Raw genomic sequence first — 273,648 nt, 5'->3', positions numbered from 1 at the left:
AAACTACAACCATCCGCCATATGCCAACGTTATTGCGCTCTTTTTTTTGCACTTGAAACGATTCAGAATTGTTCCTATGATGAACACACCGCAGGCGGTGAAATGTGCTTCCGAGCCGCGCTGAAAGGAAGGATGATGAATTTGGTGCTGCACCGGTTGGGGTTCCATGGCGCTGGGTTGGCTCCACACCGGATGTCTTGCACTAACACTAGACTGTACGCTTTTTGCCATGTGAAGAGTGCCGCGCCGCACACACTGACAATTTGTCGAGGGCTACGTGGACTGTGGGACACTTGTGCACCTTCAATGATACGCAAAGGTGCCTTGTCACGGTGGATTCATGTGGTCCGGCTGGTGCATAATGGCACGTTGGTCGCATTGGTCCAATTGGGGATTGCCCTGCCGCAAAGGGTTATCCAGATGGGCATAGCGAGTGTGGCTTATTATCACGACAGGCATACGTAGCCCGGGGGGGGGCTAGAGGGCTGAAGCACCCCCGAAATAAGGAAGTTTTTTAAATGAAATTCGCAGAATAAAAAAGATTTATCACTGACTGAATCTTTAGAAACTCTTATACACACCTGCAGTTCAAACCTATAAACAGTCGTACGCAACTACACTAGAACGGTGACTGAAAACTTATCAAAAGTCATACTGTAAGCGTTGTACACATTCTCCTTCTTGATATGGTCATAGTTGGTTTGGACAGGGGATATGACTGAGCAGCAAACGTTATCAGGGCATTTACGTGTAGTGCAAACGCAGAATAAGAACAACTGTATCCAAAAGCACGAAATTGTTCCATGCGCTAGTCACCGATTGAACCTTACGCTTTCTAATACTGTGCCCTTACCTTCAATAACGGAACTCTGCCTTGGTATTTGTCAATGAAATAGGCAAAGTTTATTTAGAAACCATTCAAATGCAAACACAACTTTCCGAGGATGTTTATACAGAATGCACGCACCAGAAAGCAAAAAACGGACCCCTTTTTCGCCTTTGTGAAACAAGGTTTATAGAAAGGCATGAAAGTATTATAAGCTTTGTGGAGCTTGTTTCAAATTCATTGTACTAAGTTTGGAAAAAATTTCGGAGTAAGACATGGTCCCATTTTCGTCTAAAGCAATCATCAGCTCTTCTTCAGCGGTGGTAAAGAAAAGCGGATTTTTTGTCTTAGTCTATTCGTCTGTGAGCAATTGTTCGCTTAAAGACGCTGCCACTGTCTGTGCACCTCCAAGAAAAATCTATGGATTTTGTATCAAGCAATGAACCGAGCCCAATAATTTAATAAGAACTCTGCACGCGAGATAAGAGAAATCAGCGAATGGTTTTTTTTCAACGATATTTTCCAAACAGCATCGCAAATGTCTAAAGAATCTTTTTGACACAGATCTTGTAGTGCCTAAAGTGATTTCCGCGTCAAACTACTCGTGCTAAATCCACCTTGCACAACCCCTGAAAGCCACTTCAGAGTTACAATATTTATTCCGATGCAGTTGATGCTCTGATTCAAAACATGACAGAACGTTTATTAGTGAATGAGAATATACTCTCGTCATTTCAAATTTCTTACTACCTCTAACTCTCCCCAGGTTTTGCTGCAATTGATAATGCCCGAAGAATTAAAAAATTTAACTATTTACTTTCGAGGAGCAAAATAAAATTCAATTTTTGAAACAGCATTAAAATCAGAGGGGTAAAAAAAAAAAATAATCGATTGTGGTGTGCCAGCTTATCATCAATAGATCCAACGCATAGAAGTGTTGAAAATTACTGCAACATTGCGATGCAACGTTATTTTAAAAATATTCACTACCTGCTTACAATTTTTAGCTACTCCTTTCCATTGAACGACCGCTTTCTGTTGAAAGAACTTTTTCAACCTTAAAAAAGAATAAAAACTTTACAACGCAGTGGTCATGGGGCCAATGAGCCGACTGAGTGCACTTGCTGTTATTGTCAAGTTCACTGGGATATCTAAAATAGATAAGAATGAAGGTGAATTTAATGATATGGCAAACAAGAAGAAAAGAAAAATTATTTACTTGATTTAAGTTGACAACATTACCAAATAATTTAAGTAATATGTATATGAATTTATATTGTTTTTTTTTTAATAAACTGAAAATTTAAAGTTTAATTGGGGATTTTACTTCAGCCCTGCGCGAAGGGTTATCCAGATGTGCATGCGAGTGTGGCTTACTATCACGACTTCATACGCACTCAATTGACCGCAACCACTGAGGAAGAGGCTTTGAAGAATTGAGCAATAAAGGAGAAGAATAATAAGGAAGCATAGTTAAAATAAAAAATTCAGAAAAAAATAAATACATAAATAGAAATACAATTTTCATCTACGAAACAAATTGATAGTATGGCGTAATTTGGAAAAATTCTTTCGAAGCCATTAAAGCCTAATTAAAAGAAATAATTGAGCTATATATAGCACATACTAATCCATGCTTTCTGAAAGATACGGTTCACAATTGCACTATATTAAGAAAAATTTAGCCCCAAAAAGTATGCAAAATAAATTTGCCTAAAGATGGCTTTCAACAAATACCCTGCAGGAATTTCAATCAATCTTTTGGTAAACTATATAGGATTGATTAAAATTTTATTTAATTGAAAGTCTATTTCTAATTATTATTTATCCGTTATACAAATAATAGCATTAATACTGTTGTCAGATGTCTTGCCTCTCGTCCGGGCGTATAAATGCGAACTAATACCTCAGTTTTTGAGTTATCGATCGGAAATTTTTCACACGCCCTTTTTCTGCCTAAGAAAATGCTCATTTGTCGATTCCGCCGATATAGAAGCACTAGAGCGTATAGTTGTTATACAAATTGAACGCACGAATTGCAGTTCCTGTATAGGAAACTTTTTCATCTGACAAGATATTTGTACAAAATTTGTTATGGATACTTGCCTAAGACCAAGAATGCAATATTTGTAGAAACTGTACAGATCGGGTCACAATACCATACACCTGCTATACAAACCGACCGGTAGAATTCAATTTCTTGTATGAAAATATGACCAGAATGACGAGGCGCTTTGAAGTCTGGGTGATTGTTAGTCTGTCCGTCCATCCGAACGTGCAAGCTGTTACTTAAGTAAAAGTTAAGGTATCTTAATAAAACTTGGTACCATAAGAAATTCGGTATTGTTGATCGGAATCGGATCACTGCCACTCCCATAAAATATCATTAATCGATATAAAGTGCAATAACAAACTACATTAAGTTACAAAGCTATTATATATATAACGACAACCGATTTAAATCAAATTCGACCTCTTTCCCATATAGCAGAGTATTAAATTTCATATGATTTTAACACTTCTCAGTATCAATGAAAATATTCATATAAAATATTCCATATAAAATTTTAAATTTCGAAGATAGGGCGTAAAAGATTAAGTGTAGCGTTTGTGTATGGCACGTAGCGCCGTCCTGCTGGAACCAAATGTTGTCCAAGTCTTCCTCTTCAATTTGCTTGAAGAAAAATTCGGTTAACATTGCGCGATATCGCACACCATTGATGGTTACGGCAGTTCCTTCTTCATTTTTGAAGAAAATGGGCCGATGATTTCACCAGACCAAAATCCGCACCATACAGTGATTCGTGCTGGGTGCATTGGCTTCTCGACGATTACGTGCGGGTTTTCTGTGCCCTAAGTGCGAAAATTCTGCTTGTTAACGTAACCATTGAGGTGGAAATGAGCCTTGTCCGAAAAGATGAGTTTTCGGTAAAATTGACCATCCTCGGTCATACGATCTTCTGCTCAATCTGCGAACTGTAGAATAGTGAATAGCGACCCATTTTGTAAATTTTAGACTTTTTACTGAATATCTGTCACTTTCCGAATGGTACTTGACGTTTCCAATGTCAAAATATAGATAATTCAAATTTAAAACGTTAGATGGCCCACCCTTTATTAGCTTTGGTATGTCATCTGAAGTGTAAAAATTATCAAAATCAGACCATAACTATTCAAGTCCTCATTTAAACAAGATGATGGCCTGTTGCTGACTTTTTACCGGAAATGTCGGTTAAGCTGTGAGAAATGTTATTGCAAATCGGAGAAAGTCTCTTTCTGATAATGTATGCCTGCGCCAATGAAAATGAGTGTCTTTTTCTAATGACAGTGAATCCCTGTTCATAAAATTGGGAGAAAACTTGACCTAGCCTACATATAACCAAAACTAAGTGAGCCTATGACCATCAATATAAGTTAATAAGTTACCAAATTTGTTTGTAATCTATTTACGATTTCGTCCAACAATAAATATTGAATTCTTCGCAGCATTTTTAATATAAAGTTTCGCCAACACCTGAATGCATTTTCCAGCCTTTAATCTTTGTAACTTACAAGAGCATAAAATGTTCGGTTACACCCGTACTCTCTATTTCCCCTACTTGTTTTGTTTTGTATTCTCATTAGCTTTCTACCGAAATAAATATGTCGTAATTTCTACAGAAAATAGTTTAAAGTTATTTTCAGATTCTGCATTTGTTTATATAAAATGCTAGTCAACCAATTTTGGTTTATCTTATCACACATAACCACTCTTTTTCTGCGATTCTACTATTATATCTATTTCAAAGCTACGTCGATGCGCCGGTACTTTTGGTACCTGACTTTGAACATTTCCGCATTTAAATGAGTCATACAAACAAATTTTAAACTTCCGTTATAATATGATTTTACATTTTTTACTCCAAACTTATCACTTTTTTCCTTGCAAATAGTTTGTACTTTGCCCAAAGGTTCCCAACAACTCGCCACTTGTGGCAAAACTATGTTAATACCTTATCTCTACTTTCTTGCTTTCAAGTGCTGAAATATTTGATACAAACATATTTACTAGATCCTGAAATTACTTGATATTTTATGGACTTAAAATAAAACTTTATTAGGTCTTTCTTAAATTGTAATTAATATGGCTTATCGCTTCTGTTCTGTTTATATCGCATTTTATTTTCCTGGAGGGCTTGAAGCATTTCTGATAAGAAGCGCCACTAAATTGATAATGTTCAAACAAAAATAGAATTATAGAAAAATAATATAAAAAGGCTTGAATCTATATAATTGATTTACCCAAAATATTTTGTTTATAATACAGCTACTAAAAATATAGACAGACGATAGAAATGAATGTTATTGTTATTTTGTCTAGGCAAAAATCACAATCTGACCAAGAAAGATAACTTTTAAGTGTTTCCTGTTCATATTATCTTTAGTAGTTTTTTGAGTTCCGATCGTTTGCAATAAATACCCCCGATCATAGACATAAACGAAAAGACATATGAGTTGTACTCTGCCGACTCTTTAAAAACTTGTTTACATAATATCCAACCGTCGTATTCCAAAGTAGAGAGCAATAGCATCTGTTAACAGCACAGTTGTGGCTAAGATCCTTTGTGTGTGGATGTTTTCAACTGAACTATATGCTTTTAAGTGTTCTAAGGCTAGGTTATTTTGCAAAATTTTATTAAAAACAGGGAATTTTTGGTTAACTTGAAGAAATGCTTAGAATCACTTCCGATCCAAGGAACTGGTAGAGAGACCAATTGTGGAAGTTTACTTCGTACTTTCAGGACAACATAATCGAATTCTAAGCGTAACTTCATTGTCACTCACCGAAGAACGCAATTTTGTCATAGAAATATGACTATTTTCTTGATATATCTCTATCTTGTCCATAATTAAATGTATTTAATCAAAATGAGAAAAGTTCTCGCGCACTTAGCGGTAAAGTATCATTATCACAAAAGATCAATACGGTCAAGCTGTGAGATCTATACTTGTAGTATTACTGCAACTCGGAGAGAGTCTTTCTGATAATAGTACGTCTGTGTGTCAAAAATGTTTTGAATCGGGTCACTACTTTTCTTAATCTCAATATACCTAATAGAAATATTTTCGGATTTCTTGGTGACTTTATACCGCTTATATCAGCCAATATGTGAGTTATCTCATTGAAAATGAGAGAAATGACTATTTTTTTTTGTAGACAAGAAAACTTGAAATATCATAGTTACATATTACGAGGTATCTGATGGTTGTCAAATATGAAAAATTATGATTGTGTTCAGAAATTTTATTTGTGACAAAACTTAAGATTTATCTATCCACATAAAAATAAACTGATTTATAGTTAAAAACTGAAGTGAGATAAAATCAAGTTTAATTTTGACTTTCTGAGCATAAATGCGTAGTTAGAAAGATGTAAACATTCTAAGTACATATGTATTCTTTCAATATGATTTCTGAACGCGAGAGACACATCAGAGGAAAAACGAAAGCGGCCAAGTATTTCCATATTTATTCACCTTTCTAAAACTTTTTTGAATTTCTTTATTCAGTACCAAAATTAGCTAAATCGGTCCAGCCGTTCTCAAGCTGTACTGAGACTAACTAAGAGCAATTAATTTATATAATACATATGTATGTATATATATGTATATATTTGGAAATTTTTCCCATTTCCCATTCTCGAGTTTTAGCTAGAAAAACGAATAACAAATTTTTTAATTTGGGAGTGTTTCGTCCATTCGGACAACATGCCTAGCCAGCGTAGCTGCTGTCTTTTTTATTCGAATTATTTAATGTCTCATACTCGTATATCTCATACACTCATCGTTCATCGAACGCGATAATCGCCGTGGCCACGCGCAAAGGACCATAAATCTTTCGCAGAAACTTTTCTCTCGAAAACTCGCAACGTCGACTCATCAGGTTGTTGTCATCGTCCCAGCCTCTGCACCATAAAAGCAGGACGGGAATTATGAATGACTTATAGAGTTAGTTTTTGTTCGTCGAGAGAAGACACTACTTCTCAATTGTCTACTCAGTCCGAAATAGCACCTGTTAGCAAGAGTTATCCTGCGTTGGATTTCCATGAACAGCAATTGGTGGTTTTATACTGGTTCCAAGATAAACGAAATTATCTACGACTTCAAAGTTCTAGACTGTCAACAGTGCCGTAAGAGCTCAAGTCGCGAGTGCGACGACTGTTTGTTTGTCCTTGCCCTCGTTCACTGACAGACCCATTTGTTTTGCTTCCTTGTCCAGTCTGGAGAAAGCAGAACTAACGGCCCGGTTGTTGAGGCCAATGATATCAATATCAGAGATCCATGAAGTTTTATTACCTGTATTATTCAGCTTTAAATACTTCGGATACTCCATAGCCCCAATGGAGCTCGTGTATTTTGAGTTTAGATATTTTCAATGGGATTAGGATTTAATAGTTCATCACATTCTCTCAAGAGGCATATTTTTAACCAAGAACTTTACTTTTCAATGAGTACTATATAACGAACTCAGGCATTTCGAAAGGACTAATTGCCAGTTTATATACTATGGTATTAGTAACTAGATGCTGCCACTTTAACAGTTTTCGTTTTCCGAAAACGTTACGGGAAATGATCGTGAGAGATAATCAAGGTAGAAATAGAAGTACATATAACTCGATTATCTAGTCGACACAATTTGTTTTACAAATATTTCCACTCTAAAAACCCCAGGAAAATATAAACATTTCAATTGTTCAATCAAATAAATTCAGTTTAATGTTTTAAAATATAGTTTTTGTGACAAAAGTTTTGTATAAAAAATTACAGACTAAGAGATAACTTAAATATTTGTTCGCGAATGGCCTTTTCTACATATTTCTGCAACTCCAACAACATCCCATGTCACCCGAAGACTTAGCAAGCGTCATTACCCGCGATGGTACTGACAATCCAATCATGATAGTAGGCAACACTGGCAAACGTGTCCGGATAACCGATAGCGCATGGTTCACCACCGTTGACAACACCAACTTGTACGTTATTGGCATCGACCAATGGACCGCCAGAATCGTAGCTGCAAGAACCTTTACTCTCCTTGGTCGATGTGCAAATGTGACCATCGCCAACGAATTTTTGATTTTTGACCGAACTCAAGCAAGTGGCGTGATCCAGATACTTCAAACTCACTTTATTCAGTTTGCTAACAGCATTACCCCAAGCTTTAAGGCTGCCCCAACCGCTGAGCACCACGCTATCACCGTCTTTCAGTGTATTACTCGTAGCCAATTCCACGGCTGCAGTGTTGCTATCGAACTCAATCGGTTTGCTCAGACGCACCAAGGCAATATCATTGTGATACGTTGGTTTATTGTAGAGACAATGTACTTTCACGTCTTCCACAGTGTATTCGCCGCCGGGCTTATTCCATTCCACAGTGCCAGTGACGATCTTCAGGTATTGTTTAGGCCAATCCATGCAATGCCCAGCTGTTAAGATCCATTCCGGTGCGACAATGGAACCACCGCACACAAACTCGCCGAAGGTGTTTTTTATGGCCACTTGGTAGGGTATTGCGCCCAGCGCCACTTCATCACCACCTACAATGCGACCTTGAATGAGTACGTTGTTTGGTGTCGCACTGATGCCACGCGCTTCACAAGTTGTCCAGAGCGTTAAAACGCTGAAAAGTATGATTGCTACTTTAAACATATTCTGTCACTTCACGCTCACGTATGTTTACTTTAAGGTAACTCAATTTAGTTTGATTTGAAACAGTGGGATACTTTCACTTTTATAGCTAACATGTGGACTAAATTCACTACGGCTGATAAGGGATGTACTACTGTGTGCGCCACACTGATAATTTCCAGCGGAAGCATTCGCAAACGAATGCTCACTTTCTTATCGCGTTCTACGAGCTTCCAACGAAACGGAACGTTGCTTAGCGGCAGTGGGCCACACAGTTTGGTCTTCGTCTCGGCAGGTGCCAGGCGTGTTAGTATAGACCACACTGTTTGTTGTTGTTTAGGCGCAACCTTTCTTTTTAATCGCTTCGACTACTGATATGATCTCTAATAATTATGATTTGGAAAACAGTAATAAATAATAGACAGCTATTGATTAGTCATAACATCCATAAATTAGGCAATGACTAGGAGCTTATACACACGTAATGCTCTGAAAAATACACCAAGTTCTTAGAAAATAAATATGTACATATGTATGAAACTGCCCTAGGTTGTATACGTATTCGCTTTGGACTTTGTACCTTGTGACTGAGTGGTAGGTAGTCGCAAGCATTTCATGATTTTAATCTTACCAAACTTTATTTCAAGTACCGTTTGGTTTAATTTCAAATTAGCGCTGGCGCAATATGTTTAAATATATGATTATGATAAGTAAATTTTGAGACGTCTGGAATACAGAGCGATTAGGTAAAGTAGACTTTTTTGTCGAATGTTTAATCGCATAGACGAACGCTACGGAAATAACACACCCGAAATCGATTTCGTCAAATTTCAGAATCTCAGAAATTTCACCTTTGGCATTGCCCAATTACTTAATAACAATACGTAATAGGTCTCCCCATGTGAATGAGAGAAAGAGAGAGAGAGGAGAAGGAGAGAATATTTTACTACTTCTGAGTCACCACCAGGAAATACTGTACCGAAGTACTTACACGAATGTGCAGATAGGCTGTCGTAGAGCTTTCTTCTTCTTCATTGGAGTAGACACCGCTTACGCGATTATAGCCGAGTTAACAACAGCGCGCCAGTCGTTTTTCCTTTTCGCTATTCGGCGTCAATTTGAGATTCCATGTGTAGCTAGGTCCTTCTCCTCCTTGTCTTTCCAACGAAGTGGAGGTCTTCCTCTTTCTCTGCTTCCCCCTTCGGGCACTGCGTCGAATACTCTCTGAGCCGGAGTGTTTTCATACTTTCGTACGACATGACTTAGCCGCTGTCTCTTAATTCACTGAACTATGTCAATGCTGCGTTGATTTTCGAGGCTCACGTTGTTTTTTGTGCCAACGCTCGTTCCCAGATAGACGAAATTATCTACGACTTCAAACTTAACTGTCAATAGAGACGTGGGAACAAGTGCGACGACTGTTTGTTTGATCTAGAGAATCTCCTCTATCTGACCATACCCGTTTTACTCCTGAAATCCTGGGACGGTATACTAAAGTTTTCCCTAAAATCCCCACGTTAACTTTCCGGAAGATATTTCGCTAATTAAAACAGTTATCCATACAAGAACCCGACAAATGAGCGGTGGCTTGGGTAGGAAAAGATGTGTACAAAATTCCTTATCGATATTTCAAAAACTAAGGGACTACTACGGTTGTTAACTCGGCTAAAATCGCGTAAACGGTATCTACGCCAATTAAGAAGAAGAAGAAGAAGGGACTACGTCGAATATATTCAAACCGATTGACATGGATAAATCGTCTTCCGCTGAGTCTTAGTGGGGTCTCTAACAATACCTTCGAGGCTATCTTAAGGGGTTACATGGGTTAACGGGTTTCATAATCGATGTTTTTTAGTGTCTTAAATTTTCAAGTTTAACCGAGTAGTAGTTTCGGAGATACGACCTTTAGAACTTGTGCGCTCCGTTGGCAAAATTTCTCGAGGGCTACTAACCGATCTTCTTGAAATTTTGCACAGGTTTTTGAGATACAATTCTTAAAGACTTATTTGAAAGGAAATATCGCAAAATTTAAATTTTTTTGTAAAAATGTCTCCCAAAAGTCCAATTCTCAGTTTTCTTTTCCTTTCCAAATTCTAAGTTAACACGTATTTTTTCAACTTTGGAGGATCCTGTAAGGAGTCATCATGCCAACACTTGGTCCATGATTTTGTTGACCAGTTTAGCATAATTTTCCTTTTGGTAAGAACTATTCGTAACGAGCATGTCCAAAACGAAGATAGATTAGAGACGACTAGTTGGTAGCACAAAGTTCGAAATCAACAGAGAGCTCTGAGAAATCCGTTTACTATCATTTATGAATGATTTATATACAAGACCAGCTTTCGCATGCCGAAATTGTTTACACTTCTTTAAATTTACTAAATAAATACTATACATTTTATCTAGGCATCGAAATCTTGCAAAGTTCTGGCTTACCTTATCAGTTAGTCTGTAACTGTTTTTAGCACCAGACGAGCAACGGTCACGTACTCGTATTACCGCCATGTTAAATTTCTTTGTTTTTAGGTAAATTTCCATGATACGCCTGCGGTAGCCGTCATGTGTTGCCAGTCAGTTTAAAGTACATATATAACAGTATTGTCAACATAAATTAACAATGAAATTGCATAATTCTTAATCGATGAAGCAATTAATATATTTATTGAAACGGTTCTATTACTAGAATCCTTTTATCTTCTCGTTGAAATCCTTCTGCTCCTGTTTTTCAACAACTTTAAAAAAATAGTGATGACTTTGTGATGAAATAAACTTGTATATGAAATATTCTTTCGACCGAATCCAATAAAGTGGACTGTATATTTATGAAGCCAGAAAAGGTACAAAGTTCATCGAATAGACCTATAAAAACATACGCGTATAATTAGTGAACGTATATATATTTACACATGCACCCTTTTGCAATAAAACTACAAACCAGTTAGTTCATGTTTTATTCACAGTTAATCCACAAACACTTGTAGACTTTAGAGTATCACTTTTACAAATTATGAATCACAATTTTGTTAAGTTTGCTGACAGCCATTTATGGTTGAACGAATCCAGTCAGCATGATATGACATTTTAGCGAATACATCGGGAAAACCGCGACCACATGGTATACCCCAATTGCCGACACCGACCAGTTTTCCCTCCGCATTGACCAATGGACCGCCGGTATCGCCATGGCATGCGCCCTGGCCGACGGGCGAAGTGGTACACAAATGTCCCATATCCACATCTTCCGAACCGCCATATGCACTACGACACTTCTCGTAGGGCAAATAATTCACGCTCAACTGCTGCAATGCATTAGGATAAGCTCCTCCTTCCACAGAGCTACCCCAACCGGTCATCGTAAGTGTCTCGCCCTCCACCAACTCGTCCTCATCAGCGATCGTGATGTTCTGCGTCTTGTCATCATAAGCGATGAGTGTGGCTAGCTCTAAGAGCGCGATATCATTATGATATAACGGTTTGTCGAAATTGCAGTGCACATGAATTGCCGATACTGCGTACCACCATGCTTCGCCCATCCAATCATTGGTGCTGGTCACCACCATGATCCAACTCTTTTGTAGTCCACTGACACAACTTGCCGCTGTCACCACAAATCGATCGTGTATGATCGCGCCACCGCAAAAGTGATTGCCGTAAATGTTTTGTAAGCTAACCTGCCAGGGCGCTGATGCGGCGATAGCTTCCTGTCCGCCGACAATGCGTCCAGTCGCGCCAGCAGCACTACTGGCTTCGGTAGGTCGTGTGTTACGGTAACGTAATCCTTCGTAAGGTTCACCGTGCATACGTAGCGCGCAGCTGCAAGTAATGGCTACGGCCAAGAGGGTAAAAAATATGTTGAGTTTAGTAAAAGACCACATTCTGTTGCGAGTTATTTTCTGGATATCCAAATAACATCTGTTCTAAGGTTTGGATAGTACTTAAAATGTTATATTGTCGATACTACCAAAGTTATATATCTCGTATTTCTTATCTAACCGTTATGTTAATGATTTTATTACTCAGCGATAATATCGTTTTTATCAGGTCCACAGGTTGGTATTTGGATAAGAATTATTGAAGGGAGCTTCAAGTAGTTTTGATCATAAACTCAATGAATTTAAACTTGATCGACGGAAGTTAAAAGTTTTGATAATAATTTTGGGCGATAAGATCAATATCTATAATGAATAAATGCATGCGTTTTTATGCGAGAGAGAGATGAACTGGTTCGGACCATCGTGTTCTATATCAAAATTAGTTTAGTCAGAAACTTATTCCAATGGCAATATACAAGTATTACTGAAATTAAACCCCTCGAACTTAGACAATACGATAGGACACATTTTACCGCCAGTATGACCTACAACAAGTAAAAAGTTAACTTCGATTGCACTTTCACAATTAGAAAAGATTTCAAAGAAGAACTGGATATTTATTTCAGATCGACATCACAAAAACTGAAGAACTAGTTCGCGTGTATACAGACAGACAGACGGGTGGCTAAATCAACTCACTTCGACATTCGGATCATCTTTTATGCAGAGAATTAAGCCACTTCTGCTTTGAACAAGTTGTCGGCCAAATGACCATCACGGTAATCCGGTGCAGCATTTGGGCTGGAATTTCGGTTATATTATAGTTTGAGGATCTGACTTACCCCAATAGCAACAATTTTGATTGCTGACGAAGCCATTAAACCAGAAAGATAATTTTTTAGGCGAAGTTCTTTTACAGTAGCCACCGGAGAACGTGAATTTGGCTAATAATTGTGAAACTTGACGTGACACTGAAAATCTTTGATTCAAACCCGTAAACAAAGATGTCACCACAAGCTGTGAAAATCACGTAATCTCTATTAAAACCCGCTGTATATGTGTATATTTTAATGTGTTCTTTGCCATTTTGGTAATACATCCTGTTCAGAGTATAAAAATGATCACGAAACTAATTGAGAGAAATTTATACTAAAAAATTAGAACTATAATGCTTGTTTGAAGGAGTGTTTGTAAGTTTAACGACAGCCAATTCTACATCACGTGAATTGACGTATTCTCTCCAAAGGTAGAAAAATCCTTTTGACGTTCTAACCCTATCCGAATCATACTCACAACATCCGACAATTCACGCGGTATATAGCGGACAATCGACGTCTTGCATAAAGCATCAGCCACGGGTACTACCAGCCCGTTCAACACAGCTATAAACCAATATTCACACATCTGTAAACATAGTATATATATTGTATATACAGGGTTTGTCCGAAAAGTAATAGAACTGATTTTCTTCCGCCGTGACTGTACTTCGGAGCGTGCGCTCAACGACTGGATTCGGTAGAGGGCATTCCTAGCAAAGACGAGCGGGTGGTCAGTTGTCTCCGAGCACCTGGAGAGTCAGGACAAACATTTTCGAGGGACGCGTTTCTGTGAGTGGAGCAAGCGGAAAATGCAGCGTTCGTTAGAGTAGAGGTACACGATAAAATTCTATGTTAAGCTCGGAAAATCTGCGACAGAGACGTTAGATATGATCAAGCAGGCTTACCCAGATGTTGCTTTAGCAAGAAGTGGTGTGTTTCGATGGCACCAGGCCTTTTTGAAGGTCCGGGAAGAAGTCGCTGATGAGGACCATGCTGGGAGACCTACGAATTCGACAAACACCGACAATATGACATGTGTGCGCAAAGTTTTGAGCTCAGACTGTCGACTATGTATTCGTTTAATGGTCCAGATGTTAAATTTATCAAAATCTGTGGTTCATGACATTGTGACGGAGCACTTGAACATGCGCAAGGTGTGCGCGAAGATGGTCCCAAAAGTGCTCACTGACGACCAGAAATTGCGGCGAGTGGAAGTGTGCCAAGGAAATTTGAAAATGTGTGAAAGTGGCTCCAAATTTTTGAATAACGTCAAGGATCTTTGAGTACAGTACCTGAAAAGGCCGATCAAAGATGAGATGATAGAGGGGATCCAAGCAACAAGCACCTCGGCTCTTAAGGCTATTCCGAAGAACGCCTTCCGTGACGTCTTCGATGCTTGAAAATCGCGCTGCCAACCCAGCATCGATGCAGAAGAAGCCTGTTTTGAATAGTTTTAAAGAATTGTATCGATTGGTTCAATACATTTTTTTTTTAATCGACTCAGTCCTATTACTTTGCGGACAAACCCTGTATGTACTATATATATAATATTATTCACCCAGTTAACTCTGATAGCATAGATAGGATTAGGAAAAATACTGGTTTCATGCCGCAGTTAAAAATATTGGCAACTATTAAGCGCCTATTTCACAAATTTATTTGTTTGAAATTTATCTACGCCTTAGCAAAATGTCATAAAATATTCACAAGTTTTCAAAGAAGTTCCATGACGAACAGTTTAATCTTTTTCAGAACTACTTGACCAATTAAATGACGCGGCAGACTTACTTAAAATTGTTTTTTTAATCTTATTGTATTTTACCTTCAATATATATTGATAAAAGGTTGGCTTATTATCTTCGGCTTATCAGCGAAGCCAAAAATTACTATGTATACCTATCTCACTTCTGCAGTGGCTGACCATTTCTTGGACACTTTTGGATATTTTATTGGACGCAGAATTGCAGAAACACAAAAAGTATACATAAATACCTATATTGTCGATAGACTTATTATCCTTACCTTATATGATACCAATTATGGGGTCAATAAAACCCAAATGCTTTTAAGTAAGACCGTCTATGCCAGTTTATTGTTGGTAATTCTGATATTACAGCTTGTGTACACAATAAACAAGTATTTGACCATAAATATAGGTGCATGCATATGGGGCTCGTAAACGATAAATTTATTATCTTCGAAACAATAAGCGCCGGCGAACCCGAACACACTCCACTTACCGTTACACTGCATGAATTCCCGCATATAAAACTAAATTTCTAAATTTACTTAAGTCATATTTGCTTATATTGTGTGTAGACCAGTAGCAGCTGGTGGTCGTTAGTAAAAGTGTTGCACGCAAGCGAGGCATGTTAACAGAATGTGGGAACCCTGTGGTTCGAACTGTGCTTACGCGCTACTCTACATAGTTTGTCTCAGTATGTGTGGCGAGTACACACAGGCCCTACGTATACCACCTGAATATCGAAATCATGATGCCAATGAAAACAATGGCACTTCAATTGAAGGTCGCATCGTGGGCGGTGTGGCGGTGGCAGAGGGTGTCGCTCCCTATCAAGTGCTAATCAAAACCATCTGGAATTCACATGTTTGTGGTGGTGCCATCTTATCAGAGCGTTGGATACTCACCGCTGGCCATTGCGTGGAAGATTTTCCACTAGAATCATTACGTATTGTTGTTGGCACGAATAAATGGAGTCAACCGGGTGCCACATTCCGACCGGAGCTAGCCTTTCATCACTGCCGTCAAGATATGCCGATGTATCAAAATGATATTGCAGTGGTGCGTCTCAACGGCAGCATTACATTTAATAATGTCACACAACCGATTGAGTTGCATACGCAACCACTTAATGCTGGCGATCTGGTTACAATGACTGGCTGGGGTAGTCCGCTGTTGAACCAGCCGAATACGGAGTTGCTGCAAACACAAAACTTTACGGTTGTCTCCCGAGCCGAGTGCTTAGAGCGTTGGGAGAATCACGAGGGTGTTGGTTATGGACATATTTGCACGTTTAGTACAGAGGGTGAGGGCGCCTGCAATGGCGACTCGGGCGGTCCGATAGTTTATAAGGGGAAGTTGGTTGGTTTGGTTAATTGGGGTGCACCCTGTGCGAGAGGCAAGCCGGATATGCATGCGAGTGTCATATACTATCGGGACTTCATTGAACGTTCGTTGGAGCAATGTACGCGACAGCGGGCATAACGGTGTTGTTGCGACGAAATTGGGCTGTGATTTTTTTATTTTTTCGAAATTATTTTCAAATTACTATAAATACCTTTTTTTTATTTATACAGAAATATATTTTGATGTGTAAAATTAGTGTTTGAATTCTAGTTTTTAATTTTTATTTTTTTACCTCTCCCATTTGTGAGGAACTAATTTTTTATTTGTCGAAGAGTAAGTTCTTTCTCTGATTGGTTTGAGAATGGTTGCTATCTCATTGGAAAATTTTATTCTCATTTTCTTATTCAACTGATGATATAAACCTTAGTATCATAATCATCGGACACTACACGCTTTACGGACCCGTCAACTGCTATACGAAATGCTTTCTGTGACTAGGGTTGGATCAAACGGACGTTTGACCTTTGTGTAGACAGTGGAGATCAGTAAAACCTCTCTTTTACTAAGTTAAAATTTTATTTAAGAGCGGTTTAGATATTCAGCCCGGACAAAAACTAGAAAGTTGGGTGAGGAATATTGTTTATGTCCAACGAATACTGTGGGTAGTCTACTATTACTGCTGACGATACGTGGGTTTACGATTATAACGTCAAAACGATCCAAAAATATAACGAATGACGTTCCGAAAATGAGCCGAAACCGAAAAACCCACATCAAGTTGGTAAAAAACAAGGGATTTATCCTTTTCTTTGATTACCTATGGATAGCTCACCATGAATTCGTTCCACCAGGTCAAATAGTCAATACGGAATACTACTTGGCTGTTTTGAGGTGTCTACGTAAAGCAATTCGTCGTAAACGACCTAATTTTTGTGCAGAAAATGCGTGACCTCAAAAACACCGTCACAATCGTGCGTGACTGTGACAGACTTTTTGGCCAAGCACGGAACGAGGGTCACCGCTCAGCCAACATATTCATCAAATTTGGTTCCCAGTGATTTTTTTATGTTTTCGAAATTGAAAAATCCGCTTCAGGGAACCCGCCATGAGTCCATTACAGTTCAGCAGAGTCTACTAACAGCCAGCCATTATTGTAGAAATCCTTTTTGAAATTATTTAGAAAATTAGATCGTTCGCAGGAACTGAGATGTGTATGGATTTTTCAGGAAATTTCGGAATATCTTAATTAAAACAGAACAGGAGAAAGAGGAGAGCACCAATATAATGAAAAGCCCAAATCTATTATATATTATACCCTCAACACAATGAAGACCCTAAAAAATTTATACTTCAATGATCAGCAATGAATGTCCGTCTGTCTGTATATACAAATTAGTCCCTAAGTTTGAGATTGAAGTCTGAAAGGTCGTGTTCTCCTCAAGAAGCTACTCATTGGTCAGAAATTCCGATATCGGATTACTCTCGGAGCTGCCATACAAACTGAGAGATCAAAACCAAATTCTTGTAAGTTTTCTTTTATGTTTGTTAAGGTACTTCGATGCAACCGAAATGAACGTTTTTCTTGTTTTGAGTCGAGTTCCCTTTTTTTGTAAATAAAAATATCGACTGCAAGACCACTTAAGTCCCTAAAATGGAATAGAACATTTAATGAACTTAACCGTATTTTATTTCCAATAAAGTTGAATTTCTCTTACTCGAATCACAACAGGCCACTAAAAAACTTCGAGTTAGAGAGACTTTGAATTAATGAAAGGGAACTGTGTGAAATTTGATTTCTATTGCCACTTCAAGAGTTCCAGTAATGGAAAACTTAGAGTTATGGAAGTTCCACTGTAATTAGAACTCTGAAGAATTAACTATAGAAAAAGCGGCGGAGGAAATACATGCTCCTTTTGTTTGATCCTGGCAAGTTACAAGAGTATGAAATGTTCGGTTACACCCGAACTAAGCACTTCCTTACTTTTTTTTATTGCTTGTTGGGTAGATAAATTCACTACCGATATATGTATATATGTATGAAATTGTGTGCTTGTGCATAGAGTTACATTTTATCGAAATTTGGATATAATTCCACTGCCATAAATGAGCAGTCCATTACTTATGAGATAAATCGGTGTAAGCACCAGCGGTTTTTCCACTCAGTCACTTCGCTCAACTCAAGCTATTCAAACGCTTCTGAGGTTCGGTGGGTGAAATTCAAAGTCCAAATTCAGTAAAAATAAAGCCAAAATGCATTTGCGGCAAATAATTTCGTTATTTCTCCTTTACGTTGTCAGCACAACGTCGGCTAAGCGCTTGATCAAGCCTAGTGAGCGGCTGTTAGCACGTCAGAATGCAAATGCTAGCGCTCAGCAGGAAGGACGTGTCGTTGGCGGCACAAATGCCGATCCAGGGTTCGCTTCATATCAAATATCCATACAAGGCCAATATAACGGTCATTGGTGTGGTGGCAGCATTATCGACAAACAATGGATAATAACGGCGGCACATTGCATCGATGGCTACAATCCACCTTATCTGCGCATCATAACCGGTACTGTGGAGTGGGATCAACCGCGCGCTATCTATTACGCCGACGAGTTTTATACGCACTGCAACTACGATAATCCGGAGTTTGCCAATGATATTGGACTCATACATTTGAATGATTCCATCGTGTTCGATCAGTATACGCAAGCGATACCATTGGCGTCGAAGCCATTAGAGGACAACGCTGAAGCTATACTCACCGGTTGGGGTGACATGGCCTTCGGTGGTCCGGAAACGAAAATATTGCAGAAACTTACATTACGTCACATGAGTCACAAGCGTTGTGCGGAAGTATATGCGGATGAGGGGATACTCGATGTGGGTCACATCTGCACATTCACCAAAGAAGGTGAGGGTACCTGTAACGGTGACTCTGGTGGCCCTTTGATTAGTGGCGGTGAACTGGTCGGCCTCGTTAATTGGGGCCAGCCGTGTGCTGTGGGCTATCCAGATGCATATGCAAGTGTTTACTTTTATCGTGATTGGATACGTCGCGTCATGTCGGGCACATGCAAGACATGCCATTGTGAAGCTAGTAATTATCCTACATTTGGAAGTAAAAAGTAAAAAAATAAATACTAAAAAATTTTCAATAAAATATGCTCACTCAGTAGAGTCTTTTTTTAAAAGTTTTCATTATGGTGTTTTGATATTTTTTTTTATTTCAATAATTAATTAGTTTAAAAACAAGGTAAATGTTAACCTTAGTTACATTGAAGTCATAATAACAATCTGTCCCAAATTTCTTGAAGATATCTTGTGAAATACATAAGTCGTTCATATAAAAATTTGATTTTTATAAGTTAATTTTTCCGTGAGTACCTTCTTAGAAAGAAAAGACCTTGTACAAAATTTCAGACGGTTATCTCAAAAACTGAGAAGCTAGTTGGGGTATATACAGACTACAAAATTGAAAGCCAAATTTGCTTAAATCACTCCTTCCATAGAAATTTTATATGCCATCTTTTTTCAAGTCTCATACAGCTTTCTCATTATCGATAGACCGTAACTTTTACATATGATTTTTAGTCAAAACATCTGACAGTCTTAGGGAATCTGGTAAGGTTCGGTAAATTTTCCACAAAAAGACAGGAAACCTTTGTATTTGAAACCCAAGTACTGGAGAAATTTGAGAATTATTTGAAAATTTTGAGGAGGAACGCCATAATTAACAAATTGGATTTGAAAAACAACGTATATTAACAAATAAAATACTCAGTGTCAAGTCATTGGTATGTATATTTTAGGTACGTGAGCTATATTCAATTTATACAAAGAATGCTTAACAAACACATGATGTTATTGTTCGAAACAGAACTGAACATCAAGGCCCGTTCACACACTGTCTACAAAATAAAACGAAACAATGAGGTCTGGATCTCAAAATCCTTATAAATTCCTTAGATGCACATAAATACATAGAGCTACGAAAACAATGGCTCGATTACAGCCAGTTATCACTATATAGTGGAAACCCTGCTGGCATACGCCGACCATATTGATATCATTGGCCTCAACAATCGTGTCGTTATCTCTACTCTTTTCAGACTGGTTATGGAAGCGAAGCGTATTGGTCTAGTTCTGAACGAGGTCAAGACAAATAGTAGTCGCACTCGCGACTAGGCTCCCACGTCACTATTGACAGTCATAACTTCGAAATCGTTGATCATTTCGTTTATTTTGGAACCAGTATTAAAACGAACAACAACGTCAACCTCGAAATCCAACGCAGAATAACTCTAGCCAACAGGTGCTACTTCGGACTGAGTAGACAATTGAGATATACAGTCCGCTCTCGACGAACAAAGGACAAACTCTACAAGTCACTTATCATTCCCGTTCCGCTTTATGGTGCAGAAGCATGGACGATGATTCGACGTTACGAGTTTTCGAGAGAAAGGTTCTGTGGAAGATTTATGGTCCTTTGTGTATTGGCAACGGCTTGTTTTACTTTGAAAGAAAACAATATGGACAAGAACTACATCTCTTATTCTATTCTAAAACAGAGACAAAAGTTAGTTGTGCGCTTATAACAAAGCTCAAAGCAACTTCAAACAAAAACTATTATCATTTTATTATATTACTTTATTTTTTTTTATTTTTTATTTTCTTGTTGAGTCCTCTCATTGATTTCCAATCACATCTTCAATAGTATTTTAGCAATAACTCATTCAACTAAAACATTTTGTAGTACCGCTCGTTACACGACGAATCCAATCCGTATAGAAATAGGTACTCGCATGAGCATCTGGATAGCCTACAGCGCAAGGCATACCCCAGTTAACTAAACCGACCAATTTTCCATCGTTCACCAAAGGTCCACCCGAATCGCCATGACACGCACCTTCGCCATACTTCGTATATGTACACATGTGTCCCACATCCAAATCTGGATCGTCATCGTGCATTTCTTTGCAACTTTTATGTGGTAAATATTTTAAGTATATAATCTGCAGATTGTCGGGTGTATCACCGTACAACTCAGTTGAGCCCCAACCCGTCAATATGACCTCATCGCCTTCCTTCATCTGCTCCGTCGGCAATGCTATGGGTTGAGTTCTATCGTTGAACACAATAGAAGAGTTCAGTCGTATCAAAGCGATATCATTGTGACTGCTCGGATTGTTGTAGTGACAATGTACATGTATGGAGCTGGCATAATAAGTGGCATTCGGCTTCTGCCATTCCACGGTGCCTGTAGCGACCATTATGTTCTCGGGATCTGTATTGACAACACAATGTCCAGCAGTTGCGATCCAATTCTCGCTGATTATGGCGCCACCACAGAAATGAGAGCCATACCAGGTTTGTAAAGACACCTGATAGGGTGCCTGACCTAAGGTGGCATTAGTTCCGCCTACTACACGACCTTCAATTGCACCTTTTACGTAATTCTTTGGATACTTGAGTAATTTGGCCTCGGCATGGGCACACAAAAGTAGTGCGAGTAAAAGAAACACCTTCATGATGTAAAGCTATAATGTATTTAATAAAAGTTCAGCGGCGTTGGAACCATTTAACTAGTCGTTAGGAAACTTTGGATAAATGTGATAATACGTAAATTAAAATCTTATCTTTAGATATCACTAACAAAATTTTATCGTTGAACTCATAATTTGGATAATAAAATTTATGGACTTTAATGTTCGGAAGGCGAAACAAAAACATACAAAAACTGCATATGAGACTGAGTCAGCTGACGTTTTGATATTCATATTTCCTTAATTGGACAGCAATTGAGGTTTCAATTTGTTAATACAAATTGACTGGGAACAATCAGCCAAGTATAAAAGGTTGAACAATACAAAAGTTAACTTATCTAATTTTACACAGTAAATTGCAGTAGAAAAGACCAGAGATCATAAAAGTTTATCTACGATATGGTATGAGAGAGCTTTATGGGAACGAGTGTGCAAATTGGATAAAAAGCGTATTACCGCCACCTTTTTGGTGAAATCACATATCTCGGGACCCAATCTATCGATTTCGACTAAATTTAGTACGTGACGTTCTTCTCAACTCCTCATGGTACAGTGTCAAAATGGACCATATTTGTCCTTTAGTCCTGGAGAAGGTCCTAACTGCGGCGTTTTTTGCAAACTCACCATCCATTTCGCAATTCATGTCTATACTTATAACTCAAGAACGGCTAAACCAATTTATCTTAAAATTGGTGATGATATAGCTTGGAACCTCAGGACAGCAACTTTCTATCGTTTTATGTTAAAAGTCACAACAATTCATAAATAAATAAAAAAAATATGTATGTATTTCAAAACAAAAAAACGTCAAGTTGAGTAGACGTGTGTTTGTAGTACTCGTGACGAAAATGGAAAAACGCAATCAAGAGCAACGCGTCGCGATAAAATTTTACGCCAGATTGGGCGAAACAGCTTCGGAAATGTACGCTAAAATTGTAAGAGTGTATGATGATAGTGCTCTTAGTCGTGCACAGGTGTTTCGATGGCACAAAGAGTTTAAGGAGGGGCGTGAAAGCGTGGAAGACGAGGCGCAGAGTGGGAGACCAGTCGAGCTGCGGACTGATGCGAATGCGCAGCCGTGGAATCGTCCACAAAGAAATCGTTCCACTGGGGAAAACTGTGAATCAAGTCTATTATTGCCAAGTACTCGAAAGATTGCGAAAACGAGTCAACAGGGTGCGCCCATACATCGCTCGTAACTGGATCCTTCATCACGACAACGCGCCGTGCCACACCGCCCTCAGCGTGCCCCAGTATTTGGCCTCTAAAGGGATCGCCGTGTTGCAACAGCCGCCTTATTCGCCCGACATGTCACCCTGTGACTTTTTTTGTTTTCTAAAACAAAATCGGTGGTCAAAGGAACCCATTTTGAGTCGATTACGGACATCCAGGCGGCCGTGACGAGGGTACTCGCGGACATCCCAGTCGAAGCGTTCTAGAAATGTTACGAAGCATGGAAAACGCGCTAGAATCGCTGTATAGCTGCCCAGGGGGACTACTTTGAAGGCGATGGCAGAGTTGTGGAATAATTTTCAAATATACAGTTTCATTACTTAATTGTCATACCTCGTATATATGAATTATAGTGATAGTTGTAACTGAATACGAAAAGGTTGAATCATAATTTGAGAAGAAAGCATAATGCTGACAAATACTTGTATTCCTGAAGCATTGTACAGAACAATGCAATATTTAAAAGGAATGATGAAGTCTGTGTTTTCTTACGTGTAGTATCTGGGTCTTATCTGTCGAGTTTGCAATTACATCGATGGATGTTGGACAAAACATTACCATGTGGTAGGGCGCGATTCAGCTCTACTCCTGCACTGTTATTCACTATAACAAGAAGCATAAGTATGTATGTTTAACGATATTCGATGAAGATGCAGATCGTCAAGATAATAATGCTAAATTGTAAAAATAGAAAAGACTTAACACCGAACTGATAGTGCAAAGATAGTGTTTTCTGAACGCAATGTATTTTAAGTTTTTAGCATCTCAAAACCGTATAGTAATGGAGATCACATATATGTAGGATCTTATAGTAGACAAGGATTAATGTTGTAATTCAATAGGGGATGCAGAAGTATCCAAATATGCTACAAACTGATTCTGAAAATGTTGAATTTTATATATTAATAGTTGAGAAATATTTGTTCATTTGTATTTGTCCGTTAACACACATAACAGTTATCAAAAGGAACTCGATTAATATACATACATATTTAAAGAATAAATTAACATTATCCATCAACATTAGAAAAACGTTGATGGAGCCTATATTCCTTCATATAAATATCCTAAGCACCTTTCAGCATAAGTTAAGCGTGCGCTTATGACTAAACTTAAAGATTTATAAAAAAAAGCTTTTAATATTTAAATTTGCTAAATTTTCCTGTCAAGTCTTCTCATTGATCTCCAATCACATTTTAAATATTATTTTTCAAATAATTTATTCAACCAAAACATTTCGTGGTACCGCTCGTTACACGACGAATCCAATCCACATAGAAATAAGTACTCGCGTGCGCATCTGGATAGCCGATGGCGCAGGGCATACCCCAGTTAACTAAACCGACCAATTTTCCATCGTTCACCAAAGGGCCCCCTGAATCGCCATGGCACGCACCTTCGCCAACCTTCGTATATGTACACATGTGTCCCACATCCAAATATGGACTATCATCGTGCATTTCTTTACAACTTTTATGTGGTAAATATTTTAAGTACACAATCTGCAGATTATCCGGTGTATCACCGTACAATTCAATTGAACCCCAACCCGTCAATATGACCTCATCGCCCTCCTTCATCTGCTCTGTCGGCAATGCTATGGGTTGAGTTCTATCATTGAACACAATAGACGAGTTCAGTCGTATCAAAGCGATATCATTGTGGCTGCTTGGATTGTTATAGCGACAGTGTATATGTAAAGAGCTCGGATAATAAGTGGCGTTCGGCTTCTGCCATTCGACGGTGCCTGTAGCCACGATTATATCACTGGCATATCTATTGGCAAGACAATGTCCGGCAGTTGCTATCCAATTCTCGTTGATGATGGCGCCACCACAGAAGTGATAACCATACGATGTTTGTAAGGACACTTGATAGGGCGCCTGGCCCAAAGTGGCATTAGTTCCTCCAATTACACGACCTTCAATCGCGCCTTTTACGTAATTCTTTGGATACTTGACTAATTTGGCCTCAGCGTGGGCGCACAAAAGTAGTGCGAGTAAAAGAAACACCTTCATGGTGTGTAGCTACAATGTATTTAATGCAAGTTTAGCGACGTTGGAACCATTTAACTAGTGATTAGAAAACTTTGGATAAGCGTATAATACGTAAATGAAAAACTTATCTTTAGATATAACAAACGAAATTTGATAAAAATCATAATAAAATTTATGGTTTTTAATGTGCAATTATCTCTGCAGAGGGCAAAACAAAACATACAAAAATTGCATATGGCACTGAGTCAGCAAATATTTTGAAATATGGCATATTACCTTTAAAGAAAAGTATATAGAAGCAGGGAGTAAAGCGTGAATTGGTAGTGAAATTAGATTTTTCAGAAATGATCAGCCTTTCTGTTCGGTTCCCAGCGTTGTCCGCTTAATAGATTGTCCTTAATAAACATCAAAATATGTTAAAGCCGCTCAACGTGCACGTTTAATCGAGATATCCGCTTAAAAGGACGTTCGTTAGCCCGTTCAGATCTTTCTCTGTACATAAAACAGAGTACGTCTGTTGCCTTTTATATTTCAGAATAAGAGAACAAAAACAATTTTTAGTTCTTAATTTTTTTTCAAAATATTCTTTAATAAAATCTGTACACTTTTGGATGCGTTTGAACCAATTTTCGGAGCACTTTTGGCACTTTGATTGAGGTATCTCCAAAACATGCGTTCTAGACGTACAAGTCCCTCTTCAACGTTGACCTCTTAGTTTCTTTTATTCGTTCGGAAATAAAAAGAAGAAAAATTAAAAGAAGTCGGTCAATGCCAAGTCAGGTCTTTACGGTGCTTTACTCAACAAATCGATGTTTTAAGTGCCCAAAAATGCAGTTGATTCAGGGGACATATGAGAGCCCGTATTATCGTGGTGGAGAGAGATCCGTTTTCGGTGGTTGGCTCTCCTCATTTCCCGAAAGACAGCTAAGAAGCTAATCGCTGTATATCACTCCGAAATTACTATTATACGTTGGTCCAGTGGTATGATTGTAAGATGTCCAGTTTTCCCTATAAAACCACCAACCATTTGCTTGGAAGAGCTGCGTATTAGAACAACTTTTGTTGGATTTGGCTCATCTTGAAACACACATGCAATCGACTGATCTTTATTTGAGCGATTGACAAATTTTGTGAGATTCAACGTGAAAAAAGTTTTTACAGTCAAATATTCATGTAAAAATAATGAATGAAATGAATAGTATATAGAAAACAACCTTTCTGTCAATCATCTGAAGGAAAAAGTACGACCTGAAGTCAATATCAAGGAGTTATAAATTCTGATAATATCTTGCCATAAAAAGATAACACTGGTTGTGATAAAAAAAACCCTCATACTCGTAGTAGTATAAATTCCACAATTCCAGCTATGGCACACATTTTAATTGAGTATCTACAATTAGCACGCAGAAGTCGCTACTTATTATTTTACCGTTACTTTTACCGTTCACTAATGAACACATACATAGTAAAAACTCTTAACAAAACTTTGTTGAAACCTCTTGAGTCGTCATAGCTCACAACGACACTAATAGACCAACAAATCGTATACGCATCGCCACGACTCATAATCAAGGCGCGTCCAACCACGTAGACGTAATTTAAATGCTTTACAGCTACTAAACGCCTCGTCAACGTACCGATCTGATGATCTTAGACTTCATCGTAATTTGTGTGTCGCTTTTGACTGTTTGGCGCTCGACTAGTCCCTTAGCTGAGGAGGTTGAGAGTGATAGCTATGTGACACGCGCTCTATACGTTCAATGGCTGGCGCCATCTTCCGATCCTTCTGCTGATGCCTTTAAAGAAAAAACAGGTCGTGCATTTGCTGTTAATCATTGATTGATTAGACAGTGAAAGCTGCTTAAAGCTAGTCAAATAATCGTGTTTTCCGATGGACGTCATAGAATTGACTAATTTTTGGAGATTTCATTTGCAGTTTTCCTGAATAGTTACTCGACTTTGAGGCTTGAAATCATTTGCCTCCTTTATATACTGAAAACAATCTCCTAACGACTAGAGGGATTAACTGAATGACCTCTTTAACAGACTAGACCCAAAAAATTCGGAAAAAATGTTCGAGATTTTGTATTATCTTGAACTTTCGAAACTAAACACTTGAATGAACCACCCATTACATACGAATGTATGCGCATAAATTCAAGCGAATGGCTTCTCAGAGCACCGGGCGCTTGCCTAGATGACTCAGTTGAATCTTTAATGCGAATCGATAACCAAGAATTGTTAGCTATTTTGAGTTGAACCGTTTCGCGAGATAGCTCCGACAACGATGGCTCAATGATTACACGTAATTAATCCTAATTTTAATTAATTACACTTTTTTAGTTGGATTAGCTTAATATTTTTTTCTTTTTAATTTGAATTTTATACTGCACACTCTCACCCGCTCACATTTTATCGCTCAATTTTGACGCCACTTACCGTAGATGTATTTTTGTTTTTAGTGCCTATTTTCGTTGCCAACTAATTTCGTTTCTTCCGAAAGCTGGCTGTCAGCCAAACACTTCCTTTTGGACTTTTTTGCTTCTTCTTCTTCTGACGACCGAACGTTTGACGATCGCATGTTGACTCATCCGATATATGTCACACGTGTATTGGGCTGCTGACAAGCTTGTGTGCCAGTTTGCGGCTATAGACGCCACAGAGCAAACTCTCAGGTGTGGACCATAATAAAAACTTTTTTCACTTAATAAAAGTGGCTATCTGGACTGTGTGACGGCAGTGAAAACAATAAAAGAAAAATCTCTACTGATCTCTCGAGAATACTTTTGAATATTTTTTATGATATTTTGCTGAAATTCACTTGGTATAATTTTGAGTTCATAAATTATATTGAAAGTGTTTAAAAAATGGATTGTTGATTCAGAATTTAAAAATGTATACATATGTCGCTTGGAACTCTATAATAACCTGATAATTAGCATAGGCTATATTTTTTATAATATTTTAGTTTGATATTTTGTGTTTAGACAAAACGTTCCAAATCTTAGACATTAAAGATATAATAGTTCAATAATAAATCACGAAATGATTGAAAGCTATTTGTCGAATGCTTGAGCCGAAGAAAGCTTCCAATCACTTCGTGATTTATTATTGAACTACTCGTAATATATCTTTATCTCTAAGTTTTGGAATCGTATAGCCAAGAATCCACTTAAATAAAACTGTTACATCTTTTATCTATAAAGTTACCACATACAAGTTTAGTTAAGATTTCACAAAAAGTGCTCCGCCATTTCATACTTTACAATTAACATTTGGGCTCTTCTCAGAAAATGTTATCAACCGACTTACAAAATGTTCAATGGAATGAGAACCGGAGTCTATTGCTCAGTGTTGGATCTCAGGCGGCCCTTCAAGCTGCCGGAAAGCTGCATTATCTTTCATGCGATCAAAAAAGTGGCTGACACCAACATCGGAGGAATACGTCGACAGGCAGACGAAAAGAAATATCCTTAGAAAGAAGGCAGTAAATGTAGCGGCTGCCGGAAAGCGGTTGCATAATGCTAGGTTCCAGGTCATAAAGGCATTCCGGGAAACGAAATAGCTGATAAGATGGCCAAAAATGTCATATGTTTTGCTATCGAACCAGTACAGGAAATGCGGAAGTCACTAAAACACAGAAACCTCAATATCTTGTATAAGAGCCTCGAAAAAATGCGCGTGCGTTTTACTCACACTGTACTGTGGTTTGACAAATGGCAGGTCACAACCCACTGATAACGGGCTTTAAACGCTATAAAATTAACCAATACGGGCAGCAAACGACGCCAATTTTTTTCCGCTCTTTTAACATTTCTCTTCATTAGGGTTTGTCATTTCATCATGGAAAGAAATACGATCCAATAACGAGTCGAAATTATTAAAATTTACTACCGCAATTCTGAGTCACTGGCCTCAAGATGTGTCGAAAATATTAATGCCGCTAGCGCATCGATTGAGGAAGACGCAAATCAGTCTCTCACACGTCGTTCTCAAGCATTGAGCATCTCTGTGACGTCGTTGTGCGAATTTTGCGAAAATATTTTAGCCTACATTCTTACAAGATTCAATTGAAGCAAGAACTGAAGCCTTTGACCTCCAGAATCGTCGTAAATGGGCTGAGCAACGACTTGAAAATGATCAGGATCTTCATGGAAAAATTATCTTTAGCGATAAAGCTTATTTCTGGATAAATGGCTTCGCCAAAAATCAAAATGTGCATTATTGGTCAGGCAGCAATCCACATGCACTCCATGAGTCACCATTCCGTCCCCAAAGAAGTATGCCTTGGTCATGCGATTTTACGACGTTAGGCTATTTCCTGTAGGGCTACGCCTAGTCTATGGTCTATGCGAACAAGCCAGCGACGATTAATGATTTTCTTTCGAATACCGAACGTGAAATCGCAGCCATGCTTGAACCGTCGAAAATAGGATTAAAGGTCTGGACTTCTGCAAACGTGCCCATGGTGGCCATGCAAAAGAAATCAAGTTCCATACATCATGGCATCAAATGTACTTTCACAGTAATAAAGAAAATCACTTTTTGTTTTATATAGCTTTCTTGTAGCACTCTTATTGAAAACCCCGTATAACCCTTCCGTACAGCCATATCCATAACCCGTGCTAGATATCTAGGAACTTCGCAATTGAAGATCCAATGCTTCTGTATAGCCACAATCGTGTTTTTGTTCTAGGAACTTGAAGATCAAAATTATATATCAGGCCCTTCTTAAAGCTCGCAAAAAGCAGGGATATCCTGCATGACGAATACTTCAATTCAAACTAAGCTGAAACTCTATTTTGAACTGTTGATTATGACCTATAGAAAACAATAACTTCACTCGAAGAGATTGTCGAAAGATCGGCTATAATTGATCACAAGGATTCAGATATTGCTAAATCATTCCAAATATCTATTAAAATGTGGTTATGGTACAATGGGTATTATCGTACAAAGCACTTGCTTGGAATATGGACTTTTCTCCATAATTTTCAAGCATAGGTACTGAGTATATCTTACAATTCGCTCCACACGAAGTCCACTCACATTTACAGTATTACATGCTGCTGTTTACTTTCACAACACTGTATTGCTAAAATCTCACTGCCACATAATAATTTACCAAAATTTTGACAAGTGCAAATGGAAAACCAGCGGCCAAACTCTGTGCTCACAGCGCAACAGCGACTACAACAACAATACTGCACGCAATTCGAAATTTTTTGAGTTGAATTTTCAAAAATGTATTTTTGAATACTCAGTCGCTTCAGCAGCCACTACGAGAGCGGTACGCAAGACCAAACAGAGCGCGTGTAATTTTTGCCAGAGTTTCCAAAATTCCATTTTCCAAATATATACCCATATCTATACATATATTTACAATAAGGTGTTGTATAGAAAATTATGAGTTCGTAAAGGGTTGTGAAATTGTGAAAATGTCCTATTTATGCACAATTTTAGTGTTGAAGTGCGAGTTTTAAAAGGAAGCAAGAGCAGTTCAGCAACAAAATCACGCGGTTGTTTCATAATAGTTTTCGAAAACGGCAAATCAACTTGAAAAGTGTGTGTGTTCTTTGAAAAAATTGTTAAATATCGAAATGGAAAGGTAAAAATTATAAATTTTAGTTAATTTTTAAACAGAAAAGTAATAGAAATTATATTCGTCGAATTTTCTGAAAAGTCTAGAAGTTCATGTTCAAAAATAAAATATCGAACCGGCGATGAATAATCCAGCGCAGACAATGCGTTTGCACAGTTCCATATATTTATAACGGTTGACGCTGACGTTTGTGAACCATATGGAAAATATTCGCCGAAAAACATGAAATATACACGCGAAATATTAAAAATATAAATTAAAATTTCAATATATATATACAAATGTGTGCAATTTAAATTTGTTGCCGCTCGCTACGCGGCACACCGCGCATATATTTGCCAATGGACGCGGTGTGGTGGGTGTCGTCGCGCCGTTGCTGAGTGGAGCCGTCGCCTGTGTGTGTCGCAATTTATTGAGCAAAAACAAAAAAAAAACAACAACAATAAATAAAAATCAAAAAGAAGTAAAGCTAACGCTGCCAATAACAACAACAATGCATTGAGGAAACGCTAATTGCACGGCGTTGTTGGCAGCGGCCTGTTGTTCGGGGAAAAATATTTCAAAATTTTAATTCGCGTATGTGTGTGTTTATATACACATGTGTGTATGTATTTGTGTGTTCCAAAAAGTGAGGTACTTGTAAAGTGGAGTGTGGTGGCGTGGTGTGAAGATGTGATTCAAGGTAAAGTGCGAGCATTATGGCGAGAAAACAAGAAGTTTCCAAAAATTCATCATTTAATAAATACAAATTTGTATTAAAAAATGCTATGAAATGTGATATAAAAATAAAATATGGTGAAGGATTTGCCATAAATAAAATGAAAAAAATGCATATTTCTTTTGAAAATTAAGCCTTGTGGAATGTGTTGTAACATAAACTAAATATTATAATATATTTCACATATTAAGTAAACTAACTACTTGATCGTCATCTGTTCATAAAGCGGTTAAAAATTCTGTACTGAGGTCCATTACTTCACAAATGTATCCAAAAAATTATGACGTACTTTTTAATGCCTTCATAGATCTAACAATGAGGTTGCCCCGTGGTGATATTTTTCTACGAAAGGGAAAATGTAAATTATCAAACATTTATTCAGAAGCATATAAGAGACTGAGAACCAATTGCTTCGAATTGAAAAATTCAAACTTTGTACTTACAATTTATGCTATGTTTAGAATAAATTTTTAATAAGTATTAATATAAAGAGTGATGCATTTCGAGGTTCTCTTCTTTTTTAAAGAAAACACTCTGACACATAAAATTTAATGGAGAATGTTTATTATCATTCGAAAGAACATTCTTTGGTATTTATTTCTTGAAGGTTATCACGAGCTTCAATTTCAGTCATCAAATAATCGGTTAAGATGGCGCAATAACGTTCTGACCGCCATCATTTATGAAGAAATATGGCCCACAAACCATACGAAACTGTTGGTTTTTTTGAATGCTATGGCAGCTTTTTAATCTCTTCCGCTTGTTCTTTGTCCCAAATGTAGCAATTGGTCCCCTTCGCTGACCAAAGTTAGTCTCGAAAACTTTGGATCTTCTTGGAACCGATCAAGAGATCACAGAACGAAGCAGCGATGTCGCTTGGGAAGGTAGAACGGATTCAGTACTTGCATAACCTGTATTTTGAACGCTTTCAACTCAAGATCCCGACGTAATATGAGCCTAGTCGTTCCATAAGTCAGTATGAGTTGCTGCGAACGATGCCAAATTGACTCTCTCGACGGTCTTCGTGTACACTCTTAGCTACGGCTGCTATATTTTCTTCACAGCGTGCTGGACATGGTCTATTCCGTCGAATATTATCCAATAATGAATGGTAGGTCTCAAGATGGGTGATGATGTTGCGAATAGTACGCTCGGTAGCCCGATTATATTGATCATAAATTGAGAAAAGCGCGCAAAACACATTCTTAACAGAGCGTGAACTTTCGTAATAAAGTTGAATGATTTGTAAACACTTTTCAGTAGTAAGTCTTTCCTTTCTTTAGTTAGGAAAGAATTAAACGAGGTTTCTGCAGTTTGTTGATGTCTTCAGTGATGTTCTTGGAGACCATAAACTCTTATGCAAGTACTTCACGCTTATTTTTCAATGAAAAAACTGGAGAGAATATTATATTTGAACAGTATTTATTAGCGAGAGAGAGCGGAGAGACGCTTAACCTCTATTAAGCATGGGCTCATTATTTTTCATACGTAAAACTTTCCTATCTAAAAATGTCTAAATATTTTTCAAACAAAAAAATGTGTTGAGGTGTCAAAATTAATGAAGACATATGTGTCTGTTTTAGTTAATGTTTCCATTGCAGTTGCTCTAGTTAAATATGAATATAACTACAAGTTATAAAAAATCGACTTTGAACCTAATCCTAGTCTTATATCGCTTATTTTGCTTTCTCTAACTTTGACTTTTGCCGCCAGAAGTTAATTTAGAAGAAAAATAAAAAGCCATTCCGATCGAGTTAACATAGATTACTTATTGCCATATACTGACTTAAAAAGAGCGTATTTTCTTTGTGAAAAGTCCGAAACACGCTTGGAAAATCTGCCTGAAATATGAAATGGATATTAAACTTTTTCAATTTTTTAGAATTATATTGTATATAACAAATCGGGTCGTTTCGAAACAATAATATTTTAGAGAATATTATTTATTATTATTTACTCCTGTTTTTCAAAACTTAATGTTTCTCTACAATACAAAAATATACATTTCACTTTTGGTTAAGTATGATCCAGCGTCATAAACGCTATCTTATGAATGCCGATTTTCTCATTTCAATACCTAATAACAAGATTTCGAAAAATTTAGAAACGTTATTTTTTTCAGCCGGCTGCTTCTTTTGTTTCACTTTTTCTCACTTCCTTGTAAAGCATCTTAAATACATACATAAGTGCATTCACATGTACATGCGCAGGTACGACGTAGTGTAAAATATTAATGGGTGAATAATGAATTGTTGATTTCATTTATTTCTTTATTTTCTCAAACTGCTTACAATTCTCATTGTGTTTATCTAATAAAGTGCATGTAATTGTGCGCGATAAATTTTACGCCGGTTCATTGTAGCGTAAGATAGTCGTCATATATATTTTTTTTTGTTTCGAATTTACATATTTTGGAAAATATATATGATAGACTTAGGAAAAATAAATGATTTTATGCATAAACGTGAGAGTTTTATTTTGTATAGTTAGCGTGATCCGATTAAGACTAAATAAGCACCGCTTTGATCCATAATTTGTTGTCATTTGGAGAGTAATTTTATAATGACGCTTTCATAGAAACCCAGGTCACTATTGGATAAGCACCCTATCTTTTTTTGAAGCGAAATTTTCAACAGCAAAAAAAATTGTCATAGACTTGAATTTTCCTAGCAGTTATTTGGTGGCTTCTTTTTATACTCATCCTTATTCAAATGATACTAAACGATTTTTTGAGCCGTTTACATGAGGTCGGACCCGACTCGAGCTCTGCTGCCATCTCTCTAACACTTGCCAGACGACTTCCAAGCACCATATTTTCACTTTTTTAATATTTTCAGCAGTTGAAGAGGTCGAAGGATGTTCAGAATAAGAGAGTTTTTGAAGGATTTGTTCCACGAAAACGTCTCGTCAAATATTACGTGAAGCAATTTGTTTGAAATATAAAGCAAAACTATAATTATTGTAGTTTTGCTCCTAATAAAAAATTATGTAAGATTGCAAGAAAAAATTTTAAATTCTGCTAACGAAATTTAGAATATAATTATACTAAATAAAGTAACCATTTATTCTTTTCTTCACTTTCCTTTTTGTATTCAATTCGACAAAAATAGATGCCATGAAAACAAATTTATATTTAATTAAAATTCTTATCATTAGTGCAACTAAAATTACTTTGCTAAAAGTCATCACATAAAACGTCACTTGTGATTGCAATATATGCCAAATTCATCGAGAGTCACATTTTATTGGTTCGTTAATTTTAGCGAATTTTATTTGGCATTACGAATGCGAATTAATAGCAAGTGATTAGCGCATCTGCTCTGCATGCCTTAGCGCAAACGTAAATTTAATATATACTATATACAAATATACAACTATAGCAATTATATACAAAAACAGCAGATATTTAGAGCGCTATTGGCAATTTGCATTTCATTCAAGTGCATCGCGCATCACATTTATTTGTTTACGAAAATGAAATCGTTATTGCGTGCTAAATATAATTGGGTGAATCAAAACGAAGTGAATCAAGCATAAAAAGTGATAAGCTTTATTTTTACTCAAATTTAGATTAATACAAAAATAATACGAGCAAAAATTTTTTATTGAGGGGAGTGTGTTGGATTATGCGCACGGTAGCCTTGGCGTATACGTAACATGAAAATTAAAGAAATTTGTCTTGCATGACAAGTTCACATATTGAGTTACGTGTACAGTTAGTGATAATAGCATTTTTAAAATAATTTTATATGCCCTGTATGGGCTCAACTCTCTTTTTTGGCATATTACTTCAAAGCTAAGTAGAAATATTTTTGGCTATGCCAAATTTGGAGGAATCTACAAATAATGAAATATACGAAACAAAAGCATTTATTGTGAATTGAGCTACTCTACAGCTAATGTCTGATCTTGAGCTTTTCTGATAAATATTCGCAGGAGTTTTGAGATTATATCATATTGGTATGAATACGATGTGAATATCGAAATACCTTGTTAGAAATCCTTGTTTCAGCAACGTTAGCTAGAAATTTTAACGTTTTTGATTATATGATCGGTAATGAGTAGGAGCCAGGATCAGATTTGCGCACTTGTAGGCAATAAAAATTTATTGTAATTTTAATAATTTTTTTTTACATTGCTAATAACTTCGGTGAACTACCTATTTACCCCCCAATTTTAAAGGAAAATATCAAACAATTTCAAAAAATTTTTCTTAGCTTATAGTGCTTATTTTAAGTATCATTCTCTAAAAACTAAAAATAAAATAAATTTTAGTCTCAATTATTGGTTAGTTAAAATTTTATTCCCATCCTATTGAGACACAAACTTTTTTAGCAATCTGCTAAGCATATTTATAGGCGCAACTCAGTTTGATCTTAATATTTTATTAGTATTGATCAACAATCAATGGCTTTAGTATGAAATAACGGATTGCATTTGGAGCGTTATATAATACTACTAGGGGATACGGCCACGCGTTGTTGTGGTATACATTTTATACTATTATTTGTATAATAAACTATTTAATACAGTGAAAATCTTATTTATGAATAAAGGCGAAAACGTTTTTGTTTATATAAGAATTCAAGGAATTGTACTTGTGGTTTAATTTTGAATATTTTCATACAAATAAATTCCATTGGAAAAAATAACGAATTTAAGGCTGCTTTCTCAATATTTGGTTACCAGCCTTTCTGTCCATCTCAAATCCTATAGATCGTGCAATTACTTTTAAGATTTAACATAAGTTAAGATTACTCACTCATTAGTGGTTTAGAAGTAAAATGCATAGTGACACAATAAGAGCAAAACCATATTCACTCTTAACCTTTTCCACTAAAAAAATGCTCGCTGTTTTTCATTGGCAAATGAATGGTAATAACTATTAAAAAAAAATAATATTAATTCCAAAAAGACTTTTCTCAATATTCCTTTCTTGGCTGTGTGAAATTATTAATTAAAAGAACTGTTAGCGAAATAACACATATGCCTGCATATATGTATGTATAGTTGATGAGTAAGAAGGTATAAATTTGTATAATTATGATTGAGGTGACCGCATACCTGCAAATTTGTATTTATAAACATTAAAAGAAGTCATAAATTGTGAAAATTTTATTTGGGATTTCTTGGTGTTTTGAGATGAGGAAAACGTCTTTCAAATTTGTTATTGCAATGTTATTCAATGCATTTGTAAATGTATAAACATAGATGCTAAAAATATATGCTATAAATATATTTAATTAATATTAACAAATTAATTCAATAATGTAATAATTCAACATATAGTAAATATTTTAACTTTGGAAAATTAAACTTTGTCAAAAAGGAATAAAAATCGGCTTGACGGTGGGAAAAAGAAAAAAGAGAGAGTGAGGGAGAATGAAAGAAACAGATATATAGTATGAGAGAGAGAGAGAGACAGATAGAGTCAACAAGAAGAGGAGAAGATACAGTGAGAGAAATAATAGTATTTATATAAATAAAAGAAAGTGATTATAGTGCGAAAAAGTTTATAAAAAATTTCTGTCCAAACAGTCCAAATCTTAAACTTAATATATATGATTTTTAGTGTCACAAGTTTTGGTATGTTATTGGCTTCGAATCGCTGTATCATCCTTCTTATTCTACGAAACTGGATCCAGTTAATTATTTTCTGCTCACAGACAGAAAAAAAGGTCACATTACAAATATGGCATCGAAGCCTTGGAAGCATATTGCCTACGAAAACTATTATGTTTACTAAAAAAAATAATTTTGACAAAAACTACTTTCTTCTTCAAAAAATTTAAATTTTTCAACCTATTTTATTATACATATATATATGTACATATATAAAAGTTTTTATGCCAGCTGTTTAACATTTTTATACCAAATATTCGGTTTCACAAACAAACATAACGTGATCTTCTGTTTCCAAATCTTGTTTGTTGATAACTAGTTTAATATATATGCAATATACTATACATTGTCATATGTATGTATATACAATAAGCTGCAGAAAGAGCTAAAGGCGCATGGCATCGCACAAAGGCTGACTCAGCCGCCTTAAATGAGTTCATAAAGTGCCAAACATAATGCGCCTGCACTCATAATTTGACAGCTAACAAGGAATAAACATTTTATAATAAAAGCAAAGCATTACAATATAGTTTAATGGGGCATGTAGACATAGTGATAATGGTGCAAATTGTCAATAATGGCGAAGAATGTACAACAACGCGGATGGAAGATGCTTATATGGTGAAAATTAACATACAATGGTTATACCATATGGCATATACTGAAGAAGATACGAGCAGAAATCTATGAACTTTCGACACAAAAATATAGGTATTTGACTATAGTATATTTCATAATGACTTTTTTTTATTGATTTCATATATGTATGTATTCAAATTTAATGTTTGAAATTGAATTTTAGAAAGATATTTCTTAAAGAATAATTACTGCTTAATCTGTGTGATCTGTGTTACTTTAATAAAACCTTTCATAACGGAATCGTTGTCAATATTGAAAAAGACTTACGGTGTTTCAGTTTTATCAAAACCACTAGCCTACGAGTGGTACAAAGCCTACAACGACGGTTGAGAGTTCCTTGAAGGCATGCTTCGTTTTGAACGACTTTCGACCTCTTTAATTGATGAAAAAATTGAAGGATATGAAGCTTGAAAAACGTCAGGCAAATGTTAAAGAGATGGCAAGAGAGATCGATATCTCTCGCGAGTCCGTTCGAATGATTTTGGTGGTTAATTCGTGTAAGAAACGCATACTTGCTCAACTCATCCGTTCAGAGCTAAATTTGTTTCAAAAGGAGTACCTAAACAGGTATCTTTGGTAATGCTTGATGGTGCGAATCCCGATCCCACATTCATGGAGAGCATTATAGCTGCCGATGAGACATGGGTTTATGAATTTAACATGCAAACAAGTCAACAATCATCGGAATAAAGACAAAAAAAGAGCCGAAACAAAAAAACCATACCAAAGTCGCACAAAAATCAAAGTGATGCTCCTTGTTCTTTTGATATTCGTGGTTTAATGCATCATGAATTTGTTCTGGAGGGATAGAGGCGTTTGCGTGAGAACATTCGTCGAAAACGACCGGAATTGTGGAATAACAATTAATGGATTTTCCACGATGATAATGCACCAACGCATTGAGCCACGATTATGATCGAATTTAAAGCCAAAAACGCAACGAATACCATCGATCAACCACCGTATTCAAAAGAGTTGGCTTCGTGTGATTTTTTCTTGTTCCCCAAACTGAAATTTCCGTTCCGTGGAACCCGTTTGCCGTTGATCGAACAGACAAAACAAAATTCGCTGAAGAAGCTGAAGGCCAATACCAAAAAGTGCTTATGGAAAGTGTTTCGAGGACTGAAAAAATTATTGGCATAAGTATATTGCTTCTGGTGGGGATTACTCTGAGTGCGACAAAATAAATATTCATTAATAATTTAATGTTATACGTTTTACTTACAAAATCAGGGTACTTTTTTGTCACAATATAAAAATCCTTATAAATTTGCATACAATATTATTGATATGTTCTAATGCATAAATGTTAAGACAAATCAAAACTCAACATGTCAAAAAATATAACCTCTACTGCCTACTGCACAATAATCAAGTTGAAAATTTTGGAAAATTATTAGACAGTAACTTAAAATCTCTCAATATTCAGAGGAATATTATTTTTATGTTTTTGAGTAATACCCTGCATATAAAGAATACTTAAGTTGTATTTATTTAATTACACTAATTCACAATAAATCCTATTATAGTTATAAATAAGAGAGCTTTCTACTCTTCTTCGGCCTCAAAAATTCGACAGTTGGTATACTCTACTATTATATATACAGCATTCAATGCATAATCTACAAAAGCATGCTATAAGACGATGCAAAATCAGCTGTGCACCAAATGACAGCAGAAAGTACTCGAAAATGCAGCGTAAAGAACATGAAAGAGACAGACAGCACATCGATAGCCAAAATTGCGCTAATTTATTAAGACACGGCGATCAATGATAAAAATAAAAACACCGTCAATTGCATTGAAACAGCAAACCGTAAACAGCAAATCAAAGTCAACAAAAAGCAAAAGCAGCGAAAAGCATAAGCAATAAAAAAACAAAAATATATATGTATGGATATAAAAGGAAATACACGAAAATAAAAGTAAAAGAGCGATGTAAATAAAAAGAGGAAATCAAATTTTAAAAATAAAAATATTTGTAAATAAAAACGAAACATGCACATACACACATACAAACAAGCAGTCAAACATAAGCTTGCGTTCGGGAGCGCACTTGGAAGCGGCGAGTAGCCGAACTCGGCGAGAATGTATAGTTCGCTGTAGAATGCCGAAATCAACAAGAAAGCGCAATGTAAAACGGAATGTGAAAAAGAACTTCGCATAAAAGTTTCACAGCAATTTTGTATGCAATTCAGTTGAGTGGCGATATTGTCGCGAATATAACGTTTGGTCCACAAACAATTAGCCCAGCTAATCGTAAACACAAAGACCTTACAGAATAAGAAATTACAACCAATAGTTGCAAATACCAAGCATCGAGTGAAATTAAAGTGCTGTGAAGTAATTACCGTTAGGAGATCGGTATTTTTTAGAAACCAAAAAGTGAAAAAAGGTAGTGAAATTCGAAATAACGGCAAGCAATCGAAAAAAATAACCAGAACGTGTCGCAAGCATGTGTTTGTGTGTTTCAAATATTAAAAAAAATTTCAAAATTAAAATTTTTCAAAATTAAAAATTTTCAAAACTAAAATTTTTCAAAATCAAAAAATTTTCAAAATTAAAAATTTTCAATATTAAAAGTCAAAAAATTTTTCAAAATTAAACATTTTTTTACAAATATTTTTAAACCTGCACGTCCTTGTTTTGTCTAACTAAAAACATCGATTTTCTAAATACACTTACGTGTTTTACCTGACAGGCGGCAATTTGCCTGTGTTGCAAACAACCCGAAAAACAAGCGAAACAACGAGCAGCGGTAGCAACAACAGCGCAACAACAACAACATATTTAAATAGAAATAGCGTATTTTTAGAAAAGAAATCAAAAACACATTTGAATACGTCAAAATGTCGGCGAAAAATGTGAGTGACTTTCATTTCTACAGCTGCAAACATATAATCATGCACACATTCACATAAAAATTTTTTTTTGCTCATACTTGCATATAACGTAGATATGTAGCATGCTGTCTAACGGTCAACCATTGTTTCATCACCACTACATACACACTTAGAAATGTGAAATCCTGCTTGTCAACTCTGATGAATTAGCGCAAATTCGCCGCAATCGACGTCCAACAGCTGTCGATCAGAAGAAAACATATGTTTCTGATTTTCAAATGCTGAAAATTGCATTAAAATATTTGAGCATACTTAACGATATCAAAATAAGCATTGAAATGTTGGTAAAAAAATGTAGACACTTTGAGGTTAGACCAAAAAAAAAATATTTTTAATGAAAATATTTCAAAAAAAAAATTTTTTTTTTAGTCTAACCTCATAACCTTTAATGAAAATATTTCAAAAAAAATATTTTTTTTTGATCTGACCTCAAAGTGTCTACATTTTTTACAAAATATATATTAAATTAATAAATACTTTTTTAAAAAAATATTTTTATTACTTTTTTAGTAAATTTTTTTTATTAAAATATTTAACAGTGTTTTTCTAAAAACAAAAATTAAAAATTTTTTCAAGTTTTTCTTATTCATTTTTTACACCTTTTTAGTCTTAAATTTTTTTTTATTTTTTTTATTATTACAATATTTTAAAAATAAAAATAATTTTTTTATGCACTTTTTACACTAACAACGGTATTTTTCAAAAAAAACAAATGTTTAATATTTTTTTCATATTTTTCTTATTCACTTTTTACACGAATAACGGTATTTCTCTAAAAATAAATATTTAAAAATTTATGTTTTTATTATTATTTTAAAAATAAAATTTTTTAGATTTTTTTTATGTTTTATGTTAAACAACGGTTATTTTTCTAAAGAATAAAAATTTCAAAAATTTTAATTTTTACATTTTCCACTTAAAGTTAGTAAATTTAAGACAAAATTTACTTTTTAAATTAAATTCTTTGATAATTAATATAAAATGTTTTATCATCTAACACTAAAAACAAGATATTTTCACGATAATCTGTGTTTTTTTAAAAAACAAAGTCTTTTTTTTTCATAAAAATTAATAAATTTTTTAATACTATTTTTATTGCCCATTTTGGGTTCTACCCAACCTAATCAACATATGTATTAGATATAACTAATTTAGAAAGAATAAAAAATCCATATATCAAGTGTATATTAAATAAATCGAATCTTCTCAATTATATTTCCCATAATTCTTGTTCGCTTCCCTCCTCCTTATGTGCATACGAAATCTGCGCTGCTCAACAGTTTCCTGCTCAATTAGCTGGCTAATAGCCCAGCAGACTGATTGTTTAACAAATTCATGCCGCACATAATTAATTAATCACTTGAAATCAGCGACGACGAAGTGGCGCGAATGATATTCACACAAACACATATTATGTTAAAATCACACACACACCCGTATACATATGTATATGCACCCATGAGTGGCTTCGTGATAAATGAAAATATCTTCTATTTATGCATTACTGCCTCGCATATAAATTATTAGGCGCATTATTGCAGAAATTTATTTGCATACATTGTAAGAAATCAAGCAAAAATATTAATAAATAATCTGCAGGTCTTAAATGCAGCGAAATATGCACAAAAATGCATTTTGAGGAAAATACCTGGTTGCTTGATTTATATGCACGCTGCCATATTTCTCAAACGTTTCGCGGCTATTTATGACGTTTCGACATAGCCGCCTCAACCGAAGGACATTTGCTCAATTCAATAACAACCAATGCCCAAAAAATACATCCACATGCGTATGTATATGCATTTGTATGAAACCGCTTATATGGCTACATGTTTTCCTAGGGCGAGCGTATTTTTAGAGCGCCAATAATTCATGATAAATAGAATAAAAGTGTATGTATGTGTATGTGTGTATGCATGTATATGCAATTGCATAATAATGCATAAAAAATCCATAAATTTCAGTAAACTATTGTAACGATTTGCACGTTTATATTTTGAGATCCCGGATAGGGTTGGATTTATGGGCTAAGATAGCTTATAATGCGAAAATGGTCATAGCTGACGTCATACAATTTTTTTTTAGTTTTTTTGTATTTTTTTTTTAATTTTTTATTTTTATTCTTTTTGACAATGACATCATGAGTTTAACGCAAAGCTATTACTTATAAAAGCATGGCTGCGAACATATTCAAGGAAGCTTTTATTGTATTTATCGGCCGGATTAAATAAATATCAAACTGATCCGCATGAGGAGCTATGCTCTTGAAACCTTCTCTTAGTCGCCGCTTCTTTTCGTAGAATTTTCGAGCATTACATCTGTAGCCTTGCTTCCCTCTGCAACTGTCGGTATCTATCGAATCCCACTCGTGTTGTGGTCTATCGTAACATCGCGAGGTAAGCTGTCCGTTTTCTCTCTACTGCAACACGACAGCCCTCATCCTACCAGCTGTTCTTTCGACTCTTACGAGAACCAATGGTTTCGCTTGCAGATGTTTGAAATGCCGTCCCACAGTTCGCCTTTACCGAGTTGCTGATGAGTGTTTTCAAAGATCATGAGTACAAGTCGGATAGAAAATCGTTCGGTTGTCTGTTGTGATTGGAACTTTTCGATGTCGCAAATTCCTTGTTGTTGATGTGCGCTTTTTACTGCAAAGAGGCGAGTGTGTATCTTGGCTGCAACAATATATTGGTCCGAGTCAATCTTAGAACCTCGGAGCGTTCGCAAGTCTAAAACACTGGAGGCGTGTCTTCCGTCTATCATAATGTAATCGATTTGGTTGGTGGCTTTTCGATCCGGAGACAGCGCCAGGTAACTTGATGAATTTTCTTATCTAGAACTACAATAACCATATTTCGGGCCACGGCGAAGTCGATCAGCCTCAACTTATCTGGGGATGTTTCCTCATGGAAGCTGAATTTACCGCCGGTTGTGCTAAAGATACCTTCTTTACTCCCCCAGGCGTTAAAGTCGCCAAGCATGATTTTGACATCATAGCTGCGCTCCAAGCCCTCAATGAATTGATCTTTGGTCACATCGCCCTTCTCTTCCGTCGTGACGTGGTCAATTCGATACGTCGAAGAGCTTCGCTTTGATGCGGATTGTGGCTAGACATTCATCCATCGGGGTGAATGCTAGTACTAGGTGACGGAGTCTATCTAACACCACGACTCCCACACCGAATTTGCGCAGCTTTATATGGCTACTGTAATAAATGCTACAAGAACCTACTCGCTTCATTCCTTGTCCCGTCCATCGCATCAACCAACTGGGCAGCGATACCAGCCCAATTAAGGGGCCGGACATTCCAGATGCATGCCCTCATATCATCATCCTTAACACGTTTGCAAGGGTCGTTATCAAAAGGGGGGTCACTTATCAAAGACTGTCGTTTCCATTTCATTGGTAGTGTTTTTTACGTGGCGGACCACAAATCCAGCGCACTAACCTGGGGAGGGGATGGTTCGTCTTATCACTTGAGCTCGCTTTCAAACGGATGTTCTTTGGATGCCCAGAGGATACTTGGTCTAGGACCGAAAGTCGTGCTTGAGCCATAGGTAAAATAATCGTTTCTGAACACTCCCAAGTGAATGGCGCTCAGAGAACTTTCCTCACTTGTGTGAACTTCTACACCACTCTTCGTCTCATTCTTATGTTGAACAAAAAAAAATTCCTGAAAAAGTGAGTCCTTAATTTTGACTTTAAGTACTTCCATTTCGATTTTTTCACGTTTCTCACTTACTTTTGAAAAAATTTAGTAAACGAATGACTTAATCGCAAAACTTAAAAAATAAATTTGGATCAAGAATTTCGAAATTTTGCATGAAACACCCTAATATACATATATAAGTAGATACATACAATATATGTAAATTATATACATATACATATTATGATGTATATACTAAACAGAATTTGAAAGAACAAATAGCCAACAATTAAAAACACAAATTTACCATTTCTTTTGTTCGGCATCAAATCTGTGATTAATTATTCACTTAAACATGTTTTCCAAACACTATTTAACTTTACTCAGCACAGCTGATCAGTAAAAACAAAAAAAAATACGAAAATATACACACATACAAACAAACAATAGAGCGGTGAACGCAAAGGTGATGATTAATTTTGCAATATGATCACATTTATTTATGCGCAAAGGCGGCATGAAAAAATGAACAAGAAAAATAAATTTAAAAAACGTTTTTTACTATTTTTGTGCTTCATATATTATGCGCACACATACACATGTACGTATTTAAGTATATGAGCATACAAGTAGATATCGGTGCAATGAGTCAAACAGCAAGTGCAAGGTTACAGGTGATTCAAATGAAAGCGCCATATTTGGGCGAAAAACTGGCTACTGAAAAAGTGGTCGCTAACAGTAAAAGCAAAAAGCGAATGAAAGTAAAACAACAAGAAATGCCTATAAAGTGCATTTGCGGCAAATACGGAGCGATATTGATTGACAAGGCACGCCGGCGCGACAACTGGCACGCGCAGCGGTTGCGCCACAAGCAAAACCAAACAAGCAAAAGCATAGAAATATATTATAAATTCACATATGTACATACATACATTTTTGCAACATAAATCGCAGCGCATTGCAATGTCGCATCCTTTTCGGTATAAAGTGCATTTTGCACAAATTTCAGACAAGTTGGCAATCGTGCCACCAAATTTAAATCGCACTTGTTTCAGTCGCGGAATGTAATTAATTTATTGTATTAGGTGCTAACATACTCACATATTTTTTAAGCGTTTATGATTTCATTTGGCTTTGATATAAATGTGAATGTTCATGTGTTCATATGTATGTATGTTTGCGTGTGTTATATTTTTACTTTGAATTTCATTGGAATGCGCCATATCACAAGTCGTCTATTCATTCTACATTGCTGTGGTTTTTTTTTTGACGCTTAAGTCACCATGCTATAAAAAAGTTCATTTTAATACGAAAAAATCATTCGCGCTTGAGTCAGATTTTAAAATTAAGTCCATTAAAGGAATGAAGTTTTCGCTCAGTCTCCCCACATTTCTGGAACAAAACAGATAAAATATAAGCTTTATGCATTTTTGCTGTGACCGCATCGTCAAAAATACGAGAGCGGTTTGATAAGTCAGTGAATTTGCTAATTAAAATTTTCGGGTATTTTTATTTTTTTTTTTCAATAACTAGATTCTTTAATTCTAAAACTTCCTACTTTAAATTTTTTCTCAAGGTTCTCAAAACTATCTAAGCCTTTAACCAACGAGCTACTCTTCAGCAAATAATTTCAAAGAACTAAAATTGGTGAAAAAAATGTGTAACCTAACCTAGTCTGGGCAATTTTACATCTCAGTAAAGATGGCTTCGCGCATTGACTCTGTTACACCTTAATCAATTCTAGAAATTCACACTTAAATTCAAAGTGCAACTTCAGCAAATAATTTTTTGAAGTGATCATGAGTTTCTAATGAGTATGAGAATCTTTCTGACTTATTATTTCATTAAAAATAGTATGATAATAGACATTGAGCAGCATATAGATTAAGCTAAAAGAGGTTAGATGGCTGATCCCTCAGCGAGTGGGTCACACTTAGATTGTTATGTAACTTCTGAAGCCATACGAAAAACTGCAGTAGTTATACTATACATCAGCTATCTATCGTAAAAATGTCCTGAATCCAACACAAATCCGCGTAAGTGTTTTATTTCAATTTTTGCAATTTGACCTGGATGTCTAAAAATATAAGATCCAAAGCATTTTGCTTTGTTCTTGCAAAGAAGGAACTTTCGAGAAAAAAGTGTTGAAATTCTAACTAATCTTCTTCCAAACAGCTAAAGAATTAGGCATCCGGTAAGCTGTTCAATTTTACTGCATGAAACCCGTTCGGACAGTGTCCAGTTAGAGCTTCTACAGAGCGTTAGTACAGAGAGTTAGAGCTTTAGCAGATATTCCTAGACCTCTGACGTTTTACCTTTGGTCAGAACGACCTTGAAACTGCATTGCTACTAGTCAAATATCAATACTTGCCAAATATCAATGACACGCTGAGCTGATCTGAGACCCAACAGTCCAAAAGTGAACCACAAAAAGCCAATGGAGCTTTTACCTTGAAACTTTATTGAAACTGAAGCCCACCAGTCTTACAATTTCCTGCAATAACGATGTTGCCAGGCACCCAAACCATTGTAAACATAAAATCACTCGATGAAAGATAAGGAGTCTAGACATCCTTTCACTAGCCTTGAACGCGCTTGGCGATAATGAGGGCTAGGCTCGGCAACATAGTTATCCAACTATTTTGAGATTAAAATTAAAGCTTGCGAGCATTTCAGCATTCTGAAACTCGCATTCATCTAAGTACCAAGATGCTCTGAGTTTACAGCGATGCGATATGCAGTAAGACGTTCAATGAGTAGATCGCAGTGAACCACAAATACTATTCAGAGAACACTCGTCAGTTTTTTTCGTGTCTAGTCTTTCTCAGGCCTTCCACCAAACAAAAATTCCATAAAACTTTGTATGTTTAGCTACGGTTTCATAAAGCCAAAGAGTTGTCTTTGGTGATAGTATCAATCTTTTGCTAATTGAGGAGCATATAAAATAGTTAAATTTTTGCCCAAAGTTCTCAAAAACTCTCCAGGCTTTAGTTAAAAGCTTAAGAATCTACCTTTATTTTCTAAGCAACTTAACCTAACATATACCCAACAGTATGGTGCGTCAAATTGACACGCGTGAAATTTAAAAAGTTATCGTCTTTTCGAGGGTTCTCATTTATAAAAATACATATCTACTAAACCACAAATATGTACAACCACAGCTTTGAGTAATCATTTAAGCGATGATGTCAAATTTACACAACCATACTTCTTTTATTTCGGTTTAATTATTTGCCTGCGTTTCTGTTTTCTTCATTTTTATTACGAATTTCTTTATCACATATTGTTTAGCAAGAAACTTTTTTCTGAGGGCAATCCATGACTCATTTGCATAAGCAAAGAAATATGTTTTTGCTTCAATTGTTTGTTTATCGAGTGTTTTCATTTCATTTTCAATAAACATTTCGTATTATGAGGCAAAAAATTTCGAAAGTATGTATCGATACATACCTACGTGTGTATATATTAACGCTTGGATGGGTAGGTCAAGACACATTTGGTCAACATTTGGTTTTCAAAGAGATTCCAAGTTGATTAGCTTATTGTTAAGCGCATCTTTTATTATCTTTCACCAATTTTCAATTGCTTTTAAAATAAAAAGTTCTTATGAAATGGTTTTATTGATAATCAATAATAATCAAGCACACCTAATTCTTCGAAAATTCGAACTCACCATATTATATTATATTTCGATCGCAAATGAAAAGGAAAACATTCATAAATGTTTCATATTTTCCATAAGGGTGACTAATTTCAAGGTTCTCTGCTTTTTTTTTAAATAAAAACTACAGAAACTTCAAAATTAATTAGGAATATTTATTATCCTTCGAAAGAACATTCTTTGGCGTTAATTTTTTTAAGATTATATCTTTCATACGTTGACCGCAGCTACATTTCCGATGGTCCAACCATTCAGTCCAATTTTCTATGGCTCGTTCGAGCATTTCGACTGGTAATTGCCGAATGATTCGCACGATGTTTTGTTCCAAGGCCTGAGTCGAAATGGGAATGTTCGCATAGACTTTAGACTTTACTTTACGTATCTCTACAGGAAACATCTAACGTTGTGATATCACACGATCTTGGCTACCAATCGACCCACCCAGAACGTGAAATTATCTACTTACCGTTGTCATAAGTGTTCTCTCAATAAATCCATTGATTGATGCGATGTTGAAACTAAATGTCGCCGAGATCACGAGTTTCAATTTCAGGCATCAAATCGTCGGTCATCATGGCGCCATAAAGGTCGCCATTGACGGTCACGTTCTCAACGGCATCATCTTTGAAGAAATATGTACCAAAATTCCACCGGCGCACAAACCACACCAATCCGTCGAGTCTGTTGAAAGTATTTTAGCTGGGCTACGAACCCGTCGGTATATATGTTAGGTAGGAAAAGAATTTCATTTTAGACTATGTATAGTATATTCTCTGGGGAAAATCATTTTACCTACGTTAGCAAGGTCATAGGAATTGAATATAAGTATTAGTAAACGTTCGATGCTTACATTGTATCGTCTAAATGAGGTCCTCTTGCCTCAAGTGGGATGGCAAATGGAGTGATCTGCTAGTAGTCATTATTTTGTGTTCATTTTTTGAAAACTAATTTTATTGAAATTTTCAATATAGTATGCCATATTTTCATGTAAATGAAATAAGTTTACATTGTACTTCAAAATAAAAATACATATAAACGTGATTATGAATTCATTCTGCCTTAGCTTTAAGTCACGAGTAATATTTTTTGAAGCCTACCTTTAGGCTGAGCTGAATTTCTTGCATTAGAACAATTTTTAGGTGACTAATGTTCGTGTGAGTAACTCATGTGTGCTATGATGAGGGAAGTGCATATAAATATTTGTGTGCACATTAGTTATACTTATGGCATGAGTGAATACGGAAATATACATATGTAGGAACATAAATAAGTATGTACTTACTTACCTATTTCTTAGTAAGTAAAATTAACCGGTAAACGGAAATAACGATGATGATGAGTAAAACTTCGAATAAATATTTGAAGAATTGATTTAAGATAGCGATTGAATCAGATAAATGAAGAGAAAAATTTTATGAACTCAGTGAATAATAATAAATTTAAGCAAAGTGATAAAGTGATAATAAAACAATGAGAAACAAACAAAATAATGGTCAAATGTATGTATGTATATATGCATCTAAAGAAATGTTTATTGTGATAAGCAAATATAAAACTTTCGAAAGTGGTGAAGTAAAAAACAAAATAAATAGAAATAAAAACAAAAAATTCAAAAAATAAGCAAAAAAAATTAAAAAACAAAAATCAAAAAAAAAAAATACAAACATTCCAATATGCCACACAAATCAAAGCGAAAACACGCGCTGTTTGGCACACAAAATAGAAACTCAAATTGTTAGAGAGCGCCCATCACGCACCACGCCACTCACGCGCACCTCAACAGCAAGCACACACACACACCCACACGTGTGATGAAAGTCAACGCCAGCAACAAATTCAACCTCGTCACACTCAACGTCATTGACGACGCGACTTTCGGTGACGACAACAAAAATCTGTGCGAATGCGATTGCCGACGCGTACGCCAGGCGTTCTCATTCCAAACAGATAGGCGAGAGCAGTGACAACAACACAAATACAAAATAAAAATTTGACCATTGTGGTGCAGTCAACCATTTCACTTGCATGGAAGATACAATCCAGCATTGTATTAAATAACAATAAGAATTACTATACATTGCACACACACAGACGCACACATCCATCACCACAAAGCCAGACAGTGTAATAAACAAACAATTGGGCAGGGAAAATATGCGATTAGCATGAGGTAGACACATTCCTATCTGTTGAATGGCATTTTCAATTAGTACGGACGCCTCTCTCGCATGACCTCGTCATTCTCCACTCACGTTGCTCGCAGAAAGAGCGAGCGAGAGTGTGAGTGCGAGGCAGCAAGAATTTCAACAGAGTTGTTTACTTGATCATAACAGCAATTTCACACAACAGAGAGAGAGCAATGTTGATAAGAATGCTACACAGCGAGAAATAAATTATGCAATTGTGAGGATTTTTAATTCCATTTTAAACAAACTTAGAATAATTTGAATATTAGTGTAACTATTTTCGGCCCTTCAAAACTTTATAAAGCTGATTTCCTCTCCGCTATTATTATAAAAAAGAGGTATTAATGAATAAACTTATATGCCGCCTTATGGGTAGATATACTTCTAACCTAAAAACAAAAAAAAAAACGGTTAGTTGCCTATCTAAAAAATTATTATTATTAATTATTTCTCAATAAATATTAGAATAAATCTTCGACTAAGTACGTAGGTGACACTTTCTACCTCCTAAAAAGGAATTCCCATTCAGTATTATTAAAAATTAAATTCTGCCTCTTCACGTATTATACATAATATTTTTTCTGGAATTTCGTCGATTTGTTTGGGCCTTGGCAAGCATTATACCATATATACCATCTTTCACTTGATTAGCCCGTGATCTCAATAGGAATCTTAGCATTAACATTTTGAATGTTAGCATCAGCGGGTTCTTACCCGAAAGCCTCTGAATCTTGAAGCAGTATATGGAGCAATGTCATTCGTACGAGTACTACTCAACACATTCCAGTTTTAACCGTGTAAAGCTAACGCCATTTTTTTTTTGCTTTTGATAAAAATGACGCTATGGATAAAAAACGCTTCAGGGAATATATCCATCTGGTCAAGCATTAGCGGAACATAACTGCATTAGAAAAAACACATTATCAGTTGCCACCAAATTCTATTGTAAAGGGTGATCAATTTCGAGTTTCCTTTCTTTTTTAAAGAAAAAACGCAAAAACTTCAATTTTAAAGAGCAATCTTTAGCATTTATTTTTTGAAGACCGTCTATTTCAAATGTTGGCCGCGGCAACGTCTCAGATAGCCCATCCGTTGAGTCCAACTTTCGTTGACTCGGTTGAGCAAGGCCTAAGTCGAAGCAGGATTGTCCACATAGACTTTAAAAATTCCCACACGAAAAAATAACAGTGTGAGATGACACGATCTTCGTAGCCAATTGACCAAACCATGAAATTATCTGCTCACCGAAATGTTCTTTAAAGAAATCCATTGATTCATGCGGTGTGTGGCGCCGTCTTGTTGAAACCAAATATCGCCGAGATCAGGATCTTCAATTTCGGGCTCCGAATGGTCGATCATCACAGCCAACGCGATAACGTTCGCCATTTGACGGTTATGTTCTCATCGGCATCATTTTCGAAGAAATATGGATCGATGGTCCATCGTCCCACAAACATCACCAAACCGTTGTTCTTTTTTGGATGAGATGGCAGCCTTGGATTCTCTCCAGGTTGCTCTCCATTCCAAATGTGGCAATATTGCCTGTTTATATACCCATTAAGTTAAAAATCTTCTTGTACGCTTTCTATTTAAGATCTCGACATAAATTGCGCCAAGTCGTTTCATATCTTAGTCCGAGCTGCCGCAAACGGCGTTGAATGTACACTCCACAGTCTTCGTATGAACTCTCAGCCACGGCTGCTATATTTTTTTCACAAATATTCGGTCCAATATTATCCAATAATGAATGAAAAAGGCTACTGAGAGAAGTACCTTTACTACTCCACTTGGACCACCCGTTATATCCGACGTTTTCTTCTTCGCGGCAAACTTAATTTATCCTTTTCAGAGTAAGACTTTGATACAAACCACTATACTCTTCGAAAATTCAATGCATTAAATACTACGCATTTGTCGTATTTCATTGTGGGCAACTTTAGATCAAAATATCCGCATAGTCTTGCGGAAACAGCGGTTAGGAGGGATTACAATCATGTCTCATAAAAATTCTTACAAAACAGATGGTCTCAGCTATCGATTTCACATAGTAACTTAGTAACACTTACCAAATCAAATGCAGAAAGTATTTTCACCAATATACCATTACGAAATGTCTAGACCTTTTACTCCAACCCAGTGAAGAAAAATTACGGACTCTGAATTACTTGTCTCAGGAACAATATTTAATATAATTGATGAAATGCAAGGTTAGATTAACTTTTCCCTGGTCATCTTTAAGTATTCATTATGAGGTTTTACGGTTAACATTTAATTTTCATTAATTTCTATATTTAATAAAGGTTTCATAAATATCTAAGTGAGGAATCGTCAATAAAATAACCAAATCTTAATGACTCACGGGAAGTTTGCAAAAAAAAAACACTTCGGGTGCATATTTATAAGCATTGCATAAAATTCTCCAAAAGTTAGAAACCTTATCAGCAGATAACAAGCGCATAAACAACTTGTCACGCGGCTTAAATATTGACGTTCTTTTGTATTTACAGTGTAAGCATATGATCTTGCAGAGCGCAGCTCAGCGAGAGCCACACAAATAAAAGCAACAATAAAGAATACGGTGAGCTCAAATAAAAAATTATAGAAATAAACTAAAATAAAAGAGACAAAAGTTAAAAAGAAAGAAATCAACTGGTGAGTAAGTGCAAAGTGTGGTGAATATCGGCAAAGTGGTCACAGCAAAGTCAGTTATTTGCAGATACTCACCGCGCGGCGGTTAACGTAGAGCGTAAAGAGGCGTAAACATAAGCCTACAGCAAAGCCGTTCACTATACAAACCCCACAAATCGTAGAGAGCTGAGTTGGTTGCTCAGCAAAAATGTATGGCAAACGCAGCGGCGGCGGCACGGGCAACGCCAACGTCAGCAGCGCGGTGAATGCCGGCAATGCCGGTCCAACGCTGCGGCGTGGTGGAGTTGAGCCCACAAATGCCGGTTATAATGGAGCGCAGACGATCAATGCAGTTACAACAACAATGATCACAACGCCAAAGCCAATGAGAGTAGCAGCGCCAACGCCAACGGCAAACACAACAACCACGCTCAACCGGAGAGATGAAGTCGCGACGTCGCTGGAGCGAACAAGCAAAGTGACAGCGCGAAATGAGCTTGTTGGCGCCGGGGGCCAGCAGACGACGATGGGTAAAACAAAGTTGTCGACTACGACGACAACGACGATGAGCGAAGCGACTGGGAACTCTGCTGCAAAGGCAGTAAATTCATATGTTGGCAGAAATAAAGACTCAGTTGAAGGTGGACCGCGTGCGCATACGGATGTAACGGATTGTGAATTATATAAAAGGCAGCAAATAAAGCAGCAGCAACAAGAACAAAAGCAAGCAGTACGTCAATTGCAAGTGACAGCCAATAAGCAGGAACAACAAAAACAACAGCCGCACCAACAACAAAACGTTAACGCATCGAGTGCTAATCAAAGTAGTGCGACAAAAACAGTGCAAACAATCGGCAATACTAGTAGTCAAAATTACGGGCAAACGTCGACGGCAACGATTCATTTAAATCAGCAAAACAACAACAATACGAACACGAACGCGAACGCGAGTGCAAGCGCGAATTTCACGCGACCAGCGCCAAATACTTACTTGTCGAACGTGAGTTTTAACGCAAACGCGAGTGCCAAAGCCAACACCTACGCCGAACGCGATCAATACAACAGCAACAAGTCCATAAATTATCCGCCGCCGGACAGCAGTGCAGGATACTACAGTCCAGCAGTGTCTGGCTATCCGCGACAGCAGCAAACAACTGCGTACAGCAACAACAATAACAACGACTACGATTACTATCAACAGGTGTGTGTTGGTGTTGTAAACAAAAACAACAACAAATAGCAAATTGTGTATGAAATGGCAAAGAAAATGCCGAAACTGCGCTCAAAACGCTTTAACCGCTTACCGAACGCTTCAAGGCGCTCATCAGCGCAAGCTAATAAACCGCTTGTTGTTGTCATGTATGTAAACGCTTCTGAATTGTACGCGCTGCTTGTAGAGGCAAATTAACATTTCGCAACTAATGAAAATGTTAATGAACTTCACACGCCAGGCAGCCAGCCAAACCGCCGATTACTTTACACATAATTATACAACTCTATGTATGTGTGTGCAATAACAAATCAGCCACTTCAGCAGTCAACTTCAACAGAATCGAAAGACAAACACACACGGTGGCAAAGACACTTGTGAACGTAGACAGCAAAAAGTGGCAGCAAGGCCTGTGACGCTCTTTTCCAGTCATCACCACGCCAACCGCCTCTAGGCCCGGCCCCCAACTGCACACGTTTAATTTAATACCTTAAGAATGGAGCATTTTGCCTGCCGCACTTCTTGCGGTTCTTCTTGTTTGTTGGCACTTTTATGACTGCCAGCCGGGCATGGCCGGCCCGACCGTTCGTGGCGTTGCGTTGCGTCACATTGCATGACAGCGCTGCCGCGCACAGTTTGTGGCAGTTCGCCTGTATTACTGCCACAGAGCCTTTCATGGCAGCTGATGTGGCACGCGCAATGTCCCAACGTAGGAACGTACGAAGTGCGCTACATTGGTGGAACAGGCTTGCATATATTAGGGTGGGCTAAAAAAAAAATAAACGTTTTTTTACGAGAAAATAGCGTCCGAAATGGTGAAAAAATAAAAAACTTTAACTTCGTTTGAACCGGTCACAAATTAGAAATATTCCTCAGAAGTTTTTTATTTTCATCAGTTGGTTGTATGGCAGCTATATGCTATAGTAACCCGTCTCAACAATTTCTTTAGAGATTACTCTAATTATTTAGAAAATAATCCATGCTAAATTTCGTGAAGATATCTCATTAACTGAAAAAGTTTTGCATACAAGCCCCTTATACCGGTCATTCAGTTTGTATGGCAGCTGTATGCTATAGTAAACCGATCCAAATAATTTCTTGCGAGATTGCATTACTACATTAAATAATAACTCTCGCAAAATTTCGTTAAGATATCTCATTAACTAAAAAAGTTTTGCATATAAGCGCCTTGTACCGACCATCCAGTTTGTATGACAGCTATATGCTATAGTGGTCCGATAACAGCAGTTTCAACAAAAAAGCAGTTTCTTAAGTTGAAATGAATGTGTGCAAAATTTCAGAGGGATATCTCAAAAACTGCGGTGCTAGAATATAGACAGACGGACAATTTGACGTGGCTAAATCGACTCAGCTCGCCACGCTGATCACTAATATAAGTATATTTTTTTAGGGTCTTCAACGTTTCCTTCCAGGACGATATATTCACGGTCTTTAAGGAAAAAATAAAAATAAGAAATTGTTGACCCACCCTAATACATATGCAAACATTTATAAATATGTCCACGTAGAAGGGGCGCGTCGAGGGCCAGCAAGCGGCAGAGCCGGTGTGCATGTCAACATTTTTCTGTTGCCGGTTTTCCCGTTGCATGGCGAGTGTGTGTGAAGTGGCAAGGCTGCTATGACACAGGCTGCCATAACTATAAATATGACTATAACTCTATATAGGTACTTATATGTAATAAAATAAATGATCTTGTAGTAGCTCATTACAAGGATTGCCTTGATAATAGCTGCGGGCCAAAAGCAATTCATAAAGACATATCTACATACTTATGGGCAAACATACACACTTGCATATACATTCATATATGTACATATATATATACACATACATAAGTATATTTAAGCCTCTGTGTCCCTCTGTGTGAAAATGTGGAGCGTGGCTGTCGATTGACAGCCAACATGACATGCTTCCAGATGCAACATTGTGATTATGAATAAAGTATTTCTTTATTTTTTTTCACTGTCGCTCTTGTCTGACTCTGCTGCTGCCGCTTGGGCGGTTCCGGCATGCATTTCCACACACATACAAGTATAAACATAAATTTGCTTTATCGCGCTTAAAAGCTTACTTAACACATATTTACACACATACACATATACAGATACTTGCCCGCTTTCCATATTTTTGTAGGTTGCAAATCGGTTTGTGTCTGGCTGTGCTGTGTGCGTCGGCTCAACGCTGATGACGTGGTTAATGGCACCAGCCGGTTTTACCGTTTGTTGTTACACGCATTACACGCATTTCATTTACATATTTACCAGCCTAAGAAACGAAAATAAAAATTTGTAGACTTAAGTACACACACATACATGTACGAAGATTTGACTGGCTTTGCTTGCAGTGTGAAATTCTCTTTTTAATGCGCTTAGTTTTTGAAGAATTTCTCTAAAGGCATTTCCGCTAAGCTTGAGTTTGATGCAAGTTTGTAAACCCCTTAGTGCTACACCGGTGAGAGACACGGCGATTAATCAGTCGTAGGAAGAAGCATGAGTCACACGGCTCTTAGCAGATTTGTCTATTAAATTTAACAACCACAAATTTACTACATGCAACAAGTACTTTAAGTGGACAAATATTTTGTTTATGAATTTTTGTACCAAAACATTTTTCATAACAGTTTTGCTGAAATATTAAATATTGTATTCAACGAAACAGTTAATTATTTCGAAAATAAATATTCGAAATTTTCTAGGTGTCTTTAGTAGTATTGCAAAAACCTTAGACTGAGACTTCCCTTTCATGTATAAAGCTCGCTTTTATACAGCGGAGCCACACCGTAGCGACGTAGGGAAAAGGTGTAAAACTATCCAGACACAACGATTTGTATCTTCCCAAGCATACCAGGGTAATATACTAAGCTTAATTAGAGATTTTGGTGTCTAAGCATCAAACTTTCCATAAACTTTTTCGTAGTCCATGAATATCATAAAAATGAAAAACTCAAATTTTAAGTACACGTGCTACAGCTCACGTGAAATTAAGGTAATATTTCAGTCTAGATGCCTTAAGGCTACAGCTCGTCTAAAACTAAGGGAGTACTCGGATATAGAGGTTCAAATTTCCGGCATTTTTTTCAATTTATTTTTTTATATTGAATGAAACAGACTATACAACCCTTTTAGGTCTTTTTAACTCCGGAGATCAGTTGTTTCCATTTCCGGTCTCTTACGAACTTTCGGAGAATTTATTTTCATTTTCTAATATACATATATTTAAAATGAATATAGGTTTAAAACAGAACTTACATTAAAATTTATCAAAAATTATAAACAATTTTTTCGCCACTTTCAAGAGCAGGCACCTAAGAAACATTTAACTAGGGTTTCATTGGTACCACAAGAATCCCGAAACCATCGATGTACTTCTATAATATAGGAGAAAATTTCTAACTGCAAAACGTTAGAAAAATACAGGTAAAATAAAAAAAGGTGGAAAAATAAAAAGAAAGCTCCCCGCCTCACGCAATCAGCTTTATGCAGCAGTTTTAGAATAATCAAATATCTCATATCCGACTCCTATCCGACTCATATCCGATGACTCATAATGGCTTATTATTTTGTGCATGAAAGGAAAGGTTATTTGTTCTGACTAAGCAAGAAATTCTTTGAAAAACTTAAATGTTTTTGACATTATTTTCCAGAGTTCATTAATTGGTCTAGGAATACCACTTAGTCAGCAGATAGAAGCTAAAAAAAAAAAAATTATAAATTTGTTAGACATTAGTCATTTTGAAAAATTTAAAGAAATTTTAGAAGCTTTTAAAACTTGATAGTCTGCATAAATTATTTAATGGCTGTATAATTTTTGGATCCTAAAGCTACTTTTCGACCATATAAGAATAAAATAACTTGCTTTTGATAACTGAATTTCGCGGATTTTTTTCATAGAGATACTAATTAAACCAAAATATTTTGTTGTCCTTTTAATCATCAAAATATGTTGTAGGGTTGAGTGGCAAGACTGAAGACTCAACTTTTGTCAAAAAGAAGCGCAAAAACTTTAGAAATAATAATATACCAAATGGTAAATCTGCCAATGATTTGGTACCCTTTTTCTAATAAGAAAAAGAAGTAAAGTTCCACTATATTTTAAACGGTAAAATGTTCAATAGAATCTAAAATAATGTTTTAATTAGAAATTGTCACTTGCACTACTTTGCACATTTTGCTTCGCTGAACATTTCAAAATTGCTGGATGTTCCAGAAGCTCAATAAAGGCTAATATTATTTACTAATGTATGGAATATTGTATAGTGATATATTTTAAGATCTATTAGAGCACCGTTACAATTTTATTACGAAAGAACTTTCAGAACAAATCGGTCAAATTTATGTTTTTTTGCTAGGCGTGCATTAAATACGACTCACCCTTTACAAAGTGATCAATTTCTATATTTTAGATTGGCCTTTGTTATTTTATTATATTTTTTTTAATGAAAGACGATTTCAACACTTATATTCTACATAGTTTTGTTATAGAAGATTTAAATTTTCTTTACTCTCTGATTAGTACTTTTAAAAAGTCTTCAATGGCAATATTAGCGGCCATAAAATCATTTTGAAATTAATATCTTTGTGTTTGTAAGCCTCAAACCGTTACTTTATGGGAAATTTTTAGCTTTAACTTAATTGACATAGAATTTCTTTTCAAAATTCATGTATCATCCACAAGTGATTTCGCAGATACTTGCTAAGAGTGCAAAATCACACATATTTTTAATATCATTTATTTATATGCTATTTTTCTACAGCGATATATAGTATTTACATAAGCTGTTGTCTTCTTAACATAAATAACTCTACACCAATATTTCTTTAGAGAGACATTTCGAAGTTGCTAGATGTTTCAGCAGCTGCAAAAAAGCTGATATTGTTTACATGTGGAATGAATATTATAACATAACATGGTTTGAAATCTACTAATGTACCGTTATGAATTTCAATAAAAATTTTATCCTAACAATCGCTGCTCGTCGTTCATTACTTACTTAAAATCAATTCATAATGGCATACTAATTCTTCAAACAATATACAATATATGTAACATTAAATCAATTCATAATAACAACTAATTTCTCAAGCAAAATGTACAAATAGTAAATTTCTCAAACGAAAATTTAATAATTCTTCGAAATTCTCCACATATATACACATATAGCCATCCGATTACTACCAACACCAAGAACCGTACGACGAGAACTTCGACGAAGACATGGAGGCCGAACGTGATCTCGCCGAGGACGCGCAATGGAAGAAGATCCAACAGAACACCTTCACACGTTGGGCCAACGAACATCTGAAGACGATCGATCGCAACATTAACAACCTGGAAACCGATCTGTCCGATGGTTTGCGCCTGATTGCACTGATCGAGGTGCTATCGCAGAAACGTATGCCCAAATACAATAAACGTCCAACATTCCGTAGTCAAAAATTGGAAAACGTTTCGGTGGCGTTGCAATTCCTCGAACAGGAGCACATCAAGATCGTCAATATCGGTGAGTACAAAGCGTTGAATTGACCTTTCCGTTAACATATTCGTAATTATAAGCACGAAATTACTAGGAAACTTAGTTGAAACTGCAAGCGTAGGGATTTGAATACATTATGCGCAGGAAGGCATGTTGTGGCAGCTACGCATGCGCATAGCAACATGTGTGCTTGTTGTTGTGCGCAAAAACTGAAGTGTTGAATTTTGTTTGTCTCCCGATGAGTTGGGTTTTATTTTACCTGTCATGCGGGTTAGACAAATTCATTGAAAAGCTGAACAAAAATGTGGAGCAGCGCGCAGCTACAGTGTGAAGGTTTAAGGGGCGGTGAAGAAAGCGGCGGCGCCGCGTTGAACGACGCGTTACGCTTAACAAATGCGCACAAACATTACGACTGTGCGGCGGCAAAGCCCGTTAGACAAGACAAGACTGGGAATCGGGTTTTCAAACGAGTTTCGAGTGTTCAAAAACAAACAACAAATTGTAGCTATCATTTCGTGGATACCTAAAACAAATTCTGCTGTGCGAACGGTTGTGTGTTAGTATGTGTGTCTGTATGTATGCGTATATGGGGCGGTTTCATGACTCTCACCACATCTTCTGGCCTTACTCGAGTCGCACTTGAAATATTTTGAATCTAACGAAGCACTAGAATTAAACGATATCGCTCTTGCGTCACACACAGTTGAGTTCTGGTGGCAAATGACTTCACGGTCAAGCTGATGATATCACAAATCACATATACATATGCACAATGTTTATATATATGTATGTATGTATGTAGAAGAGCGTGTTGATTTACTCTTAGCGGCAATGCATTTCACAATCTGCCTACACAAACACACACACGCACTGAAAAAACAGACAGCATAAATTTTTTAAAATTGAATTTAATGGCACTTTTCATTTATTGTTGCCCAATTAGTTGTGCATTATTTTCCATATAAAATTTTGAACATAAAAATGCACATACAAATTCTTAAGCGGCCTGAGAACCTTGTGGCTTCGCCTTTCATTGAGTACGATTTTCTCTTTTCATGTTATTGTATTATTGCATAATAGCGATAACTTTTATTTTGCATTTTTTCTTATGCAACTCAATGTGTGACCACGACTCAGCCGGAGTCGGACGAGCGCCTATAATTGTGGCAATACGCAAAGTAAATAAAAAGACTTACTCACAGCGGCGGCTTTACTCACAGTTCAGTGTTTATTTTTATTGCAATACAAACAGATATAATTCCATACATACACATGTATATATTTGTAGTAGTACATATATGTCAATGACACCCCGCTGTGCCCGTCGCGCTCCTTGAATGTCGCCGTTTTTGTCAGTAACAAACAAATGATGTCATTCCGAAATGGCGCAAGCCCTCTGCGCGAGCTTTGGGGGTACTCGAAGTCGGCGCATATTTATGGCCTTACATACATATACCCATACTAATGTGTTGTACTGTTTATTGTCACTCTCGCTAAAGCAGTAGGCGTTGTGCATTGCAATTAGTTATTTTAGGCTTCAAATCGAGTGGCTTCCAATGGATATGGACATATCGCAGTATTGTTCAGCGTTGTGCATCTTTTCATTTGCCAAAATTAGTACTTTATTCTTTTCCAATAAATAAGTTTTTGCTCAGATCAGCATCATCATAAAATGCTGTATATCCCAGTGGCGCACATGACCTCAATAAGAAAACTGGCTCTTAGCAAGCTCAATCTCGCCACAATTATAGGCATTCTGACCACTTTCAATAGGTTCACACGCGATGCGGCTAAATATTATGTCGATATTCTTTGCTAAAGCTGTATGGAGGAAGGCGAGGTGGAATCATATAGTTATTGCTCTCTCCATTGCCTGGATTTTGTCAGACTGAGTTTGAAATAGCTCAGTAGACCCACCTCTGGCGCACTTAGCGAAGTTGCTGGTATTGGTATTAACCGCCTTAATAAATCTGTGGTAAGCTCAAACCGCTTAGTCAATCTGGTGATCCATCTTTATGAGCTTATGGGTAACATAAAGGAATAATATCTGTCTCAGTGGGTTTCATTGTTTGAGATCAACCGTACTTCTTCCTTATTGACGTAGACACCGCTTACACGGTTTACAACAGATCTTCTTTTTCGCTGTTTGGCGCAAATTGAAGATTCCAAGTGGGCGAGAGACTGTTTCCTTCATTTTATTGGGGGAGGTTTTTACGTGGCGGGTCCCGAACCCAGCGCACAACTCTGGGAGGGGATGTTTCGCCATCTCACTATATCTCGCTTTCAAACGGGTGTTTTTTTTGCCACCCAGAGGATACTTGGTCTAAAACCGGTAGTCGTGAGCTGCTTGATCCATATGTAAAGGAATCGTTTCTGACCACTCCCAAGTGAATGGCTCTTAGACAACTTTCTTCACCTGCGTGAACTTCTACACATGACTCCATCTTAGATCTATATTTTTTTTATATTTTTGCACTAGAGTGTACTACGTAGCAATCCTTTCGGTTAAAGAAACTTGCACATCCCTTATCCCTTTGAGTGAAAAACTGTACAGAAGGATTAAAATTACGCTTTTTTCGGTAATTCGAGTTCGAAAGTGTAACTAAAATTAGAAATAACTTGTCCTTATACAAATATTAATTTCAGAAAACAATCTACTTTCAATAAGGAGTGAAAGGGCCTACTTTTTGAAACCCAAACAGATATTTTCCTCATAGTCTCGTGCAGACATAATGGACCAGCAACCATCGATATCTGGTCTCTTTTTAGGTATAGCTTCGCGCAAACGAAGCATAACACTCAACTGGTATTCCGTGTTGACAGTTTGGCCACGAGAAAAGAATTCGAAATGCACCACACCTCGATAATCGAAGAACTCTGTGAACATAACCTTGATTATTGACCTGCTTTGCCCTGGTTTCTTCGGCTTCGGCTCATCCTTCCCACGATATTCCGCCGATTGATCATCTGTTTCCGGGTCGTAAGCATAGTTCCAAGACTCATCGCCAATAATAATACTTTTCGGAACATCCAGTAGTCGAAAAGCATTGTTTTACAGACGTTAACGCGTTGCTGTTTTTCGAAAAAATTTGGTGTTTTGGGAACCAAAGATTCTTTCCTTTTCTTAGACTCAAATGATCTAACTGTTCTTAAATATTCCAATAACAACAAAGTCGCTAAAATATTTAAATATTTTCTTCATAAACCACACACACATTCAACTCACTGATCGGCTGGTGCACAGACGCCTAATGCGCGCAGACAGACACTAGGCATTTTTACAAGAATGAAATACAAAATATCTACATTTTTCGCCTAAGAAATAAAGCAAAATAATAATAGGTACTTTATATTGTTTCATATATTATTTTCTCAACTATAATACTATTTTAGCACACCTGTTGGCTTTTGTATATGTAAACAAATCGTTGATTGTGTAAGTCTGCCTGCAACAAAAAACTTGGCAAAAATGTAAATCGCTATTTATCACGTTTGAATACTCATTTTTTACTACAAATCATGTGGAATATATAAAATAGCGCTAATAGTTAGCGCTCGCTCTGTGTGCTTTATTCGCTATGCCTTCCCCCTGCCTTTACGGTGTGCATAAAATTAGTCACATATAATTATTGCAGCGAAGCGTGCAAATGAGCCACCAATTCACTTTTCATTTTATTTGAAACGCCAAGTTTTTTCCTCTTTTTTCTTTTGTTTTTGTAAAGTGTATATAAATATTTTTGCGTATGAAGGCTAAAAATAATACTCATAATAAATGCACGTATGTCTGTATGTATGGAGGTAGGTATGAGTCAAACGTTTGGCACTCGTAACCCAGTGAGTGACGTATGATGTCATTTCCACGTTGGCCATCATTGCAGGTACTTCGATTTGTCGATTTGTCGCTTCGGAGAATGTTGAATAATTTACATTTCTGTGAGGTTGCCATTTGTAAAGCCGCTTTGTCAGTATGGTTTATTATAAGTTTATGAATATTTTAACTTTTATGTGCTATGAGTGCATCGAGTTTTTCGCTACTTTTTTACAATTTTGTTTCTAAAAAAATGTTTAAATTTTGTTTTTATAGTTTTAAACATTTTTAAAATGTTTTTAAATAAAAAAAAAATATTTGTGTATAAATGTACGGAATTTAACAAAATTATGCTTCAGAACCAACTTGTTTTCTGTGAACGGACTCACACCAATTTGTTTCGAAATATTTGCCTTTAAAGTTCGAAATTAGGCTTATTGAAAAACATGATTATATATTGACATTCGAAGATACTAAAAAGTAAAATTATGAACAAAATCTATTCTTTCATCTTATTACAATGATGTTGTGTACACAACGACAACATGATAGCTGTTATTAGAGATCAAAGTCACATCTTCTAAAAAAATGAATATTTTCTTTTTTCCGATTTTAAACACTAATAACAAAAATTTTATAACCTCATAACCTTCTTGCAACATTTTAAGAACTTCCACAATAATATTTTTTTCAACAAGCTTAATTTCGAAAAGCGAAGCAAATATTTTAAATTTTGAGTCTAAACTTCGAAAATGGAAGATATAACTTTATTAGTTATGAATCATTCTCTCAAAAGTTTCTGTTTGATTCAATACCTAGCCGGGTGTTAGACAGTGTAAGAAGCCAGCAAAAGGTGCCTAGATCATTAGAGAGATGAGCAACAAAAAAATAAATAGAAGATACGACGTCGAAATCATCTGTAAATAAAGCTAAAGTAAAATAATATTCAGCAATAATCTGTCATTCAATAAACATTACAACTAAACACAATCTACCGTAACTTAATAGTAATATTTATGCTTGTAAGTACTTATAACTCAGTTACATACATACTTATATTCATACTATATCTAATAAATAGATTCGCTTATCCACTTGGCCTAATATCAGTGAAGCGTAATTGATACAAGGTAGACTTGACAGTTCACTTGCTGCAGGTCTCATATAACTCAGTTATAGGTTCAAAAATATACTATTATATAGATATATAGATAAATATATACATATGTCAGTTATAGTTTGTAGTGTAATTTACAACAAAGACAATTTTTTGAACTTAGTATTATTATCACTTAATTACATACCTACCAACCGACTCATGCCTAATTGATAGCCATAAGACATACAAATCCATTTTTTGTCAATTTAAATGATAGGCGCCTCATGCTACAAGTCAATTATACACGACTACATTTAAAGTAGATGATATTGACAAAACATAAACAAGTAACAACATTTCGAAGCGGAATTACATTTAACGAGTTCATTAAACTTTTTGGGCGAGAGTGTTTGGGTTGATAAGATAAATATTTGAATGATGATTACCTAAAAAGCTGGTTACATTTGGTATTTGTAATATGTATGTACATGTACATATGTAATATATCGTCGCTTAAAATGCTAAATAACATAACATCACTTTTCATAAGTTTACAGGCGATGGAAAAACGATATAATTGAAACCACTCATACTGAAACAAAATTCGAGTTTTGGTTAAAAAAGGGTTATATACTGGTTAAATCTGACAACGGAAACTGAAAATTTTATCCTACATACATATACATACGTATATAATATGATATAGTGATTTGCAATTAATAAAAAACTCGATTTCGTTATTTTTAAGATACGTTGTTTTGCATTATAGGTGACGATATGAACAAGCCATGTAATTAGTTGAGACAATTAAGTTCTAAATTGAGTAATGAAAAGCACTCAATTAGGTTTAGAAAAAACATATTATTCTACAAAGTATTTTGAAGCAAATGCCTTTTTTTGTCTACAAAATTTTATACGTATAGCGTGCTTGCAGCGAACTCACAGGGTTGCATTAAGATGTACACATGTTGCCAACTAAATACTAATTTTCAAGTAATTAACTAATTAATTAATTAAATTAACCATTTCATGTTTTATGATGCAATTAACACCCAACATTAAATCAATATTACCGTAATTACTGAATATACTTCAGTTGCCTACAGATTAATAGAAAACAATTAGTATTTAAACTGCTGACATTATCGTACCGTTGACACATTATAAGAAGGCATAAGTATTAGAGATACTTATAAATAAATATTATTAGACTTTAAAATTTTTTCAATTTATTTTTTATTACTATCCATTATACCTTTTCAAAATAGTTGATTTCGAACAGGGACAATAATCGAATGACACACATGATGTTTTTCTCCAAAGCCTGATTCGAAGCTGAATTGACTGCTTACTGGCGTGATCTCTCAATAAATCCATTGATTGATGCGATATGTGGAAATTGGCGTCGACTTGTTGAAAACAAATTTCGCCGAGATCACGAGCTTTAATTTCGGACATCAAATAGTTGTCACCATTGACGGTTATATTCTCACCCGCATCATTTTTCAAGAAATATGGATCAATGATTCCACCGGCAGCTCTTGAATCTCTTCAGATTGCTCTTCGTCCCGAATGCGGCAATTTTGTTTGTTTAAATGCCCATTGTTTCACAAATGGTCCTCATCGCTGAAGAAAATTTTGCTCGAAAACGTCGGAACGAAGCAAGGATCTCGATATAAAATGCGCCAAGTCGTTCCATACGTCAGTCCTATGTGTTAGTTTTTTAAGCTTCACTCACGGATTCTCTTTAAATAAAACGGGGCATTTAACCATGTCCAAAAAATAGCAGCCACCTAATTTTCTGCTCACCAGTTTTGCATGAATAACCTTCATTTGCACATAACCTTTAATTTAGTTTGTCATTTATCCATGTCCAAAAATGCTTTCATCTACATACATACGAGTACATATATATACATACATATCTACTGCTCGTTTGTACAACGACGATCTAATGGCAACAACAATCATGTTCACTTTTGCTTTTAGCGATTTTTTCAAGATTGTAGTTTTGCAATAAAAATTTGCAATATTTAGTTGCATATATAACCACACACACAAATATAAATACATGCATACAAGCACTTTTTTACTAGTATAATATAATATAACTTTATATGATTTTATATACCCTTTCTCAGATAAGCGCCAATCAGTTGTAGCGTTTGCCAAAGTTCCAAATGTAGCTATGAGCCCATTGAATAAACAATTTTATGGACATTCGATAAGGTACGAGCTTTTATAACTAAAAAAAGCTACCAATTTATATGTTCGTAAAACTATTTGTTTGCAATTGCAATTAAAAAACAGTTAAAATAAGACAAAATAACTGTAAAGTTATAATCAATTTGTTTTGTACTTTCGATAAGATATAAAAAATACTTTTTTAGGGAGATAGAGGCCCCTTTGCGGTTTCTCAATTATTATTAATATATCGATCTATACGCTACATATAATCATATAATTGAGAGATATTTTTAGAATTTTGATTTGATTATCTGAAATTGCACGAATTCAGCTTTTAACGTTCAAAACAGGATGGTAGGTTTCAGAGAGAAAATAATGTGAAAATAAATTTCCTTAAATAATAACTCGGTATAAATGTTTTGTGAATTTAGATACTGTAGAGTGAGATCGAACGATATGAGAAAGTAACTAACTAGAGTTTACTATATTGTGCTTTATTTTTCCCTTTTTATATGTATAACCTTTTAGTATTCACAGAAGAAAACCTTATTAATATTATTGGCCCTTGTAAGTGGTCACCTTCGATTCGCTACTTCTCTGCTCACTATTCGTGACCATTGCTCTCTTTATCTAAACAGTTTGAGAATAAGCAGTTCAAGTCACTGACTTTTTTAATGACAAATCTCTTATACAATGAGTCACACTCTCTTTTCTTTTTTGTGTCGCTCTTGACGGACTAAAAGTTGCTTTTGAAATATTTTTGATAAAAAATGATAACCGGCTGCTCCACAGAATATCTTCCCGCCAGAAAAAAAATTAATATTAGTTTGAATATCTCGGAGGTAGTTTAGGCTTTGTTTAATTGTCATAGAGAAATGAGAAAAATATTGTTTTTGGCAAATATGGAGTGTGACTCTGAGAAAAAAGAAACAGGGTTTCTGAGAGTAAGAGACTATACTAGATACCTGCTCTTTAGTAGCGCTCTACAGTTGCAGGTTTTTTACAGAATACTGATTTTAATTTAGTTAGAAAAATTAAGAATAAATTTAAAGAAAATTATGGATGATTTAAATTCTAACCAAATTTTTAAACTTACCAAGGTTATAATTTTTTAAATTCTTAAAAATTTTAATGTTTAGGTTAGTTTAGCTTAGGTTAATCTGGCAGGACAATAAGGCACGCATAGAACAATTTTGGTCCTTTTCGATACCAGATGGAGTTTAGTTGCTAGGTCCAAGAGGAGTAGTCATCCTTTAGCATGCCTACTCTTGACGTGAATTTCAACAGACTCTGCGGCCTCACAATCGAAACCTCCTCCAGTGTATCATACTGTGGGAACCGCACAAGCTTACAGCGTAATCTTGCCAATACAGGAATGTGCACAAGAGATGCACCATTGTTTCCCTAGTGCCCTGTATTAGACATTTCCTGCAGTCTTCTCACCAGACAGTGAAGAAATAATATTCTCATCATGTTCTTGTAGTGTCTTCTATTGATTTTATTGACATTTATTAATTCCTAACTTTAAGTTTGTCAACAAGTTCTTAGATATATTTTTCGAAATGGCTTATCATGATAAAGGAAAGCTTTAGACTGCACGTAGTTCCAACCTCCAGCTCTAATAGGCTTATTAAAAATATTTATTTCCACATTCCAATTTACACGCTGCTCCCACAACGCATTGGACCGCCAAACATTCTATGAATATTTATGCACACACATATACATACAAACACATACATTTACAAAAATGTGTTTATCTTTCACCAGTCACCTTTCTACAGCATGTGACCTCTTAAAAATGCCTCTTTGTGAGAAATTCTGTTTGTAGTCTTGTATGACAACAACAACAACTCAAATAACAACAACACGCGCGTTAAATGGAGATTCACGCCAACACCTCATTTACTCACCTCCACACACTCACACACTAACACTTCTGTGTATACTTACACACATACATGCAACAGCAGCGACATTTCTTTGAGTGTTTATTGTAGACTTTTATGCTTTTTGTAAATTGCTAATTTGCATAGTTAACAGAAAATTGAAAAGCCACGCAATTACAGAAAATGCGGAATGTCAGAAAATGTAAGAAGGAAAAGGTGTCACGGCAAGTCGATAAAATATGAATTGCCGCGGCAGACACTTACTGCATGAATGTGCCAGTTTGCGGCGAAATTTGATTGTACTTATACAAAAACAAACAACTACGCTAAAAGTATTTAGTGTTATCTCTTCAACTTATCTGCCTATGTACAGTATTGTGCGAAAGATGCGCAAGTGAGTCGATCGTAGAGATATTCACAGCTACCGATCATCATATTTCTGACTATGATAGGACTACGAGTAGCTTATATAAAGGAAATAAACGTCATAATTAAAGAAAAACCACAGAAACTTCAAATTTAATGGATAATGTTTATTATCATTCGAAAGATTATTCTTTGGCATTTATTTTTTGATAATTGTCTCTTTCAAATGTTGGCCGCGGCCACGTCTCGGATCAGCTGAGACCGTTGAGTTCAATTTTCAATGACTTGTTCGACCATTTCGACTGGAACAGTTGAAAAACAATATCACCGAGATCACACCAAACCGTTGATTTTTCTGAAAGAAATGGCAGCTCTTGGATTTCTTCAGGTTGCTCTTCGTCCCTAATGTGACAATTTTGCTCGTTTACATACCCCTTGAGCCAGAATTAGGCCTCATCGCTGAACAAAATCTGTCTCGAAAACGTCGGATCTTCTTGGAACTTTTCAAGAGCGTTTAGAACGAAGCGATGTCACTTGGTATTGGTATTTTGTACGCTTTCAATTTAAGATCTTGACATAAAATGCGCCAAGTCGTTCCATAAGTCAGTCCGAGTTGCTGCGAACGGCGCTGAATCGACTCTCTACGATCTTCGTGTACAATCTCAGTTACGGCCGGTTTGTTTTTCTTCACGGTGTGCTGTACGTGGTCTATTCGGTCGAATATTATCCAATAATGAATGCTGGGTCTCAAGATTGGTGATAGAGTTGCGAATAGTACGCTCAGCAGGCCGTTAACCGTAAATTGAATCCTTAAGGAAATAAACCTGTATATATCAAAGAAAGAATCGCAAGCTTCAGAGTGAGATGTTAGCTCAAAGTTGCTCTACAAGTGCTGCCAATCTCTTTTAACAGCTTATAGAGTGTGCCCGTTTGGCCGCTCTCTAATGTTTTGTGAGTCGAGGGCTGCTATCGTTAGCATAAAATAGCCTGCAGAGCGAATTATGTATACAATCGAAAATAAGATTTTTAAACCACTTCACATGGGAAGTATTGTATATTCTCTAACTGTTCTCAGGAGTGGAATTTTCTTATAATTAACATTACTATAGCTACACTCACTTCCTTTTTAGCGGTTTAACAACCGAGGTTTAACTTCTGAATGAATTCTCTTTACTTAACACACTATTCTTATCAACTACAGTTATCCGTTAAGTCTTATAATCGTCTTATAATACCTTTAGTATGCTTTACCTTCTCTACTTCATCCATATTCAGCCTTAATTGGAGAATGAAAAAAAGAACAACAAATACCGCAATTAAGTTGTTTAATTATCAATAAAACATATTAATGCAGCACCGTTTTTCTGTGCAACTCTGCTGCTTGACAATTAATATTAATTAAATTCAGAATAAAAACTTTAATCGGTCAACGCCTTTTACGGTTTTAATCCGTCTTTTGCTGCTTTAATTACCCACGCATGCAACGACAGCCGGTGGCTTCTTCCATACTCACGCAGACGCGCACACTTCTATCATGACGAAGCCGCGCATGCGTTGCAGCAACTTTCAGCATTGATTTTCCTTCTTTCCAGCAATCGCCAGTGAGTTGTGGAAATTGTCAGCAATGTGGTAAAAGCTTGCGCATCATATCAGCTCAGCAATTAACTTGCTCTTCGCATGCGCGCCAACATATGCGAGCCGCACGTTCTTACAACATGTTTAGACAACTGTATGAGGCCGAGCTTGTAATACCTAACATTACTGACTTATATACATACATACATACATATAGATATATGCTTAAGTATGAGGCTATCGCAGATCACCGCTTCCGTCAGCTCTCCACCTCAGCTGCCTTCACGAACTGTGTCGCCTTTGCCTCTCACTTAACTCTGTGTGTCAGCAAGTGCTCACACTTTGCCCCAATGGCTTTCATTTGGTCCAACCTGGGCAACGCGCATTTCCCGCTTTCATTCGACGAGCTTCCCTCCGCTACTGTTGTTGCATTGCTGTATTTGCTTAACCGCAAATTTCACATTTCACATATAATATGTAAGCGCTGGCACGCGTGCGCAAACGCAGTGGCAAAACCATCTACTTGTCCAGCAAAAAAGAAAGCTTCCTCACTCATCTCAAGCGTAGCTAAGAGCAACAGTGGCACTTGCGCGCCATTTCGAGATTTTTATTTACTCCGTCTCATCAGTATTCGCAGCGGCTTACTTGTATGCCCTGTCACCAGCGCTAAGTCGGCGGCTCGGCCGTCCACTAACAGGTTGGTGTTGGCAATCTATCAAAATGCACGCGCATCAACCTGTTTCTCCTAAGCCTGATGGCTTTTTTTCTTCGATCGTTGGCTGAATGCGATGAGCCGCCAGTCGCGCATCTGCCACAACGTTTCAGCGCATCAAAGTCAATTGCTTTGCTCCCATTTGCCAAGCGTCGCCAACTAGCCGCTTATTTAGCCGACTAGCACTAGTAAGCCACCGGCTAGCTGAACAATGCTGCAAGTTGTCAGTTTCACAGTCAACACTAAGTCGCTCGTCATGGTGTGGCATGTGGCATGTGGCACATTCTTGGGTATTTAAGTGAGTCGCAAAAATTGTTGTTGCTTTCTAAGTAACTGTGTTAGTCTTCGCATTTACTTAAACGTTTCTAACTGCGTTTTTTTTTGCCATTTCTATGCCATAACTTTTCCCCCATTTCAGCTAGCGGTTTTGTTTGTGTTTTACGCCGTTTAGCCGGCGCTTTGGTCATTTAACTTGTTCATTGCTTGGGATGTTTTAATAAATGTTTCTGGTTTCTCATTTACCGGAATTAAGTTGTACGTGATTAATTTATAAAAAAAAACTTGGATCAGAGCGGATCGGTTTAAATAAGCCAGTTTTAAAGCCATTTGTCCGTAATGGACTTCGCGCCTGAGCGCGTTTCAGGTCCAGTGAAATATATTACCGTTGAAATATTATATAAATAGTTAGAGCCCATCTTAAATTAAGGTTCACTGCTTAAAGAATAGTAGAATTTAACTTGTAAAGCTGCATAAAGTATACAAAAAAGTATATGTTTCCACTGAGTTATCGATCAACAACATTTTATGAAGTTATCGAGTGTATCATCACTGCTGTTTCTCCTTCTTCATTATTGGCGTAGACATCGCTTACGTGGTTATAGCCGAGTCGTCATTCCTTTTCACTGTTTAGCGCCATTTGGAGATTTCAAGTGTAGCCAGATCCTTCTCTGTCCGGTTTTTTCAACGGAGTGGAGGTCTTTCTATTCCTATGCTTCCCTCGGCGGATACTGTGGCAAATACTCTTAGAGTTGTTGTTTGTTGGATTTCGAGGCTGACCTTCTTGTTGGTGATGATGCTGGTTCCAAGATAGACGACATTATCTACGACTTCGAATTTATGACTGCCAACAGTGACATGGAAGCCATGTCGCGAATGCGACGACTGCTTGTTTGATGACAGGAGATATTTCGTCTTGTCCTCGTTAACACTCAGATCCATTTGCTTCGTTTCCTTATCCTTTGTGGAGAAAGCAGAACTAACTGCGCGGATGTTGAGGCCAATGATATCAATATCATCAGCGTACGCCAGCAGCAGTACACTCTTATAGACGATTATACCTTGTCTATTCAGCTCTGCTGCTTAAATTATTTTCTCGAGTAGTTGATTGAAGAAGTCGCACGATAGGGAGTCGCCTTGTCTGAAACCTCGTTTGGTATTGAAGAACACGGAGAAGTCCTTCCCCGTGGATAGCCTTAATTGTCTCTTGGCCATACACTGGAAGGTTTATGGACTTGTTGGTTTAGGAAGAAGCCCACTAGGCGCCCTCTGTTATGTCGCGATTTCGGCCTGCTGCATTAATACTGAAAATTAGTTTGAAGTTATCTTGTATGTATAGATTACAACAATGAAGCGCACCTGTGATGTGTCGGTAATATGTAGATTTTACCGTTGAAACTTCGATCGCCAAACTATTGGTCTTGTATACTTTTCTCTACTTGGGAATGAAAAAGATGTATTTAGTTCCCCATGGATCTCCTTTTTCAGTTGCATTGCCAATTTAACCCAAGTTCTTTAAGAAGGTCGATTATGATACCATACCCGTAGCATAAAGTATCATATAACAATTTTCTTAAAAAATAAAATAATACAATTAAAAATATAGGACTATAAAAAAATTTCACAAAAACAAAGAGAAAGAGCGAGAGCTTAGTAAGGAAGAGAGAGAAAATTAAACTTCCAATTCTGTAGTAAAAAAAACATCAATAAGAATCTGTGAGTTTTAAAGTAAAGAGCAATAAAGTAAAAGTAAAAAAATTATCACTTTTGGATAATATACTGTGTTTTTGAAATAACAGTTCTTAACATATCGGATATTTTAGAAAATAATCCCCACGTGTTTACCAAAACAGTTATCTTGGTCAATAATATCCAAAAATTCGATATATAAATAGCTAGTAGTTATAAATCTTTTCGGCTTCTAAAATGCCTTCAATTCCCCTACATAGGGTAGTGCGCTAGGTTTGGGACCCGCCACGTAAAAAAAAACACCCAATGAAAACTTCGGCTATAATCGCGTAAGCGGTGTCTACACCAATGAAGAAGAAACTTTTTCAATATCAATGGTTAATGGTTAAGAAAACTTTCCACCTGGAAATAAAACAAGAGCTACAATAATAAAAATGCAATAAATTTGCGAAACTAAGCTTTATGGCGCTCATACTCATGAACTACTTAAGTGTACCACACAGTAATCAAATATCTGCAAACGTATACATAAGTGTCTATATAAAGTCCAAATTAGCAATAATGCGATTAGCGAACCAACCAGAAATAGTAAACGATTAATGCTCAAGCGATTTATTAATAATATTTGCTAATAGATTAAGAAAATGGGTAATCAATAGAGTGGACAACACATCGAAGCTTCCAATGAATTTATGACGCAAGCGATGCCGTCACCATGCGCAAGCAAAAACTTAAGTTATGTACTCATACACTTATTTCAATTGTTTTATTTTTGTTTTGGGCAATTGACAGCAGCTCGCCCACAAAGCTTTGCTTAGATACAAAGAAACAACAAAAACACACACGTAAGAATCGCAGTTATAATTCAAAATTGGTTGATAGGCGCCGCGAAAATCATGACTCAAACGGTTAATCAGCCAAAGAATCGCGACACTCATTGGAAGTTGATGATTGCATTGTTATTGAAGCTGTTGATCAGCAGCACACTATAGCAGTATTTGTGTTTGTAACAGCTGTTGTGGTAGTGGTGGTGGCGTTAGCGGTGATGACTGTTGTGGCTGAAGATAAAGTTGTTGATGTGATATGAGAGCTTAAGCGTTTGCCTAGTAACCTTGATTATTTTGCTTATATTTACGCTCATACAGTGTTGTTATTTTTGTGTTTTGAAAAGGTAGATATTTTTGTTTTTTGCAATACATGGTCTAAGTTTTGTTTTGTATTTTTTCCAATAATTTTATCAAATGCGACTATTAAAAGTTTACCATGAATGACCGCAGAAAGATATGACTTTCCATTTCCAAGCAGAGTTTTGATAAGAAATGCTCTTGAAATTTTGCTAATACAAAGTACATTTGCATTTGTACACTCGCGAGCACATTCCTTTGTTCTCTAGAAGTTTAATTTGAAGTACAAATATTTCTTTTATTTTTTATATTTTTCGTAATCGAATACATACGAGCATGCTTTTTCAATGTTACAACGCCTGATTATTAGGAAAAAACAACGGATGTGCATAAAAAATATTTCTCTAGACCACAAGCTATATAAATACATACTTTCATAAATACTTAAGTATAATTATTCATATATATATTTGCAAATACCCGTACGTATGATTAATTTACGTCTACGTGACAAAAAAATTATGTGCCATTATATAATTTTCACATACATAGTTCATGATTTTCAAAGGTTTTTAACGGAAATGAGACATCTCTTTGACCACAAAGCTTCCTCAGTTGCTCATGCAGAGTTGAGAATGTACCTAAATGGTTTATCGTCACAACTCCGTACAAAAAGTGAGAACCTGGCACTGAAATTCAGCGCTTATATGAGGCTATATAGCAGGGTTGCACTACCTAACCAAAAGTGTCTACCGAGTGCCAAAAGAAATTTTGTGTGTGTACCGATCTACCGTTTTGCACATGATTTTTGTAGTTATGCACCCAGGTAGCTCGTTCCATCGCGTTTTGATTCTCTTTACCATGCTTCCATCGAAATCGTCGTATAGGCAATTCTTGGGTTTCCCAAATTTGATCACGTTTACTTCTGTTAGCTGTACATCATTCTTGGCAATCTCGTCCACTATTTCATTGCCATCGATGCCTTTGTTGCCTTACACCCAGTAGAAGTTTTTTAATTCTGGCAACATTTTTCATTGCTGCCCTGCTTCTCCAGACACTTCTGGCCGATATGCGATAAAAGGTTACTGCCTTGATTGCTGCTTGGCTGTTTATGTAGTTGTACACTCTGGAATTGTTTGCAGGTGCATTAGAGGCCATCTCTACCATCTACCTTAGGTTCCGGTAGGTGAATTTCCGTACGCCTGTCCATCATATCACTGCAATGTAGAGCAAAATTGGTCTTACAATAACTGTGTAGCACCAGTGCATGAGAAACGGAGAGAGCCCCAGTGCCGAGCGTCTGCCTACACGCATAAAAAGCATTACTAGCATTTTTCACTTCGCAAATCCGTTATCTTCGGGTTCGACCCCAGAGCCGATTGCGATGCCCAGTTCTGGACTGTATTGAGAGTGCTAATGGTCTGTAGACACCTATCCGTTACAAATGGTAATGTCGTCCGCATATATGCTACTATCCTAGGGGCTTTGATGCCAAGTTCCTTAGCAGTTTATTCACCACTAATGTCAATAGCGGCGGAGATAGCACTCCACCTTGCGGAGTACCTCTACAGACTTCCTTGCTTATTTTAGCGTCGTTCCATTTTGCTCTTATCCGTCTAGAGGTCAAAAAGCTTCTAATATTGGATCATATGTGTAATCACTTGTGAAATTTGGGCTTCGTAATTCAGTCTTAACATCTTCTTTCTTTACAAAATATGAAGACACGCTTCTCATACCTCCATTGAAGTGCTGCTGCCATAAGCACACCGTGTTCTTAGAATATAAAGTAAAATATTTATGATATACATTTAAAATAAATAAATATATTATCATCGGAAATATTTGTGGTAGATAATATCGTGGTTGCATAAGCATATACATATATGTATATAACACTTGTACTATATACATACTACACGAAAATTCGTAGCCATGCCTTGTCATTACTCCACTTCGCCGTGTTTGCTTAACAAACAACAACAGCAAAATAATTTACTGGAACGTAAGCGATGATGTCACTGGATATTTAGAGCGATTAAACAATGTATCACAATTGATGCAAATATATGAATTTCTTCAAGCTCTCTTATCCCAACTCCAACCATAATCAAAAAACTAGAACAAAAAAATATTCAGCAAACTACTGGTCTACGTTCCAGACATTGACAGCTAAAAAATAGTAAAACACAAATAAATTTTTTATAAGTTCCCAAGTAAATAACCACAAAGTGTATGTAAAAAAATGTCATGCGAAATGACGGCAAAAGCAAACAACCCAAAATTTTCGCCATAAAAAATTGAAAAAAAAATTTAAAAGCGAAAACACAACGCGTTTTTAAGTACGAATTAGCAAAAAAAAAGCTGAAATTCTCTAGGAAAGATAATAAAATAAATAGCGAAAACTCACAAAGCAATAAAGAGCAAAGTCAAAAATTCGTTAAACTTAAATAAACACAAGCCGAATGGGAAGAAGCAGAACTGCTAATTGCGAATAAAATGGGCATTTCTTGAAATCGCTAGCAAAATACGCACACACATATAAATACACGCTCGTACATACATATGTATATACACGACAATTTGGATACGCGCACAATTTCTAAATTCGCAAGTTATTGTTGTTGTTGTAGTCAAATGTTGGCAATTGAATTATTGCTGAGAGCAAAGTGAAACCCGTTTCCGTGCCACTTAAGAAGTTAAGTCGAGTTCAATTTAGTCCAATTGCGGCTCGCTCGATCGACAGCTGTTCAAGCAGCTCCCCCGAATTTAGATTTGACTCATAAAGTCTCGGCAAATATATCTGCATGGTATGTACTTGAGTTCATAATGTTGAATGTTTTAACGTTGAATTAAAATCATAAATAAAGGGTGATATATTTCGAGGTTTATTATCATGCGTAAGAACATTTTTGGCATTTAGTTTTTGAAGATTATGTCTTACAAATGTTGACTGCCGCTATGTCTCAGATGGTCCATCCGTTGAGTCCAATCTTGACAATGACGTCTAACGGTATCACACGATCTTAGTGGTTTATGGTACGATATCATACGTTTGGTGATTTGAGGTATCTCCAAACCATGCATTGTGAATACCATTTCTTTAGGTGTCGATAACACGTTGACCTCTTAGTTAATTTTTTCGAACATAATTCAAAAGAAGTCATTCTGTGCCAAGTCAGTACTATACGGAGTATGACACATCAAATCGAAGTTTTGAGTGCTCAAAAACGGTGTGGTTTCAGTCGATGTGTGAAATTTGAAATATTGTCGTGGTGAAGAGTGCTCCTTCTTCGGCGCTTGGTTTTCCTGATTTCTTGCAAGGCAACTGACAAGCAAATGATTGTGTTTCCACTCAAAATTTACTGTTCTGCATTGTTCCAGTGGTATGGTTGTGCCACGTACAGTTTTTCCAAATAGACAGTCGGATCCCTAATCCCTCCTTTAAGTTGGTAATGAACCTATTTGCTTCTAAAAACTTATTTTTCAGACAGGTTAAAGAAGTTGAAACATCGTCGGGTCAAGAATACCGAGCTAAAAGCATACTTCCGTATTTTTTTTGCAGTTTGAGTACTTAACGGACGGCTCTCGTAAAATAAAATTTGTATTCATAATATATAGGATTGCAAAATCATATTTGAAACCGACTCCGACAATACCATTAATCAATATTGGAAAAAAATAGTTTTCAAAAAATAATAAGCAAAAACTGAATCATAATTCATTAATTATGTCCATCTCTAGTAAACAAGAGCTCATTCTTAAGTCTGCAATGCCGACACAATTGCCTTTTACGTAATATACATACATATGTACATATGTGTGTATGTGCATCATCATTTTTATATATTGTCGTTGCATGTGATATTCTCAGTTATACTTTTTTTTTTTGTATTTACACAAGTACATTGACACAGATAGATATGTAGATAAAGTTGCTGCTGATTTTAAAATAAATACACTTGTGCCGGCACAAAAGCACGCTCAGCGAAAGCACAGTTATTCGCTGATAAGCACTAAATTAATTCATCAATACCAGCTGGAGCGCAAATAATGAATGATTCTGCACTTCTTGACACAAACACACATACATACACTCTTACAAATGGGAGTTACTTCGCGCAAATGCAGCTCTGAGCCTGTTTGCTTGTCAAACATTTGCACACAATCGTCATCAAGTAGTGCAAACTAGTCATAAGTAAATATTTATTTGTAGGTATATGTATGTGTAGCAATTTTTTACACTCTAGCCACATGTTGCATAGAGTATAATAGTTGTTTTTTTTTACTATACCCTGAACACGCAGACCCTATTGAAAGTTTTTTTAAGTCTATATATATGTGAATTAATCCCACAGTTTTTGAGATATCGATCTGAAATTTCACACATGCTCTTCGCTCCCCAAGTAGCTGATAATTTTTCAGAACTTTTGATATCGGACCACTATAGCATATAGCTGCCTTACAAACTGTTCGATCAATATCCAGTCCTTGTTTGGAAATTTTTTGTATTTCTTGACATATCTTCACGAAATTTGGCATGAATTATTATGCAGAGCAATTATATAATTTACCAAGAAATTGCCTAGATCAGACCACTATAGCATATAGCCGTCATATAAATTGAATGATCAATACCCAGCACTTGTATGGAAAACATTTTTATTTTACATGATATTTTCACAGAACTTAGCGTGGACTATTGTACAAAGCAATGAATCAAGAAATTTTTATGATCGGATCGCTATAGCATATAGTTGCCATTTAAACTACTCGATCCAAATTCGGTCTTTGTATGGAAAATCCTTTATTTGTCGGTATATCTTCACGAATTTTGGCATGAACTATTGCCTAAAGCATCTGCATAATCTCCCAAGAAATTGTTTGGATCAGACCACTATAGCATATAGCTGTCATACAAACCGATCTATCAGAATCCAGTTGTTGTATGAAAAACTTTTTTAAATGACCTGATAGCTTTACAATATTTTATATTTATTATTGTTCAGACTAACGGTAAATTCTCCGAAAAAAATTGTTTACATCGGAACACTTAAGCATATAGTTGCCATATAAACTGACCGATTAAAATCAAAATCAAGTTCTTGTATGGAAGCTTTACTATTTGTGAAAGGTATTCTAGCTTCTATGCACCGAAGTTACAATTTTTTGTTTTTTTTTTGTTGCTTTTAATTTATATATTATATTTCCTTTTTAATTGTACTAACTGTGTATCTTTTCGCCCAGCATATTTGCATTTACAAGGTTTATTTCTGCAATTATAATTACTTTAAAATATGTTTTTTTAATAACACCTCATAAAAGTCTCATCCACGGCAACTTCTTAGGCATTTCTTATTAATTTTGTTTAAATTTTTTTCGCTTTACCATTTGCATTTATTAATTCACTCATTATTCCGCTGCCTTTCGTGCTTAACGAACCAATTAACTGTTGGCGAGTACTTCCTCCACTTATGTGCATGGTATTATACTATTATTATTCTTCAATCCTCAATCATTTGGAGCAACAAAATTTCCCAGCAAACTCTTACACACGTGTAAATATGTATGTGCTAAATACCAAGCATTATATGCCGTCTACACGCACATAGAAGTATGGTATGCTTCTCTTCACAGAGTGACCGTAAAGAATCTCTGGAATTCACAGTATCAAAATGAGGGAGACCTGCTGCTTCATATAAGAAGTTAAACTGCAATAAATTGTTTGCCTTGTTCGTGCCAATTGTGGCCATGTGAGTAGTCGTGCTTCTGTGTTGTTATTGTTATTTTTTTGTGCCGCGCCGCACTTGCTGTAATGTCACACCTTTGACCCTGGTAATCAGCTGTTGCTTACAATGACTAGTTTCTATTTTTAAGTACGCACAGCATTACTGTACTGCGATGGGGTTAGACGTGATGACAGTGTGATTTACGGGTTTATTAGTGTACTTGCGTGCATATATTTTTACAAATTACATAATTTATTTATGTTTAAAGCGTTTAAAAATTACTTTGATGAATAAATAAGGTGATATTTCAGAGTTATATATTTATATTTCAAATTATAAATTTCCTAGAGGAATAGCTGTCAAACCAACTGTCAAAGTGAATGCATATGTTTGACATTTATGTTGAGTAAACTTTGCAGAATTAAAATATACAGATTTATACCGAAAAAAAAAACTTTTGAAATTGTAATAATATTATAAAAAACCGAGAACTGTGCAAAAAGTTTACAGAGACCTTCGCAAACGTCAGCCATAAGATGCATTTTCGGCTTAAGGAAGACGTGAATTTCCATTTTCGGAAAGCAAAAACTTTCTGAAGAAACTTTCCATGCTAGTTTTATCAAAAAACACAATTCTAAGAGTAGTACAAAGCCCTCAAAGACGATTGAGAGCTCGTTGAAGACATGCCCCGTTCTGGACGACCTTCGACTGATTAAAATATCCCAAAAAGTGAAGGATATGGTGCTTGAAAATCGTCAGAAATCATGTTAGAAAGATGGGAAGAGAGATCGGAATCTCTCGCGAGTCCGTTCGAATGATTTTGGTGAGTATTTTTGGCATGAAACGCGTTCTTGCTCCGACACATCCCGATAAAGCTATATTTTTTCAAAAAGAGAACGATTGTGGCCGAATGTAAACCCAAAAACGCATTGAATACCATCGATCAACCCTCAGATTTACCTGATTTGGCTCCGTGTGATTTTTTTCTTGTTCCCCAAACTGAAAAAGCTGCTCCGTGGAACCCGAGATAAAAAAAAAATTCGCCGAAGGAGCTGAAGGCCATGCCAAAAAGTTCTTTGTGAAAAGTCTTTGGAGGAATGGAGAAATCGTGGCGTAAATATATTGCAAGTGATGGGGATTACTTTAAAGTCGACAAAAAATATTGATGAATAATTAAATATTTTTTACTCACAATGTATTCTCTGCAGCTCTATACTTGAGATTCTGTTCAAACATCAAATCAAGATTTTAAAGCAATATCTTTATATAATTGATTTTAAAAATATCTATAGCTCTAAAAAGAATACCCTTTATACACATATACTTCTCTTATTAACAATTACTCGTTTATAATTACTTACAAACATATGTGTAAACACATGTTTTCTCTGAACACTTTCTTAAAGCTGCCTCTCGAGCGCACACATTTGGCTCCAACTCATTAAATACAGATTTCCAATAATACAATAACAATAATGAAACTGCTTTTCCGTTCATCATTTAAGCTAGCTGCTGCGATACTTACACACACCATCACCTGTTAAGACATATACCGTTAATCTGTTGCACTTACAATGCACTTCAATTCACTTTAATGGCATCAGTGTATTAATGCAATCGTCAATAGTCGCATTCCATTTGATAACCGTTAATTAATTAATTGTCATTTAGCGCAGATTTTTACAAGAAAATATTTTCACCCCAAACAAATGTTTGTCGCTCTGCCATTTTGCCTTATTTTATTTTGTTGTTTGTTAAATGAAAAGCTCTCGGGTAATTAACGCCACTTTAAGGTGACAGCAATGTACGGGTTTGTCATATTTCAATAGCTAAATTGGCAACATTTCCATTCAGCAATGAAAATTCTCTTAATATGTTCGATTTTAATTATTAAATCCATAAAAATAGTTGCCTTGTGTTGGGGAGCGTTTTCAATAGCATGCGATGAAATAATTTGCTTTCTCTTGACTTTTGATAATGATATGGTAATAATTAAAGCTATCAATGAAATAAGAGGTTCAATGGCTTGCTGCTTCTTTTTCTTTACTGGAGCCGAGCCGAGTTAACAAAAACGCGCCAGTCGTTTCTTGTTTTCACTGTTTCCTGTTCACCAATTGCAGATTCCATGCGAAGCTGGGTCCTTCTCCAGCTGGTCTCTCCAACGGAGTGGAGTCTTATACTTCACCGGCGGGTACTGAATCGAAAACCTTCAAAGCTGGAGTGTTCCCTTCCCTCTGGACAACCTGACCTAACCAGCGCAGCCGCTGTCTCTTGATTCGCTGAATTATGTCAATGTCGTCGTCTATCTCGTTCAGCTTGTCTTTCCATCGACTGCGGTACTCGCTGCTGTCAATGCGCTTAGGACTATAAATATTCGTCTTACACAGCCGCATTAGCTTTACGACGATACCAAGTATAGACGGCTTATGGTAGAGGCAGTTCATTCCCGTGCTGTCGAAGGAGGATTTAAAATCGACGAAGAGGTGGTGTGGATCGATCTTCATTTCACGGGTCTTTTGCAAGATTTAGCGCTTTGTGAATATTGGTCAGTTGTTGATTTTCCAGATCTAAAGCCACATTGATAAGGTCCAGTCAGTTTGTTGACAGTAGGCTTTAGTCTTTCACACAGTATGTTCGATAGAACCTTAAATGCGATGTTGAAAAGGCTTATTGCACTGTAGTTGGCGCAGATTGTGGGGTCTCTTATTTTGTTGATTGGACAGAGCACACTTAAATTCCAATCGTCGGGTATGCTTTCGTCCGACCATACTTCCTATAAGTCCCGCAATTCAAAGTTGTTGCTGTGGTTCTTCAGACGGGTGCCCGACAGTGAAGAAATTCGAATAGCAAGAATTTTTTCACTGTCGGGCAATGGGAATGTCTGTTCCATCATCATCGATTGCGAAATTAGGTACACCAACTCCTGGTGTTATGCTTTCACTACCATTCATTAGGGTAGTGAAGAGTTCCCTCCATAACTTCAGTATGCTTTGAGCACTAGTCACTAGATCACTTCTGGGGGTTCTACAAGAGTATACTTCGGTCTTGAAACCTTCTGTTAGTCGTTGCATCTAAAATATTATACTCTAAGAAAATTTTATCTTTCTGACTAGCACCAAACTCTTAAGACTCCTTAGAAAGATATATACTCGTGATAAGCTATTTCAGTTTTAAAAGCTATTTATACATTTTTCTTTTAATATCGAAGAGCGGGAATAACAAGTTTATTTGGTTATAATACTCCCTTCCAAATAAATAGGCTTCCCCGCTACATTCTCTATTATAATTTACGTCGAAAAGACAAAACAAATTGCCCCAAAAATGAAAGCAGACCACAATTTAGAGTTCATAGAACCCGAATGCAAATTCGATACAAGTATTTTGATCGCGTTTTATCGAGTTCAGTTTGCTATTCAAATTTAAATTTTAGCCTTTTGCTTTGCAAAAGTAATTTAGTGTGACGATAAAGATAACGTTTGCATACAAATCTCAACTCCATTAACTGTTTCACGAAATCGTTGAAATCGGTACGGGGAAAAAACAAAAAATCTTGTAGAAGGCGAATAAAAACGAGTTATGTTTGTAATACAAGCGATTGTGTTGAGTTGGTCTTTCTCCCACAGATATGCATATGACAGGATAGAAAAACTGATAGTCATTATTAATGCGAAATTCTGTAAATTATTCTTGCATTTTTGTACCCTTAACAGGGTATATTAAGTTTGCCACGAAGCTGTTAGTAGTATATATGTAGTATATAGAAATTATCAGCTTGTTGGGCTGAGTACAGAGTATTATCCAAGGTAACGGTATAATCTTCGAAGAAACTTTTCAGCTCGGAGCACCAAAGCATTCATCTGTCATACAAACTGACAGATCAAAATCAAGTTCCTTTAAGATAAACTCAACGAAATCATTGTTGTTTCCTCTATTTATCAACAGCAGACACCATATGGTAAATCCTCTGGCTAGTATGCTTATGTCGAAATCATATATGAGGTATTTTTTATTCACTAAATGATGCCCAGTCATTGACTCAAAAGCACGAAAGTCACACATTAACTATTCGAGAAACTTTCTCTCGTATATATCGCCATAAATAAATTTATTAAATAACTCACAAAAATTTATTTCAGAATAGTTTTACATAAATCATTTGATATCATTTTAATCACCTTTTTTAAATAATAACGCGAACAAATCTTGGAAAATCACCGCCATCAAGACAAATGAATGAAGATCAACAAACTTTTGAATGGCGCTATTGAATTACCATAACAATAAAATAGCTGGCAAAGACCATAGATGTCTTTTAACAATAACAATGCCTATTTGACGTACTATAATTACGAATATTTAACCAAAAATAAACAAAAGTATTTGCATAAAAATACAAATCACAAAGCTGATCGAAACGCCATAAAAACAACCGTTTGACAAAGTGGTAAGGCGAAAAAATTCGGTGTACATCGTATGCACGCGACCAACTGTCACTCAGTCAAGTTTAAGGTCAAGTCAACCATAATTGGCTAATTGCTTGGACGTTGCTTGCGCGCCTGCTTGCTGGCCGTCTCGCCGCTTATGTTCAAATATGTGCTGCTCACGGCAAAGTGGCTGCGATTTTGTCCATGGCAAATCGTTGCCGGTTATTTCGAGAAACATGTCTACACATGTACGTGAATGTGTGTTTGTAAGTGGCTTTAACACGTACATGGCTATGGAGTTTACTAACTGAAAACTGGTTGTTAGCACTGCGGCTCGTCTGTGAGCATGTCTAATGGCCACTTGAAGTGCCAGCTTCAGCGCTTCACCATTTTCCTTGCCTCTCGTGCGGTCTCTTGTCGTTGTGTTGCATTTGGTCATTTACGTAGCGACTGCATCAAAACAAGTTCACTCGCACATTCCATGCTATTTCATAGTGACTATTAAGCGCGCCAAATCAATAATGATAAACGCACCAATAATCAATGACAGCTATTGGATGGCAGGAGATGGTAAAACTTCTAGCGGCCTGCCTCAAAATGTTGTTCGACAAGCTGTTATTTTAATTTATATTTTTTCAGAAAACCATAACTTCTGAAAATCACTTCTAATCACTTGCTTACATCCTAGTATCTTATCACTACTAATATTCAGCTATTTAAATGTCATACTAAAAGTCTCTCCGAAGTGAGGTTATATTTAAGCAAGTCACTTTTTCATATAAAGTACATTCTATTGCACTCTAATAGCTGTCTATCATATTGGAAGACACCAGCAAAATATTAACAATCGGCCACAATTAAAAAGCTATTAGCGCTTTTATGGCTCTGGTGGCAAAGAAGACTTGTAAAACAGCTTTCCTGTTGCTTTTTTCAACAAAATTGTAATGAGTTTAATTAATATGCTTCCTGAGAAGTCAAGTTTAGCTTAAGCACATATAGTATGTGGCTGGTTTAGAAATTTAACCGGTTCTTTTTTGTTTAAATATATTTTTTATCTTATCGCATAGTCATAATAAGTATTCTTTTTTGATTTTAGATTCCTCTGACATCGTCGATTGCAAACTGAAACTGATTCTCGGCTTAATATGGACGCTTATTTTACATTACTCCATTTCAATGCCACAATGGGATGGCGAAGATGAAAGTCAAGTGAATGGCTCGGGTCCAACGCCCAAACAAAGGTAAGTTTCTAGCATTTTATTGTTATATTTTTGATTCGCGAATATAATTATCAACATTAATGCTACATTGAACTATTGAACTATTCGAAACTACGCCGAAATGATTTTGTATACCTTAATCAAGAGATACATTAAGGTTGACACGAAATATGTAAAGCAAAAAAAGGAAAAATCCGAGATCTTGCAAATGATTAGCATACTAAGTCCATTCAATCATGCTCATCTGTCTGCCCGTCCATTTGTCTGTATATTTGCGTACATCCTTTCTTCCTAAGAAGTTGTGTATTTGTTAGAGCCGCTAATATCGTACCACCATAGCATATAGCTGCGATATAAACTGAACGATAAAAATCAAGTGATTGAGTTGTTGTATGGAAAGCTTTATTATTTTACAAGGTATCCTCATTTGTCACATATAATTATCAAAAGTAATAGTACAAATTAATCAGATCGGACCAGTATAATATACAGCTGTTAAACAAACTGAACAATCAATATCAAGATAAAAATCTGTTGATGCTTTTTTGTTCTATATGCCTCTTTCAAGAGCCTAAGTCTACTTATTTCTATTATATTTTTTCATATTTTCAATTCAATGTCCGAAATCTTGTTTCATACTTTAATCAGTGTTATATTAATCATAGGATATTTATCTGTGAATGAATTTGAATTATCAGATCTATCTGAAATAAAGCTTTATCCCACTTTTCTAAAAATCATTCACAACTTTCTCTGTGGCCTCAACTGAATACGAATCTATAAATAATCTCGACTGGACAGCCTACGCTGAGGCCTGAGCTCAATAGGCTACTACTATGCTAAGTAGATTAGCTGCGAATAGTAATACGCAGCCCCCGACTAAGAGCTGCAGGAGAGGATGGCTTAGGTTAAAGCGTCTCATGCACCCAATGAGCCTTCGCTGAAGAGACGAAAAGATGCCGCCTTAAATAATCGTCTATAACCTACAGTTGTACGAGGAAGAATATACCCAAGAAAGGGAGGGAACAAAGCGAAGACGAAATAATCCATAAAGCAGCACAAAACGGGCACAGGCGTCGACGAAACTCCTGGGCAAGCGTCCATCAGAATCGAGGCCAGTAAGATTCTGATTATGGAGCACTGGAAACCCGGAACGGATTAGTTTGACAAAGGGCTAGTGAGGCCAGTATTCTATTACCTCAGTAGATAAGAGTGATGTCTTACCAAACTGACTGGCAGGCTAATACTGTTTTCATCTCCATGATTTTTTGGCCGGTTCAGGTTAAATTGAGATGAGCACCTGATTCGTGGCACTCAATAAAAGCTCCCATGGAGACTTGTGTCAATCTTTGCGTGGGCTCCCTGCTTGCATAGATAACCAGGGGATTCAAAAAGGACAACTGTTACAATATGCGAAGATAGCAACTTAAAGCGGATACCCATTAGAACAAAAATTAATACACCGCAACAACAACAAAAAACCCAACAAAAAGAACAACAAAATGAAGATGGCCAAGACGAGGAATTCGGGACCGTCTTTCGTAGAAGTAGTAGGATACCTACGAGTAGATCCCCTACACTCACCATCACTCCTAAACAACCAGACAAAACCGGAGAAAAGATAACCAAAAGGGAAACTCCGGTTACACAAGCACCATCAGCAAAACAAAGAGAAGGAAAGAGCACTCCAGTTGCCACCACAGAAGGACCTCAAAACTCACCAACACAAAAGTAAAATACTCAGATGAGTCTGGCAGAAGAGAAATTACGCCGTCCGAAAATATTAACAAATGTTATTTACATAGTATATTAATATTAATAGAAGAAATTATTTCAAGCAATAGAACATATTCTTTTACTGAACAAATATAAACTTCTTCCTTCTACTCATTTCTCTTACAGGCTGCTCAACTGGATCCATACTAGAATCCCCGATATGCCCATCAACAACTTCACCAACGACTGGACCACCGGTAAGGCGGTTGGTGCTTTGGTTGATGCCTGCGCGCCCGGTCTCTGTCCAGACTGGGAGATGTGGGATCCCAAGGATGCTGTACAGAATGCTTCCGAGGCCATGGGTCTCGCCGATGACTGGTTGAATGTGCGTCAACTGATCAAACCCGAAGAATTGGTTAATCCCAATGTAGATGAACAGTCGATGATGACCTACTTGTCGCAGTATCCAAATGCTAAGTTGAAGCAAGGTGCGCCGTTACGTCCCAAGACGAATCCAAATAGGTGAGTTCGTATTTTGAGAAATTTATGTTTATTAATAAAAGCTACAAATTACCGTTAATATATATTTATATTAGATTATTAAATTTTCTGAGCGTGTACACATTTAAAAACTGAATTAACTGCAACTGGCACGTAACCTTTTTCAACTACAATTCAACTTACTTCTTTCTACGTTTTCTATTTGTCTTCTTAATTAATGTTATGTGTGTGTGCGCATACTATTTTTTCACCTATTTAGTCGAACGCATAGTCGATAATTATTCTGGGATTTTTTTAAATTTTTTTAAATTTTTATTTTTGTTTTTTTATAATTCAAAACTGGTTTTTGTGTGTAGGTGAGAAACTGCCTATAATTGAAATATTTTTGTTATTTTTTAATTTCTTTTTATTTTGTCTTTTTGCATTAATTTTTTTAATTTTTAAAATTTTTTCTTTAATATTAATTTTTTTTTAATATTTTAATTTTTGAATTTTTTTTTTAGTTTTGACTTTTCTTTTTCAATTCGAAGCAGGATTTTGTGTTGGAAAAACATACTAAGCAAAATATTTATTTTTAGTTCTTTTTTATTTCAATCTTTTATGAAATTAATTTTAATTAAAAAAGAATTGTATTCAATTTTATTGTAATTTTAATTTTAAATTTTTTTCAATTCGAAACTCGTTGTGTTGAGATAAAATAATACAAATATTTTTGTTGTCTTTAATTCCTATTTTATTTTTAATTTAAAAAAATTAATACAATTTTTCACTTAATATGTTTTTTTAATTTAATAGTTTTACATTAAATGAAATTTAATATTTTTTTACAATTTATTTTGATTTTTTTTTAGTTATATTTTTTAATTTTTTTTTTTCTGCCCTTTTCCCATAAAATTGTTTTTGGCTTACAAATTCAAAAATCTAATATGTATTTTTTCTTCCTTATATCTATTTTTTCTTCTGTGTGTTTCAAAATTGTTTATTGGATATTGTTTTTTCACAAAAACCTATGCAAAACATGAAAACAAAAATTTCACTGAAATGAAAAAACGTAAAACTCAGCATTCCTCCACCGCGGTAAGTCTGGAATGCTTGCATATTGTTACTTTTAACTGCTCAACGCGGCTAAATAAGCACAGCAATTTGTTTTGTTTGTATTGTTTGGAGAACAGCTTAACCGCCATTTACCAGTTATTTGGTTATCTTTTTCGTTTCTTGCTCTTTCTGCTAGCTACAGGCGTATTTCAACGCCTTTCTACTTGCTTGTTTGCTAAGTGTCATTATGTACTTCTCTAAAAATTATATTATGTTAAATTTTTTACTTTTTTGTTTCGGCAAATTCGCCTTTCATCGCACTGTTCGAACGGCAAAAAGCATAAGACAAGCATTTGACGCTATATTTTATATAAAATATATATATTGAGAATTCAATGTAGTGATTACATTCAAAGAATTTTTGTTTTAACGCACAACCAACGGTATTGAACAGCAAAAACTTACGAAATTGCGCTTAATAAATAATAACAGCCGCTAATAAGTACAATAAGTAATTGCATATAACAGAATTCTATGGCACTTAACAGAACTTTACGCCAACAGCAAGAGAAACTGTTAAAATTCGAATGTAATGTTGATTAGCAGTAAGCAGCGCTGCTTTCACTAACAACAGCAGTGTGTCTGTGTTCTCTTTATATAAATCTTTGCATAGCCGCAGGCGCTTATTGTTAAAATGAATACAGCAATCGCAGAGAATGTTAAGAATATTCATTATCATTTTCTGTTCTAGCGAGCGCGCAGATATGTTAACTAACTGCACTGCACAGAGAATGTTACGGAATTGTTTGCTGCAGCAAATACTCAATATGAAGCTGCTCTGCTAAAATATGGTTTTAGTAAAAATGCACATCGACTGCAGCGTTTCGTTTATTAACCGCCATTACAGCGATTTTATAATTAATAACGATTAAATAAATTACAACACTAATTAATTAGTATATAACTATGTTAATTATGAAAATAATAAATACTTTTTTTAACGCACTTGTCATTATAAAAAGCTCTGCCTTTTGTCTAACAGCCAATGCAGTAAAAATTAACAGAGCACTTGGCTAATAACATATTTATAAGTATTTAAGGTAATCAATGAATAATAAACTCTTGCAACAAAATATTGAATTAAAAAAATATATAATTTTTAATAAAAATTACAAAACTTAAAATTATATTTTCTTTTGTCTTTTTCTTCAACTTTTTATAAAATAAGCTTAACAAAGAAAATATTTAAGGATTCCTATCGAAAAAAATGCTAAATTATTTTAAGAGATTTTTCTCAGTTTTAATAATTTGAAAAATATCCTTGAGGACACTCAAAAAGATAAATTAAATCTGTGATAGTCAATTAAGGGGTAAAAAAAAAAATACCCGAGTTTCTTTCTTTCCTTATTTTGAGGACGTCGAAATTCTATACTAAGCAAACCCCTTAATCTGGTCTGTATATTTACACCGATATTAGTTGCATTTAATTATTCATTGATTACACTAAAAGTATTGCACTTTTTGTAGTTGTATTTACAGTAAAGCAATTTATCTATTATAGTTATTTGAAACATTACTTTTTTAACTTGCTCAAACTAAAATGCCTACGATCTATTTCTGAACAGAGTACGTGCTTATGGTCCTGGCATTGAACCAATTGGTCCTGTGGTGGGTGCACCAGCCAACTTTACGGTGGAGACTTTCTCCGCTGGCAAAGGTATACTACACTTTTGTAGAATATCCTTCAATTTTTTAATCCTGATTTCCCTTTGCTAATCCTGACAGGTCCCGTCGATGTCGATGTCGTTGCGCCAAATGGTAAAATCGAAAGAGCCGATGTACGCTTCAACAACGATAAAAATTTGACCTACTCCATCTCATATATACCTAAAGCTGAGGGTGAACATAAAGTGTTTGTGAAGTTCTCTGGTCGTGACATACCGAAGAGTCCGTTCCCCGTTAAGGTGGAAGGTCATGCCGGTGATGCTTCAAAGGTTAAAGTTACTGGACCCGGCATACAACCAGCTGGTGTTACCATTACCAAACCGACTTTCTTCGATATTGATGCTAAAGACGCTGGACGTGGCGTACCCGAGGTGATCATCATCGACCCGGCCAACCACAAGACATCCGTGGCGGCTAAGGTACGTCAATTGGAGAACGATGTGTGGCGTTGTGAATATGTCGCCTCTACGCAAGGTCTACATTCAGTTAACGTCTTCTATGCTGGCAATCCCATACCGAATAGCCCCTTCCCGGTGAAAGTAGCGCCGCTGTCTGATGCGCGTAAAGTACGCGCTTCGGGTCGCGGTCTACAGGCAAACGGTGTACGCGTTGGCGATGATGCCGACTTCAAAATTTACACCGAAGGTGCTGGCGAAGGTATACCGGAGGTACGCGTGATCGGACCTGGTGGTGCTAATCAAAATATTGCCTTAACTAAAGTTGATGGTTCTACATACGAGTGTCACTACTTCCCCACTAAAGAGGGTCGTTATGTTGCTATGGTCACTTTTGGTGGCCAAGAGGTGCCAAAATCACCATTTGAAATTAAGGTTGGACCTAAGAAGGAGTCTTCTATTGTCGCCTATGGTCCCGGTTTGAGTGGCGGTATCATCGGTTATCCCGCCGCTTTTGTTGTAGAAACTAATGGCGAAACTGGCGCACTCGGCTTTACTGTGGCGGGTCCATCACAAGCAGAAATCGAATGTCATGATAATGGTGATGGCTCTGCATTGGTCAAATACCATCCAACTGCTGTTGGCGAATATGCAGTGCATATTTTGTGTGATAATGAAGACATACCCAAGTCACCGTTCATTGCACAGATCTTGCCGCGCACAGATTTCCACCCTGAGCTGGTGAAGACATTTGGCCCCGGTTTGGAGAAGAACGGTGTGACAATTGGTAAACCACAAACATTTACGGTGGATACCTCCAAGGCTGGTTCAGCACCCTTGGAAGTTGTGGTCGAGGATGTGTATGGAAAGCGGATACCGGTAGATATCAAAAATAATCCAGACGGCACAAAGACTTGCACATATGTACCAACTTCAGGTGTACCGCATACGGTTGAAGGTAAGTAAAATGTTATAAGACCTTTATGAAGTTAATTGCTCATAGTTTTTCGTCACCGCAGTCAACTACGGCAGCGTGGCTACACCCAATGCCCCCTACCGCGTCTACGTGGGTGTACCAATCGATGCAAATAAAGTACAGGCATTCGGTCCCTGGTTGCAGCCTGGCGTGCGCCCTAACGCGCCCACTCATTTCAATGTGGATGCACGTGATGCCGGCGATGCCGAGCTGAAGGTGAAGATCGTACACGAGGAGACTAAAGTGGAAGTGCCAAGCCGCATTATCGATAACGAAGACAACACCTACACAGTGGAGGTCATACCACCCACCAAGGGTGCCTACACCACCACCATGACTTATGGCGGTCAACCTGTCCCGCTCGGCCAGAAGGTGCTTGTGGAGCAAACATTGGATGTTACCAAGATCAAAGTTGATGGTCTCGAACCAAGTAAGTATGCAGTGCTTTTAATGCTTTATCTCGCTCTCTCATTTTTCACCTATGCATATCTGAGTTATATTGTCGAAACCAAAAACAAAAAAAATAAAGAAAACAAAATAGCAATGGTTCAGTCAATTTATGTGATAGTTTACAACAAGATACAAGAACAATACAAGGTCATCATCTAAGCCCAAAAACTTTCGTTACAAACTTATTCACGTACAAGCTGCACCATTGAATAGCCTTCAGCAGTTCCGCATCATTACGCGTGGCCTGCCGAAAGCGGATCTCGCCGTCACCATTACCAGTCCATCGGGCAGTCGCATACGCGCGCACGTCATACCCACCGCTGAGGGATTCCTCGTCAATTTCACACCCACCCAACTGGGTGAATACCTGCTGAGCATCTGTTTCGGTGGCACACCGATCGCGCCACGTCCATTCCGCCTGCAATGTCTCAGCGGCAGTGATTCGAATAAAGTGCGCGCTTTTGGACCCGGCCTGGAACGTGGTCTGGTAGCACAACCAGCTGAGTTCATAATAGACACACGTGGCGCTGGTCAAGGTGGACTCGGTGTGACCGTAGAGGGTCCCTGTGAGGCTGCAATCAATTGTCGCGATAATGGCGATGGCACATGCAATGTCGCCTATCTACCGACCGAAGCCGGCGACTATACTGTGAACATCACATTCAACGAACGTCACATCAGCGGTTCACCATTCCAGCCGGTCATCATGCCACTGCCGAATCTACAAAACACGCGCGTGAGTGGTATTGGCATACAACCACATGGTAGGATATTGAAATTTACGCAGGCATCGAATTATTTGCGTTCGATGTAGTTCTGATGCTTCGCCGTTACTGTTGTCAGCCAACCCGCAAGCGCATGCGTGACTCAAACAAGTACGATCAGCATAAAGGCCAACGCAATATTGAACTTTCTTTGATTAAAACAAAAACAGCAAACGCCTACAAAATTAACCAAACGCTTTTGTGTGCCACAACAACTGGTCTTCCAAGCCAAACCAGTCTTACTTAACCCAAGCATTTACTGTGTTCGTTCGTTCGTTATTTGCAAACTAATCACAAATCTAACAGTAATTATGAATAATATATTCGATAGCATGTAAGCCCCGCCTGCGTGAGTTCGTAAGCCACCCAGTCATGGGATCTCGAACGCATGGCGATGCTTTGCCTAAACACTTACGAAGCGTATTCGGCAACAGTTTTATATTTGGGTCGTACTGAGCCTTAGTTCGTTTGCTTACAAAGTAACGTGAAAGTTAACAGTTCGGCAAATCAAAAGGAAAGCCGAATTCGTTAGTTTTCACGCAGCTTCGTGCGTAAACGCTGTTACTTTCACTTTTACACTAATCGCATTTAAATGTTCTCTTCTATCATATGTTTTGTGCGTTATTCGGCTCGCTGGCTTTGTAACAATTAACTAACACAACTCCTCTCTCGCTCCACAGGCGTCATTATGAATGCAGCCACGGATTTCATGGTTGACATGAGCAAAGTTGGCAGCGACATCGACTCAACGAAACTCTCCTGCGCCATCTTCGATCCCAAGGGTAATGTACTGCCTAGCAAGATTGTTTCGGGTCCATCCGATGACATTTTCCGCGTCGCCTATACACCCTTCGAGGCTGGTCGTCACACCATTGAGCTGCTCTACGACAACATTCCCGTGCCTGGTTCGCCGTTTGTGGTGCATGTGAAGAGCGGTTGTGATCCGTCACGTTGCAAAGCTTACGGTCCGGGATTGGAGAAAGGTCTGACGAATCAACAAAACAAATTCACGGTAGAAACACGTGGTGCTGGCAATGGCGGTCTATCGTTGGCCATTGAGGGTCCATCCGAAGCGAAAATGACCTGCACCGACAATCGTGACGGTAGCTGCGATGTCGAGTATTTGGCGACAGATCCCGGCGAATACGATATCACTATACGTTTTGCTGACAAGCATATACCCGGCTCACCGTTCCGCGTATTGGTCGAAGAGACTGTAGACCCCAGCAAGGTGAAAGTATACGGACCCGGCATTGAGCATGGCGAGGTGCGCGAAAGTGTGCCAACCTACTTCAACGTAGACGTCAGCGAGGCCGGACCTGGACGCATAGCCGTCAAATTGACCAACTCTGAGGGCATACCTGTGGATAATCTGCGCGTTGAAGATAAGAGCAATGGCATATACGCGGTGCACTATGTGCCGCCCAAACAGGGTTCAGTGCTGACATGCCAAGTGAAGTTCGCCGACGAAGAGGTGCCTTGCAGGTAAGACATAGTATTATAATGCGAAAGTGTTTTGCGGTCTTCACTGAATATTTTACTTTGCATTTCACAGTCCCTTCGTAATGACCGTCTTCCCCAAATCGGAGGCCACTAAAGTGAAAGTTAAGGGCGTCAATGAGAAGAAGAAAACACCTGCATCACTACCAGCCGAATTCGAGATTGACACCAAAACGGCCGGTCAAGATGACATTAATGTCGCGATCAAGAACCCGAAAGGTAAACAATTAGCGCCACGCATGGAAGAAGTCGGCAGCGGTACATATGTTGTGTCTTTCGTGCCCGACGAATGTGGCACCTATCACGTGAGCATCAAATATGGCGATAAAGATATTGAAGGATCGCCATTCAAACTCGAAGCATTCCCCACGGGTGAGGCGAAGAAGTGCAAGCTGGTCGAAGAGGCGCCGAAAATACAAGCGTCGGGCAGCAAGAGTCACCTAACGGTGGATGCGCGCGACGCGGGCGATGGCGCGGTCACATGCAAGATCACCGATCACAAATCCGGACGGTACGTAGTGAGTTGAGGCGTTGTAATATGGGGATGGGGGTGACTGGCATTGGGGTGCAATTGATTATTAGTATTATTTAACTAATTTTTACTACATTTTCATTCACAGTGAAATCGTTGACATCGATGTCTTGGAGAAGGATGGCTTCTTCGACATTTTCTACGCGCTCAAGGATCCCGGTGATTATGATATCAATGTGAAATTCGGCGGCAAGGACATACCCAATGGTAGCTTCGCCATAAAGGTAGTTTAAAACAATTTTCATGCAAAGTTTTCAAATGTGAGGTTATGCTAAGCCAAAGAAAAGTGTTCAAATGGCAAATCCATGTGAAATACTAGTCAAAGCGTATGCGCAGAAAATCTTAAATTAGCAATTATTTTCGAATTAAGCAAAAAACAAAGTTAACAACAATTAAATAAAAAAAAAAACAACATTTCTATTTTTTAATGTGTCATTGTCTTGTCATAAGTGAAAAGTGTCAACTGTTATGTGTTAAGCGTAAGAACCAATTACCGTTAAAGCACAAATACACGCAAACAATTTAAGTAAATGTTTTAAGCAGTTAATTTACTAAGTTAAGCGCCCACCAAGTGAAAAAATTTGCTTAGAAACTTTCAAAGAAAATCTATGCAACAAGCAATACTTTTTTACACTGAAAAAAAAAACAAATGTAGAACTTTGTAAAACTCATGAATATGACATAAATAAATAAAATAAACAAATTTGGTACTCAAGAGCACCACAAAAACAACAAAAAACGATACTCGTAATTAGTTTCAATGAGCATGTGCAGTAGCGTGAAATAAATTACCAGTGATGCGCGCTTTTTCCACACCAAATTTTTGATTTGTTTACACGCTCTTACGCTTTGTTGCTTCAAATATATTTGCTGCTTGTTAATTTATTTTTGTTTTGTTTTCATAAATTAATTAATTTATTAATGCCTTTTAGTATTAAAAATAAGCTTTTAAGTTGTTTGTGTGTGTTTGTATTATAACATTTTGTTGCTGCGATTGGTTCGTGCGTTTGCGCAAACATACCGACAGACAGACAGACAGACAAGCATACAGACATACAACAACACAAGCAACGACACGTTGCAATTTTTTTTATTTTTTCATACCACACTTTGTGAATTTTTTTTAATTTAACGCAAAATTAATAAGGAATTAATTAATTGAAAAAAAAATTGTTTTAACGCAAAATTAATTTAGCATCAATTAATATTTTTTTTATTTAACACAAAATTAATTATAAATTTAAATTTTTAATTTTTTGCTTAACTTAAATTTTTTAATTAAACGCAAATTTAATTAAAAAATATTTCATATTTTTTTTTATTTAACACGAAGATAAATAGAAATTAAAATTAAGAATGTTTAATTTAGCACAAAATTAATTATGAATTTAAATTTTTTAATTTTTTGCTTAATTAAAATTTTTTTAACTAAACGCAAATTTAATTAAAAATTAATTAATATTTTTTTTATATTAATATTTTTTTTTTTAACACAAAGAAATTAAAATTAAAAATGTTTAATTTAACACAAAATTAATTAAGAAATAATTAATTAAAAATTGTTTATTTTAACACAAAATTAATTAGGGCCTAATTAAATAATTGCTAATTTAATGAGTACACTCTAGTGTTAACCGTTATGTGTAATTTGCCAAATTAAATGAACGCTTTCTAGCCGCCGCCTTTATCGTGTGCAACGCAAAGCCTTATTCTTAAGCGCAATCGCAATTTTTAACGGCACATAAGTGCAAAATGCAATTATGTACACACATATATATTTATATATTTTATCGACATATAGATGTGTATACATATGTGTACATGCACGTATGCAAGTGCACTGCAAGGAATTTAGCTGCGTCATCGCATTTTAGAATGCCTTAATTTTAGCGCTTTTAAATGACTGTCTCGCCGTTGAATACAGCTAGCTATAAACTAAATATAATATTTGCCTTAATTCACAAAAAAATGCATTTTAGCGCAAAGTAAATAGGCAAAATATGAATAATAACAACAACAATATAAATATGTCTTTAGTATACAACGATGACTATGTATAAAGGAGATCCATTCATATACATACATACATATTGAGTTTTCTGCATTATATTTACTGTATGTGTGTATAGGTAGCTGCGTGAAACCGAATATTCAAAAACAACTAAAAAGTTTATTAGCCAATAAATATTAACTTACACTCCATTTTATAGTGAAAATATTTCAAATTTTCAGACCAAATGTAAATCTATTCGTTTAGGAATTTGGTTTAAGGTTTTTTCTTACATACATACAAGTAGATATGTGTATGTAGTAGTTTTAATGTTCAAAAGCATTTTGGCACGCTCTAATGATATCATTAGCGGCAGTACATCATTCAACGGTATACCACTCAATTTATACTACGAAAGGCTTTAAGCATGTTTTCTTAGTGGAAAACAGAATTCAGTATTTGACAGCAAAAAATATTGCTACTTAGTTTCAGTTTCTGTATTTATGAGCTTCTTTGTTCTTATTAGAGAGTTCAAGCACCTCTGAGTTAAAAACCACCTTTTTATACGCTGAAGAGGGTATATTAAGTTTGGCACGAAGAAACCAATAATCAGTTCTACTGTATGCGACAAAAAATATATATATGTATATTTTTTTTCGATGAACCGACTTTTCGTGTATTTTTTCCACTGAATCAAGTCGTGTGTTCTGAATAGCACTTTCAAAATTGACTTTTAAAGCTTGAAGAGCATCTAGCTTATAACTAAAAACCAATTACTTCAACCTGGCAAGAAGTAGTCTAATGGTGTTAAATCATTACTTCCTCGAGGCCATTCAATGTCACAATAATTCCATTGTTTCACGTGCTGTGTGGCACGTAGCCCCGTCTTGTTAGAACCAGATGTTGTCAAGATCAACTCCATCCAAATGCGGCCATATAAAGTTGGATAGCATCGATCTATACAGCTCTCCATGGACAGTAACGTTGTCACCAGCTTCATTTAGAAAGAAACATGCAGATGGTGGATGAATTCCACCAGACCAAAAACCACACCAAACTGTCAATTTAAATGAATGTAATGGCTCTTCAGAATGATTTTTGGATTTTCATCGCACCACAATCGAGAGTTTTGTTTATTTACCGCATAACTTAGTTGAAAGTGACCATCAACGGAGAAAATGATTTTCTTAAACAAAAATTTATCATTCCCAAGTTGTTCCAAAGCAAAATCAGCAAATCCACGACGTTTACGGTGGACCACTGACTTCAATTCTTGACTGGGAACAATTTTATATGTATGTAAGCCCGAATCCTTTCTCAAAATCCGCCTGGTTGTGGTTTCTGACAGTCGCAATTCTTAAGAACGCCTTTGAAACGACAACATGCGGTCTTCAGCAACACTTACCTGAATCACAGAAATATTTTCCTGACTGCGAACGGTTCTTTGTCTTACTGGCACTTGACCATTAAAAATGGCCGAAACGACAGTTAGAAATCATATCATCCCTTTTGGAAAACTCCTTTGTAACTGTGAATGATTATATAGCCTCGGTAAATATTTCAAAAAATTATTTAAAAAAAAAAGTTTAAACTCTAATTTCGAAACCAAAACAATCTTTTACAAAGCCTTAGACACAAAATTTTTCTTGCAACTTTTGGCTTTGATTAGAAGATCAAACGAAAAAAATATTTCGTATATTCATATACCATATTTTCTAAAAGCTTTAAACCTTATAATACAATCAATTAAAATTTGTAAATAATATCAAAATTACTCGCTCTGCCATAATTCTTCTTTTTTTGGTGATGTATGGTGCCTTCGAATTCATCAGAAGGTAGAATACCATAACTATTTTGAGTATTTTCTTGGACATAAAATTAAAAAAAAATTACTTTTGATGACGGATTATAAAGATTATCTAAGACGGATTCTTAGAATAATTAATTAAAAACAAAAACCAATAATAAAAAAATTAAAAAATCACTTAGAATTCTCTAGTTTCCGAATCCATAAAAAAGAGAAAGCAGAAATAGCCGCCGAAGTTTTGTGAAAACACACAGAACTCACAATAAAAATCGCAGATTCCAGCAATAGAATAAGATAAATAAATGAGGATTGCACCGTGACCTGCAATCTATTGTGCCCTCCATGAATAGTCTTAACATTTTCTTCCAAAAACCGGAAAGTAGCGAAATATTTGAAGAAGTAATAAAATAAACTTAATAATCCTTCATAAAATATTAGGGAATATTGTATATACTATTTGTACAAGTACTTACCTGTTTTGAACCTCGACAACAACTCTATATCATTACTACTTAGGTAAATGATTACTTTAACCGCGCTAGTTAGTACGTTTATTATATTTTCGTGCCAATATTGAGACCGAATTTTTACTTCCAAACTAAAAAACAACTCTTGTTATAACACAAAATATATTTAATTATTTATAAATTTACCGTTCTTCTAAACAATAAACTTAAGAAAATCGCCTAAAGTGCCCTGCACAAAAGTGGATAATTAATTATTGGCATGCTCATTACTGGGCAATGCGCCCAAATGTGCCGCCATCACGCGCCAAGTCAGCAGTCGCGCAGAACTTAAGAAATAACTTTAGGATTAACACCAAAGTCAGCGATCATATGTTCGAGATCACTCAGCTGCTTTTTTGATACAAAAGTTAGACGCAAATTTCTGTTAAATTTATTATTTTAAAAACAGCACATAGTCACTGTCTAATTGCTAATTATTCAAGATTAGCAATGTGTGTGCGTACTTTTGTCACTGATATACTTTCGTGATAATAAAATCTGGCATATGTGCATATTCTTTAGGTGAAAAGGGATATATTTTTGTCTGTATGTAATGCGGCGTGTGTGTAGACCTCGCATTTGACGTGCAAAATGATTGGCAAACGTCAAGTGAGATTTGCTACTTCGAGCGTTAAGAAGTCTGGCAAATGAAGCAGACTATCGCACCAAAATGCAACTAAAACAAAATAATGTGCATAGGTAGCAAAGGGTGATTTGTTATGTGCTGGCTGATATGCATTTATAAAATTTATATTGTTTTAGTTATTTTTTATTAAAATTTTTTCCAACATAAAACTGAATTCCTGAAAGTAAGGTCACATTTTCTGTATATTTTATTCAAATATATATCTAATGTGTATACTTTTTTTATTTAAGAAATTAACAATTTAATTTTTTTAAGTTTATTTTTATTAGTTTTTTTTTGCAAATATAATATTTTTATTTTCTATTAACAATAATAACCATGTAAGACTCGATTTCAGAAGTTAAAATTACTATTCAAAGTTCACTGAATTACATGAGCCACCAGGTCGTATGAGTAACAGGAGGTACTTTCTTTTTTACCAACAGATTTAATCACTGATATTTATTAAAAAACTTTAAATTTAATAAATTTAGAAAATATTAACCAAAAATACTGTAAAAATATTTAAATTAATTTTATTATGTATTTTGTCATATTTGTTGCTTTATGCGATATTCATACGCAGTGCCCTTGATTGACAGGGCGTATGAGTAACATTCATATCATGATTACTGAGTAGAGTGTTAGTTGATTAATATTCGAAACAGTCATATACAACGCTGTTGGCCACTTATTTTGAAGTAAATTATGACATTTTTCAATAAAGCACGTATTTTTTCTCTTTTTTTCTTTTATTTTATTGAAACTTATGTTAAATCCCAAAACATTTGATGAAATTTTCATCAAAACACTTTTGTGTCAACTTTACCTAAGCACTATTTCAAAAAAAAGCTCTTCTAGCTCATATAAATCAGTTAATATTTTTTTTTAATTTTTCAAATTTTGCTTAATTCTCGCATTTTATTTGTTAATATTTTTGGGTATTATTATTTGGCAGACCTTGTATAGGCAACTAATTATACAATATATATATGGTACTTCGAAGTGGTCTTTCTTCTCGTCATTATAATTAATTTCGTAATCTAGTAGCCCACCTCAGCGAAATGTTATGAAATTAAATATGAAAAATTATTGTTCTGACACGATTTAAATGTATGAAAATAATATCTAAAGTACAATATAATTAATGGCAACGAAAACGCGATCGCAGCTGGCAGACGAATAGAAAAATATAAACACTTTTCAATTTATTTTATATTTTCTTTATACCCATTAATGTTTTTTTAATGAGAAGTCTTTATTTTGCTTGTCAAATATAAAAATAGCACAAATCAAAAGTAGCACAGTTATGGGAAAAACAATTTTTGTAATCTTTGCAAAATTTATTTTTATAAAAAAACAGAATATCTGCAAAGAAAGTTTTTTATGAAAGAAAGTTTAAAAAAAAAAGTTTAATAAAATTTCTACTGTAAATTATCTATTTCGATTGAGTTTATCAAAGTAAAGAGCTACTACTTCAATCAATACTTCTAGTTGAAAATACTAAATTACTCTTTAGGCATCTGCAGCTGTTTTCGATTCGTCTCTTTGCCGATTGCTATGCCAAAATATTTATTTAACACAACAAAAAAAAATATTCAACTAAATACAATATAAGATAGGTTAGGTAAGGTCAATCTGGTAGGCCAATTTGCCACTCATAGACCAGTTTTGGTCCTTTGCGACACCTGTTGGAGTTCAGTTTTATCATGCCATGAGAACCCCAGATGCTTACAGCGCGGTCTTGCCAATGCGGAACAAGAGATGCGCCTGCTCTAGACATTTGCTGCAGTCTTCTCGACCTGTCAGCCAAATCATGCGAACGTGTGTCGTCACTAGACAGTGACCAATTAGTATTCGCATCATCCATGATCGCTGCTTTACTATCTACAAGATAGTATATGGATATAATTTCAAAGTGATAAAATTTCTGAGTGTTCTCTCCCGCTTTGATTATGCCAGTTTATTATATTTATATCAGTACTTGTTCGATACGTCACTCTCCAAATTATAACGAACAAGTTAAAATGAATAAAGTAAACAAATAAGTGCATGAAATGGTGCTCTTCCAGTTAGCTATGTCTTGTACATATGTCTTCTAGTTAGCTATGTTTTATATGCATTGAGATTTAGAAAGTATCGACTTTCGAAAACTTTGAGTTATGCCATTTTAGCATTTAATATACTCGTACCATATAAAACAAAAATATTGAGTGATTGCACTCACTATTAATTGCATTCACTGCTGGGTTGCAAATTATAAACTCACTTCTTTGTGGTATATGCAAAATGTGTCGAAATTCGAAATAGCGAACTTAAAAGTGTTGACAGTGGCAGCAAGAAAAATTTAAGATAGCAAAAATTATAATTTCGTAATGAAATTAAAAACGTATACACATAGCAAGTGCTTTTATATATGATAGAATTATATACAGGCGCACATAAGCAATTCATATTTAAGTAGACACACACAGAATAATTTGTGACAAAGCATGTTGCAAGAACCAATTCAAAAAAGTCGAGTATATGCAACAGCTGCAATGTGCCACCTCCCACAGCATTTACACACACTATTTAGATATACATATAACAAAGTGTACATAAAAATTATTCGAAATTCGCGCAAAAACAAATTCGAAATTTTTGAAAGAGCACAAAGTCAACGGTAAATATTTGCAATCGCTTAACTTTAATCACAATAATTGCTATGTACAAGCATTTCATACATATGTACGTATATAAATTCAGGTATGCATATTAAATTCTTGCTATAATATATATATTTATATATTAATATTTTGTTTTATTTGGATCGTGCGTTGATTGCTTGTGCGCCGATTAAAGCGCCGCTAGACCGTGCTGCGGTATGCCATATGGTTGTTGTTTCTATTAAAAAAAAATAGCTTACAATTAACACTACATATTTGCTCATAACGCTATGCCTGTTCATGTATAGCAATGCCCGGGTTCATACAGGTAAAAAAATATTGAATTAATGCAACAACAGCAACGCTTTTTAATTTCCCAAACTTCAATGAAGAAAGTAAAGATTACAAGAGCTCATGCATTGTTCGCTTCTAAAAAGAACTGACTTTTTTCTAAGATAATTTTTAGAATAATAATACCTTATCATCAATCAATCTAATACTTTTTGGTATTTCAACTTTGTTCTTCAGAAACATTAAATGTTCTATGAAGTGGTTTCTTCAGTTTCCGCTCATTTTTGTAATGCTATTCGCTAGATTGTTGATTAGTTTTGAGGTCAGAATTATAAAAACACGATTCGATTTGTAATGTTGCATTTGATTAATGTAGAGTTCTTGCTACACTATTAAGCATCTCCTTTGCGAATTCCACTCGCCTCGTTTCTGCAAAATATTCAATTCTTTTATGAGTCTGACATTGACAAAATATTTTAAGTCAATCTATAAGAGATGTTAGGTATCTCTGCTATCTCTCTGAAGCCAACACATCGATTTTCAACCGCTGTTTTCGTAACCTTTTCGATGTTACCTATTAACTCGCATGAGCCAAGTTTTTGATGGCGTCACGACTTTCAAATTTGTACAGAAAATTTGTATTGTAGAGTTCGCTAAAAAATATGCTGGTCTCTGCGGCACAAACAAAGCCATTTTTTGACTAAAAGTTGGGTTCTTTTAGCATTTTCATATTATTTACACTATTCGCTTTGGAGAACATGCCAAAAATCAATTGAGGGCTTTTGAAGTATTTTCCCAAGGGATCAGAGAATAATGATCTACATTGGCTGCCTTGGAAACTGCAAAAAAGGCACAGTGTCATAGAATACCGTATCGACGGCGAATCGTCGTAGTAACGCCCTCATTCGGGGAGGAAACAGGTGTTCTCGTACCATGACAATACACTATCCACTACCATCACTTCCAAATTGGTGTAATTATTGTACGAACTGTTGCCCCATCCACTGTATTCTCTAGATTTGGCTTCACGGCATCATTGATGCCTACTTTGCAGACTTCCAGAAAACATACGAGTATATTACCTTTAAGGTAGTTATAACATTGCTGTGTAAAATATTCAGCTATAAGAGTTGAGGTTAGATTACACTGGCTGACTATCTCCATGTACATTGCCAGATGGAGGTTCATTAATATTCAGAGCTCAGTTTCCGTCTTGCAGGATGTTAACACTTTTCGCCAAGTTTAAAAGAGATTTAATATCTAATTTTGATACTTCATCCAGTCCTTTGAACTTCGAAGCACTTAGATAGCTCGAGTTCTAGATAAGCCGGACTTAAGTAGAGTAGGTTGTGCAGCATCTCACTCATATCTACATCATTGCACTTTCTACATGTGTCAACGTTAGTAATGCCCAAACGGCTCGCACGCGCTGTCAGAAAGTTGTAACCTTTAATTAGACCGTTTTGCAGTCTTTTCGAGATTTATGAGTAGAAAAATCGTGTACTTTCCTTCCGCTTTTGGGCTGAGTCCACACCAAGCGCATTCAAAAATTCAATTAGCCATCGGAATGGGATCAATAATTTATTCAATGTGAAAGGTGAGCTTGCGAAATTCAAAACAGCTGGAACAATGAATTTTTTTAGCATTTTTTTTTTTTTGATAAGCATGTTTTTTGAAGTGATTCTTATACTTAAATATTTAGAAATGAGTAAATAAATGTATATATATACACATGTATGCATATTAGGGTGTCCGTTATATCCCAGTTTGATATCGGTTTTTTCCAAACACCTCTGAGGTTTGAGTTTTTGCCATAAACAAAGGATCCAACGTAAACAAAATGTTTATTTTCCATTATGTTGTACGGTATTCACATAGTACAACATGTCGTATGAGCAACACATAAAGTGGAACTCACCTGTAAGAATGCTCCGGTCATTTGATATATAACTTTGACTGCATGTAACTTTTAAAGAAGTGGTTTTATGGACAAAATGTTCAAACCTTTTTTGTAGAGCGGACAATTTTGTATTAGGATAACACTTTTTCAAAGTAGTAGATTTACTTGCTTAATGCGAATTATCACAAAATTTAATCAGAAATAGTTTTTAGGCACGGTTTAAATTGAAAATGAAAATCTTATTTAGATTGGATCTTAATTCTTAGAATAATAACTTAAGGCTTAGAAGGCGTTTGCGAAACCAAAATTAATTTGAAAAAATAACGGACAGCTTAACGTAAATACAGTTGTAATGAATATCCATCATGCCCACATGTTAATTTGGCATTTTCAACACGAATATCTTGCACACTTAAACATAATCAAAAAAAAAAAAATAAATAAAATTTGAAATGTATACATTTTTCGAAATTTCAATTAATTTTGGTTTCACCGCTACATCAACAAATACACACGTACACATACACCGCAACAAACAAACACACATACGCACATACAAGCGTTGCGGGTGATGCATTCAGAAAATTTTTGATTTGAATAAAAGTATTTTTAATTGGGAACAAAAATAAAAACTCATAAAAAAGTTGCTCTCGGAAGCCAACAATATCTAATAATGGCAGCCACTTTGGTTGCTATGAGTGTTTGTGTGCGGTTGCTTTGCTTGCAATTTCCGCCGCCGGTAATAATAAATAAATAAATACATAAAAATGTATATTAAATATGTATACATGAATATTATATATGCCTATATATACATATGTACATATATGTACTTATATATATATATATTATATGTACATATGGGCGCCTGCATACTTCTATGCCGCCGCAGAGCGCGTGACAAGTCAGGCGTTGCCCGCCAACACCAATAACGCAATGTCCGCCCACCGACAGTAGACGACAACTGTTGTCGGCACACACTATAAACATATTAATATTTATATACATATACTTATAGGTATGTGTATGTGATTGCAACAACACATAACAATACATATATAAAAACTACTAGTCGAAACTACTTGGTAACACAATTCAACGCTCGTTCAACCAATTGTCCTGGCTCACCTACAAACACACACATACACCTGCACGCACACACAGCACTACACACATATGCATACCTATATTGCATTAAAATATCACTTTCACGATCGTATTTTGACGATCGCATCGCTTTCGTCTTCACTTAGTCCGTCCGTTTGTTAGCCAAGCAAAGCCAGCGACGGCCAACATCATCACTGCCAGCCATCATCATACGGTACAAGCAAAGTCGCCACCATTGACGAGCGAGATCGTGTCGAGAGTGTGTGAACATTTCCAATTGAAGCTTTGTACGCTGCAAACAAGTGTCCACTAAACGCAAAGTCGCAAAGTGTTCGAATCGCAGCGAAAGTAGTCCGTTCACTACAAGTGTTTTGGGTAGTTTGACCAGCGAGGTTTCCAAGTTCCCCACAAATTAATAGACTTTTGTGCTTGTGCAAGGAAAAGAAGAATATATCAAAATCAAAAAATAAATAACTGTAAACCCTTGGCGTTTATTGCAGTGCTATAAAGATACACAACAAATACACGTACGGTTGATATAAAGGTTGGTGTGCCAATTGTACTGTCATTGCTTTTCAATAATTTCGAAAATACCCAATATATTGATATATTGATTAAAGAGAAAATACAAAAAAAAAATATAATATTAATTTGTATGTATATATTTTGTGGTTCGAGTGTGTAAGTCTCGCAAATAAGACTGCAGCAATCGTCAATCGTTTGGTGGTAAGCTATTAGCAAATAAGGGCGATGCGGCATTGGTGGTTTGGGTGTGGCATTTTCGAATAAAAGATATTTTGTAAGTTGCAGATATGCATATTTGCGATTGATTTGTGCTGACAGACACCATACAATCTGTCGTATTGATTATTGTTTTTTACATACACACACGTGTGCAGTGCATAAAATTAAAAATTGTATTTCATTTTCAAACTTTCAAAATATATTATTTCTACCAAAATTTAGATCTATTTTCTATAATTTATAATTTTTTTTTCTATAATCATCAATTTATATATATATTTTTTTTAATATTTATTGAGCAGAAATAGAATGGTCACGTGGGTGGTTGGAAAATTTTCTACATAAAAAAAAAACTCGCACGCCTCAAAAATTTTTGCTTCACAGCAGATTTGCACAAACATTTCTTTTATTTTTAATATTTAAAATTCTTTTCCATAAATCAATTGATACTTTGAAGTATTTAGCTCATAAAAATGTTAAATTTTGCAAAGAATTATCAAAAATTTAAAATTTTTCTTAATATTTAAGGCTTATGTACAGTAAAAAGGCCGAAAAAACTCGAATTTTCCCGAACTTTTTTGAGATTTTTTTTTTTAATTTATTGATCCAAAAATTTGTACACATATTATGTTATCTTTTAACTGTATTTTGAGGCTTGGTATTAGTAAAAATATTCATTTGTAAAGGAACTACAGCTGATCTCCGGAAGCTCCTCTCATAAAAGAAGTTTGCGATCACCACTATATCTCTGAAATTAAAAAACAAAATAGAAGGAATAAGCAAAATACAATTTTTTGACAAAATGGCAGTTTCTCAAAAACATAACAAAATTTCGGTCTTAAATTGTTTATAAAAAAATTTATATCGGTGAAATAAATTTAAAAAAAATTAAGCAAATATTTTTAAAATTGTCTATACAGCATCCTACAAGACAACTCTGAACAACTGATGGGTTATTATCGTTTCATATCTACTCCTTGGTAACAGTTTTTTCATATACTCTACAGAAAATATTACACACAAATATTACACTAGTTTACAGTCATTTGTAACTGAGCTGTTAGAGGCTGTTTGTTGCTTATTTTAGAAAGATAAAGCCGAAATGATAGTGAAAGTTTGCTAAAACGTAAGCTTTCGTATTGTAATCTTGGGACTACTACCAGTTTTAAACTCAAATTCGTAATCAGGACACTTCGAATACCCTACAGACCTCTTAGTACATCAGTCACAAATTTTTCCGTTTTTTTCTCAGTTTTTCCCAGAAGTTGTAAAAAATTAAGTTATATATTATATATATTATTTGCTAATATTGATAGAGGCACGATATTTACTCTTGCTTATTATCTGCATTTAGCGGGTGTGTTGATTTAATTCGAATTCTGGGCCAACATTTCCGTCAATAAATAATATTATTTTCTCAAAATGGGACGAACGCCGAAGTAGTCAGTTCCCTCAGTTTTTCTAATATATTTGCAAATTTGCAGGTCATACTTAAATAAAATAAATAAAAATTAAATAAAATAAAATAGTCTTATATATTGCAAATAAAATATAATATATTATAATTTTAATTTATAATTTTTTTTCCAATTTTAAGAAAGTGTACCAGGAATTACGTTCTTAGAATCTTCTTAAGAAATTGTTCCATACATACTTTCAGAAATATTTTTAAATTGTTTCCTTACTAAAAAAAATTTCAGAAATATAAATTTTTGTTTATAGTAATTACTTTCCAAATAAAACCACTCATGAAATGTCATTTGTTAGAAAATTGGTTGAACAAATTCTTTCTAGAAAACTATATTTTTGAAAATTATTTGTATAATCGATACAATTGTTGTTGTAATTTGAATTACCCTAAGCCGGATCAACTGAAACAGCTATGCCTTTGTGAATATTCACTGATGCTAGCCGTTGAGTCTCCCTTGACATTTTGTATTCCGCAACTAGTTTTCTATTATTTTCAAACAAGAGAAACTTCATTCAGATGTTGCTATTAACACAGGCAAAAAGCCAAGATTACAAATGCTTGTCTGAAATTCATTTGCTTCCATATCCTAACTCCATAAGAAAATTTTCTTTCGAGCATTCGATAACTTTGTCGCCGAACGCAAACAATGCTTCACTGTTTTTTTTTGACAAAACCGTAATGTGGAAAGAAAACTCAAAAATTCTGAAAAACTGATTTAAGGTTTAAAAATAAAAAAATGAATAATATTCATATATGTAAGTGTCGAGAAAAGAAATGTTAGTTGCAATGCGACAGTTTTATTCAGGGTCCTTTTTCAAGCCTCGAATCAGTTGTTAAAGTCTATTTCCGTAATAGCCTTCAATACGCGTAGCGATTTACGTCTAATGACTTCAATTGACGGCAAACCCGGAGCGATCGTTTGGGTTTGCTGAATAGCCAGAAGTCACACAGAACTAAATCGAATGCGCTAGTTACGGCACGATATTTTCTGAAAATATGGCGAAAAACTCTCGAAGCATCAATGCAGTATTCGACTGTGCATTGTCGTGATGCAAAAAGTTGTAGGCCCATAATTCCGTCCTCTTTTCTACAAATAACTTCGCGCAAACGACGTCTAACACTCAAAGAGTATTGTATGTTGACAGTCAGTCAACAACCGGTAGTAAGAAATTTAGAGTGCTCCACACCTTGATATTCGATAAAAACTATCAACATTTCCTTGATTTTTATCCTGCTTTGACGTGGTTTTTTCGGCTTCGGCTGAACTTTGCCACGATATTCGGTCGTCTGTTTCCGGATCGTAAACATAGATCCAAGACTCATAGCCAGTAATAATACGTTCCCCGACAAGCTGGTAGTCAGAAAGCATTGTTCCGCAGACGTTAACGAGACGCGGTTTTTCGAAAAAATTTTGTGAGTTTGGAACCAATCGTTCTTTCACTTTGCTACTCTTTCGAAATGGTTTCGCTGATTCTTTCGATATTCCAACTATCTATTCCAAATATCTAACTGTTATTCGTCGATTTTCAAACACCAATTCCTTTATTTGATTGACGTGCTGATCATCAGTTGATGTGGATGGCCGTCCTGGACGTGGTTCGTCTTCAACGCATTCTCGACCCTCTTTGAATAATTTGTACCAATCAAAAACACTTACTCGCGACAAAAATTTATCAACGAAAGCCTTTTCCAACATTCTGAACATTTCGGCACCAGAAATTTGATTCCGCACACAAAATTTAATGGAACTTCTTTGTTGAATAATTTCATTCATCGTAAAAATCGCCGAATGCACTTTATGTACTTCAGAAAGACAAGCCCAAACTAAACACTAGTGATTATTTTGATTTGAATTTTGGCACAGATGCCACTGACAGTCATATCAACCTAGAAAAAAAAAATTCATCGAAAGGGTTTTCGCGCGAAATTTAAATTAAGAAGTCTAACTATTTTTTGCCCAAATAGTTAGTACGTTTTCAAGTTGTTCGTAGATTAAAGTAAAGTTTTTTTCTGCATTTTGCCGCATTTCTTCAAATTCCTTTGTCTATTATTGCTTCTGCCAACTCTCCATCAGGTGATTGTAATTGGAAAATTATTTATAGGAAATTGTTCGAAAAGGTTCCATGTGCAAAGTAGTTGACATAAATATATATCAATTCATAGGGTCGGTTACTAACATAAAAACAGAGCGCGGAAAATAATTTAAATTGAAATTCAGACGAATTAACGAAGTAACGTCAATATTAAAAATATGTCGAGGATTTTTTTCATAGAACTAATCAATAATTTCCAAATGAATTTTTCTCGAATCCTTTTTGCGTATTCGAAAATATAATCATATCGTAAATTTGTCTCCACAAAGTAAAAAACGTGTTTGACTAAGTCTCTATATTTCCTTCAACGCCAAGTAGTATATGAAAAATGATTGGTCGAATATATTCGCCAGCCGGAAAAAATATATTAATTGCAGCACTTTTTAATTGTTGCTTTTTTCATTCATTTGACATTGCTCAAGGTTGTGCTTAATAGTCACGTACAAATTTTGAACGGAGATGATTTTAACACACAATAAGTTAAATGATACCGAAATTATTGTATGTGTCATAATATTTTCCAAAATAACTATAAATAATATTGCTAATTTCCTCGATTATACACTTAGCTCTGGCTAATGCTGCATGTTTTCGAAGGCAGCGGAAAAGTAATAAATTCAATATATTATTATATGTTGAAGAAAAAAGCAATACTTTTTGATGTATGAAATGGCGCTGGTTATAAATATGTGTGAAAAAAATTTATATAAAAAATAGAAATTATAATTAAATTAAAACATTTCGAGTCGAAAATAGTGCGAGTAGTAAAAAAAAAATTATAAAAAAATCTTTTTGATATGAAATAGCAGTGGTTATAAATAAATATGAAAAAAATTAAAATAAAAAGGAGAGTTAAAATAAAATATAAATTGAGTATGATTTCGGTTGGAAAATAGAGCGAGTAGTAAACAAAAAATAAAAAATTATAAAAAAAAATAATAATAAAATATAAAAAATAGTCATAAAAATATTTCAAAAATATATTTATTACATGTTTTTCATAACATCTCTAAAAATACATTAATTACCCACCAGCGGAATATTTTTTAAACAAAACATGTTGACATTTCTAATATTTTAATGGAAAGGACACGCGAAAGACACAGCTGCTGGAGCACGTCCACGCTTTATTTTGTTTACAAAACACAGAAAAGTAACAAACAGCGGCAAATGATACGTAAGGCAAACAAGCAATTAGCTTGTTCAAAACAAAACAAAAAATGACATTGACTAATTCGAAAAAAATAAACAAAAAATAAATAAAAAACTAAAAATAAAATAAAGTGAATTAAAAATAAACTAAACTAAAATGGGCGTTGGCCAGACGACAATAGAGCCAGGCAAGCATATACATATATACTATAACTGTACTATATACATATTATACATAAATTTATGTATATACATATATCTGCCAATTTTCAAACCTACAAGCAAAAAAAATAATATTTTTTTTTTTAATTTCCTTGTATTTTCCACTTATCGTCACTTTAAATGCAAAACAACGTATCACCAAAAAATCGAAATTAAGTTTTTTATTGCTTACGATTCACTGTCTCATATAACATATATGAATGCAGCAAATTTTATGCTCCCGCTAACAGATATAACCAATTTATAACCAGTAATCATAACCATTTTATAACCAAAACTCAAATTGTGTTACAATATGGGTGGCTTCTATGATTTAATTTTTCCTACGCCTGTGAACTTATGAAAAGTGATGTTACGTTGTTTTACATTTTAGATGACGATATAATATATTTTATTAAAAACTTCTCAATAACATACACATATACATATGTCTGTATGTGTAACGGCGCTATTTCTGGGTCATTAGTTTTTTGATTGACCACGCTTTTGCACACTCTGCTTGTTTATACACACATATGTATATACACATGAGAACATGTGTCTTTGGAAGCGTTTGAAATTGGCAAGTGTGCACATCTGTTGTTTTGCCATGACACAGTCAGTGCAATTAATAATCGACTTGGCACTTAAACAAATTCAAAAAACGAATTTTTAAATGCTTTCGAAGATGAAATTCTTTGGAAAATCTTGGAATTTCACAAATTGCTTGCAGCAAATGGCTCGTTATAACAATTAAAAGGCATCTAACACTCGCCGCCAGCCTGCTCCTCCAGCCCGCCAATCAAAGTGCGGCGCAGCAATGCGGTTCATATCAATCAGTCGCATTTCACATCGAACGCTGCCGGCATTTTTAGGCCAATTTCCAGCGCAAAACAATAAAAGCCCTTCAAACGTCAGTTACTACATTTTCTAGCTGCTAAATCAATCAACATGCAATGTAGTACGAGTATATTAGCCAGCAGTCGGCACAATTACCTTAATTTTTCGATTAAAAAAAATTATGTTTCTAATTCTTCGCGCTGCAATAAGTGCGAAACGACAGCGTTGCCACACACGATAAAAGCGTAAGAAAGTTAATGTGTACATTGATTTCTTTTGCACAATATTATTCGTCTCTTCAAGTAACATACATTCTTCTAAATAAAAACAAATATTTTTATTCACTGCAGGCTGTTGAAAGCATCGAGGAATATAGCCATAGTCATAGCGAATATATCGAAGAGCATACGAAGATTGTAACACAGGTGAGAATTACACGCATAAAGAAATTTGTGAATGAAAGAATATTTTATTGCGCTTGGCAAAAAATTGTTTTATTTATTATTATTTATTTTTTGCAGACAACTGAATCGATCGCCAGTGAGAGATCTTATAGAGCAGTCGCTTTCGAGAAATTACCGTTACCAACTACCGGCGGAAACGTTGTTGGTGAGTACAAAATAACTTTATATATTTTTAAAATTAATAGAAAATTTCTAGTAACTAAGTTAGTGTGTAGAAAGTTATTTCGAATAAAAATGCTCCGCTTCTATAGTCAAAACATAGACTCTCTCAAATACTAACATACTATAATAATACTACGATATATATATTATATATTATATATATATTTATAAAATATATAAAATGAGATCTTCTAAATTCTCTCAGTATAACTAAAGTCAGGAAGGCATTAAAATAAATTCCAATAAAACATTGAAAGCTTTTTCGAGCTGATCTCATGTTAGATTCAAAAAAAGCAAAACAGATTATATTACGATATATTTCTAGTATTATAAAATAAGAAAAAACGGAAATCTTAATCTATATATCAGAGCTATAATTATGTTTTCAACTGCTCAAGAATATTAATATTGTTTCCTCTACGGTTGGCCACAATAAAATCGTAAGAACATAGTATTACTGATTCTATAAAACGAGAGTTTCAAAACATAATTCTCATAATTCCGTGGAGATCTAGAACAATACAATGATTTCGATTTTCAACAACAAAATTTATTATGGAACGCGATCACTAACTGAAAGCACAAATCCATATACAGAAAAGTAGTCGAGCATTTTAGTCACCTACAATCAGATTATTTATTCGTTAGTATGGTTCTTAAGTTCGTCAGAAATATGAAACCCTTCCTTAAATATGGATATTGGTGGATTATAATTATGATATAAACTATTTTTTCAATTCAATTCAAGCTAATATACTGAGAAAGTATTTGAGAAACTACGAGTAGACTAACCACATGGTGAACTAAGAGAAACTAGACTGGGTACATAGTGAACACAGATTATTTGATGAATCAAATTAGAGGTAATACTAGGTACCTTTCGGTAGAATTTGTGAAAATAACCGTTATAACGACCAACATATACCATAATTTAGTGTTTCAAAACTTACCTGTCCTACCAGGATCTAGATCCACAGGCTTAAGGTACCGAACTAGAAAAATTATATGCCTAAATAAGTCAGAAGTTAGGTTTAGCTATGTCGTTTTTTATTATGGATCTGGTTCGTACAATGAAAACCTGACATAAACCTGCTAAGAATATATAAATATATACAAGTTTCTACAAGACCAGGCTTTTGTCATGACTTCAGTGTATGAACCACGTACTTTTTACATAAAAATTTTGTTCCTGTCGCAATGTTTAACTAAAAATTTAGTATTTCTTGCCAAAAAGTGTTCGTCTCCCGTATTTAATTTGTAAGTGCCTGCTATGAGTGCTTTGGATCTAGCTTGTGAGCTGCTGGTGTATGGTGATGAAGTAAACCACTACTGTAGTCGCTTTAAGCACAACCCTCCCTCTAAACACCCAGCTGTCGGCGTATGTAACGAGCTAGTAGCTTAGCTGGACGCTCTTGCCATTCGCCGAGTGTCTCTTTAGTTTCTGTAATCTGCGATTGAGTGAAATATACTTCAGTGTCCGATACGATAATACAGTTAAAATGTACCTGATCACCGTTGAGCCGGTTCACTATGGCAGCGCAGATTATACCTGCTTTAAGGCCGGCATTGTGGGTCAGCGCTGCAAACATGGAGCTCTCCATTTCTATGTTTACCACACCTCTTTGCTGCAGCATATTTAGCCATCTCATCTTGTCCGCTTCTTGGTAATCACAAAATGCACCATCCAAACGGCCTTGTCCTAGGCGATTGCGTGTGGAACAACTTGTTACTTATATATTATACAATAAGTTGGGACCCTTTACTCACCTTCATAGAAGTCATCGGCGCAATAAGTCTTGCCTATAACCGTTTGAAAGCCATCACTTGGACTCGCTACTGCCTTGAGCTCTTGCGCCAAATTAGCATCTAGTTTAGTGGGTCGCGGCACAACATTGCCCAAAATTTTCTGCAGTTCACAGATTTTATGACAGTTATATTTATAATATTGCCGTTGTATATTTAATTAATCAACGATCATCAATCAATAGTACTCACGAATTCATGTTCGCCATTCAATTTGTCATTGAGCACACCATCGGAAATGACAACGGTGCCACCCGGCACACCTAAACCACCACAAGTACCCAGTCGTATGAAAACCGGGTTCTTACATTTCGCATGATGTACGAGCTTAATCAGTTCATGCAGTAATATACTAATCGAGGGATTGCCCATGCCATGGTTGACGCAAATAATCGGTCCTGCTTTGTACATGGAGTAACGATCTGCGGCGCCGGTTAAATCAGACAGTTGTGTGCCAACGGGTAGCTTGTGTTTTATTTCATTTAACAGATATTTGGCAAGATTTTCCATACGTTTCGGTGTGCCACCTACGATGACGAACTGTAGAGAGAGGAGAGAAACGCTGGATTACTCTTAATGTATTTATTTTTTAGACAAAAGTACAGAACTCTCAGGAGACATAAAGTGTACATATATTTCATGTCTCGAGTAAGATCTGAATCCATTTATAAGTAAGGTTAGGTTACAGGACTTCGAAGAGCTCAATGATAATGAAACAATATGGTGGAGAAGGGAGTTAGATAGAGGAGAGAATTTATTTATAAAAAATTTACTATTAGTCTCACTATATTATTAAAAAGTTCGTTTGAGTTAGAAGATGGCTCGAAAACTCTATGGTCTCACTTAGAAAAGAACGAAAAGGAGACTGAGCTCTTAAAGCAACAGAATGTTTTTCGATAATTCAAGCTGTTACTTCTCACATCACATATAGACAAATATAAAACGTAGACCTCATATCAAAATTGCAAGCTTACCTTCACATCGCCGAACATTTCTGGCAAATTGTGTGTTTTCGTGCCCAAACCAAGATGATAAAGGAAATCTTCATCCATACGAGCAATATGAGGATTACGAATGAAACCTGTTGGGCATTCAGGTGAATGTTCTGTTGTTGACCTATGGTAGAGGGTATGGTAAACACCCATTTTTATTTTATGCTTAATTTAAGTTAAGAACAGTTTAGTTAGGACTGTATAACTGTACTTACATACAACCACAACTCGGCGAAGCTAGATCCATATTTTAGAATTTTGGCTTATTAATACTTAAAAATCGGGAGACGAAATGAAATACGTGATTTTATGTACGAAAAATTTATAGATTAATTCCTAAAGAAATGTCATGAAAATTTATTTTGAAATTTGTTTAACGAAATATCAAGTTTACATAGTTACAAAATTTTTAAATGAGTAGTTTAGAGAGTTTTGAGGCGCATTCTTGATTCCTCATGTGAACTTTCGTTCAAGACGGGGAATACGTTATTTTTATTCTAAGGATGGACTTTAAGATTTATGTAGAACTTATAAGGTACCGGTTCAGTAAAAGCTAATGAATTCTTTAGATTTATGACAAGTGTTCTTTTATTCGAATGAATTTTCGTAGCAATAGGCTTTTTTGATTCGCCACTTCTCCTCTCATTTTCTTATGAAGTTCTACTCTTTTTTCTAGTGAAGTTGAATGTTTTTCAAGAGCACAAACTCTTGGACTTAGGACTTGAAAAGATTAAAAAATTAAACGAAAATGAGGAGAAAAGTGGCGAATCGCGCCTTATTAAAGAATGTAACCACGTGTTATACTCTCTCTATACCATTATTTCTGATTTATACCAGTTGTTTGTTCGATTGGCCACTCCGTACATTTTGACGAATCGAAGACTGTTGATGCTTTATTTAGAACTTTGACATTGTCATCTAATATATGGTCATAACTACAATAATAAAAACCATGCTCTAAGTACTTAAGTACTCACATAGAGGTTTCGGAGCATGATTTTGAATTCATAATATTCACATATAAGTTTTGGAGCATAATTTTTAGTTTATTGTTTCTTTTTATATATATGTGACCCCTCATTATTGACAAAGTCTGCATATATGAGTATTTATGTATGTGAGTCTACATCCTCATGCTAATTGCTACAACACTTTATGCCAGTAAACAGACTAGAAACAGCACTAACAAATCGCAACGACATGCGTCGTCTGATTTCCGTGATGGCCAAAATAAACAAGAAGTGCGAAAAGACAACACTGCGCCTGTCACTTTCAGAAGATGGCAAGTGGCTACGACAAAATCTTGTGGCTTGATGAAAATGTTAATGTTGATTTGCCACAAACGCCATAAAGAAGCAAGTAAAATGAAGCATAAAAACAGCAACAAATACTATTTTTCATTGTTGTTGTTTGTATTATGTGTTGTTGGTGACAGATTGTCAGTCCGAGTGTCAACGAAAATGTTAATTAAGCTGAACTCTAGTGTTTGGCGAAAACACATGCATATATGTAAATAAGTACGTAGTATAACATGACATATGTATATCTTTTAAGAAAAATAGGAGCAACTTTGTATGAAGAAGTATAAGCATGGTTGTTGAGAAAAAACCTGGGCCAAAGGAGGATAAAGGCTTAAGGCACTATGATTCATCAAATCTTGGGGATAAAATCTGAACAAATTGTTGGAGGGAGGCTGATTGCTCTGAGCACTCCGCGCCTGGATGGATTTGTCCGCGATCTCCCACTCTTACTCTCTGTCACTGAGCATGAGAGCAATTAAATTATATGCAAATTATTGTTTGGGATATATAACAGAGGGGCCTTTAATCTGTTTCCTGGGTTAGAACTAAATTCGACTAATCCGCAGTATCAGGTCGCTAATAATATAAGCAACAACAATCTCAGTTCGAAAACATTCATTCAGCATCTACATAGGTCTATTATATATTTTCTTATTATATGAATTAGATTCTCACTAAACCTAAATGTAAAATAAATAAATTTGCTACCGAAGTCAAGTCTTCAGTCAACTTGTAGTCTTTTGATCATACCCAGAGTGCCTGGGTTTTATATAAAAGTTTAAACCAAAATTGGGATAAGAGACCTACCGTCCATATTCGAAGCCGAAATTATAATTTATATACATATATTTTTTCGTATCTAAAATTATCCGATTTCGAAATATTCAAAAAACCACTGTATCTAATTTTTGATTCTACCTTAACTCAGCTTTCTTTTTGTTTCGAACGAACTTTGTAATCACCCTCGTTTTTCCGATATACCTCTTCCTATAAAGGAATTTTATAATAATTGGCTATAAAAACAAATCTTTCACAAATCAATTACAATCTAATTGTTTCTGTTAAACAGCTTGTTCTCTTACGAGACATTTTTAAAAAAAAATTGCTCCGGTTTTGGATTTAGTCATATGTATCCATCCTGTATATATATAGGGGAACTAGTCCCTCAGTTTAGAAGTTATCAATCTGAAATTTTGTAGGCGTATTTCTCTGCCTAAGAGTAAGCTCTTTTGTCGGAACAGCCGATATCGGACCACTATAGCATATAGCTGTCATATAAACTTAATAATCAAAATCAAGTTCTTATATGGACAACTTTTCTATTTAAAGAGATATCCTCACGAAATTTGAAAAGAACTATTTTCTGAGGCAACAATATGATATTTGAAGAAATTTACTAGATCAGACGACTATAGCATATAGCTGCCATACAAACTGAACTATCAAATTTCTGTCTTTGTATGAAAAAATTTTTTATTTGACGAGATATTTTCAAGAAATTCGGCATACAGTTTTGCCAAAGTCTCGTAATAATCCTCAAAGGGTATTCTAGCTCGGCGCAGCTGTAAAGGGTTTTTTCCTGTATTTTAACCATATTCACCTGTTGTGAGTCATTATATCGTTTTCTTTTTATTTAAAAGCGGTATTTACCGCTTATTAGTAAACTTTCATTTAAAATCATTTAATTATGAATATTTTCAACAAAAATGTATAACGGTCTTCCTTGTTCGCATTTATTTTGATATCGGGCACGCACCTGCCGCTGCACACAGTACAACAGTGCCGCGTATAATTTTGTAAATGGACATTATTAAATTCAAATTAATTTTTAGCAACGCAAATACTTTTCACTTGTGACATGAACATGCAATTTATTAGCGTAACAACAGCAGCATTTAACAGTTATTAATTATATTCAAGATTTATGAGCAATTCCTCAATTGCACATTGTCAATGTGTGAAGAATATTCGAACGGCACAAGTTCGTTGCGCTCTTATATAAGCAAATTTTCAAATTTTAACCCATACATAATTACTGTATGTGTAAGTGTGTGCATATTTAAGTAGATGTGCATTTATGTATGCGCTTGAGCGACGCGCCGTTGTGTCGCCTGCGGAGGAGAAGCGCAGAAGAATCACTGCGTGCTCCGTGGTGCAGTGGGAAGCAGCTTCCAATAGTTGGCCAGCATAGTTTGATATTTTTCGACAGGTTTCAATATTTTGCATCCACTTGCTGCGACACGTTTCATTTACTCGCTGTGTGACACATATGACCGCATCTCGAGCACATATTATTGAAGCTGCAGCGCATACATCAATGCCTGCAAATTCGCTGTGCAGCAACGCCCGCCAGCCTTCCGCTGCAAAATTGTATTTATGGCCACATTTTCACTTCCAATAAGCGGCAATGCTGGTCTGCGAGCTATCAATGCATGTAAAAATAATTTAATTTTTTTAATGTTATTTTACAAATTTTTTCAATATTTTTTTTAACTTTTTTTTAACTTTTTTTGAATTTTGTTTTCAATCTTTTTTTTTCAATTTTTTTATTTTTTGCATTGCTCCGCAAAATGTTTTGGCCGATTTCGCTTGCAAATACTTTGCTGTAAATGATGTGTTTTTCCTTAATGATTATTTCTTTGCCTGCTTGGCGGCTCGTGCTGTTTTCTCATACGTCATGTCAAATTCATTGATTTCTCGACCCAAAAATCGCCCAAACTGGCGAGTCATCAGCTAAACCAATACACTCGCAATGCCATTTTCCGGCGCATTCAGTTAAAGCAAGCAAATTTTGCGAAAAAATTAACTCCTCTTCACTGCATAAATTTGTGTTAAATTATTAATAAATATGTGTATGTGTACATATAGGCAAGTCACACTTACACGTTTACTTGACTACCTCTGCACAACTTTTGCAACTTGCAAAAACATACACATATGTACATATTTATATACTTAGTTGCATTTCTCCCAATTTTTATTTATCCCTTTTGCTTATTTTCGCTTTGATTTGCATTGCACGCCGCATTGAAATTTTCGTTTCAATAAAATATTGCATTTTCGAGCAATATGCCAACAACAGGTACAAATATTTGCCATGAATAAGGTTTGATTGATTTGCGCCAATTGCGTATATGACAAATATTGGGCAATTTTTTTAATATCACATACAATACAAACACAAGCTTAGTACAGAGTGGCTGCAATTGTTTTTCACAGCCGCCGTGCTGCCACATTTTTATACACACAAGGGTATATTTGCAGCCCACAAATTATGGCACCACGCCTGCTTGCGCCCAGAAGCCTGTACTTACATATATTTAGTTATAGTTGAATAAAATTACTCGGACTATAATTGTGTTGATAAGTGGATAAGTGCTCCAAATGTTGCATGCAATGTTAGAGTAACAGTGCAAATGTGTTAAAGATCTAGCGCAAAAAAATTTGCATTCTATGTTCGTACGATTTTTATAATTTTTTATGAGAAACCACTTTTATGGGTAATAAAGTTTCAATAAATTGTTTTACTACTATGAGCAAAGAAATTGTAAGACTTTGTTGACAATTTTAAAATCCTTAATATATTCTTCAAAATCTATGACATTCCCAAAGTACATAAGTAATGTAGTAATTCCCCTTGGCCGCAATACAATAGTGCCAACGTTTTTCCAATCTTCGAAACGGTTGTTAAACCCAATTTCCGAAATAACCTTCATTGCGCGTAGCGATTCAATGTCTTCAATTGACTTTTTTGAAGCGGTCGTATGAGTTTGCAGTAGCCAGAAGTCACACGGAGCTAAATGAGGCGAATACGATGGTTGCCACAAGACATCGCTTGAAAATTTTGCGAAAAACTCACGAAGAATCAATGCAGTATGCGACATCGCATTATCGTTGTGCAGAAATCAAGAGTTGTGACCCATAATTATGACCTTTTACGAATAGCTTCGCACAATCGACACATAAAACTCAAACAGTAAACAGAACTTGTTGACAGTTAGGCCGGTCGGAAGGAATTCTTCCACCACACCTCTATAATCTAAGAAAATTGCCAACATAACCTCGATTTTTGATCTGCTTTGACGTGGTTTTTTCGTTTTCTGCTCACCTTTGCCACGAAATTCGGCTGATTGATAGTCTGTTTCCAGTTCGTAACTATAGATCCAAGAATCATCGCTAATAATAATACGTTTCATGACATTCTCGTAGTCCGAAAGCATTTATTTACAGACGTTAACGCGACGCTGGTTTTCAAAAAAATTTAGTGATTTTGGAACCAATCGTGTTTTCACTTTCTTTAGGCCCAAATGATCTTTTAAAATGCTTTTCACAGATCCTTGCGATATTCCGCCAATGCCTGTAACATCTCTGACAGCTAATCGTCGATTCTCAAGCACCGATTTCTTTATTTTATTGACGTGTTGATCATCAGTTGATATTGCTGGCCGTCATGGACCAAGTTCATCGTCAACGAGTTTTCGACTAACTTATACCAATCAAAGCACTTGCTCTGGATAAACAATTATCACCGAAGGTCTTTTCCAACATTCTGAATGTTGTCAATCTCTTAATAAAGATCAGCAATAATCTGCATTCAAAAATTATATATACTAATATTATCCTCCCATCAACATTTATACCTTTTTTCCATCACTTTTAGATCCTAGTGGAACCGCTCTCAGTGATGAATGTATCCAAATGATTACGGATATAGTCTAATTTGATACTCCAAATTTCCAATAGAATCTGAAAGTCTGTCAGGAATTTTAGACACTCATACTTTTGTCTTTTATGGTTAGCCAGAAAACTTTCGACTATCAACACTAACCCTACATTTCCGGAACAGTCATATTTTTGGTAAAATCTGTATCTTTCATGAATTTTTTTCAAACTACATAAGCTTCGAACATTTTCATGTAATTAAAACAATACCCTTCCAACGAAATGACCAATTGCTTTATAATTCCTAATTTGATCACGTATTAAATCTCTGAGTGCATTTTCGGATATGATGGCATTGAATGAAAGAATAGCCGTCGCAAAATATAATTAGAAGACTGATATTGGGTGATATGGCAACACAGCTCATCTTCGATAGATTCCATTGATCACTCACCTACACTTTTGATTTAAATATACAAGTTTTTCCCAATATTCAATCAACATAACATTCAATTGCAATTTTCGTGCGTTTTTGTCATTTTATGGTCGTAGTAATCGTCGAACTGTGCTCACTATTCATCGAATTGTTAAAAATTTCTAGCGTACATTTTCTTTAAATAATGCTCAAGTACTAATGAGATACAGAACCGCTCGAAAAATAAACTATAACTGTCTAAAACCACAAACTGGCGGATTTTGAGAAATGATTTGGGCTTTCAACCGTATAAAATTGTTCTCAATCAAGAATCAATGGCCTTTGGAATACCGTACACGTCGTGAATTTGCTGGTTTTGCCTTGGAACAGCTTGAAAACGATAACTATTTTATTAAGAAAATCGTCTTCTTTAATGAGGCTCACTTTATTCTCAAAACTGCCGATTCTGGTGCGAAGAAACTCAAAAAATCATTCTGAAGAACCTTACATTCAGCTAAGTTGACAGTTTGATGCGCTTTTTGGTCCGGTGGAATCATAGGTCCCAACTTCTTTTAAAATACAGTAGGTGACACCGTTACTGTCAATGGAGAGCGGTATAGATCGATGTTAACCAACTTGTTATGGTTACAATTGGAAAGGTTGATCTTGACAACAACTGGTTCCAACAAAAACGACGCTATGTGCCACACAACACGTGCAAAACCCGAATAATTTCGTGAAAAGTGAGGAGATTTGGTTATTTCAAGAGACAGTGACATTGAATGGCCTCTAAGAAATTGTGCTTTAACACTATTAGACTACTTCTTGTGGGGTTATTTGGATTAATTGGTCTTTAGCAATAAGCCAGACGCTCTTCAAACTTTCGAAGTCAATATTGAACCTTTTATTCATGACAGACGACTTGATTTTGTAGAAAATGTACACGAAAAGTGAGTTCATCAAATTCGTTATAGTAAAAGAAGCCGTGGAGGCCATTTGAATGCTGCTATATTCAAATCTCAAATGTATTGATTGACATTAAAAAAAAATGAGTTTCCTTAACAATTAGTGTTTTTTTTAAGAAATCATATACATACTTCTCATTAGAAAACCCTACACATCATCTGTCGAGAGGTTTTGTACATTTTCTGAAAATTTTTTCTTAGGTACGTAGAGTTTCAGACCACCATCAACTGTGTGGACTTGGCTTTGTGGAGTTTTATATATTTTGTTATATATTTTGCTTTCGAAACCACCACTTAGAAAGGCTTTACCTATTTTTATAATATTTGCGCCTAAAATGAGGGTTACAGAATGTGATCACACACCTTGAAAGTTAGAATATCCTTATAAGATGAACGCGTCCAAGTGTTTTAACGATATCTTCAGATGATAATGAAAAATTGAACCGTTGCGACCACCAAATTTCTTATCGCGTTGCATATTTCAATGCCACTTAAAACTTTTTGTACTATGTACTGACTATATACACTATATGCATACTTATTTACATACGTTTGCATTTGAAAAATTATCAAAAGACAATGATTAAGAAAAAATCGACTAATCTATTTATAAAATTAAAACAAAATTAAATTTAGGTAGAAAAACTATGCTGAGCTGAAATAAAATCAAAAAATAAATTGTGCAACATTCGCACCTTTTCGAATTTTCGAAGTCATTTTAAATATATTAAATATTCGATCACTTCTTTGACTATTTTAAAGGCGAGCAGGTGTATGTATGTGTATATATACATACATATATGCAAATCGACCACTATATAGAAATATATTGCTCGGAATCGATGCTGACGACAACAAGGCAGCATTGGTCATTAAAAACAAAAACACAAAAATATTTACAACAAAAAGTTCATGAAAAAGAATTCACACACACACTTGCACACGCCAGTACCAACAACAAGCAGATGAGTTATGCGCTGCGGACACAAACACATGGAAGCTGTTATATTTTTATATGAAAATGTTAATAAATAATAAATGTGCTTAATTTGCAACGTAAAAAAGTCGCAAAGCCAGCAACAACAACAGCAGCAGCAGAAACAGCAATAACCAAGCAGAGGCAGCAAAAGCAGCTGCGAACAACGCTGGCAGGAGCAGCGCGCTGTGCAGCACTAGCGGCCGAGACAGCAACGTGCTCTAAGTCAACAGTATCGAATATTGGCAAAGGAGGTTTTCCAATTCTTCGCTGTTGTATTGAAAAATTAGCCATAGCGGCCAAAGCGTTAGCACACGCTGCAAGCAAGAAGAGCACTGCACATGTGTGGCGTGTGTGCGCTCATAAGGGTGTATGTGTATGTGTGTGTGTGTGGCCAATACAAGGGCGTTATCGATGTGAATTTTCGAAAATCATCCAACGGCGTTGGTTGCTGCTATGCTGTGCCTCTGCCGTTGCTGTTGCTGCCTCCTTTTCTACCGCTGCCTTTGCTGCTGTCAGCGCTCGTCGCCACGAGCGGAAGACGCATTTGCTGCGCAAACGGAGCGATCAGAGGCACTACTGGTGGCGGATGGCCTTAATTTCGATTTGGAATCAAAAAAAGCTCACTTGAAAACGGAACGTGAAAACGCGCAGACGACAAGCGCCGAGCGAGTTGTCGTTGGTAAAAATGCAAAAGTGTTGAGCAGCAATTAGTTTGTAATTTAAATACCAAGAAATACAAAGGACCTCGCAAGTCCCACTCTTAAAAAGTTCTACATACATATTGTGTATTGCATTTTTTTTACAAAAGTGCCGAAAATATATATTTTTTAATAAAAAATTATATAATAAAAGTACGCGTAAAAAGACAAAAAATTAAAAAATAATAATTATACAAATTTCAAAAATTAAAAAATAAGTGTGAGTTATCCTTTGAGCACTGCGCATGCTGTACAGCTATTTTTCAAGGATATGCGGAAGTTATACGCAGCAAAAATTTTATTTCTGCAAATAAAAAAGCCTAAAAATATCTGATTTATAAAAATTAAAAATTAATCTCTTAACTTGACGCAAAATATTTCTACTATTTCTTAGCCCTTCCGCATATCCTGTCGAAATTACTGCACACGCTGCAACTATCGCTCTCTGCCTAATACTTGTACATTTCTATGTCTGCTTAACTCTCACAATCTCCTTCTCTACACTCTACATTTAAAAGCTACTATTTTGTTGTATGTTCGTCGTTAATTTCAATTGTTATAAATTTTAAGTGTCTTTATTTCCAATTTCTGTGTGAAAAATTGCATAACAACAACAATTCTGTCAAACAAAAAAAATAAAATTAATTAAAAACAAAAAACTCAAAACGAATTTATTAAAACTTACTATAAAACAACACTAAAAATAAATAATATCATAACATTGGAACAAAAACTAATATTTGTAAATAAAATTAACTTTGGCTAATAAAACGAACGAAAAATGCACTTCAGTTGGTTGGCCGAAAAGAAAGAAAGTCCCGAAGCCACTTGGGAAGAGCACACTTATTTTTATCGTCCCAACTATTATAAGATAACGGTCTCAGAACGCGATCACATCGAACGCGCCACTGTGTACTTCAATGAGACCATCATAGAGGAGAATGAAGCATTGAGCGGTTGCGACTTCTTGCCACTAAATTTCTTATCTTCATTCTACATAGTAACGCATCAAGGTAAATGAATTCTAAAGTGGTGTTATGAAGCAAAAAAATAATACTAATAACAATAAAAGTCATAAAAGTTGAGGTTGAGAAATATATACATACATTCCTGACATAAAGATTATGTAATAAAACAATAATTTTTTTAGAATGTCGAAAACAGAGATCAGACAGTTTCTCCATGAAATACACGTTATAGGCACCTCTTTTTACACAAATAAATAAAAATTATTATCCCATATTAAGTCAAAATTATTAATCACAGCATCAGTAACTTGTTTAATGAAATTCAATAAAAAATTTGTATTTACCACTGAAGGGAGGTTTCCCAAAGTTCTTAAAAGAAACCGAGGACTGACTACTGAAATAGTAGTTTCGGTATTAAATACTGCCATAGTCAGAAAAATTTTGAGTTAACAACTTTTAATGTCATTTCGAAAATGTTTTGCATGCAGATCTGACTTGTGGATTATTCACTAAAGATTTTTGAACTTATTCAACTTTAAATAGGTAAATTATAGCAGCGATCTATGCCCATCTGTAATGTAAATCGGCGGGAAAGCAGACCACTACTTTGACGATGTGTACTAAACTCCCTAGTTTACTGTAATAGATTCCTCTTTGTTATAAACATTTTAATCGAATTCTTACGGCTTTCCGACAAATAAGCAGCTTTTTGAAGAGAAAATGGCGTTTGCAAAATTTCAAAACGATATCTTAAAAACTGAGGGACTAGTTCGTATATATGCAGACAGACGGACAGACTCAGCTCAACATACTGATCATTTATATATATATATACCTTATAGGATCTCCGCCGCTTCCTTCTGGGTGTTACAAACTTCGTGACAAACTTAATATACCCTGTTCAGGTTATAAAAAAATGTGTTAAGCCCGAACAATTGAAATGACTGCTTCTTTTTTTACCTTTTTAACTATTGAAATACGTAATACAAGTTTACAATATCCATACAAGTTCATAAACGAAACAATCTGTTGAAATTTGAATATTAATTGTCAACAGAATTATTCACTCTTTCGTTCATGACGTCATAAACCAACATATTTGCTGTCAAGCGCACTGAAAAAAAGTAACGTATCGACACTGTCGTATTTTCTATTTCCACAGCAAGCCACCTATCGGTTAAATCAACGGTTAGTTAACCAAAAGAGCCAACTTCACATTCACATTAAACAAATGTAAAAGAAAGTTGGCGGCAAAGAAAACCTTCTTGAAATTAGATCTGAAACTTGAGATAGCTCAGCATCAAAATATGCTCATTTTTACGATCTACCTGCTTAATCAAGAAATCACAAGAAATATAATTAGAGGACCCACAACTTGTCATAACGCATTGTAAAATCATAAAATAATAAAAAAAATTTAAAACTTACAACTTTATGAGACTATGTGGAACCCCTAATTATGTTCGAAATGAATTTTTAGAAAATTTAAAATAAGCTTTGATAAATTTTTGGTCATTTTAAACTAATTTAAAGTGGAATTTTCAGAAACTAAATAAAATTGATTTCGTAAAATTCTTGAGAAAACGCAAGAGGTTGACTTCTGCGTGCGTCCCGTCGGTGATTAAAAGCAGCATAAGGTCTAAACAATATTTATATATATATATATATTTTTTTAATTTTTCACAGTGCAATATGAAGTTTAAAATATCACTGTGTATGTGAAATCGTTTAAAGTATCGTTTAAAGTAAATACTCCCACATGATTTTGTGAGCTTATACTTGCTTTCTCACAAGTTTGATAAAATAGATTTAATAGAATAGAAATTTTTCAATAGCAGATTTGTGAGTATTCTACTTTACGTTAATTTTGTGAAATTTTGTAAAACTACCCTCTTTTATTATTTATATAGAAAATTAAAATTTATTTAATTTTTTAAAAAAATTAAAATTTTTTTATTTTAATTTGATTTATCATTTATTTTAATATATTATTTTTATTTTATTTTATTTCATTTTGTTTTATTTTTTTTATTTTTTTTACTTTACTTTTTATTTTATTTTTTTTTTATTTTTTTATTTTATTTTATTTTATTTATTTCAATTTATTTTATTTTTTTTTTTCCCCATTAATCTTGCCACTTAGCGGCTGGTTTCTAGCATAGCACAGTTTTCCGAAAAATTTGTTACAAGCCATTAGCATATCTATATTTATATGCTCGGATAAATAAATATATACATATATGTATAGTTTGGCATATATTTCTAAAAGTTGTTGTTGCAGCATAAAAATTCTGAAATTTTTTGTCCCATACTCAAATTTTATGACACTCAATTAAAACTGTAGACAATTCCATTAAAATTCTTCTTCAAACAAAACACACCAAGGACATCTTAATGTAAAAAATTATAACCTTCAATTTAATTTTAATTTTCCATATAATAAAATTCATGGCAAATGTTTTTTAATAAAGAAATATGTAAACTTTTCACGATCTTGAGCAGTCATAAATAGTTCCAAAAATATATACGAATTTTAGTATCGTCCAATATACCCAAAACAATAAGTATGTATTATATGCACGCTATCAAAAACAAAAACAAAACTTCAAGCATCCATAGCTCTTTAGATCATAAAATATCAGAACGCATTAAAGCGGCAAGCAAATTTTAATGCAGCCAATTAGCGCGTAATCAACTATGACTAAAAAAAATCCGAGTTAATTAGATTCCATTCAAATATGTGTCTTGTATATGCGTACAACTACAAAAAGAACATAACCATAATGAATAAATTTAAAATATCATGCTAGAAACGAAATCATAATATGTCTTTTGTGCAAATGTTTTAAAGAAAAATTTGGCAAATGCTTTCTAAGAAACAAAGGCAAGGCAACAACAACTTAATGGTGCATATTGTTGTAGTAATGGCGGCGGTAAGCATTACTAAGCGAAATAAATCAAGTAAATTGGCTGTGCGCGTGCCACTTGGCAACGCACAACTGCAAAAAAATATCAAAAAAAACTTAGCAGCGTGAAAAAGCAGATAAATAAAATGCATAGGCCTCCATTCAGAAAAAAATAAAGGCGGGTAAATAGACTTCCACAACGTTTTATTTTTTTTATAGAAGAGAGGATATCGTAAATGAGTTAGGTACTATCAATAGTTTTAAGGCTTATGGAGGAAATATTTGTTAAATAATAGTAAAATATTTATTAAATAATATTAAAATATTTATGCATTAGGAATTTAACTAGCAGTTTTATTGCCTTTCTCGTCCCCTTATTGCTTCTGTTCTAACCAACACTAAGAGATACCAGATGTTAAAAGGCAAGTTCTCATAACGGAAGTGAAACGCCAAACTTTCTTAATAATTGTTAAAAATGTCTTCATACTTATTTTGTTTATCACTTCACAATCCAATTTCTAGTACAAGGCAGGTGCAATGAGTCAAAAGAACTCAAAAAAAGCGGGGGAAAGCTGTCGTTACCTACATATATCTATATGATGCTTGGCTTCTGCTACAGCATAATTGTTCATTCCAATAAAACAGCGCTTGAGTTTTCAGTTTTCTAAAACCCCCAAAAAATAAAACCTTTCTCAAATCTCAAAACTTTCAACACTAGAGCACTTTTTGTCCGATTTTCTTCTACCAGTTTGCCGTCGGTAATACAAAGTCCATAAAATTTTCATTTCACATAATCAGTTGCCTGGGAAATACGATTAATAACGATGTCTATATAAGCTGATCTCAATATGAATGTGCTCTTTTCATTGTCCTGCTCCCGAATACGAAGTAAAAATTAAATTTCTGTATTAATGTTTTTATAAAAATTAAAAATTAACCTCTTAACTTGACACAAAATATTTCTACTATTTTTTAGCGCTTCCTCATATTCTGTCGAGATTATTGCACACGTTGCAACTAATGCTCTCTGCCTAATACTACCGACATTCAATAGCCTTCTATGGAAGTGTTAAAATAAAGATGAAGAAATTTCATATTCATTATACACTGAACAGGGTGACAAGATACGATGAGATGGTTCATCTGTCTATTTTGTCTGCTGGCATGTATTAGTATGTTAATTGGTCCCTCATTATATGAAATATCGACCTAAAATTTTCGTACACTTACTTTTCTCGTGAAAAGGCAACTATAGCAAACTGAGCTATTAAAATTAAATCCATTTACAGACAATTTTTTTATTTGACGAGATATTTTCGGAATGTCTGATTGTCGAATGAAGCGCTACAATCTTCGAATAAGAGTATCATAACTTCGGCCCAGCTGTAGTTAACGATTTCTTTTGTTTTTATATCGCCGAAATGGTTATATTTTCAGTAAAGTGAATTTAGTATATTATATACATATATATTATGTATAAATTATATAGTTAAATTTTTCAGTACGGAAACGAAAAAATTTCAAAAGAACTAATCGAGAGATGTATATTAGCGCCATTTTCTCGATGCCTGCTCAGCAACCATCTATCAGTTATGTTCTGGTTAAACTTTTTAACCAGAACTTAAACGGTTGCTAACTAGAATTTAAGAAAATCGCCCTTTATGTCACTGAATATACTATGTGTACTCTTAATCTAAGCCAAATTAATATTTATTAATTGCGCCACAGTTTTCGTTACTTTTAAGTAAAGGGTTAGGTATGTCTGCCTTTTTCAATATGCCATTTTGAAGAGCTACACAGCTGATGTAACAAGAGAAAAGAAATTTGTATAGTTATCTTTTGTGAAACAAAAAGCATTATGTTCCACACTTAAGGATTATACAAAACCATTTCTTATCAGCGGGAGCTGTGCCATAGCATAGGAAGTCAATGAAGGTTAAGTGCTCAAAATATAAAGTTTTTCTAAAATGGGTGCGTACATCACCGAAACCAATTCTACACTCAAATCACGTGATAATTTTTTATTTTTACTACCTGCGTGGGCCTACTCCACAATATAAGAGGTGTATGAAATAAAAAATCAGCTTTGAATCGTATAGTGTTTTTTTTTGCATTTTCTGGAAAAATTTATGATAACAATTTTTCACACAAATTTTGAGGTTATGTGAAAAAAGCAAGTTTTTATTACCTAAAATGTTCCAACTACCTTTTATCTTTAGAACTCGACATCGCCGGGAATCGAGTTAAACCGTTTTTAACCTTTGAAAATTCAAACACGCTGCTCTCCTTCCTCTTTCCGACCTCAGATCGCACGTAAATTATTTTCCGATTAATTTTTGATATTTTGTCTTTCGTTTACAAAGGGTTTTATTCTACTATTATTTTTGTTTCAAAAATTATCATCCCTCAACTATGAATTAGAAACCCCAAATAATAAATACATACATATATAGTATATACATATATATGTATATATGTACGAGTATTTACAAGTATGTGCTTCAAATTTATGATTTTTTTTTATTACGTATGTACATATGTAAGTGCCTGTGTGCGTCCGCTGTGGAGCATATGTTTTATGTCGTGTAATGAAGTAAGCAAGCGACGTTTGATCGCTGCAATTTATGACACTCAAAAGCCGCAAAACAAATGCGAAAACAGCCACATTAGTACATACATACATACGTACATATGTGCATACATAACGCTCGGCGATTTATGCCACCGCTAAAGTATTTTATGCGCTTTGCGCCAAGTAGCCAATATATGGCGGGCATAAATATCGAGCCAAACGCATATTTAATGCCTTTACATGAAAAAGAACGCACACCTTTTGAAGTTACAAAACATAATTTACGTTCGGCGCAGGCCGCCGATTTGCCGCCGAGGCGATATGTGGCCGAGTCCGCACTACGCAAGTTCGCCTCTAATATTCTTAATGAATCGTTGCATTCACGATTTCGCTTGTATTTAATTTGTTGTAATTTACGAACGTGAAAAAAACTGTGCAACAATAACAACAAGCAGCCAAATAAGCGCTAATGAAAAACAACAACGAGAATAAACTTCAAAAACACAAAACAAAGTAGCAACAACAAATTGTTGGTTGAGCGCCTCGCGGTCGTATCGCGATTGTCGCCTTGCGCCGAAATCACAATTTTATCCGATTCCTTCAAATTTCGCGCTTCACTGCTGCATTTGCAAATAAATTACAAGAATTTCGGGTGTCACAGCAAGTGAAGTGTGGGATTTGTATGCCGTTGCATTCGGTATGGTGCAACGATGCGTATACGTAATGATGATTTTCATACCAAATGCTGTGTGTGTGTGTTGCCGATTTTCTGCTTTCACATTATTTTTCTTTTTTCACTGCTTTTTAGAAAACACTGGTGGTCTATGCTACCGCAAATAAAGGCATACATATGGGCATACATACATACATACGTGCAGATGTATCTGCGTACTCTTGCATGTTGCGCCTGCATGTCGATTGCGACTCCGACGCACAGCAGAGCACCGCACAGCACAACGCAACATTAAATTGCAATCTTAGAATTTTGCTGATTTTTCGCTCATGCAACTATCTGCGCTGTTTAACGTTTGTTGTTGTTATTTTTTATATGTGTCGCATATTTGCTTTCTTATTTATTGGCCGACCGCCTTTGAAATGAGCTACACTGCGGCGGTTGGCTGTGGCTCGAGCTGTTTTACAGTTCACTTGTCGCATTTTGCAATGCAAATGTGTATGCATGTATGTATATGTATATGTACGTATGTATGTATATGTGTATGTATTAATCTACAAATGTATGTATGTGTGTATGTATATCTATTTATTTGTGCCATCTTTCGAGTAATTATTTTTTAATGGTAATTGCAAAGGATCGCAGTACTCTGTGTTGTTGTTTTTTTTATTATTGTGGCGTGCCTGTTGTGTTGTGCAGCTGAAGCGCTGATTTGTTAAATGCCCAAATTATTTATTACAATGAAATTACTTTATGCCAGCACAATGCCAAAGCCATTCATTTCGTAACGGTTTATGGCGGTTTGTAATGCATAAAATAATTTAGTATGAGCTAAACGACATTGTTGCTGTTTAATGGCTTTCATTCAACCGAAATATGCATAGCGAACACTTGACATGTTTTTTTTAATTTTCCGTATCAAATAATAGTATATTATACATACATAATATATATTCACATATGTGATACCAGCAGACCCAGTTCCCGATGTCCTTTTTCTAAAAGTTAAATTTATTCAAAAATATATTCTGCTTCAACCGTTGAAGTAGTAGCCAGCGGGAGACTTTCAGTGGCGTCTTACAATTTACACAAATTTTGTAATATTGCAATAGGTGGCAACACTTTTTTTCTTCTTTATTGGCGTAGACACCGTTTACGCGGTTATAGCCGAGTTTGCCATAAATTCTGTTACAAAGTTTGCAATGCATACAGTTAACTCTGTAACAGAATTTATGGCAAGACTAATATTATAATTATATTACATAGGACTTTTTTCATTATTTGTACACCCTGAACAAGGTATATTAAGTTTGGCACGAAATACGGAATACGCATATGGAAACCTCGAAAACCCTATAAAATGTATGTATATAGTCGATTTATCAAACTGAGCGATCAAAAAACTTTTTCATGTGACAAGGCATTGAACTTCTTCAATTCTGTGAAAAAGTAATTGCAACTAGGCCAAATTTATTCCAAGAGGATGTTTCAGAAGACATGTTTATGGGGATAAGCAATATTCTACTCAATGGACAGCATTCCTGCAATATGCTGCTCCCTCATACAAAATAAAACCAGCCAACAGTGACCAAAAAACAATATTCCTGGTCTCATAGCTACAGATTTTTGGCTGCCGGGAGCCCAGATTTAAATCCTACACAACCTACAGTTTGTGATCAGAATTAGAGTCTGTTAAATAACCCACAAAAATTTGGAGAGTTTCAAAAAATAGTTGATTCGTGCAGCTTCATTAAAACTAATACAAATCTTTGATCTAATAAATGCTATAACAATTAATCGAGGCATTACTTAAAACATTCTTAACTTGGCATATCTTCTGTTTGATCAGCGAATTTTAGAAACATGTTTCGAAGTTTTTACCAATCCTACGGAATCATTTAATCCAAAATGACGATAAAAAAATAAAGCAGAATATTTTGAACATTTTTTGAAGTGGCGTTGGGTTTTACTTTTCATTACAAGCCCTGCCGAAATCTTCGAATAGCTTTTGGAAATGCAAATATTGCTTCTCAAAATCCAAAAGCCTTTAGGAGATGGTTCCTAATATTATTAAATGATTATATGTAATTTAAGACCTTTAATAAAAATAAGGGGAAAAGTTAGAAAATATTCTGGGAAAGCTTGCATGTTAATGTTCTGTGACCACAGGCAAACCTGTTAGCAAGGTTCCAGAGAGATATGGTTCTTGAATTAAGATCTCTGCTTCTAATGCCAGAGGGATAAGGTTTTTGACTTAAGCTCTTTGCTTCTAATATCAAATCTGTGAAATATGGATTGAATGAAATCTTATCTCAATGACTGTGCTTGTAACTATTTCAAAACTCCCAGAATCCTTTGAAAAAAGGCTACTATGGCACTCCTTTGTAATAATAATCCAAATATATTAATGGATTTGCATCTTTTAATTATCAACTTTGACACTGATCAATATTAAGTGAATAATTTAGAAATTAATTTTGCTTTAATGTTTACCACCTCTCCAAATGCGAACTTTTTTGGTCGCCACTGTAATCACCTTATGGACAGCAACGCAAATATGCAAATAGCCAACCGATTTCCCTATAAAGAATGCCAAATGTCTTTGCTTGGATAAACTAATCATAAATAAACGACAAATTATATAGCAACACCTACACATATGTGTGGAGATTTTTACATACATACATATGTATAAACACATACAACCATATTTATTTGGTATGCAATCAAATAAAATATTTTGCTGCTTTGACATTTGGCTGGTATGTATAAGCATACAGTTATTTATAACCAAAAAAAATAAATAAATATAAAATGCATAAAAATAACTGTACAAATGAAGGTGGTGCCATTGCCGAGCTTTCACTGACCGCGTCAAAACAACAACAAGCGTAAAATGCAAAATTCAAAAACCGAAATGTTGTTTTTCCTAAAAATATTTTAAGATTGAATCATCGTTCAATTAATTGCGTCGCCATTTTTCATGGCATTTTTTAATAAGCAAACATTTGCAGAAGAAAACATAGCAATAAAAACGGACATTAATTAAATGGTATTAGAGCTGATAAAATATGCAAGAAAAAGCAATATTTAATATATTTCGCACTCATATGCCTAAAAAATTTATGAAATTCTTATTTATTGAAATTTATTCTAAAAAAAAGAACTTAAATATTAATTATTAATATTAATTTTCGTTGCATAAGAATTTAAAATGTATACTTAAAAATAATTTTATTTTACAATCTCAAAAAAATTTTCAATTTAAATAATTATAATTTATTTTTTAATTCTATTTTTTACAGCCGAAGTCAAAATGCCCAGCGGTAAAGTTGACAAGCCTGTCATTCAAGACAATCGTGATGGTACAGTGTCAATCAAATATGAACCCAAGGAGGAGGGCACACACGAGCTGGTCGTGAAATATAATGGCGAGCCCGTACAAGGTAATTACAACTACCATATTTATTTGTATGTTATGATCCATTTCGGCCTAGGGAACCCTTTTTTTTTTAAGAAAAAATACAGAATCTTCAAATTTAATGGTGAATGTTTATTATCATTCGAAAAAAAAACATTGTTTGGCATTTATTTTTCGAAGATTATCTCTTTCAACTGTTGGTCGCGGCTACGTCTTAGATGGTCCATCCGTTGAGTGCAATTTCCGATTACGCTTTCGAGCATTTCGACTGGTAACTGGTGAATGATACGCGTGCTTTTTTGTTTCTAGACCGAAATCATAGCGGAATTGTCCGCATAGACTTTAGATTTTACTTATCCTCACAGGAAAAAGTCTAACGGTGTGATAGCACACGATATTTGTGGCCAATCGACCGGTCCAAAACGTGAAATTATCTGCTCAACGAAGTGTTCGATTGATTGGTTCCATTGATTGGTGCGATGTGTGGGAAGTGGCGCCGAGAACGCGAGCTTCAATTTCAAGCAATTTCAATCTACGGTTAGAGAATAATGGACCGATGACTCCACCGGCCACCAAACCGTTGTTTTTAGTGAATGAAATGGTAGCTCTTGAATCTCTTGAGGTTGCTCTTCTTGGAACTTTTCAAGAGCCCTTAGTTCTTGTATAAGCTCTATTTTGTAAGCTTTCAATTTAAGTTCTTGATGTAAAATGCGCCAAGTCGTTCCATATGTCAGTCCAAGTTGCTGCGAACAGTTCTGAATATAGAGCTCATAAAATCCCATAAATATCATAAGTTATTTTACGTTGGTTTATTAAGCGTTACCTTTACTTCTACTTTTACGACTTTGTCCGAAACTAATTTCTCACAATCAATATATTTCCAGGTTCACCTTTCAAATTCCACGTTGATTCCATTACATCTGGTTATGTGACTGCCTACGGACCAGGTCTGACCCATGGTGTTACCGGTGAGCCCGCTAACTTTACCATTTCAACTAAGGGCGCCAGCGCTGGTGGACTCACCATGGCAGTAGAGGGCCCCAGCAAGGCTGATGTAAGTATACGCAACAACAAATCTAACTTAACCGTTATTTGTAGCAAACCACAAACATATAATAATTATTAACAACATAATCATTTCCTCCAACGCAGATCAACTACCATGACAACAAAGACGGTACGGTGTCGGTGCAATATCTGCCCACTGCCCCTGGTGAATATCAAATCTCCGTACGTTTCGGTGACAAACATATCAAGGGTTCGCCGTACTTTGCCAAAATCACCGGTGAGGGTCGCAAACGTAATCAAATCTCGGTTGGTTCCTGCTCGGAGGTCACCATGCCCGGTGAGATTACCGATGATGATTTGCGCGCATTAAACGCTTCCATACAAGCGCCAAGTGGTTTGGAGGAACCGTGTTTCCTTAAGCGCATGCCTACCGGTAACATTGGCATCTCGTTTACACCACGTGAGATCGGTGTGCATATGGTGTCGGTGAAGCGCATGGGCACACATATTGCCAACTCGCCATTCAAGGTCGATGTTTGCGAACGCGAGGTGGGCGATGCAAAGAAAGTTAAGGTTTCCGGTACTGGTTTAACGGAGGGTAAAACACACACTGAGAATGTTTTCGCCGTGGACACACGCAATGCCGGTTATGGTGGTCTGTCCGTATCAATTGAAGGCCCTAGCAAAGCGGAAATCCAATGTACCGATAAAGATGATGGTACACTAAATATTTCATACATGCCCACGGAGCCAGGCTACTATATTGTGAATTTGAAATTCGCCGATCATCACGTCGAAGGCTCACCATTCACTGTAAAGGTCACTGGTGAGGGTAGCAATCGCAAACGTGAGAAGATCCAACGTGAACGCGATGCTGTACCGGTGACCGAAATCGGCAGCAAATGCAAGTTGACTTTTAAGATGCCCGGCATCACATCGTTCGATCTTATGGCCTGTGTAACTTCGCCAAGCAATGTGACTGAAGATGCCGAGATTCAAGAAGTTGAAGATGGTCTCTACTCAGTGCATTTCATACCGAAAGAGTTGGGCGTACACACCGTTTCCGTGCGCTACAAGGACATGCACATCCCCGGCTCACCCTTCCAGTTTACAGTGGGTCCTTTACGCGACTCTGGCAGCCATTTGGTTAAGGCCGGCGGTTCGGGCTTGGAACGCGGTATCGTTGGTGAATCAGCGGAATTCAATGTATGGACACGTGAAGCTGGTGGCGGTTCATTGGCCATCTCCGTAGAGGGTCCCAGCAAAGCTGAAATCGACTTTAAAGATCGCAAAGATGGTTCATGCGATGTCTCCTATAAGGTTACCGAACCTGGTGAATATCGTATCGGCTTGAAATTCAATGATCGCCACATACCTGACTCACCATTCAAAGTATACATTTCCCCCGACGCCGGTGATGCGCACAAATTGGAAGTGCAACAGTTCCCACAAGGTGAGCATACAACAACAAAACTAAAAACTTTTAACAAAATATTTAACTTTCACGCACTTTTAATCTAAACAGGCAACATCCAAGCCGATGCCCCCTATCAATTCATGGTGCGCAAGAACGGCGCCAAGGGCACACTCGACGCCAAGATCGTTGCACCATCTGGCACCGACGACGATTGCTTCATCCAAAGCATCGACAGCGAAATGTATTCGGTACGTTTCTATCCACGTGAGAATGGCATTCATGCCATACATGTCAAATTCAACGGCGTACACATACCCGGTTCACCATTCAGAATCAAGGTTGGCAAGGATGTGGCCGATCCAGCTGCCGTACACGCCACTGGCGCCGGTTTGGATGAAGTAAAGACTGGCCACAAGGCCGACTTTATTATAAACACCTGCAATGCCGGTGTCGGCACGCTAACCGTTTCGATTGACGGCCCCTCAAAGGTTGCCATGGACTGTACCGAAGTGGAGGAGGGCTACAAAGTGCGCTACACACCACTCTTGCCGGGCGATCACTACATTTCAATCAAATACAATCACATGCATATTGTAGGCTCACCGTTCAAGGTGAACTGCATCGGTGAGTCACCAACTATCAAGTCGAAATGACAATACCAACTCTCGAGTTTACAATTTTTTTTACACATTTCCACTTGCATTTTTTAGGCGACAAACTGGCCGATGAGGGCGCACAGGAAACATCCACCGTGTCCGTTGAGACGGTACAGAAGCTGGCCAAGGGCGGCAAGAACGTTGGCGTACATATGCCCACCTTCAAATCGGACGCCTCCAAAATCACATCCAAGGGCATGGGCTTGAAGAAGGCTTACATGGGCAAACAGAACAACTTCACGGTGAATGCCACAGATGCCGGCAACAACATGCTCTTCGTGGGCATGTACGGTCCGAAAGGTCCATGCGAGGAATTCAATGTCAAACACACCGGCCGCAACAATTTCAACGTGAACTATATGGTGCGCGATCGCGGTCAATATATACTAATAGTCAAATGGGGCGAAGAACATATTCCCGGCTCCCCATTCCAAATCGATGTCTAGGCTAGATGATCAAAGTGTAAAAGTGCCTTACGAACGGTGCAATTATCATTATTATTATTATGATTTTTTTAATAGAAACATAAAGCAGACGCACAAGTAAAAGTGAAGAACAAAAACAACAACAACATGCAGCGTTAGCGCGCATATATGTATGTATTGTATGTAGCAGTAAAGTCGAAAAGAAATTTATCATTTACCCAACATAAATACATAGCCAAAACACATTATCAGCCGCTGGTAGAAGCGAATGAGTTCGACGAAGTTTGTAGCACAAATTCAAATTTCAAAAAAGAAATCTCATTTCTACAATTTCTGTTTTTTGTTTTGTATTTTCATCGCGCTTTTGTGTTGCCTTTGGAAATTATTTCTATTAAAGCATACATATCTATTTATTAAGTTAACTGGAATCTTCAAAAAGTCTATGTAAATAAAATTCGGACAATTCATTAATTAGACGAATTAAATCATAAAAAATATATATTAAAAAAAATAATAACGAGATATTGCCATTTTTGGATAGCGAATACATTTTGTTGTTCCCAAAAAGAAAATTAAAAATAAAAATAAAGTAAAAAATTTGCTGCTTTGTGAAATTAAACGTAATAATTATAAATGTTACGTAACGTATGTCCTATTTCATTGCTTATTTATAATGAGAGTAATTGTTTTTTAAGATAATGATTTACATAAATGTTCGAGCTGAGTAAATACTTTTTATTATCCATTGAATAATATTATATTATATTATTATTATTATTACTATTATTATGTACGTGTTGTTTTTTATTTTATTTTCAACAAATCATTTGAATTAAAGGAAAATAAACTTGCAAATAATAATAAAAAAATTTAAAAATTTAATTTTGCGTTGATTATTTGTGTACTACACTGTGTGGTATTTCTCCACCTGAAATAATAGGCACTTCCTTAATAAAGAGCGATCCATTTCGAGGTTCCCTACTTTTTTAAAGAAAAAACACAGAAACTTCAAATTTAATGGGGAATGTTTATTATCATTCGAAAGAACATTCTTTGGCATTTATTTTTTGAAGATTATCTCTTTCAAATGTTGGCCGCGGCTACGTCTCAGATGGTCCATCCGTTGAGTCCAATTTTCGATGACTCGGTTTGAGTAAAACAGAGATTCATGCACACATAAGTACATATGTACATGTATGTAAACACAACTTCATAGTTATAGAAAATAATACAATTGTTTCTTGAGTAATTTCACGTACTATTCCAGCATAATATTCCCAGAGTGCATTCTGGTTATTGTGCATTCTCTCTCAAAGAGTGCAATGTTTGCAAAAGTACGCGAACGCTAAATAACAACAAACCGGTAGTCATAAAAACAGCTGATTATTTGTTTACTGCTAAAAAATAGTTGAAATTTGTTTCGTGGCAATTAACTATCCATTAAGGTATTGTGCTTTAAGTGGTAAAACTTAAGCTTAAATGGACTGCAGGTTAGAAAGCCTCATATACTCAGCATAACCATAAATAATCGTTGTCATAAACATAACAATTTTTTTGTTAACCTTCAACAGGTGTAGCTGCAAGCAAGTCGTGGGAAAATTGTCACATTTCTTTAAATATGAAGATGAGACCGCGAAAAGCTTTATGGGTGTGTATTTCGACCACGCTATGAAGAGGTGAGTCGTTATTTTAGAAGATATGCTGAGAGCTAAACTCTTATGTTTTCTATTAAAATATACATATGTAAGTAAGAACTCAATAACAACAGCAGAATGAACAGCGTAATGTTGCTCCCCAATATTGTCTTGAAGTTGTTGTGGCTGTAGGTGCATCGTTTAATTCTGCATCAAATAAAAAAAAAATATTTACCTTTTAGATAAGCAAGAGAGACTACCGCACCCACTTTAAAATAAGATCGTTAAGAAAGGAAGGGCTAAGTTCGTATGTAACCGAACATTTTGTATTCTCGCAATTTGCAAATTTCAAATTCGGAAATATACCTTCATTGTTCAACGAAATCGTGAATTAATTACTATAAAATTCGTAAGCTACTAACTAACATACATACATATATTATAGCTCATAGACTCACTTAGCTTTTTTTGCTATATTTTACTTTCTATCAGCAAAATTACATAAAAATCACCCATAAAAATCCGATTTTATCTATTTTTGGCATTACTGCATACTATTAACAGAGAAAAATATTCTCTGAGTTTCATTAAGATACCATCACCAGTAAAGTCAATCGGATGTTAGAAAATCTTGATATTTGATATATGAGGTGTAAAGGAATGTGGGGGCTAAGGAAAGAATTTACCCGATTTCATTCATTTTTGACGTACAGACATATCATTACTAGTAAAGGATTCTCTTCGAATTCTAATTATATACATTCTGCATTGAACGATATATTCGGTAAAAAGTTAGCATAAGGAGGTAACAAAAAAACTAGTCCTGAGGCGGAAATGTTATAATGGTTTGTAAAATATAAATACTCAAATCCATTAGGTGCCGGGCCATGTCAACTTTTTTAAAAATTTCGTCTTTTCCGTTGCTTCTAGCTACTATGAATCCCCTGCATCAAATTACAGTGTTGTATCTTAATTTTGTGCTTAGTTATAGGACCGTATAAAATTTCACATCTCAATGTTCACTCAAGTATCGCTTGCACGGGCAGACGAACGTACAGACAATCACTCTGAATTCTACTCGTCTTATCTTTCTTTAGCTATCGCGACTAGTTTTAGATGATACAAACATATTTGTCCAAGATAACCCGAAAGTTTGTATCGAATGCACTTTCGATAGTCAAATTGGTTGGTTTTTTGTAGCGTTTGTCGAACTCAATATTCAATATTCTTAATATGTCTTTGTATGAAGAAATAAAACACTTAACACATTTTTTACGAACCATTCAATTCAATACACATAGTTTATTTAAAAGACTAAATTAAGGTTAATATAACATGTGGTAAAATGAATTTATGAATTTACAATGTAGTGCTGTCGTCCTGTTGTTCAGATTCATGCAGTTCACCGCAACGGCCAGCCTTTTGCAGTGGATCTTCATCGCTTTCTGAACTCGAGAGCTCGGTCTCGGGTGGACAATAATATATAGTGGAAGTTTTTGGAAATGTCAGACGCCCAATATGGTACTTAAAAAATCTGCGTGCATGCTTTTCTCCAACAACACTGCTCATAAGTTCTTTAGTTACTTGGAAATCGCCATCCATTGAACGCGCCTTACGTTGCGGAGTATATAGCATTATTCGATTTGCTTTCACAGCGCTTTCAAGTGTAGTATTCGAAATGTTGGAACGATAGTCCATTGTTTTATTATTCTTCATGAACCGCCTTTGTTTACGACGTGGTTCGGTAACAGCATGACGCACCCCTATTTTAGAAGTTGCTTTGGTAGGTGTACATGTAACACGTTCTTCTACAGGAGGAGATAATACGATTAACTCTTTAGCAGTTGCAGCACCAGGAATTACTGTTGAACTGAACGCATTTTTAAATTGTGTCTTCATCTTAGGAGTTGCTTCTGAAGAACTCTCTTCAATAGGTGACAGATGGCTAGTGGCTTTCTTGCGCAACGTATGCTGTTTATTTTCTATGCAAGGCGTTGCAGTAGGCGAGCACTCTATATTTTCTTCTACAACTGGTACACGGCTTGGTAGTTGCTTACGCGCAGCAGCAGTATTAAGCGCAGTTGAATTGCAAATATTTTCCGAATGCGCAAGAAAAGTGTTCTCTTTCTCTTCATCGGGTTTTCCATCGAATTTTTTCAAACAACTTTGCTTCGTCATTGATTTGGACTGAGTTTTATTTTTTCTCTCCGCTTTCTTTGTTGTTTTTGCAGTTGACGCAGATTCTTTTACTTCCTTATTTCGAGAACTTCCAGCTAACTTAAATAAGCTGCTATTTGTGCTTTCCGACGAAGTACATGGTGGCGATTTGGACGAGATGCATTTGTCGTTGTTTTCTTTGAGGGTTTTTAAAGATAGTGCTTTAGCTTTTTTAATATCGTTTTCAAATGTTGTGTTATATTCTGAGGAACTATTTTCATTTTTTTGTGTTTTATCGACACGTTTTGATTTGATTGGTTTCGCATTTTTTATTTTATTTGTAGTTAGCAGTGATAATGCCTTCTGGGCAGCTGTGCGTTTTGTAGTGATCTTAGATGGTGCTGTATTGGGAATACTACTTTTTACGGCTTTAGATTTTGTTGGTGTTTCGTACACATTTTCTACCATGGATGTAAATCTATTTCTAATTATAAAAATATATTATTATGAAAATATTTATTATATATTTTTAAAATAAATCTTACCTTTTCTCTTTTTGTAGTAAAGGTTCTTCCGCCGTAGCCACGGTGAGAAATCTGTTTTGGGATTCTCTCACTGATGTCATATCCCGCTTCAAAAAACATCTCCTTTGGAAATTACAATCGGAATCCGAACTAGAACTGTCCTGTCGTGTACAATGATGCTTTTTATTTTGGTTTTCAGAAAAAACAGTTAACTTTCCGTGTTGTTTGTCAATAATTTCTGGTTCTTCAGTACTTGTCATTTTCCAATATTTTGGAGTTTTAATTGAATTTAATTGATATCTGCAACAATTGCAATTATGTAGCTTGTGCGGTTTTGGTTCAACAAAAATTCCATGTGTGCAGCAAGATGTTTGATAATTTTTACATTTTTTGAAACACTGCTTATATTTAGGTTTTCGCATGTGATGGCACTTCTGTACAGATCGTATATAGCGATCATCTTCACAAGACAATGATGAATCAGCATCAGAACTTGATTGTATCTTAGTTTTAGAAATATGTGTACTATGCTGTCGGCGCATCCATCTACCGATTTCTTTTTCAATACGTACAGAATCAAATGTATTCATAACTTTTTCCAGGCCTGTTTTCTTTAATTTTAACTCATGCTCTTTTAATATGGGACGTGTTGAATTTAAAATATCTTGAATTTCCTCCGATTCCATTATAAAAGTAGTCTTTTCTTGCTCTGTTGACTGATTCATTAGTTGGTGATATTCGATATCCTCAAGATCTTCCACTTCCTCTGCTTCATCTGCATCATCGTTTGAGGAATCGTCGTCAAATTCTTTATCAAGTGAATTCACATCGTAAACTTTTCCATCGTCACGTTCAGCTATATTCTACAACAACAAAATCTCATATATTTTTGTACAAGATGGTAAATGATATACGCACTTCTAAAAAACTACTCCACCAAGTGCAGCGTCGATACTCCAATTCTTCCAGAGCATTTTCATTGAAACGACTCATTCTATGAATTAAAACAGATAGATTTTCCAAACAATAACTTTTTAGTGTTTCAGTGTTTCGTATAGGAATTTGCACTGTTTCGGTATTTTTCAAATTTATAAAATGATGCGCGCTAATAGAGATGCCACTATTTGCTATTTGGATGTGTTATACTGTTATAAGCTATTTATTATACTTTGAATAATATTGCAATATTCTACGAAATTAATATAATTTCAATTCAATCACAAAATATGGCATCAAGTCCAACATATATTCGAGAAAAGTTCGAGCTTAAATGCTTTTGTAGGAGCTCGTTCACATTTGTTTCCAAAATTCTTGTAAGAAATTTGTTTTATTCGAATTATAATGGCAACCGGAACGATAACCCGAACAAGAATGTGCTGCCATACTGTTTATTAAGAGAATAAATACTTCTATTCCTCGAAATCGAACTATTGTTTACTGTTTTCTTTTTTTATTTGGTAACGTTGGCAACTGGGTGTATTTGGGTTAGTGTATGCAGTCAGCTGATTAATGCAATTGAAACGTGCAATTCCCAAATACAATGCTTAGTAGCAAATAAGCTTTTGAAAATACTATCAAAAATAATTTATAATTAATGACATCCTGAAAATATATTTTAATAAGCTGCACAAAGTCATGTAAAATTAGAAATTTAACTGTTCAGAACTGATATCAGTAAGGATTGTGTTTGATTTTGGTTTTGAACATTACATTTGTGGCTCGTCGTATTTATTTATTTATTTAAAGTAAAATAAAATATTAAAAATACATATTTTAGTTAATAATGTGGCACTTACGACGTTTTTTCACGCAATTTGCTGAAGAAATCAGCTCACCTACCGATTTAATTAGCTGCTTGCAGCAAACGCCTCAGAAGATACATAACAGTTTTGGCGGTTATCGTAATCTCGATAGCTTAACATGGCTACACAATGCAGCACCATGTTTTCCGCTCCGCGGTGAACAAATTCAAATAATTCATGAGCCGCATCACTTCTATGAAACGCTCGTGCAACGTAGTGCGGCAGCTCGAGAGCGTATTGTACTAGCCAGTCTATATCTGGGTACAGGTCAATTGGAAAACGCTTTCGTACAAACATTACGTAGCAGCTTACAACAACAATCCTCACTGCATGTCAATGTACTATTGGACTTTACGCGCGGTACCCGTGGGGAAGTCAACTCCAAAACGATGCTTTTGCCGCTTTTACGAGATTTTGGCGACCAGATGAGATTATCACTTTATCATACACCAGATTTACGTGGTATGACGAAAAGATTAGCTCCACCACGTTGGAATGAGTTACTCGGGCTGCAACACATGAAAGTTTATCTCTTCGATGACGCTGTTCTTATATCGGGAGCGAATTTGTCAAATGATTATTTCACGAATCGTCAAGATCGTTATATACTCATTGAAGATAAACCACTTGCAGATTTTTATGCACAGTTTATTGCTAGAGTGCAGGAATTTAGTTTGGCTGTTAATAAAAATGCACAGGAAGAATTGCATAAAGATGGAAAAATTCTACCATATGAAGGTGTAAAAGAAGAATTCATTATGCACGCAAAACAGCGTATATCTGATTTTATGAAGGATACCTACATTCAGCAGCAGAAAATAGTGGAGGAACAGAAAGGTTTTGAAATATCTTTTGTACATAAAAACTTTTATTTAAAATACTTTTAATTTCATTTTAGGTGCTGATACGTGGATATTCCCGCTGGTTGAAATGGGTCAAATAGGTATTCACCACGACAGCCTTGTGACTAAGCAACTCCTATCATCGCCAATTGAAGGTTCCCGCCTAAAACTTGCCACCGGTTATTTTAATTTAACTCAGGAATACATGGATACCTTGGCTAGTAATTGTTTGGCTCAGTGCAGTATTCTAATGGCCCATCCTAATGTATGACCATCGTATAATTTCCATTCAACAGTCGTTTTTATATACTAATACTGTTTATTTCTTTTTAAGGCCAACGGGTTTCAAGGTGCTAGTGGTCCAGCTGGTGGTATACCAGCGGCCTACACATTAATAGCAAAGAAGTTTTACGAAAACCTTGTGCAACTGAAGCAAAATCATCGTGTGAACTTTTTTGAGTATGAAAAAGAAGGTTGGACCTATCATGCCAAAGGATTATGGTAAAAACTAAAATGAAAAAAAAAATTAAAAAGGTTATGTGTAGAAATAAAAAAAAAAAATATTTTAGGTATTATCTGCCAGGCACTTCATTTCCTAATGCTACGCTGATTGGCTCTTCAAACTTTGGCGAACGTTCTGTGAATCGAGATCTTGAAACACAAGTGTGCCTAGTTACCACAAACGATGGATTGGCAGAACGCTTACAATGCGAAGCTGACCGACTCTTTAGTTCTTCAAGTACTGCAGAGAATGAAATTACCTTAAGACCTGTACCTCATTGGGTACAAGCTGTAGTTAAAGTATTTAGAAATTTCTTTTAAGTGGTGGCCAATGTCTACAATAGACATTTGGTAACAATGCTGTACTGTCACAGGCATAAAGGACTCTGGGAACAACTTTAAGTTAAGGAGTGTGAATTTAATAGCCACCCCCAAATTATAAAAAAAATTGCTTTGCTGAATTTTATATAAATTTGAGGATAAGTTAGCTTTATCTCCGATATTATCTATTTTTGTACTATGTGTATAGTCTTTATTGGAGTTAGTTGCACAACAAACATGTTGGATATAGCAATTTTTTTCAAAATATTTTAATATACTACAATATTTTTTTCTTTTTAAATATGGTTTTCTTATATACGGTTTCAAATATCTGTTTATATTTATGGAGTTTGTATGTCGAAAAGCCCAAATTTAATACTTGTATGAAATAATAAATAATTACGATTTTAATTGCTACATACATTGGTATTTATAAATTATGCTAAATTGCAGTTTAAGAAGTGGCAATCGGTAGAGTAATGACTACATAGATTCCTGCATTTTAAATTTTGTGAAATTCGTAATTTAACATAAATTAATAAATAAAATCGATTCTAGTTAACTATCGATTTATCTGATTTTCGATAAGTGCCTTTTATTGTAATAGATTTGGAATGGTAAAAGATGCTAAACACAGCTGTGAAATCGAGACTGCCATTATTACTGAAAACGTTTTATAATTACATTCGGCGCAAGGGAAATATATTTTAATTAAAATATATATATTTTTGGTTGTTAAGTTGAAAGTTTTATCATGTTTATTCCCTATTCATTTATTTTGCTTTTAAGATACTTTCATTTCTGCTCAAATGAAAATTTAGGACGGCAGCACTGGCTGTGAAGCAATGTAAAAGAAACTGAAAAAATGTCTCGACAACGATTGCAAGATCGGCTGTAGCGGCATTTGGCTAGTTTGATTTGCGTTGTTCGATTGGTGAGGTTATTTTGTTTTGTACGGTAGTGCGCGTAATTGAAGTTGGTATGTGCGAGAACGTTAAATACATCGCTTTCGAAAATATTAAGTGGAATTTAATAATATTTCTTCATATGAATCTTAAATAATACTATTCAGGTAATTGTGTAAAAAAAGTGTTGATCAGAGAGTTATTAAATCTTATTCGAATTTTAGTTTAAAACGTAATAGGCGCCCTTGAAAAAGTGGCCGCATAACGGTATATACGAAGGAAGTACGAAAATAAAAATAAACTGTAAAGAAGCTTATTGAAAAGTGGTTTGAATTATGGATTCTGGAACTTTATTGGCACAATATGATTCGGATTGTTCAAGTGGAAGTGTTTTGTGTAATAAACGTAAAATTTAATCGTCGTAATGTTCCCTTAATTATTAATACTAACAGCAGGATGCAATCACTGCCTTCTTCGCACGCTCAAAAATTGCATCAATAGAAAAAATAAAATAAACAATTACATAAATGAAAGTGCTTGATAAAAAAAATTGTAATAAGGAATAGAAATAAAAATTATAAAAAAAATTTGAACACTAATTGACTGCAACCAAACTGCTTTAAGAGCAAGGATCCCAATATGTGTTAACTGACAATATAATATTTTAAAGTGATAAAATCGTACGCATAATCTAACACGTAAAATATTTTTACAATTCTCTATAAACAATAATTAAATCACAGCTTACAAAACCTTCTTTCGTGTATGTAAAGAATCAAAATATAATAAGTAAACGCTAGGCCTCCTTAATAACCATACTTGTGCATTCACTTATTTTAAGTTGTGCATAAATGTACATAAGTGCATTGAGCGCGCACATTTATGTTTTTTAAGTAATACCCGCATATTGCTCACACATGTTTTGATAAATAGAATGTGACTTCAGTGTGTAAATAGTGTGTTTGTATACTACTTAACAGTGTTTTAAATAAATTGTTTTCTTTTTGCGATGCATGTAAAATAAATGATATAAAATGTGGAATTATTGTGTTGCGCAATTGCTAATGATATGTGTAGAATAATAAAATAAGCAACTTATGACTATTAAAAACCCCACAATCGTATTTTCAAAATAATATGCTAATCAAAATCATTTAAAAAGGAGTCACAGTTCTCAAAAAAGTAGTAGATATATTATGCTTTATTAAACATGTTTAAATGTTAGTACTTCTACCTCTTTTTATTACGGACTTAATTTTCTTAAGCACTGAAATGCACCCCACGCATTGGGCTAAACAATTGGCACAGAGTTAATTCGTGACTGGTGTTTCTTTTTTCTTCTTTACATTCGATTAATTCTTACTAATTAAAGATTTGTATTTCTTGCAGATTCGATGCGGATCTTATGCGCTTACGCGGTGCTTTTGTTTACATTTGCTAGCTAGTGCGGTATTGTGATTTCAAGTAAATTTTTAGCAATACGACACATTTATATGCCAAATAAATTTTGACATCATGCCAATCTTTGTAATGGAACCGATATATCAAATGTGCTATTGTTATCGAGACTTAATTAAAAAGCCTGTGAATAGAAAATAAGTGTCACGCTGAAATAAAGTACTTGATCAAATGAATCAAGCGACTAACGAATTTCGATCAAGTGAAGTCCACCTACACATATAACAAAAATATATTTGTGACAACATCCGCTTACTACGAAACCGTTTTTGTGTAGTTTTACTAAGCTGTATTTGTGTGTGTTTGCTTTTGTCACAATTGATCGCATTATTAATTGCAGCCATAATTTGCCAACATAAATTCAATTAAACTTACTAATTGCTCCATTCGCCCAACTTTTGTTAAGTGAATATGTATGAGCTAGACGAAAGATAATTGCAAGTGTCACGCTACTTTATGAAAAAGGTCAATTACAAATAAAAGAAAAAAACAAACGTACATAACTACATATGTTTTTGTGTAAACATTTGTGTTGGTAAGTGTGTTGGGCAAATTTTGTGTAAATTGAAAAAAAGAAAGTGCCGGAAAAATGTATACGAAACGCCCACCTATTAAAGAGCTCCATCCTAAACGTAAAGTAAATTGCTGTCAGGAGTCGAATTTAGTGTTGCTGCCTTGTGCTGTAAGTAGAAAACATGGTGGTATAGGTGCCCCAATGTATGTGACATTTTTGATATTGTGTTGCGCCAGTAATTTCGATCTGGCCAAAGCGCGGGCGTCTGGTACGAACCCTGCCGCCACAGCAGATATATCTGCTACGACGCTTACAGCATCAACTGCACATGCGAATCACAAGCAACATCATCGTAGTACACTACAATACGCGCACAATAATTTTACCCATTTGCAAGAAAGAAGTGCAACGGATTTTACGGTGGAAAAGGGTGGCGTTAGCGCTGGTAGCAGTATGCCAGATGTTGCGGTACCTTTGGCGGCTCGTACGCCAGATGCCCGAACAAATGCAGGTGAGTTTGATTGAAATTTATTATTTTAATTATAACTTATTAGTAGCTAAGTTTCTAATCAAAATACGGGAAATTATATCGATAAGAATATAAAAAGCTTGATTTAGACTTAAATACCAATGTCATTGAAAAATTAGAATACAAATAATAGCCCCCTTCTGTAGTAGTGTTAATTCATGAACTTCCCCAAAGTACAACCAGCTTTATGGCTATATAAAAATATGTTTATGCGCTTACACATGCGTGCAAGCAAGTGCATTACTAAAATAAACAAACAGTAACAATTGTGCGGTGCATCTATGGTGTCAGTATATGTACATACAAGCAGATGTAATGCCTCAATTCAATCATGTTGCAGCTACTCGTGTACAAACATGGATTGCAGCAGGCATGTTGTAATTCCTTTTGCTATTCAGTTTTATTTTGTCACACTTCTCATACAAAATGCAACTGGGCAACAGCGCGACTGCAACAGTCACAACAACAAAAACAATAAATACTACAACACAGCAGAGGAAAACCGCTGGAATAATTGCTTTGTCATTTACATTAAAATCGTGACGTGATCACGGCCATAATGCCAGGCAAAAGCCCCATGAACTGCAGCAATGCGTCGTCGTATATAAATATCAAATCAAAATTGACAGGAAGGCAGAACGACATGTAAAAATTTGTATATCTATACTAACATACATAGGAGTAAATAGTATTATTATATGTTGAGAGTGTTGACAGGTCAACCGAATGAGTTAAAAAGTAGAAAAAGAACAAAAGTTACTTAGGCGCCTCAAAAGTCGTCTAAGCTGATTTACACGCATCTAAAGCAGGTGTACACAGTAAGAACCTCCATGTCACACATTCAAAATAAAAACGGAAAATGTTAATCATATTATATTGAGATGTGCGCTCATATCCCTGTGTGCGTTAATGCATTTTGGTAAAAGATGCTGTCTTGCATTGCTAGACCTAACTTCGACTTTCTTCAACTGATATTGAGTGCTCCATTTCTTTTTCGAATTTTGGAGTGATATTGAATTGCATTATTTCACTTTTTTCAAATATGTCTGTATATAAAAATTATATATGTATTCAATGTCCTGACCGCCACTCAGCGGATCGCGCAACACTTGTCGGTTGTTCTGTTATACAACCACATACAAACAAACATATTTCCATGTGTGTTTGCCTTGATTTCCTGGCTGCTTCAATATTATTAATATCATGGCTTTTGTTTCGGTAATTTAATACCTTTTCTTTAAGTGGTTTGGTTTGAAAAACAGACGAAAAAAGAAAATATTGTGTATGTATAGCGGAATCGCACTAAACCTCAGCTGTTTTGTGGCACACAAATGAAGCTCATTATATTTCAATAAGCAATACCAAATCCAAGGTACCAACCAAGTCGGGCAAGACGAAGGAAGGAAAACGGACAAACCGAAGAAGACTGAGAAAAGTACAAAATCAGTGTTGAGTTATGAAAACACTTGAAATTATGTGCGCAAACTGCCTTGTGGGAAATTCTCACTGCTCACCAGATGCCAGGAAATGTCTGTTTCTTAACATTATTTTGATATTTGGATGGTAAATTGCATTTGTAAAAGTTGCAAATTGATTTGTTTTTAGTTGAATTATAACTGCTCATACGTATGCCTTTACCTCTGTAAAATATAAGTTTTAATTTTATGTTTGTTGCTGCGGCAACAGCATAAAGACTTCTCCGAGGAGTTTCGAGCATTCTGGCTGCAGTGACAGCCCTTGATCCGATTCAAAATCATTTTCAATTCGGTTATGTAAATATAAATCCGATTGTTTTAGGAATTGTTTGGTAGAGCGAATTAATGGCCAAGTAAGTAAGGTAGAGTAAGATTTTTATTTTGAAAATTTGAAAAGCAGCTGGGTACTTTATTTTAAAAAATGCAATTCCTGCTGGGTACCTTTAAATTCCACACAAACATACCTAAATTGCTATAGATACTCTCGTAAGAACATATGCATATCCAATCATGCATATAATACCCAAAATAAGAAGTGGCGCTGACAGCGTACGCTTGTTTTGTGCCTAAGAGGGGGTCATGAATTAACGAATACCGCCGTACTTTGAGCACATCCGCTGCAAAGACTGGTCTACCAATAGCTTGCACTGATTTTTTGGGCACATTAAACGTTTTGTGACAAAATCCAAGTGTACACTTCCTTCTTCAGCGCCGGCTAAATACAGTCTTATCTTGTCTTCGCAAACAATATAATTTTTTTTTTTTTTTTTTTTTTTTTAAGCGAAAGAGTTTTTTCTTCGAATTATAAAATAAACGCCAGCGGCTTGGTGTGACGATCATACAAAGTGTACGTGTGATGCAGTGGAAACGACACGTACATGTATTAGGGGTGTTCCTTTCGAAGGTCGTAAATTAAGATGTTTAAAAACAATAATTGTAATAAAAAAATATTGTGAACTATTTTGTTTTCTCATAAATGCAATACAGGGTGTTCGGTAAATTTTAAAAATGAATTTTTTAAAAATATTTTTAAATTATGTAAAAAAGTAGAAATGTTATAAAAATATTACAAAAAATAGTTTTTTGTAATAAAACCAATCTTCTGTGGCGCCATATAAAATATTTCATCCATATTATGGGGCACACCTAATGTGATTTTTTTAACTACTGCTATTATTATTTTTTATTTTAAAAGGGTTATATTTATATGTATTTTAAGAATACACAGAAAATTTTTTTCCCAACGGCGCTAAGAAAAGTCATCCATTTTACCCAAAATTTTGGCTGTTTTTGGCCTGCCAAAATTAACCAACAAATTTTATCGAGATTCTTTACTCCAAAAACTTATTTACTCTATTGGATAATAGTTTTTACGCATATTTTCTATATTTCGATATATTTAATTGGTTATCTTCAAGTAGTACTCACCGATCCAAACGGGGTTAGATCGCCAAAAAGCTTCAAGTCTTCTCGTCCCTTCGCAAAAGCTTGAAGATACGGATTCAAAGCAATATTTATAGCTTTTAGAATAGATTCTATCACATCCTAATCAAAACTCAATTTCGGAAAACATTACAACTAGAATATTTCAACAATGCATCACCCTAATACTTGGGACTCTTTCAAGCAACAGTGAAAGGTTGAAAATGCAGCGTCTCGTCACTTAAGATAATTTATAGTTCATATTTACTTACTTATGTATACACAAAAACACACACTGACTCACATCTGCACTGGCGGCGTTGCATGTAGACACCAAACGCAATGCTATTCACGCCGGTGTTTACCAGCAAATTATGGCATGCTCGTGCACTTGCATGCATAAGTAAATCTGAGTTGTGAGAAAGCCTTTCTCAAATATTTGAACGCCTTTTGTTAATATGGCTAAGCCGTTTAAGACCTAATTATGCCTTTGCGGCTCAAATGAAAGTGCGATAAGCTGTTAAATACCAAAATGCGTGCTTGCATACATAAATCCGTTACTGTTTACACATGCACTTCTGCTGAAATGAGTCAGAGCAAGGTAAACAACACAAGGTGCTCCGAAAAGCGGAAAACCCTCAAAGTCATTATAACGTCAAGCCTTTGCATAATTAGTGAATGGCGTTTGATTGTTTTTGTTGCAATAACTTATATTACTTAAGCAAGACAAAATGCGCAATAGGAAATGTAAAAATTTGCAAACTAAAAAATTTAATTTTATGTTAATATTCAGAAATGCATTAGCGGGGACTATTATCATAGACCTTAAAATTATCTACCGTTTCTAAATCAAGAACAGTTAGCTAAAAAGTTGTCTATACTCGTACAAACCCTTGATTCCGATCGTTCGGTTTGTATGGCAGTTATATGCTATAGTAGTCCGATTTAATTTAATTTCTTCGCACATTACAGCGTTGCCTTGATCTATGTAATTCATGATGGTCTTCTAAATATGCGATTATATTCTAATCCTCTCCAGCTGTCACCATGAGTACAAATCCATTTTTTTACGATTTTTGTCAATTGTCAAGAATACTGAATTTTTTTTTTTAATTTTTAGCGCTTAAACTTTGATTTATTGCGGTGAATTTTATAGCAGTTAGAATAATAAAATGTCTGTTATTTAACAAAGATTTAGCACTAAATCGAATGATTTATGGCACATCATGGACAATTTCGTGCCATCTCTGTCCTTTAAAACCAACATTTTCTTTGCCAAATGGTGCTTTTCTTCGCATAACCTAATTTGGTGCGCTAAATGCAATTTCTCACAATGAAAATATTCATAAATGAGATAATAGGACACGCCTAAGCGTAAACGAAAGGCACCGCAAGTCATAAATTAAATGCCAAGCAATGAATCTTCAGACTCGCAGCATTGGATATGCATTAGGCATCATATTGCTGGCTACGCGCGGCTAATCGGCTCACACATACACACAATTGCAGCAATTTTCCGAAGTTAAATGGACTTTTGTTGTGGGTTTGTTGGGTGCAAGCAGGAAGTCGGCAGCCGAAGCAACAGCGATGCACTTGTAGAGCACGAATGTGGAAATGTCGAAAAGCATAAAGAAAATAATTTATGTTTGCATTTACTAAAGCAAGAAAAAGAAAAAAAAAAAACAGAATGGATTCATTGCGCATTGTGGCCGCCATAAAGCCGAGCAATGATTAAAGATAGAGGGATTTATGACGTCGCCAAAACGGCTGAACGCTGAAAGGATGCTGCACATGCCCGAACTCGCGCGGTCGTGGTTATAAATTGAGAACAAATCATGGCAGACAAAAAAAATAAATGAGCAGTACCAAGTAAATGAACATTTTAGCGTTGTGAGATCTATTACAACACACACATACATATATTTGCCTATTAGATATATTTCATAATTGCTCATATACACGCCTAGCTATTTATCGGACTGCCAAAGCAGTAGTGGATAATATTACTACGAGTATTAGCATGCGTGCGGAACTGTAGCATTGTGGAACAGTAACAGTACCAGATTCCAGATACCAAATTCGTTTTCGGGCAACTGTTATCTTTTCAGTGATATTTACTTCCTTTCACCTTCTAATAAATTAAACTTCAGACCTGTTATGGAGCATAAGTTGACTGTGTGGCAATCAATCGAAGATTTTGCTCTTCCAATTCTGCTCGACGTGAATTCGAAAACTATAGAAAGATATAGAATTTTAGTAAATCGGGGATACTAAGTACCTACAAGCCTTTTTTTTAACATAAAAAACTTCTAAAAAATGTATCTCAAATTCGGTGAAAAAGCGTTAAGAAGCGCAAAACATTCTCGTTTAAGTCTCTATTCTCACAAAAGCATAGAAATTCTATTTTCCAGGAGCCCAAAATCAACCCTGCGTTACCTTCTTCTCAATCCTGTACATTTCGCAGTCATATTTCTTAATTTAACCGTCTAAAAATTGCTTTTTCCTTCTTATGTCTATATTGATCTATTCAATAATACCCACGAAATTACAAGTCATGTTAATTTGTTATGTTTGAAACTGTAGTGATTCTTGAACTTTTTTTGGCAATAAGTCTCAACTTGGGCTCCGTGCGACTGTGAGATCCAGCTGGTAGGATTCCGATGATTGTTGACTGCATGTTAAATTCATAAATCAATGTTTTACGGCAGTTATAATGCTCTCCATGAATGTGGGATCGAAATTCGCACTATCATCCATCTGATATAAAATCTACTGAACTATTTGCCCTTAGCAGTGTTGATCTTGCCATAATCGTTGGGGTTCTTACTGGGCATTGTCCAATAGGCATTCAAGCTGTAAGGATAAAAATCCAGTCCGAGCCAAACTGTCAAAATTGTATGGTAGAAGTTGGGGTAGAAATATCCAGACACTTTCTCCTCCATTGTTCAGTTTTGCAAGACTGAGGTTGAAACATATCCAGAGTACTAGCTTCGGTGAACCAGGAAACAGTCAAAACTGGCCTAAAAAATTTGAGATCGGTTCAAAGCGCTTCGTCTTTTCTTGAGGGTCTTTATGGTCAATTTTATAGGATCTCTAGTTACCAAAACAGACCGCCGTTATAAGCTGTCCAAGTGAGATCCATGTTATTAAGATCGACCACTTAACCCAACCTTACCTAACCTCGCACTAATCGCCTCGGACAAGTACAGTTGGAATAAAACCGTCTTCAATATTTTAATTATGTCCGCTTGTCGAACCTTGCCAATTCGTATGCGCTCTTAATTTCTTGAAAAATCTACAAGCATATACAATAAATCGGTCCATATTCGATTTTATATCCTAGATAACAACTTCGGTCATCTGTTGATCAGATTCCATCTCGGTACCCATTTACTTTTCACTTCTACAGGGGAAAGTACGTCATCTGTATTAGTCCCATGCATCCTGTAAAAGCTACCACTCTTTACTAGTTTTGACACCTGTCTTTATATGTTGCCTTAACAGCCGCCACCACTGGGTTTCAACTAGATTCATGAACTCAGTGTACCTGTTAGAATTCAAATGAAATGTGAGGCCGTTGGCAACTCAACGAGAATACTTTATGAGCTAAATACATACATACAACAGCAACACACAAATCTTCATCCGCGCCCTAAAGAAATCCCATTTCAAAATAAACGAATGGTCTGAGATGCAAAAGTCAAGACAGCCAAAGGTTCGCGAACAGGCAGAAAGACGGAAAACCCGTAAAATAGTGAGATGTTGCAGACAGCTGTGCCCAATAAGGGCTTAAGAGCGCATGCTAAGAGTTAGAAAATACAAACATAAAAAAAAGAAGCAGAACAGCATTCGCAAATCAAATGCTAAAATTGCTGTTTGTTGTTAGATGCTACAGAGGCGAAAAAAGCAGAAAAGGTGCGGCGACCCGCTGCGCATTATGTCAGCGCATGCAGCAAAGATCCTCCCGGATTTGTGTGAAGCTGCCTGTTGCAGCAAATTGCAGCCATGTTGCCGCTCGTGTGTACTCAGGTGTGACGGACAGCAGTGGCAAGCGATCACTGAATGCAACTTGCACTTGTTAGCGTCTAAGTGCTAATTTGTTGAAAGTCCACGCAGTCAGGTGAACAGCCCGCTGGACTGACAAATCCGTTGCCTTGAAATTACATCTTCAATTGTGCATTTCATATGCATTCACACACACATCCTTACATACACTACATATGTCTCCGGTATTAAGCAATCATTTGTGCCACAGCGTTTACTTTGTGGCCGCAGCCTCACGCACTTGCCACGAGCCACCGACGACAAAGTCTATGCAAACACACATACACGCACGCTTGTTTGTATATAGTTCATTGGTCAGCGCGTAGTAAATTCTTGTTTACCCTCCGATTGCCTGGCATACAATGTAACACGGTCTGCGCCTGCGCGTCAGTCCGACCATAGATTGTCGTGTTTACCTTTTATGCATTAAACCGAAATTGATTTTCTCTCCAGTCGTTTCATTATTGTCAGGTGTAATTCTCTTGCTCATACTATTTTTGTTATTTTATTTACTTTGCTTGGAATCTCGTGTTGTTGTCGTATTTCGTTACATTGTTGTCTACACGCTTACATACGCTTTAACACTTTCTTTTGACTGTCCCCTGCCCATATGGGAATATCGGAAATGCTGTGTGGAGAGCATGTCGCTGTCAAATAGAAATCGTGTTAACTGTTAGTTTCATATTTTGAAAAGATAAAGTAAATAAATAAGTTAAAGTGAAGTTATTAGCCCTATTTTTGGTGTTTGGTTACTAAAAATGAGAACTTTCAGCCGCGCCTTGGAAAATAGCTGCTTAGCAGTGATTAGAGTTCTTTAAAGGTTTAACTAGTTAATGGTTCGGCATGGGCTCGTGGCGCAGTTCACAAAATCGCGCGATTTAACACCGCTTGACTATTTTTTGTGGCGCCATGTGAAGTCGTTTGTTTACGCAGATAAGTGCGAGACGTCTTGGAAGAGAATATTCAGCGTGTCTTTTTCTTCTTTATTGATTTACGCGGTTATAGCCGAGCTTACAATAGCGCGCCAGTGGTACTTCCTTTTCGGTCTTTGGCACCAATTGCAGATTCCAAGTATAGCCAGATCTTCTCCACCTGGTCTTTTCAACGGAGTGGAGGTCTTCCACTTTCTCTGCTTTCCGGGTACTGCGTTGAAAACTCTCAATGCCGAAGTATTTTCATCCATTCGGACGACATGACCTAGCCATCGTAGCACCTATCTCTTAATTCGCTGAACTACTTATTGTCAATATCGTCGTAAATCTCGTACAACTCATCGTTCCATCGGCTGCGGTATTAGCCGTTTCCAATGCGTAAAGTATCATACATCTTCCGCGGAACCTTTCTCTCGAAAACTTGCACCGCCGACTCATCAGATGTTGTCATCTTCCATGCCTCTGCACCATATCGCATTACGGGGATGATGAGTGACTTATAGAGTTTGGTCTTTGTTCGTCGAGAGAGCACTTTACTTCTGAATTGCATACGCAGTCCGAAATAACACCTGTTGGCAAGAGTTATTCTTCTTCAGATTTCGAAGCTGATGTTAATTTCATTCCATTTCATTATAGGATCCTTCAACGCAATTTCAAAAGTTTTCACGATGTTTTCTCAAGTTACTTGTGATCTTTCTTAACTGAACGAGGGGCATCTTCTGTGCTGGGACGACAACGACGGAATTCAGTAAGCAAATACTTGATGGTTGAATGTACTGGGACAAATTTTGTTTCATTATTAAGCCAATGTTTTGCAGGGTTTCTTCTCCATCAGGAAATAACGCTATATCAATCAAAATTAACTTGATTTCATTGTAAACATAAACAGCAACGATCACTTGAGACCAATAACTTGAGAACGTTGGTTGAAGTATCATGAACTTTTGAGAGTCAATATTAGTTAAGTTAGAGATTTTGTCTGTTTTTGCCGCGATCTCACTCATATTTAGTATATATTAACAATTTTTGTAACACACATTTGCAGCAGTAAACTAGTATCAAAAAAGTCATTCTATAGAACCAAGATAGAAAAATAAAAAGTTAAATATTCTGTTAGTCCAAAACGTGTATGTTATGCTTGCGAATAATTAAACACTAATTTTGGTTATAATCCGCATTTTATATGCGTTATTAACAGAAATTTACATAAATTGACACAAATAATAAATGATGAGCGAATTTCGAAACAATTCTGCACACTTATTTAACACACATTTTATAGCATTTAACTTAATAACTGTGAATATGCGCAGTTTAGTCTTATTAGCGCAATGAGCGAACCGGTATGAAAGCCATTCTCATAGCGGATAATTCATCAGTGATGACATTACCAAAGCTTAGACCAATTTATCAAGCAAAGCAGACAATTATTTTGCATTAATATGCATGAAGAAGATATTTTGCACGCTCATTTATATGCTTATTTCGGTATCGGTTGTGGCAAAATATTTTTTTCTTTCCTCCTTATAATCGATTAACTAGAAAGTCTTTTTTTTGTATAAAATTAGGTTTTTGGGTATGAAAAGAGTAAAGTAGAAATTTGGTAATTTTTTTTTATATTGTTTTGTTTTTTTATTTATTTATTTTTAAAACCTGTACAGGGTATACTACTAAGTTTGCCACGAACTTAGTAATCTGTTCGATCGACTGAAAACGGGTTCCACGGAACGGCAACTTCAGTTTGCGGAGTAAGAAAAAATCACACGGAGCCAAATCTGGTGAATACGGCGGTTAATTGATGGTATTCATTGCGTTTTTGGGTTTAAATTCGGTCACAATCGTGGCTCGATGCGATGATGCATTATTATTGTGTAAAATCCAAGATCCAAGTTCTTCCACAATTCTGGCCGTTTTCGAAGGATGTTCTCACGCAAACACATCAATAAGGCAAAATAGAACTCCTTATTGACAAATTCATGACGACCAAAGAGACCTGTTTCTGGCTCTCTTGTTGAAAAAAATCTGCTTTATTGGAACGAGTTGAGCAAGAACGCGTTTCTTACACAAAATATCCACCAAAATCATTCGAACAGACTCGCGAGAGATGTCGAGCTCTCTTGTCATCTCTCTACAACTTCCCTGATGATTTTCAAGCACCATATCCTTATTTTTTTTTTTAAATATTTTCATCAATTGAAGAGGTTGAAGGCTCCTCCAACTGTCTTTGAAGGCTTTGTACAACTTGTAAGCTTGTATATTTGATAAAAGAGAATCACTGTAAACCTTTTCCAACATTCGCAATGATAATATTGTATAAAAACTGTGCAAACCCTTTGGAGCCGAATATGTAGACCCGAGTGATTTTTTACCGAAAATATCCGTCAATGTATGACATATATAATTGAACTTTGGAGAGAATTCTCTCCTGTGTATCAAAAATGTTTTGAATCGGGTCACCTTAGCCACCATACCTAATATAAATATTTTCCAACTTCCGGGTGGCTATATACCGCATATACAGGTAAAATCGGTTGAAAACTTACCCCATATAACTAAGAAGACTGCAAGCTGCAAGAGTATGAAACTTAACTTTCCTTACTTATTTTTCTTACTTTTTTAATATTTTTTTTAATTAGTGTTTTTATATTTTTATTTATTTACATTTTTTAAATACTTAAATAATTTTTTTTTTATTTTTTTTATTTTTTATTTTTTATTTTTTGGAAACAGCAGTTTGTTGCCACACGTTACGCGTTAAAATATTTTTTAATTTCTTTTATTTTTTTCTTTTTTTCTTCTATTTTTTTTAATTTCTTGCTTGCTACGCAACAGCAGCCTCGATCAACGCCTGTCGTGAGCTTTCCAAATCACAAGCTGAGCGTACAAAATCAATAAATGCTATAAACACATTTACTAAAATTTCTCCCATTTATTAGTAGCAAATAAATATTTATTTAGGTTAGACATTCTATAATTTTCAGCTATATTTTTTAATCTGTACAAATTGCAGCGGCTTGGCGTGGGCTCAACTGCTGTTCACTCTTCTTCTTCTTCTGCTATAAAAGTAATAAAAACAGTATCTCAGCGCGTTCGGAGTTTTCGCCTGTCAAAAACACAATTGAGACATCTTAACTTGAACATTTTATTAATCATATTGTATTTCATTCTTGTCTTGCGCGCATTCGATACATAAAAATCATATAAATTTACAGAAAAACAAATAATAATAACTTTTGAGTCACACAACGCAGCTGTGTGAGCGCCGAAGAACGCTACAACTGGTCCACAACTACCCACAATAGAAGATTTTTTCGTGCGCTTTTGTTATTTGCCCAGCTTTTCTACGCGGCGCTGTCGCTGTTGCCGTCGTTGTAGTTGCTGCTTTTGTGTTTTGATTTTTGTTTTGTGATTAATGTAAACTGCCACAGCCCACATACTAGAAAATGTTAATAGAATTTCGCTTTATTGTATTTATTAGTGAACACAGAAAGTTCAAAGTGAAATCTATTAGATTTCACGCTAGATTTCTAACGCTTAACGCTGCCTCACTGGCTTCCACTGGTTCTTGGCATTTTTTCATATTCTACTTTATTTTCCGTCTTTTGTTAACTATGAGTATCATGTTTGCATTTAATTTTCTAATGAATTGTTGATGCTTGTAATTTGGGTATTTCATTTTTCTTCTATTTTTTTAATTTTGATTTTTTAATTAGATTTATTTAATTTTTTTTAATTATATTTTTTTTTAATTATATTTTTTTTTAATTTTAATTTTTTTTTAATTATAGTTTTTTTTAATTTTAATTTTTTTTTTTAATTTTATTTTTTTTTTAATTATAATTTTTTTTTTTTAATTATAATTTTTTTTATTTTAATTATAATTTTTTTTTATTTATTTTTTTGTTTTTAATTTTAAATTTTTTTTAATTAAATTTTTTTTAATGTAAATTTTTTTTAATTTTATTTTTTTTTTAATTTTTTTTTTTTTTAGTTTTAATTTTTTTTTATTTAATTTTTTTTTTTAATTTTTTTTTCACATTCAGATTTTTTTTTTAATTTTTTCCCCTCCGCTTGCACTTTTTAATATTTTTTCTTGCCATTTTGTGGCAGCACCGCCATTATCGTTATGCTTGCTTAATTCGGTACTGCTTGCCCATTTAAGCTGCAATCGATGCATTTTCCCTGCAGCAACTACCATAAAAACAACAATAGCATCAGTGAAAATATCAAAGGCATTGTTTTGTTTTGACTAACAGATTAATTTTGAAAGAAAAATTTGTAGGCCATGCATTGCTCACTGTATACAATAAACACCGTACAGACACCTGCCAACCATCGCTGACCTATTTAGTTCGGCAATCTGTAGCCTGAGCTGCCTACATTGAATGCTGACAGCAATTAGTCTGCAGCGCATTAGTTGCGGTATTTTACTTTTTACTTGAAATTTTTGTTTCAACTTCAGAAGTGAAGAAGGAAAAACGATATAATAGAAACAAAATTTGAGTTTTGGTTATAAAATGGTTATATATTGGTTGTTATATCTGACAGCGATTTTCGATTTGGTTTTGGTGATACGCTGTTTTTCATTTTAGGTGACGATATATAGTATTTATTTTTTTATTGATTTTTAGTTTTTTATATTTATTTTCGGTTTTTTTTTCTATATATTTTTTTTATTGTTACTATATTTTTTTTTAATATTTTTTTTTTAATATTTTTTTTTATTATTTTTCTTTTTAAATATTTTAAAACTTTTTTATGATTTTTTAGACTTCTTTATTCATTTTTAACCAAAAGTATTGCTGTAAAACAAATATCTTTTTATTTATTTGCCTTTTTATATTGAGCATATGTTTTCCACCTCTTTCTATTATCGTTGTAGTATCAGATGTCACGCTATAATTTTTTATGGTCTCATATTAATGGCTCAAGTGTGGTAGCTAATGAGACACATTGCTTTTTAGTGGCTCTACACCTCGAGAAACTAAGCTCTAAGCAATAAATAATTTACATAAACCAGTTTTTTTCTTCTAAGTTTGATTGCATCAAAAGTGCTAGATGAGTCACGAGCAGCTGCTTTTCCCTAACTACTTTATTGCGATATTTCGTGAAAGATTAAAAAATATTTCTGGTGTGTCTTATTTAATCAAGCCTGACTTCACGATTTATTCCAAACACTTCTTTAAATATTTCTGGGGCAATAAACAAAAAATTATTGGGTAGTCGAAAGTCTTTTCGTATTTCTAATCTTCAACTTATTTTTTTTATACTTATAATGATGGTCGACCACATTTTGCCATTTTTCTGCTAGAGGCATTATTCCATCAGTGTAAAACTTTTCTGGTTTCTCGTTGAAAAACTGCGACAAGTAATTTTCACAGGCTTCTCTTAAAGCCAACTTTACTCCATTAAGGGAGTTGTGAATTGTCCGAAATAAATGATGGTCCGATGGTGCAAGGTCAGGGCTAGACGGTGGATTCATCAAAACTTTCCAGCCAAGCTCTCCCAGTTTTTCCCCGAGTAATCAAGGATGTGTGTGGTCTAGCGTTGTTCTGATGGAAGACGAAGCCCTTTTTGTTGATCAGTTCTGGTCGTTTTTTTCGATTGTTTGCTTCAATCTCATCAGTTGTGGTCAGTAAAACGTAGGATCAAACGTTCGAGCAGGCTGTAGCAGCTTATAATGGATGATTCCATCCCACCAAACACTCAGCATAACCATTCGAGACATCAATCCTGGCTTTGCAACCATTTGTTGAGCTTCACCACGCTTGGACCATGCTCTTTTTCGCACATTATTGTCGTTCACTTCGATCCACTTTTTGTCTCCTGTTACCATTCGCTTCCCCGAATTTAATTTTTTTTTGGTTTTGTGAAGCTTTTACCTTCACCTTTCCAACACTGTATGGTATGACACAATGTTGACTCGTAGCACTGGAGATATATGTACGACTGCAACGACATCTATTGACAAAAAACGCATAGACTTTTTCGACTAGCCAATATTCCTCTTACACCTCCACCGACATAACAACAATAACAGCATTAAGCCGATCTTGATCTATAACGATTTAAGCAATGCATTACTTGCATTAATCGCCCAGTAGGCAAATGCTGTCAACGTGATTCTTATCGACATTTAGCAGGAGGAGAGTTACCGACAGCAGTACTGGTAGCACAACAAAAACAAGGCGCAAGCGTGCGAGCATTTCCCTAAACGTCGGTGTGAGGCGAGATCAAAGCGCATCCCGTCGCGCTAAACTGCCAATTACCGTCATTAAATAGGTGGAGCCGATTGGCAACAACAACTACGCAACATCAAGTATGAAAAAAATAATATGTGTTAGTGTGTGGAATACGGTTAGCGCCTAAGTAGCAACTCGCACTGACACACAGACCTACAAATGCATGCAATTTGTATTAGCCGCTCGCTTTTTAAAGTCACCGTGGCAGGCGCTGCAGCCAACTATCGACTACTTGTAATCAGTTAGACAGCCAATTTGCATTATTCATACCTACACACACACACAGCGACACGCATACATATACAGCTCGTAGTTTATGCGAAAATCTATGCAATAAATTACGCCAAGTAAATGGCAAATAGCAAATTGTTGCGAGCAAATAGAGCTATAAGCGGTATATGTATGTATATATACATATGTATATATATATTTTTGGCTATATGTAAAGGCAAGTGTTCAAGTGTTACTCGTAATAAATTGTTTATGTTTATTGTACGCAAATTGAGTCACACGCTGAGCGATGAAGGAAGGAGCCTAGTGTTGCCCGCTTTTATTATACCTTGAACGAGGGAATATATTAAGGGGTTATATGGGTTTCCTCGGTTAAAAAACAGCCTTTTTTGAACAATTTTTTTCTCATATAAAAATTGAAATATTTTATTAGAATTTTTATTTTTTGGAAAAAAAATATTTTAAACTCCGCCATTGCGACGTCATTTTTGGTGTCCCCTTTGGAAAAAAGATGTGCCCGCCTTGTCAAGATAACTTCGTACGGGACCATCTAAAGTGAAAAATATTTGTTTTAGTGAAAACCTTAACTTAGAACTTGGACGAAGAAAAAAAATCAAAAATTGGATTTTTGGCAGACATTTTAACCAACAAATTAAAATTGCAGTGAGAGTTTCGCAACATTTTTTTTGAAATAGTTGTAATCGAAAAGAAAATTGTATCTTAAAGACCTGTGTGTTTCCTGAAGATCGGTTGATGAAAAAATTTATTTATTTTATTTGTGAAGGGTATTAATGTTTCGCTGCAACCGAAGTTAACTTCAAAAAAATCAGGTTGCTACGACAAAGTTAAATTTATAAGTGCAAACAGGGCCGTAGTGCATGAATTGAGCGCTACTGACAGGCGTCAGGCCTTAAATATAATCTAACTTTAATCTATAATATTTAATACACATACACTCGCTCATATTTTTCTATTTCACTTCGCCTAAAGTAGGTATTCTACCTGTCGTTGCTACCACAAATATACAAACAAATATTTTTGTTTAGCTGATCACTGCCACTAGCCGCAAAGGCGTGCCAAGACCGGACTGCACTCTTTCATATACAGAAACATACATACACACAGCATTCGTGCAACATTTATGACTCATATACCCAATTGCTTAAATGGAAATTTTCTAAAGGGTTTCAGCTATGCTTAGCGTTGTTTTCACATTCAACCTACCTTCTTGCCGCGGTCTTCAAGTGGCATTTGTTGAGAAAAGCCGCTTAGCCTGGAGTGTTAGAGCCATGGAAATTATTCTTATGGTAGTTGTGTAGTTAATGTGGGCCACGCAGTGTGTCAACAAATCAAAGCGGTGAAATTTAATGTCTGTCGCGCCTCTGCAGCTGGGAAATTTTTCGGCGCATTAGGTTTTAGTTTTGATGAGTTCATGAGTGTGTTCTCCATATGAATCGCTGTGACACTCCACGCTCACTATAAAAATTAGAATAAATACATTTTTAGTGCTTGTACAGTTAGTTTTTGAAAGCTTATTAGAATTATAAGGTTTTATATGGTTTTTTTTTTGTAAATATGTATATACTTACTCTTCATTTTGATATTTATAGAAAATATTTAGATTTGTTGTTACTTATGCACACTAATCAACAAACATATGGTCTAATCTTTGGATATAACGCGCTTAACAATTTGTACAACATTCAAAAATATGCTGTATCTAACGATACTGATCATTGTTGAGGTTGCCAGCAGCAGTCAAGCTATTTCTGCTTGAAAATAATAGCTTGAAAATACTCAAAGAAATATTGTTCTTTAGTCTTTTTGAAGTTGAAATGTTGGAAAGCCGTGTCCGTCCGTCTGTCTAAATACATATATACGCATTGGTCCTTCAATTTATGAGTTATCGATCTGAAAATTTGCACACGTCCTCACTAAGAAGCTGCTCACTTATCGGAACCGATATTATATCAATAAATTAAAATGTGCTCCGACTATATAGTTTGGACTATTTTGTTAATAGATGTTCTTTGCTTTCCAAATAAATTGTAAATATCAGAGTTTTCTAGCCCCAGTTGGTCCTTATACAATAAAAAAATGATGTGCTACTTCGACGTTAGAAATTGTATTTTTAGATTATAAAATAGACATGAGAATTGTGGAATAATGGTTACATACATATTTCTCAACATGATCTCCTTTCAAGCTCGATATAAATACCTCCTTCAGCGATGCTTCAATTTCAAGTTTGGTAAAAAAAAGAAGTCGTACAAGGCCAAAACTGGTGAATATACATATGGATGGGGCTAAAATTCTAGCATAATTCGAGCATATTAACGATGGTCAGGTGAAAGTTGTTAGATCACCTTTTTCTTTGGCAAATGGGGACTGTTTTTTTTTGTCCTTCGGGGTCTTATCGATCCGATCTTTCAAGATAATGTATACCTATACATATGTATTTCATGTTGACGCTCCTCATCAATTTATCATAATTATTTGTTGATTTTGGTTTTGGTAATCAAACGGCTGAGGTTGAGTAAATTATTGGCCTTCTGTATCCGAGCTTAGTTACGGCGCTGCCGGTGAGACTGGCAGAGGCAGTAGCGGTTCCCCCTCGCCGATGATAAGGTTATTCAGCCTATAAACAACAAAATTTACGTCTGGCAGGGCTGAACTATGTTTTCGCATCACCCCATTTGTTCACATTAGGTGTTAGGGCCACCTCTAATATTTCATATTTTCCCCTTCTCAAGGTAATCGATGTAGGTCACACTTTTTAAACCCTCAAACGCGATGGCAACTATCTTTCTGACCGTTAGGACAGCCGTGCCTACTTCGGAGTAGGTTCGAGACTGAAAATAGTCGTCTACGAAAGTGCACTTCACGAGAATAAATTTCTATTGCTATAGAGGTGCTATAAATAAATAAAACCTAAACTAAATTTCTTACCATTTATTGTTGTTGTTGTGGCGGTAGAAAACATTGCTGAAGTAATTTCGAGGCATACTGTCGAGTTGGCAGTGCTTGGTCGGTTAAAATTCTGCGTCTGTTCCGGTTACTTATACTTGATTGTCGTGGGAATGGCTTACTATTTTTTTTAATTTAGGACAGTATGAAGTCTTAGTGATTTTCTTTTAGGAAGGCGAGGTGGAGTCATATCGTCATTTCTCCCTCTACTATCCGGCTTTTGCCAGACTAAGATTGAAATATGTATGTCGGTAGAGGGTGAGCTCTAAACGCTTCGTCGATTTATGAGGATCTGGTGCTCCACCTTTTAGGGCGAATATAAGTCCAAATGAAGGGCATAATAGATCTAAGGTCGTCTATTTATATTAGCTATGTCCAAGTAAGATCTATAGATTGCGGATCAAGCCTACGACCTAACCAAGCCCCAGGACTTATGTCAGAATTGGTTATAAAACTTGAATACAGAAAGCTACTGATAAAGTGTTTTTTTTCACTTCAAAAAACAGATTTTTTCGAATTTGGGGACTTGTCGGAGCTTTTGTATGAAATTACATGTATGTATGTATGTAATTTCTAAAAGAAAAAAAGAAATAGATTTTCCACAAATACTGTGTGTCATTTATTCCACTTCTCTATTGACCTATGCTAAGGCACGTTTTTCTAATTTACATTTCCGCAGACAACCCAGCAACGGACTGCGCTTGGACGAGACTCTGTAGGAGAGAGGTCTCGGACCGAAGTGCGCTTAAGTAACTTGAATGCAAAAACACAAGAAAGACAAAGGCATAAAAACAATTTGGCAATTGCTGTTGTTTGTGTTGCTGTTTGTAAGTACATACATATGTGTGTTTATATGTATGTATCTAACTATAGGAGTCAAGACTATTGTGGCTGCTGCTGCCTTTGTTTTGTGGAGCTTTTGCTTTTGTTCCTCGTAGTGAGCTTCAAAAAGACGAAAATGGAATTTATCTCTTTGTTGCATCTTCTGTGCAGACATTTCACCATATTGCGTTGCAGCCGCAGCAAAAGCAACAACAACATGCACATTGTGGAAAATAAGCAAAATGTATTTTTATATGTGTGTGTTAGTGTGGTGAAGGCACTAAACGAAATGGCAAGACGAAAAAAAATTTAACTGAAAAACTGTAACCAAAAACATCAGCGCTCGCGGTAAAGACAGCGACAACAACAACAACTATGCAAACGCGTGCACCATTAGAAATCAAAGCTGCTAGCGCTTAGCTTTAGTCAACACTTCAGTGCGCACACTCTACACGGCCATGTGTTGCAAGTACAGAAATGCAAGCGGTGCCTGCACGCCTGCACTGGCATAGTTGCGAGTACTTGCAGTGAATATCTGCGCTGCGCATGCGCACATTTCACTTTGCCTTCGGGATGTATGCCGGATGGCATTTCGCGATAAAGTCGCATTTACTTAAGTTGGAAATAAATTCTATGCTGCAGCAGGCAGCACGAGAAAAATCAAACAAAAACAAACAACAACAAATACCATTTGAAGTTCCGAGCATGCGCTGTTAAAGTTATAGCATGCTGCCCAAAAGACGTTGCCCAGACACCACTTGGAGCAGCGAGATAATAATGACAGTGACGGTCAATGAGTGTCTGTTGGGAAAGAAATTGTTTGGTTGGCTTCGAAAAAGCAAAAAGCAGCCAAAACACTGGACACAAAAAATACAAAATATATACCAAACAAAAAATCCCATTGGCGTTCCAGGCAAAAAGGTTGAGCCAAAAAACTAAGCCAGTCTCAAAGTAAATATCAATGAAATGGTATCACACTTGCCACCACTTCCTTGCTACTTTTCATGCCGAAACATTTGCTAAGTTCAACTCTGCGATCCATAGCGTCGTTTGGGCCACAGATACCAAAACCAGTTTGTGGCAGAGTTCATAAGTTATTTTTCGCGTTTATTTTTATTATTTTTTGGTTATATTTTCTCATCGCACCACAGCCATGTTGGGTTATGTTGTTTTTTGTTGCCTTAAATGCCTGACTTGCTGCCGTCTGCAGTTTTTATTGTCTTCTGTGGCATTAAAAGGCCAGCGTTAACCACATAAAGTGTTTCTAACGAAATTTCAATAAACACGAGTATACCTACCGATAAGCATATGTATGTATACCAGAGACCTGCACGATTAAGGTAGGCATCGTACGATTACGTTACTAAGTAACACTTCTGACGATTACCACGATGCGAAGGTAACATTTCGCATCGGCATCGCGGCATCGTGGCATCGTACGATTACTATCTGGTATCGTCAATGGCAAATGAAACGAAGTTCTTTTCTTCGCGCACAATACTTATTGAGTAACATGCAGTGGTCGGCATGAGAGGATCTATCATTGCGTTGGCGAGCACGAAAAAAAAGTAACAAAAAGAGTAGCACAGTGAGAAATTGGAATTAAAATTAAGCATCTAATTTAAATAATTAATAGTATAATGAAAATTAACAAAATGTCTTTTAAGGATATATTCCCTATTATCTTTAAAAGACTTGGAACATAAAAGGCATTGCATGGCACGAAAGGAATTTAGAATCATAAAATATTTCTCGCAGGGCATATTTGGTTTTGCGCTATAGTCTTGCTTCATGTTAATTCGTTGCTGGCTCGACAACGACTGAAAGATAGAGCGTAAGCGTACGTGTGAAGTTAGTTTCCACAATTGTTCTAAGAAATGCCGACCACTGGTAACATGTTAGTAATCGGCGATGCCGCGATGCCGATACCCACGATGCCGATGCCCACGATGCCAAAGTACCGTTACGTAGCGTGTACTCGCCGCATCGGCATCGCCGCTTGCTAACATGTTACTTTTTTAATTACTCGTGCAGGTCTCTGATGTATACGGGGTTATGGAACATCTTGCTTAAAACACCTTTGAGTGAAGTTGTTTCTGTATAAAAGGCACTTTAGCAAGTTAAACGATTTTGGGCGAAAAGTCGTAGCTTCGTTTCGGCAGTTTGTACCAATCCGAAACACAGAGGCAACGAATGGCCTTTTTCAAGTTCTCATCTAGTGTTGATTTTCTAGTACTGTTTTAGAAACTTCCAGAGCTAGAAAGTCTGCTTCGGTCCAAAGTAGAATTGTTCTTCGAATTCATATTTTGAAACATTGTTTACTCTGTTGAGCGTTCATTTTGTCTTTTCGTATTCCAGACTCTTTATTATTCATATAAAAAAGCGGTTCTTCATCTGCAGAACCAAAAAAAAATTTGAAAAAATTGGCGATTTTTTTCTTAATACAGGCTCCTTTTACCTATGTATACTCGATCCAGCGTTGCTCAACCTTGTTTAAACCATCTGAAAACTCAGTATTCTAGAATTTTGCAAATTAGGACACTGGCAACCTTCTTGTATTTCGGGGATTGGGCCGTGACTTTCTTAAGTCTGAACCCACGGGAATATATACGTTGGACGTGGCAGCAATTTGTAGGCCAATTCGACTAATATGTCTGTTTTTTCTGTAATTCGAGGTCGAATCGGCCCAATAACTCTATAGATTTATAATATACAGATGAAACTTTGAGATTTCCAGAAATGAGTATCATAACCTTTTTGGCCAGTAGAGCTGGCATCGCTCTCCTCGGTACAGGTTCGTTCAGTAAAACTCTCCGTTTAGACTGTTCCTTGGTCTTCTATGCATACTACTGCTTCTCCATATATCGACTCGATAACGAAATGGCGCAAATATTACGTCGGATTGAGCTTAAACAGCGCCCAACACCTCTGTAAAGTCGTCTTTCTTGATGTCCAGAGCGACAGATGTAACTGTGAATGTGTTTTGTAACCTGTGATCCGGGTATAATGAAAAATGACTTCCCTCTATGCGTACATCTAGTAGATAAATAGTGCTGTCGTGACCGGAAAGATTATTGACTGCGAATTGAGCTTATTTAAGATTTTCGTCATACCCTCGCCTGGTATTCCGGAAGCATACTTTATATCTGTAGCAACAGGAACGACTTTTGCTTCTGAATGGTGCTTCGTTACGAGGGTTAATATGTTAGGTTAGGTTATGTCAATGTCCTTTGCGACATCGGATGGAGTTTAGTAGCTAGGTCCAAGAGGAGTAGTTATCCTTTAGGATGCGGCCTCACTATTGACACCTCCTCCAGTGTATCATAGCGTGGGGACTCCAGGGAGGGTTTATAGAAAGGTCTTACATTTTTTATGTAATCTATGGTACTCGACGATGGAGACTTTCCTACAGAGGCCCTGAGCTTGGTCTATTGTCCGTGTAAGGATGTCGGTAGTGTTGGATCAGTCTTTATAGATAATCCGGCCAGTGGTATTAAAAAGGATTAGATTGGATTTCAACAACCCTGTATCTCTAAGGTTGATTGAGTCGCTCGGTATATGCTCTCTCTCAAATTTCCATAAAGTTTATGATCAAAATGTTTCCAATTTCGATGAATTGAAATACTAAACTTGTCCACAAATTTTAAATATATACTCGTATATATATTTTTTTTCCACACCTACACCAAATGTCCGCGTTAAATGTTTAACAAATTCCGCCCACAAATCGTGAGCGCCAGCTTTGTGCTCCACCCAGTCCGCCTGCGCTCTCCGACAGCCACCAACAGCTGCAGTTGATCCGCTAAACAACCCATTGGGCAGCAACACCCGTTTGTCTATCTCTCAGTCCGTCTGTACGTCGGCCGGCTTTCAGTGACTTTTTCTTACGTTAAATTAATGCTGACAATTATTTTCGCAACAAATAAACTCACGAACTAACAACATGCCACAAACAATGTAACGCACTCATGGAGAGTAAAAAAACAACAACACTGACACCAGTAACGGCTACAGAACAAAAATAGGAGAATAGTGCGGCTAGGGCAGGCACAGAAAATGTTGATGACTTTTGAACTGTTGTGAGGACAACGCGAAACATTGTTGCAACCGCCAGCCAGAAGGGATTATTAAAACGACAACTACAGAGGCATTTTATAATTTGTATATACATATGTGTGTATGGATGCATGTGTGTGTTGAGTATTTAAAAATCTGCTGTGTCAGCGTCGTTGCAACTGCTGCTGGTGGTGCTAGTGCCGGTGCTGGCACCTTGCCTCCAGCAGCCTTTCATCTTTGTACTGCGACTCTTCTTTTGGCGGTGTACAATCGCTCTTTATGGGCCGCGCAGTAAAACATAGAACAGTCTGTTTAACAGCAATGCGGTTGCCAGCGCGCTGCAAGAACACAGCAACATCATCTGCTGGCAATATCCGAGTTAGCATCTGTCTTTGGTTGCATCATACACTACATGCATGCAGCTCAAAGATCAATGACTCCCAACGCTCAAGCATAGTTACATACAGCCACCAGCGTCCAAAGTCAAAGTGAGTCGTCTGCATCCGCAGGCACCGTTGTGTGTTGTTGCTAAGCATAAGCTTGCAACGCGCTCTTTTTTTCTACTTTTGGTCTTCTGCCATGCATGCACTCATAGTTGGCGGCGATTTTGTTAACGAACTTAACGGCAACGTTGGTGATGATGCGCAACGCTGATGGTGACGACAATGCTGTAACAACAACAAACTGCCACACCAATAGCTGCTGATTATATTTTGAAGTTGTTACCTCTAATTTTTCTGGTGTTTTATGGCTTATGTTGTCAAATATCTTGTTCTTCGGTAGTTGCTGTAAGCGGGTAGTCGCCACCCTTGTGTGTTAATGCAACAAAGTTTTGGTGTTGTCCAATGTTAGCTTGTCGATTTGTTTGTTTACTTGTTGCACGTGTGCTTTTAATCTTTTCGAAGTATATACATATATATACATATACTTATATATGTATGTACATTAGGGTGATTCAAATTTTTATTTTTTTTCAATTGGTACTCGCAAAAAATAGGTTCCTAGACACCTCTAAAAAAGCCTCTCCAAATATGAGATTTTAATTGTAACGGGAAGGTCATCCGCCTAACGGTTTTCTATTTTTTCTTATTATCAGATAGAAAAATTTATATCTCGCTTCCAACTACTTAAAAAAATATCGTGTTAATTAGGTTTTGTAGGAAATTGAATGCTCTAAAATATGGTCTCTCATGATTTTTTCGTAAACCCAACCGTTTAAAAGATATTAACGGTTGAAATTTTACTATTTTTGGAAAAATTCTTTATTTCTTATTAATTTTATAACTCAATGAAAAAAAAATTATTATGACTGATGAAAATCATAGTTTTGTAGGAAATTTACTGCTCTATAAAAATGGTCGTAATTTTCGATAAAGTTAAGCGTTTACGAGATATTCATCGTCAAAAATCAGTGCATATTAGGGTGGATCAAAAAAATAATTTTTTTTTTTTTTTCAATTGGTACTCTGAAAAATAGGTTCCTAAGCACCTCTAAGTTAGCCTCTCCAAAACCTATTCGTAATAATTTTTTTTCATTGAGTTATAAATTATTAAGAAATAAAAAATTTTCCCAAAAATCATCAAATATTAACTGTTAATATCTTTTAAACGGTTGGGTTTACGAAAAAATCATAAAAGACCCATATTTTAGAGCATTCAATTTCTACAAAACCTAATTAACACGATATTTTTTTAAGTAGTTGAAAGAAAGATATGAATATTTCTGTCTGATAATAAGAAAGAAATAAAGAAATGTAAGGCGGATGACCTTCCCGTTACAATTAAGATCTCATACTTAGAGAGACTTTCTTAGAGGTATCTAAGAACGTATTTTTGCGAGTACCAATTGAAAAAAAAAAAAAAAATTTTTTTGAATCACCCTAATGTACATATATAGTTCTGAATTAGTCATATAAGAAATACTTGTAGAGTCCCCTGAAGGAAATAGTTGCTCACTCACTAGTATATTGCCTGGATCTTTTGAAATCATTTGAAAAATCCAGATAGCAGTCTTCTGCAACGAAGTAAGAATCCATTCCGATAGCAGAACTCCGATACTAGCCATCTAACTGATTGTGTGCTCGAGATTTGTGTTGGAATACCTAATCTCGTCAATGACTTCGAGGTACTTCATAATAACAATATTTTGTCTGCTTCGCCAGAGTGAAAGCACAGACAAGTACTTCGGTCTCACTGTAAGAAAAATGCGCGGAAATCGGAGATCCACTGTCTTCTTGCGGTTTTATACTGTCCGGAGTTTACGTGAGCTTCAGAATCTGACCGGAAGATAGCTTTTACAAGAAGACCTGTGAATCATCGCTACCCTTCTTTTATGAATGCCGCGGTTGTGCGAGATCACTGCTAAAATATCGAGTATCGACGGAATTCTTCCGAGTCCTTGACCGATTAAAAAATCTGGGTCCGTTCCGGTTACGTAGACCCGACTGTCGTGGGAGCGGAGCCTCGTTCGTGGAGAATGGCGGAGATGGTAATAATCCGAATGCCGTGGGAACAGAGTCTCGTTCCTGGAGAATGGCGGAGATGGTAATAAAATTGTTGATGAGTTCAATACGCTTTATCGACGAATGAGATCCAACCCCAGGTCGTATGACTCCACAAAGAACTTGTTTCGTAATCGTTAATTAAGACGATATAAGGTACAGCTCTCACTACATTCCTAAAGAACGATTTATCGCTATTGTGTTAACCGCATTTATTGTTCCAAAAAAATTGTTCATTTCACTCATAATTAACTGGTACTAGAGTTACTACCCTAGTTATATTACTCGTTCTTGCAGTAATAAACGAAACTTCTTTTAGACATATTTTTTTTAGTTCTTCGATTTGTGTTTTGACAGTTTTCCACCCCATTTAGGAGCCACATACCAATTGATTGTCCGAACAGAACAGACATTTTTTTTAAATACGAGTATTCTTCCAAACTATTTCAAATCTGGTCGCAGAACTCTTCACAACTAACAAGGCCTTAGTTTGATTTATTGCGGGGTATGCCCAACAGAGATCTTGTAGCACTGATTTGTTGCTAACACAGTAGTGAACAGCGTTGTAGAAAAACAACAAGAAGTGTAAACAAATTTTTACTAATTGTAAGCTAGCAGAAAAAACAGTTTTACAAGAAGCTTCCAGTCTTAATAGCAACCTTCATGCTACCTTATACACATACATACATATGCAGAGGAATACAGACACTTACAAATGACATTACAAATCTTGTTTAGGCAATAAAACATAGCAAGCCGTGATTATCATCAGGTTTGATGTCTCACTTCTACAAAATATTTGGGTATTCTTAATAATATTGTGTTTGAGCTGCCTCAGAAGCGTACTCTAATTGAAATTTATTGGTTATGCTGAAAATATGTACATATAAGTATATGTATTTTATGTGTTGATATTATTTTTTATATATTTATTACGCGTTGCTTTGATTATTGTTTTGCTCTCCATATTATTTGGGATTGTACATTTTGGATTTCAATGGCATGTAGAAATTTTGAAATGTTTGAAATATTGTTTTTATTTTTAGATATCGATCTGAAATTATGCACACGTCCTTTTCTGCTCATTTGTCGAAACTGCCGATATCGGAATACTATAGCATATAGCTGCCATACAAATTGAACGATCGGAATTAAGTCCTTGTATGGGAATCTTTTAAAGCATCGGTACAATCCCCGAAGAAATCGTTTAGATCAGATCATTATAGCATATAGCTGCCATACAAATTGAACGATCGGAATTAAGTCCTTGTATGGTTTTGGAAAGGTTTTGACACAAAATCTTTTTTCACGAAGTTGATATTTGGCATTTGGCTAATAATATGGCCAAAGCAATGCTATAATCTCTGAACAAACTGAAAGAAATCTTCAGATTAGATAATTTTGGCTGCCATACAAATGGCCGATCAAATTAAAGTCCTTGCCTGGAAAACTTTTTTTATGGCAAGGTATCTTCATGAAACTTGACATTGATTTTTGCCGAAGGCTTAGCTCCCTAAAGTTTGTTGACCCCATACCGTCGTATATATCTCGTTTGTTGCTATTAACGGGGTTTTCAATAGGAACGCTACAAAAATTTAACGATAGGAATGGCAAATCCCACCATATTTTTCCCCACTCTTTTGACATTTCTCTCCAGTAAGGTTTACCATTTTATCATGGAAATATATACGATCCAACAACGAGTCGAAATTATTACAATTTACTATCGAAATTCGGAGTCAGTGGCTTCAACTTTGAATCCACAGGCACAGTACAAAATGTTCCCGTGACAGTGAGGCAAAGAAGTGCCCGTAATGTCTTGTTGTCGTTAGCACAACAATTAAGGAAGACCGAAATTAGTCTCCCACACGTCGTTCTCAAGCGTTGGGCATCTCTGTGACGTCGTTGTGGCGAATTTTGCGAAAAAAACTTGGTCTACATCCTTGCAAGATCCAATTGACACAAGAACTGAAGCCGTTTGACCATCAGAATCGTTGTATGTTCGTGAATCGGGCTGAGCATCGAAAAATCATCTTCAGCGATGACGGTTTGTTGCGATTTATGGGCCGGCGGCGTCATTTGGTCGGACCGGTACGTTACTGTGAATGGGAATCGCTACCGCTCAATGATAATGATGATATTTTTGGCCCGAATTGGATGATGTGGTTCCAACTGGATGGGTCCGCAAGCCACACAACGAATGTCACAATCGATTTATTGAAATCAAAGTTTGGTGAACGTGTTATCTCAACTGGCGGCCTCGGTCGTGCGATTTCGCGCCGTTAGATTATTTCCTGTGGGGCTACGTAAAGCCAAGTCTATGATTTAGGCCAACAAGCCAGCGAAGATTGATATATTTCGTAAGATTTATGCTTGAAAGTCGTCGAAAATTGGGTTCGTCGAGACCTTTTTCACATACATCTTTATCTGTTTAAGTTTACATGCCCACATAAAAGTTTGCACACCCTGTATCTTTAGTATATGTATATGTATGTATACCATATATAAATGTATACATGTAATTAATTAGCACCTAAATGTATCGGAAACACTAAGCAGCAACAAAAGGGAATAAGCACGAAGAAAAATCTCTTCACATAGCATCTCTTGCACCAATAACCAATTAACCGTGATTCTCTACGCTCTGCTCAATAATTGAAGTGCGAAACGGAATATTATTGTATTCACTGTCTTTTCTTTTTCTATGAATCTTTATCTGTTTTATCTGTACACTTGTCATATACTCAAATTGGTTTACCTGCTGCTGGAGTTCATCTCAAGAAGGCCAATCAACTTTGTGGCTTTCGATATATGTGTATAGTAGATATGGATAGGTCCAGTGGCAGTTAAATATATAGTATATTTCTCTTTCCCTCTTAGTTTTCTTTCTGACTATTTAATAAGAACGAGATCGCTTATCTTATCATCGGTCAACTGCAAGTGTCTGTAAACAATTGCTGGCGTTAAAAGTCATATGTGTATTTGTAGCTTAAGATAAATCCGTAATGGTCATACTGCATTCCAATGGGAGGTTTTATTTAAAGATCACACCTAGTGTGAAATTAAAAAGAAAAATCCATTGTTTTCATCTTTCGTTAAGTTACATTTAAAATGATGCACCAAAATTTTATATCGATATCCTAAAAAGTTTTTGAGTAAAAGAAAGGACCTTTCATTCTTGAGAGAGCTGTCCATTTAATTTGATCCGAAGTATTTTAACGAATACTGGAACATGCTTAGTTTAGTTAAATATAACGAGGTTAAATCAAAACAATTTAATTAGCAAATCAAGAAAATTGGGTTCTTGAGAGAGGTGCCCAATTAATTTGATCTGAAACATATCAATGAATGCTGGGACGTACATATATTTAGTGGACTTATGCTAATGGAATTCAAAAGTTAGAGTTTAAAGTTTTGTGCCTATGCGAATCCAATAAGTAAATAATTGCTATTAGGCCTCTGAGAGGGTTTTTATGAAGTGACTTGAATCGAAGCTGAATTTTTTAATCGTGGAATCAAATTTTGTGACTTGGAAGTACTATAACTGGGTTCTAATACACTATGATAGGGTGAAAAACTTCGTCCAACTTCAAAAAGTTACAATATATTAGTGATAAATTAACAAGCTTGATTTCTGTCTGGAATAGAAATTTTTATTTGGGTTCGTAGGGGGGTTATATCTAGTTGCGAATTTTAAACATCGAATTTAGTTTTTCATGAATATCGAATGAACTTACATACATTTGAAAATATCATTCGAAAATTTGAAGTCGTTTCGGAAATTGTTTCGGAGATATGAGCGTGTTTGTTGTGAGGATTTTTAACTTGGTGAAATCGGTTTCCAAAACTTTAAACACGTTTTTCTCGAAACGCTGTTTACATGAAATTTTCGACTTGTCATGGAAAGTCGCCATTTTGTCAAAAATCGAAATATTAATTAATCCTATTGTAATACTATTCTTTTTTGAACTTGAGCTAATTTTGAGCAGAAAACTTTTGCTGAGCGCCAGACACGTTCTATACGAGATCGGCCGAGAATATAAAACATCATTCCGGTCGCATTGAGAGAGATATCCACAACTGCTCATCAGACCGAACATTTTAGGGGTTATAAAAATATGACTAATTGTGATTTTAAAATTCAAAAACACTTGGCAGAATCAAAGTTTATCGACAAAAAATCGACTTTACGGTCTATTTTGAATAAGAATTAATCGTACTTTTATATTTCTGCTGTAAATTGTGTATATGTATATATGTATGTATATACCTACATCCATACCGATCCAAATGTTATTTATTAATTTAGTTGTTCTATAAAATCATTTATATTTATTGACGTCGTCAACATCCCACAGATGATCGCCATAACAGCAATGGCCATGAGCAGCACCCCAGTCACTGGTCAATTACATACATACACACATATATATGTACATACATACAAACATCACAGAATAACCAGTTACTAGCAAAGTCCATCAGACGGTCAAGTGCCATGCAAGACACCATGAATTCAGTGCTAAATATGAAGCAGTACAAAAAATCAAGAAAAACCAATCCCATCTACATATGTACATATGTAAATATGTAATTGCATTCAAAACCGAGAAACCAACCGCTATTAAGTTGAGTACACATTAAAAGCCCACAAACATGAGAAAATAATAATTAAGCACGACGCTTGCAGGCGCAGTGGCCCACACACGAAATAGTACACACATACATACATTATGTACATACAAATACATATTTACACAGATGGAGTGCGACTCCAGTGATCGACACACTGATCTACACTCGAGATTTCCAGTAGAGATTGTGCACTCTAACTCACACTGAAACACACTAACAGACATATGTATATACATATGTACATGCCCGCAACGGTAAATGAATGTGGCGCTATAAATATACGAAAACAAAAACTTTGCTCCAATGTGTGTTTGCAGGCCTAGTAAAACCCCCCACCATGACGAAATGCGCTCTGCCCAACTCCGGTTGGACTGGACATTGGTCAGCAGCTGAGAGAAGACCTTCAGCTTACTTGTACCTCCGTACACCGCTTGTGTTCACAAATCGAGAGTTAATTGTTTTTTTTTTTTCAAAGCGTTGTTTTTGTTATGCTTCTAGTGTGTTTTGGTACACTTCAAATGCCCAAAAGCCTCAAATATCCAAGTGTGGCGCATTGCAGTCATCGTCGCAATCACTCGACCCTCTCAAGCGTCTGCACTGGCTTCGGTAAACAAAATTGAAAACTCGTTTTTTTCGCATAATGCTTCAGTTTATAGACACTTTCTGTAAAGTTGCTGAACTTTATTGCTTTTTTATTATTAAAATTTAATTTTTTTCTTTGAGATTTTTCAACCATTTCGTCAAATTTACACTTTCCGAAATTGGTTTCCTGATTCGCTTTGATTTATGCACACACATAAAGTGACAGGTATATTCCGGTATATGTATGTGAGACCCGCACCTTCTCGATAGAAAGGCTCATATGACATGCTTTCTATTTGGATTTCAAATGTTTGCTTAGCCTTCTTTCAACTTTCATAGTTTGGTTGTTATTTCATTTTGTTTTTATTTTTATCGCTTTATATTGTTGTTGTTTTTCTACTTAATTAACTCAGCATTTACTTCCACCATACCCAAGACTGTTTGTATTCATGCGGTGGGCTCGTCTGCTTTTGGCTCAAAGTGAGTGGTCTTGCGAGTTGTTCTTCTCCCTGTGAATTATGTGTCTACATGCAGCGATAACAAACACTACCGAGAATGTTTCGAGTGTTTTAAATAGTGTAATTACCCGTAAATTCGCCACTTTATAATTAATTCCATTTTCATATGTTTACTTGGTAGCTGTTGGTGTTTGGTCTTTTAAGAGTTTTTTCTTCTAAATATGAATTTCAAAAAGGAATGTTAAAGCTATTACCACGGAGCTTTATTACTAAGAAGTCTTAGGGCCGTTGGAAACCATCTATCGATCTGTTAAGTTCTGGTTAGTTTAACCAAGACTTCATCTTTCTGTAAAAAAAATGTTGCATTTAAAAAGAACTTAATCGAAAGATGGCTGCTAAGCAGACATTGAAAAAACTTTGCTTAATGATTTAGCAAATAACAGTTTAGAATTAGAATTTTTCATTGTGGAGACTTTTTATCTTTAATCATGCCATAAATTCTGTTACAAAGTTTACAATGTTTGAAGTCAGAATAAAGCTAGGAAATCTAAACTGTAAAAAACTGGGATATCCGATTTTGAATCGAATGGTTTAATTGGTAGTAATCCTTTGATACCAGGTCCCGGCTAAAAGGTCGATGCATAACAACCTACCAACCAAGCTCTTGGAGGTTTTGCCGAGTCACTATCGATGTGTGTGGCCAGGCGATGTTCTGTCCTGCTGGTCGCTTCTGGGTGATTGCTTCCTTTAGACGGTTTAATTTTTGGCGGTACAGTTCCAAATCCAAATCAAGAGTTTCGTTGTAGGAAACCACCAACAGCATAGCAAAACCTTCCTGATTGTCACTCCTGGCTTGGTCCCCGCGCCGGCTCATCACGTTTTGAACACGACTGTTTTCACAGCAGTAACCATCTGCTTCTAAAATGGCTTGATTTTGTTGCGATTCAAAGACGGCAATTCGGTGGATGAGGTTTTTTGTCGAGAGGTACTTTTATATCGAAATTCATTCTGTGGGCAGATTTATTTAAATGGTTTCAAGTGGTTTTTGTTGCAATATTTAGCTCCTGGACAATGGAAAAAGTGCTACTTGATGATCGTACTCGACGATTTCCATATTTTCGACAATTGGCATTTAAGAGCATTGTGCGTCTTCGACATCAATTGAAAGAAGATCTGTAAAATATGGCATATTTTTTCTTAACTTTTTCATTGACAACAGCACTTTTTTGTTATTTTCCAAAATAGCTATAATAAGCATCATCGAAAAAATCACAGATCATACTTAGAATAGCTTTTACAAAGGCTAACCCATACGTTATACTATATATTTGTACAGTTCGAAACTAAGTTAAAAATCTTTCGCTTTCGATAGGTGCACCAAACATTTTTCTAACAACCTATTTGAAGTTTCACAAAGTATCGCTTTGCTGTCTGATTGTTGGTCTAATGGCTTTAAACCCAGTGAAAGAAAGCGAAAATGTTGTAGTTTAGCGAGTTTTTGCCCATACACAAGACTGGAGTACTTTCACATTTTGTTATGGAATTCATTGATTTCACGATATTGATTTTACCTTTAAAAAGATAGTGTCAAGAGTTTTAACGTGTCTTTATAGTAGATAAAATTGAGCTTATCATACTTCAGACCAACTCTTAAGACCTAGATCTTTGAAACATCTTTAATATCTTTGCCGAATTTCTGGAATGCATATTGATGTGATCCTCAAATCGAGAATATTCCGTTCAAAGCGCTTTTGCACTGAAATTTTTATTTGATTTGCAAAATCGTACTCAAGGCTGCAACGCGACGATAGCCAATGAGTTTCAAACACTCTAAAGTTCTTAGTTAATGGACCGCATTAAATTCGCTGTCGTAATAATAAATCGTGGCATTGAAATGCGCAACTGTAAACGTTTACAGCAAGCATCGACCGAAAATTGCTCATACATTGCGCAGCAATTATTGTAATACCGAATAATAAATCAATTGGTTTGGCTCTAGTTCACCTAAAGAATTTTTATTAGTGCGATGTGTTAGTTATGTGGGAAAGAGCGTGCTGAAGCAGAACCGAGGAAAGAATTAATTAATAATATTGCAGCAACACCTTTTTTACTAAACGCCATTACGTGTTTGCTTGCATGTGTGTTGGCATGTGTGGCAATAAGTTTGGAATTTTGCGCATATTTCGTTATGATCGTTTTTCAAACAACAACACAAACCAACAAAAAAAACAAAACAACTCAATCACTCATTGTTTTTAATAACAAAACAAAGCACAAATGGAAATCACTTAGTATGATATCATCGTAACAATCTAAATAATACAATAATAATTTAATTCAAGAAAATAATTGAATACTATGAAATGGTTGTAAATCATTCTCAAGTCAATGGTATTCAGAGGATGTTCGGAAGAACCAAGATCAAGTGAGAGACCTTAGGTGATAGCTATGCAAAGGCATGATTAAAATTATGATGAGCCTAGTTTCATACGGGACATATTCTCTTCTTCTTTATTGGCGTTGGCACCGCTTACGCGTTTATAGCCGGATCGTTCTTCCTTTTCACTGTTTGGCGCCAATTAGAGACTCCAAGCGTTGCCAGGTCCTTCTCCATTTGGTCTTTCCAATCGGAGTGGTGGTCCTCTTCCTCTACTTCCCACGGGGACTGCGTTGAATACTCTCAGAGCTATCGTGTTTTCAGCCATTCGGATGACATGACCTAGTCACCGCTGTCTCTTAGTTCTCTGAACTTTGTTAATGGCGTCGTATAGTATATCTCGCACATCGTATCGTTCCATCGACTGCGGTATTCGCCGTTGCTACTGCGCAAAGAAACATAAATCTTTCTCTCGAACTCTCGTAACGCCGGCTCATCAGATGTTGTCATTGCCAATGCCTCTGCACCATATAGCAATTTCCCACTCAGTCTGAAGTAACACCTGTTGGCAAAAGTTATACTGCGTTAGATTTCGAGGTTGAAATCCTTAACAAGTTGGCAGTGGTCGTCATAAAAAGGAAGTTCCTCATCCAAGCCTATTGATCTTTTCATGGCACACAGCGCACAGCCCTAAGGAGGAATATTCCGCCTTCTCATTTTAGGTACCCTTCAAACGGATGTTTTTTGGCTACACACAGGATTCTTGGTCTAAGATCAGATGTGAGCTGCTTAAGCCTTATGTAAAACATTCGTTTCTGGCAAAAATTATGATCGTTTCAGGCCACTACTAAGTGAATGGCGCTCAGAGAACTTTTCTTTGATCAGCGTAATGAGATGAGTCCTTTTCCACCCTAAGAAAGTGCTCATTTGTCGGTACTAGCGGTCAGACCACTGTACCGTGTAGCTGCCATACAAACTAATCGATCAAAATCTGGTATGAAAAACTTTTTTATTTGACATGTGTGAAGATAACTTGATAGGGAACAATGAAATGAGCTATCTGGGTACAAAATTGCAAAAGTCGTGTGCAAAATGATAGATCGGAAGTACACAAAGTTCTTATTGGCACTCAATAGAAAAGAATGTAGGAACATGATCGGAATATTAACTGGTCACTGTCTGCTGGCGATACACGCCTGCATAATGGCGCTGACAGATCGGGAATACTGTAGGGAATGTCTAGAGCAAGGCACCAGGGATACAATGGAGCATCTCTTGTGCGTTTCTCCCGCATTGGCTGTAAGCATCTGGTGTCCCCCTAGTAACTGAACTCTATCTGGTATTACAAAGGATCAAAGCTGGTATATACGTGGCTCTTCGGCTTACCAGATTAAACTACATTATTGTCCAAGACAACACTATACTTTTCGAAGATTTTTTTTTAAATCGGTTGACTATAGTTGGCTCTCATACAAACTGTTCTATAAAAATCTATAAGAAATGCATATGTGACCGGTACAATAGCTAAGGTGCAACCAAAGTTGATGTTTTTTCTTGAATTTTGCATACATTCTCCTTTATTTTGAACGTCATCCACCCTCACCCCTTCATTCATCCAACGTCTCACTCGTACTCCAATGAGGTCTTCAGTATCGATCAATTGTCTATGCGGAAATTCACAGCTCGCTGCACGCGGCCCCATAGTCGCCAACAGCAATTGTCCACGCTCACTCGGTTGCGTAGCGCATAGTTAGACATTTGGGGCACCGCATTTTCCGCAACAAATTATTGACCACAAAATGTTTGTGCACAATTTTCATTTTATTTTTTCCAACAACCACAATTACAGCTTGCTATCTACACACACACACCCAACGGCTCGCGTTTACGCTGCTCACGACGACGCTCCTACTCAACTGCTCGTCACCGCACCAAACCATCCACCATCCGGTTTCGGTGTGATAATGTTATTCTAATGTGTTTGAATTTAATTGCCGATCGGCTTGATCGCCTTCGCGATGGCTTCTAGCGTGTTTCCTTGCTGGCGAGTCTTTCGAAATTAATTGAATTAAGTTGTTGATTGAAGCGTGCAGCACACGCTTCGCCTTGCACAGTTATTGCTATGGTTGTAAGTGTGCTTACTGTGACTATGGTATATATGTATGTATGTATATACTCGAGTGCTTGTGGCACGTTGTTTCATAAGTTTGTAAATGAAGTGGTGCCCGGTGCTCGATCGCTCTACGCCTCATTCGTTTGAGCATTTCATTGCATTCGTTGGCAATCTTGTAAACTTTTTGTTTCATTTTTTTCTTTTGTGTTTTATTTAGTTTGCTTCTTAGGCTTTTAGTTTTTATTTTTAACTGTACGTTTCTGTGCTGCAACGCTTGTTTATTTGGCTTTTGTTTTTCTTCTTGTAAATGGTGTGCTGTTAACCTGCCGAATAAGTTTTGGATTGTGAAAGGCGCGCGTTTGTATAAACATCGGTTGGAAACTTGCTTAGAAAGTGTAAATTTGTTTATAGTACCTGATTGTATATATGTTTGTATATTTGGTAAAAGACTATTTGTTTAGAAACTGTTGCTGTTTATATGCGGAGTAAAATGCAGAATTTTATTGCTATAGGCAGTGGCACAGTATGATTTGAAACTATTGCGGCATAATGGGATTAAATAACATCAAACTGTTTTAATTTGGTTTTAATGTCTATAGTTTTTTTCTGTTGTGTCCAAAACATTTGTTGCTCAATATTATTGATAAATAATTAAGACAGTACCAAATAAAGCGCTTCAGATCTTAAAATTTTTAACGTACTATTTTAGAAAACAAAATTTTCAGGCTTATTAATTTTAAATTTTACCATTTTGTTTCCAAAATAAGCAAAAATGTGAGCTTCTGCTCACCGATGCTATAATACCCAACACAGGAGCTTTTCTTCTAGCTTATCTTGATTTTGATGAATCAGTTTAAATGACAGCTATGTATGTTTGTATATGCTATAGTAGTCCGATCTGAACAATATGTTAGTAAAATGCAGCGATGCATTAGCTAATAATCTAAGTCAAATCTCGTGAAGGTATCTTTTCAAATAAAAAAGTTTCATACAAGGGCTTAAATTGGATCGGTTAGTTTGTATGGTAGCTATATGGTATTGTTGTCCAATATAGGCAGTTCCGCCAATAGAGCATCTGTTTGGTGAGGTAGGGACGTTTCCTAAATTCCAGTTCGATATTTTAAAAATCGCGTATATACAAACGGGCATGGCTAAAGTGACTCAGCTTGTCATGCTGATTATTTATATTCATATGTACATAGTACATAACGTACTACTATGAGCAAAAACTCGTAAGACTTTGTTCATAATTTTTAAGCTCTTAATTTACTCTTCAAAATCTATGTCGTCCATCTTAAAGTAATCCCGCTTGGCCCCAATACACTTGTGCCAACGTTTTTTCTAATTCTCGAAACAGTTGTTAAAGTAAATTTCTGGAATAGCCTTTAATGCGCGTAGTGATTCACGTTCAATCTCTTCAATTGACTGAAAAAGCTTTCCCCGAGGCGGACGTTTGAGTTTACAGAATAGCCAGAAGTCACGCGGAGCTAAATCAGACGAAAGCTGTGGTTGCGTTACGATATTGGTTGAAATTTAGACGAAAAACTCACGAAGAATCAATGCAGTGTGCTGCGCTGCATTCTCGTGATGTAAAAACGAAGAGTTGTCGCCTCAGATTACCGGCCTCTTTTTACGAAAAGCTTCGCGCATACGACGCATAGCACTCAAATAGTATTCCTTGTTGGGATCCAAGAAAACCGTCCATAACCTTGATTTTTGACCTGCTTTAACGTAATAATTTCGGTTTGGACTTACCTTTGACACGATATTCTGTCGAGTAATCGTCTGTTTCCGGGTCGTCAGCATAATTCAAAACTCCCACTAAAATGAATATATCTTTGGAGCTTATACTGTTTCTGAAATGCTGAAACGATACGTTTTTTTCATGTTATGGTTGCTTCAAAGTTGTATGCCAGCCCAGCCGATCCTCATGGAATTTCAGACAGGCCTTTTAATCTCATACAGAGAAAAAATACTTTCCTATTCAACACATGTGTGTAGGTGTCACAGAGGGCTTTAGATGGATTTTTTGTTTAAAAATAGGTCTCTGTTTTCGAAAAATCCTTCCAGCTCCTCTCTCGAGCTTAGAAAGCATAGAAAAGTCGCTGCATTGGGATAATGCGGTGGAAGCAATTCAAGGTCAAAGCACGCAATGTTTTGACCGTTTTCATTGACCTGAAACAACTTGAAACACTATCTAGATTAGAGCCACGTGGCAATCAAATTACACAAAGCATACGCTTTCCTAAATATATACATAAACAATATATCCAACAAGCTCCTTTGAACATGCCAATTATTTGGAGACATTTTTTTACGTCTTCCAAAGTAATTTTGTAGATATTTTTTATGCTTTTATTGTATTTTCTAAATTTCTATATCCTAACTTCAAGAAAAGCTGTAGCTTTCACTGAAGAAATATATTTACTTGTATATGCAGTAGGCTCAACAATTTCAGCGACTTATAACTACTATAGATTATTTGAAATAATTTATTGTTAATCATTGACTGCAACCTCACATCCAATTCATTCTGTGTAAGGCGGCAATTCATCATCCCTATTTGGTATACCCTCGTTTCTATACTCTGCACTATCCAAGCTTTCACTTAGCTGACGCTGGCCCGCTCGCCCCGGCTTGAACACTTGGCCGCCTAATGTGATGTTGGGTGGCACCTTTTTGCCTCGAAATTTAACGGCATCAAAAGCCGGTGGCGGCGTTTTGTGTTCCGGTGAGTTATCACGCTTTGATGTGCTCGTATGCCAAACAGCGATACGTTTCTTTGATTTCTTTTTCGGCAACAATTGTTTGATGGACGTACCAGAGGCGGGTTTCACTTTTGTGATTTCGCTGAAGCGTTGCATTGTACTGTATTTTCGTCGATAGTAGATTATTTCCAATACCAAAGTGACCATGGCCAAGCCCAAGCCAAAGAGTGTGGCGATAAAAACACCACCCAAACTTTCCAGTGATATGCCTTCTTGCTCTTCATTAACCGAACAGGCCTTAATGCGCGACATATTCCAATATTTCGCTTTAAGATCCTCGAAGAAGCGATCCTTTTGCAGTTCCAGCAACGCATAGCTTAGTTCGTCCTGTGAATTATGGTGAATTTTTCTTTGAAAATAGTTTTGCTAGCGCTATTTCTAGCGACCACTTACCGCGAAATGTGAGCCTTGTTGTATTGCAATTGCATAGGGTTGCTCCGCGAATACTTCGCCAACTTCGGTCAGATTACAGTTGCGCGTCAATTCGTATTTGATTTCGGACGAATCGTGTATGAAGGCAAAGTCGGCATTTTCATGTTCGTTAACCTTGCGGAAGCCTTCTTTAGCATTCTTTACCGGTTCGGAACCATTTATCGCCAGTAATATTGTACCATATTGTTCCTTTATGGGATAATCCCAAATTCTGAAAAGAAATAAATAGTTGGGAATGCAATAAAAAGAGTCATAGTATTGAGGAATATCTGGGACATGCAAACAAATTTGCTTCTCTTCTACAAGTTTCAGATTTCAGCCTCGCTCCATTTCTTATTTTATTTCAAATATGATTTGTACAGAAATTATACTGGTTGCACTTTAAAAACTGTCCAACCCTCAAGAGGCTCTATTAAATTAACATTTTTACCTGTATCTTTGAAAATCTTCCGTCACATTCAATGTCAGCTCTTTCCACATGCGGTACAGCGTATCCTCGGCAAATTTCATGTTAATGAAATATTGATGTGTGCTTGAGCCTTCAACGACTGTGTAGTTGATCCTGGACTGACGTGCCAACTGTTCCAAAGATTGTACCGGGGTCTGCATGCGTTCCACGGTCAGAAAAGCTGCTAAGTTAGCTGTGAAAGTGGCCAACATCAAAACCACAAACAGCCAATATGCGGCGACCATTATACGTCCAGAGACGGCTTTTGGTGCTTCACCACCACCCTGCGGCGTAAACGAGGTCAAGGCGAACCAGAAACTCTCACGCAGCGTGAATTCGCTGAAAAAAATTTAAGCATATTTAGGTTAGGTATGAATTCCATTAGCTTTCGCTCACCGACAAGGATACTGATAGGCCGCACGATTATTTCTATAGCTGTAGGGTGAATACTTATCAAGCAACCAAATCATAAGTGCGCTACCCACCAACGCCGCAATTATGCTAAACCACACTTCCACCCGCAACACGGTCATGAATTTGAAAAGTGATGTCTGTCGCACCGGTTTACGCATTACAATGGAAATGCCAGTTTGCTCAAAATACGGCGCTATGTAGTCAATAACTTCCTCACGTTCTGAGTACATTTTCAGCGCGGTAACAGCAAAGTCCGTCTCACCAGTAACCAGATCGCCCACAATGCCATCCCAGACATCGTTAACAACATCGCGACGACCAAACTCACCGGAAGTCGGTGGCACCAGCATGTAGCCGAAATTTAAACGCTCCGACAGCTTTTGTATAGAGTCAATGCAGAAACCCTCCCAAATCGGGTTGCCAAAAGAGTCGAGTATTAGTTCATCAGTTTTCGGGTCACGTTTCATGTAATTCCATGGTATGGCCTGCAAGCAGTAATGGAAATAATTGTCTACCAATTTCGCTGTAAGGAATGTGTGGAACGTAGATACCTCCACAGTACCTATGCGAAAAAATCTTCGCGGCGGACTGATGGTCTCATTTATTTTGCGCAGATTATCATTTTGCCAAATGGCCAACTCGGTCACAGCATCGTGTTCGCTGGAGTAGAGATTTATGCTGATCGTCGGTGTATAAGTGAGGCGTGGCACGTGTTCGAATTCGTCGTTGGGGAAAGTGACATCGGTTGTAAGGTCCAAAAACTCACTCATCGGAAATTGTTCCAAAATATCCAAACCCGCTGTTCCGTTCTCAATAGGGCTTGTGGCATTGCACTCCATTACAAAAGACTGCAACCAATTCAAATTGGCTTGTTTCAGTTCGATTAAGCCGCGTAAGATTTCCAAAATCATTGCGCGCTGAAACTGTGCCGGAATTATAAACAAAATATTTTCCTAAGCAGATAAAACGTGTTCAATGAATTTACCGAGAAGCCACTGAGGCAGTATGTGTCCTTCATCCTTAGTGCCCTGCATAGTGTCTTCGGATTGAGCGTAAATTTCGTTGCATAATCCACTTGCTTCTTAAATTTGAAGACACGATCTCGTGGATCCAAATAAACGAAATGCCATTCACGTGGTCGTTCAAAGAAGTTGGCCTTTGAAATCTAAACGTGAGAAATTTACATATAAATTTTAGAAAAATAAGTAATCTTCTTTAGACTTACCCGATCAAAAATGCTGTTCATCGCTGTGCCGTCCGCAAATATTGCATAACACGAAGGCATAGGTCGGATTTTTCGTAGGCGCTTTATAAAATCTTGTTTATTATCAAATGCATTCATTATCAAACTGCGGAAGGGATAGCCTTCGACGATTTGTATTATAGCTTCCTCAGTGTCCTAAACGTTAGAAATTTTTTTTGATTTCTTTTATAAATAACCTTTCTGAATATGCGTAAAAGCTGTGAAAACATACCCTAGCATTCTGAAAGATCATAATACATTCGTGTCCCGACTTTTGCAACACAAATTCTGAAAACATTTTAAAATACGGTGCCAACATACGATCCACTCGTAGGAAAGGTATTTGATATGTTCTAAGTAGATCCAATCCTTCACGCCATATGTGGTAGGTAAAGTCGATAACTACCGATACGCCGTCCGTTGCGAGGTGTTCACAAACTGCATGAAATAGAGTTCAGCGGATAATTGCAATAAAAAGTGTGGGTTGGATTTTTAATAAAACTTTAAATTTCTAATATTTTTTTTTTTATTTTATACAGGCTTCAATTTTTCCTCTGAGTTGAACCGTATTTCTTGTAATCAGTTGTCTAGAACTTGATTGGAGTAAAAATTTGGGTTATTCGTAATTTTAGATATGGTAACACTGCATGAATGCAGTTTAAAAATAGGATCAATTATTTCTTAATTTACGTGGTTTTAATTTTTTAATTATGTCCGAAGCTGGTCAAAAAGTTATGGAATCTTTGGCTTTGTGCTTAAATAGCTTTCAATTTATTTGGAGATTTCAATAGTCGAAAAGCCATAGTGATTGCTTTGACATAAATTCCAGGAATACTGCCGTTCAGTTCTTCAAATAGACAGGAAAAACATTTGAATCCGATTTGGTTATGTTGATTCGTAGGTGGGAACGACATCAAAAGCTTCGCAGCCTTTTTATGTCATTTTGCCAAAAATTGTCTATACTTTGGCAGCATTTTCTCATGCCTCGATAAGTCCGTTCCACGAATAAGCTTCATATTTAAGGAAACCCAATTTAATAATTAGACTATAATACAATTCTTTCGTAAATTTTCAGCCTTCTTAAGATACATATACAAGAATTCTAAGTGTAAATTGTGACTGCAGGATATTCTCTAAATGAATTATCTAGACTAGCCTAGTTTACACTGTTGTGCGACTATTGAAGAGGCTTTAAAATAAAGAAGGCTCTAAAAGGCGGTATACTTCGGACTTAACCGCAATGAGTAGTAACGTTTCGATTAAAATATTTCACTTTGCGCATCATTGATTAAACAATTTTTTAAGGGGCAATATCCGAAATAATTGTTGGGTTACAGCCTTCTAGAATGTACCCACTCAGTTCAATCAGCTCAATTAGTTTCCCTTTCGGAATTGTTCAGAGAGCTGGACTTTTCTGACCATATGTGATATACATAGGAGGGGACACAATAGACCATAGGTCGCAGTCCAAAACCTCAATTAATTTCTATTTATGTATTTCATATTTTTTCTTGAAACATTTATAAATATACCCTAGAAATTTCAAATCAATCGATACATAATTTTTTTTAATACCCAAAAGTCTATCTTTTATCTTTATCTATCTAGTCACACCTGGTGCACCCCTTAAGTCTTACTTCGATGCAATGAACTTTAAGTCCACGTACGTTTTTCCATATTCTTTTCCTGTTTCTTTTTACCAACATTCGTTATAACGACAACGTAATACTGTATCTTCGTCTCCAATTGCAAAGCTTCAATTTCTTTCAGCGTACTTGCGACATCCAACTCGATGTCCGCCTGTAGTGGGTCAATCCAAAATGCTGAAGAAACAAAATTCGACATAAGACACACATTTTACCCAAATTCACAAAAGCATAGCATTTGCTGATATTTCGTACCGATTTTCAATTCGTTTGCGCAAACATAACCGAGAGTGAACAAAATCACAAGCTTTTGCAGAAGCCACATTATGCCACAGTTTCGAAACGTCCGTTCACGGTGTGTTTGAAAAAATAACTGTTATGTATGGCTTGCCATAACTGTGTCATATGCAATTCTTTAGCTTTGAGGAAGTGTAGCATCAAAATTGCACCGGCTGACAAGTCAAGGCTGATGTATAAATTGCATAATAATTTCGAGTAATTTGCATTGATTTGTGCACACACACCCACATGTGACACTTCTCAATTATTTAAAGTCCTGACCAACCGAAAGTGTGTTGCAGGCCAAACGGAAGATTGCAATGGAATTAGTGAGTAGAGCTTCGCAATGTGCGCTATTGATACATATCCATAACAAGATGCAATGTAGATGTGTGACTGCGTGTGTAGAGTTATGAAAATTGCTTGCATAAAAATAAACCAATTATCGACGTGAGCAGGATTTTTACGTCTGTGTTTTAAATTTAAAATCGATTTATTGGAACAATAATTATCTAAATTGTCTAATAATCGAATAAAACAAGAAAATATCGCATGTCATAAAATCTTATATGAAGTAGTGTATGATCGGAGTTGCTTCAGTCAGCAGTGGAACTTTTTATTAATCAATAATCTACAGTTGCAAAGTATAGAATTCAAGTTTGATGATCTGAAACACCGTTTTCGAAAGTTCGGTATTTTTTCGAAGTTAATTTCGGAGAGAAAAGTCTAGACTTGTTCGAAAAATCTTTAATTTTTTCGAAATTAATTTCGAAGAGGAAAGTCTAGAGTAACTGATAAAAATGCTTGATCAATTTTGACCCAGAATGAAATTTAAAAAATTTCGAAAAGAAAAGTCTAGATTAACTGATAAAAGCGCTGATCAAATTTAACGAGGCATAACAAAAAACATTATCTGTAAAGCTATCTTCGAAAGTTCCTTAATTGTTCGAATTTAATTTCGAAGAGAAAAGTCTAGATAGATTCGAAAGTTCTTTAATTTTGGTTTCGAAATTAATTTGAAGTGAGAAGTCTAGAGTAACACGCCTGATCAAAATTGACCCGGAATAAAAAAAGGAAAGTATATTTTCACGTATTTTAATACAAATCTTTATTATCGCTTTCAAAATACAAGCCAAAGCTTAAACAAGTTTGTCATACACTTCTTATAAGGCTCGACTAGAATGACCTTCAGTGAAGTGGTTCAGCAAATCTTGTTTTGCGATTTTTTTTTAGTTGTTGACATCGTATTGCAAAATATTCAGGTCTTTTGGTGCGAGTCTGGGCCTCCGGCAGAGACACTGAAATTGTAAACTACTTCGATTGCTTTCTTTACAATCTAAATTACTGCATCGCGGAATCTCCTTCTGGCGGGAGATTTGTGTGTCAGACGAAACCGTTTAAAAAATGCTGCAGTGAGCTCTATCATCGATAGATTGATGTTAAGAGGTAGGATATTAGGCGGAATCTTCAGGTGGAACTCATTCACTCCAAATACTGGCTTTGAGCTCACTGACTATGCGCTCAGCAGTAGTCTAGCAGTGCATGACCTCGTTACAAATGGCATCAATATTCCTCACTATTAGATTTGTCCATTGCCGAAATCTGCACAGCCGATGAGCTTGCTTTTACCCTAATTTCTTGCGATAGAAAGCGAGTCAGTTTTTTTTTTTTATATTCTCTTGCGTTCTAGCGCTGGAACCCAAAACGTCCAGAGTGAGCCAGAAGAGGTCCCCGGCGCTATTTGTCGAATTTTTTTCATGGTAAAATCACGAGACATCATAAAGAAAATCGCAAACAAACTTCATTTTACACATGGATATTAAATTTAGGATACTCATAAAAACACTTGTAGCAATCCAAGTTATTTACTCGAGCTTTAGGGTCGATAATTTGAAGGCTTTTGCAATAATTACTCAAAGGTTTTTTTTTCTATACGTTTCTTTTTCAAGGAAAATATTAAAAAAGTAAGTGTCCCATAACATTAAAATATGTATTCTTTATGACAAATTTTTTGATTCCAAAGAGAGCAATTTAAAGCTCTTATGAGAATAATGGTTAATAAAAGCGCTGAAGCAACCCTGAAAAAGCAATGAAAGTAGCTCCTATTTGTAAAGCACTGTTACCCATAAAATAAAACTTTAGAGCACTGATAAGAACGAGATTTTTCTAATGAGTTTACGATTTTATGTTTACCTCTTTATTACGATATCGTCACGTTTCTATAAGTAGGGTCTGATGGGCAGCATACTACATGCATGTATGCTTATTTCTGTTTATTTCTATTTAAATTAGCCCAATTTGTACGCAGTTTGATTTCATGCGCCTCCGCTAAGCGCACAACATACAAGTAAAACCTCCAAATCTTTTTGTTCTCATGCATGATGGTCTCATTTATTTTATGATCACTGATGCCTTTTCAATGCCTCTTAAATATTTTATGGCCTTTGCGAGTGCCTACACACACACACACTCGCACATCGCTGCATTTGTCATTCTAACGGTGCGCGCACGTTTGTGTGCCAGCGTTCTAAAGTTTACTATATATTTTTTAGTTTTTGTGCCTATTCGTCTGTTTTAATTACATTTCATTTACAATCAACTGATATCACCTCGCCGCAATTTGGCGGCTCCAACCATGCGCTCGGCAATATTTCAATTCGATTTGCCCTGATTTCCGCTGCCCCCAAACGGCATGTGTTGTTTTAAATTCTATTGAACAATTTCATAAATGTCTTTTTTATTATTGCTACGAGCACTTTAATCACATTTAATTACATCAGCAGCATTATTTAGCGCTGCCGTAATGAATAGAATTCAGTTGTAATTTGTAATGTCATTTGAGTGGCGTTGTTCAGTGATTTCATAAACGCCGAGAAAAATGCTTGCCTGCTTGGAATTATTTATATGCAAAACTACATATCTAACTATATGTATGTATGTATGGATACTCACATACTTGACGATTCTCTGCTCATGTGAAAACTGTCTCTTTTTTTCATAAAGAACGTACGGCGGACCTTTAAAGTACCGTTGTAGCTGGGGAGTGGCCTTAAAAGCGTGTGGAAATGGTTATAAAAATCACCTTTCATTATAGCTTTTAACTGCTTTGCAAATTGAGTAATTAAATAAAATAGATACCTCACTTTTTCAGCGGCCTGTCTTAGACAACGCGTGAACCTACACTTTAAAAAATTATAAAAGTAACATGCGCTTGTATGCATATTCATGAATTCTGTAAATGCATTATTAGTCAGTTCTCTTATGCATTTTCATTCTAAGCCAATCATGCTGAAGAATTGTTATATTACTTTAATGTATTTATGCCAATTTATTATTATTTTTTCTATTTTAATGAGCTGAAATATAGAAAGATTGATTAATAGTCATTCAAGGTCTCTTTGCTTGATAGTTTAGTTACATAATTCTAGTGTTGGAGACTGTTTGGGCATTCTAATGGCAAGGTCACTCTTTAGTGATATTTTAGTCTTACCGACATATACATGTTGATACTAATATAAAATCCTACAGTTTATAGTTTGTACTATTAATAAAGTAATGGTATTCATAAATGTCTCCGGAACCTTTGTCTCGAACTCCACAAAGGTCGGTCCAGCATCATATGAACCAAAAACGTTAGATAATGCAATCTTTCTCTCGAACTCCACAAAGGTCGGCCCAGCAGCGTATGAACCAGGAACCTTAAATAGGACGAGAACATTGCACGAAAGCAGTCAGAATTGCACATTGAAACTTGAATCGGCTAGTCGCATTTGTAATGCTTCATCCTCAAAAAGTCATTGCTTTGTGTGCAGAAGGAATCATGCAATAATGTTACAGCCAATGAGAAACCCTATAAAGCCATCATTAATAACTTTTACGTAGCTGAATTGGAGGATTTTTATGTGGGTGACTTTTGGTTTGGTTTTGGTAGTCGGCGCTACATGTCACACGAAACAATCAATTTATTGAAGATACTTTTGATGAGCTCATAATCTCGCGTCGTGAGCCTGTGTAGTGGCTTCCAAGATCGTGCGATTTAACACCGCTGGATTATTTTTGGTGGGGTAACGTGAAGTCTTTTGTCCGTTCAGACGCCTGGACGCCTTGGAAGAGAATATTCGGCGCGTTTTTGCTGGCATACGGCTACAATTGCTGCAAAAAGGAATCATTCGAGCCAGCCGCAGCGAAATCATTTTTAAAACATAATGATCAACCCTTATCTTTATAATGACGTTATATTCTTGGCCATTACATTAAATTATATGCGTTAAAAAGCACGCTTTAAGTTACATCTACACAACTGGAATGGACCCGGGCTTACATCCGTGCAAAGATTGTCACCTCTGCTGTGTTCTCGGTGCAAAAAATTGTGTGACCCGAATTGTGCACGAACAGTGCATTTTATTAGCTTATTAGCATTCCTCATATATTATGAGCTGTTTAGTGTAATTTTCAGCTTTATCATTGACGTGGAATAATGTTTCTGTTTGCTTGTTATTTGTATATTATTCCTTAAAGTGACTCATACAACGTTTATTGGGGCTAACCCGTAACTAATGCTGTAGTACGCTGCACTTAGATCATAACGAATAATGCAAAATACCTTTGTATAATTTGAAAAGAAGCCACGTTCTTTTATTATTTGATTTGATATTCAACAAAGTTGCTTTTCAAAGCCTTAATTATGAGCAATCTCTTCGATTGCTCCGAAATAGATTGCACTCTCGACGATTGCCTCATCGTTGTCGCTGAATTTCTTTCTCTTGTGGTTTGAGAACAGAAAAACAAAAAAAAAAATCGCTGAAAACTCGGAATATAATACGTTGGAAACGAAAGCCAATCAAACCCAGTTTATGAAATTTGTTCTGATGGTATCCTCCCACGGACTCCACTAAATGTATGATATATAGTAGAATTTTGTATACAAGCCTCTGTAGTCGTTAGCTAGTTAGTCGGTTTTAAATAATTTTATTTATTTCAGATTTTCCAACCTTTGGAATTCTTTTTAAATATGTTGACAGAGTTTTGGAGAACTTGATGTTCCTTTTCATGACTAAACATTAAAAGTAACGTTTTGCCAAGGCCTACCAAATTGTTTTAAAGATAAAATCTATTTTTAACAGTTTTATTCTAAGAGAAGTAACTTTAGAAAACTTCTTCTTTACTAGCGTAGACACCACTTATGCGGTTATAGCTGAGTTAAATCCCTTCCAAGGCTGGTTGGTCCTTTTCATTGGGGACATTTTTTTATGTGGCTAGTCCCAAACCCAACGCACAACTCTAAGGAGGATGTTTTTTGACTACCCAGAGAATACTTGGTCTAAAACCGGAAGTCGTGAGCTGCTTGAGCCATAAGTAAAATAATCGTTTCTGGCCACTCCCAAGTGAATGGCAATCAGAGGAGTTTCCTCACTTGCGTGTACTTCCACAAATGCCTCCATCCTTTAGAGAACTACATTAGATAAAAAGATGAGGATTGCACCCCGACATAAGGTCTATTCTGCCTTACATTATAACAAATATTACCATTAAGTGATTGGCATATGGCAATGTGCTACGATATGTTGATTGTCATATTTTGGTTAGTTATACCCCACATTCATAAAATAAAGAGACTTCTTAACAAATCGTCTTGGAATGTTTAAAAATTTGGGCTTTTTCGGACCATTTCTTTTCCAGTGTGATAATTCCACTTTTTAATTTGTATTTTTCGGACTATGTTAATTCTTGATTTTTTTTTTTTAATTTTTTCCGTTTCCACAAACAATATTTTGAAGCTCTTGCGTGTTATTTTTTCAATAAAGAACACACTCTTTCGCTGTGTGCATCAATTGATTTAGCCTTCATATTTTAATTTTTACGCCTTTATTGCTTTATACTATAGTACATACTTATATATGTAAAATTTGAGAATGATTGTTTTGCTTTAAGCTTGACTAAATGTTTTTCAAAAAGTTTGCTACTTTTAATTGTGCTTCATATGCATCGTATTTAAGTATGTACATTAGGGTGTCCGTTAATTCACACGTTTTTCTTTTTTTGTAGTCTCAGTTTGTATGCTAAAAAAAATTTCTCATCTCTGTATTTTCAATTTAAACCCTGCCTGAATCGTTTTACTTTTCCCATGTATAAAAACAAAATTTTTTGACTTTTCGCAATAAATTTTTTATCTCTAAAGCAAATAAACCTGCAACTTTAAAAAGAGGATAGTACAGGGTCTACCAATAGGTCTGATGTGATTTTGACAGCTCATGGCGACCATGCCGCTTTGCGGATTTGTGTCAAATTTTTTTAACGGGGAAAGATATACAAAAACAGACGTTAGGACGGTTTTGAACCATTTAAAAAACGCTGGCTACAAAAGAAGCTCGATGTTTGGGTACCACATGAATTGTCTGTGAAAATTTTAATGGACCGTATTAACATACGCGATACTTTGCTGAAACAAAATGAAATCGAACCATTTCTGAAGCGAATGGTAACAAGAGACGGGTGGATCAAATACGACAATAATGTGCGAAAAAGATCACGGTCCAAGCGTGGTGAAGCTTAACAAATGGTCGCAAAGCCAAGATTGACGCCTCGAAAGATTATGCTGAGTGTTTTGGGAGGGATTGGAAAGAAATCATTCACCATGAGCTGATCCAGCCTGGTCAAACGATTGATTCTACATTTTTACTGTCAACAACTGATCGAAGCAAGAAATCGAAAAAACGACCAAAACTGATCAACAGAAAGGGCGTCGTCTTCCATGAGAACATGTCCACATTTTTGATGACTCGGCAAAAACTGGGAGTGCTTGGCAGGGAAGTTTTGATGCATCCACCATTTAGCGTTGACCTTGCACCATCGGACTTGTTTCGGTCAATTCAGAATTCCCTTAATGGAGTAAAATTGGCTTTAAGAGAAGCCTGTGAAAATTTCTTGTCGCAGTTTTTCAGTTTGATTAGAAATATGAAAAGGCTACCCAATTGAAACCATTTTGACCTTCTTCTTCTTCTTGGTGGACCCTATATAACTTTAACTGCATATAACATGCCAAAATCTTCAAGATTTTATTGTGGAGCGCTGAAGGTTGTATTCGAATAACAAAGTTATAGGTTTACTTGTTTAGTGCAATATACTGAAAAATTCCGGGTGATATGCATATCAAAGGCATATGGTTTTTGGACGACTTAAATTGGAAGTAAAGTGTTTGCCATGTTCGATATTTTTTTTAGAGCAAAAACTGAAAGTTCAGATTTTGTTTGCAAAACAAACGATTAACCCTACTGAACACGTATGAGTATACTATATGTATATAAAAATGAATATGTATGTGTACATATGTATATACGTATGCGCGTCAAAAAATTTATTGAATTCAATTAGTGTCCACCAATTGTGGGTGTTCATGGCGATGCCTTTTAGAAATCGATGATGGTAAATGTTTTTAACTGAAAATTTAACTGGGGTCACTCTGGTCAATTTATAATGTTGAAGGTGAGTTCAACAAGTTCATTGGACAGTGCCAATGTTGGAATTTCAAAAATAAAATTATAAAACGAGAAATACTGTTATTTAATAACGGGAAAACACTTCAAAAATACTTTTTTGGTAAAATAAATAAAAATTCATATTATTTTATTATAAATATTTTTGAATTTTACCAAATCGCAAAATATTTTTGATTTAATATTATAGGTGTGTATATCAGAATGTCACCACAATGGTATTTATATACACTATGTAGATATTTACTTGTAAATTACTTCATTAATTTGCTCAACACACTTGACTAATAAAAATCTTTTTCGTTCTCTTTTTCTGCTTGCAGGTAAATACACGTTTGCAATTTGAAATTAAATCGACCCAGTGCCGTTACTTTTATATTATTGCCATTTACGTATGCATGTAAGTGTAATTCTCAACCAAATAATAACCTTTTGAATAAGTAAAACCACGTATAAGCATATACTCAGCTATAAATGTATATTTACATATAATATCTATATATAAATACTTATGTGATTACTTTACTGTTATGCGAACCACTCAACGAAAATGTTACACTTGCACTTAAGATTCTGGGTGTGCAGAGTTCTTTCATACACATGCTTAGTTCTTTTGTTGTTTTTATTGTCTTCCCTTTATGACGCGAAAACGATCGTGCTGGCCAAATACATAAAATGCAAATGAGCACATTTCTATTCGAAATTTCAACTTGTTGCGCTAAATTAATGTGATACAGTTGTTGTTGCTGTTGTTATTTTGGTTGTTTAGTGGCAACCGCAAAATAAATGAGTTCAGCAGCGTAATTTTGCTGATTGCGGAATTGAGAGTTCTTATTGCGAATTTTATACGTACCTGCTATGCTGTCATTGTATGTGTGGCGTCTACTGCTTTGTGTTGCGCAAAGTGTAAATAAAAGCAAGCGCTGCCAATTTGTTTGTTGTGTCGGGTTCACACTTTGCCAAATAAATTAACAATTGATAAAGGCGAGGAGTGGGACTCATAATTTCATTTATAAACATTAATAATAATTAGAAAAATTGCAATTATAGTTATCTCCTCGCTTGGCTCTCATAAATCTACTACAGATAACCATATTTCGGGCCACGGCGAAGTCGATCAGCCTCAACTTATCTGGGGATGTTTCAACATGAAGGCTGGATTTATCGACCGTTGTGCCAAAGATACCTTTTTTGCCTGCCCACCCTGGCGATTAAGTCGCCAAGCACGATTTTGACATCGTGGCGGGGCCAGCTCTCATAAATGCGCTCCAAGCGCTCATAAAAGACATCTTTGGTCACATCGTCCTTCTCTTCCGTCAGAGCGTGACGATCAGTGATATGTTGCAGAACTTCGCTTTGATGCGGATTGTGGCTAGGCGTTCATCCACTGAGGTGAATGTCAGTACTCGGTGACGGAGTCTCTCTAACACCACGAATCCCACACCGATTTTGCGCGCCTTTATATGGCCACAGTAGTAAATGCCACAAGGACCTACTTGCCTCTGTCCTTGTCCCGTCCATCGCATTTCTTGGACGGCCGTGATGTCAGCCTTTATTTTCACGAGTACATCAACCAGCTGGGCAGCGGCACCTTCCCAATTAAGGGACCGGACATTCCAGAATAAAAGAATCGCTTCTGGCCACTCCCAAGTGAATGGCAATCAGAGAACTTTCTTCACTTCCGTGAACTTCTACACAGGACTCCTTCCTCCATGGATTTTTACATATCCACTTAATATTAAAAGGGCTATATTTACATTCCTTGTAGGAAATTCCACTTTTCTAAACTTACAAAGAATTTCGAATCATTCGTGAATGGTGATGTCTAAGTTGATAGAAAATTCGAAGAGTCTTATTAAGGCAAACGTAAATAATTTATACATTCATCGGCATTACGTCGAATAGTAGCGTTGTAAAAAGACAAATCATCCAAATCTATACATAACATATGTTTTTGAATCAGATTGTAATATAGTATTGTTGAAAAAATTTGAACCCTTGCAGCTTCGTCCTGTTTCAAAACCTTTCAATGTGATTCGGTTCGACTAGACAGTATTGAAATGTAGCAATATTCCTAATTTATTGATAGCTAAAATTAAGAATATTAATAACTTATTCGAACTGTTGAGATTTGTTTTTCCTAAGCATGTTAATTTTTCACCTTTGGTTTCTTATTTTATTTTATTTTATTTTTTTGTGAAACTAGTATTTCATTCTAAAAATAGTTTTTCCTGTACATTTCGCTTTTATTCGTTTTATATTTGAATCCAATCGGTATAGTGAGTGACTAGTTCTCTTTGCAGGGTAGACAAACTTCGTAGCTGACAGCTATGATATTGATATAGTGAAACCGGATTCGAAATTTGGCAATACGCAATAGTTGTATCGAACTTTTTTGGACAATGCGCACTTTGTAAACATTTTTTATTCATTATTTTGGTTTAGTTTTTTGGCTATTAAAAGCTTTCCGCTTAACGCTTTTAATACTTGTCAACTGAATTGAAATGTTAGTGCGCACAATTCAATGTCAATCAATGTCGTCAAGAAATGGAGTTGTCTAGATGCTTATTTTCATGATTTCATTTTTTTATTCGATAATGTGATATTTTATGAAATATATAAGATGGTTCTAAGTTTAAAATTTTTTGTGGAGGTTCCTTTGCTCTTTTGTATCCCTCGATTATTTTTTCTTAAATATTATTATGGAAGTTAAGCGATTTCAAAATGAACTCGACAAAATAAATAATTCGGCTCTGGACTTGTTAAGTCCCGTTCTTCTCCAAAGATTTCGCTGATGAAAACTTTCTTGAGGGAGTCGTTATGTTTCGATATGTTGTTATGCGAAACGAACTTAGAATGAATTGATGAGGATTGCACCGCGATCTTAGGTCTATTGTGCCTCTACTGAACAGATATATACATATGTATGTATGACAAATATAATTCAAAAACAAGTAAGGAAGGGCTAAGTTCGGGTGTCACCGAACATTTTATACTCTCGCATGATAAAGAGATAATCGAGATTTCATTATCCGTTATTTACACATTTTTTTTTATTTTGTTGTAAAATTAATTAGAATTAAATTCTGAGAGATTTACCGACATTTTCGGTGAAAAATTAGGTTAGGTTAGGCACTGAGTTCTTCGTGTTCGATATCAGGGACCTTGAAAAGTTATAGTCCGATCACGACAATTTTTCCACAAGGGATACCTCAGCTCAAATACCGTATTTATGTAAAGTTTTATTCCGCTATCATCATTGGTTCCTAATGTATATATTATACAGAGAAGGCATCAGATGGAATTCAAAATAGCGTAATCTTGGAAGAAGGCGTGGTTGTGAACCGATTTCACCCGTATTTCGTACATGTCATCAGGTTGTTAGGAAAATATTATATACCGAATTTCATTAAAATCGGTGAATTAGTTCCTGAGATATGGTTTTTGGTCCATAAGTGGGCGACGCCACGCCCATTTTCAATTAAAAAAAAACAGTCTGGGTGCAGCTTCCTTCTGCCATTTCTTCCGGAAAATTTAGTGTTTCTGACGTTTTTTGTTAGTCGGTTAACGCACTTTTAGTGATTTTCAACATAACCTTTGTATGGGAGGTGGGCGTGGTTATTATCCGATTTCTTCCATTTTTGAACTGTATATGGAAATGCTTGAAGGAAACGACTCTATAGAGTTTGGTTGACATAGCTATAGTAGTTTCCGAGATATGTTCAAAAAACTTAGTAGGGGGCGCGGCCACGCCCACTTTTCCAAAAAAATTTCGTCCAAATATGCCCCTACCTAATGCGATCCTTTGTGCCAAATTTCACTTTAATATCTTTCTTTATGGCTTAGTTATGACACTTTATAGGTTTTCGGTTTCCGCCATTTTGTGTGCGTGGCAGTGGGCCGATTTTGCCAATCTTCGAACTTAACCTTCTTATGGAGCCAAGAAATACGTGTTCCAAGTTTCATCATGATATCTCAATTTTTACTCAAGTTACAGCTTGCACGGACGGACGGACGGACAGACAGACATCCGGATTTCAACTCTACTCGTCACCCTGATCACTTTGGTATATATGTATAACCCTATATCTGACTCTTTTAGTTTTAGGACTTACAAACAACCGTTATGTGAACAAAACTATAATACTCTCCTTAGCAACTTTGTTGCGAGAGTATAAAAATGAACCGAAGCCCGATGTTAATTATTTTGTGGAAGCTTGGAATTATCAACAATTTTGTTAGTCTGATATATGTATAAATCTAAGGAAAAATGTTAGATGAGCAGAACATTTTTAATATAGTAAAAAAGTATATAGTAAAAATAAAAAAACCCAAAACGTATCCTTTTGAATTTTGTCAAAAAAATATATTACTTTTTTTTCTTTACCTAAAATTTCGCTATATAATTTATAGGATTCGCAGTTTGGGGGATATCTAGAAAAAGCGTTTTAACGATTACCGGGGTCCTCTTATATAACTGTGCATAAAGTACCTAATATTTTGATATTTTTTTTTAAGAATTAAACTGACTTAGACATGAGTGCTATTCTGCAATATGTTTTTACAGGTTTCATCTATAAAATCAGAATTTTTGAGTGTCGGGTGTCAAAAATGGCGGCCCCAGCAAAAGGTGTTTTGAAAACCGACCTCATCTGCGGGCACGATGCAGGTCACCATTCGTTGTCTACAAGCAGAAAATCAAACGAATCCTAATGATAACATTCTGTAGAAACGTCCCAACCTAAAAAATGTGGAAAAAATCGTTATAGAAACAAAATGGCGGCCACTTAAAAATAAAGTATCGTTTTTCGCATGATTTTTCCATTTTGATCTGTTGTAAAAAATCGTTCATGATCAAAATATTGGGATTTTGTAAGCTAAAGCGCGGGAGAATTTTGTCTTCTTTTAGGGGGGCTAAACGCAAAGATAATTGGTTGAATGGTTCAAAACGAGAATGCCCGCCGATTCAAAAAGTCTTGTTTCGAGGAAACGCGTGCATAGTTCGATGTCGATATGTCAATGTTCAGGACATAGGTCCGTTCAAAGTCGTGTTGCGAAGGAACTAATTCACGGATCGAAAAAACATTTTACCAACATATTCTAGACAATTTAAGCCTTCGATTTGTACAATAAAAAAATCGATTTTTAAAGAAATTTTAGAAGAGGACCCCCTTAAAAACTCTCTCGTAAATTCTTTTTCCATTAATTTCTGTTATTATTTTTTATTTTATCTTTCGCGTCTAATACGTTTCATACTTCTGTGTTTTTTTTTTACTTTCAAAAACAATCTATCCTGAACTATATAATAACTGGTGATTTTTTTGAGGTTAGGATTTTCATGCATTAGTATTTGACAGGTCACGTGGGATTTCAGACATGGTGTCAAAGAGAAAGATGCTCAGTATGCTTTGACATTTCATCATGAATAGACTTACTAACGAGCAACGCTTGCAAATCATTGAATTTTATTACCAAAATCAGTGTTCGGTTCGAAATGTGTTTCGCGCGCGTGTTTTGTTCAGCGATGAGGCTCATTTCTGGTTGAATGGCTACGTAAATAAGCAAAATTGCCGCATTTGGGGTGAAGAGCAACCAGAAGCCGTTCAAGAACTGCCCATGCATCCCGAAAAATGCACTGTTTGGTGTGGTTTGTACGCTGGTGGAATCATTGGACCGTATTTTTTCAAGATGCTGTTGGACGCAACGTTTACGGTGAATGGCGATCGCTATCGTTCGATGCTAACAAACTTTTTTGTTGCCAAAAGTGGAAGAACTGAACTTGGTTGACATGTGGTTTCAACAAAGATGGCGCTACATGCCACACAGCTCGCGATTCTATGGCCATTTTGAGGGAAAACTTCGGACAACAATTCATCTCAAGAAATGGACCCGTAAGTTGGCCACCAAGATCATGCGATTTAACGCCTTTAGACTATTTTTTGTGGGGCTACGTCAAGTCTAAAGTCACAGAAATAAGCCAGCAACTATTCCAGCTTTGGAAGACAAACATTTCCGAAGAAATTCGGCTATTCCGGCCGAAATGCTCGAAAAAAGTTGCCCAAAATTGGACTTTCTCCGAATGGACCACCTAAGACGCAGCCGCGGTCAACATTTAAATGAAATTATCTTCAAAAAGTAAATGTCATGAACCAATCTAACGTTTCAAATAAAGAACCGATGAGATTTTGCAAATTTTATGCGTTTTTTTTAAAAAAAAGTTATCAAGCTCTTAAAAAATCACCCTTTAGATTGGGTATCTTCAAAATCACAGATTGCTTAAACTTTCTCTAGAAATCCGAAACGTAGCTTCTGGGTAGGTCTTCGTGATGTTTGATGGTAGTGTGTTGGATAATCCTTACTGTTCAAACGCCTGCTTTTAAAAAATTTATATAACAGAGTTTTTTATTGAAAACATGTACACAATTTGGTGCGTAAAGCAGCATTTCTCTACCAAGGAGGAGGATATGTTGCGCAAGGGTATTGCCAGTCTATTTGTACAGATGGTATTGTTTGTTCGATTCTCTGCTGCTCTCTAATGCTTATTTTAACGATGGCAGTTTCTAGTTCGTTCAAATATAGTTTTAAATTTGCAAAAATAGAAGTAAAACCAGTGAGATTTTCGATCAAGTCTGATAGTCTACAATTTTTTGCTTTCCGTAAATTGTTTGAACACTTTATAATTATTCACCAAATAGCTCATTTTAGAAGCGGAGAACATTTTATATACTATGACGTTTTGTTTTTCTATGTTTTATTTCCTAAAATGCTCCACTGTGCATGTGACTAGTCATACAAGGTACCATTTAAAGGCAGTGTTCGTTTACGGGTTGTTGGTGCTGTCGTATCGGGCGTAGGTGTTGACTTTAACTTCGCTTTCGGTTTCTTAATGACCGCCGTTTGTGGAGCGGCAGCGACACGCTTAAACAGTTTACTGCCGCTAACGCGAGGCGCTTAAAATGCGATAAACATACGCACATAACAGCCATTCTATGCCCATATACATGCCTACACTATATTTGCTAGTCATATGTAGCTCCTTATATGTTTATGCTGCTATATTTACCAGCAAATCGTGCGAAGCAGTGGTGTGTGGCATTAGCTATTGACCGTTTTGTCGTCTGCAACAAATATTGCTGAAATTAATCTGCATCGCATGCGGCAGCTTAGCGCGGCGTGTAATTAAAAGCGCATTTTTTTCGCCAACTCACTTGCAACATGCAACGTACAACGCATATTTATTACACGAAATGGTGTACAATAACAATTACAATCAAAAACAATAACAATAACAACAATCGACGGTATGATTATTTGCCAAAAGCGCCGCAAACCTGTTGCCACAAAATGCCATTGAGACGGTGCAAAGCCAAATGAAATCGAAAGACCGCAACAACAACAACAAATTGTGTGTGATGTTTTTAGTGGTTTAACAGCTGTGTTTATGTTGCAGCTTGCAACATCACGTCAAGCATCACTTGTGGCATATAGAGATGTGTTATTTTTATGTCATTTTTATTTTATAGTTTGGCTTTCCTGTTGCTTAAGTTGGTTTTCGCTTTTTCTGCACTGTTGATTTTTATACCCTGAACAGGTTATGTTAAGTTTGTAACATCCACAAGGAAACGTGATGACGAGCTAAATCGGTTTACTTATGTTTGTCATAAACGAACTTCTTCTTCTTCTTTATTGACGTAGACACCGATTTGGCTTCGTTCTTCCTTTTCATTGTTTGGCGTCAATCGGAGATTCCAAGTGTAGCCAGGTCCTTCTCCACCTGGTCTTTCCAACGAAGTGAAGGTCTTCCTCCTCCTCTCCTTCCCTCAGCGGGTTCTGCGTCGAATACTCTCAGAGCTGAAGTGGTTTCATCCATTTGGACGACATGACCTAGTCCCTGTACCCTGTATCTCTTAGTTCGCTGAACTGTGTCAATGCCGTCGTATATCTCGTACAGATTATCCTTCCATCGACTGCGGTATTCGCTCTTGTCCATGCGCAAAGGATCATAAATCTTTTGCAGAGCCTTTCTCTCGAGAATTCGTAACGTCGATTCATCAATCTGAATATCATAGTATGACCGCATACTATATAGCGGTCATACAAACTGAACGCTCAGAACCAAGGTCCTGTATGAAAACGTTTTTATTTGTGAAGGGTATTATGGCCTCAATGCAATCGAACGTTATTTTCTCGTTTTTTTACTATTTTTAATAGTGGCACATTAAAATCCTCTAAATCATTGCGCTTTTGACAATTATTGCACCTGACGACATGTTTCGCTGTTTACAACTTCCATCTCTATATCTGTGTGTGTATACACATGTACAGGTGTATAGGTGTATCGGAGTTTGTTCATGCATGTTGAAGCCTATGGTGTGCTCGCATGCCTGTCACTCTACTCACACTTTAACTCACGTCTCAACTCTCAGCATTCCTGTCTGTGACTGTCTATTTGTTTGTTGTGTTTCTTCATCCGTCTGTTTGTCCATCTGTCTGTCAGATCTGTTGCAACATGCTTGCGCGACTTCATATTTAAAGTTTAACTCTTCTTAGCCGCTTTTTGGCGCAACTCGTGAACGCATACACGCATTTATTTATTTTTGTTGTGTTTGCGCTTGCGCGGCGTTTCACAAAAGGAAAAGTTGTCAATAACATTTATTTTTCTTTTGGCATAATTGCGGTATCATTTGTCCGCAAGTTTTAAATGTTTGCGTGAATTTATTGCCGCAATTGTGCTTTAGCAACGCGGCTCTTAAAATGTTTACAATTCTTTGAAAGTGAAAAGTAAGAGTTATCGTGCAGGAAAAGTAATTTTGCAATCATTTTATGGAACTGTCAAGTTGTTATTTTGTTATTGAACGGACTCATAAAAGACTAAGCTTTCATGAATTTCAAGTATTCAATACCAATCAATTCATCAACAAAAATTAAATATTGTCCTCGGCACGATTTCATATAGGCCATACCGTTTATATCTAAGCAAAGAATGTCGTCAGCATGCCGCAAATATATGTATGTATATTGAGAAATGTTTTATATGATAATGATACATAAGATTCAGACTCAGAACAGGTTTTTTTCGAAATATTAGCTTTTCGTTTCTTTTTCAATATTACATAATTCAGGAGAGTCCCATATGCAATTCGAAAAATAGTAAATCCAGAAATCGGTTAGTTTAGGTTAGGTTAGACGGCTGATATAGAGAGCAGGTGGACTGCTATATATAGGCCTTTGTGAAGCAATAGAAAAGAAAAATATTGATAGTTAAGTTGATCTCCAGAGAAAATAATATAGAGACCACAATCCGCACCAAACGGATAATTTTTGGAGATACAATTGCGTTTCCTTAACCAAATGAGGTTTCGACTCACCGCAATAGCGACAATTTTGTTTGTCGACGAAGCCCTTAAGCCATAAATGAATCTCAACTGAGAAGTTGATTTTACGTTGAATGTGAAATTGTAATTTTGATTTATTTCCAAGCGTTGTACCAACATAAGACGTGACATGATGGAAAGTTAAATCTTACTGACCACACTGACAAACTGTAACTGGTTGTTTTGTTTGTTAGAAATCGTTATTGTACCATACGACCTTTGAACATTTTTTCATGTTTTAGTGGCAAAATTGGACTTGGACTTCGGTATCGCAATTAATACATTCTGCATGTCCGAAGCGTCTATTTGGGTTTCTGAAAGAAGAAAAATCACAGATGAACTGTTTGTGACTCAAGCAAATAGATGTCATAATTATATTGTCAAGTTTTTGGACAAGAGCGATAATATGAGAAAAGATTTCGTATACGTAGCAAGCAAGAAAATCTAATTCACTAATTATATTCAGGTTGAAAGCTAAATACATTATCGCCAATAAAGCCAAATAAGTCTCATACCTATCTGCTCTATAATTAATTTGTTGTGTCTTTCCAATGTCTATGTGTCGAAAATATGCTTGAAGGCAATTCTGAATTAATATTCTCGTTCAGATCTATGAAGCCTTAAAAACACTTCTCTAGATTAGTCAATCATCAATTTCAGTTCAATTACCGAATTAGTATCCCATTTCGAAAACTTAAAAAGAGGATCTGAGATCTTTAAAACCTGTTAGTGATTCAGAAAATCAGGTTACATTTGCAATGTGAATATCATTTTTTTTTTCTATACGAAAACTTGTTCTCATTTCGTTTAAATGCTCAATGTAAAAATAATATTGAATGGCTATCGTAAAGCTTATTATCGCGCTATAACTCACACATTCACCAAACTATCGCTCGCGTTCTACATCAAAGACACCGTTGAACACTTGTTCTGGTTAAATGACTCTTTAATTGCTCCTTTTGAGTGAGCGCTCCATATAATCACCTAATAAAGTAGCGCAAGCACACAAGCTCTTCCATCAAAATAGAAGACGAAAGCGATTCAACAAAGTGAAAGTGGCGAAGTACTGACATACATACAGACATATATACATAAGTTTATATGTATGTGAGGATTTCTGTAGTTTGAGCCCGTTAGCAGCGTGTAACTGCCGGTTGTTGAATGAATTATCGTTACGCTTTGCGGACTTATCACATTATTAAGTAAAGTTATTAAATATTCGACCCAATTTTTATGAGTGCTTACCAAAAACAACAACGACAACAAAGAATCCCTACTTACCTAGGATGGTGCGTGCTAGTCAAGTGACACAGAGCAGTGAAAATATCAGCCTAATGTATGAAAATTCGATGAGCCACTTGTGGATTTCAAAATCATATTGAAGCAGCCACTCAACCGTCTCTACAATAACAATAACAATAAGTGTATAAAATAAACATTTTAACACCAAAAAAATCTTAAAAAAATAACGTTGCACTTTTCGGTGCTTCAAACCAGCACGAGATGCAATTTCGGAGATATATTTACGCACTTATTGTGCATACACAAATACTTATGTACATATGTGTGTGTGCACTGTAGGCCGACACATGTTGTAAACACTTAATAAAGTATTTCATTCACACGTTTATGTTGTTGTTGCTTATCGCCTGGCCGCTAGTGCCGAAGCAATGTGCTGCTTCTTTATAGTGAAATCGAAAACAGTGTTTCATATAAGAAATATTTTCGATTTTTATATTTTTATATTTTTCTTAAGTATTTGCACATTATACACAAACATATGTATATAGTCTATGTGGGTTTTGAAAATTAGTTTAGAATTCGTGTGAATTAGGTAAGTAGGCGAAAATTACACAATTGTTTTTTTCGTATAATATACATACAAATACACAAATATGTATATAGTTATTTTACATTTGTTCATGTATTGTTTCACATCACACATATGTATGTATTCGTATTCAGTACTTCCTTTGTACTGATGTAGGCACATCAATTGCTGTCCGTTAGTATGTGTGTATGTGTATATTTTGTAGTAATTACATTTTCTTTGGGTCAAGAGGCCACTTATTTTATTGTTTTGTGAAATACTAATATTTTATTTTATTGTCAGTTGAACATTGGTCAAAAGATTAGACTCCCCTGTGAAAAATGTTTCCATTTTTTATTTATTTTAGAGCATTACAAGTGTTTTTGTATTGAGAAATAGCACAGCTATTCGAATACTCTAATATACATATGTATGTATGTGTGTACATACAACTGCATTCATTTAAAATTTTCGTCACAATATGTTAATAAAATGTTTCGAAATAAAATTTGTAATTTTTATAAAAGCAATTATGTGGCATCTTCATAAGATCATAATTTGGCAAAACGAATCTTTATGTCATATCAGTAATTTCGTAACCATATCGCTATTTTCAAATTTTAATAAGACTACTATTTTATAATTTCAAAAAGTGTGGCAGTACTGTTCAAATTTATTTTCATAATCAAGCTTAATTTACATATTTTAAATTTTGTAAAAATAATGTGATAAATATTTTTCAAAAAAAAAAATTAAAAAAAAAATAATAATTTTCAAAAAAATTAAAAAAAGTATTAATTTAAAAAATTTTAACTAGTTGGCAATTACATAAAAAATTATTTTAGTATTTAACACTTTTCGTATGTATTTATACCAGTTCTTCTAAAATAATTTCAAAAAGTGTGGCAGCACTGTTTAAACTTATGTTCATAATCAAGCTTTTGCAAACATTTTAACTTGTGTAAAATAATTGTATTACATTTTTTTCAAAAAAAAAAAAAAATCTCAAAATAAATTTTTATTACAAAAAAAAAAATAATTAGACGACAACTATGTACATATGTATGTATGTATATAAAAATTTATTTTTTATTAAACACTTTTCGTATGAATGTACAAGGTGCGCTCACAAGTAAAGAGGATTAAAAAAAAAAAACAGAACAAATGGTTTTTTAGGCTAAATCAATTTATTTTATTCAAAACAGTCTCCTTTTGCTTCAATACAGCTTTTGCACGGTCCAAAAGCATGTCGAACTGGTGTTATAGCTCGTTAGTCGGTATGGCCGCCAGTATGCCGGTGCAAACCATTTAATGGCCTCTACGTCTACAAATGCATTTTTCCGAAAAAGAAAAAGCCATATCAAGTGAATACGGGGAGTGGTTAATGGTTAAAATGTGATTTTTGGTGAAATAATCGGTCTCAAGCGTCGAATCGAATGTTGGATTCTGAGCAATTTCCGGTCGTCTGTCAATTTGTGCGGAATAAACCATGCACACACGCAATAACTTCACTTCCAATCGATGAAATGTCACGAAATGCTCACTGGACAATCGATAAAGATAGCAGATTCTAACGCAGCAGTCGACATATAGATGGCGCCACCAGGGGGCGCTAGATTTAAAAAGTTTAGTGCTGTTTACTTTGGAACGAACCTTGTATTTATTCCAGTCCTTCTAATATGCATCCGCGTACAGCTTTTACGTCATATTTGAATTCCCTGATTTGATCATTTTATAAAAGTTTACACATACCAGCAAATTTTTAAGGTGATAAAATAGAAACTGGTAGTGTTAACGCCAACAAGATCATTGAATCACTGTTTAGCAAACCTAACTTTTACCTACTAATATGCGTAGTATTACTCAATCTGTCTTAGACACCTATCAATAAGCAAAGACCACCGCAACCAAAGCTGACTGAAAATACAATTCGCAGTTTAAATAGTTAAAGTCTCGATTTCGGAATTTAACGGATTGACGCAAAAATTCTCGCGTTTTCCATTTGAAACGGATGTCAGCTGACAGCAAAACGCGTTGCCTGTAGCCGAGTATAAATTCGAAGCGTTTCGCTTAAAAATGTCCGACTGCCGTGGAAACGCCTACCCTGGCTTCTTCTCTTACAGATTGTTGTTATGAATATATAGTAAAATATTGGCCTGTCTTGCAATTTCTTACTCTCACTTAAGTCCTTTGCATTGATAAAAAAAATCAGAGTACACATTGTGTAGACATAAATGATTTTAAGAGACCAAGCTTGTACAAACAGTCCTCATTATTCAGATTTTCTGTACTAAGCTGCGGGCGACGGACGGCCTCCAAGTCATAACAACTCCAGTTTTTGTTAAAACTCAGTAGATTCTAATATCTTTTACACTATTTCTAAACTTAATACAACACTCATTCACTAACTTCACTAAGTGTCTAACACTTAGATTTGTCTAACAATTTGCACCGAAGTTATTTATTGCCTCTTTCTATATACTTCAAACAGTATTTCATAATATTTTTCTCTTTTGATATGAATTATCAAACCTAACCTCACAGTTGCATGCTTTCCATATATGTCACAGACAGCGTCTCAAGATATTATTATCAGCCACACAATGAAAGATACTTTCTTTTGAGCAAATTTCATTTGGAAAAAAAAAAGAAAAAATCAGCAAACCATTGTTTGTGTATTCGCAAATTATGTTCTTTACCGTTAGCCGTGAGTTGTCGCATATATCCATAATAGCCTTTGGCATCCTGCTAGTACAAAGAAATTCAATTTCCAATAGGCGGCTTTGCAGCTTGTCGATGACTCTTCGATGTCCCATAAAAGGTAATAACTACGCGCAGCTGTAGTTTCCTCCTCGCGCCTCGCGAAATTTCATTTAAGCGCCTAGAACTAAACAACACTGGCATAGCCTGCCCTTTCCCGTACGTAGAGAACGACTGTCGCGCTTAACCGGCACCAGCTTGGCCAGGCTTGCTTTCCCTGCTAGACGGTGGCGAAATAGAAATAACTTTGCAGCAGCGACCGCTTCCGCTTTAGGCAAAGCGAGTGGAGAGGAGCAAAAGTCGAATATTGCAAAGTCGCCATAAATAACTCAACGAAAATGGAAGAAAAGCCTGCAATCTGTGTGTAACACTCGTATTGTTCGTTGCTTTCGGTAAATGGCGCAGCATACGGCCAAGCATATGTATGCAAGCGCCGAGACATACGGGTGGTCATGGCGTTAGACTCGCCTTCGCAATCGTATGCTCCGCGCCGTGTGCGAGGCATTTGTGTACGAGCCTGTTGAAAAAGGAAATAAACTTGTGGTGACATAAAAGGTTTCAGACCGTTATGCGATTAAGTGCAATTCTTGTGGCTCTTCTTCGTTCAACAGATGCTCGTGAGGCTAGCTATTGACTTCGCAGGCATTCGTGTTTGTAGTGAAGAGTTATTACATGCGGAAAATTTACAACACCATAATTTCCTCATCGTTGGTTAAGCGGGTTTGGTATGTTTTCGTTGGCGTCTAGTAATAATAATGTATAAACATTTTTATATGTAGAATCGTAGCTCCAAGGGATAGCTAACCAGAAGTGCTACAAAAAGTTTAATATTTTAGTTTTTGTGTAAAAAGTCAACTAATATTATGACAATCTTCTGTTTCGTCGAAGTGAAAGAATTAGTATAGGAAAGAAGGCTTGTAGTGCATGTGCCCTTATTGTAGACTTTGTATGTCTTCTTCCCGAATTTACCCAAAAAGTGACGTATGTAAATAACGCAATCCAGATGGAATACATTTTGACTATAGGACGGAGATTTGGTAGCTTATTATTTTCCTCAATCGGACACAACATCTATGATTTCATACTAATCGATCATTTACCTATTCAGTCCGAAGTAGCACCTTTTGACAAGAGTTATTCTGATTGGATTTCGAGGCTGACGCTGTTGTTGGTGTTAATGCTGGTTCCAATATAAAGACTTCCAACTTCTGACCATTAGCTTTGCTTTCTTATCCAACCTGGAGAAAACAAAACTAACGGCGGGGTTGTTATGGCTAATGATATCGACGTCATCGGCGTACGCCAGCAGTTGTACACTCTTGTAGAAGATTGCACCTTGTCCTATTTTCTCCAGGAGTAGATTGACATGATAAAGAGTCGCCTTGTCTAAAACCACCCTTGGTATCGAACAGCTCGGAGAGGTCTTTCCCGATCCTGGCGGAGATTTTAGTGTTGCTCGACGTCACAACGACATAGCGGCTTAGAGGCAGTCAAAATCGACGAACAAGCGGTGTGTGTCAATCTTCCTTTCAAGGCTATTTTCCAAGATTTGGCGCATAATGAAAATTTGGTCGTTAGTGGATTTTCCAGGTCTAAGGTCACTCTGATAAGATACAGGTAGTCACTAGAAATTTTCTCATTATATTCCAAATCATATTTTTTGACACGTTTCCAATTAGTTGCCAACCGGTGTCCATATTTAAACACATATCTGTTGCTTCTATTATTTCAATTAATTTTTTTTTTATTATTTTTCATACTTTTATTTTTCCAACGTCAACTGATGCCTTGTGACTAATTCTACAATATTGCTATGTCGGCGTCAAAGCGCCGCGTCACACAGCCATTATTGACATAATATTAACATCTCGCTTGTCATGCCGCGGAAAGTGCTTTGACAGATCTAGCCATGTTGACAACTCCAGCGTCGAGATTATAATCAGTCATAAACCATAAAATGTGCGCAAGCATGTACTAATGCTTTAAGGCTTATGCATTTATACGCTTATGCTTTTGTTGTGTCATAACGAAGCAGCGCGACGATGTGGCAATCAACCGCGTCACTAAGAACATGTTTAATCACATGTGGCAATGCTCTGACCAAGATATTTACAACTCTATTAGCCGGAATATTTGATGCTTACTGGCAGTGATTATAATTTTTTCTGGCAATTCGCGACAGGCATATGTAAATGACAATCCGCGGCGTGACAAGCGCGTCAATAAAAGACAATTAAGTTCTCGGAATGGCCTTGAGAATGTCCAAAACGATTAGTTATTTATCGATTATTTTTATTGGCAATGGTTTCGTATATGCCATTCAGGGATCATGTTCCAGTCTTAAAGCAACTCGTTTCAATAGATGAATATTTTTAATGTCGAGTTCTACATATCGAAAGAGAATGAAGCTCAAATAATATACTCATGTAAATATTTTTAAATAAAAAATTTACATTCTAGATATAATTTGTTTCTATTGCAAAAATATTGAATACCATTTTCAGTTTTATTAGTCTGCGGTAATTTTTATACTCTTGGTATGTATCAGCTAAAAATAATGGAGATAAATATATAATTATGTATAAGTATATACATTATTAGTATTTATAAGAGGAGTTGAAATCCGGGTGACCCTCTGTCGGTCTGTTTGTGTATCTGACCGTCCATGAGAGCGATAGCTTAAGTAAGAAATGAGATACCTTGATGAAGCTTCCTACGTAGCCACGTTAAATGCAAATATATAAAGGACCATAATTATATCGAAAGAGACATCCATGAACTGAAAGTTTTGTAAAAAGGGGTTTAATGAGCATATATCTCAAACTTCTATATTATATATGTATATATGATTCCATCACTTTACATTATGGCCTAAAATTTAAAGCCATTCACGTCATCAAAATAAACTTTACATACAAAGTGTATTTGAGGAGTCTTAACTTTTTAGTCCACAGAAACCGCTACTGCTCAGCCACGGCTCTTGGATTCGGATGCCATCGGCTACGTTCATATCGAGATTGACGGATGTCGCCTTCGCGTGCTAGAGGTTAATGTGAAGGATTTTCATCCTCTACCCTTCTCTGCTATCGCAGTTGGAGACTGTGGCCTCTAAAATCCAAAGCTGATGACGTCTTTTCCATCGGTTAGAGAACCGATGGCCTCCTTGTTCAGGAGAAACAGCACCTGTCGCTATAGTGCGTCGGTTCTCTCGAACCGTATAACTTTCCAGTTACGAGTAGGGACAAACAGATTGAAGTAAGGCAACGTCGCCTCTATTTCCTCAAGGGTAGAGGCTTCTGAAGGAAGTCAGGCGCGGGCGTGAGCTCACAGTATAAAATCCACCTTAGCCAACGTCTCTAGTCTGGGTCCCTTCCAAGTCTCGAAAACACTGGCTTCCGCTTCGTCGGCCCATCTGACCAGCTTGTGGACGCCGTGATGTCATCCCGCACTCTCACATCTTGGAGGTGGGCCGGTGTTTCCCTTGACGACCTTCATAAAAACCGCAGATATGAATAATTTTCCACATGCGAGCCGTTGTTGTTGTTGTAGCAACAGAATTATATCGAGTTGACAGTCCTTGGCCGGATAGGAATCCGGGTCCGTTCCGCTTACGTAAACCCGACTGTCGTGGGAATGTGGATGTGGACCTTATTACCCATGATTAATATATGTTAATAAGATGTCGAATATGATTATAAGTATACTTTGAATGATTGTAATCCTTTCACCCTTTCGTCCTGAAATTATTTCCTCGGCCATGATCTTTTTGATGAGAATTCTCGAATTCAGGGCCCCACTCCAGTGAATCCAACTAAAACGCTGAATAATTTTAAAGTTTTTTTGTATCATATCTTTATCGTTATTTGGGGAATTCGCGAAAAAATTAATTAATTTTTTTTTTTATTCAGGACAGGAACCCTTAACTGCGATTTTCGATTTTATTTTAGTCCGGACAGGAACCCTTAACTGCGTTCTTGCATTTCATTTTTCTAGCAGCAATTTTCATTGTTATGCTTTGAAATAAATTTTTATTAATGTATTACCTGCTGGAAACAAAAGACTTAAGCAACGAACCTCTCTTACGTCTAGTGCTCTAAAGACTCATTTTACGGTTGTGAATTGCCATTTTACGAAAGAAAAATGTATACTACAGAAATATACAAAATATTATAGGGCTTCCATATTATTACCGTTGTTTTTTAATACCTACAATAGTAGCATCTTTTATGTAAAGAAAGACTATTTATATATTCGCACAATGTTTTCCAGTTTCTATTCTATTTTATATAAATTACAACGTTTTGTGCAAAGAATTAAGTACAAAATCGCTCTCATCTCCGCTAGTTTATGACTTATTTTTGAATTGAAAGACATTATGGAAGGAAGGAAAATTATTTTTTGACGAAATTTTTCACCTGAGTGTAGATTTGTAAACAATAATAATACTTCATTGCGATGTCAAATAGAGGTTTTTATATGAAGTAAGTGATTATACACCCACACACTCTATAAATATATGTATATAAGATTCGTGTCTGTTTTTGATTTTCATTCAACTGAGCAAACCATCAAATGTCTGCAATGATAAAATCTTAGAAAAAATCTTAAGCTTTGACCAACTGTTGCATTCGATAATCTTTGCTTTGCTTACAAAGTACACAGCTATTATTTTATTTTTATACCACGTGGCCAAAGTGCGCTGAAATTCCAGTGCACCATCCACTGTCAATACAGAGTCGGCAGAATTCATGCAGTATGAGCTGTGCGCATGTGCGTGTACACATAAACGTCAAATACATCAGCCGCAACTGTCAGTCAGTCAGTTAGTTGAGCGGTGGTTAGCCAGTTGGGCTGTTAGGCTGGAACTGTTGACTGCAACTGCACTACTTCAATTCGCTTCGGTGTGGCGCGCTCTAAAGTTGGACTTGAGGAGGCGGTGTTGCGACATAACTGCACTCTGAAGGTGGTAAACTCCAGCGAGTGGTGAAACAAACATATTAATTTGCATGTGGCAGACAACAAAAGACGCGAGTGAGGCCAACAAAAAAGGTTTAAGTTAAGTCTGCCGTCACATGTCAAAGCTTATTTTGTTGCGTGCGGAATTCGGTCAAGTGCCGCTCGGCGTGCAGCACCAACAGCAGCAGCAGCAGCGGTGGCAGCTGAGTGGCTGTCATGCAACATTGGCAGCTTGTCATGTGCTCGTACACGTGCATACATACAGATATGTTTATATGCATGTGTCGGTATGTGTTTTCGCACATGCGTGTGCGCGTCTCATTAGGTATTGGCGTTGAAGTTGCACGCATTGCTTATATGTCATTCATTAATTTGCTGCCATTTGACGTTTTTGCTCCGTCGTTTTCGTTTTCGTTTTTTTCTTCTAGCAATTCGTGGGCTTTGCTGGAGCTGTAGTCGATAGTAATAAATAAACAACTTGGTTTAAAGCGTTGGTTTGCACACTTGTTATTGTTTTGTGTACTTAAGTGGCAGGCTTTTCAATTATAATAACTAATGAGTTTCGAAAAATCGTTAAAAATTCGGAATATGTGTAATTGCTTTGGAGTAGCTGTTGTAGTTATTGATAATTTCCATATAAATATTTCAATTCAAATACTCTTAACATTTTTTATCTTTTTATGCATGTTTTTTATAAAACGTAGTTTTATAATTCTTCTTAAAAAAGATATTCCTTAACATTGATACGTTCAAACTTGAATTTCCGGTAATTTTTCAAAATTTGTCTTTTCATAAATAAAAAAACTATTTACTTTCGGAAAATAATTTCAAAATTTTGAATTTTCGGACCTTCAAACTTACATTGAGTATCATGTCGTAAGTTGAAACCTAAATTATGATAAAAAAACAACGATTTTCCGTGTATGAAGCCTCGATTGAATTCTACTAGAAGCTATCGTTCGTATAATGACTTACCTTCGAAAAAAATGAAAATTTTGATTGGCTTTGGTCGTTTGCCTGTCTGCAAATTCGATTTTTGATCCGATCGAAAAACTAGTAGGTCATTATTTGTACCAGATTCGTTAGAGTTATAGACTATTGAGTATGCACTGGTAAAAAGGGTTTCCGACGTATCCTTCTGGGTGTTACAAACTTCGTGGCAAACTTACTATATTCTTTTCAAAGATTTAAAATCGATTTTTGCCAATAGAAATGTTCGTGTTTTGAAGCAAACCAATCAGACACCCAATTTTGGAATCGAAGAATCGATCAGCCAATGCTGATTGCCAAATTGCAATCAGAAGGAAGGCCAAGTCTAGTGAATGCGGCGGGTGGGATAGCAGCTCCCAGCCAAGTACTTTGATTGTATCCTGAACCGATTTTGCTTTGTGTGCAGATGCATTGTCGTGTAACAAAATTATGTTGACGTGTCTTCTGGCCCCATTTGGGAATTTTTCGATCAATGCATGGTTCAAATTGATCATTTGTTGTCTGTAGCGATAAGTATAAACAGTTTCACCAGGTTAAAGAATAAGTTAATAATATACCACACCCTTCTGAACCCACCAAAAAGAGAGCATTGCTTTCTTAACGAAAAGATCTGTTTTTAAGTCAAGTAAGTTGCTGGTTATCGCGGATTAACCCATGATTTGCTCCGCTTGGAATTCTTAAAACAAATCCAATTTTCATCGCCAATGACAATTCGATGCAAAACTGATTTTCTTTCGTGCCTTTGAAGCAAATTTTCAGAAATTCGGTTTCTATTTGTTTTTCATTAAATTCCTGTAACATCAATTTCTCGCACTTTCGGATTTTTCCCAAAACCTTACAAATGGTCTGAAGTTGCTTGTTTATAACATTTAACATGGCTGCCATTTGCTTTTGGATCAAAGCTACATCTTCATTCAATATTGCTTGCAGGTCGGCGCCTTCAAACTTTTTTGGTGGTCTTCCACGCTCTTTATTTCTCATATCAAAATCATTAACTTTGAACCGTTGAAACCATCTTTGCATGATCTATATCACACCTTCAAAGTTATCCCCCTTGGTCCCAATACAATGTTTTTTCCAATCCTCGGAAACAATTGTTAAAGTCAACTTCCGGAATAGACTTCAATGCGCGTAGTGTTCACATTTAATCTTCAATTGGCTCAAAACGGTTTCCAAGGAGCGACCTTTTCATCACTTTAAATCAGGCGAATACGCTGGTTGCGACACGATATTAATATTGGCATTGGAAATTTTGACGAAAACTTACGAAGAATGAGGGCATTATCGTGGTGCAAAAACCAAGAGTTGTCGGCCCTCAATTTCAAATAGTATTCCTTGTTGACAGTTTGGCTGGTCGGAAGGAATTCGGAATGCACCACACCTTGATGATCGAGGAACACTGTCAACATAACCTTGATTTTTGACTTGCTTTGATGTGGGGTTTTCGGCTTCGGCTCATTTTTGCCAAAATATTCGGCCCATTGCTCGTCTGTTTCCGGGTCTTAAGTATAGATCCAAGACTCATCGCCAGTAATAATATGTTTCATGACATCCTGGTAGTCGGAAAGTATTGTTTCACAGACGTTAACACAAAGCCGTTTTTCGATAAAATTTAGTTATTTTGAAACTAATCGTACCTATACTTTTCTTAGCACCAAATAATCTTTCTAAATGGTTTTCACCAATCCTTTCAATATTCCAACATTGCCAGTAAGTTCCCTGACTGTTAATCATCGATTCTAAAGCACGCACTAATTCCTTTATTTTCTTGACGTGTGACGTCAGTTGATTTTAATTGCTCTTTGAATAATTTGTGCCAATCAAAAATACTTGCTCTCGTCAAAAAATTATCACCGAAGGTTCCACACATATAATTTAATGGAACTTCTTTGTTGAAGAATTTCACTCATTGTAAAAATTGTCGAATGCAATTTATGTACTTCAGAAAGACAAGCGCAAACTAAACACTAATGATTATTTTGACGTGCCATTTGGCACAGGTGTCACTGACAGTCATACCTTCCTAGATTATATTAATAAAAAGTCTTACTATTTTTTACCCACAGTAAGAATCACTAAAAAGCGCGATTTTTCTGACTTGAAAATAGATATAACCCCTTAATCAGCGTTAAACACATTTGTCAACGAAAATATTCAATCCAAAGACGAGATCTCCCCGAAGCATACACTTAAACATAAAAAGCACTAAATACATATGTACAACAGTTAAATTATTCATCGGCTATATTTATTTATCATTACCAATTCCCCAGACAAAAGCATAATAGCTTTTTAATAAGCTTTCTTTAGTTAACAACAATGTGTATATCATACAACATACATATTTATAGTATATGCAGCATTACAACAACCAGTGTACATATGTAAGCTAACTTTCTACCGCTTTTGTTGGATCCTCAATTGATTATTGTTGACATTTGAAGATCAATGCAGCTGCCCAGTCAGCAGCCAATCAGTCAGTAAGTCACAGCCAAGAAAAAGACACCGTTAACTGGTTGTGCGACTTTCAAGCATTTTTGAGATTTTTTCCTTTCTTAACTGAAGACACAATAGAAAAAATTAAGCTAAGAAATTGCAAGTAATGTTGGCTAACAATCGCGTGGTTTTGGTCGAGATCCAATCAAGCATTCTGGCGACATGATTTCGGTTGGAATTTATATACATACGTATACGTATTACTTTTATTTTTGTCAAGCAGTTTTTGGGGTGTTAGCACTCTTTGTTAGACTGGCCCCACAGTGGTGAGTTCAGCGTTTGTTTCTTGTGTATAATTGAAAATGCACGAAACTTTCGACTTCTTTCTTTACTCACTTGTCTTTTGAAAATATTCAAGCATGACACGCACATATCAGACATACATACATATGTATTTGTGGACCTCTGGTGCTACCTGAGTTCGCCAGCGAGCCGGCCAGCCACTTGTTGTGTCGTTAGCTTATTGCCTTGTCTGTCTCGCGGGTCTTAAAGTTCGTCCGCCTCGTTGTCTGTTGGCTTTTTTCCCACTTCTTTTCCAAATTTTACTTAATTTTTTTTTTTATTTCGGTGCTGCCTCAAGTTCGTTCGTTGCATTTGAATTTATCAAACTTCGTCTGCTGCTGTTTAGGTTTTTGGTAGCGTTTTACGGAAGTCGTTGGCGTCAGTGCTACTGTATTTCGTCTCTTTTTTCAACATATTTTTACCGAGCTTTTTGTTACTTTTTTTATTAATACTTGTTTTTGCTTTTGTTGGCCTCTAGTAAAAGTACTCATATGAAGGCAAAGATGTGCGCATAAATTTCCTTTATGATTTTGAATATTGAATCGATAATTGAAAACCATAGAAGATGAATGACTTTACAATGTGTATACGAGTATGTGTTAGTGTATATGTGTGCGTGTACGCGGATGGAATGCATAAATTAAAAAGTCGCAAATAATTGTTTATTAATAAACTTAAATTTGTGTTTGCGTGTGCATGAGTTGAGCACCTTAAGATTTGATAACTGTTGGAGCGAGCTTCTTCCCGTTTGTTTTCCAACATATTGGAGGTCTGGCCATCTGGAAAGAGAAACTGTGAGATTTCTTCAAGGAAAATTTATAATCTTCTTCTTTACGTGGTTATGGCAGAGTTTACAGGCCTTCTTCCCTCTCGCTGTTTGCCGCCAACTGGAGACTCCAAGTGTAGCTAGATCCTCCACCTGATCTTTCCAACGGAGTGGAAGTCTTCCTTTTCCTTTGCTTCCTCTCGCGGGTACTGCGTCGAATACTTCCAGAACTGGAGCGTTTTCATCCATTCAGACAACAATGCCTAACCAGCGTAGCTGCTGTCTCTTAATTCGCCGAACAACGTTAATGTCGTTGTATATCTCGCACAGCTCATCGTTCTATCGACTCCGCTATTCGCCATTGCCAATGCGCAAAGGACCATAAATCTTCAGTAGCACCTTTCTCTCGAAATCTCGTAATGCCGACTTATCAGATGTTGTCATCGTCCATGCCTCTGCATCATATAGCAGGGCGGGGATAAAGAAAAACCAGTTCAAAGTAGCACCAGAGTTATTCTGCGTTAGATTTTGAAGCTGACGTTGTTGTTGGTGTCAATTCTGATTCCAAGGTAGACGAAATTATCTACAACTTCGAAGATATGACTGTCCACAGTGGCGTGGGAGCCAAGTCGCGAATAAGTCGACTGTTTGTTTGATGACAGGAGATATTCCGTCGCCGTCGTATTTGTTCTTCAGACGAGTAATTTGCTAATCGAACTTCTTCATGATCGGGCAACGAAATGTCCGCACCATTGTCATCGTTTGAAGAATCGGATTCACCATCTCCTGATGTTATGCTTTCACTGTCATTCAAAAGGCTAGAGAAATGTTCGTTCCATAATTTTAGCATGCTCTGGAAATCAGTCACAGTGGGTTCTACATGAGTACGCTCCGGTCTTGATACCTTCTGTTAGTAGCCGCAGAATTTTCGAGCATTATCCCTCTCAGCCAGCTTTGTCAAGTTTTTCGTACTCATGCATTTCGCTCTCTTTTTCTCTGCAAATCTATCTATCCCATCCGTTGCGAGGTAGGCAGTAGTGGTCCCCGGCGTAGTCATTCAGCATCAACCCATTTTGGGATGTTTCGTCATTGAGGTTGAACTCACCGACCATTGTGCCAGAGATACCTTCTTTACCCACGATGGCGTTTAAGTCACCAAGCACGATTTTGACATCGTGGGGGGCATCTCTCATAGGTGCGCTCCAACCGCTAATATCAGCGATATCTTGAAAAACTGTGCTTTGATGCAGATTGTGGCTAGACGCTCATCCACCGGGGTGAATGCCAGGACTCCGCGACGGAGTCTTTCTCCTACCTCGTCGCAGTTCTTGTCCCGTCCATCGCATTTCTTGGGCGGCGTTGATGTCAGCCTATAAACTTTACGAGGACATCAATCTGCTGGGCAGCGGCATCTTCCCAATTAAGAGACCAGAAATTTTGGATGCAAGCTCTTAAATCATAATCCTTAATACGTTTGCAGTTGATGTCATCCAAAGGTGGTCTCTCATCCGAGGCTGTGGTGTCCTTTTCATTGGTGGTGTTTGTTTTTTACGTGATGGGTGCCAAACCCAGCGCACAACCCTGGGGAGGGATGATTCGCCTTCTCACTTTAGCTCGCCTTCAAACAAATGTTTTTTTTGGCTTCCCAGGCATGGCACCCCCTTTTTGGTGAAATCACATATCTCGGGACCAGACTGACCGATTCCGACTAAATTTAGTTCACGGCATTCTTCTCACATTCTTTTGTCAGAATACATATTAGGGTACTTTCCTGGCTTTGATTCCTGCAAGTTGCAAGAGCATAAAATGTTCGGTTGCACCCGACTTTTTTATCTTCCTTACTTGTCTATTCCAGGCTCACTTGTTCAGCCAATTTCCGTATCATCATTATGTGAAATTATTAAATAAAAGAATTAACCAGTTTTTTGTACAGCGATCGTGTCTACTAAACCCATAATCTTGGCTGCATTTAAAAGAAATGCGTGCAGCTGCGTGTGAATGACAGGCACATTTCATTGATTTAGGCCGGATGTGGCACGGCACTTTCGTGACTGCTGCGTGTGTTTAGCCGAAAAACAAGCGTACAATTGATTGCGATCTTAAATCACACGGATTTGTTAACTTATGTACAATGAAAGCTTATAAAAATATCAACAAAATAAAAATAGAAAAAGGCGCTAGTCATAACGACACGAACAAGTTGCGTTTTTCAAAAGTCAAAAATACATTTCGGCCGCTTTTATTTCGAATTTCTTTCATACAAACTTGTATTAAGCCGCAATCGTAGCTTCATAGTGCGACATTCATTACAATATCAATAACACATTTATTTATTATTATTTTATTACCATTTTCACATGAAAACTTTATGGTGTTGCCAGACAACTAATCAACGCGGCTGCATATCGTAAAATATTTACTCAAAAGCATAAAATTAGTGCAATCGCCTGCAAAATTTTATGGAAAATTGAGAAAGTGTCTCAGCAAGCGCGCCACTGCGGCTGCTGACAAATAAATTCAAATTAGTTGGATACAAATGAAATAATCAAAGGCGCGTGGCTTACCTTGTGCCAAGCGACTCTGCGCTGAAACAGTAGCTGCCAAATATACAAACGAACGCCGATTTTGGGCTGCGGCTGCTTTGAAAGCGCAGTTTATGTCAATACAGAGCAGAAATCAAAGGCAAACTGAGCTGCAGAGCGACAGTGCCATACCGACCGACAGACAGAAAAGTTGTTAGACTACAAATTGTTTCTAAAATCAAGGCGTTGTTGTTGCTGTTGTTGTTAACATACGAAAAAGTTGATTTTTTTCTGAAATATGTAAAGAAAAAAGTGACGCCGGGCACTTAGCTCTTCAGTAGTCGGCGCATGCGCGTGCGGAGTGTTGCGCAAGCGCATGTAAGTGAGCCACCGTTACGGTCCAGGTCGTGCCGGCGCGTTATAGTGCAAATTTCCATTGCGATTTCATGCATTTGCAGTGATTTTCTTTACTCTTTTTATTTTTTGCTACCTCATGTTGCTGCAACATGCAATTTTCGTCGTTTAAAGTTGCACATTTCAATTGTTTACGCGCAGCGTTCTCTTTCACACTCCCTCAGTGCTGCACTCAGCTGCCTGCTTGTGATCTCTTTGATCTTTCCACTGATTTTTAGGTTAGTTTATGGTTTTGGTGGCTCTACAACCGTTTTAGAAATGCGCTAATATTGTTGTTGTTGTCCACGTAACTGCTTTTCAAGTTGCCCTTTCAATGTCGTTGCCGAGGCGCATTTTCTACTATTTTGTGTTGTTTTTTTTATAGAAATTATGCCGAATTATTTTTCATTAGCTTAATGAACCCAACTGCCGGCGCAGCGCCATTTCCTTGGCTCTGCTTTTTATTAATGCCACAATGAATAATTGCTCCCATTTCAATTATGCAGTTTATGCAAATCAATGGCAATGTTAGAAATTGTTCTGAAAATCTTGTAAATTCCACACTTGTTCGAAATTAATTCAATTGCCGTACGCTATGACAATTATTTGCCAGAGTCGGCGTTGTTGCAGCTGCAAGCTGTGCTTGTCGTCAGCTAAGAGCTAACGTCTAATAGACCGGTGTGCAATGTCGCTTGGTACACTATATATGTAAGTACATATATATACGAGTAGATTATATATGTATATGTATACAAATGTACATGTAGGTATGGTTTTATTTTTCGAAATCGTGTGGGTGTATGCAGTGGGGCATGCGTGGGTTCCCTACCAGCTGCATAAACGCTGACTTTTTTTTTATATTTCCTTCAACAAATTTTGCCTCCTTCAATACGAAAAATATGATACTAGAGCTGCATGCTGTCGATTCTTATCGGCTGTAAGTGCGCGGAAATAGATTTCTTTTGTGTCAGTTACTTGATCTACGTGGCAATATCAAGTTAGACTGGCAGCAAATGCATTAAAAAATAATTAAAAAAATCCATGTATGATTTCCAAAATCAGAATGTGTAGAAAGCTTTTTCAAACAATTGAAGGTTGAACAACGTTCGAATTTATTTCGTAAAATTACATATGAAAAAGTATTAGCTGAGGGATGAGGCAAAATCTGTAAATATAACTGAAATTCTTATTTAAATGGAGAGGTCTTAAGTTTTAATTTTTTATTTATATCTTTTTGAATATTAAAATGTGTCCACTTTTCTTGTATATCCATTAATCGACATACCCTTAATTATGAAAATATCTCAAACTTATTGCTGAAGATATAAACTTTGAAGAAACACATACATACGCTAAGCATAATTCATTGAACTTCTACCTAACTGCATAGGGGGTGATATGGGGTGGCATAGCTTACAAATTTTATAGGTTCCAGTCTCAGCCTTGAAAACCAACGCAGAATGTTGTACCTTGCTAATTTTCGTGGATAGATTATCATTGAAACTTGAAAATGCGAGAAAGCTTAAGCTTATTCTTATTAACATATATGTACGAGGTGTGTTCAAAAAGTATCACGCCAAAAAGTCGCGCACAAGCAATGATGTGTGTGAGCAGGGGCGTTATCGTGGTGCAAAAGCCAATTTTTGTTCTTCCACAAATCCGGGCGTTTCTGGCGGATTGCTTCGCGCAAATTGCGCATAACTTGCAGGTAATATTCCTTATTGACCGTTCTTCCCTGTGGCAAGAACTCATGATGCACCATGCCCCTGCAATCGAAGAAAACTGTCAGTTACGATTCGCGATACTTTTTGACGAGTTGTATTTTGCTAACTTCAAAGGAACTGCTTTCTCTCAAAGTAATCCCTATTTGCCCCAACATACTTACGGCAACGTTTTTAACAATCCACAAAACATGGGAGTGCAATCGAAGAAATGAAGAAGAATGTTGATTAACATTGATTTTTGATCTGCTATGATGTTGTTTTTTCGGCTTCAGCTCATCTTTGTCACGATATTCAGCCGATTGTTCGTATGTTTCCGGATTGTAATCATAGCAAGACTCATCGCTAGTATTAATACGTTTCATGACATCCTGGTAGTTGGAAGGCATTGTTTCACAGACGTTAACACGATGCTGTTTTGGAAAAATTGAGTGATTTTGAAACCAAACGTGCTTTCACTTCTCTTAGGCCTAAATAATCTTTCAAATTGGCTTTCACTGATCCTTTCGTATTCAAACGATGCCAGAAAATTTATCGTCAATCGTCGATTCTCAAGCACCAATTCCTTGAAAGTCCTAAAAAAAAATCGACAGCTGTCAGTTTAAGCTTAGTGAAAATGAACCGTTACACTATAGAACCAGGTGCCTTTATTATTCAACAACATTTCAAAAATAATAAAAGTTTGCCGACGCAGTTCTCATCCTAAGCAATGATTGTCTTGTGTTTGTTGAATATTTAAAATTCGCACGGAACTAAATCATAGTATGGTTACAATACGATACCAGTCGAGATTTCGGCAAAAAAAGAAGCGAAGAACCAATGCAGTATGACATCCATCATGATAAAGAATGGCTTGACGTAAAAAGTGCTTCAATAATATTCTTTGCTGACAATTTGGGCTGTTGGACAATATTCATAGTCCACCATAACACGTTAATCACCTCACCTTACTTTTTGAACACACAGTTGTATGTTCTCAAGTTATCACGTCGAAACTCTTATGTTAAAATTGATTATTCCAATTACGGCATAAAATAATTGGCATAAAAATTAAACTCCTAAGCAGATTTGTAATGTGGTCTAGACACTTTATCAGCACTTAACATTTTCACAATTCTTTTATTGGTTCCACAAATGGCTGAACATAAGAAGTCAGAAGCTAACCAATCATGCCCTTTTTTGCATTTGTAAACCTTCAGTTCATTATGTTTGGACTACAGACGGGAAAACCTTTCGAGCTGAACGGGTTTATGCAGATTCACATGTAAATGCTTACACAGTAGCACCCCTACTTCGCCGAAAGTCATGTGGTTCTTTAGGTTCTAGGGCGTAACTTTCTTAAACAAATCTCTGATTGAGATGCAAAGCCGGAATCTTTCCGATTATTTTGGGTTTTGTCACCTTTTCATCTTCTTTATTGACGTAAACACCGCTAACGCGTTAAAGCCGAGTTTACAACAGCGCGGCAGTCGTTCTTCGTTTTCGCTGTTTGGCGCCAATTGAAGATTTTAAGTGTAATCAGGTCCTTCTTCACCAGGTTTTCCCAAAACTGTGGAGGTCTTCTCTTTCTCTGCTTCCTTCGGCGGGTACTGCGTTGAATACTCTCAGACTTGGAGTGTTTTCATCCAATCGGACGACATGAACTTGTCATACAATGATATACCTGTATTTGGGTTAGTGCCAAAATATATATTTATAGATGAGAGGATGAGCCAGATTTGGGTAACCAGAGTGCATTTTGCAAAAAAAAAGTGTATTTGGCTTCGGATGAAAATCACAAACAAAAACAAAAAAACAAAGAGCGTAAAATATGCGAATGAATCACAAGTACACTTTTTGGTATTCGAGTTGTTAATGACCTTGCGGCTGCACCCTTTTGCTAGTTTTGTATTTTTATTAGTTTCGCATGCACCCTGTGCAGTTGCTTAGCTTTGATCATTCGTGCGCCGACAGCATTTGCATATTTTGCACGTAGATACACATGTGTAGGCATATGTAACTGCTCGTGTGTAGACATAAATATATGCTGGCAGGTGCAATTTAAATTGTAAGTACAAAGTTAAAGGCATCCGCATATGCGGCAAGTACGATAATTTTCAAGGTCACATTAGAGAAAATGTAATTACGGCCTCATAAATGTATTTGTTTTTACTTTTTATATACATATGTACACAAGTACGTGTCTGTATGTAAAGTCGGCAGTTATAAAGGAACAGCCGCGTAGTTGGTAGGCAAGCGGGCCTACAGCTGATACACAGACGCGCCTACGGTTCTCACTGTGTGTATGCGTGTTTGTAACTGCTGAAAGCGTCGATTAGTGACGGAACGAACGAACGACCGACCGATTGACACGTGATGGCAGGCGCGCAACAACAATAACAGCAACAGCAAACAAACGAACTGTCTATTTAACATTGCGCAGATCAATCGCAAACGAAACTGTCACTCGGTCAATACATCAATTGGGCGCTTGGCAAGCGGAAAACGCTGGGTAATAACAAATACATTCATATATATAATTTGCTTGTAATTCCTACATAACCTCGGATATCACCCCTCACTGCATTTTAGCTAGTTAGTTGGATCGACAGTAATTCAATTTGCCGACTGTCATTTGTTCGCTCCGTCAATGCTCGTCAATTAAGTGTCGCTTTGCATGCAACAGCGGCAAAATGCAGCAACTGTCTAAGCTCTGGCGGCGATTTGCATAATCCATCACAGGCAATTGCAAGCAATAAGTGGCTGCGAGTATTTATTGCCTATGCCTAGGAAATAAGTGGAAAAATTAAAATATTACAAAGGCAGAAATTTATTACCCCTTTCCTTCCCCCCTCTTCTTGTGTGTTTTTGTTTTTGTTTAGCCCATAGGCAAGAAATTTGGGAAATTGATGTGGGAAAGTTGGCAATCATGACAGTGCCTCCGTAGATTCTCTTGCACTGCCGTGCTTGGCGCATTTAAAAAATCTCTTCCTTGAAAATTTCAAAAACCAGAAAAAAAAAGATTTAATAATAATCGTAAAAAATAAAATTAAAATTAAGCGCTCAGCCAAGTGCTGTGCTGTGAAAGCGTTCATGCAAGACTGGCAAGCAAATGAAGTTTGAGCGCGTCAAGCCACTAAAATTAGGGTTCACTGCACGAGCGTGTTTGGCCGTAAGCTAAATGCGCTTTTATACAATACATTTTATACCCATGCAACATGTTGTACAGAGTTTAGTAGTTTTGCTCACGTAACGTAACGTTTTGATGAAATGATTATTAAGTAACTATAAATTATTTGGAGCTGAAAAGTTTATGGCAATTGTTGGAAACATATTTTTTTGCTTTCAAAATTCGATATTTTCTACATTATTCTGCTGTCGTGACTAAAACACTAAATATATTATATTTGCAAGGTTTTGCAATGCAATTTTTAGTAAAGAAAATATTTGCTTCAAAATAGATCTTAATCATGTTGATAACCTATTTATTTTCACTAAATTAATTTCACTACCCATTAAGGGTTAGTAGTCAGAGACATAAACATTTTTTTAACTATTTGTTTAGTAAATTAACGAGTAACGAGTGTTTCGCTACAAAAGTTTTGGTTTGGTTTGAGATATCAATAAAATTCTTTATTCCTGTGAGAGTACATTCGATGCCATTATGTAAGGAACTCGATATCTTTTGCATAGCCACCACGAGCACGCTTGCAGAAGTCCAGGCGCTGAACCTAATTTCGACGTTTTTCAAGCATAAATCGGGCGATACTGCTGCAATTTCACGTTCGATAATCGTACAACGTTCATCAATCATCGCTGGCTTGTGGGCATAGATCATAGACCAGACGTAGTCCCACAGAAAAAAGTCTAACGGCGTCAAATCGCAATAAATCGATCCTAGCCTTCGTTGTGTGGCTTGTGGTCCGTTCTATTGGAACCACATATTGTCCGATTCCATATCATCTAATTGGGGCCAAAAATATTCGGTTATCAGTGAGTGGTAGCCCAATGACACAAACCGCATCAAACCCAAATTTTTTGAGTATCTATTGTAATGGTGACTCTAAAGATAATTTTTCGATGCAAATCCTGATATTTTCAAGTTGTTGCTCAGCCCAATTCACGAACATACGACGATTCTGGTAAGCAAGTCAATTAATCAGTTCCTCAGTTCTTGCGTCAATTTGATCTTGTAAGGATGTGGGCCAAGATCTTTTCCCAAAATTTGCCACAACGACGTCACAGAGATACCCAACGCTTGAGTACGACGTGCCAGAGACTGATTTGGGTCTTCCTCAATTGATGCGCTAGCGGCAGCAATATTATCGACACAACGAGCACTTCAGGCCTCATTGGCACGGGAACATTTTGTACTGTGCCTGTGGATTCAAATTTGTCTACTAGACGCTCAATTGTTGATCTGACAGAACGCTTATGAGGAGCATAAATTGGATGCAGAGTTGAGGCCACTGACTCCAGATTTCGGTAGTAAATTCTAATACTTCCTACTCGTTGGATCGTATATTGATTTACGATGAAATGGCAAACCTTACTGAGGAGAAATGTCAAAAGAGTGGAAAAAATATGGGTCGTTTGTTGTACCTATCGGTCTACTTTTGTAGCCCTCCTATTGAAAAACCCGTTATATCTTCAAAACTGTTGGAGAACTTCCCATTTGTTGCTGCGTTCCAATTTGTGTACACGTTTTGTGACAAATTCAATCAGACGTGCTGTATAACCAGAGGCATTTGAAGGTTGCGTTTGAGCTTTTTTGCAAATACAATGCTTTTTGGAAGGATGATAGATCGTATCAAGATATTAGTTAATGGATTCGGATATTCCCCTAGTTTAAGTTCGTATTTCTTTCTGTCGTTCTATGTAATTAATGTAGTAGCCGGCACCACCCGAGATTTGCCTTTCTTACTTAGCTGTTTGTTTACCTTTTTTCAAAGCACACTGTGAATCTACCACGCTGGCGTTGTATTCGACTTATCTTCATTTTAATTTTAGCGATTTTCTTAAAATATTTTTTTGGCTCAACACCGAAAAACATGCAAGCAAAACGACAAAACCAAAAAAACATGGCATTCAGTACATCCGAAGCATAAAAGTCTGTGGAAAAAAAGTTAATAACGAAACCGGCTGTCGCTTAGTAGCCGCTGGTCACTCAAAGTTCGCATCGCTGTCGTTTATTATCATAACGGTGCTTAAGTGCAGACACACTCGTCCGACAATCAGTTAGTGCTGATGGCGGCATTTGGACCAGGGCCAGCATGCAAAAGCAGCACAGCAGAACAACTGCAACACAAGAAACGAAGGCAGACACCACTGGACCCCGCACCTCCACCACAACTTGTTTCGCTGCGCGGCAAAAGAATTTACTTTATTTATTTATTCACTGTTATTCTGTTTGTAATTCGTTATTTGTTTGGGCTCACGATCTCGTTGCATTTTAATTAAATACGATTTGTATTCGCATTGGTTTGGGATTCAAAGCGTGACGCGTGAAGCGTTGTCGCGTTCTCAATTACTTCTGCATACCAGGGTTTGTTGCACGCGTTGCTTAATTTTTTTTTATTGTGTTGTCATTAATTTCTTTGTGTATTTTGTTTATTTATTGGCAAATAGTGTGGTTTATTTATTTACTTTTTGGCAAAACTTACTAAGCTGTGCTGTGATGATGAGAGTTATTCAAATAAACAGCTTTTTCTGAGACTAAATTTAAACAAAATTAATTTTTCAATTCATGTGACTGTTGAGCTCGATAAAAATTAAAGACATTCTCACGGTTCGACCCAACGCCTAGACTTCCATTACGCCTCTAAGGTTTAGAAGCCGAAAGTCGTTGCAGGTGGACTAAACTGAATAACTGCTGTATACGATAATTTAATTCAAGCCAAAAAAGGTCCTCCACTGCTGCAGTAAATTAAACCTAAAAAGATCTCATCTGAAGATATTGTATGTACAATGAAAATTTAAAAAGTTCTGAGTTTTACCCATAATTGTGATTGTTTTTGGCCTGCCAGAACACGAGTTTAAACAGATCAAAAACTGGTATGTTCTTGTATGGAGAACTATATATAGAACAACATGCAGAAAAATGTGATAGTAGTCTTCGAATAATATCTACAGCAAAATCGAAAAATTCTGTTTCGAGGAAACTTGTTTAAAAACGATAACCATAGCTCGATATTGAAAAATATTTGAAATACTACTATGAGCACAAGTATTAAGGCTAAAAGTAGCAAGACTTTGTTCATATTTTTTAAAATCCTAATTTATTCTTCAAAATTTTTGTAGTCCCTCTCAAAGTAATCGCCCTTGATCGTTATACACTTATGCCACCGTTTTTTACAATCATCGAAACCATTGTAAAGCCAATTTCCGGAATAGCCTTCAAGGCTCATAACGATTCACGTTTCATGTCACAATGAGCCCAATCAGGCCATCAGGTGGTTGCGTCACGATATTGGTTGTAAATTAGGCGAAAAAATCACGAAGAATGAAAGCAGTATGCGACGACGTATTATCATGGTGCACGAATCAAGAATTGTTCGCCCATAATTCCGGCCTCTTTTTACGCATAGCTTCGCGCAAATGACGCATAATTTCCAAATATCAAATCCCTGTTGTCAGTGTGACCAGTCGGAAGGAATTCGGAGTGTACCATAACCTTGATTTTTGACCTGCTTTGATGTGTTTTTTTCACCATCGGCTCACCTTTGCCACGATGTTCGGCCGATTGATCGTCTATTACCAGATCGTAATCATAGCAAGACTCATCGCTAGTATTAATACGTTTCATGATATCCTAGTAGTCAGAAAGCATTGCTTCACAGACGTTAAAGCGACGATGTTTTTCGCAAAAATTGAGTGATTTTGAAACCAATCGTGCTTTTTTACTGTCCCTAGGCTCAAATGATCTTTCAAAATGGTTTTCACTGATCGTTCCGGTATTCCAACGATGGCAGTAAGATCTCTGACTGTCAATTGTCGATTCTCAAGCACCAATTCCTTTATTTTATTAACGTATCAGTGATCATCAGTTGATGTTGATGGCCGTTCTGGACGAGGTTCGTCGTCATTAACATATGTAGTTCAGCCAGTTAAGAGACAGCCGCTACGCTGGCTAGGTCATGTCATCCGAATGGACGAAAACACTTCAGCTCCTTAAGTATTCGACGTAGTACCCGCCGGAGGCAGCAGAGGAAGAGGAAGAGCACCACTCGGTAGGAGATTTGGCTCACCAACTTTGAGAACAAAAAGAAACGTTTTATGTTTTGAAAGCCGATTAGCCTAAGTTAGAAGATTCTCAAAAATACGCTCATATCTTCGAATCCATTTCCAAAGATTTGTACAGATCGAGTCACTATAGCATATAGCTGCCATACAAACTGACCGAACAACTTCCTCTAAGAAATCTTTTGTATTTGTGAAGGGTATTATAATTTCGTTGCAACGTTTTTTCTTGTTTGAGATGAACAGTCTTCTCAATATGGTTTCGTTTTATCGCACTATTGCTACTCGTACTTTCTCATAGTCGGATATTGACGTAATGAATATAGTTTAGTTGGCGTTAGAGTATTATGGTAGAGTGATTTGAAATTCAAATCATCAAAATAAAATACCTGGGTCTCTCCTTGCCAGCTATGTTGCACATCGAAGCGTACTGCTGCCAGGAAAGAGATTATCTCAACATCCCTCTAGACTTGTAAGTGCCAACGGAATATTCGTTGGGATGTTGAGGTCTTTCTTCCATAAACTTGTTCATTATTGGCGGAATTCGCTGCGGTCACCAAATCTATTAAGTATCGCCGTTCAGATTCTGCTAATAATTATCCTTATCCGCCCTCATAGCGTTCACAAATCGTCGCCTGACCACTGTCGTACAGAATCCAATCACGCTTTAGGCAATAATTTACAGCAAGACCATATCAAGTTTCTATATAATGTTTCCCGAAAACGAGTAGCTCAGCGATTTTCTGTTCCGACCTTTTTTTTTTACTCGTTTTTTGTCAATATCAGGTTCTTGGACATGTACTTGTACATTCTTCCAACCATCTGAGACCTGACGCCAGTGAAATCGCATATTTCTAGGGCCGAGGAGTTAATCAGTTTCAATATTTTACCAAAATTTCCATCGTTTTTTAGCCCAAATTAAGTGACACTAACTCTTATTATCGAATCATACCTTCCTTAATCATTTGATGTAAAAATATCAATGTTGATACTCTAATGACGCTCCCGCTGAAGAGCACATTTCAAGCACTCTTTTGTATGTTCGTATCTTACGATGACTTTTAGTTTTGCGCCCCATTGTTATGTACACCATTTATTTCTAATGTAATCTGCACAAATTTGCCATATATCAATTCCAAATGCCAGATACACTATCGAACACGCCCGAGGTGTGTGTGTGTTTACGAGTTTCCTGTGATTTTAGTTTCTGTGCCCACAGCAGCGCCAAAATGCATTGAAAACCACCAGTGAGCGGCTAACAGGTGCCTATTGCAGCCGAACTTTAAAAGTTATCACACATGCTGAGCTGGCAAGTTGCGCATGCGCACAGCGATTATCGCAGCTGGTTAACGGTTTGACTGTTTGTGTGTTTGGTTGGCAGCACTTGTTGGCAAATATTCGAGATTAATGCAAATTGGCACGATTTCAAATTTTCCGTAAATGAAAATTACAAATGTGTTTCTTCGCGCTTTTTCACCGTCAATTTATAAAGCAACAGCAATGGAAATATACTCGCAAGAGTTACACGAATCCCCTCAGCATGCATTAGTGTGCGTGTGTGTATGTGTGTGTCTGCTTTTAGTGTGGTTTTTGACAAGTTGTTGGCATGAATTATTTATTTATTTATCCGCGCCAGTCGCAGTGCAACAATAACAACAACACATCGTGCTGATAGCTACTTATTACTGCGCTGCAGCAAATCGGGTGCTACTCCGCGCATTTAATCTGCCTTTGGCTCCGGCTTTGGCTTTGCCTCTGCATGCCTCTTTCGTGCAACTGTGCATGTGCGCTAAATTCAATTAGTTGGCGTGGGTTTTGGACAAATTTGCAAATGCGCGCAAAACGGCATAAATTGAAGTGCATGTATTATTTAATATATATGTATATGAATATACTAAATTGTGATGCGCATGACTGTAAATGATTGTGGTGCAGAAAGTTTTATTTACTGTTTTTTTCTCTTCACAAATAGAGGAAGTACAAATTTAGCGTTAATGTTAAAGTCCATAATGTAAATTTAGAAACTTTTCACGAGAGTTTCTTTTTATATTTCGAGATTCATCTTCTTTATTGACGTAGATCCCGCTTACACGCAGCGCGTCCGTCGTTCTTTACTTTTCCGAGCTTGGCGCCAATTGGAGATTCCAAGTGTACGCAGGTTCTTCTCCATCTGGTCTTTCCAACGGAACGTTGTTTCAGTGGACGTTTGAGAGCTCGCATTGTCGTTGTGAAGATAGATCCGTCTTCGGCGGTTGGTTTTCCTGATTTCTTGAAAGATAACTGGCCAAGAAATTGCTGTGTACCATTCAGAATTTACTATTCTGGGTTATGTTGTAGCAATTATCCAATCACACCTTGGATGGCAAGGCTCGGGTAGGTTGTCATCGAAACCAACCAACGATAGACCCAGGAAACTTGCTGTTTCGATGGGTTCGAACCATAGAGAAAAGGGTGTTAGATAAACCAACGAATCCCGGGCATGCAAAGTGTTGGTTAATGTCATGAGGTATGTCATTTGGTATGTCGGGGTGTCGAGGTTCGATGTGGTCGACGTAGTCAAGGAAGGACCACCTAATATTCATAAGAGGTGGCTTCGCTTCAAGCAGATGACTGCAAGTTTGGTTTCTGCGTAAACATCTCAGCAGCTTAAAGAGAAACTTAAGTTAAGTTAAGTTCCTTAACCGGCAGCATAATATACGGCAGTCTAAGGGTTCATCCGGAGATATTAAGAGGCATCCTGTGATAGTCCGCTGTGCAGTGTTCTGTCATATCTGAAGCTTCTTCGTCTGCGTTTCACTACATCCAGATGACCATATCGATTTGGCGTAGTTTATGACCGGTCGGCCGATTGCCAAAAATATTTCACGGGTGCGTTTTAAGGGCGCAATTTAAAGTCCGAGTAAGATTTGATCTAGGAGTTGTTAGTAGTGGTTTGTGCCGATTGCGATCATTTTTAGAAGTTTAAACAGGACTGAGGCAGCTTTGATATAAATGAGCCCTGATCCTGATTACTCAGATAACAGAATACCTCGACCATCAGCACAGGGTTCAAACCAATCCAATTAATAATCCAAGCTATGTCCGTGTCAAGCTAAGGATAAAAAATCTGTAGGCCGTGAAGGCGGCAGGTCATTTAGCGTTATCCAGAATGCACCGCGCGGTTCCAAAACTTTTAACGCAGTTCTTTCGAATCGCAGTTTAGATGAGGTAAGGAGAATTTCCTCAAAATGACTAGATCGATGACTTGACTTGAAATTTTCTCATGATTTTCTTTTCTTTGAGGTGATTAGGTAATGATTGTAGGATTAACTTTGATAATTTAATTTTTTTTAGCCACTCTAAAGGATCACTTTTTTTATAAAAATATAATACTTCGATCACTACCTGTATTCATCTAGTCTAGTGTAATGTTAACTTTGGTTTTTGGATTTGAGATAATTTTTTATAGCAAAAAATTTCTTCATCATTAGACAACTTTTTTCAAAGGCTCCTTTGGAGATCGTTTAAGGGAGCAAGGGATTCAAAAATATTTCGAATTAAATGGCCGATTATAAAAGCACGTGAAATTCTGTAAATATATTTTTTTTACTTATTGATTAACTGAAATGCCTCTTCAAAACAAAACACGTTTTCTGGCTTGCGAGTGGCTCTAAATAACGCCTTAAGCACGAATTTCACTTCATACCAATTATAACACATTTCCTATCAATAACCGCTAAACAATCAAAAGTCGGCACGCAAATAAATAAATAGACACAAGCTCAGTCCATTTTTCGCACCAAGCAACCGTCCAACCTGCCATCACTGCCACCGATACCCTATCATTAAAAGCGACTATCAGCCAACCGTCCACCTGACCGCAAGCAATCCAACAACTATCGAACCATGTCTGTTTGAATGTTTGTATGAATGGGATGCCGTCTTCACTGAGACACCACCAACACCACCGCCTGCCGTCGTCAGCGCCTTCGGTTATTTGTCCAAACACATCGCTATAACGATTGATGATGGACGCTGCGACGGGTCACTTTAGAGCCGCAGAGCTGGTTCATACGTCAATCTCAATTAAATATCCGCGTGTGGTGGATAATTTTCCAGCTTATTAGCGAATAAACAAGTTAATTCCAATAATACACGTATGTATGTGTGCGCCAAGAAACGCAAAAGACCAAACGACAGACGAGATTGAATGGTTGGTGCTTCGGCGGCTGCTTGCCGGAAGGGCTGCTCGTTCGTCTGTCTATGGCACATAATACTTCATATTGGTTATCGCGGCAGCACAATCGATAAGCGAGCGCTGGCGAGTTGTATGCCAAAAGAAGACGCTTAGAAGAACAGAAATGAGAATGAAACTGGAGAGAAGCGCAAAAGCAAGCCACGCATGCGCAGCATTTGCAGTACACACACACTGGCACTCTATTGCAAATTAATTGAAAATGTGGCAGTTGTACACTTATGTACATACATATGTGTTGACGCAGGTTGGGGGCTCATTGCTCCATGGATAGCATTGCAGCCTGTGGATTAGCGCAAACTGCAGCGCGGCAACATTTAATGATCCTCGTTGCACGCAATATTCATATGTATGTGTATGTATGTATGTATACATATACAAATGTATAGTTAAGCATGTGAGCCCTTTGCTCGGCAGCTCAACTTTACGACGCTGTAACGCCGCTTTGGTCCGTTTATTGCTCTGGCAATGCCACGCTACGTGGGGCTATTTCGCAACGGTCTGCAATGTGCCTATATTTACACTTATTGTTATTGCTAGAGCGCATGCGTTCTTTGTACGCCAAAATAGTCAAATAGCGAGCAGCTGGCTTTCTGTCCGACTTCGTTGATTTTGGCTGACCGCCCGGTCCACTGTCTCGGCTGGCCTGCTCTCCTCACTTGGCAAGAGCATGTGACATTTTTTTTTACTGCCGTCGGCGACTTTGATCTTTCTGCTTGTTGCTTTAAGCCTTCACACGCCTTTTTTAATTTCTTTACTTTGTATTCTCGTTCTCTTCACTTTGCCTTTATTTTTATTTGTGTTTATTTTTTCTGCGTTTCTGCAAAATATTTACTTGCGCGCAGAGTTTTAAAATGTAAGCCGCTGTGGAATATTAACTAAACTTTCCCAGCTGTCGCGGCCGGTCGGCAGTCGAAATTCTTTTAGTCCGATACCCAGAATACATTTGTAGCAACAACAAATTGTTGACCGCTTCTTGGTAAAGACGTTGCTTGAATTCTTGCCATGTGTATTTATGACAAATGGACAGATATGTATGTATGTATGTCTTGTATTGTATGTATGTATATACATAGGTATGTATTTAGCTATACCATGTAATGTGACCGCTGCTTAAAATTCACTTTTGTTTTTGCCTCCGTCTACTTAAATATGCATACGTATATTCTTGAATCCATACATAAATATGCTTTTATCATGAGAGCGTGTCACTTTTACTGGATTACTTCGGGTTCCACTGTTTCAAACTGATAAGCTTATGAGCTTATAATTATATGAACACACATACACACTTTAAAATTTATAAGCTTAAACGACAAGTGCTTTTGCATATACAGTGCTGTGCGGCAAATTACGGCAACGCTTCTTTTTATTGCATTAATGGAAACAATGTACGAAGTTTGACAATTAAGTAATGAGACTGATTTTATTGCCGCGCTTGTGGTAAACCTGTGACCTTGATATATGTACCATCGCTCTAGCTTGTTTAGTTCGCCTGCTGCGTCAAATTGAGTAGACGTGTGTTTGTAGTGCTCATAACGAGCAACGTGTCGCGATAAAATTTTGCGCCAGATTGGGCGAAACAGCATCGGAAACATACGCTAAAATTGTAAGAGTATATGGTGATAGTGCTCTTCGTCGTGTCTAGGCTCACAATGATTGTCTCCGCGCGCCCCCCGCCCGAGAAAAGATCGCATGAGCAAGTCGAAGGTGAAAACGATGATTATTGTCTTTTTTGATAGCCGTAGAATCGTCCACAAAGCATTCGTTCCACCGGGGAAAACTGTAAATCAAGTCTACTATTGCCAAGTACTCGAAAGATTTTGCAAATCGAGTCAACAGGGTACGCCCAGACATCGCTCGTAACTGGATCCTTCATCACGACAACGCGCCGTGCCACACCGCCCTCAGCGTGTCCCAGTATTTGGCCTCTAAAGGGATCACCGTGTTGCAACAGCCGCCTTATTCGCCCGACATGTCACCCTGTGACTTTTTTTTGATTCCTGAAACAAAATCGGTGGTCAAAGGAACCCATTTTGAGTCGATTACGGACATCCAGGCGGCCGTGACGAGGGTACTCGCGGACATCCCAGTCGAAGCGTTCCAGAACTGTTACGAAGCATGGAAAACGCGCTGGAATCGCTGTATAGCTGCCCAAGGGGACTACTTTGAAGGGAATGGCAGAGTTGTAGAATAATTTTCAAATATACGGTTTTTATGGAATCAGTCTCATTACTTAATTGTCATACCTCGTATATAGGATCTGTACCTACGTATATTGTGGGGAGAAAAACCGGAAATTGTAAATAAAACGCAAAATATTCTTTTTTCATCAATATTTATTTTGTCGCCTTCAAATTAATTCCCACACTTATGAGTAAAAATTGGTTGATCGGCGGTATCCATTGCGTGTTTGGTTTTAAATTCGGTCACAACCGTGGCTCGCTGCGATAGTGCATTATCATCGTGTAAAATCCATGAATTGTTCTTCCACGATTCCGACCGTTTTCGACGGACGTCTTCACGCAAACGCCTCAATAAGGCTGAAAAGAACTCGATATCGACCGTTTGTCCCCCCGAAAAAAAATTCATGATGCACCAAACCAAGAATATCGAAAAAAGTGTGCAACACCTTGATTTTTGAGCGACTTTGGCGTGTTTTTTTGGTTTCGGCTAGTTTTTTTTCTATTTCGTTGATTGTTAACTTGTTTGCATGTCAAACTCATAAACCCATGGCTGATGGTCAGTTATATTGCTCTCCATGAATGTGGGATCGAAATACGCACGATCAAGCATGTCCAAAGAGACCAGTTTATGATACTCTTTTTGAAACAAATTCAGCTTAATCGGAAGGAGTCGAGCAAGCACGCGTTTCATAACCAAAATATCGAATCAAAATCATTCGAACGGACTCGCGAGATATGCTGAGCTCTCTTGCATCTTTCGAACTCTTGCCTGACGATTTTCAAGCATTATATTATTCATTTTTTAATATTTCCATCAGCTGAAGTGGTCGAAGGTCGTGCAGAACGAGGCATGTATTCAACGATCTCTCGGTCGTCTTTCAACCACTCGTAGGCTTGTGTTTTTGATAAATCTGAATCACCGTAAGCCTTTTCCAACATTCGCAACGATTCGAGACAAATGCTTTGTTCAATATTTTTACCGATATAGAATTCGCAACGCACTACTGAGTTGTACCGGCTCAAGCAGCTGCTGTTAACAAACTGGTCGACTGATCGCGCTCATATTTAACACAGTAATTAAGGGCAGATCTGCCAACTCAGAAAAATACATTTTTTTTTTTAAATCATGAGACGGGGAGTTTAATTACAACTTCCGTTGGCTTTTTTTGTGACAGTGTATTTCATTTTAATATTAATTCGAAACCAAAAAATGTACGTTTCCATTGTATTGCACATTACTGTATGCATATTTCCATTTTCAAGTAATTATAAATCGGTAAGCTCTTAAGAGTACTACCAAGCTTTATAAGAAAGCCAAAGTACTACACACACTTATACATAATTGCACATTGAAACATTTAAATGCGAGTTTAAGCACATAATTATCCATTTCACTGATTTAAATATTGTAATTATGACAAATAGCCCAACTGATAATGACATCGGTGGTGGCACCTGACCACTAATGATTTATGACTGTTCTGTATACACAATTTCATATGCATCTGCAATATGTAAATGTGTATGTGTGAGTTGTTTACACTCGTGGATAGTGTGCTTAAGCGGCTTTCGGCGATCATAATCGATTTTAATATTAAATCATTTGCACTGAAGTGTATGCGCACTCATAAATTTCGGTATTTAGGGACAAAAAGAAAGTTTTTTGGCGATAAAGGAAATAAAATGATTTATACTACTTTGTTTTATACTGTCGCACCAGTTACACTTCTTCTTCTTCTTTATTGACGTAGGAGCCGCCTACGCTGTTATAACCGAGTTAACAACAGAACGCCAGTCGCTTCTTCTTTTCGCTATTTGGCGCCAATTCGAGGTACTAAGTGCAGTCAGGTCCTTCCCCTTGATCTGTCCAACGGTCGTCCTCTGCTTCCGCAAATCTTTCTTTCAAAGCTGGAGTGTTCACTTCCATCCGGACAACATGACCTTGCCAGCGCATACGTTTCGATTTCTTATCCAGTCTGGAGAAACCAGAACTAACGACGCGGTTGTTGAGGCCAATGATATCATTATCATCGGCGTACGCCTGCAACTCTTATAGAAGATTGTACAGTTTTTATTTAGCTCTGCAGGGCATATTATTTTCCCCGGCAATAGATTGAAGAATTCACACGATAAGGAGTCTCCTTGTCTGAAACCTCGCTTAATATCGAACGGCTCGGAGAGATGCTTCCCGCACCTGAGAGAGCTTTTGTTATTGCTCAACGTGAGCTTACAGAGCCGTATGAGCTTTGCGAGAATACCAAGCTCAGACACAGCGGAATAGAGGCAGTTTCTTTTCGTGCTGTCGAAGCCGGGCTTAAAATCGACGAGAGGTGGTGTGTGTAGATCTTCCTTTCAGGGGTCTTTCCTAAAATTTGGGGCCTGGTGAAAATAGATAGTAGATTTTCCAGGTTTATAATTACAATTGTAAGGTACAATCAATTTGTTGACGGTGGTCTTCAGTCTTCCACACCCTTAGTTAGATAAAACCTTAGGTGTGCTATTAAGAAAGCTTATCCCACGATAATCGGCGCAGATTGTGAGGTCCTCCTTTGATTGAACAGATCACAGTTAGGTTCTAATCGCCGCGCATGCTTTCATCTGTCTGCGTCTATTCTAAGGCGATCGAATTGGAAATCAGTTCTCCATTTCCAGATGTTACACTTTCACTACCGCTCAGCAGGCTGCAGAAGTGTGACCTTCATAACTTCAGTATGATACTAGATCACCTCTTTGGGGTGTAGAAAACCGTTTAACTGTGGGTTGTGATTTTATCAACCCCCTGAGCAGCGTCACGTTCCCAATTTAGGGTCGGGACATTCTAGCTGCGTACCTCTAAATCGGAATCCTTATTAATTTTACTGCGGTCGTCATCAAAAGTGGGGGTTTTCAACCGAGGCTGATTAATTAATTTTCATTCAGAGAGGTTTCTACGTGGCGGGTCTCAAACTCAGCGCACCAAGTTACACAGTAACAATAAAATGAATCGATCTACAGTGTGTTATATAATCTATTCGTGTGTTCGTCCATCAATCCGTCGGTTCATTTCTCCGCCCGTTGTTTCGTCCAATTGTGTATTCGTACGTTTATCCACCCTTTCCTCCAACCGTTCGTCCGCTTATTCGTCCATCCATCCGCCCGTGCAATGTTCGTCTATCTGCCCATTCGTCCGTCAGATCATCCATTTGATCTAACCGTCTATTAGTACATTCGTCCATCCATCCGCATTTTCATCTGCCGATTCGTCCATCCATCCGTTGGTTAGCCCGCCCGTCCCTCCATACGCCCGTTCGTTGTCCATGCGTTCGTCACTACGTACCCCCATCCATTTGGCTCCCGGTCTGTCTATCCACACATCCATTTGGCTCCCGGTCTGCTTATCTATTCCGGTACATCTTTTCGAATGTATTTCGTATTTCATCCAGTTGCCTGTTTGTTTATTCTTGGGCGGATGAACGAGTGGACAGATAAGAAGATGGTTGGAAAAACGGGTTGCCGGATGGTCGAACGATGTACCGACTGGAGGGAGGAAGGATGGACGGACGCACGGACAGTTCGACAAACGAAGGGAACAACGGACGGAGGAATAATGTTGGTATGGCAAACACTTATTTAGTAGCTTTTTTAATGTGGACATGTTGGTGATAGCTGGCTGAATATTAATGAAGGTCCGCATCCAGTTATGTAAACCTGAGGGTGGTCCTACCGTAAACATAAGCCTCTTTAAATATATCTCTTTTTATATAAAAAGATTTACAAAATAATTTTAATCAATAAAACTAATTTAATCTTGCTATTTTCTTGCAGGTTGTCCGCCCACTACGAGTTCACATTGTCTGCGCTGCAACAGCGAGGGTTGCATTAAGTGCCCCGCCTATCTGATGACCGACACACGTCAGTGTGTGGAGCAATGTCCTTCCGGCTACATCGATCAATGGTCGGCGCACACCGAATTCATGGGACGCGTCTGCGTGTCCACCGGTTACTCGGGTCCGCTCATGGCCGCTATTGCAGGACTAATAGGCGGCTTTGTGGTTTGTCTCACGCTACTAGCTGTCGCCATGATGTTGGTGCGACGTCGACGTAGACGTAAATCCATCAAACAGAAGCTGATCAACGAGAATACCATGGATCGTTCCGATTTTCTGCGACAACTCAATGAAATGCGTCCGAATGCAGAATATTTCCTAGCGATGCTCAACGATACGCGACGCCAAATACGCAAGTTGTATTTGTCGGGTGAGGTGGGCGCAGCGAATTCCTATCGACCGATAGTACGCGATCTTGCCAAAATACTGATACTGTTGAATCGACCAATCGAATTGATACCGGCGGCACCGCACGACTGGAATCGTTTGTACACGTGGTCCGAACAGGCATTAGAGCGTTACAAGCCGCAAGTGGGCCATTTAATCGATTTCTTTCAGCCCTCTGGTGGCGGACGCGGCAGCAGCAGCGTTGGCATTACCGATGACTTCGATGCAACGTTCTTCCCACAGAAGAACAACGTCTACCGGCAGAGCATGTTGGCGGGCTCGGGTCAGCAAAAGCTACACATGTTCGGCTCGCTAATCAGCTTGCATGAATTTGAGGAGCCGCGCCCTTCCGATCCCTTCGGCAGCAGCTTCAACACGCTCAAAAGTGGCAATCTGATATCGGATCTCAATGCGAGTTCGTTATGGCTGGAAGACGAATTCTATAAATTGGGCTTTCGGCCGCAGGACGAAATCACGACTGAGTTATAATGTCTGCTGTGTGTTTTTTGTTTGTATCGTTTCTCAAATAGAATTGTGTTAGTTTTGTTTTACTTATTTTATATGGATTAGCTAAGATACTTTATTTTATATTATGTAATATAATTTTAATTAAAAAGTATTATTTTATTTTGTTAAAACGAGTAGCTGCTTAACATCTACAGAATACATTGTGTTTGCTTAATAAACACATACTGTTTTTTAATCACAAATATTTACAAACAATTTTTACAAATCACTAAATGTACAGTCGACGTCACAAGTATGTATACCAACACGCAATCATGTAAGAACGCACAAAGTTATTGCAAAAGCATGGAACTATTGTCTGTTTTATAGGATAATTTGTTATAAAATAATAAACAGTAATAACTGTAAAGTTGTAATTGAAAGAAAGCACCAACGAACAAACAAAAGAAAAAAACGCCGCCCAGTTGCCGCTAAGCAGCGACTAGTGTACGCCTACACTTTGCTTCCATGAGCTGGAAAGCCAAGCAAAACATTCCTAGTTTATAGAAAATATTTTCGAGTAGTGATAGATTTATATGTACATAATAATATAAACTGAGTTGCCTTATTTTGCGTATAAGTTGAAAAATGTGAAAATATAAAAATGAACTAGTCAATAAAAAATATAAAAAAACGAAAACAAAAACATAATCAACTTAAACTTAAGTTTTGCTAAGCTGGATTCAAATATGTTTAAATAAATTAATTTGAAAAAAAAATATATATATTTGTTTTATAAGCATTTTTCATCAAATCAATTTAAAATAAAGGATCGGATTCTGCTCGATTTTTGTTGTTGTAACGGGTACCTAATCGCCGTTTGGATGATAGGGTTCAAATAAGTTGTCGTCGACGTCACGGTAGGTCCAGGAAACGTGCTGTTTCGACGGGATCGAATTTTAGGGAGAGGGATCTCAGATGTGTAGGGTTAGCTGGGCGTACAAAAAGGTGCGTTAATGTCATGCGGGGACTCATTGCACGCTGGACACATGTTGGATACGACAGGCTCTGTTTAAGTAGCGGTTCAAACCTGCTACAGTATACAAAACGGAGCTGCGCAAGGGTCACCCTCGATTCTCGCAGCAACTCGAGCTCGTCGTCTGTAATGGGTGGTGGTTAGTTGCGTCCCTAGTCTGGTCGGCGTATTGTCTTACTTATGTCGTTGACGCAGTTGAGAAAGGACCTCTTGATGCTCCTAGGCGCGGTTCCACTACAAGCGGGTGACTGCAGGGATGATTTCCACGCAACCATCCCAGCAGAAACTGCTTGGAGAGGAGTGCAGATGCTCGATGGGAGATATCAAGAGGCATCCCCTTGTAGTCCGGAGTGCAGTGTTCTGATATGTCATGTCTGTAGCTTCTTCGTATGCGTTTCACTGTATTCAGGCGACAATACTGGTGTGGCGTAGTTAATGACCGGCCGGCCGATTGCTTTGTATGTTGCCAATAACGTTTCTTTGTCTTTTCCGCATGTGCTGCCAGCTACCTACTTGAGGATTTTGTTGCGGCTACTTTGGCAATAATCGCGGTCGTGTGAGCAGTGAAGGAGCACCGGCTGTCGAATATCACACTTAAAATTTTAGGGTTATTGAGAATCGGAATTTTAACGCCAAGGGTCAAGTCTGTACTCCTTCGCCCAGTTAGTGCATACGATTGCTATGGATTTAGTAGGGAAGAGTGTTAAAAACCGTGCAGCGAGGAAGCGAGAAAGGTCGAAGAGATGGTTGTTTACTTTTGAGCACATGCCATCGATTCCTGATGTCATTATCATGCAATCATCCGCGTACGAGGTGATATAAACTTCCTCTGGTGGTTGAGGGTGTTTCGAGATGTAGAAGTTAAACAGCAACGGGGAAAGGACACCACCCTGCGGAACTATATATTTAGTTCTTCAAAATTTAGAGTTTTTACCTCAAGACAGTACGGATGACTGTCGAACGCTCAGGTAGTTCACCTCTTCAACTCTGGTGGTTGCGGAAATTTTTCGATGTCCTCAAGTAGCGTTGTCAAAAGCTTTTGACAAGTCTAACGCTATAGGGATCGATTAGGGTTGTTTTTTTGTTGAAGCTATGAACTACAGCGGCGTTAATGAAACTAAGTGACGTGGTGGTGCTGTGCACTTTTCGGAAACCTGCTGGTGGTTTGAGAGACTCAGGTGGTGCGTGAAGGTTGGGAGTAGTAAGACCTCAAGTGTCTCCACTACTGGAGAGGAGTTATCGGATGATAGGACTCCCCTTGGTTGGCGGGTTTCAGTTGTGGGATCACTCTTCCGATTTCACATATCGAGTATTTGAAGAGTAGTCAGATCAGAAGATTTTCCTTTATTGATGACACTCTGAACCTCCTCATTGGTGAAAGTAAGTGGTGGGCAGTCTTTTGGCATTTTGCGAAACCGTCGGGTAATACATCGTTTGGCTTTATCTACCAAGGGGTGGAGTGTAAATTGCCGGTTAAAATAGCTCGCGCACTTAATACTTAAACTTAATAACTCGCATAGAAATTCCCACAAAAACGGCTCTACGTTGCCGGAATTGACCTGGATAAAAGGCCACCGGCCAAGAGATGTACTTTTGGAGATCTAAGCTCATTTGGATCGGTAAGTTTTTTGGACTTGACTTTAATCGCTTAGTTTGTATGGAAGCTATATGATATAGTGGACTAATGTCGGCGGGTTGCGACAACGAGTAGCTTCTTTGGGGAAAAGAAAGTGTGCAGAACTTTAGTTATGTCAAAAATGAGGGACTAGTTCGCGTATATACAAACGGACACAGCTAAATCGACTGTTCAGGGGATAAGAATCAATAAAAAAATAAATAAAAAAGAAAAATAAATAAAAAAAAAATAAATAAATAAATAAAAATAAAAAAAAAAATAAATAAATAAAAAAAATAAATAAAAATCAATAAAAAAAATAAATAAAAATCAATAAAAAAAAATAAATAAAAATCAATAAAAAAAATAAATAAAAATCAATAAAAAAAATAAATAAAAATCAATTAAAAAATAATAATAAAAATCAACAAAAAAATCAATTAAAAAAAAATAAAACAAAAAACCAAAAAAATAATAAAATTCAATAAAAAAATAAAATCAATGAAAAAAAATAAAATCAATAAAAAATAATGAAAATCAATTAAAAATAATAATAAAAATCAATGAAAAAAATAATAAAAATCGATTAAAAAATAATAAAAATCGATAAAAAAATAATAAAAATCAATAAAAAAAAATAATAAAAATCAATAAAAAGAAATAAAAAAACCACAAAAAAATAATAAAAATCAATGAAAAAAATAATAATGAAAATCAATAAAAAATAATAATAATAATAATCAACAAAACAAAAAAACATAGTTCACAAATAAAATAACATTTGTTTTTATAAGTTAAATAAAGTGCTGAAATTATATTTTTCATTTGTTGTTTTAACGCCATATGTTGTGGTATGTCAATAATGTAAATAAAAATATATTTTGTCGCAGTAAAAACGTAAATGAGAAATCAAAACGCAATTCATTAATTAATTATCCTCTTCATCTTCATCCTCATATTCGAGGTAGGGCTCTATTTCCAATGTGCAAACAGGTTCTGTTTTCACTTTAAATTCGGCATATGCGCCATCTTGTCCATGTCACCCATCGTCCGTCAATTGTTTGAGGTGATCTTGCAATGATTCATGTTTCAAAAACACCGACTCGTCTAAAAAAGTCTTCTCACTGACCAATTGCGCCAGTTCACCGGCATCATAGCCAATCAACAGCTTCAAATCACAATCAAACTTATAAGCGAAACGTTTGCCCGACACTTTGGATATCATATCACCATCGTAGTAATAGCGCAAGGCACGCGATAACTTTTCATAATTCATTGCCGGTTTATTCTTTTTAATGCCCCACAGTCGCGCTACGCATTCCGGGTCGATGAGTTTGAATTCGCCATCGCTGCCAACCCATTGGATAATGTTGCGATGTTCCCGATCGGTTAAAATTTCAAGCAGAAATTGCCACAGCTGTACTTGTCCATTGTTGCCGGAACCGACACCGTAATTACTGCCGATGCTACTATTACCGCCAGTGTTGCTGTTGTTGAGTATGGTGTGTGTTGGCGAACCATCCATTGGTACTATCGGTGCTGTATGCATATAGTTGAAATTATTAATAGGAAATATTGATAAAGGTTTCTTTTACTTGCATTTCTTACAGTAGGTTTTTGTGGCGCTCACGCTTGTTTTGCGCATTATTTTTAATTCTTTTATTGGCGGCGTTCCTGCACCTACACCGGTGGTAATTGGCTTCGTAGCAGTGGAACCGGTTGTGCCACGATCTTCAGGCACCTTGTGTACAACGGAGACAAATTTGCATTCTTTAAGCAATTGCAAATGTGTCCAGAACACATTGCCCGGATCTTTGGGTAACTTTCGTCGAAATTCTTCATGTGTTAGTGAACAAAGCTCTTTTCCTGTCATGGCCCAATCACTCAAGCTAACGCCAGTCTGAAATGTTAATGAAACAAGATTAATACAAATCACTAAACTTAAAGAAGGCTTAGGGATACTTTCATGTCCTTAGTGTAGTTGTAAATGTACTTTTTCAAATTTTTTCGGATGAAAAGGCTTTTGTGAGGCTCATTATGTGCAAAAATGTGGGTAAGATTCCGAACTCTTATGTAGCAATAGTATGTGTATGCATCTATTGGAGCTTACACCTTTTTTAGAAGTGCGAACATATTCTCCCATGTGGGCGGTTGAGTCTTAAGTTGTCTTCAGCCTCCAAACTGCTGATGCTTTATACGAAAAACTTCATAAAGCCGGAAAAACACATGGAGGCTTAAGCCGCAATAGGAACAATACGGTTTGATAACTTTAAAGGGATCGACACTCTCACTACACTAACTTACAAAAAAGTTTCGTGGCGTCCACGTAAATCTATAAGCACTTGCCGAAAAGAATTCAGTATACTGCGTTATGGGAAAAAGTTGCCCATTTTCGAAATCACAAATATATAAATGCATACATCAGAGCTTACACATCTCTTAGAAGTGCGAACTTCTCCCATGGGGCTACACGATTTAATGTTGAGTCTCAGGTCGTCTTCAGACTCCAAACGGCTAATGCTGTATATGAAAAACGCCATAATACCGCAATAACCGAATAACTTAAAAGTATCGTGGTTTCGTCGGGTATTGTGACGCAGCCTCGCTTCTGATATTTATATATATATATATACGCACAAGTAAATATTTAAGCACTTGCCGGAAAAATTCTGCGTAGATAATTATGGGAAATCGTTACCCATTTTCAAAATCACAAATATTAGTTGAAAAGTGTCTTTTAAATTCAAACATACTTGTGCAAATAAGCTTTCTAAATAATACTTTTAAATGTACTGCAAACCAATAAATCAGTTCTAAATGTTTTGATGGATCTCCTAAATTAACTCTTGTTACTCCATTTACATATTTGATTTTCTCGACTTACCAACTCAAATTGCCTTACAGCCCATTGAAACCAGTGTTTCACTTGTACAGTTGTCCACTCATTAGGGTCTTCTGGTATTTTAAGACGCACTTGCTCCTTCTTAAATTTATTGTCTAAGACCCAGTTGAGGCAAGGTTTTTCTTCGGTTTCTTCATTCTTATCAGCGTTTTTGTTGTTTGCTTCTTCAGCGGCTAAAGCGGCTGCAATTCAAAGATATTTGTGATAAGTAAAAGAAAAAGATTTCTAAATTTAGTTACAAGTCTTATTCTTACCCAACGCCGCTTCTGTTGGTTTCAGCACATCAACGATGTTTATGTGTTGTTCTGCTGTTTGTATTTGTACATTTATTTGCACCAATCCTTCACCTTTCACGCATTGGTCAACAAGATTTTTATGCGGTTCCAGCTGTCAATCATAATAGAAAGACAATTTCACACTTATAACATAATTAGAAATGAAAGCGCATATTCTAACCTCTTGAGTGTCTTGCAGAAAGAACTTGTAACCTTTCAAATTCATACCAATCTTCTTTTCAGCCAGCTTTCTGCAATTAGTACAGCAACAAAATCAATTAACAATGCAATTTATTTTATACAACTACACAGCGACAGGAAGTGAACAATTCCGCCGCCAACTCACTGCAATGTCCGCAAGGGCTCACGTATGTCCATATGAAGAATGATAACATCATCGGGCTCATTTTCGTCTACTTCTTGATCGTCCATATACAAATTGTGTTGAAAAATTTCATTTGTCATTATGCTATCTGTTAATTTTAAGATTTTTATTATTTGCTGATAGTAAATATTCCCGTTATTGGTTTTGCATATGCCCACCCAAATCTGTGTTATCCAGTCTGTACTCTTCGGTCAAATGCGACAAATCATCTGTTTCCATTCTACACCCCTCAACGCTGGCAAATACTTCACCGTTTTTAAAACTTTACTATTTTCACTTTTTATTTATTTATTTTCATTTTTATTTGAGAAAGCACGAAGAATAGCAAACAAATGATGCACTTTTTTGTTAATAGCGCTGAAATGTCAAAACGGTTCATGTGTCAAATAACGGAGTAAAGGCTGCACACGAGGGTTGTATTTTTAAGTTTCTTCTGAAAATACTCTTTTAAAATAATTATTGTAGAAATTTATTATTTTTGCTGCCAAAAATTATTAATTTCTTTCATATTTTATTTACTATATAATGTATTATTATTTCTGTTTAGATTTTATATAAATAGATATAATTTTGTCAAATAGTTAGCTAACAAAGCAAGCCTTTGCTACGTAATGCGTTCGCAAATGTATGTAACGCTTTCATGACATTAAGGCGGACCAGTTATCTGTTTCTTTGTTAGTGTATTATTAAAAACTGATGTTAAGTGTATGAAATTATTTATATTGCATATTATTAATATAGTTTTTTTATTATTTTATTTTGTCAAAGAAACTGAAATTAAACTATTTACCATAGTTGTCAAACGTTTTTAAATTTAATTATTTAATCTAAATGCTCTAGTACCAGTTGTCTTGTAAATATTACAAATATAATATTAATTGTAAATAAATTAAATATTTTATATTTATCGATAATTGTGTTTTTAAGTGATTCAAATACACCTCCTCTCTCAATATCCTCCTCTTTCTCAATAGAAAGAGGACATTTAGTGACACATCCGCAATCAGCAGACTAGCGACATATCTTGAAGACCTATTACACGAGGCGACAAAAAGTTGCTAATTCTCGGGCGATTCTCTTTTGCTGTCGCCCATTACCTTCACACGAGCAACTTGTGTTGCGCAACTCTGTTCGAGTTTTTTTCTCATTCTCTTTCACTTTACTTTAACCCATTGTCTACTCTTTACTTTAACCCATTGTCGTTTCTTTTTCCTTATGGGTATTTGGGCCACTCTATCACATATATTAATCAGTTCTGACAAATAAGAAATAAAATTTATTTATAATTAAAACAAAGATTATATGACAGACTTTCACATACATATGTCACCCTTTTCACTATCGTCTGAATCAATTTGTATGGCTTTCTCCATACATTTCTTTAATTAATTCGATTTTTTCGTCATACTCCATTTTCTAAAATATTTATATTATATTATGTATATCTGTATACATATTTGCAAATTACTTGCCGAAAGATGAAATTAAATTTTTTAAATATATTCAAAATATTAATTTCAAAAAAATATATTCAAATGCAACTATGTACTACGAAAGAAAGAACACGAATGCCGAAAAACGTCGCAGCGAACTGCTACGAATGAGAACACAAAGCGAGTTGCTGAACACTGGAAACTCGGCGCGATTCTCCTCTCCTCGTCGCCCCCTCGCCTATAAACCAAGAGTTGCCGAGACAAAAGTTGCTGCGTGTAATAAGCGAGTTGAAGACCTAAAAACTAACAAGGATGTTGCCCTCAACAACTGATGTGACCATATCCTCCTAGGTCGACGCTACTCTAATATGATGAAGAAATACACAGAGATATGCATTTGGAGTGCCGTTAGCTTGATATTTTGAAAGAAAAAACTGGTTATAAGCAAACCTCCTGATATGAAAAAGACTCTTCTTTTTAGCCACACGCATACTTAAGTAATACATAGTATGTATGTATTCTCTGTATAAAAGGTTTTGTTTCATAAATTTTCTATTAAAAAAGATATATGTCAGTCCTATTTATCTACATATGTAATTCCATCACCCAAAGTTCATCCCAAACAAAATCGTATATACATAAGTAGCTTTAAGGGCTATATAGCTTGATTCACAGTCCTGTTAAGACCATTAACCCTTTCAGCCTCAAAGTTGCTTATAAGCAACTTCTATATATGTTTGACATCGTTTAAAAAGTCCTTTGGGGCTGAAAAGGTTAATCGCTTAGACGGTATATATTGTTTAACTAAATTCCTGCAAATAGTTTGCTTCATTTTTTTATAGAAAAAATTGTGCCTTTAACAACATACCCTTTATATCGAATACTATATCTGTCCTTCCAGTTCATTTTGTGGCGTTTACGAGGATTATTTACTAAGTATTTAACCTTATCATACTTGCATTCAAATAGTAGATTCCCGTAGATGGATACTATCAAATTTTCCACCTGATTGGAGTTATACGTTTTTTTTGACCGCGGTTGGAAAGTTGCACATTAAAAAAAATGGTCTACATCGACTTCCAGAAAAGGGCATAGCAATAACAGACCTCTACTATGCGTAATTATGGGGAAAATTCAACGATTAACGGCTTTATTTTGTTAATAAGAAGGTGCTCTTCCACCGGCCCACAATTCCGCGCAATTTCCGCGACTAACTTGTTCTAATTAGACAATTAACTTCTTCCTCAGGCAACTTATTCTGGAGATTTGGCACCGTGCGACTCTTTATACTCTCGCAACATGTTGCTAAAGAGAATATACAAGTTTTGTTCACCTAACTCAAGCATTCCTATCATACACTGTAAAATGGGCGAAATCGGTTGACAACCACGCCTACTTGCCATATAACGAACTTTTAAATTCCATCTGATTTTTTCACTTTAGCGTAAACAAATCAAATATCGATGAAGTTATCAGAATAAAACTTTGAACAAATAGTGCTATCAAGGTAATATATCATCTTAAGCCCAAGAATTGTCGAAATGTATATAAATATATAAGACTTTTCTAGAATCTTAAGGGGTTTCAGAAAATCAAACAGTAATATTTAATTTAATTCTACAACACTTCTAGAATAATGTCCTCAATTGTCAAGTTGAGCCGAGTAATAATTTCGGAGGTACAGCCTTAAGAACTTGTGGGCTAAGTGTGCTGTCCTTAAACGCGTTTTTCTCGAAACTGTTTGTTTTGAAGTCGGTTGCCAAGATTTCTCCAGAACTTTTAAATCGATCTTCATGAAATTTTACACAGGTCTTTGAGAAACAATTCTTATAGACTTGGACGAAGAATTTTTTTATTACAACTATTTAAAAAAAATTGCGAAATTTTAATTTTTTTGTAAAAGTGTCTGGAAAAAATCCAATTTTCAGTTATTTTTCCTTCGTTCAAGTTCTAAGTTAAATTAAGGTTTTAACAAAAACACGTATTTTTTCACTTTAGATGATCTATGAGTTATGCAGTTAACACAGGCGCATGTTTTTCCGAGGGGTCATCGGAAATCGTGTCGCAATGGCCGAGCTTAAAATAATTTTTCCTAAAAATTTTAGAATTTCTTTGTTAACAATTTTATTCGAATAACATATTTAATTTTTTATAGGAGAAAAAAAATTGTTGAAAAAAGTCTGCTTTTTACCCGAGGAAATCCATGTAACCCCTTAATACCGAATAGCTATGAGGACCCCAATCCGCTGGTTGGAACGCAGATGATATCTAAAGAACTGAAAGACCAGTACGCGTATATAATATAAACAGACGAACGGACAGGTCTAAATCGACTCAACTCACCATGCTGCTCATTTATACATATGTATGTATGTATAACTAAATAAATACTAAATACTAAAAGTGAGTTTTTCGTTTTTGCGATGTCGAAATTTGCATTAAATTTTGTTTACGGAATCAATTTTCTGCTACGGATACGTTGAGGATGGTGCAGAAAGCCTTTGGTGATGATGGTGATCTAAAAAAAATAATGTTTACAAGTGGTATAGTGAGGTCCAAGCCGGCCGTGAACGTGCCGAAGACGAAGAGCGTCCAGGGTGACCATCAACCTCAACCGACGAAGCTCACGTTCAAAAAATCAAAGATTTGGTGTTGAGAAACCGTCTATTAACACTTATAGACCTGGTTGATGAAGTTGACATATCGAAAGGCTCAGCCAATACCATTTTGAAGGATGTTTTGTGCCTCAAGCGCGTCAAATCTCGACTGGTACCAAAAACAAAAAGTGTGTGAAACAATGCTTTCCGACTACCAGGGTCTCATGAAATGCATTATAACTGGCGATGAGACTTAGATCTATGCTTACGACCCCGAAACAACCGATCAATCGAGCGAATATCGTGCCAAAAGAGAGCCGAGATCAAAAAAATCGCGCCAAAGTCGCTCAAAAATCATGGTCATGTTGTTTTCTTCGATTATCGTGGTGTTGTGCATTATGAATTCCTTCCAACCGGTCAAACAGTCAACAAGGAATATTATTTGAACGTTATGCGTCATTTGCGTAACGCTATCCGCCTAAAAGAGCCGGAATTGTTGAAAGACTATTCTTGGTTTTTACACCACGATAATGCACCATCCCACACCGCCCTCGTAATTCGTGATCATTTCGCCAAAAACTCAACCCATTTCGTTCCGCAACCACAGTATTCACCTGATCTGGCGTCGTGCGACTTCTGGCTGTTCACCAAGCTCAAAAGACCGCTCCGGGGACACCGTTTTTATACGATAGAGGAGATAGAAGCCGTAGCGAAGACGGAACTGAAGGCCATCCCGGAAAGTGACTACAACCAGTGTTTCGAAGATTGGAAAATCCGTTGGCATAAGTGCATTGCATCGGGAGGGGATTACTTTGAAGGGGATGAAATTGATTTGGAAGAATAAATAAAGAATTTTTAAAATAAATACAATGCCACCTTATTTTTTGGGCACAGTGGTATAATGGTAAAATATAGGGTTTCGGCATTGTTTTTGGGTGACCGAAAATATTTTTTATACAATAATAAGTATAAAAAAATAAGCTTCAGAAAATAAATTCGTCAAAAAATAATGTTACATCATTCACAATATTTAACTAAAAATGTGCTGATTCGCTGTAATTTTGTACATATTTTTTCTTAGAAAAAGTTCAATGCAATTGTTTGCCAATTATTTCTAATATATTGCTTTGAGACACATTTGCAATAATTAAATGCTTTCCTTTAAGCTAGCGAAACTGAAATTAGTGAAAGAAAAATAAAAAAGCTCAAATTATGGCAAGTGTTGCCAAACGAAAACACTTAATTTGTATGTGACTTTGCCAGTTTGGGGCGCCTGGCACATAAATGTGACACCCGATGTTGACTCACTTTGCATGCGAATCGCCACAGGCTGGCGGTGCCATTGGTGGGTGGGTCGTGGCGATTAATAGAAACAATAATAAATTAATATTTATGTATAAACAAATTGCTTCAGGGAAATGTGAAGCGATCGGGTGAGGTGGCATTTTGGCGGATGCATACAAAGTTTCGAATGTGAAGGGTGATCCATTTCGAGGTACTTATTTCAATAGCCTTTTTTTGGCAGATTACGCATGAGTCGTGTCAAGATGTCATATTATTTTTGTTCAGTATTGCTTTGCATTTCACCATGGAAAGACTTCAGCCTGAACAACCTTTCAACCATCTTGAGACCCCGCATTAATTATTGAAAAATATTCGATCGAATAGACTACGTCCAGCACGCAGTGAAGAAAATATAGCAGCCTAAGCTAAGAGTATACACGAAGACCGTGGAGAGTCGATTCCGCGCCGCTCCCAGCAACTCGGACTGACATATGGAACGACTTGGCGCATTTTACGTCGAGATCTTAAATTGAAAGCGTAAAAACTACAGCTTGTGCAAGAACTGAAACCGCTCGACCTCCCCAAGCGACATCGCTTCGCTTTATGGGTTCCAAGAAGATCCGACGTTTTCGAGACAACTTTTGGCCCCAAATTTAAGGGCCTATTTCTGGCTCAATGGGTATGTAAACTATCAAAATTGCCGTATGCGCGATGAAGAGCAATCTGAACAACAATTAGGTGTGGTTTATGATGTGCCGAAAAGAACGTAACCGTCAATGGCGATCGTTATCGAGCCATGATAACCCATTATTTGCTCGCTGCAATTGAAGATCGTGATCTCGGCGACATTTGGTTTCTCTTCCCACGTATCGCATCAACCAAAGAATTTTTTGATGATTTCACGTGTTGGGCCCGTCGAGTGGTCACCAAGATCGTGTGATATCACACAATTGGGTTTTTCTGTTGGGATATGTAAAGTCTTAAGCTTATGCGGACAATCCGCTTCGATTCAGGCCTATGAGCAAAATATAACGCGTGTTATTCGTAAGTTACCAGTCTAAACGCTCCAACGAGTCATCGAAAATTGGATCCAATGGATGGACCATCTGAGACGCAGCATGTTCTTTCGAATGATAATAAATATTCTCCACTAAATTTGAATTTTCTGTGTTTCTTCTTTAAAAAAGTAGGGAATCTCGGAATGGATCACCCTTTATATACATATGATCTATTTTACCAGAGAATAATCTCTCAGGATTTATATTCTTCTATTTTTAAACAATAAAATGACACAACAAATATTGAATTCATAAGGCATCGTCTGGGCAAAGTGCGACATGTCAAAATTGACAGCCAGTTTGACATTTCGTTACAAAAGTCTCGCCTTCACGCTTTAACTTTGAACAAATAAAATCATATAGTATATGCTTTGTAGCCACCACAGCTATTAAATTTGCATATTTCCCTTATAAAGGCATTTAATTCAGTGTCTATGGCTATCAGTAGCTATGGACTATTAATATTTAATGAGCCGTAAGTATACTTTATGAGTCCGAGAAAAATTATTTTTTATTCGTAATTTACTGATAGCCGCTACATGGTTTACACCCACTCAATTTAATTATAAACAATAAGTATTGCATTCTGTCTACAAATGTAACTTTGCATGAACATGAGCCAATGGGGGATTGTTTGCTCAAAATGGTCAGTGTGTCAGTGGTGCCTTCTGCAAGAGGCCTCAATTTTTCTTCAACTAATAAAGGCCGTCAATTGTTTATGGGTAATATATGTATGTATGTATATATCACCAACTATTTTTTGCTACTTTTTTACTGAAATGTTTTATGTATGTAACCATAAATGCAATCATATTCACAAGTTGGCATTTAATTTGCCGGTCGGCAGCCTTTTATGTCAACATTTCTCTTCGCACAACACTTCGCTTTTACCGAACAAATGTCACAGGCATCAACGTTGTTTGTCGCACTTTTGCATGCAACAAGTGCGAATAAGAGGACACATACATACATATTACATAATTGAATACAGTAGTGCTCAAAAAATTAGCAGATGATTGAGGAAAATCCTTCGCACTTGAAAACCATGGTAGTAGCGATTCACGTTTAATGTCTGCAATTGACTAAAGACGGTTTCCCTGGAGGGATCGTTTGTATTTACCGAATAGCCAGAAGTCACACGAAGCTAAATCAGGCGAATATGGTGGTTGCGGCACGATTATTATCGTTTATTAATGAGTTTTCCGCCCATAATTGCGGCCTCTGACGCATAGCACTCGAATATTATTCCTTTTTGACAGTTTGGCCGGTCGGAAAGAATTCGGAGTGTGCACCACACTTCGATAATGGAAGAAAACTGCCAACCTAACCTTGATTTTTCACCTGACATGGTGGTTTACTAAACGAACGAAATTTAAAGTAGAAAAGTCTTACTATTTTTTGCCCACAGAGTGGTATTTTGTTGCTCCTCCAAGTTAAGACACAGGCTTTAATAGAAAACTTCAATCAAGCAGAATTACATTTCTTCTTGTCTGACTAATTTCAACACTTCAACTTTATGCAAAACCATTTTAGTAACTGCTATTGTCTAAAACAATACTGTTAAAATCTAATTGTATTTGAGTCTAAAAAGAAAAGCTTGTACCTTGCCCATTTCTGAGACATTTCACTATTACTAAATGTAAGTCATATTTTTATCTGGGCACGCCGCTGAATAGTATTTGTCTTTCATTACGATAACAAGGCACTCAAATATGAAAGTTGTTGTTAGTGGTCTGAAGTGTTTGTTTTAGTATTTTGCAAGTTTAGTTCGCACAGTTGCATTTACCATCAATTGCGTACTTTTTACTTGAGCTTTATTTGTCTTTTGTGCTGAGCACACTAATGATTTATTTCAATTCTTGAAATTGGCAAACAAATGGATGAAGAGGGATCCATATAAAAGTGAAGCAAAGGTCGACAGTTAGTTTAATTTTGGGAAAATTATTGACTATGACACTTTTAAGCTTTTGTTTATATTGTCCAAAGTTTTACCAACCTAACCCTCTTAGACTACTAACTCGATAAACCATATTTCTATGTCAGTTTTGTCTAACTGTGACCAGTATATGAATAATAACTGTATTTTTACGAGTATTTGTGGGCGACGCTTAAATTTGGTCGAGCAGTTTAGCTGCAGCCTTTAAAATTTCTACGAAAATGGCGACACTGAAGTCTTTTAGTTATTATAAAGGGTTTTGATAGTTTACTTCATTGAGAACACTAATATTTGAGTAGTATAAAGCATTCAGCAAAGATCGAGAAATCAAAAAATATCATAAAATGTAAAAAATGTATGCTAGAAAATCGACCAATTTTTTCGTTTATATTTGGTTAGCCCGGTATGCATGTAACATGAGATTTGAATCTAGCCGTGAAATCGTCCACAAAGAATTCGTTCCACCGGGGAAAACTGTGAATCAAGACAATTATTGCCAAGTACTCGAAAGATTGCGAAAACGAGACAACAGCGTGCGCCCAGACATGGCTTGTAACTTGGCCTCTAAAGGGATCGCCGTGTTGCAACAGCCGCCTTATTCGCCCGTTTTCTAAAACAAAATCGGTGGTCAAAGTAACCCATTTTGAGTCGATTACGGACTTCCAGGCGGCCATGACGAGGGTACTCGCGGACATCCCAGTCAAAGCGTTCCAGAAATGTTACGAAGCATGGAAAACGCGCTGGAATCGCTGTATGGCGCTGGATGGCAGAGTTGTAGAATAATTTTTAAATATACGGTTTTTATGGAATCAGTCTCTTTACTTAATTGTCATACCTCGTATGTCCGTGTATGTTATTTATCGGCTTAGAAAATGGATATTGTGTCGCCTTCTTCGATGGCAATTTCGATCTTTGTTTCAAAGTTCCAAAATTTTTTCGAGAAACAGCGACGCGTTAACGTCTGTGAAAAAATGCTGTCCGGCTATCAGGATGTCATGAAACGTGTTATTACTGGCGATGAGTCTTGACTCTAGCCTTACGATCACGAATCAGACAATCAATCGGCCATATATCGTGCGCCGAAGTCGAGAAAAATACCGCAAAGCAGGTCAAAAATCAAGGTAATGTTAACAGTTTTCTTCGATTATCGGCCAAACTGTCAACAAGGAATACTATTTGAGTGTTATTTGTCGTTTTCGTGAAGCTATTCGTAAAAAGAGGTCGGAATTATGGGTCAACAACTCTTGGATTTTGCACTGATAATACACCTTCGCATACTGCATTGATTCTTCGCGACTTTTTCGCCAAATTTTCAACCAATATCGTGCCCCAGCCAGCATATTCGCCTGGTTTAGCTCCGTGTGACTTCTTGCTATTTAGTATATCCACACGATCACTCCACGAAAATCGTTTGAGTCGATTGAAGATATTAAACCTAAATCGCTACACGCCTTGAAAGCTATTCCGGAAATTGACTTTAACAACTGTTTCGCGGATTGAGAAAAACATTGGCACAAGTGTATTAGGAACTAGGGAAATTACTTTGACGAAGACGACATAGACTTTGAAGAATAAATTTAAAATTATTTACAAAGTCTTAATATTTTTTGTTCATACTAGTTTACATATGACGAATGAAATGTTTGATTCCAGGAAACTGTTTCCTTTTAACATGTCGCTAGAAGAGTCTAATCTCCTCTTGTACCTTCACAGCTAATTAATTTTTTTCAAGCTTTTATTGACTTCTCTATCCAAATGAACTCTGGATTACACTACTAACTTCTTATACTTTACAATTTAACTTCAATTATGTATATCATAAAGCCTAATAATAAACATTAGATTAATATCTAAATGTACCTATCTAAAATGTTTGATGCCGATTCATCTTCGCATAGTACTCTATAAGAAGTAATCCGGAGGTACTGACTTCAGAGAATCCATCTGCCATAAGTAGTATTCATATTTCCTCGCATGTCCGCCCGAGCTCAACCCGGCCTTACTTGTTTACAATTGAAGTTGCACTCGAAACCCGAGAGTGACTCTTGTCTTATGCAAATATTGATCGAAGACAACGCACCGTTGCGTTGACAACGTTGCGTTTTTGCGATGATGGCATCATCATTGCGGTTCTTTGTCAAAATATACTGTCACAATGTGTGCTTGCGGTAGATAAATTAGAAATATTTACAGTACGGTATGGCTAATGGCTTCGTGGAATTGAATTTGAACATTTTCTAACTTTTATTTTTTACGGTGATTTTACGGCGTTTAGTCATCTCACCACGATTATTATTTATTCAACTTTGTCAACTGCTTCCTGTACATTTTTTTGATTTATTCTTCGCTGATATTTTTCTCCAAAGTGCGCAGTTCGTCATACGGTAGTGTTGTCAGTTACAAAATTGTATTAAACAGCTCATTTGAATGTTAGCTTATTGCCTGTATTATTTCATTATTTTTATGTCACGATGACTGTATGCCAATCTTTCTTTGGTGAATAATTTGGGTAGCTACAGTAAGGCTTGAAAATCAAACGTTTTAGAAGTACATGTATATACTTGTATATGATGGCGGTTTTAATGTTTACTGAAAATATTCTAGTTCCAACAATTTTTTCTGCATCGAATATGGATTTTAGCAAAAACTTTTTACATGGCAGCAAAACGGAGATATAATGACTTTCCAAGGATAATAGTTTTCAGAAATACATTATATTTTCCATAAATATATTGAATATTTCAAAAGGATCTCATGATTCTGTGATTGATCTGTCCAACAACCTAACTATCTATCAAAGTCACATTGCCATTAGCTTATGTCAGATTTAAGCGGCTTTCACTGTACTCAATTAAAAAATTCTTAGTCATGCAAATATAAGTGATTCATATTTCGGTCTCATAATTTTAATATTTTAGAAGTCGTGCAAGAAAACTCCCACACGAAAAGTTATATGGTATGTTATCATTTCTACTTGTTCATTGAATTACGTTTGATTTTTGAAAGGACTTTAGAAGTGTTGAGTAACATGATTGTATTATATACATAACATATTGCTTGTGAAAATTAAAAATATTGATCTCTGACTGGCCTAGATTTGTATGTTCATTGCTTCTTATTTATCGGCCTTTAGTTATTCAATATTAATTTCGATTGATTTGAAGAGAAGAAAAGTATTTATTTTTAATTCATTAGATTTTGCGGCTTTTCAGAAACTTCTTCAGGATATATGCTTTTTTTTTATTAATAAACAAATAAATTACTTCTGTTAATGGAAGTACAATTACAATCTTGGACAGAATTTGAAACAAAACCAGCCACTGATTGCCTAAAATCAAACAACTCGGACGCACATGCCTCCGCCTTCGCAGACCCTACACGAGATCCAGGCGCACAGGAGCCGCAATACCGAGCAACAAAAAAGTAGCTGAAACGCGCCATCGATGATAGCAAAAGAAAAAATGGTAGAAACTAAGCAAGGATGTTAACAACAAACCCTGGGGGCACGGGATTAAAATAGTAATGAAGAAACTCGGTGTTCGAGCATAACCACTTGACTTAACCGCTGCCAAAATGGCATCCAATCCCATTGTATACGCACTCTTCCCCATACACCAAAAAAGAGATAGTGCAGAGCAAACTCAAAGATTTCCGCAAACCCCTCAGTTCACCCTCGAAAGCTCAAAGCCAACAAATCACCCAGACCGAACAGGATCCCAGCTACTATTGAATATGAAGCCGGAATATTCCATGAACCCAGACTCGAAGCGGCTTTCAACAAAGCTGGAGGACTCTCCACTAGACAATACGACCTTAGACCCGGCAGATCAACTCTAAAAGCTGTAAAATGCGTCATTGAAAGTGTAGAAGCGTAGATGGCATAAATACAAAAGAATAGTGCTGCTGGCGACTTCAAATGTCCGAAACACCTTCAACAGCTCAAGATGCGGAGCTATCTTAGCAAAAAACTGCAGTAGAGGGATCACGACAGATAGCGGTCATGGCCCTGAATTGTGCAACATCTGCTATGAGTTATACTAAAACTCGAAATGCCAGAAAAATCGTACTTAGTTGGCTATGTGGACGACATTGTAGCAGTAATTACAGCACGAGACACAGAAAAAGCGCGAAGAAAGCTTAGTTAGGTCATGGTACGGACGCAACTAAAGCTCGACTCACACAACCTTCAGATCGCTATGGAAAACACAGATCTACTACTGCTAACAAGTAAGCACACATCCCTCGAAATAAGTATGCAAACGACTACGGATATTCTTTGGACACAAAAAGAACCTACCTAGGTGTAAGACTGCAGACCAACTTTCTGGGTACGAACTCAGCAAGTAGCAGGAAAGGCAGTGAAAATTACCTCTCAACTTAACAGACTAGTGGCTAACATAGGGGGCCGCAGCTAAGAAAGAGAAAACTCCTAATGTCGAAGGGAGCTGAAATCTGGGCAGAAGCGTTTAAAAAGGAAAACCGGTGTAAGATAGTGACCAGTCATCTGAATCTGACATAAAATATGTCGTAACCTGTACATTAACATATATAGTAATATTGTAATATCAAATTTTTCACCAAAGAACCCTTTGTTAAGACCTGTCAGAAATGTCCAATCGCAAAGAATTTCAATTTTAGCAAATTAAGTTTTATTTAAGTTAACTGTGCTATGAAGTCTTTTACCTTTATGTGTGAATATCGCACCTAAGAAAATATGAATAACCCCAGAATTCACTCTGAAGGACGAAATCAGCTGACCAACGGCGGAAAAAGTGTATAAGCGGAAGACACACTTATAAACATACAACTGTGTAATGCCAACTAAAGTGGAACAGAAAAGGATTAGCGAAATTGCCTAATGGGGCAACAAAAACAGTTAAGTCGCATAAGGGCGCGGGTGGCGTGCAAAATGCAAATGAAAAGTCGAAATGCCAGCAAACCAACACCAACACCACCAAAAAGTGGTAAAAAGTGACAGCAACAACAACCAAACGGGAACTGAATTTATGGCTTGACCCAGAAACGACCTACATAAATACAATTGCCAAAGGATGTGGAACTAAGCAAAAGTAAGTTAAGTTAATTAATACAAATAGGAACTTGAAATATTCACCGAAATTCATAAAACGAAAGGTGAGTTGATTAATGCGAATTTGTGGCGAATTTCGAATGGCAGCAGACATGCGAGCACTGGAAAAGGATGGCATCCAGCAAAGCTATATGAAAATAGAAATAGCAACAAACGAGTCAGAAAAATATTTGTTTCAATGAAAAACTGTTCAACGGCCGCTTATCAACCAAGTGCCAAGCGCCAAGCGTATCATAAATTTTGGCTGACCTATTTACGGCGTCGCGTTCTCAGTCAAAACACAAAATTCATTCACTCCTGCATTTGGTCGGTTCGTGGAGTTGGGCGGAAAATTCGAGTGTGTTTCGTCGCGCTAAAAGAGGCGACGGTTTTGGCGACGCTGACATTGTCGCCATGAAAACTGAAGTCAATGTAAATATTTGCCATACTTACAAACATATGGTATATACATATATATTTATGTGGGTTTCTACGCTTATAGACGAACTTCAACTATTTTCCTGTATGTTTATGTACTTTGTTATTGCACTAAAACGCGTCATTTCACGTATCCTGTCAACTTTTTATTTGTTTGCTCTACTTAGCTGCCTGTAACTCCACATAAAAGCTCCCACTGGAATTGCGCTAGAGCTTGGCAAAGGCGCTTAGTTAACTAGTGCTTAATATCGATTGAATTATTGCGGGAAACTAAGGAACTTAGGACGCGTGCCATATACTTATTGCGGATACATTAAAATATTTCGGTAAACACGATAAAATGCTTGTCTCGTTCGTACTTAGGAAGGATTTGCTGTTGCCTCAACTTTGTAATGATAATCGTAGCATCAACTGGTGCCACTTTGACTGCACATTATGCTGATGAGACCGAAAAATTGAAGCATTTCCTGTAGCGCTGCTGGATTATTATCATATGAAAAGTTTTTGATATGACGAAGTAATTTCGCAAAGTTATTTGCTTTGATATTTTATAGTAAATATAAATATAAGTATGTATTTAATTTAATGAAGGTTTTTTTGTGAAATAATCTGACATTGTAAGAATTTGATACTTTCCGTATTTCTTTGTAAAATCATATCCGTTACGTATCTGAAGAACAACAAAGCGGCGGTCAAGCTATTGAAATAGGATTGGAATTTAAATGTGCCCACAATCCAACCACCTTGGGAAAAGCCTCCTCAAATCTCATACAAGGTTCCTTCGAGCTTATTGTGTGAAAGATTAAAGCCCACAGTCAACAAACTGTTCCAATAACTCATCAGTGTGGCTTCAAGTATGGCACATCAACTACTGACCAGATATTCACCATGCGTTAAATCTTGGAAAAGACCCGTGAAAAGAGAATCGACACGCACTACAGACAGTACGGCAGTACGAATAGGAACTGTTTTTACGCGAATGTCTGAATTTGCGACTGCGAACAGGGACTTCTTCAATCTTCGAGCTGAATAGAGAAGGACAATCTGATTTCTACGCCTATTGAATAATGTACAGGTTGGGCCATCTAACGTTTTAAATTTGAATTATCTATATTTCGACATTGAAAACGTCAAATACAATTCGGAAAGTGACAGATATTCAGTAAAAAGTCTAAAATTTACGAAATGGGTCGCTATTCACTAGAAGAAAACTGGGAAATATTGGAAACTTTTTTCCAAAGTGGTGAGTCTTCAACCCATTCAATTTGACCGAAAAATCATATTTTCGGACGAGACTCATTTCCACCTCGATGATTACGTTAACAAGCAGAATTGTCGTATTTGGGGCACAGAAAACCCGCACGTAATCGTCGAGAAGCCAATGCACCCAGCACGAATCACTGTATGGTGCGGATTTTGGTCTGGTGGAATCATCGGCCCATTTTTCTTCGAAAATGAAGAAGGAACCGCCGTTCGCCGTGGTGAGCGATATCGCGCAATGTTAACCGAATTTTTCTTCAAGCAAATTGAAGAGGAAGACTTGGACAACATTTGGTTCCAGCAGGACGGCGCTACGTGCCATACAGCAAACGCTACACTCAATCTTTTACGCACTATCTTCGAAAATCGCATAATCAGCAAAAGAGGTGATGTGAATTGGCCTCCCAGAAGCTGCGATTTAACTCCGTTGGACTATTTTCTGTGGGGAGCTGTTAAAGATAAATGTTACGCCAACCATCCAGAAACAATTCAAGATCTAAAGTACGAGATTCAAGCTGCTGTAGCTGCCATAAGGCCTGAAACCATCAAGAAAGTACTCGAAAATTAGGTGGATCGGATAAGCTACTGTAAATTCAGCCGTGGTGGTCATTTGTCCGAAATTGTTTTCCACAAAAAAATTTCATAAAACAACCCTTTAAATAAATGTTAGACCTTTGAAAAATATTATTGACTTCTTAAATTTAAAATTTTATATGGCCCTTCCGTTACTTCCCAAATGCATTGAGAGTAAGCAGTTCAGTGGATGTACCGGTTTTTCCTTTAGAATAGAAGCATCTCGGAGTCGCCCTGCAGCTAGTCTCAAGCGAAGCTCAGAGGTGCAGCGTGTTTTGCGCGTTTTGTTCAACTTAAGATTAACATAATCGGTCTACTGAGCGTACTATTCAAAACACCATTATCCATCTTGAGGTCCAGCATGCTATATTGGATAATATTCGACTGAAAAGACCACGTCCACCACGCAGTGAAGAAAATATTGCAGCCGTAGCTGGGGGTGCATACGAAGACTGTGGAGATTCCATTCAGCTTTGTTCGCAGCAACTTGGACTGACGCATGTAATGACTTGGCGCATTGAACGTCGATATCTTAAATTGAAAGCGACCAAACTACAGCTTGTGCAAGAATTGGAGCCGCCCGACCTTCCCCAGCGACATATCTTCGCTCTATGGGCTCTTGAAAAGTTTCAAGAAGATCCGACGTTTTGTTCAGCGATGAGACCCATTTCTGGCTCAATGGGTGTGTAAACAACCAAATCGCTGCATTTGATACAAAGAGCAACCTGAAGAGATTCAAGAGCTGCCTTTTCATCCAGAAAAACAACGGTTTGGTGTGGTTTGTGGGCCGTTGGGTTCATCGGTCCATATTTCTTCAAAAATGATGCCGGTGAGAACGTAACTGTCAATGGCGACTGTTATCGCGCCATGATAACGGACTATTTGGTGCCTGACATTTAAGCTCGTGATCTCGGCGACATTTGGTTTCCCACACATCGCGTCAATCAATGGATTTATTGAGAGAGAACACGATGAACATATAATTTCACTTTTAGGGCCCGTCGATTGGCCACCAAGTTGGACTATCTGAGACGTAGCCGCGGCCAATATTTTAAAGAGATAATCTTAAAAAAAAAAAATAAATAATAAAGAATGCTCTTCAAATGATAATAAACATTCTCCATTAAATTTGAAGATTCTGCATTTTCTCTTAAAAAAAAGTAGGGTATCCTATATAGTATGTATGGAAATACAAAAATTTTAAATTTGCTATCTGTCTATATTAACTCATTTAGAGAGACAATGCTGATTAAAATGTTAAAAAAAAAACAATAACCTAAGCGTCTAACAAAGCTGTTATCTTATCACTGCATAACAGAGCGCCTCATCACCCGTTCTGTTGAATAGCTAACAGACTCGGAAGTGTGCATAGGTACTCGCACTCTGTTAAGCGGTCATCAACATGCTCATATGTTCAACACCAGTGATGATGTCATTAAATGAGGAAGCCCTCAACACCAGCAAACAACCAAGCAATAGTTGGGCGGTTAGCAGAAAGCCGCGCTGCCTGCGCTCAAATAACCCCAACCCGCTGTGCAGATACATATGTGTGTGTGCCTGTGCGCACGCATACGTCATCGTGCCACTGCAAAAGCGGGCGGCGAACAGCTGTTCGCTAAACGCGCGCTGTCTACGGGCAACTCGACCAAGCGCCAACATTAACAGCGGCGCTCATGGAGAGAACTCCAACAGTGGCGCACTAAACAGCGCGGCCAAGCGCAGCGCAGCGCCGGTGGTTGTGGCTGCAGTGCGCCGCCACGAATGGGCTCGTATTCGGTATTCTGCGGCACGGCCGACGTGTGCCGGCGACAGCGTCGAGCACAATTCCGATTTGAATTTCATTCAGTCTGCAAAAGTATCTACAGCGTTTCGGTTGTATTTCAGCGGCGGCGCTAACGTATTTCGCTCCACTTAGTGTTTGTAGTAGCACACAAAAATTATAAATTGACGCGCGTTCAAAATTTTCCCCTATAAATAGTGAGGTGTGTGGAAATCATTGAAGAAATATTTTCGAAAATATTCGTACTAATTGTTAAAAGCATAAAAAGTGTGAGGAAATTGAAGGCAAATTTCTGTGTTTACATTGAAAAAAATATTACTCTTCTTCTTCTGCTATTTGATTGCGAAACTCGAAAGAAAGGTCGCTTACGCACAAGAATCGAATGCATAGAAAGCGAAATTTTCAGCGCCAATGCATTCGACGTTTGTTATTGTTGTTTTTATTGCTGTGCGTGTGTTGTTGTTGCTAGTTTTTATTTTTTTTTTGGTGCCACTGGCGTGCGTTGGGTGTTGGGTGCGCCCCAAAAGGCAGTCAAGTGTAAGTGCGGTATTGTTAGTATGCAGCGCCGTTGTTGTTAATGTTCATATGTATGTAAAGCAGAACGTTTCTTGCGCTGGAACTGTGTGTTGTGCTCGCGCCCGTTCTTATCTGCATACCTCCAAATACATGCCTAGGTCTATTGGCATTTGTGTTTTGGTTTAACAATTTTTGCCGTTTTTGTTGTTGCTTATTGTGGCAGTCTAACAGACGTACGTGGGTGCACGTGAATGCGTTTGGAGTGGACCGCACAAGTGCCGCCACTTGAATTGGGTCTAATATTTAACTTTTAGTGTTTTATAAACCGGCTAAGAGTCGTTGGAAAATAGTTGAACAGTATGCGGTTGTAGGCAGTATGAAAATATATATTTACATATACATAGATGGTATATATGTACATACAATATATTATAAATAACATTAGAACTATTGAAATGCCAGCAGCGTTATTCATGAAATATTTGAATGGAAGTTAAAAATGAGGCTTTTGATTGATGTTCGAAATTAAAGTAATTAGTGCTCTTCAAAAACTGTAAAAAAATTTAAAGTTGTAAAAAAAGATAGTAAAAAAATTATTTAAAAAAATAGTTAAAAAAAATAATCATAATAAAATATTTTTTAACCATCTTAAATCTGTAGATTTTATTTCTATTATAAAAACGCTTGTTTCATGAGTTTGTAACTCAGCAGGAAATATTACAATTTTATGCTTTAAAACGTCGGTTTGAAAATTTTTAGAACTATCTTTGTTAATGATAAACTAAATTGGCAACTACTTGATAAATTTGGTAGTCAAAATAAATAACATTTAAAAATTGTAAACTTAAAAAAAATAGTTTTAAAGTTTGTAAAGCAGTAAAATACAATCATTTGAAAATGGACTATGAGAACTTAATGAATGAATGAACTCTGACATGTAATATTTTCCACTTTATTTATGAAAACATTCAGATATATTGGAAAAAATGTTATGAAATCAGCTTTCTTCAGACTTTTGTGCATTGATTTTACAAAAAAAACTATTTTTTAAACCCTGATTGGGGTATATTAAGTTGGGCACGAAGTTTCTTATAACCACAAGTAAATGTTAGAGATCCTTTAAATTAAATGTAGATATATAAATGCTCTTTATGACGAGCTGAATCCGTGTTGCCAAGTTCGTCTTTCCGTCCGGCTGTATGTACGCGAAAATCTCTCCTTCAATTTTTGAGAAATTGTTTAATATTTTGTAGATGTCTTTTTCTTCTTACAAAGCTGCTGATATCGGATCACTACAGCATACAGCTGCCATTACAAACAGAACTATCAAAATAATGTATTTACATGGAAAACTTTTTCATTTGACGAAATATCTCTACGAAATTTGACAGCGGTGCAATCTCCGAAAAAATCTGCACGATCGAAATCCAGTTCTTCCATGGATAAATCTTATGTCCGAATACGAAGAAATCTGGTCGATCAAAATCCAGTTCTTATACGCACAATTTTTTTTGGTTCACGAAATATCTTGTAAAAATGTGGCATGGAGTATTATCTAAAGCAATGGAGCAATCTCCGAAGAAATTGTTCAGATCGCATTATTATAACCTATATCTTCCATATAAACTGACCGATCAAAAACTGAAATAAAGAAAAGTATAAGGGGGTATATACTATAAAAAAATGCAGATAGATTGTCCTTTAATTCTAAAATGTTTCAAAAAATTATATAACAGCGTCTATCTATCTAAACTTTTAGGTATTTAAATCATGGAACCCACAAAAATCAAATCCAGATTTACCATACACATCTTCTTCTTCTTCATTGGCGAAGGCAACGCTTACGTGGTTATAGTCGCGTTTAAAAATGCGCATGAGGCTGTTTTGTCCTTTTCATGTGTCCCTTTCATTGTGGTGGGTCCTAAACCCAGCGCACAACTCTGGTGAGAGAATATACCATATTATACCATACATATGTATAATTCAGTAAAATTATGAACACGGAACTTAGTACCTCATTTCAATATTTGAAAAACCAAAAGTTCAAATAAGTCGTGCGATTTTTTTTTCTTGTTCCCCAAATGGAAATTGTCGCTCCGTGGAACCCGTTTTCAGTCGAAGAGATAAAAAAACTCGCTGAAGGAGCTGAAGGCCATCTCAAAAGATTTATTTACTATTTCCGGGTACTTTTTTGTTACAATATCGTTTTTTTTTTTTAAATAAATACTAGATAATTGCTTATTCTTAGCTGAAAGAACAAAAGCAAAATATTGAACTAATTTACAGTGGCTGCTAAATACAATTTTTTATTTATGAACATTAATTTTTTAGCATAAATATGTTTATTAGCATAAACAAAATGTTTGTAAAGCTTTTTTTCTAAATTTTTCTTACTTTAACAAATCAAGTTGTTTACTTTCGCAACACTTTTATACGGTACTTATAATTTATTGCCACTCAAAAGCTACGCGAAGTGTTTTATGATACAAATTTTCAAAATTCGCTGCCATATTCCATAAAAAAAAATTGTGAAAAATTTTTAAGTGCGTCCAAAATAATAAAAAAACGAATTTGTTAATGCAAATCCATCAAACAAATGAAATATTAATAATTTCGTGCACAATAATTCATGTGTTACGTGTTGCAATTTCAAAATACATGTGTACAATATTTTTCACAAGCAATTTAAACACATAAAGTGTATGTTCGTGTGTTACTATGTGCATTTGTGTGAAGAAAAAGATAAAAAAAAACAAAGAAAAATTGAATTGAAAGTTAAAATTGAACAATTGCTATTAGCACAGCTGCAGCGATAGACAACAAATGCTTAGCAGTCGACTGCAGAGCGCAAGTGCTGCACAATAGCATACATGCATACGCACATATACATATATGTGAGGCCCACAAAAATTGAGCACATCCACACAGCGTTGACCTTGAAGGTAAGTGCATGCCGCTTTTATTATTATACATATTTCTAAATTTAACATATAAACTGCTGTGAGTAGCCACCACTACATACAAAAATATGCTATTCACACACGTATACAGACGCACCTGCTAGTATGTGTAGTGCACGTGAACTAGCGCCGCTACTTTTGACTCCAGTCTCGTTTCCGTTTTAAACTTTTCGTACAAATTATCGATTGTTTGGGGAATACAGACGCATATATACATATCGACATACATACACACTTATATAAATGCATGAACCGTTGTGTTTGTGTGCGAAGAGTCCTTCGCCTCAAAGCTTCGTCGAATAGCAACAAAGTCATAAGCTGCAGCAAACAAACTCATACTTTTGTATGTATGTATATATGTATATACATACGTACATTTACTTTATACTCATGATATATTTATAGGCACTTAAACGTGCACAGCTTTATGAGCCGACAAGCGCAACAACAACCTTGGTACCGGCAAGGACACAGTGCAGATGATTTGTGCAACGCAGCAACAGCAGCTGACCCCCGGCTAC

The 273,648-nt window shown here is 36.4% G+C and overlaps 14 protein-coding genes across 33 annotated transcripts in view; 7 read left to right on the top strand and 7 right to left on the bottom strand.

Annotated features, from left to right (window-relative positions):
- LOC105231855 (chymotrypsin-1) overlaps nucleotides 1–2,577 on the top strand; it is a 3,805-nt gene extending 1,228 nt beyond the window's left edge. Inside the window, exon 2 of the mRNA XM_049449697.1 lies at nucleotides 2,143–2,577. Within this exon, the coding sequence (XP_049305654.1) occupies nucleotides 2,143–2,266 (124 nt within the window). The 3' untranslated portion in view covers nucleotides 2,267–2,577. The remainder of the gene's footprint in view (nucleotides 1–2,142) is intronic.
- A 4,978-nt stretch (nucleotides 2,578–7,555) lies between these two features.
- LOC105231856 (chymotrypsin-2) lies at nucleotides 7,556–8,578 on the bottom strand. Its single transcript, XM_011213346.4, has one exon. The coding sequence runs from the start codon at nucleotides 8,512–8,514 to the stop codon at nucleotides 7,720–7,722; it is 795 nt and encodes a 264-aa protein (XP_011211648.2). The 5' UTR covers nucleotides 8,515–8,578; the 3' UTR covers nucleotides 7,556–7,719.
- A 2,852-nt stretch (nucleotides 8,579–11,430) lies between these two features.
- LOC105231857 (chymotrypsin-2) lies at nucleotides 11,431–12,419 on the bottom strand. The gene has a single exon (XM_011213348.4). The coding sequence runs from the start codon at nucleotides 12,366–12,368 to the stop codon at nucleotides 11,517–11,519; it is 852 nt and encodes a 283-aa protein (XP_011211650.2). The 5' UTR covers nucleotides 12,369–12,419; the 3' UTR covers nucleotides 11,431–11,516.
- A 2,999-nt stretch (nucleotides 12,420–15,418) lies between these two features.
- Nucleotides 15,419–16,468, top strand: LOC105231858 (chymotrypsin-1). Its single transcript, XM_011213349.4, has one exon. The coding sequence runs from the start codon at nucleotides 15,504–15,506 to the stop codon at nucleotides 16,347–16,349; it is 846 nt and encodes a 281-aa protein (XP_011211651.2). The 5' UTR covers nucleotides 15,419–15,503; the 3' UTR covers nucleotides 16,350–16,468.
- A 1,887-nt stretch (nucleotides 16,469–18,355) lies between these two features.
- On the top strand, nucleotides 18,356–19,397 carry LOC105231859 (chymotrypsin-1). The gene has a single exon (XM_011213350.4). It carries the CDS (start codon nucleotides 18,462–18,464, stop codon nucleotides 19,326–19,328), a length of 867 nt encoding a protein of 288 aa, XP_011211652.2. The 5' UTR covers nucleotides 18,356–18,461; the 3' UTR covers nucleotides 19,329–19,397.
- A 1,525-nt stretch (nucleotides 19,398–20,922) lies between these two features.
- Nucleotides 20,923–25,008, bottom strand: LOC105231861 (chymotrypsin-2). Its single transcript, XM_011213352.3, has 2 exons — nucleotides 24,897–25,008; nucleotides 20,923–21,630 (listed from the first exon to the last, which is right to left on the bottom strand). Exons 1-2 carry the CDS (start codon nucleotides 24,991–24,993, stop codon nucleotides 20,933–20,935), a joined length of 795 nt encoding a protein of 264 aa, XP_011211654.2. The 5' UTR covers nucleotides 24,994–25,008; the 3' UTR covers nucleotides 20,923–20,932.
- Nucleotides 25,009–30,398: 5,390 nt separating this feature from the next.
- Nucleotides 30,399–139,718, top strand: LOC105231939 (filamin-A). Of its 8 annotated transcripts, none has more exons than XM_049449644.1 (20): nucleotides 30,399–30,580; nucleotides 52,460–53,781; nucleotides 58,973–59,312; nucleotides 85,257–85,401; nucleotides 87,283–87,618; nucleotides 88,660–88,674; nucleotides 90,258–90,349; nucleotides 90,418–91,710; nucleotides 91,772–92,158; nucleotides 92,376–92,942; nucleotides 93,623–94,427; nucleotides 94,498–94,953; nucleotides 95,063–95,198; nucleotides 112,700–112,774; nucleotides 112,871–112,958; nucleotides 135,215–135,355; nucleotides 136,215–136,384; nucleotides 136,483–137,791; nucleotides 137,864–138,379; nucleotides 138,466–139,718. In XM_049449644.1, the coding sequence occupies exons 2-20, from the start codon at nucleotides 52,789–52,791 to the stop codon at nucleotides 138,855–138,857; spliced, it is 8,256 nt and encodes a 2,751-aa protein (XP_049305601.1). In that variant the 5' UTR covers nucleotides 30,399–30,580; nucleotides 52,460–52,788; the 3' UTR covers nucleotides 138,858–139,718. The 8 variants fall into 8 exon arrangements, with proteins under 8 accessions (XP_049305601.1, XP_049305602.1, XP_049305603.1 ...); XM_049449649.1 differs by lacking the exons at nucleotides 30,399–30,580; nucleotides 52,460–53,781 and adding exons at nucleotides 39,755–39,948; nucleotides 40,255–40,417; XM_049449645.1 differs by lacking the exon at nucleotides 88,660–88,674 and having other exon boundaries at nucleotides 30,403–30,580.
- Nucleotides 114,001–116,951, bottom strand: LOC105231863 (uridine phosphorylase 1). The gene is made up of 6 exons (XM_011213353.4): nucleotides 115,986–116,951; nucleotides 115,753–115,894; nucleotides 114,971–115,318; nucleotides 114,743–114,881; nucleotides 114,481–114,674; nucleotides 114,001–114,423 (listed from the first exon to the last, which is right to left on the bottom strand). Exons 1-6 carry the CDS (start codon nucleotides 116,015–116,017, stop codon nucleotides 114,334–114,336), a joined length of 945 nt encoding a protein of 314 aa, XP_011211655.2. The 5' UTR covers nucleotides 116,018–116,951; the 3' UTR covers nucleotides 114,001–114,333.
- A 470-nt stretch (nucleotides 139,719–140,188) lies between the features above and the next one.
- LOC105231866 (CDP-diacylglycerol--glycerol-3-phosphate 3-phosphatidyltransferase, mitochondrial) lies at nucleotides 140,189–147,034 on the top strand. Of its 3 annotated transcripts, none has more exons than XM_029552657.2 (6): nucleotides 140,189–140,326; nucleotides 140,408–140,484; nucleotides 144,929–145,790; nucleotides 145,852–146,060; nucleotides 146,130–146,296; nucleotides 146,365–147,034. In XM_029552657.2, the coding sequence occupies exons 2-6, from the start codon at nucleotides 140,455–140,457 to the stop codon at nucleotides 146,615–146,617; spliced, it is 1,521 nt and encodes a 506-aa protein (XP_029408517.2). In that variant the 5' UTR covers nucleotides 140,189–140,326; nucleotides 140,408–140,454; the 3' UTR covers nucleotides 146,618–147,034. The 3 variants fall into 3 exon arrangements, with proteins under 3 accessions (XP_029408517.2, XP_029408518.2, XP_011211657.2); XM_029552658.2 differs by having other exon boundaries at nucleotides 140,312–140,326; nucleotides 140,408–140,512; XM_011213355.4 differs by lacking the exons at nucleotides 140,189–140,326; nucleotides 140,408–140,484 and adding an exon at nucleotides 144,648–144,825.
- Nucleotides 140,568–144,361, bottom strand: LOC105231867 (uncharacterized). Its single transcript, XM_011213358.4, has 3 exons — nucleotides 144,070–144,361; nucleotides 143,173–144,014; nucleotides 140,568–143,111 (listed from the first exon to the last, which is right to left on the bottom strand). The coding sequence occupies exons 1-3, from the start codon at nucleotides 144,142–144,144 to the stop codon at nucleotides 141,830–141,832; spliced, it is 2,199 nt and encodes a 732-aa protein (XP_011211660.2). The 5' UTR covers nucleotides 144,145–144,361; the 3' UTR covers nucleotides 140,568–141,829.
- Nucleotides 147,035–147,512: 478 nt separating the features above from the next.
- On the top strand, nucleotides 147,513–246,711 carry LOC105231865 (uncharacterized). The gene is made up of 3 exons (XM_011213354.4): nucleotides 147,513–147,689; nucleotides 148,912–150,005; nucleotides 245,116–246,711. Exons 2-3 carry the CDS (start codon nucleotides 149,570–149,572, stop codon nucleotides 246,051–246,053), a joined length of 1,374 nt encoding a protein of 457 aa, XP_011211656.2. The 5' UTR covers nucleotides 147,513–147,689; nucleotides 148,912–149,569; the 3' UTR covers nucleotides 246,054–246,711.
- LOC105231926 (glutamate receptor ionotropic, kainate glr-3) lies at nucleotides 187,344–192,243 on the bottom strand. The gene is made up of 10 exons (XM_029552646.2): nucleotides 192,087–192,243; nucleotides 191,853–192,008; nucleotides 190,418–190,623; nucleotides 190,168–190,341; nucleotides 189,928–190,107; nucleotides 189,494–189,865; nucleotides 188,925–189,427; nucleotides 188,511–188,867; nucleotides 188,042–188,291; nucleotides 187,344–187,975 (listed from the first exon to the last, which is right to left on the bottom strand). Exons 1-10 carry the CDS (start codon nucleotides 192,154–192,156, stop codon nucleotides 187,409–187,411), a joined length of 2,835 nt encoding a protein of 944 aa, XP_029408506.2. The 5' UTR covers nucleotides 192,157–192,243; the 3' UTR covers nucleotides 187,344–187,408.
- Nucleotides 246,712–249,442: 2,731 nt separating the features above from the next.
- On the bottom strand, nucleotides 249,443–252,603 carry LOC105231868 (DNA-binding protein Ets97D). 2 transcript variants are annotated; one of them, XM_011213359.4, is made up of 7 exons: nucleotides 252,383–252,603; nucleotides 252,186–252,312; nucleotides 252,021–252,090; nucleotides 251,819–251,951; nucleotides 251,547–251,746; nucleotides 250,262–250,562; nucleotides 249,443–250,201 (listed from the first exon to the last, which is right to left on the bottom strand). In XM_011213359.4, the coding sequence occupies exons 1-7, from the start codon at nucleotides 252,441–252,443 to the stop codon at nucleotides 249,702–249,704; spliced, it is 1,392 nt and encodes a 463-aa protein (XP_011211661.1). In that variant the 5' UTR covers nucleotides 252,444–252,603; the 3' UTR covers nucleotides 249,443–249,701. The 2 variants fall into 2 exon arrangements, with proteins under 2 accessions (XP_011211661.1, XP_011211662.1); XM_011213360.4 differs by having other exon boundaries at nucleotides 250,271–250,562; nucleotides 252,383–252,602.
- Nucleotides 252,604–269,696: 17,093 nt separating this feature from the next.
- Nucleotides 269,697–273,648, top strand: part of LOC105231941 (aminopeptidase N) — a 186,356-nt gene continuing 182,404 nt past the window's right edge. For 9 of the 10 annotated variants that reach the window (XM_049449254.1, XM_049449248.1, XM_049449253.1 and 6 more), the window contains exon 1: nucleotides 269,697–269,853. The gene's annotated coding sequence lies outside the window, so the exon portion shown is untranslated. Of the gene's footprint in view, nucleotides 269,854–269,900; nucleotides 269,921–273,648 lie in introns of those variants that run through there. The other variant, XM_049449246.1, reaches the window with a different exon arrangement.

Source organism: Bactrocera dorsalis, chromosome 2 (genome assembly GCF_023373825.1).
Source record: "Bactrocera dorsalis isolate Fly_Bdor chromosome 2, ASM2337382v1, whole genome shotgun sequence".
Taxonomy (NCBI): domain Eukaryota; kingdom Metazoa; phylum Arthropoda; class Insecta; order Diptera; family Tephritidae; genus Bactrocera; species Bactrocera dorsalis.
The sequence above is the reverse complement of the archived record's forward strand: the minus strand, read 5'-3'. Positions and strand labels throughout refer to the sequence as shown.

Bases quoted from the DNA above. Each gene is read 5' to 3' on its own strand.
- LOC105231856 (XM_011213346.4), bottom strand. From the start codon at position 8,514: ATGTTTAAAGTAGCAATCATACTTTTCAGCGTTTTAACGCTCTGGACA.
- LOC105231857 (XM_011213348.4), bottom strand. From the start codon at position 12,368: ATGTGGTCTTTTACTAAACTCAACATATTTTTTACCCTCTTGGCCGTA.
- LOC105231858 (XM_011213349.4), top strand. From the start codon at position 15,504: ATGTGGGAACCCTGTGGTTCGAACTGTGCTTACGCGCTACTCTACATA.
- LOC105231859 (XM_011213350.4), top strand. From the start codon at position 18,462: ATGCATTTGCGGCAAATAATTTCGTTATTTCTCCTTTACGTTGTCAGC.
- LOC105231861 (XM_011213352.3), bottom strand. From the start codon at position 24,993: ATGAAGGTGTTTCTTTTACTCGCACTACTTTTGTGCGCCCACGCTGAG. The intron at 21,631-24,896 runs GTCGTGTAATTG...GTGCAATTGAAG, and splicing joins CGTAAAAGGCGCGATTGAAG to GTCGTGTAGTAGGCGGAACT.
- LOC105231939 (XM_049449644.1), top strand. From the start codon at position 52,789: ATGTATGGCAAACGCAGCGGCGGCGGCACGGGCAACGCCAACGTCAGC. The intron at 85,402-87,282 runs GTAAGTTTCTAG...TTTCTCTTACAG, and splicing joins GGTCCAACGCCCAAACAAAG to GCTGCTCAACTGGATCCATA. The intron at 112,959-135,214 runs GTGAGTACAAAA...TATTTTTTACAG, and splicing joins TACCGGCGGAAACGTTGTTG to CCGAAGTCAAAATGCCCAGC.
- LOC105231863 (XM_011213353.4), bottom strand. From the start codon at position 116,017: ATGGATCTAGCTTCGCCGAGTTGTGGTTGTAT. The intron at 115,895-115,985 runs GTAAGTACAGTT...CCTCTACCATAG, and splicing joins TCGCCGAGTTGTGGTTGTAT to GTCAACAACAGAACATTCAC. The intron at 114,675-114,742 runs GTGAGTAAAGGG...GCAATCGCCTAG, and splicing joins CGCCGATGACTTCTATGAAG to GACAAGGCCGTTTGGATGGT.
- LOC105231866 (XM_029552657.2), top strand. From the start codon at position 140,455: ATGAAGATGAGACCGCGAAAAGCTTTATGG. The intron at 146,061-146,129 runs GTATGACCATCG...TTTCTTTTTAAG, and splicing joins TTCTAATGGCCCATCCTAAT to GCCAACGGGTTTCAAGGTGC. The intron at 146,297-146,364 runs GTAAAAACTAAA...AAAATATTTTAG, and splicing joins TATCATGCCAAAGGATTATG to GTATTATCTGCCAGGCACTT.
- LOC105231867 (XM_011213358.4), bottom strand. From the start codon at position 144,144: ATGAGTCGTTTCAATGAAAATGCTCTGGAAGAATTGGAGTATCGACGC. The intron at 144,015-144,069 runs GTGCGTATATCA...TTGTTGTTGTAG, and splicing joins GGTGGAGTAGTTTTTTAGAA to AATATAGCTGAACGTGACGA. The intron at 143,112-143,172 runs GTAAGATTTATT...TTTTATAATTAG, and splicing joins TTACTACAAAAAGAGAAAAG to AAATAGATTTACATCCATGG.
- LOC105231865 (XM_011213354.4), top strand. From the start codon at position 149,570: ATGTATACGAAACGCCCACCTATTAAAGAGCTCCATCCTAAACGTAAA. The intron at 150,006-245,115 runs GTGAGTTTGATT...ATTTTCTTGCAG, and splicing joins AGATGCCCGAACAAATGCAG to GTTGTCCGCCCACTACGAGT.
- LOC105231926 (XM_029552646.2), bottom strand. From the start codon at position 192,156: ATGTGGCTTCTGCAAAAGCTTGTGATTTTGTTCACTCTCGGTTATGTT. The intron at 190,624-191,852 runs GTACGTGGACTT...TATTTCATGCAG, and splicing joins GGAAAAGAATATGGAAAAAC to TTTGTGAACACCTCGCAACG. The intron at 189,866-189,927 runs GTAAATTCATTG...ATTCCGGCACAG, and splicing joins ACTGCCTCAGTGGCTTCTCG to TTTCAGCGCGCAATGATTTT.
- LOC105231868 (XM_011213359.4), bottom strand. From the start codon at position 252,443: ATGGAAACAGATGATTTGTCGCATTTGACCGAAGAGTACAGACTGGAT. The intron at 251,952-252,020 runs GTTAGAATATGC...TATGATTGACAG, and splicing joins TTCTGCAAGACACTCAAGAG to CTGGAACCGCATAAAAATCT. The intron at 251,747-251,818 runs GTAAGAATAAGA...TTTGAATTGCAG, and splicing joins ACCAACAGAAGCGGCGTTGG to CCGCTTTAGCCGCTGAAGAA.